General features: G+C 40.9%; 5 protein-coding genes across 6 annotated transcripts; 3 read left to right on the forward strand and 2 right to left on the reverse strand.

Annotated features, from left to right (window-relative positions):
• Positions 1 to 13,876: 13,876 nt before the first annotated feature.
• Positions 13,877 to 18,953, forward strand: LOC137298873 (innexin-11-like). The gene is made up of 2 exons (XM_067831215.1): positions 13,877 to 13,957; positions 16,103 to 18,953. The coding sequence occupies exon 2, from the start codon at positions 16,107 to 16,109 to the stop codon at positions 17,283 to 17,285; it is 1,179 nt and encodes a 392-aa protein (XP_067687316.1). The 5' UTR covers positions 13,877 to 13,957; positions 16,103 to 16,106; the 3' UTR covers positions 17,286 to 18,953.
• Positions 18,954 to 20,349: 1,396 nt separating this feature from the next.
• LOC137298203 (serine hydroxymethyltransferase, mitochondrial-like) lies at positions 20,350 to 85,426 on the reverse strand. The gene is made up of 12 exons (XM_067830370.1): positions 85,362 to 85,426; positions 40,510 to 40,644; positions 39,912 to 39,991; positions 39,192 to 39,392; positions 37,842 to 37,923; positions 36,018 to 36,140; positions 35,352 to 35,491; positions 34,127 to 34,292; positions 33,477 to 33,576; positions 32,890 to 33,045; positions 26,283 to 26,390; positions 20,350 to 25,573 (listed from the first exon to the last, which is right to left on the reverse strand). Exons 1-12 carry the CDS (start codon positions 85,398 to 85,400, stop codon positions 25,446 to 25,448), a joined length of 1,458 nt encoding a protein of 485 aa, XP_067686471.1. The 5' UTR covers positions 85,401 to 85,426; the 3' UTR covers positions 20,350 to 25,445.
• A 7,334-nt stretch (positions 85,427 to 92,760) lies between these two features.
• LOC137298942 (transient receptor potential cation channel subfamily M member-like 2) lies at positions 92,761 to 149,023 on the forward strand. The gene is made up of 37 exons (XM_067831328.1): positions 92,761 to 92,837; positions 94,522 to 94,683; positions 95,547 to 95,647; positions 97,988 to 98,026; positions 98,485 to 98,656; positions 99,401 to 99,581; positions 99,822 to 99,985; positions 100,180 to 100,363; positions 102,841 to 102,938; positions 106,488 to 106,585; positions 106,968 to 107,170; positions 107,479 to 107,576; positions 107,900 to 108,034; positions 109,162 to 109,221; positions 110,838 to 110,967; positions 111,158 to 111,288; positions 111,490 to 111,590; positions 112,153 to 112,378; positions 112,718 to 112,840; positions 113,039 to 113,112; positions 113,968 to 114,061; positions 122,964 to 123,092; positions 124,304 to 124,558; positions 124,743 to 124,917; positions 125,366 to 125,528; positions 132,340 to 132,530; positions 133,469 to 133,607; positions 134,040 to 134,211; positions 134,619 to 134,733; positions 135,760 to 135,923; positions 136,151 to 136,236; positions 137,439 to 137,633; positions 138,152 to 138,257; positions 139,042 to 139,185; positions 139,345 to 139,458; positions 141,579 to 141,593; positions 148,855 to 149,023. The coding sequence occupies exons 2-37, from the start codon at positions 94,558 to 94,560 to the stop codon at positions 148,969 to 148,971; spliced, it is 4,818 nt and encodes a 1,605-aa protein (XP_067687429.1). The 5' UTR covers positions 92,761 to 92,837; positions 94,522 to 94,557; the 3' UTR covers positions 148,972 to 149,023.
• A 4,804-nt stretch (positions 149,024 to 153,827) lies between these two features.
• On the reverse strand, positions 153,828 to 180,512 carry LOC137297590 (coatomer subunit alpha-like). Its single transcript, XM_067829439.1, has 31 exons — positions 180,297 to 180,512; positions 180,052 to 180,165; positions 179,465 to 179,538; positions 178,901 to 178,981; positions 178,666 to 178,742; positions 178,245 to 178,354; positions 177,771 to 177,986; positions 177,432 to 177,567; positions 176,985 to 177,067; positions 174,792 to 174,942; positions 174,319 to 174,385; positions 169,673 to 169,748; positions 169,304 to 169,386; positions 167,210 to 167,349; positions 166,640 to 166,725; positions 165,638 to 165,776; positions 165,309 to 165,471; positions 164,931 to 165,077; positions 164,370 to 164,559; positions 163,833 to 163,928; positions 159,058 to 159,267; positions 158,621 to 158,713; positions 158,174 to 158,286; positions 157,885 to 157,956; positions 157,103 to 157,171; positions 156,725 to 156,861; positions 156,306 to 156,492; positions 155,970 to 156,080; positions 155,475 to 155,636; positions 155,067 to 155,261; positions 153,828 to 154,818 (listed from the first exon to the last, which is right to left on the reverse strand). Exons 1-31 carry the CDS (start codon positions 180,334 to 180,336, stop codon positions 154,759 to 154,761), a joined length of 3,678 nt encoding a protein of 1,225 aa, XP_067685540.1. The 5' UTR covers positions 180,337 to 180,512; the 3' UTR covers positions 153,828 to 154,758.
• A 7,909-nt stretch (positions 180,513 to 188,421) lies between these two features.
• LOC137298034 (N-chimaerin-like) lies at positions 188,422 to 232,381 on the forward strand. 2 transcript variants are annotated; one of them, XM_067830072.1, is made up of 13 exons: positions 188,422 to 188,572; positions 196,302 to 196,343; positions 199,535 to 199,590; positions 208,651 to 208,682; positions 212,060 to 212,173; positions 212,641 to 212,935; positions 221,091 to 221,189; positions 221,580 to 221,664; positions 222,654 to 222,827; positions 223,855 to 223,932; positions 226,089 to 226,226; positions 226,585 to 226,696; positions 227,096 to 232,381. In XM_067830072.1, exons 1-13 carry the CDS (start codon positions 188,566 to 188,568, stop codon positions 227,271 to 227,273), a joined length of 1,410 nt encoding a protein of 469 aa, XP_067686173.1. In that variant the 5' UTR covers positions 188,422 to 188,565; the 3' UTR covers positions 227,274 to 232,381. The 2 variants fall into 2 exon arrangements, with proteins under 2 accessions (XP_067686173.1, XP_067686172.1); XM_067830071.1 differs by lacking the exon at positions 188,422 to 188,572 and having other exon boundaries at positions 195,656 to 196,343; positions 227,096 to 228,951.
• The last annotated feature ends 29,084 nt before the right edge of the window (positions 232,382 to 261,465 follow it).

Consider the following 261,465-nt stretch of genomic DNA (forward strand, 5'->3'; position numbering starts at 1 on the left):
GTATCCGATGACTTAAAACTTAAAATATATGAAGTCTATACCACTGGCAAACTACAACTACTGACCCTTGAGAATTTAATTTTTCGTTTCTTTGTTTTTCATTTAATGTTTGCTGAAAATATATTCATACAATGAGCGGGAATAACAGAAACTGGTTGGTATGAATAGTTACACTCTGGCCCCGTCTTCTTACGGGATGTCAGTATTAACTCACATCTCCTGATCTGTACCACGGTGATGTTAGTGAGTGATGAATACATTACGGTGAGCGACGTGCCTGTAACGTTGTCCGATGACGTTGTCACTTTGCTTGTCTTCAAAAGTGAAAAGGCATTTTGTCAAAAGTTCCTTAATAATGCAGTACTATCAATACAATGTACAACTTCTGTCTTAAAAAGATAACAAAATAAGCATTGTTCCGTGTCTGCAAGACGTCTACGACGTACACAAATGCTAGACATCAGGAGGTCATAACTGAGTATCGTGTGACGTCACGAGCCCGCACTTGAACATGGTGAGAATTGACAACCTTTGACACAATCGTCCGACGTCCAAACACGTGACTATGTATACATCTTTCACTCCTCTGTTCACTACACTGATATTCACAATACCTATATAAATCTGTGATGGTTTTGTAAAGATAATTGTCCAGATATATTTTACTTGTTACCGAGTACGTTTTCATTCTGTTAGTGTTCTTTTCCGGGCTATATTTGAAAGCGTCAAGTGACTATCAATTCATGTTCCTGCACTATTGCCCATGCAGTGTCATCTTTTACTCAGTTATTGCATCAACAAATAGACAGAAAATAGAAACGGATACTTTCTTTGACATTTAACCTTCAACTTCTATAAATTATTTATTGAAAAGAGTGAAAATGTGTTCATTAAATGTGTCATACGTTTTACAATGGTTATACGGCAGTATTATTAATGGTAAAACAATACTGTAATTGTACTGGATTGTTTCAAATGTAATTATAGTAAGACAATGATGTAATTGTTTTGTATTGTTACAAGTGTAATTATAGTAAAACAATGATGTAATTGTTTTGTATTGTTACAAGTGTAATTATAGTAAAACAATGATGTAATTGTTTCGTATCGTTGCAAATGTAATAGATGCTAAAACAATGTTGTTATTGTATTGCATTTTGTTCTCTTATGATTCAGTAGATGGTAGTGGTATTTCAGTGGCCGTAGCTAGTCTTTGAATCTGGTTATCTGGAACTATAAATTGCACTAGCATAGTAAATAATGTTTTATAGGGACCAGAGAACATGCTAAGATCAGAGGTCGTCATGTTTTACTGCCACTTTATTGTGGTCTGCCATTATTTTTATTTGATCATAGTAGTTTTATAAGTTTGTAAACCTAGTCACTTTAAAAATACAGTTGTAAATATGTAACATTGCTTTGTTGTGTGATGGGTGACACTGATATTTGTAGTGCGGATTTCCATGTAAACGTTTCTTTCAGCTAACAATTACACACGTAAAACTGGATTCGTGTATTTATTTATTCAAAAACAATTTTGCGAAACGGCCTCTCCCCTATGTAACCCTCCTCTCCTGATCAATTGCCCCCCACCCTCCCTAACATTAAGCGTCAGCTAGTTCCGTAATGCGTCTCAAACAGTGTAGGGCATTTCCGTCTAAAAACTGATCTAAAAAATCGAACATTCGCTAGCTACGACTGTTCTACCGAATGTTATGCATCCAAAACAGTAGGCGCTTGCTGAAAATCTTTTAAGCACCAAAACATGCTAATTGTGTTTTGATGTCTAAGATTCAAACCACCCATAGTGAATGCTAGAGTGGCTGTACGTAACGTCTCTCTGGTAAAAAACGGTGACATGTGATAATTACACTCCGTGTCTTCCATTCGTGTTCGCATAAAAGGTTTACTTTGTATAGTAGTGAATCATTTAGAAGTAAAACTGAAAACTGTCACCAAAGTACACGGACCATCAGAGATCCTTCCGTCGTTTCTGAATTAATACTAGTTGTTTGGAATGTGGTATGTGGAAATTACTGGTTTTGATGAAAGGCTTGTACGAAGACCGCACCATATTGCGGCAGATCTCTTTCAAGAACTAAAGGCGAGATGCATTGTGTATATGACATGGTGCCATTGTGTAAACTAAAACGAGAGTATTTATTCCTTAGTGCGTTGTGCATGGATTGGTTTAAACGCTGCACTCGGCATGTGATGAGATTAATATAATTTCTGGATCAATGTCAAACAGTGAAAACAACTAGATTTCCTTATTACAACATTTAATCACCATCCTGTAGAATACCCTAACACTAAATCAATGGGGTTTGTTCTCTGAAAATATTTTCATTTGCAGGGTTTCTGCGTTTGGGCTTATTAACCAGTGAAAGAATCTAGCGGTGTCACTGTGAGGGTTGTGTTGACAATTGAACTGAAACGCACTTCCTAACCACTATGGATCATGAAGCGCATAATCATCAACATATTTATTTTCATTAAACCACTAATCCCGTGACATACAATGAACCAGAAGGACCATGCATCGACAGTCACTAAATATCCAGAGGATAAAATGATTGTTCAAATTGCGTGTCACTTCCAAACACCACGAAAAGGTCAAAGAAAATTTATTTGGATAGGTTCTTTTTTTTTGTTTGCCTCGAGAGAGTTAATATGTTTTTTTCTGTCTTAAATGGTAACTCGTTAACAATATTTTCTCAAATTTTGAGGCACTTTTTATAGAGAAGTTACAGATTAATCACTCAAAAAAATCAAACATTATTAATTTTGAAAGATCACACGAACGCGACAAGAAAATGATTTTCATACATAACCTGCAACGGTTTTCTGTGATAAAACTACTGAGTTTTACTCCGTACTTTAAATGCCGACACAGCGTATTATCCCCGAGACTGGGGAATTCGCGGCACAGAAACACTGCTGGTGATTAAGGTATGCCGTTTCATCAACGTTAAACGCGAATGCTATTATATATTGTAGAAAACGCTTCATGGCGCGTGCAGCTGATCAACGTTAATCAAACAATAACGTAATGACAGAGCCCGTGAGGGTCATCAGATCTAACGGGACAGCGTCCTCTTCAGTGCGCGTTTTCTTCTAATTCTTCTAATCTCGAAGAGCTTACAGCTGAGATTCATAACGGAACCAATCTAATTTACCAGGGTTTATTCGAGCAACATATATGTAGGTTGGACTGAAACAGAGTTATATTAACCTATGTTGTACACAGCTTATCAAAAAACCCCGATTATGTATTTTAACAGAACACAGATTGAATTTATTAATTCCCTAATTTAATATGAATGACCGCTTGAATACTTTCACAATCATAATGTCATTTTAAAAACATTGGAAGCAGGCATTCAGAAGGACATGTGTTTGTACTAATTGTTACAATGTCCAACCAGAAAAAGGGCGTAGCCAGTTGTTAATTGTGTGTATCAGACACCAAGACACGCATGTACAAAATTGCCATACAATTTCGGAAATACCTTTCTTTGGATATCATTTGACATAATATTGAAGAGTTGGGCGTAAATAATGGAGACGATGAATATTAAACAATGACAAACATGTCTGTTAAATTAAATATCTTTAAAGGTAATTGAAACACTTTATTGATTTTAAATATACCTATAACATAAATGCCATGAAACCAAGTGTACTGGAAAAACAAAGCTAAGCAATATTTTTCTGTAATTGAACTTTAAAATACATGTAATAGGCGTTATCGACGGGCTAGTATTCCTATAGCCTGTCTAGAAAACTCATTTCGGAGATTCTGATTTAAGAGAGATGTATTTAGCGCTTATTCATCTGTGATTCCGTTTTAACAGTTATTTGCTTATGGGTATTAAAACACTTTTAACCGTTTTCCTATCCACCAAGCTTACAGACAGGTTTTACAGCGTCTTTCCTTAACTCCTCCCACAAAGTTTATAGTGGGCGTGGCTTGGCACATATAGCACTAGAGAGAATCGTTGCATGGTGTGCACAGAGGAAAAGCTGGCGTACAATACAAACTCTCAAATATGATGTTATCGTGTCCGTCTCGGGACCAGATTACCTGGATATTGTTAAGTGTTTTCCACCAAGTGTTGTAGAACTGCGTTCTTATCTGGAGAGGAATGTGCGTCGGCAAGATCAAACAGACAAGTCGACCCGAGGTTTCGCTAATTGTGTTGTGGACACGATATCGGTGCTGTCGAGAATCTGCGACTGAAGGGGGACAACTCCTGTTACTTTATCTCTTCAACGATTGGAGACCTGCCACAAGTTGAACCGAAGTCATTGAAAAAGAAGCTTCACCCTGTTCTCCCTACTTTATAAACGATAAAGCGAACCAGATTTTTTCAAATGAAATTTCTTATTAAATATCTTTTATCATTAAAGTTAATCATTCGATATTGTTTGAATTTTTACATTGAGTATATCCTGTGTGGTTACAATAAAAAAAATACAAACAAACAAAAAACAACGTAATTTATTGCAATAGTTTCATCTCGAAAAAACTGCTCGTGTTATTCAAAACTTTGCCTTGGATATTTTTTCCCCTTTTATAATTATATGTATCACGAAGTAGAGAACGTTTTTTCACTTCACCTGTCAGTTGAAATGCTCTGCCAGTCCGGGTGTTTTTACGTGTACTTGATAGAGATCTAGTGTTTGTCTCTGGAAACGATTAAAAGCGTCATGGCGGTGGCAATGAGGATATTTAACTATGGTTTGCTATTTTATTTTTGATAGTGAGTTAGTTGTCACATTGGAAATATGTGTAGTTGCCATGGGTAGTATCGAGCAGGCACAGTGTGGCAGTTTAAAGCATATTGTTCGTGACTTACATATGTCACATTTGAGATTACACTTTCGTTGCTATAGTTACGTACAAATTCCTGTACTTTCTTTTGAGTTGAGTCCAATCCCGGATTCGAAGCCACGACCTCAGAGCTCCGGATGGGACTAAACTAAAATAAAGTACTAGAATTTACTAAGAAAGAGTAATCCCAACTGTAACATATGTCACGTTTAACCACTTTCTGAATGGCCTTGTGTAGTCATGTTACTCATGTTAAAGAATTTATCAGTTTTAAACGTACTTGAAATGTGTGGATGAATACATTCATTTTTGTTTTAGAAAAATGATATCTGAAAAAAGGTTTTCGCTTCTCTGTATACTGATTGTGGGGGACGCTTGAGTAAACAGTGTCGGTGTGCTGTTTGGAGCAGAAAGAGTTACATTTTATAGATAAAAATTCACTCCTGACAGATAGTCAGTTCATTGCATTGAGAGAAGGACCATGTAATAACAACGATAAATAAAACAAACATCAATTATTCTCTACAAACAAACTCGCTCAACCCCAGTTCTACAAGCGATTTCTTCTTTACCCCCGGCTATTTCCACACGTCGCTCGCGAGTGCCCGTATTACGTCACGTGACATCATATTAGGTAGATTACGTCATATGATGCCACTTATGACATGTCTAAAGCAGGGGAGTTAATCAGACCTATTTCACGGACCTCATGGTGGCGTGTGGAGAGAGGTCCTTTATGTGAGCTTGTGTATTTTTAACCCCAGAAGTAATGTAATTGTAGGTTTGCCGTTTTAGGATGTTATTGTCATGAAAATCTCCTGTAATCTGGGAGGATCTTCCTTCGACTGCTATAGCGATGTACCTAGACTTGGCATCATTACAACGAACACAGATAACGTTACAGAGCCTAGTGTTGAGTGGGGGATGTTCTCTGAGAAGGATATTAAATAATTTCCTCTATTTGAACAATCATTTCAAGAAACTGCAAGACCAAAGTGAAAAGGTCAAAAGGACTTGATTTTGTGAACACTTGATCATTCTGAAAGATCACCAGATTAAGGTTAGATAGTGAAGGTTTGGAAGGTGCACACGGGGGGGGGGTGTCTTTGTTTTCGTGTTGTTATTTGTATGTTTGATTGTAATGTTCTTTGAGGTGGGGCGATGGTAAATTTATCACGCACACATGTTATGTGAGTAATAAGCCTTGTATTTTTCACAAAGGTTACAGATGGGAAATAAAGGGGTCATATAGACGTCATATTAATATTAAGACGTCATGGGGTGTCTACGTCTGTTGTTGATGTAATGCCTAAAGTAGAAGAATGATAGAAATTTTGAGTTGCATGTATATGTTAGTGTGTCATGTTATTAAATAGGGAGCTCGGAAGTTTACTGCAAGTGTGTCATTTTGTTGTGTCAGATATTTTATTGCTTCAGATAACTAGTGTGTATGTGTGTGCTTGTGTGCGTGTGTGCGCGCGTCCGGAAAGGGCAAATCTTGTTTCGGTGCAAGCCTTCGGGAACTGAGGGATTTTACTGAATTCGTCAGTGGTCTCCCTGAAATTCATTACAACCGTATTTTACGGGGTCTGTGAGGTTTGAAAGGAAATCAAATTAGGGCGTATGGACTGAAACCATTATCTCGATCATTATGTTTGAGAAGCATGCGCAAATACGTATACATGTAGGTTTAGGGTGGATGGGTGTTTATGTTTTCTTCAGTTTCCGTAGTTTTCACTTAACATTTTATTTTCATTTTTATTCTTTTATTTTTTTTATTTTAAGAATGATCGACGTTTATCGTTTAACAAATTCGTGGTGTTAAAACGTGCACGTGATTGTACTAGATGCAAGGCTGTGCCTGCGCAGAATTGATCTGCGTTCCCGCTCTGGTTCCAAACAGCATCTGGAGAACTGTGTACATCTCCAGGACCCCCACCCCATTACCCACAGACAATGCCACATCAAACACTTTACTACAAAAAATTAGCCGTGAAATGCCTGTGAGGCAGAACCATACCCCGGGTGGACAGACGCCATGGAGGCGGTATCGAGCTAATTAACGGGGTGGGCCGTATGTCTCTCATCACACTCCCTGACCCTGGGTCCACCATGGCGGTCCGTACACTGGTCACACTGGGCTGCGGACAATGACGGCGTGACCTCACCCCAGGTAGCTTCTTCCCCAGGGGCGGGGCGGCGCTACCACGACCTCAGCTTGCCGACTGACTGTCCCCCAAGGTGGGAGTACGTTGGCAACGGCGTCAGTTGTGTGATCTTCGAAAAGTACAGCTTACAGGTACATATTAGAGTGTGGGAATATTTGTGGAGCACGTGCTTTGAAATAGGATTCGACCAAGTGTGATGACGTCAGACTTTGACTGAGCATGAATAGATCCGAACAATTGGTCTGATTACAGTTCTACACAACGGAGTAGTGTCCCTTGCCTTTAGACGTCCTTCAGACGAAATACATATTCGGTCGTACTCTGTCTGGACACTAAGAGTAAACGGAAACAAGAAGGGAAACTTTCCTCTCAGACTTTTAAGCATAAACTGTTTGCACGGTTCATCATGTCACTGTACATTATCTATATATACCGAGGCCATGGGTAGCTAAAAAGGTTTAAGCAATCGCTCCTCCCTCCAAAAGTCCGTGGACCATTCCCCGCATGTGTACATGTATGCAGCCTGTGTCCGGTGTCGTGACATTGGTGAAATATTGATGAAGAGTTCGTAGAGCCATCCTCACTCACTCACTCACTCACTCACTCACTCAGGAGTATACAGTTATTTCGCTCAAGCTCAGTCTCATAAATAGCCGTTTGCAACCTACATTCAGTAACTCTATTAACTTGTTCTCGTCGTGGACGTAGTTATATGTACAAGTGATTCCGTTTGTGTCCACGCAGACTCGCACATACACGCAGAGATATTCACATCCCATTCGATTACTGCTTGGACACCTGTCAGCCGACTGGTCACTGACTCGAGAACACAAACAACACCCAGTCAGTAAATATTGCGGCTAAATACTGTCTTTGAAATACATATTCTGTAGTAAACCTAAAGCCAGGCTTTACTTCAAAATATTGCGACTATTACACCATTCCGAGATTATCATGGAATGTTAGCGAGCAGGCAAACACATACCTTTTTCAATGGTTTACTGAGATATTTCTGGAAATCCCACATACCCGAACTAAGCCCGCTTTTTATCGTGCCATCACATTACAGTACATATTTACCCACTATTCTTTCCGTGTATCTGACTTCAGCATACTTCAGCGTTCTCGAGGCACCGACCGATCTGAAGATGGACATGGTCAGCCGGCTACTGATTATGACGGTTCTATGTCTATTACCACCAGTGTAGTCAGATGTATTGGTATTGACGCCAAGACTATTAAGGTGCTTAACCACAGGCAGATGACTTGGTACTCGTGGAGATTTAAGGTGATATATGTCCCCCAACGACCCATGCTCGCCACACAGAACGACTGGATGGATGGTGTGGTCAGATTGGCGACTTCGTTACTCGTTACTCATGAGGAAGGCATGGTATCAATCACCGGATCGTCTGACACAGACCGCTGTCACCCGGAAAGTGACTTGCTTAAACAACAAACTATTATCAGATGTATCAGTATTGTTTACTTTTTCAACAACATTAACCGCTTACATAGCCATTAAAGCGCAACCATGACTTCAGTAACAGTTCCACCAAAGTCTTGCCGACGCGCACATCAATCCGTCTGCAATATGGCGCCTGGGATTGATGTCGGGGAGTCTAAGCCTGTGTGTACACCATGTACTGTAGTGGACGATCGGTGAGACACCCACCACAGTCTGCCCAATATTGCACACTGAAGTACTACCCACAAACACATGTAGCGGATCAGTAATAGCATTATAATATTCCAATGCTCCATTATCCTAAATCGTTTTATAACTGTTATTAGCTGACGTAACAATACCCTAGTTCAATACAGATCCGCGTAGTGCTGATACCGTTAATTTGTCTATTTACCCACCAAGTGACAAGCGTCATAGTCATACTGCCATCCAAGACGAGCAATTTACCTTGTATAGAAGTTGAGTGGGGAATTGCCAGGATTTAGCCGTGACGAGGATAATCACAGCCATGGCCTGTCACAACTGACGGTAATAATCCAAAATTATCACCAGCGTTAAAGAGATAACAAGCGCTTATAGCATAATTTCCTGCTCTTTAACAGCTTTAGGGAAAGCAAGGTAACGGGTTTCAACAACACTATTGCTTATAAGTCTACAAAGTGGCACTGTCAGAGTTTGACAAATATTTATCAAACTTTATTTTCCAAAACTTGGAAAAATATAGGCTGTGATTAGAGACCTCGGAAGCGGAGAATGGCTGCGAAATAACCGACCCGTCCCGACCCCCTGAATTGCACGTGAATATGAGGTAGAGGCGCCTTCAGCGATCCTGCGTCGCGTGTGTATGTAATCTATAATTTTGTGATTGCGCAAAGACTCAAAATGGCTGCCGTGGATGCAACATGGCGACTAAGAAACAAAGATGGCGGAAGGATTGGAGTTGATATCGCAGATGCGAGGCTTCACGTGGGCCAGCTGTGGCAACAAGACCGAGCTCCCTCCCCCGGGCTGTGCGAGACCCGGGGTATTCTTCCTAGTAACGTGATGCATGTTCCCCCGGCCCATGTCGTCCCCCGCCAGATGCTATGACGGACTCTTTTGTCTGGCGGCTGGGCGTCCGGCTTCGTGAGTGACGTCTACTCTCAGGTCGCCTTGCGCGCCGTTGTGCATCGGTTTTCCAAGCTTATAATTTGGTGATCGCTGAAAGCGGCTGTAATAGGTACCTGTCATCTCCGCGATGTTACGACACATCAACTATGATGAATTAACTGCCTCTATGTAGCTCGGTTAATAAGGGACTACGCTAGCCGACTTCGTCAAGGCGAAAGAACAAATACCTTTCAGTCGTTTTCAAACCGCGGTTTGAGTTTCGAGCTATTCAGGGTATATTGGTCGACGGTAGTGACGTGCTGCGACCGCAATCAGATGTCTACATCAATCCATCAGCGCATGCGTCACACGCGCGGACCGGCTACTGGAGGCCGGACCTAGCACGCCCTCTGTCAGCGTCTGCAGGTCACACAAGTGCTGACCTCTGCAGCATCGCCAAAGGTTAACAACTTTGCCCCAGGAGTGGTCTAAGGGACATTTTCATCCTGACGGTTACAACCAAAACTTAGAGTAGATGACCGCCGATAATGATATAAGTGCAAACGACCCACACCATCACCAACAAGGACGACCCACACCATCACCAACAAGGACGACCCACACCATCTCCAACAAGCTCGTCCCGCATCGGCAACGTAGACGACCCCTAGCATCAGCGACAAAGACGTCTACATCATCAGCGACATGGACGATCTGCAACTGCGAAACAGACGACATCAACGTGATCAACGAAGATGGCCCGCTACAACGTCGGCTGCCCAGAGACACATCTACATGGTCTACAGCGGCGATAAGGACGGCCTGCAGCAACATACACGACTGCCTATACGGTCTATAAGTACAATGCCATACACAGAAGCCGACTGTGACAGTTTTCAGTCTGCTGTTAAATTTCATCAGAAATGGATTAAGGTTTTCAAACCCTTCCTCATCCACCGGCAACCCACCCACACCACTCACTAACGCTCCCACTCACACAAGCGAGCCATAGTAACCATGGACCCTCTTGGAGTAATCCACCCGAAGATAAAAAGAAGAGTTGGAAGGATCCCAGAAAACAGACCTCCTGAAGCAACAGGGGTATCTGTTGGAGGCAGGTCCTGACTTCTGCAGACTTCTGGCAACATCAAGCAGCTGTAGCTGTAGCTGTAGCTGAAACAGCTGATGCTTATGTATCCTCGTATTGTCCAAATGTACTGTTGAAGTACCCGTCCTGATATTTATACCCTTTACCTCCATGCATCCAAGCCAATAGAGACATACCAATCGACTATAGTCCCTTCCAGACCGGTACCTGCAGCAGGGTCAGCGAAGCACCTCCACAATATGCCTGGTAACTAGATACACCGATATTCTCACTTAAATATCTCCCCTTGACAAACAAATTGCGGTGTACTAGCAGGATAATGATTATAGCATAGGATCTGATGTTCTACACAAATAATGTTTGTATGCAATCATCGCATTGAGCGAGGCTGCGGCCTCTGTGGTGGCTATTGTTGGCGTGTCACACATTGAATAGTACATAGGCCAAACCATACGGCCGTAGGAAAGTAAAATTACGGAGTCTAGTATTTTCAGCTGCAATATAAATATTGGGATTTTGGTAACCATTGATTACTGAGCTTGTTTATCGCCTGTACGTGGACGTTCTAGTCCTGTTATGGATTAGCGTGGTAAAGTTTAAGAGGTTTTGAATGAACTATTTCCCACAGACAGCTCGACATGACTTTATCTCTGATTGTACCTTATGGACTCCACGGTCCATCCTGTGGGACATCTCACATGTATTCAGTGGAGAACACTTTATAGCGTTAAATTACTAGTATCTTAAGGTCAACAGTGAGACATTATGTATAGAATACAGGTACCTCTAGATGTCAACAGTGAGACATGCCTCCACGCAAGGCAGGCACCACCACGGGTCATTCAACCAGCGGCAAGGCTCCAAGGACAAACAACAACATATACAGACTCGGAGTGGTCATTCATCCATCGGCATGGTTCCAAGAACAAACAGCACCATGAACAAGTGGCTATCCATATAAGTGAAACTATTTATGCTTTAGTTCTTCTGGAACTGTTCAACCTATTATCAAGCAACATCTTGCATATTTACTTTCAAAATCAGATTCTACTTATTGGTGCATTTCATTTTTTTAATTCGATATTTATTTCAAACTTAATATTTTTAGTAACTGACATTATTCTCATGACTGTCTTTCCATCAAAATAGAAATTTCAACTTTAAAAAATACCACTTCAATCAATATAGCACTCTCAGACTAAGATGCGCATGTATTAAGACAGTCACTAAGATCTCACTAACTGCCAACGTTCTGATGACAGTTATAATGCCACGATGGCACGATTTAGGATTGTATTTTCAAAATAGTATCTTCCTGACGGTTGTGTATTCTAATATCATTACTTACAGTACATTCATTCTATGTATGAAGCGTCTTTTGGTTTGGAAATATATCTAAATATAACTGACATATGTAGATTTACATATTCTGTCTACAGATGATGTAACCCCGCAAAATGCACCTTCAGCCCAGAGCCCCTGTCTCATTGACTGTATCAGACGTATTGACTTAAAGGGAATCGTGTTCGATTGGTGATGGAAAGTTTGTTGAAGTGCTTCAACATTTTGTATTAGAGGATCGCATTCTGCATAAGTGTGCCCAAATCCTGTGTGGCAGTCCAAGGTAGTTTTAATAACGCCTCTTGACATATGACATTTCAAACGGAACGTGCACGATATGGGTAGGCATTAATGTCAATGAAGATTGGTTTGTGTTTAGAAGGTGGTGTTCGAAATGTGGTGACACAACCCTGTGTAGCATATCGGTGATGCAAATGGCAATATCATTCCCTGGACTTCCAAATCAGAACCCGATCGAGCATCTATGGGACGAATTTAATCGACGCCTCCGTAAACACTTGCAGAATGTAATGTAGAGCAATATCCTACTATCTATTCCTTAAAAATTATGAGCCTCGGCCCTTCCGTGGCCTCGGCGCCATTACTTTTCAAGGCAATGTTTATCAAATTCAGTATGTAAGGGAGCTAATCGTGTACGTTGTAGTCAGAAACGTGAACCACGATATAAAACTGGAAATTTATTGAAAACAAGATGGCTATTCATATTCGTAAACATACCTATCTTGTTTAAAGATTTGGTGGAACAATTTTATCCAAAGTGTAAATGTAATCTGAAGAACAAGGAGTTTGCCGAGGGGCTAGATTGTCGCGTCGATTGTTTTCGTGTGGAGTATTCTGGCAAAGAGAACATTCGACACCCTCTACCCACTGATCCACCACACTGGAATGAGTGAGTGAGTTTTACGCCGCATTCAGCAATATTCAAACTAAGAGGGGCATCCTGTAAATAATCAGGTTTGGACCAGACAGGCCAGTGATCAACAGCATGAGCATCGATCTACGCAGCTGGTATATGATGACATGTGTCAATCAAATCATCGAAATGGAATGACAAACCTGATAGAATCGAAAGGAACAATTTGAAAAGAGTAAACAAAAATGATAGTTTAAGGATGGTTGACACTGTACATTTTGGTGAAGCTAGCTAACCTGAGATCATATTGTTTTGAAAACCGTTGGAAATCCTTGTTATATTTTTGTTTATGTCATTTTAAAATCTAGTGTAAATGTTGATCAAGTAACTGGCATCATACCAATTTTTAGAAGGATGTTTTGACAGTTTAGAGCCAATATTGTTAAAAAATGTCATGTGAATTCTAGTAATATTTTATGAAATCCGAGTCCAACCGCCATGATTGAACCATAATTACAAAAAGCCAAACATTGCAATAAAGACTGTGCAAGTAAAGGCATTCATACAATTACGGACCTAAGTAACAAAACTGGTTTCTTATCCTTTGACAAGTTGAAAGAAAGGCACAATCTTGATTATTTGCATGTGATTTCCTGGTTCTTGGAAATATACTAATGGACACTCTAGAAATATCCCATATTTGAATTTGTTATTATTCATGTCGATCTACAAAAACATGAAGATCCGAAGAGTCTGAATCAGACAGTCCAGTGATCAACAATACAAGCAACGAACATTTGGGATATGATGTTTTTGATAGAGATTGAGAAACAAGGTATTCGGACATGCAATGTGTAAAGGACATATTGCTGCCATGCAGGTTGCTTCGTTTGGGTAACACTTAAATTTGTTTACTGTGAATGGATATGGTGTGCGGTAGTGTATCTGCGCACAGAGCGGAAACTGGAGGAAATAGAACCGAGTGTAGTATAAGAACAGCAAGTCTGTAGTCGGTAAACATCGCCTCGCCTTTGTCTCATCACAACGTCGCACATCAGTGACCAAGAAACGCGTAAGTTATGATACATACATACATATAGATACTTCGACAACGAGACATTTTGGCGATTTGTCGCATTCTCGCGCTTTTAACGAGATGTTTTACCCCATAAATGCCAATGCTACTTTATTTTCAAGGTCAAAACATGTCGATTTTACCTCCGTCTAAAATGTGTCAAAAAGTGTTAAATGCGCGACACCACGACGTATTTTCGCCTGGTGTAACAGAAAACATCATTCAAAAGCGAAAGATTGCCCAGTGCTTTGCGTTGTCGCATCGTGACACCTTCTGCTGGTATAACGCGAAATTGTCCCTTCCAGGATTCCATAATATATCGCGATATTTATTTAACGCACCGTCATTGCCTGGCAGGATGTTTATCAAGTTTATGGCAATCCTCGGTATTTCGCCACCACTGTAGTTGGTGTCGACACATCCGGCCAACTGACTCGATTGCCACATACTGGTATGTGGACATTACCTACTGTATAACTGTAAACCTCCTCAAACTATATGCATGTAAAAGTTAATTACACCTCAAAACATTTACCTAGTTTGCTCTTCTGAATTAGAAGATAATATGCAACATTTTACATAACAGCTTTAAATATACCACAAACGAAAAGTATGGGAACACGCTAAACTTTGATACCTGTGTCTAAACGAAACTGTGGCGAGGTAATTTATATTCTACGGTAAATGCAACTTTGTGTGAGCTTAACGTTGGACGACAGGTTAGAACTTAGAGTGATGCAGCTGATTGAATATCCGATGAGTTTTAGTAAAATGAAGCATTGTCAAAAACAGCGAAAAACAAGGGTGCTGGAACACACCAGTACCATGTTTGATTCAAACTCCCAAACACAGCAGACTTCCCATGTAGCCTGTGGCAACATTTCCTGTAAAAGAGCACAGACAGCACTGAAGCCTCGCAACGTCTTCACCATACAACGCAGACCGTTAAGCGCCCACAGTAGAAGTAAAGCCGTTGTAAGGTTACAGGGTGGTGAATCCATAGGAAGTAGTGCTCGTTATCTTCAGGTGTCTCTAATTCACAGACCGAGAGATAGGTTCCAGACCACTGGTAGAGTACCTCGCGCTGGAACTCCCAGAAAAACGTCAAGGGCAGATGACTGATATGTTGTGTTCCAAACCTTTTGGAACCGGTTCACGACTGACAATTCAGTGTATATGTGGCTATCAAATTTTAGGGTGTTCCCATATCTTTTGTGGTGTCCACATCAACGCACAAAGAATAATTGATATTTGAATATTAAATATTGCAACGGAGATTAAGCTTAGATGCGAAATGTGGATATTTTTATAACTAAGAGTGTTTTCAACATTTTTCATGAAACACTGGGCAAAATGTCTTCTCCTTTCTGTTTCAGTTTAATCTTTCTTAAACCTGAGTGCCACATCGTGTTCTAAACCTTAACTTGCCCGCCTAAACTTTTGACGTAAACCTGCACGCTATGCCTGATTTTAAATTGCCCACCTTGAAGTGTACTCAACCCCGACTTCAAGCTTTACACCCTCCTGTTGATATCCACCTTATGGTGTACTCAGCCCCGACCGTAACCCCGACCTTATACACCGCAAACATCTGCTCTGCTTGTGGTGTATTCAACCATCTGCCCTGTGATTGGTGAACTCAACCATCTGCCCTGTATGTGATATACTCAGCCATCTGCCCAGTGTGTGGTGTACTCAACCATCAGCCTTGTGTGTGGTGTACTCAACCATTTGCCCTGTGTGTGATGTACTCAACCATAAGCCCTGTGTGTGGTGTACTCAACCATTTGGCCTGTGTGTGATGTACTCAACCATATGCCCTGTGTTGTGTAAGCTCGCCTTGTGGTATACTCATCCACGCTTTCTGCTGCTGCGCACCTTACGTCTTTCTCAACCTTGCCATGCACACATCGATACAGAGGAAAATATATTGCGTGTTTAAAAGGAATGGCAAAACCCAATCTTGTCTGGCAAGGAATGTCGAGAATGTTGTTTAAACAGTTAGAAAACAGTTTATGAATATAGTTTGGCTGTGTCTCGAATCACATCGATAAGTAGGGCAGCACACAGACATCCGGTCATGGGTGTATCGTAACTTGTGAGTAGTATGCCAGCGAACACACTCTAATGTCTCTCTTCCAGAAAGATGGCCAGATCATGGTTCAGCCGAAGTGTGGACCGCGACTGGGTGGATTCTGTCAATGACTTCTGGTCTGTTCTGTTGCTGGTCGGCTGCGCTCTCGGCGCATTCACCATCAGGCTCATCCAGCCCATCAACTGCATGGGTATACATCAAAGGGAATACAGCGAGGGCCTATGCTTCACCTCAGAGGACAACCTGTACATCGAAGGGATGAATCCTGAAAATCACAAGTTGGTGTCGTATCATCTCTGGGTACCCTTGATCCTGCTTATCCAGGCTCTTTGTTTCAAGATACCTGGGTCCTTATGGAACGCATCGAGAGGAGTGTTTTCGCTTAACATGGACGAGACGGTAGCCAGCCTGGAGAAGGTTCAACTAGCCCAGGAAGAGGTTCGCCGCTCGACACTGAGAGACACTGCAATGGTGTACAGCACCCTCCTTGGAAGTAACAAAATCATCTCCGGCGTGTTCTACATCGTTGTGAAAGGACTATCCCTAGCCAACCTTGTTGGACAGTTCCTATTTCTGACTGTATACTTTAGTCCCGTGTTAACGTTCAAACCGAGGCCTCCTGAACAATTTGATTCAGTAAATCCATTCCTAGCAAGAAGCGTTCGTTGTAGATACACGGTCAAGACACTGCAAAACACCCAGTCAATGGAAATTCAGTGCAGGCTGCAAATCAACGAAATCTATGAAAAGATGTTCGCGTTCTTGTGGTTCTGGGTCCTCCTCCTCGCTGTTCTCACGTTCATCAACCTCCTTGTGTGGCTCGCCTACCTCCTCCTGCCGTTCTTCAGAAACAACAGGATCTCTGTCTACGTCGCTGCCTTCACGGGATATCACCCAAAGGACCCCGCAGTTGCTCGCTTTATCAGCAGCTTCCTTGGACTTGACGGTGTTCTGATGTTAACCATGATCTACCGGAACTCCAACGAGGTGGTAGCGGCTGGACTTGCTCACAGTCTCTTCCAGCTGTTTCGGGAGCAGGATCAGGCGTCCTTTGTGCAGAGAGATCCGTATCGACAAGATCCAACACATCCAGCGGAGATGTCTATCCCAGCATCCTACGGGCAAACCAGTTCAGTCGTGACGTCTGAGGACATCCCCATGACTACACTGGGCTCTTACAACGTCACATGTCCAGAGAAGCCGCTTCTGCAACAAAATGGTGAAAACTGACAGTTAAAATCAAAACCATTACACAATCCAGTGGTCTTACATAGGCGCAAGTGTTCGTAAAGACATTAATTCTGATCTTTCATGCCATTTTGCACTTTCTCTATTGATCGATTTCCTTTCATGGTATCTCGGCACTTGGTTTCTTTTCAATTATTATGTATTAATGTTATTATGCCTGTGTTCTTTTTTCAGTTGTTGTTTTGTTTTGTTTTACTCGAGTCGGCACTAAGTGTCTAGTGCAACAGTGCAACAATATTGAATAGAGATAAATATGTTTTATTCAGCGCTTGTTGGCACTAGGTCTTTTGTGCAAACACATGCAAAGTTTTCATGCAAACAGCATCACATGCAACACAACTTGATAAAAGTTGCAATTGTAGTATGTTTTGCTCTGACAGCTGAGACATGACACGGGTAATATCTTGGTGTTGATAGTAGGCTTTCGTGATGATTCTGGTTTCTTAACATTTTGAAAGATGTGAAATAAAGCTTGCTTTTATGAATATTTGCCTAAGTGTCGTAAGCGGCACAAATGAAAAACATTTACATTGGCGTAAAATTGTCTTTTTGCGACCTAGAAACGTTTCAAAATACAATTTTGTTTCGACTAATACAACCAGGCACCATCAAATCCTAAGTTGCCTCGCCCAGATATAATCAAATCCTAAGTTGCCTCGCCCAGTTTACGAGACCTCGCCATTGCCAAAACGCAATATTTTTTTTCTTGGGTAAATGCGTACCCCGTGTGTTGGCTGAAAGTAAACCAAACTAATGAATGCCCCATGGAACTTCATACTGCTAACGTAGCTGGGTTGAGGATCGAACTTATGAAGTGTTTCCGCCGAGAAACAGTTTGATAATGATATTCGGCTCAAGTCGAGGTGTAAAAGTCCTTGAATGACATTTATATGTGGTACACGCAAGGAGGATATTTTTACGGATGTCAGTTTCTTTATTATGAGAAACACAACGTTTCAGTGTAAATCCTTCATCATCGTACCTAAACGTTGTCTGCCTCATACACTTCATTTTTTTTATTTACGACTAAAAATATTTAGAAGATTTATCGGAGTCAATCAATGTTAATATGATAATATTGAATGTTTTGAAAGTGCATCACCATTTGCACTTAATTACAACCATAACTATTTGGAATGTAGTCGCTTTTGAAAGATGATTGGTGTATGGCATTAATTTTCAAATGTACGATTTTCATTTTAAAACAAACGACTAGAAACAAACACAAATGTGTGATGCAATATGAGTGTCAAAATTCATATTCTAAGTGATTTCGTGACCTTCTTGAAAACCGTCAAAACCTTGAATGACACCCCATGCACGTGTACGAGGCAACTGCGTTGTACACGTGCAGATCATGTGTTGTGTTTTTGGGTGGTAATAGAGGGAAATGGTAGTGCGTTCATAAGATGTCTGTCCTTGAAACGTTTGTCAACGTTTACACTTCCTATCCAAAGTTCAGGTTCCCTTACCTTTTCGAAGAGTATATATTTACATCCATGAAACTATCTTACAAGTGTCCACTTTCTTTTCCGCCACAGGTGAGATGCAGTGGTTCTTCTCTTCTGCACTATATTGCTTTGTGTACTTCTACGTCCCTGTCCATTGATATCTTGTCTCGAAGTCATAATAAAACATGTCAGTGCCTTATTCTTTCTTGGTTGCTTCAATCAGTCGGTCGGAGGTATTAAGGTCAGGTTGCATACTATTCCCATGTTGTGTTCTTAAATATTCTGTTTTGAAACGTTACTAGAGTTTAGAACGAAAACATTCAATTTGATAAAGTCAACTTACTAACTTTATACTTATACCGATGCTGGTCCTGGTTTCAGATTTGCCAAGTTTGCCTCATTAAAAATACATTATCAATACTAATTGAACAAAAAAGCAGGAATTTCATTTAATCCCAGATCTATTTCTGAAAGTAGCACGTGTTACCGACGCTTCATACACTATCAGTAAGTCAAAGCTGCCTGGGCAGAAAATGCAATCTAAGGGAAGTAACTGCGATCATCAAACTTAAGATGATAAAAGGAACAGTTGTAATTCAACATCAAAGCAGTCTGTGTCTCTCTCCAACAGCAGTATATTATCTGTACAAACTACGTACAGACATGTATTAAACATGCCTGTATAGTTGAGCCCTGCGTGTGTGTGATGTTTCCTGGTGACTACGCGGCCTATTTCACAATTCGCCCACAGATGCCTAGTCTGTCTCACAGTCACTGAACCACAAATTTGTCCCAACAGCCTAGTCCATCCTGCAATGCTTAAGTCCTAAATGAAGCAAGTCTAGATTTACATTGGTCCGCAGGTCTCCCTGTGGCACTTTTCCTATTTGTTACAGTTAGAGTCAAAATTGTATATATTCAGTGACTAACTGTTAGGCTAACAGATGCATGACAATACCGGATTCTAAAATGGCCATTGGATAATAACGGTCTCGGGGTCGTGTTTGGTACGCTTGCTATTTAACGTCACACACAGTTTATATCATGGCGGACTGTAAATAAGTCAGTGTTGACCGATCAGTCAGGTTATTGACGCAATCAACATTGATCGGTACAAATGGCTCGAGGTTGGGTTTAACATAGGTAATAGGATTTCAGCATCTACAGTACTAACACATGTGATAGGATTTCAGCATGTACAATACTCACATAGGTGATAGGATTTCAGCATCAATTATACTAAAATAGCTGATACAGCTTTAGCATCTACAATACTGGCATTTGAATAGACCCAGCAAAGGAAAGGATACCGAAGGTGGTGGTGGTGGGTTTGATACTACTGCTTGTATAATCACAATGGCATGTTGGAGATGTCTAAGATTACTTGTCAGTGTTAACGTTTCATGACAAAAGCCTCACCAACCAATGTTTCGCTTCTTGTCCAGATTCACACAAACAGAAATACTACTAGTCTTAACCACAGCATATTGGATATTTCAGAGATTGGTCTTCATGCCAACTGTAAGTATCAAGGCTGGCAGGTTGGTGATTGTGTCAGGTTGATGTCCACATGCAAGAAAGTACAAAACCACAAGTCTGATATGAAATATATTTATTTGCACCAGCCATTATATCTCTGCTGCACTGTGACTCCAACATGCAACAGGAAGTTACACTCAAACATGGCTAAGCAAGCAGTCTGAAAACATCAAACCCCTTTCCCAACAACCCTTACTCCTCCTTCACCTGAAAACACAATGACGATTAACCAACCACAAAACCACTGACAAATATCAAAAGGCTGGTTCTTGAATGTGTTTTCAAAAAACGTCCCAGTATCTAGCAATGTTCAGGAACTAAATGGGCTTATATTTGACGTGGTATGAGGCTGGTTTTGAGTCTTTCTCGACACTGTATACAGTTCTGAAAACTGCCAAAAAAAGTCATTTGAAAAACTTTAATTACTTTTTGATCTGTCTGAAACAATATTAATCACTTTAAATGCAACATGTGAAGAAACCTGAACATTGTGTCATCAGACTCTCCAGCCATGACGTTCAAACATCACCAATGGCTGTACACAGCTAAAGCTCACAGTCATTCATAAGACTTAAGACGAGTGGGAGACTTGATATGGGGTCTCCTGCACCCTGGATACATCCCGATACCAGGCTATGATGGGTGATGAGAATCTTCCCATCGATTTGATGATACACAAGCATGCTCTTAGGAACGTCACATTCCAGCGAAGTGGAGGTGAGGACTAAAACATAAGGGACAAACCACTTTTTAGTCTGGGGACCTGGGATTATGTTTGGATACAAAATGTCTTTGCAAGAAATGTTGGGTGTCTAATGAACAATCTCTTGAACTCTCACATGAAGCTATTTCTGTATGTACTACCACAGGACAAATTATTAATGTTCACTATATTGGGATTTTTTTTTTTCTGAAAATATTCTAGGAGTCATTTGAATATTCCCACAGACTCCCTACTGGCTTGATGCTGGAGTGTGGGTTATACTCTGGGGTGTACACATTACAGCTTGCAGCCATGTGCAGAGATGACACAGTCAACAATAACGTTTATGTCATGCCTTTACCTGTGTGTGCATCTAGTGTTCCCTGAACTGATGAAAGAATTCCATTCTAGCTGAATGAATGAATGCTGCTTAAAAATAACAGTACATGTTCTCAAATAAGCATCTTAACCAAAATATATTCTGTTGAGACCATTTGTGGGTGAGAACAACATTGACTATAACATCAGATATGTTTAAACAAAACATATAAAGCTGGGTCAAGCTGGTAAAGCACAGGTACAAACAACAATGATTAACTAATAAACAAGAGCAGATTCTAAAACAACAACTAACGCACACACAAAAAAGCAGGTTTAAACATAACACATCAGTTAAACTAACACAGAACAGTAGGTTACACCAACAGCTGTTTTGACTGATGCACATAAAAGCAGGTTTCAACATAACACAGCAAAAACAGAACACTGCAACTTGTAAATAGTGAAACATAAACTCATTAAAGATAAGACAAGAAGAAAGTAATGCCACAACAGATTTTTCTTCTGAATTGACAAATGTGGGTTTGGAATGACAACATAAATATTTTCAAAAGCATGAAAATATATTTTCTTCTCAGTCATAACATCCAACGAACAGGACAGATCATGTGACAGTACACCATTCATAACTGCAAATATTCCAGATTTTAAGATCCAGGCTAGCTATTGTTGAGCATTCAGAGCTCAAGGAACTTCCTCCACCCATTTTTAACACATTGGCTATGATCAAAGTTGCAAATTTGTAGGGCTACGAATGTTTCAAGAATTAGAGCCCAAAATAAATATTCCATACAAAAGTTACACTCACAAAGAGGCTCTTGTCAGATGGTTATAGGTCAGAAACAACAACAGGGGTACATATCTAGGATATCTAAGCTTATCTCCTTGATCAGGTATGCTGGTTGGGTGTCTTGCACACTGCGATACTTTAACAATGGGAGTTACCTCCCTTTACCTTAACCATCAAGACCACTATGGGCATGGTGTGGTACTATAACAATGGGAGTTACCTCCTCCTACCTTAAACACCCAGACTGCTATGAGCAGTGCTGTCATCAATTCAATGGTCATGTAATTCTTATGCTGGGTTTAACTGTAAACAGATATGATATATTCCTGAACAAGACCATGTAGCATAAGTTTCTTACTACATATCAGAAAGAAGAATATTCTCAAAATCTTGATTACATATGAAACATACAATTGAGTTTTCACAATATAAACAATAACATTTATCACAAAAACACAATCAGATCCCTTCAGTGAGCATACAAGGCAAGCTAGAGCACTACTTACCCAGGTCAGGCCACATTGTGAGTGCAGAAAAACTATTTACTTATTTCTTAAGAATGTTGTCAAAAGCCCTTCTGAGCCTTATTTATCTCACACCGGGACAACAAGAATACAACAGGAGATGGTCAAGTCAAGCAGTGACCATTACTTTAGTGGTTAATCATCTCAGTTCAGAAACAACAAAATAAATTCCATGCCTCATTTTGATGAGAAGAAAGTAAAGAAACACCTCCACAGATTTCTTCCCCAGGGCATGTGGAGCGTATAAGACCAACAACACAACACTAGAAAACCATTACAAGATTTTCCCTGCTTATATTATAAAAATAAAATGTCTTGCAAATTCAACAGACAAACTCGTCACTGACGGGTCAATCTTTTAAATTTCAGCAAAATAATCTCGTTTTTATAGTAACAAGTCAAAGTAGCAATACAGTGGACAAGGACTGTTCAAAAGCTTCAAGGGTAGGATCAGGAGATGAAGAAGGTGACTCCTCAGAACTAAGAAAGTTTACTGTCACCGCAAATGCAAATGCCATGACTATATAGGAACTCTCCTACATCAACAATCTCTGAGACTACTACTGGGAGAGAAAACAGAAGCTCCGAGCACATAATGATACCAATAGCTTAATGAAACAACATAATACTCAGATCCAAATAAAGCTGTATAACTTTATGTGACATGCATCGCATAGACAGTGAGTAACCAGTCAAAGGCTAGACATTCCAGCAATGAAGAACAGGTAACAAAATGAACAAATTCTTTCCTCAAAGGTGAGGTCTGATAGAGAAGTCCTTCATTTAGTGCCCCATGAACCTGAGAGTAACTGAGCTGTTTGTTAGTCTGGCAGTGTTCACATATATGCTTCAGACAATAGCAATCATAATACAGCACATAACATTTGAGGAAAACTTCCACCACTGTCATTTTGACAAAAGGAAAATGCTTGTAAATTTCTGGTCCTTAGGAATCACACATATTTGAAGTGTTGATCAAGAAGATTATTGGTTGGTGGAGAAATACATAAATTATGTGGATGATGTTTAAGATTATGCACATCTTCATCTACTTTGTGAATTTTAGGTGAGTGGTAGACCACAAGACCCCATAAAGATCGAGATGTGGAACCTGTTTGTCCTGTGTTGAGTTGGGTGTCATAGGAACAGGGTTCGAGTTTATCACAGCGTGTCAGCTTAATTAGGAAGGACAGCCCACAGTGATGCAAGTCACTGACAGTATTCAAGTTAGTGTAACCCACAGCCATGATGCTGACAAACCTGGAAACATAATCAGAACAAACTGGGATTTGGAATCCACATTCACAGGTTCCTGGTGTGTCCAAGGGATTGAACTCTGTACAGCACTGTGGCAAAATGACATGGCCATAACTACCCATTTAACCAAGATATGATGAACAAGCGGAACAAAGACCATGAACAACACAATTTTAGGGTTGTTTGATATAGACATGTTTATCTTCATGCTTTACAAACACCTTCATGATTAAAGATTTACTAACAGTGGCAATGGCCTCAATCATCATTGAGAATGTCTCATGACAGAGATTCTGAAACTTATACATCTCTAAAAGGATTTAATCCTCCATGAAGAGTTAATGCCGGACATAAAAATTCCAGCTGACAGTATCTGTCAAAATCAGTCTTAAGTAAGAACCTGTGGGTTCTTAAAAATACATATGGACATGATAAAACTCAACAAACACTACCTCACTAAGTCACTCACGCCTGAAAGAATGAATCAAGTGTTTGACATGAACAAACTATGAGAAAACTAAAGCAAGATGTCTTATCACCTATACATGGTAAAGTATAATCTTGTGATGAGGTTCTAGAGGACCATATACATCCATACAGTGAGAAACACAGGACCCAACTAGGGGTGAAACAGTATACAGCAGCATTTTGCCTTCAGCTCTGTATGCAGGAAATGCAAAAAAAAAAACAATCATTATTTTCGTCATAATATTTGATATTTTAGTCATACTGTCACCCTATCAACCTTTATAAATCATTTCTAAAAGGTGTTGAAATTGAATCATCTTGTCAAAATCAATGCCTCTCTTTGTTGACGACTGCTACTTTACTGTCGGTTAAGTTGTCATATACCGAACCACAGACTGCACAGAAGGCCTTGCACCGCAATATGTACCATATGTGGTAAGACTGCCTTACGCTTCACCCCTAGACCCAACAGTGTCCTTATTCCTGCTATATTTCACAGTTCTTACATTAATCTACCTTCCTCTCATAACGTTTTTAACTTATCCTACGAATCTGCCGTCTGTGAGTACCAGCATCTTGTCTGTAAAGACACACATGAGTGAAGATGCCAGTGGTACGAAGAGTGGTTACAGCAGAGCAATGAGCCACAGTGCAAGAAGCAACAAGCTTTGGTCTGTTCCAGTTATAGTGCTCAGTCTTCACCAGGCATACACTCACAAGCTGGCAGGCACACACACAATACACTTTATCAAAGATATACTGAAATAAGAACATGTGGACTTTTTCAGATCTATCATTTATCATAATCTCATAATTTCTTGTGTGCTACGAGGATACAATGACCACTTAACAATTCATGGCTTTGATTGACATATAGCTTGTTATTCTCTGTTCTCCTGAAACCCAAACTACAACTACTGTAAAACATTCTAACCATCCACACCATTGTTACAGTACAAAAATAGAGATTTGCAGCAAGATAAGCATGCCCAGATCCTCAAAACTCAAGTTTTTTGTGATCATCAGATGTTGATGAATCTTCCAAGAAGTGTCACATCATCACCAGGAGAGTTATCGGTCATCAAACCCAGGCATGGGAAAGGTTTTGGCAAAGTCATTCACCTCTGACTTGAGGGTTTGCATTTTCTCTATTGTAGCAGAATCCTTTACCAAAAACTCCTTGAAGTCCTTCAACTTTTCTGAAGACATAAACAAATATGTTGTTTATTTACTTGCATAAAAATAAAAAAATTCAATCCAATATAATTGCAGGCTTTAAATAACTCAATCAAGACCAAACAAACAAGAGACTGGCATTTCCTATATACCTGAGTCAACTAATTATTTTGGAGTAGTGCTGAGCACATGCCTTTCTAATGCAAATCTGACATAGATATTATAATATATGGGTTTATTTCATAATGGCGCAGAGAATGAATCATTGGTAGTGCCACAACATCGTGATGGCCAGTCACTGGGTGTTTATATCCTTTGAATGCAATTATGAGACAGCTAATTTCATGATAACATTGAGTGAGTGAGTGAGTGAAACTTTAACGTCACATCGGCAATATTTCAGCCATATTGTGACGATCATGATAACACATGTTGTTAATATTTAACATTTGAACATGACAATCATCACAGTAAATGGAATGCTATCACTGTGTCCACAGAATGGACTTCCAAGACTGCAGAATCCAAGTTATTTAAAGGTCACATGCAATGTAAAACACAACTTTGCAGATTTGCAGATACTAAATGACTGAGGCCCATAACTAATTAAGCCTGGACTACACAATCTAGTGACTGACCATCACAGGCACCTGCATACCTAGTCTAGACCTGAATACCTCAATCTGTGGAGTGGCCCATCAGTGCCAAGCCTTTGTGTTCACTGTGACTTACTTGTCTGCTTCTGTGCCTCAAGTCCGATGTGAACGCCCCTGTCAAGGAAGTCAACGACAGTGCGGAAGTCGTCCTCCTTGAAACCTCGTGTTGTGAGGGCGGGAGCACCTAGAATATCAGGATGGAACAAGTGAGTGCGTTGTGTTCCTGCAGTATCATGATGAGCACAGACACTTCACAGAGTGTACCCAGTGTGTCAACCCTGGACCTTTGAAGGCAAACACATGAAGGACAAGGTGATCCCAGCAACATGGCACCGGGGAGGAGTCCCTATGTCTTTGTAACCTGGAATTCTTCGTAACATTAAAATCATGTCTCTCAAGACAAATTCAATCTGATGCTACAAACCAGTAACAGCAAATCTGCTGACAACTTAGCCCAATAGTTGAGAAAATAATGATGTTTCTATTTCATAACAGCCCAGTTAGTAGTGTGAACAGGGGTGAAGACAGCTGGTTAAGACCACTCTGTTCAAAGACAAATTGTATTTATCTCATGACTATGCATAGTGATACAAGCAAAGTACAGTGGAAGAAGTGCCAGGGATGGTCCATCTGTTACCAAGTGTGGGTTATTGTTATTGTGCTGATTAGTCTCTTGAAATAACATTATATCTAGTTTCAAGCTGACCTGAATCCCCCTAAGCCAACAGAGGCTCATCTAGACCCAGCTCCAACACCCCTTCCCTTACCTAGATGCAGTCCCCCAGGTGTCATGGCACCCTTGTCCCAACTACATGTGTTCTTGTTGTTGGTGACACATCTAAACACAGCCCCAATGCCCTGACCATTACCTAGATGCAGTCCCCCAGGTGTCATGGCACTCTTGTCCCAAGTACATGTGTTCTTGTTGGTGGTGACACATCTAAACACAGCCCCAATGCCCTGACCCTTACCTAGATGCAGTCCCCCAGGTGTCATGGCACTCTTGTCCCAAGTACATGTGTTCTTGTTGTTGGTGACACATCTAAACACAGCCCCAATGCCCTGACCATTACCTAGATGCAGTCCCCCAGGTGTCATGGCACTCTTGTCCCAAGTACATGTGTTCTTGTTGTTGGTGACACATCTAAACACAGCCCCAATGCCCTGACCCTTACCTAGATGCAGTCCCCCAGGTGTCATGGCACTCTTGTCCCAAGTACATGTGTTCTTGTTGTTGGTGACACATCTAAACACAGCCCCAATGCCCTGACCATTACCTAGATGCAGTCCCCCAGGTGTCATGGCACTCTTGTCCCAACTACATGTGTTCTTGTTGTTGGTGACACATCTAAACCCAGCCCCAATGCCCTGACCATTACCTAGATGCAGTCCCCCAGGTGTCATGGCACTCTTGTCCCAAGTACATGTGTTCTTCTTGTTGGTAACACATCAAAACCCAGCCCCAATGCCCTGACCATTACCTAGACGCAGTTCCCCAGGTGTCATGGCACTCTCGTCCCAAGTACATGTGTTTTTGTTGTTGGTGACACATCTAAACCCAGCCCCAATGCCTTGACCATTACCTAGATGCAGTCCCCCAGGTGTCATGGCACTCTTGTCCCAACTACATGTGTTCTTGTTGTTGGTGACACATCTAAACCCAGCCCCAATGCCCTGACCCTTACCTAGATGCAGTCCCCCAGGTGTCATGGCACTCTTGTCCCAACTACATGTGTTCTTCTTGTTGGTGACACATCTAAACCCAGCCCCAATGCCCTGACCATTACCTAGATGCAGTCCCCCAGGTGTCATGGCACTCTTGTCCCAAGTACATGTGTTCTTGTTGTTGGTGACACATCTAAACCCAGCCCCAATGCCCTGACCATTACCTAGACGCAGTCCCCCAGGTGTCATGGCACCCTTGTCCCAAGTACATGTGTTCTTGTTGGTGGTAATACGTCTAATTCCAGCCCCAATGCCCTGACCCTTACCTAGACGCAGTCCCCCAGGTGTCATGGCACTCTTGTCCCAAGTACATGTGTTCTTGTTGTTGGTGACACATCTAAACCCAGCCCCAATGCCTTGACCATTACCTAGATGCAGTCCCCCAGGTGTCATGGCACTCTTGTCCCAACTACATGTGTTCTTGTTGTTGGTGACACATCTAAACCCAGCCCCAACACCCCTTCCCTTACCTAGATGCAGTCCCCCAGGTGTCATGGCACCCTTGTCCCAAGTACATGTGTTCTTGTTGGTGGTGACACATCTAAACACAGCCCCAATGCCCTGACCATTACCTAGATGCAGTCCCCCAGGTGTCATGGCACTCTTGTCCCAAGTACATGTGTTCTTGTTGTTGGTGACACATCTAAACACAGCCCCAATGCCCTGACCCTTACCTAGATGCAGTCCCCCAGGTGTCATGGCACTCTTGTCCCAAGTACATGTGTTCTTGTTGTTGGTGACACATCTAAACACAGCCCCAATGCCCTGACCATTACCTAGATGCAGTCCCCCAGGTGTCATGGCACTCTTGTCCCAAGTACATGTGTTCTTGTTGTTGGTGACACATCTAAACACAGCCCCAATGCCCTGACCCTTACCTAGATGCAGTCCCCCAGGTGTCATGGCACTCTTGTCCCAAGTACATGTGTTCTTGTTGTTGGTGACACATCTAAACACAGCCCCAATGCCCTGACCCTTACCTAGATGCAGTCCCCCAGGTGTCATGGCACTCTTGTCCCAAGTACATGTGTTCTTGTTGTTGGTGACACATCTAAACACAGCCCCAATGCCTTGACCCTTACCTAGATGCAGTCCCCCAGGTGTCATGGCACTCTTGTCCCAAGTACATGTGTTCTTCTTGTTGGTAACACATCAAAACCCAGCCCCAATGCCCTGACCCTTACCTAGACGCAGTCCCCCAGGTGTCATGGCACTCTCGTCCCAAGTACATGTGTTCTTCTTGTTGGTGACACATCTAAACCCAGCCCCAATGCCTTGACCATTACCTAGATGCAGTCCCCCAGGTGTCATGGCACTCTTGTCCCAAGTACATGTGTTCTTGTTGTTGGTGACACATCTAAACCCAGCCCCAATGCCCTGACCATTACCTAGACGCAGTCCCCCAGGTGTCATGGCACCCTTGTCCCAAGTACATGTGTTCTTCTTGTTGGTAACACATCAAAACCCAGCCCCAATGCCCTGACCATTACCTAGACGCAGTCCCCCAGGTGTCATGGCACTCTCGTCCCAAGTACATGTGTTCTTCTTGTTGGTGACACATCTAAACCCAGCCCCAATGCCTTGACCATTACCTAGATGCAGTCCCCCAGGTGTCATGGCACTCTTGTCCCAAGTACATGTGTTCTTGTTGTTGGTGACACATCTAAACCCAGCCCCAATGCCCTGACCATTACCTAGACGCAGTCCCCCAGGTGTCATGGCACCCTTGTCCCAAGTACATGTGTTCTTGTTGGTGGTAATACGTCTAATTCCAGCCCCAATGCCCTGACCCTTACCTAGACGCAGTCCCCCAGGTGTCATGGCACTCTTGTCCCAAGTACATGTGTTCTTGTTGTTGGTGACACATCTAAACACAGCCCCAATGCCCTGACCATTACCTAGATGCAGTCCCCCAGGTGTCATGGCACTCTTGTCCCAAGTACATGTGTTCTTCTTGTTGGTGACACATCTAAACCCAGCCCCAATGCCCTGACCATTACCTAGATGCAGTCCCCCAGGTGTCATGGCACTCTTGTCCCAAGTACATGTGTTCTTATTGTTGGTGACACATCTAAACACAGCCCCAATGCCCTGACCATTACCTAGACGCAGTCCCCCAGGTGTCATGGCACTCTTGTCCCAAGTACATGTGTTCTTGTTGTTGGTGACACATCTAAACCCAGCCCCAATGCCCTGACCCTTACCTAGACGCAGTCCCCCAGGTGTCATGGCACTCTTGTCCCCAGCACATGTGTTTTTGTTGTTGGTGACACATCTAAACACAGCCCCAATGCCCTGACCATTACCTAGATGCAGTCCCCCAGGTGTCATGGCACTCTTGTCCCAAGTACATGTGTTTTTGTTGTTGGTGACACATCTAAACACAGCCCCAATGCCCTGACCATTACCTAGATGCAGTCCCCCAGGTGTCATGGCACTCTTGTCCCAAGTACATGTGTTCTTGTTGTTGGTGACACATCTAAACACAGCCCCAATGCCCTGACCCTTACCTAGATGCAGTCCCCCAGGTGTCATGGTACCCTTGTCCCAAGTACATGTGTTCTTCTTGTTGGTGACACATCTAAACACAGCCCCAATGCCCTGACCATTACCTAGATGCAGTCCCCCAGGTGTCATGGCACTCTTGTCCCAAGTACATGTGTTCTTATTGTTGGTGACACATCTAAACACAGCCCCAATGCCCTGACCATTACCTAGACGCAGTCCCCCAGGTGTCATGGCACTCTTGTCCCAAGTACATGTGTTCTTGTTGTTGGTGACACATCTAAACCCAGCCCCAATGCCCTGACCCTTACCTAGACGCAGTCCCCCAGGTGTCATGGCACTCTTGTCCCCAGCACATGTGTTTTTGTTGTTGGTGACACATCTAAACACAGCCCCAATGCCCTGACCATTACCTAGATGCAGTCCCCCAGGTGTCATGGCACTCTTGTCCCCAGCACATGTGTTTTTGTTGTTGGTGACACATCTAAACACAGCCCCAATGCCCTGACCATTACCTAGATGCAGTCCCCCAGGTGTCATGGCACTCTTGTCCCAAGTACATGTGTTCTTCTTGTTGGTGACACATCTAAACCCAGCCCCAATGCCCTGACCATTACCTAGATGCAGTCCCCCAGGTGTCATGGCACTCTTGTCCCAAGTACATGTGTTCTTATTGTTGGTGACACATCTAAACACAGCCCCAATGCCCTGACCATTACCTAGACGCAGTCCCCCAGGTGTCATGGCACTCTTGTCCCAAGTACATGTGTTCTTGTTGTTGGTGACACATCTAAACCCAGCCCCAATGCCCTGACCCTTACCTAGACGCAGTCCCCCAGGTGTCATGGCACTCTTGTCCCCAGCACATGTGTTTTTGTTGTTGGTGACACATCTAAACACAGCCCCAATGCCCTGACCATTACCTAGATGCAGTCCCCCAGGTGTCATGGCACTCTTGTCCCAAGTACATGTGTTTTTGTTGTTGGTGACACATCTAAACACAGCCCCAATGCCCTGACCATTACCTAGATGCAGTCCCCCAGGTGTCATGGCACTCTTGTCCCAAGTACATGTGTTCTTGTTGTTGGTGACACATCTAAACACAGCCCCAATGCCCTGACCCTTACCTAGATGCAGTCCCCCAGGTGTCATGGTACCCTTGTCCCAAGTACATGTGTTCTTCTTGTTGGTGACACATCTAAACACAGCCCCAATGCCCTGACCATTACCTAGATGCAGTCCCCCAGGTGTCATGGCACTCTTGTCCCAAGTACATGTGTTCTTATTGTTGGTGACACATCTAAACACAGCCCCAATGCCCTGACCATTACCTAGACGCAGTCCCCCAGGTGTCATGGCACTCTTGTCCCAAGTACATGTGTTCTTGTTGTTGGTGACACATCTAAACCCAGCCCCAATGCCCTGACCCTTACCTAGACGCAGTCCCCCAGGTGTCATGGCACTCTTGTCCCCAGCACATGTGTTTTTGTTGTTGGTGACACATCTAAACACAGCCCCAATGCCCTGACCATTACCTAGATGCAGTCCCCCAGGTGTCATGGCACTCTTGTCCCCAGCACATGTGTTTTTGTTGTTGGTGACACATCTAAACACAGCCCCAATGCCCTGACCATTACCTAGATGCAGTCCCCCAGGTGTCATGGCACTCTTGTCCCAAGTACATGTGTTCTTGTTGTTGGTGACACATCTAAACCCAGCCCCAATGCCCTGACCCTTACCTAGATGCAGTCCCCCAGGTGTCATGGTACCCTTGTCCCAAGTACATGTGTTCTTGTTGTTGGTGACACATCTAAACCCAGCCCCAATGCCCTGACCCTTACCTAGACGCAGTCCCCCAGGTGTCATGGCACTCTTGTCCCCAGCACATGTGTTTTTGTTGTTGGGGACACATCTAAACCCAGCCCCAATGCCTTGACCATTACCTAGATGCAGTCCCCCAGGTGTCATGGCACTCTTGTCCCCAGCACATGTGTTTTTGTTGTTGGTGACACATCTAAACACAGCCCCAATGCCCTGACCATTACCTAGACGCAGTCCCCCAGGTGTCATGGCACTCTTGTCCCAAGTACATGTGTTCTTCTTGTTGGTGACACATCTAAACACAGCCCCAATGCCCTGACCATTACCTAGATGCAGTCCCCCAGGTGTCATGGCACTCTTGTCCCAAGTACATGTGTTCTTGTTGTTGGTGACACATCTAAACACAGCCCCAATGCCCTGACCATTACCTAGACGCAGTCCCCCAGGTGTCATGGCACTCTTGTCCCCAGCACATGTGTTTTTGTTGTTGGTGACACATCTAAACCCAGCCCCAATGCCCTGACCCTTACCTAGATGCAGTCCCCCAGGTGTCATGGCACTCTTGTCCCAAGTACATGTGTTCTTCTTGTTGGTGACACATCTAAACCCAGCCCCAATGCCCTGACCCTTACCTAGACGCAGTCCCCCAGGTGTCATGGCACTCTTGTCCCCAGCACATGTGTTTTTGTTGACAGTGATGTAGCACATTTCCAGAACACGCTCTATGCGGGCACCGTCTGTGCCCTTGGGACGGAGGTCAACCAGCACCAAATGGTTGTCTGTGCCTCCTGGAACAGTTGACAAATTCCAGACCAACAATCATCATGAAACAACCATCCTGAACACACAATCTGACAATCACTGTGACACAACCATCCTGAATACTAATGAGAATTGATGAAACACACAATTAGATTACATTCAAACAAACAATGAGGCAATCATCTGTCCAAGTTGTAGCTTCAGAACAAGACATCCCACCCTGACGGGAAGGATTAATACTCCAATTCGGATGTCAGTGAACATTAGAGTTAGGATCCCAGTTACAGTCTACAGTGTTCTAGGCCAAACAAGTACATAAGTGAACACATATGGAACAAACCATACTGACAACATGACACCAGATGAGTCACAAAGGTGCCACCTCTTAGCATCAGACAAGTGATAGTCTCCCACAACGCACATCCCTACAAGGTACAACAAAGGGGAGACAACCCACCTGACACAACTTTATAGCCATGTTTCATCAGGGCATCACTCATGGCCTTGGCATTCTTCAACACCTGTGCTTGGTATTCCCGGAACTCCTGAGATGCTGCCTGGAGACAGAACATAGTTAGGTGAAAAGATTGCAGTCACATTGTATCCACATCTAGCACTCATGGCCAAACACATCACACATTTAGTAAAGACTGGATTGTTGAAATGTCACTACATGTGGAGATGTTCATCATCAAAAAGTCATGAATATATGTTAGTTGAGTGCTGTTCATCACACAAATACTCTTGCATGACAGTTGCCTAATATAGTAGTGTAGGGACATCAGTGTAGCCGAAACAGCTGTTTGATATTAGTATGTGTGAGAGAATATTGTCTGATGCCATAATCTGGCTGTGGTAGAGCAGCCCACTCAATATGGCTAGAGTGCAGGATTGCTGCAGTGGGAATTGAACACCAAACCAAAACAAGGCAAGGATCATCAGCGGGGTGATTCCATGATCTGCAACATATATACTTCAGATTCAACATGATTGTGATCAGACCCACATTAGACGCCAATGTAGCGAGAATGAAGTTCCAATTTCCTTACTGGGTATTCGAACCAGTAGTCAGACCATGTGACAGTCAACATGTATTGATATAGGTACCTCTTTCAGAGCAATGGCTACCCCAGCAATCTGATGTTCGTGTGGTCCCCCTTGAAGTGCTGGGAACACAGCCCCATTGATCCGCTTGTCCAGGTCCCACAGTATGTCCTTCCCTGTTTTCTTGTCCACCCCCTTCACCCCCTTCCGGTAGAAGATGATGCCAGACCTGCAACACAAGGTCCTAGTAATCCACCTGACTACACCCTTCCCACAAGACTGCAGCACAATATACAAGTGACTGAGTGAGTGAGTTTAATTTTGCACCACTTTCAGCAATATCACGGAAGGGGACACCAGAAATGGTCTTCACACATTGTACCCATCAAACCATGTCTTTGGTGTGACAAGCAAACCCTCTAATCCCATCATACAGGAAAAACTGACAGAAGAAAAGCTCCAATAGGTCTGTACATCTATACATCAAACATTGAGATTTAGATACCAGTAGATGTTTCCTCCCAATCCTGTGTTTATCAGCTAGCTCAAACTAATGGTGAAATATGTTTGAGTTACTCCTGTGCCAGGTATATAAGCATTCATTTGTACATCCCCTACAAATAGATTGACACTTTTATGCAACAACAGCCACTAAACTGATTCTAAAATAGAACTGAATTCAGAGTTGTTGCAGAGTGAACGCACAATATGTCATCCTATTGTCCCAGTGGAATATGATTTTAAGTAGTAGACGCCATTAATTCTCTTCATGCAAGGTATTGAGAAATCAGTTAAATATAATGCACCACTTATAGGCGATAGGGCTGTTTTCAGGCCCAAACATACTGAGTGAAACAAATAAGCCATTACATTAAAGCACAGCTTGGGAAGAAACATGAAAAAAAGATAAAAGGACACTTGTGATTTCATATTATCCCTTATTTGTTTCTCAGAAAATTTTATTTGGGTCAAAACAGCATCCTTATTAGAAGATAAATTACAATTGTGATGTCATTCCATTGTCTGTTCGCACCATTACATTTCAGGAATGGAGCGATGTGTACCTTTTCAATTATAAGACCTTGACAGTTTGTACTCGTTGCATCACATCTGGCTAACAAAATTACCAGCAGTTTGAATGTAATTTAGGTAGGGTAGGGTAACTCTCCATTCCTTAAAAATAATATGCCTCGGCTAAATCATTATTTTTCAGGAATGGAGAGTTACTCTGACATTGCCCTCTACGAAAATACTACTTGTGACTATACCTGTGTCTGCTTCTCCTTACCTGGGTCCTCTCAGTGTCTTGTGGGTTGTGGATGATATGACATCGGCATACTCAAAGGGGCTTGGAATGACGTCTGCTGCCACTAGTCCTGATATGTGGGACATGTCCGCCAACATGTAGGCATTGCACTGATCACAGATCTGCAACACACAGGAATACAGATCAGGTCTTGCACAGGTGAATGGAAGATCGCATACAACAAGGTATACAAGTGAAAGGATGTGTATTACATGGGTATACAAGTGCATACATACACATAATGAGTTATAACACAAGTATATATACAGATACCTAGGTGGGTATAGAGAAATGTCATACATGACCATTCATAATGTAAACAAGGTACATACAGGTGAAAGGCTGTGCATCAGACATGTACATATGTATATAGCTATGCTGTAATCAGCATGACATGTGGATTTGAGGGCTGCGTTGAGGGTAGACACTCAATAGAGTATTATGTCAATAATTTGTTCTAAGAGGATTCGAGGGGCCCCCTAGAATCATGGGGTACACTTTGTTGTCGAGAAGTATACCTGTGGGATCTGTTGTTTTTTATGCTATAAATGTATTTTATTTGAAAATGTAATGGATTGGACAAAATATGTTTAAAACTTCTCGACAGGTAACTGCAGCCCTCCACACAATTCAGTGTACAACGGTCACCTCTCTGAAAGTCTTGTAGTCAAGGAGACGGGAATACGCGGTGGTGCCAGCAATGATGAGTCGGGGACGGTACAGTCGGGAGGTGATGCTCAGTTGCTCATAGTCAATGTAGCCGGTCTCTGGCTGTAGGTGAAGACAGTTCACATCATCTCAAGGCACATTTGGTTCCGTGAATAGAAGCTAGATTTTCTGATATATAAACAACATGTGAATGAGTGAATGTTAAACATAGCATGAATGTCAAACATAGCTTGAATGTCAAACACAGCATGAATGTCAAACATACCCATGCAAGCCATCAGGGATACAAGTCACACAGTCAGCAAGCAGACCAACCATCCAGACCAGTTAGACTTTACATCAAACACATCCTTCTAAAGACCCTCTTAGCTCCCACATCAAACACATCCTTGTAAAGACCCTCTTAGCTCCCACATCAAACACATCCTTCTAAAGACCCTCTTAGCTCCCACATCAAACACATCCTTCAAAAGACCCTCTTTGCTCCCACATCAAAAGCATCCTTCTGAGGAGCCTGATAACGCTTACATTGAGAATATCATTGGAAAACTCTGTTAGTCTTTATATCAATCAAACACATCCTTTTAAAGACCCTCTTGGCCCTCAGATCAATCACATCATCCTAAAGACCCATTTAGTGCTAATATCAAGCACACCGTGTTTGTTCTTACATCACTCACATCCTTCTGCAGACCACATTTGCTCTTACATCACTCACATCCTTCTGCAGACCATGTTTGCTCTCACATCACTCACATCCTTCTAAAGACCATGTTTGCTCTTTCATCACTCACATCCTTCTGCAGACCACATTTGCTCTTACATCACTCACATCCTTCTGCAGACCATGTTTGCTCTTTCATCACTCACATCCTTCTAAAGACCATGTTTGCTCTCACATCACACATGTCCTTCTGCAGACCACGTTTGCTCTTACATCACTCACATCCTTCTAAAGACCATGTTTGCTCTTACATCACTCACATCCTTCTGAAGACCACGTTTGCTCTTACATCACTCACATCCTTCTAAAGACCATGTTTACTCTCACATCACACACATCCTTCTAAAGACCATGTTTGCTCTTACATCACTCACATCCTTCTAAAGATCATGTTTGCTCTTACATCACTCACATCCTTCTAAAGACCACGTTTGCTCTTACATCACTCACATCCTTCTGAAGACCACGTTTGCTCTTACATCACTCACATCCTTCTAAAGACCATGTTTACTCTCACATCACACACATCCTTCTAAAGACCATGTTTGCTCTTACATCACTCACATCCTTCTAAAGACCATGTTTGCTCTTACATCACTCACATCCTTCTAAAGATCATGTTTGCTCTTACATCACTCACATCCTTCTAAAGACCATGTTTGCTCTTACATCACACATATCCTTCTAAAGACCACGTTTGCTCTTACATCACACACATCCTTCTAAAGACTACGTTTGCTCTTACATCACTAACATCCTTCTGCTGACCATGTTTGCTGTTACATCATACATGTCCTTCCGCAGACCACGTTTGCTCTCACATCACACATGTCCTTCTGCAGACCATGTTTGCTCTTATATCACTCATATCCTTCTGCAGAACACGTTTGCTCCTCCATCTAGCATATCAGTGGGAAACCATGTCAGCCTTTACATCAAGTTTTCAAGACTTTGTTGATCCAAATATCAAGCACCATTTTCTTAACATCTTCTACTGACATGCAACTAGGACAATATCATCAGCATCATATCTACTGCACCATAGGGTCAGAGTAAACAAATATTATGTCAATACATACATTGATCTTGTAAGGCATGGACTCAAAGAAGATGGACGTTGCAGACACACGTTTCAGATCAGTCATGAAGCCATGTGTCAGACTGAAACATGAATACAGATGTACTGAAAGCATCTAGTTGATGCAGCAGAGAGCATTGTGTTGACATAAACAGAGTGAGTGAGTGATTTGAAGTCACATCACCAGTATTTCTGCCATACCATGACTAAATCAAGTTATATGTTTATGATAATTATAGGTAAATCATTAAAACGTGTCAGCAAAGGACAGTAAAACACCGAGTCTATCACAGATGTAAATTTGGAAACTAGTAATTACATTCAAAACATATTAACTATGGAAGACAATGCAATATGAACACAGACTGCAGACTGCGAACATCTGAGGGTAGATCACCTTAGAAGGGATCATGGGAACTTACAGTACCTTTGCTTCCTGCACAGACCCTTGTTGGATTTATACCATCCCTTTGGCTACTGGCAGTTTTAAACAAATCTAGCCATAAATTAAAATACCATATATACTCAGATTATATCTAGTAGTAGGTTCAAATTAAATTTCAATGTTTGGGGACTTACATACCATCCCAGTGACACAAACAGAGTCAACTAAGTTTGTATGTGACATAGAGATGCTAACACCCATGTCAGAATTCATGATTCTCCTTCTCTTAATCAAATGCAATATGGTACATATTTATAATGAAATACAAGCTACATGTTGAATAAATCAGAACAAACCAAGTAATGTCGAGTTGACTTCTCCTCTGCAGTACAAACTCCTACCATCATCGCTAGTGACAGATTCAAGCAATGTACAGATGGGCTGCTATATCTCCGGCCAGGCTTTCTGGTGTCTTGTGCAGAATTGAGGCCTTTTCATTAGGAAAGCATAACCAGATTGACATGACCACTGTGTGTATCTGGCAGCTGCCGCTCAAGCATCTGTTTATTATGTCTACTATTGTGCATGGGCTAAATGACCTCCAAAACAGAAATAAACTCTAAAGGATGATCAGCACCAGTTGCAGTTGTGGCAGTCTTAAAAGACTTCCTTAGTAGTAACCCAGACTGTCCAGGTACACCAATATTGTAAATGAGTGCTTCTAGTCCGACACCACACAATAATACTGCAGCTATATGTTAATAATTGAGTCTGGACCAGACAATCCAGTGATCAACAGCATGAGCATCAATGTGCGCAATGGGGAACCGATGACATGTGTCAACCAAGTCAGCAAGTTTGACTACCCGATCCTGTTGCTTGCCTCTTACAACAAGCATGGTTTACTGAAGGCCAATAATCTAACCTGGACCTTTACAGGTCAAAGCAATAAAGACAATGACTTACTGGCCACCATCTGGCAAGTCCAGGCCCATGATCCGGTCGTGTGGATTCAGTAGAGCAGTGAACACAGCAAAGTTGGCCGGGCTGCCAGAGTAGGGCTGGACGTTCACCCCCCACTTCTCAGGGTCAAGACGGAATGCTTCCAGCGCCCTCTTCTGACATAGAGTTTCAACCTCATCGATAAAAATGTTTCCTCCATAGTACCTTGTCAAAATAAATACTTCAAGATTTAGCATTGTTTATCACTGAGGTAACAATAGAAGATTAATAATAAAGGTCAACATTCCTTCACACAAAGAAACCATGCATGTATTCTTAACGAACACTCTGAGACTAAAATACAGGTATCTATTAATAACCAGCTGGCTAAGGAAACAGAAATGCCCTTACAAGGCAATTAGATACCACTCTACATGTGTGTTCTGTTGACTGTTGTTACTTTTCTGGTAAAGAATCAACAGTTTGAGGTTACCAGTGAAAATATCTGACCAGGTATCAAAACTCAAGATGTGAATAAAACCGTCACATCATTCATGGTATGGATTAACCATTTGAGTAGCAAATAAAACACATATGTTTATCTGTTTCCCTTAGTGTCAAATACAATATCACGATCATAATCAGCCAATACTGAAGCCATGCTTACACAAGAAATGTTCATGATGAACGTGTTCAGCAAAACTACCACATTCAGTCCATACAGGATGGACCACGTTTGCTCACCTGGCACCAGGGTAGCCTTCTGAATACTTGTTGTTGAGACATGATCCCAGGGCTTCCAGGACAGGTCGGCTGGCAAAGTTCTGGAATACAATACATACACCGTCTAGAGGTGGGTGGGTGGGTGTGTGTGTGTGTGTGTGTGTGTGTGTGTGTGTGTGTGTGTGTGTGTGTGTGTGTGTGTGTGTGTGTGTGAGTGAGTGAGTGAGTGAGTGAGTGAGTGAGTGAGTGAGTGAGTGAGTGAGTGAGTGAGTGAGTGAGTGAGTGAGTGAGTGAGTGAGTGAGTGAGTGAGTGAGTGAGTGAGTGACATTTTTTTTCTGGGGTTAGTTGGCAGATGAAAGCCCAAAGTGACAAAGTCTGATGGATTCATATCTCATCATGAGGACACTGACGTAAAACTGTCTGAAATATGTTTCCAAATTGTGTTAAGACACAGAAATATTGTTGAAAAAACACAAAATGTCCACAAATCATGTCTCAAAAAAAGTTACGTGATTAACAATGATTCATATGTCATGAGACTTGTAGTCAGACTTTCTAGCTTCACCATGCCAAAATGTCAAGAGTCTCTGTTGCCATGGTTACAAAGACAACACCTACCTCAGATGCTATGAGTTCCAGGCCATGTGTCTGACGATGCTTCTCTTTGTCCATGATAGCTTTCATCTCGGGGTCCTCGTCCTTGAGAGTACCCTGCCCTGTCCATACTGTCCGGCTCAACTCGGGTCGAATGACCTACAGATTAGAGCATGTATGACAACTTTGTGTGAACAAGTGCACTGATCTGACATTTCAACCTGCAGCATGGAGGTTTTCACTGCCACAAATCTTTGTATCCCGCACATCTACACCCATGGTGGAATGGACACCTGTAACTGACAGTGTGAATGCTGCAGGACCGTCAGTAATGCTGAAGGGGTCCTTGTCGGCACGGGTGCTACAGATATGTACCTCACTGGAATTCACATACTTATAATGTTAACTGACCACATCAGGTAATTGACAGTAGCCATTTAGGGACCACCTCAGGGACATGATTCATTATTTTATCACAGAAACCAACATCTCTCGTCAAGAAAACTGGAGAAACTTCTTCAAGTTGAACATCTGCATTTCCAGATTTTCAACATAATTATTATGTATTTGTATTTGTATGAATATCTAGTACAAAGTTTCACTCTGTGAAGTGGTGATCTCATGAGACATAGGGCCAATTATCTAACAAAAATATCCACAATAAGGGCACAGCATTGAGGTAGTCCATTTGGGATGAAATGCAGATTAATGCTAACAGTGCCACTTCATATCAGTGGCAGCATTCTGACCTCAGAGAAAGCAGGAAGTTACTCCAGGCAAGGGTGAGAGACTTTTCATTGTACATGCCAGGTCTCATCTAGGTTTCCTACCAGAATGTGAATGAGAGTTCAGATCCACATGAAATGATGATCGTGACTATCACACAGAGATGAACTCCACAGTGTCCACAGAATACATCACAGAGCAGCTACTTCCAGCTCTCCCTAACAAGTGTATGGTAGTGATGGACAATGCCCCGCCCTATACCACAGTGTTAGAGATCCCCTGGAGAAAACTCCTACCTCCGCTTCCAGAAATCATGAGATGACATCTTGGTTGTCCAGGCATGGTACTGACTTTCCAGCTAAAGCTACTAAAACCAGTCTGTATGATACTGTGGTAGTTTAGGATATTTAGGGTTGGATATTTCAATATGGGCTATTAGTGTGTTCCCGGCTATGCTGATATGCATAGCCACAACACACCCAGCAGGTTAGTGTGGTCTGCCTGGCATGTGCAGCCCATGCACTGCCTGTCTCTAGCCCTATTAAAGGAGCAGCTTCATAGCACTCCTTGTCTTTAATCCACTGGTCCGCCAGAGGTGAGGACATTTATTTTAAGTTGTTTGAGTCCTGGTAATCCAGACCAAGTAGATAAGTTTTTCATAGTTTACCACGGTAAATTAATCTATTTATTTGTTTTGCGCATACTGGTTTTGAAATCAGAGCCATGTCTTGGTAGGATATGGGGTCAGCTTAGGTTGTTAGATATAAGTTAGTTTAGGAGGTTAGGTAAGGTATAGATTAGGTTAGGTTGGTGGGCAAGAATAAGTTCAGGAATTTTGTTATGAATAAATTATTGAGTTTCCCTTGTCTATTTGTTATGTTTTACCAGCAATAAGGCCTGATTCATAGAGCCTACTTGAAGTTGGATAAGTTATCATCACCGCATAAAAAAAATACACAAAAACAGAGAAAAGCCAACTTCAGCTATCACTGGGCAGTAAAGCCTATTACACATTTGGTGCCGTGACCCGGATCAGGTTTCTCGTTGCTGGTAGGAATTCAATTGTTGTGTCTGATATGTTTTATATGGATGTTTTACATCAAGAAGAGTTACTGGCCTTGTTTGATAGTGGTATCAATGATGGGTTTGTTGAGTCCGGTGTTGGTTCAAGAGCTCAGTCCGTCTTCTTGACATCTACAGCTTTTGTTTCTTCGTCTAATAGGAATAGTAAATTTGGGTTAGGAGTAGAGATCTGCAGATGATTAGCGAACTGACCACTCAGTTCCATTTCACACCCTGTCTGCCCATAGAGTTGTACATAGGGTGTTGACAAACGGGGAAGTTGACGAGTTGAACTTGAATCATACAGGAACTGGAAACCCATCAGTTCGATTATTCAAGACATGTTAATGATGGTTTTAGTGTAGGGAACGGGTTTCTGTCAAGAACAGCTCATTTTTCTGAAGGCTTAACCTATGTTAGTGATCCTAGTGATACCATGCTCAAACACAGCTCATTTGCTAGGTCTCCTCGTTCAACTGTGCTTCGAGATTGTTTAAACGGACCTACATCCTGTGATGGGCAGGACTTCATAGTTCATTTTGAACAGGTCTATGCATGGACAAATGTGCAAATGTAGAGAAAGCTAACAATGTGTTTAAGGGGTACTGTTCAAACATTGTTAAGCAATCTTACAATTGGACAGTTGAATGATTACAATGCAGTCAAGAATGCTTTAGGTCAAAGGTTTAATCCTAGGAGTAGAAATTTAGCTTTCAGATCAGAATTTAGAAACAGGAAGCAAGGAAAGGACGAATTCATAACTGAATTTGGGTACAAGCTCCGACGTTTAGATTTGCTTGCTTGTCCTGAGGCTTCTTATACATCCTTAGACCCACATCTGATAGATCAGTTTTTGAATGGTTTGACCAGTTTCAATATGAGGAAACATGTGTCCTCACATTTTATCACACTTGATGACGCAATGTCATATGCTGTTGAATATGAAGCCATAGAAGATAGTCAGGCAAGAAAACCAGAGAATTATGACCGATTAGGGGTTGTACGTCACACATCTCAGGACAGAAACTCAGAGTAACATCAAGGAACCTTTAACCCTAGAAGCTATAGGAAAGTTGATAGACAAAAGTTTAAAAAATCTAAGAAAGAAAGTCAGAGAAAAGAATCCCATTGTTGTTATGTTTGTCATGACAAAGGTCATCTGAGAAATACTTGTCCATATCTTGAGATGTTAAGATTACCAACAAGTACTAATAAGTACCATTTGTACTAATTAATGTGTGCCTCATCATGCTCCAACGCACACAGTGACTTGGCTCGTCCCCAGCGCTACTTCAGCTGTGTTTAACAGTACTGCAGGCTGGTTATTGTATCAGTCGGAATTTTAAAATGAATGAATGAATTATAATAACAAGAATTATAAGTGAATGAATGAATGAAAGAAAGAAAGAAAAAAGTACATGTGTGAATGAAAGAAAGAATAAATGATACACCACAGCCATCCCTCCCGAAACATGTTTAAGCAGGCAAACGCATCGCTAGAACACATATGCTAACATCAGCTGTCCTTTCAAAACTATCAATCTTGTGTCATTTTTGTTTAATAAGATAGTTGAATTAATTATAAATGTACACGTGGGGATAGATGTTAACAAAATGTTAACTGACACTGTCACACACCCCTCAAAAACAGAAACTAAAATTACCACAAAGCGTTATGAACACTTTCCAGTTTTGTCAAATAATAAGATCAACAAGAAAGAAAGAAGTTACAGAACTATAACCCTCAAGCAACACCAGCATCAATGATGGATCAGATCAGATTGCACTTTTCACACATATTTTTCACACACATCACATAACAATTTTTCTCTAAAATCACAAAACTATCACTATTACTTGCAAATACCTTTCAATTAAAGGTATGTTTCCCATCTAAAAATTAAACGAAATTGAGACAGAAGATTTTATCAACCTAATTTAGTCTCTTACATACCGACTATAACATACCATAAATGTAACTACAAATCTACTGTCCCAATACCGACACTAACCACAATTATTTGACTTAAACTGAAGTGACAACATAGATAACTTATCTTCTACATATAAGTGTTCAGTTGTCCGGGCTCAATCTTGCATACTAAGCTGCAGCCAAATTGTCTACACTGGTCACGTGACGAGGCGAGACATACATTCAGAGGCTTTTCGAGGAGTTTCTTCTCCCTCTCCATATAGGCTCCCTGATTATATTAAGCTAGATTATACAAGTCTAGGAAATAACAACATATCTGTCTGTATTTTTTGTAATGGGATTTGCCTGTCAACGTGTCATTAGGACGATTATAGCTGGAAATTCTACAGTTTCAGAGAAGCTACACGCTGAGGATATCCTGCAGATAATGAAGCGGAGGATGAAGCAGATGGAGGACAGAATGTGGCAAGCAACAGGTGCCCTGAAACAAGATGTGGCAACAAGAGATCGACAGGTATGGTGCAGCATTAAATTATTGAGTTTTATGTAATTTGTTTTTCTTTTGAGGTTATATATACTTGTAACATTAGTCAGAGTACAGTTTACACATGAAAGACAACATGAAAGACAACAGGTGTATTCCAGAGTGGCCCCCTGTCTGTTACATAACAACCAAATTCAGGGGCCATTCTGGGACAACTCGTTAAGAAAATGTTAACATGGCACCCAGTGATTATAAGGTGACTGCAACAACGCACATCACGTTCAGTAATTTCATTTGCAGATTGCAGATATGCAGAAACAACTGGAAAGATTACAGAGAGAAAGGAAAAGTCAAGAGCCAAAGTGTGGAAAGAAACGGAAAGCAACAAACCATGCAAAGGTATTTCTGCCATTTCATAAATCAAATTTAACACAAATATATTTTAAAAACTAAATTGATTGTCTATATCCTTGTAAATGTTTGTAATGTTTTCAAACAAGGTATTCAAATACGTTGTTTTATTAGCAGTTGTAGTATTCTCATAATTCTGACAAATTAGTTGTATGCCTTATAGCATCTGAGGTCACTTGATGTAACTTGTGAACTTGCGTACTACGTCAGAATAATAAAGCGGGTGATTGGAACTACTTGAATGTCATGTGTGTCCCTGAGCAGACATGGATCCCAAGAAGATACTACTGTGGCCAGGTCATGTTTTTAATCGTTATTAGTTTCATAGTCTATACGTTTCAATATTAAGAACTTGTATATAGTTAATATATAGTGTATAGGTGTCAGCTTTTATGTGTACAAATAAAATATAACAAACCCTCTCAGTTAAATGTATCCCTGCACCCACAATCACTCCAATTAACAATAGTCTCTCTACTGGGTCAGGCCAGCTTCTGACCCATGCGCTTCCACTCTGCACATGCTTCTTTTGTCTTTCTGTCTCAGTTTCTCTGGTCAGCTTGCCACCTATTGTCTGCTAAGTTTTAAAGGTTTGTGTTACACACAGCTTAGTGGCAGTCAATAAAGATCATAAAAAGAGGAGGATCAGTTCAGTATATTGGATGTTTTATGGAGTTAATGAGGAGTTTATCAGGTCAGTACATATATTGTATGTGTATTTATGATATTGTATATAGTGTACCCCTTACGGAAGTGTTATATTAATGCTTCCGTGTATAAGTAAATGTATCTATTGTACAACTAAATGTATCTATTGTACAACTAAATGTATCTATTGTATAAGTAAATGTATCTATTGTACAACTAAATGTATCTATTGTATAACTAAATGTATCACCATGTTCCCAACTATCAGTACCGTCGGTTGGACGAGTATGTTAAGTGAAATTTATCTAAATTACGTCATCGAATATAAATTACATATTTACATTAAATATGGCATATACAGTTGGTCTCTACCAGGCTAAAACTAACTAGACAAAATTAACAGATGGTGTGAATGTATAATCGTGTGAATGTGATATGAAGTGGTGAGGGTAGATGTGAGATTTGTGGATTTTATCATAACGTATCTTATATACCATTATTAGTATTATCAAGGTGGTATTTTAATTTTTTAGAATGATCTTCGACAACTCGACTGCATGAGAGGTCGTAGTCACTCATTGCCACACAGTGGTAAGTGTACATTATAGGACCTTATAAGTATTAAACTAAATGCATTTTCCTCAGGTATATGTGCAACATACTTATTGAATATCCTAAATGATTTATGTATGTATGAATAGTTTTCATGTTGTTATTCATATTTTGCAATGTATTTGTGCTAGAGCAGTATCAGGGCTAGTTATATCCCGTTAATAAATGGAAAATGCAATACTTCCATATGAATGCCATGTTATGAATGCTACGCTCAAATATGTTGTTACGTGTATGTATGTTTTCAGGGTCCCCTCAACTATTCATTTTAATTGAAATAAACGGCTGTCAACTATAACCACAAGTAGCGTTGTGTTGCGTGCACCCCTCCACCAACATTACCCCTCTACCCGCTACTACATTTTGGAGCCCCCAGTGAGGAGTTGACAACCACAGGAGAGAGAGACGTTTATACTTGTGACAGACACCTAGAGAGACTCACCTATCAGACGCCAATACGTGAGAGTGAGATTCAGATAATTTCTTACAGGTGACTGTAATTTGGTGTTTGTGCTACATACACCCCATACACCAGCATAGCTATGCTTACGTCATTTAGTAACTTCAAGTTGTGACACCATCAAGGGAGACGATCATGCATCGGCTGGAGTGAATTTGTTTCAAAGACTTTATACTACAGACTTTGGTACTTGTTTATTCAATGTTATTTGGTTGTTCACACTGTGCAGTTAACTCATCATGTGATACTTCCTCATGATTATATCTTGGTCACATATATTTGATCAGCATTAATGTTCTGATGTTGTCATGTATACATATTGTCGCGATGGTACCACGAGCTGAAGTCGCGTTCACGTTGTGCTTATAATATTGTCGCGATCGTGTGTTGATACTGTCGCGAGTTTTTGGGACCTACCACACCTGATACTGTCACGGTACGCTATTACATAACCTCGAGTTAACTTTGAATCATCTTGCAGTTTTGATTTTGTTTTTCTCCGTTAGACTCTCACTGAATAATCGGGTGTGCTTGATTTTGCATGTGTGAATACTGTGCTTAAGTAATAAGCAATTTAATCGATAAACCCTATAGGCATTACTTAGAATTAAATACTCAACTGAATTCAATTGTAGTATCTTCATACTCTCAATAAAGTTTGCTAGTATTTAGTTCTTAGCACTTGGCATTCAGATTTAGAGTGTTGTCTGAAGGTGTTTTCCGTGGGTTGAAGCAGTCATCTTCCTGGTTAACTTGTTTACTTGTCTGTCTTTCGTGTGGCGTTCTCCAGTTTCAGTTTCAATCTCATGCGCTTGCGTTACACCTGCGTAAATTTGTCATGCAAATACCACTAACCTAAGCACATTTTGCCCACTTCCTTATATTGCCCGGTATTATATAGCTTATACCAGTACGTTATCCTTTGGGCCCAACCCTATGTAATTCACACTTACTACCTGAGTACACCTACGTGGTGTATAGGTTAGTTGTTTACTTACCTGTAGTATCCACCACTCAAACATAGGTAGTGTGGGTATCCCACTCACCTGTCGTATTGTTGTATACCAGTGGATATTATACCTGCCGTGTATACATTTCTTCATACCATTGTGGTCATCAGTTCAGTTACTATGGCGTCCGATGGTATGTCTAAAGAAGAAATAGACCAACTTGTGTCTACTCTCAATGCACTGAAGTTACGCCCAAAGTCTGACTCCCCAGAAGACTTTATGAATTGGATGCGTGAATGCTCTGGTATCCCCGTGGTAAAGACCGAATCGGAGGATCCAGAAGATGCCAAGATCAAGACCAATACCATAATCAAGGTGGCAGAGGTACCACGCCTTCCATTCTTTTCCGGAGAGGTAAATAAGGATACCACATATGATATTTGGCGCTATGAAGTACAGTGCGTCTTCCAGGACAAGATACACTCTGAGGACAACATCAAGCAAGCCATCAGGAGGTCACTCAAAGGGACTGCTGCTAGAGTTTTACTTAGGTTAGGCCCACATGTTGATGGAAGCACTATTCTAGCTAAAATGGACAGCGTCTTCGGAGAAGTAGATGCCACAGAGACACTTCTTGCCAAATTCTACTCAGCTAAACAGACAGAGACGGAGTCAGTTGCTACCTGGGCTGTACGTCTAGAGGACCTCTTGGGCCAGGCCATCGATGCAGGAGAAGTTGCCTCTCACAAACAGGACAGGATGCTTAAATCCATGCTATGGACGGGACTTCTGCCCAAGATGAAGGATGTTTCTGGACATAAATATGATCAGAGCCACACCTATAGTGATCTTCTCATCAGCCTTAGAAGAATAGAACAAGAACTCAAGATGCGTGAAGAGTCTCCCGCCCTACTTTCCCACTTGATGAATACAAAGAAGAAGTCTACTCTTGGTATGGCAGCTGTCTCTAAGGAGAATACGGAACTGGCAGAGATCAAGGGGATGATCAGGAAGCTTACTGGGGAAGTAGCTGATCTAAAAAAAAAGCGTGATACACCCTATCAAACCCAGGCACAACCACAAGTTGAGTATTCAAGCAACTGTTACACACCATTTCAGGGATTTCATACGATGCCACAACATACCCAGAGTCCTCCAGCTCAACATTCACTCCCTACTACGTTTCGGAACGCTCAGAACAGCAACGTCCAGGGACAGCAAGCCTTTAGACCCAGGACAGTCAGGCCAAGACAAGGATGGACAACTGATGCCTATGGACAACCTACTCCCATCTGCTACCGCTGTGGTCAACCCGGACACATCAGCTACAAGTGCACAGTTAGGATGGATCACAGTTGGGGTCCGTTAAACTGAGGAGGATCCATAGTGCGGGGCGAACTATGGATTTTAGTGTACAGAGCCCCAAAGATGATGACATAATCGGTCTCGTGGGCACTGCATCAGAAGTAGAAATTGCCGTTCATGGAGTGGATACTAAAGCCCTTCTGGATACTGGAGCAACTGTATCAACCATGAGTGAGTCTTTCCATCGTGATAATCTGTCTCATATCACTATACAGCCACTACAAGGTATCCTACATGTAGAGTGTGCGGATGGTAAGCCGCTACCATACCTCGGATATGTTGAAGCATCCATAAAAGTCACAGGTATGTTACCAGTTGACCAGCAAGGTCTATTCTTAGTTGTTCCCGACAGTGAATACAACGAGGCGGTACCTGTTCTTATTGGCACTAACATTTTGAATTCACTTATGGTCAAGTGTAAAGAACAACATGGAAACCGATTCTTACAGTCTGCTAATCTCTTCACCCCATGGTACCTGGCTTTTAGATGCCTTGTACTTCGAGAGAAGGAGTTAGCAAAGCGTCAGAACAAGTTAGCCATAGTGAAGAGCGCTGAGTGCAAGAGGATTATCATTCCACCTAACAGCGAAGTGAAGATTCATGGATATATGGATAAACGGCTTAATTATCACCCCACTTGTGCTGTACTACAAGCCACGAGAACTTCAGCAATACCAGATGACCTTGACATAGCTCCAAGCTTAGTCATTTACAATGACCAACAGAAGAAGGGGGTTGAAGTCTATGTTTGTAATATTACCGCTAGGACTGTTGCTGTACCACCTAATGCCATACTATGCGAATTACAACCAGTGACCGTTGAAGATGTTCCTCAGATAAATGACTCTGTTGATGAACCATTGATTGAGAAGATGGACTTTGAGGAAGCTGCCGTAACTCCTGATGAACTGGCCCGAGGCAAAGATGTTATCCGACAACATTTGGACATCTTTTCAAAAGGGGATATGGATGTTGGCTTTACTGACAAGGTAGTTCATAGGATCGAGCTGACGGATGAGTGTCCATTCAAGCAACGACATAGGCGGATTCCGCCTCCAATGTATCAAGAAGTAAGAGATCATCTCCAACAACTTCTCCTTGGTGGGGTCATTCGCAAGTCACATTCACCTTGGTCATCTAATGTTGTACTGGTACGAAAGAAAAATGGCAAACTTAGGCTATGTGTAGACTTCAGACAGCTCAATAATAGGACCATCAAGGACAGCTATTCTTTGCCGAGAGTGGAGGAGATGTTTGATGCCCTTGTTGGATCCAAATACTTCACAACGTTGGACATGAAGAGTGGGTATCATCAGGTTGAGTTGGCTGAAGAACACAAAGAAAGGACAGCTTTCACAGTCGGACCACTCGGATTTTATGAGTATGTCAGGATGCCCTTTGGTCTGTGCAACAGCCCCGCCACTTACCAGCGACTGATGAACGAGTGCTTTGACGGACTTCATCTCAAGATCTGCTTAATCTACATAGATGACATCATTGTGTTCTCGGACACTTATGAAGAACACTTGAATCGACTTGCCAGAGTCTTCCAGAGGATCAGAGAGTGTGGGCTGAAGTTGACACCCGACAAGTGCTCTTTCTTCAAGGAGAGGATAAAGTTCCTGGGACACGTGGTGTCATCGGAAGGAGTTGAAGCAGATCCACACAAAGTACAGCGTATCAAGGATTGGCCACGTCCTACAACGCCAGATCAAGTCCGTCAGTTCCTTGGTTTCGCTGGTTACTATCGTAAGTTTGTGAAGGATTTCGCAAGGATTGCTCACCCACTCTCAAGCCTGATGCCAGCTCCAAAGGAATCCAAGAGGACTAAGAAGAAGAACTATGCTTGTAAGCCTTGGTCTTGGGGTACAGAACAAGAGTCGGCTTTTCAGAAATTGAAGGAGGTCCTATCGTCACCACCTGTGTTGGGATACCCTGACTACACTAAAAGGTTTGAGCTACACACAGATGCCAGTACATGTGGGCTTGGTGCAGTTTTATACCAAGAGACAGAAGATGGGAGGAAACAAGTAATCTGCTACGGGAGTCGTGGATTAAGTAAATCAGAGAGGAATTATTCGGCACACCGTTTAGAGTTCTTGGCTCTCAAATGGGCAGTGACAGAGAAATTCAAGGATTACTTGTATGGAAACACTTTCACCGTATATACGGACAATAATCCACTGACTTATGTGCTCACCACTGCCAAATTGGATGCAACAGGTCATCGCTGGTTAGCAGCACTTTCAGCTTATAACTTTGACATTATCTATCGTCCAGGCCAGAGTAATGCTGATGCAGATGGATTATCCCGGCTACCAGGATTGACAAGGGAGGAAGAGGAGGAATCACAAATTCCTACAAAATCTGTCAAAGCTGTGTGCAACATTATTCATTCCCAACCGTTTGTGGAATCCCTATGCCTATCAGCTGAGGTCATCGACATGGATCTGGACCAAGGACAAGATATCCGCAACATGACCAAAAGAGACTGGAGGAAGATGCAATATCAAGATCCAATTCTCCGACCGTGGATTGCAAGTGTGAGATCTGGAGTTAAGCCAAGGAAACAAATGATTCCACCTACAACGTCTGATGCTTGCCTCTTCAGAGTTTTTGACAGTCTGATCTTGGAGATGGGGTTCTATATCGGCAGATAATCACAGGGGAAAAGAAGAGACTACAGCTGGTACTTCCGAGCTCTTGTGTAGATAGAGCGATGACAGGATGCCATGACGAAGTGGGGCACCCTGGACGGGACCGTACCCTTTCACTGATCCGGGACAGATTTTTTTGGCCAGGAATGGCAAAAGATACTGACGCCTGGGTACGTGCTTGTGAAAGATGTCTCCGAAGAAAGTCTCCCACCAATGCCAGAGCACCTTTAGTGAGTATCAGCACCAGCCAGCCGCTGGAGTTAGTATGTATGGACTTCCTTTCCCTGGAATCGTCACGAGGATACGAAAATGTTCTGGTAATTACAGACCATTTTACCCGGTATGCCATGGCTATTCCCACACGGAACCAGACAGCAAAGACGACTGCAGAGACCTTCTACACCAATTTTGTTCAACACTATGGAATGCCACAGCGTCTCCACACAGATCAAGGAGCCAACTTTGAGGGCAAACTCATTAAGGAATTGTGTGACATATTGAATATCAAAAAGTCAAGGACCACTCCATACCATCCCATGGGCAACGGCATGTGTGAGCGGTTTAACAGGACCCTCTGTGACATGCTGGGCACCCTATCACCTGATAAGAAACGGGATTGGAAGAATTATGTAGGACCTTTAGTTCACGCATACAATTGCATTCGCCATGAGACCACCGGCCAGACCCCATTCTTCCTCATGTTTGGACGTGAACCTAGATTACCCATCGATCTTGCTTTTGGCTTAGAACTCAATAGAGAGAGGAAGTCAGTGTATCAGTATACCAAGGCCCTCCGGGAAAGACTCAGGAGTGCTTATGAGCAGGCATCTAAGACTACCCGCAGTGCTCAAGACAGACAGAAGGTCGGATATGATCTGAAGGTAAGAGGAGGAACCATTGAAGTAGGAGACCGAGTGCTGGTAAAGGTTTTGGCGTTTGATGGACGACATAAACTGGCAGACCGATGGGAGGAGGATGTACACATAGTCCTGGAACAGCCTAACATGGACATTCCTGTATTTGTTGTCCGTAAGGAATCTGGAGAAGGACGTAAGAGGACTTTACATCGCAATCATCTACTACCTATCGGAGCTATATTACCAGCAGAGGATGCTAAGCCTAAAATGAGACCAACTCCCATTCCTAGACGAAGGACCTTGATTGTACCATCTCCCTTTCAAGAGACGACATCAGAGGTGATAAATGAGAAGGAGAGTGATACCATAGAACTTGGAACAATACAGTGCCTGTTCAGACGTTTCAAGAAGCAGCAGAAGTTCATGGCTCCCTTGCGATGAACACAGTGTCTGCTGAAGATGAGTTATCTACCCAAGAGAGGACCGGTGACGACCAGGAATTTCTTGAAGTAGAGGGATCTTCTTCTGGTGGCGACGGCCATATGTCAGTGTTGTTGGAGGAACAGCAGGACACAGAAGAAAATCAAGAAGTTGATGCAACTGCGAACAATGATGGGGACGTAACTGGACAGGAGATAGCTGGAGTCCAGATAGCTTCCGCCGCTGCATCTACACCGAGATCTCCACCTGAACCTGCTCCAAGGCGTTCAGGAAGACAAATTAAGAAGCCTCCTTGGATGACGTCTGGGGAGTATGTCATGAGTCACAGAGTGCCACCTTCAGATGCTAATATGGACAGGAGATCCAGAGCCATTCAAGAGCTTGCAGCTAGTGGCGTTCTAGAAAGACTGAGTGGCAGCCTTTCTCAAGCTTTTATTTCCATTCTGGATGGAACTTCCAAATGACGAGGACGTCATTTCATGGGGAAGGGAAGTATGTGGCCAGGTCATGTTTTTAATCGTTATTAGTTTCATAGTCTATACGTTTCAATATTAAGAACTTGTATATAGTTAATATATAGTGTATAGGTGTCAGCTTTTATGTGTACAAATAAAATATAACAAACCCTCTCAGTTAAATGTATCCCTGCACCCACAATCACTCCAATTAACAATAGTCTCTCTACTGGGTCAGGCCAGCTTCTGACCCATGCGCTTCCACTCTGCACATGCTTCTTTTGTCTTTCTGTCTCAGTTTCTCTGGTCAGCTTGCCACCTATTGTCTGCTAAGTTTTAAAGGTTTGTGTTACACACAGCTTAGTGGCAGTCAATAAAGATCATAAAAAGAGGAGGATCAGTTCAGTATATTGGATGTTTTATGGAGTTAATGAGGAGTTTATCAGGTCAGTACATATATTGTATGTGTATTTATGATATTGTATATAGTGTACCCCTTACGGAAGTGTTATATTAATGCTTCCGTGTATAAGTAAATGTATCTATTGTACAACTAAATGTATCTATTGTACAACTAAATGTATCTATTGTATAAGTAAATGTATCTATTGTACAACTAAATGTATCTATTGTATAACTAAATGTATCACCATGTTCCCAACTATCAGTACCGTCGGTTGGACGAGTATGTTAAGTGAAATTTATCTAAATTACGTCATCGAATATAAATTACATATTTACATTAAATATGGCATATACAGTTGGTCTCTACCAGGCTAAAACTAACTAGACAAAATTAACAGATGGTGTGAATGTATAATCGTGTGAATGTGATATGAAGTGGTGAGGGTAGATGTGAGATTTGTGGATTTTATCATAACGTATCTTATATACCATTATTAGTATTATCAAGGTGGTATTTTAATTTTTTAGAATGATCTTCGACAACTCGACTGCATGAGAGGTCGTAGTCACTCATTGCCACACAGTGGTAAGTGTACATTATAGGACCTTATAAGTATTAAACTAAATGCATTTTCCTCAGGTATATGTGCAACATACTTATTGAATATCCTAAATGATTTATGTATGTATGAATAGTTTTCATGTTGTTATTCATATTTTGCAATGTATTTGTGCTAGAGCAGTATCAGGGCTAGTTATATCCCGTTAATAAATGGAAAATGCAATACTTCCATATGAATGCCATGTTATGAATGCTACGCTCAAATATGTTGTTACGTGTATGTATGTTTTCAGGGTCCCCTCAACTATTCATTTTAATTGAAATAAACGGCTGTCAACTATAACCACAAGTAGCGTTGTGTTGCGTGCACCCCTCCACCAACATTACCCCTCTACCCGCTACTACACTACAGCAGTAGTTCCACTATATTTAAGTCTTTAGTTGTAATACCTGCTAGTCACTTTGCTAGGTTTTGTCAAAATGCTAATTGTATTTTTTCCATGAATCTATGTTCACAGGCAGCTGTGAGGCAGGCTCTATGGAATGCTGAGGCCGTAAGAAGAATGACCCTTCATCCTCAGCAGATGCAAGAATACGCTTAATATTATCTAAATACAGTAACTACACAAGTTTAAATGCATTAAACCATTCAACAAGTAAAACTCTTTCTACAAAATCCTCTACATGAATTTATCTTCTACGTGCTTACAATAAATTTAGAATTGTATTTTTTCAGGATGGAAATAGGATAGAATAATGACATCATGGATTATGATTGGGATTTTGCTAAGACAGCACTCCCTGCTATTCCGCATTCTGAGTCTCAAGGTATTGAAGTTCTGCTTAAAGGTCACATGCAACCAAAAAATCAATCATAATTAAAACACAATTATCACTTATTCCTGACATCTAATATACATTGTTGCTTGTTAAAAAACAAATAAATAAAATTATATGCGTACAATCGCGATTCAAAAGTGCAACATTTTGTCATATGAATAAGAATACTCGTTTCTTGAGCTCTAAACGTGAAAAGAGTATTAGTCAAATTATGCAACAAAACGTGATGTTCATGGGCGATTTTGTTTAGCCTTTTAACTTGGGTGCATGTGTTTGGTGACGAAAATCAACCAAAACAAACACATCATGAGAAAATATTCCGGAAAAAACTACAGTAAGTAAACATAAAAACCAACTTAACTAGCTTTCGGGAATCAAGAACTAGATTAAACTGCACTATGTAACTTGGCTTACCATCAATTAATTGATGAATCTTAACTGAGATGATATCAATTAACAAGAGATTAGGCTTTGTTAATTAATGAACCTTTACTGACATGACTTGCCTTTACCTTGACCATTCCAAACCCAGTAATGCAGAAGCCATGTCTCGCCAGCCGGTTAGAAAGCGTAAAAATGAGGAATGTCCTTATTGTAGTGTCAGTTCCTCGGCAGAAACAAGTCAAGTTCTGAGTATGCTTGTCCTATACAAGTGGATTCAGAAGACAAAAGAACAGCTGATCGGGATAGTTCCCCAGAGTCATTGGGGTCACATGTTTCAAACTGGTTAGCAGTTTGGACATGAGATGAACTACCTAAGGCACAGAACAAGGATGTAGGGATGCTCATCAATGAACAAGGGATTAGGCCTTGTTATGTGTTGAGGCTTTGTTCAAGGCCGAGAGATACAGCAATTATCACCCCTTAGTATTAATCCGTGTGATCTTTCAAAGGAGTAAACATGCTGTACCATACAACATCTGTGTTCTGATGCACTAAATACACAAGTATCAATAATACTCGCTTTAAGATTATGACAATAACCATTAATTCTATTTTCACATTGGTTTACCATTCCCTTAATGCAAGTATTATCATATTTTCTTCAGAAGAGTCGAAATCGAATCTAAGGGATATGACAGGCAGACCTCCCCAGCCATAAGAAAGCAAAGTATGAACAAGCATTAAAGAAGGCACAATTGATGTCATCAGAAGAAAGTGATGTTGATGAAGATGACGTCAAATATTTTATTGTAAAGCCGAAAATAGAATCCAGCTGATGACGGCAAAAAAATCTTGTAGATGCAACTTTCAGAAAACTGCAAGGTCAAGGAGTCATTCCAAAGGCCAGACGTGTCCATGGACCACCGTCCAAACCTGAATTTGCAACAATGAAGGATGATCTTTCATGGGTGAACACCAAATATGGAATGTAGAACGAATGAGAATAGTTTTATACCGCATTTTGCACTGCCACGAAACACGACACCAGAAAATGGCTTCATTCATTATGCCTATGTGGAGAATCGGACCGGATCTTCGACATGATGAGCGAAAGCTTTAACTACACTGCTACCCCATTGTTTTTGATTGTTTTGATGTATCTTTGATAATAATGTGTAACATATTTTCCGCAAGTTTGTAAATGGAATGTCTTTGTATGAATTGTAATCTGATAATTCCTTTCTGTAGGTAAATAAACATCCAGTGTAAGCATGACACTGTCCATTTGTTTTTGGGTTAATTTAATTCTCACGAAATACGGGAGTATTATGAAAGTGAAACAAATTCCACATTATAGAATACCATTTTCATCAACAGTGCAGTATTGACCATGGAGCACTATCAAGCGAGCATAAACTTTATTTCAATGTTATGATATGCTAAATTCCTTGTTCCCAAGTCATAAACCAAATTCAGCACATTACAGCTTTCACCACCTAAACACCCCACTCCTCAGAGCATTATCGTGATGATGGCACTGCAAGATGTCAAACCAGCCTATGACTCAGCAGAAACAATTTCAAAATGTTTTCGTACCCAATAAAGATGCAGCAGAATACTAATTATAGCAACGGAAAATGGAAGCACTGTGACTCGCCACATCTAAAATATGGTTCCTATGCTATGTCAATAAAATGGCAATGCAGAGAATTTCTGTATTTCCTGAAACTATAGTAGACCCAGTCTGGTATAACTGTTATGTCTAGTGTATTGGTACTAGTATGTTTAGTCTATTGGGCATGGACCTGTATCAATGGTTACTTCCAAGGGAGTAGACATTGGAGTGAGGTCGAACATAGGCCATTCTGTGTTTTAAGAGGCACAAGGTGGATAAAAGAACTTACTAGTATTTGGTGTTACCACTATTGATCATGAGATAAAAAAACCCATTATATGAAATACCAATATGCCAAATATTCCACCACTATTAGTACTAGAAACACATTCCATTATATCAGTTCTGACTGTTAAATAATTTCATTCTCAATATCACTACAGCGTCACAATTCGTAATTACATATATTACATTATTTTAAGAAAGTTTCGTTCCACGAGATACTCTGAGTAATACAACATATCAATAATGTCCTATGTTCCAGGATGGGCAGTTCTCTCTGGAGGTCTTGATATTTCTTTTTCATTAGTAGCAGTGTCTGGCCAGCAAGATATTGCACCATGTTCAGTTTATTAATTTGCGTCTTCAGTCCAAAATGAAATTTATCATCTCGAAAACGTTGGGGTGGGCCTATCCAACAAGTTACTTTAACCTCCCATGCCAACCCCCTGCCAACCTGTTATTTGTCCTGGGCACATTTCTGTCATGGGGCTCCATTCCTGAAGGTTATTGTTTAGTTATGTTAAATATAGCAGTATGTGTTAACTGCAACTAGCCCATGTGCAACAGGTGTAGTCCCACGAAGCCTAAAAATATTCAGTTAGGTAGGTACAGTACATTAGGCTGTATGGGGCTTCATGCCTCAATGATTTTATGGGATTATGGTGGATTGTTGCTGGACTGGCCCATTATTCACCACAGAAAGAGTGAATCAACAGACACAACAAAGATCAAATATGATTGTGAAATATACCAAAAGGTGATCTATCCTACCTGAATCACTGGTTTTGTTGGTTAAGGTTGGATCGACCACAGGACTCATAGCAACACATATTGTCATGTGTTATGTTATCACAACTCAATCTGTATTTTTTAGCATATTATCACAGATGACAAGGTGATATTGTTCATGGTTATTGTTATTCACTGTTCCCAAGTGAATAAGTATAAGTGGGAATGAGTCGGAATTCTTTTCTAAACAGCTTGCGCATAGTGAAAGAAACACCCATGCATCTTCACTTCACCGAACACAGAAGTAAGAGCATCAGCATCCAGTATCCTACCCCTAACAGAGTGATCCTGTCCACTGAACAGTGATCTGTCCCACTCTTGTTTCACGCCCCAATTACCTCGTTAATCATGTCATGTGGGCAAACCGTAATTAGCCTTTGGGATTTATTAGTTGTGAATTTGAGGCCTCATGAACCGTTTTACCATCACCCACCAGTTATCTCCCCTTGTGGATATTTACAAATTGTAAATGTCTTGTAAACATCATCTTTCCAAAATTGTAAATGTATTGTAAACATCATCTTTACAAAAGGTTTACAAGTTTGTAAATGTGAACTTTTTTTCCAGTGAACCTTTGACATTGCCCTAAGCAGTCTTAGGTCTGTGAAGTTGAAACCAAAGAAGTGTACCTTATTTCAAACAGAAACTTAGGCCATATAGTTTCTGCCAAGGCAATAAGATGTACACGAGACAAAGTATTACTGCTGTAGAATCATGGCCCCAGCCCAAAAGGAGGTCAGAGATTCAAAGCTTTTCAGGTCTTGTTGGCTATTATAGGCACTTCATTCCTAACTTCTCCGAAAAAGCTTTTCCTCTGGTTAGACTCACCAGAAAAGGTGTTCCATATAAGTGGTGTGAAAACTGTGAGTCAGCCTTCTCCATTTGAAGCAGTGTCTTACTCAAGTACCAATACTTTCATTTCCTGAGAATGATGGATTGTTCATTTTAGACACAGATGCCAGTGCGTTTGGTATGAGCGCAGTCTTATCACAAGTTCAACATGGGGAAGAACGTGTTTTGTCGTAGGCAAGTAAAACTCTTGATCCTGCCCAAAGAAACTATTGCACAACCAAGAGAGAACTCTTGGCTGTTGTGAATTTCTAAAGGCACTATAGGCACTACCTTTATGGCAATAACTTCCTGTTACACACTGATCATGCTCCCTTAGTTTGGCTAAAGAATTTCAAAGATCCAGAAGGCATTCTTGCTAGGTGGTTGAACATTTTTGAAACATATGAGTTTAAAATTCAGTACAGGTCAGGTTCCAAACCCAGTAATGCAGAAGCCATGTCTCGCCAGCCGGTTAGAAAGCGTAAAAATGAGGAATGTCCTTATTGTAGTGTCAGTTCCTCGGCAGAAACAAGTCAAGTTCTGAGTATGCTTGTCCTATACAAGTGGATTCAGAAGACAAAAGAACAGCTGATCGGGATAGTTCCCCAGAGTCATTGGGGTCACATGTTTCAAACTGGTTAGCAGTTTGGACATGAGATGAACTACCTAAGGCACAGAACAAGGATGTAGGGATAGGTCCGATATTTGAAGGGTCTTTCTGAAAGTAAAGATCAGCCATCTAGAGAGCACATCATCAATTTTAGCTCTGATGCTAGAACTTTACAGGGTCAATGGAATGTTTTACAGCTTGAGAATGGCCTACTTTACAGAAAGATAGAGTCTGATTTCTTGAGTCCACGCTTCCAGCTAGTAGCTCCACGCCTTGTAAGAGAGGATATATTTCAGTATTTGCACACAAGTCGTACTGGTGGTCATTTCCGTAGAGATAGAACTCTCAAGTCCATAAAAATGAGGTTTTACTGGCCCTGTATGTCTGGTGATGTCAAATGCTGGTGCAATAGTAGTGATTGGTGTGCTCATTGTAAACCTGGCCCTGGGCACAGTAAAGCATCATTGAAACAATTTGTTGTTTGTGCTCCAATGGAATGATAGCTATTGATATCATTGGCCCATTGCCAGTCAGTAGGAATGGGAATGAATACATCATGGTCGTATGTGATTATTACACCAAGTGGAAAGAGGCATTCGCTCTCAGTGATCATACTGCTCAGTAGCTGAAACGTTGGTGACAGAAGTTATTAGTCGTTTTGGATGTCCACAGCAAATCCATACCGATCAAGGAAGGGAGATTGAATCCAGTCTTTTTGTTAGTTTATGTGGCTTGCTTGGAATAGAGAAGACTAGAATGACTCCTGATGATGATGATACCACCCTAAATCAGATGGCCTTGTAGAGCAATTCAATAGAACTCTGAAGCAAATGTTGTCCATTTACTCGCATGAGCCACTAGATTGGGATCACCTTCCACACACTGTAATGGCCTATCGTGCTACAGAACATAAAAGCACAGGCTGCTCACCTAACCTTATGATGTTGGGTAGAGAAATTATGTTACCAATAGATGTTATGGTTGGTGATCCTCCTCGTACCAAACCGAATAGATGCCCAGTAGAATATGTGGAGTTGGTGAGAGAAACAATGCAGTATATTTTCCAGTTTGCAAATGAGCAACTAGGTAAAGCTGCAATTGCACAAAAGAAGAATTATGACAAGGGGTTGAAAACCAGGTCTTTTAACATAGGTACATTTGTCTGGAGGTGGTATCCACCAAAGGCACATAAAAAGTTAGCATTAGGTTGGGACGGTCCCTATTTAGTTGTTGATGAGCTGTCAGATTTCACTTTACGGGTACAGAAGTCTCAAGCCAGTCCTGTGGGCAGTGTTCACACTGATCACTTAAAAGCCTGTGAAGGAGTCTCAGCTCCCAGCTCCTCTTAGCTGGTTACAGGAAGTAGAAAACCCCTCACATCGTGAACGTGATATGCCACAAACCGATCCTGATTCAGACCAAGATACCTTTGTCGATACTTTAACTATGGATGCTGATATTCATAATGATCATATAAGCCAAAAACTAGCTCTTAGAACTCGTTTGGGGAGGCTTGTAAAACCCAGAATAAGGTATTCACCTTGTCCTTGTGTGATGTGTTCTTGGTTCAGATATAACATGTTATTCAGGGGGAAGAGGATCTTAGTAGTGTGATGTTCAACTTGCAGCACACTGACCCACCTGGTGTCCATGATGTCGCCGGATGTATTTACTAATACATTACGTATCGCCTACTTAATTCCTCTCTGCTCATTTACGAGCGCTTCTTCTCTCACTCTTACTCTGGTTGTATTACCAGCAGCATCTCGTGCTTTACCTGTCCCGTGTCCGCTCGTGCGTTACCTGTTCCGTGACGTAGGCATCTTCCTACTTGCCACTTCATGTCACGCCACGGCCGAGGTTAGTTCTAACACCCCTCGGTCATACATCATATTCCTCTGGTGTATATATTTACAGGTATGTACCTTTTATGTCAACTTTCTTTGCCATTATCATAAAAGTTCGCGATATCATACATAATGTCTAATATATATCTACTATAAGGAATCGCGTTGCACGGGACTACTAATAAAACACTAGCACCAGCACGCAAGTGTGAGTGATGTCTGGTTCTTTTCATTTGCTCATAATAGTCAACATGCAATATCAAAGACTGTAAAGACCATAATATCAATGGTAACATTCGTGCAATATTGCTATTGGCACTTCATGTGCAATATTATATGATATTGTAAAGATATTATCCATGGTAACCTTTGTGCAATATTACTTGGACTTCATGTCACGCCACGGCCGAGGTTAGTTCTAACACCCCTCGGTCATACATCATATTCCTCTGGTGTATATATTTACAGAATAAACGGCTTTAACACCACTTCGCCTCAGTCCACTCCTTAGCGGCCAGGACCCGCGACAAAATGGCGCCCGAACAGGGACTAAGGGTTGAGCCACACTGACAACATCCCTGACGTCACATCACCTTCTATCATCGATGTCTTCTACGCCATCGAGTTGATCGACGCTGGGTCAGCAGTTTCATCGTCGTCCATACATACGGTCACTGTCTCCGTCAACGTCACAGTCAGCTACCATCATCGCTACCGCTACAGTTCAGCGATAGGTATGCCAGCATCTGACACTGTATGATTTAAAGTCATATCCATTTTTCATGTCTTATGCACTAAAACTGTGCAGTGACTTTTATCAAGTGATTTCCCATGGACATGTGATATTTCTGCTGTGATCCCAATCCCAATCCCAATCCCACGTACCTGACATTTCGCCTATTCATGATTCGTCAATCATACCTGATAACCACGGACTGGAGACGCTCACGTGAGACTTCAGACATTTTGAGACTTGAAATTATATTTTCGTCAACCTTCCTTGACGGCTGATATTCGAGCTCTGTATGTGAACAATGTGTTGACATAATTATTTCATGTGATATTCATATTCCCAGGTGAAATACTTTGTTTAGTTTCAAGTGCACTTTACAACAATTTGATATATTCTTACACATCATCATAGTTGACATACAGAGTGTTTACTATGAGTTGGTAGGAATATAGCGTATCTCTGCAGACTTAGTTAGTATTAGTTGGTTACAGGCCTTTAGTTTCACACACACTTAGCTTAGTATATACAGAGACAATAAGATATTGTACAAGCTATGTCTTTTAGTTAATTGTCTCTTAGGGCTTTGTCAGTTACTTATTTTAGATTGTGTCTTAAACTTTTAAGTTAGTTTTATTCAACTTGGTTTTATCCATTCATATCATCGAGTGATTGAGAGTGTGCGTGAATACATCTCACTTGCACTTATACTAAAAACTTTATAGTACACCTTTCCGCGTATTTCATGTTGTTTACAATTTCACGTGTTTCGGATTGTGACCGTGCCTAACACTTGTAACCTATTTTCACGTGTTTTTATTTCAGACTTATACTTCCTCATGTAATTTGTAAACATCCGGCATGGTGTGATTTCCGGTTCACTTAGCTTCCGGTTATTCATCTTCAAGCTAGTTCAATAAACTAGATAGGTTCTTTGCTGTTTTGCTTTATTATTACTTTTGACATCTTCGTTGCCTTCGTCAACAGTAATAACTTCTCTTTACTATTCACTTTCACTGTTGGTATATGCTTTACACCTTTGTATTTTCAGTATACATCAGGTGACATCCGCTTCCTTTGTTTACATGTTGTGTTTGTTTACTTGGTAGCGGCTTTGCAAATTTCCTAGCGTAAATACGTTAGCGTTTGTACCATATTTTCTATGTGGCCAGTTACTTAGATACTCAGGTCATTGTGGATTCATTCTGGTTTGTATTTTGATCGTGTTTGTGGTCCAGTCTTAAGTCTTTGCTTGCCTCGTGTTTGGTTGAATTCCTACTTCATCTGGTTATTACCACATAGTTTGACGTGTTCTAGTTAGGGTGCGCTATAGTCTAGTGATAGTGAATCAACAGTTGGCACTTATTCGGTGATCATTATGGCTACTGGAGGTGAGGATTCATATGTGGACACTCAAGTCATATCAGAAGATGAAGAGAGGAAGATGATTAGTTATTTATCAACTACAGGACTACATCAGATTCAACCTATTCCTCCATGTCCTCCACAGGATCAGACGTTCGCTCCTAAGATAGAGGAGTTCACCCCAAGGCATCAAGGACTTAGCCCAGACACGCATAGGAGATTTCGGCAGACTCCACCAGAGTTACCTATGTATACTTATATCAAGGTTTTCAGAATCCACAGCTCCAACAGTTCCAGCTTCCAAGGATTTCACCCTTTTCTGGAGAGATTCCGGTTCCGAAGAATGAAGCCTCATTTGAATCATGGAAATGGGAATTGAACTGTCTTCTTCAGGACGCTGCCTATCCACCTGCATTGATAGCCCAGGCTGTGAGGAAATCTCTGAAAGGTGACGCTGCAAGTATCCTTTTATCGCTAGGACACACAGTGTCGGTGGAGGCCATCATTCGGAAACTTGAAAGACTCTATGGAACCTTGGACAACCCAGAGACATTGATGCAAGAGTTTTACACAGCTCGTCAACAGGACTGTGAATCTGTCGCGTCATGGGTGATACGGCTGGAAACCCTACTCCAGAAAGCAATGGACAGAGGAAGCCATATTGATGTCCACACCAGGGATAGTATCCTAAGGAACAGATTCTGGACTGGACTGGCGAGAGACCCTCTGAAGAATGCCACGAGACCTGCTTTTCATTCTGGACAAGGTTTTGAAGATCTTATACAGACTGTCAGGGAGATAGAGTATGAGCTACAGGGTAGTGCCCAGCATGGACACAAGTCAAAGGTCAAGGTTATTCATCAACCAAAGATGACAGACCCACCACAGACTTCCGACCCAAATTCTTCTAACAAGATAGCACAACAGTTGTCAGATGTTATCAAGAAATTGGACAAGTTGGAACTTAGGCGACAACAGCCACCAACACCTCCTGTTGAGAATGAAATCTTGAGACAGATCTTGGACCGACTCACAGCCCTGGAGGCACAGAGGGACACTTCCGCAGCTGACAGTTCTCATCCAGTTAGAGGTCGAGGTCGTGGTAAGAGAGGCAGAGGGAAACGAGGAGGTTCTTTAAACTTGTGAGGCCAGCTACTGCAGGGCAAGTAGAGGCCGAGAGAGAGCACAGCCCTGATGATGAAACTGATCTTGGAGACAGGATGATAGGTAATGCTAATGAAGCTATGGTTGCTATTGCTGGATTTGATTGTCTTGCTCTTCTGGATTCAGGTTCCATGATAACCTCTGTAAGTGAAGCATACTACCGGTCTACACTTGCTGATTTGGAACGTAAATCTTTAACAGAGTTTGAACTTGACATCATAGGTGCTGGAGACAACTTGATCCCATACACAGGTTATATTGAGGCTCCTATCTACCTTCCAATTTATGATGTTGAATATTTGATACCGATACTGATCACTAAGGACACAGAGTACAACAGAAGAGTTCCACTTTGCATTGGAGTGAATGTCCTCAAGCGACTGAAGACTGTTTTGCTAGGTACATCGAAGGACGTACCAAAGGAGTGGACAACAGCTCTGAATTCCATCTGTCATGAAGGAGTATTAGGTACAGTCAAGTCAACTAGGAACAAGCCTATAACTCTGCAACCTAATCAGATGATCACTATCACTGGTCTGGTATGCCACCTACCTGGAAGTTACACTGCTGTCACTGAACATCTGGAAGCTAATTTGGATTTACAGACTGGTCTTTCTATATGTCCACGAGTGGTAGAGGTTGGTAAACATGGTAACACATCTAGGATTCCAGTTAGATGTTGCAACTTATCCGCCCGAGTTATTACCATTCCCCCTAAAGCTAAACTCTGCCAGCTACAGCAGGTCCGTGTCGTTACCCAGGTACCCATTGATGCACCTTCAGACAACCTTACTCAGGCATCACAGGACATTCCTCCAGGTGGCAATTGTAAGTTCGATTTGTCAGAAAGTCCTCTTGATGATACCCAGAAGCAGCAGGTTTCCAAGGTGCTACAGCATTGGGACTCTATCATGTCTTCAAGTATCACCGACTTAGGATGTTGTACCACTGTGAAGCACTCTATCAAGCTGACTGATGACACCCCTTTCAAACAGCCACATCGTTGAATCCCTCCTGGGTTGTTTAAAGAAGTTCGGGAACATCTACATGAGATGCTTGCATGTGGAGCTATCAGGGAGTCACACAGCCCTTACTCTTCTAACGTGGTACTGGTGAGGAAACATGACAACTCATTACGCTTTTGCATTAACCTGAGAGCAATTAATGGACGGACAGTTCGAGATTCATATGCCATTCCTAGGATTGACGAGACGCTGGACTGTTTGTCTGGTGCTAGACTGTTCAGTAAGCTTGATCTTCGAGCCGGATACTGGAAAGTAGAGCTTGAAGAAGAGGACAAGGAGAAAACTGCATTCTCTGTAGGACCGTTAGGGTTTTATGAATGTAACAGAATGCCGTTTGGTCTCACAAACGCACCAGCAACATTTCAGAGATTGATGGAAAGGTGTATGGGAGATCTACATCTAAAAGAATGTCTGATATATCTGGATGACATAATCATATTCTCTGATACTTTTGAAGAGCACATAAAGAGGTTGGAAGCAGTGTTTCAACGACTGAAAGATCATGGACTCAAGCTGAAACCATCTAAATGTGAACTGTTCAGAGAAAGGATCAAGTATCTAGGACACATTGTATCGGTAAATGGCATAGAGACAGATCCAGAAAAGACAACTGCACTCAAGACCTGGCCTGTTCCAGAAAATACAGATGACGTAAGACGATTTCTTGGTTTTGCCGGGTACTATCGTCGATTTGTCAAGGACTTTTCCAAGATAGCTAAACCCCTGAATGATCTTCTCGTTGGACAGCCAAAGACGAGATGTAAACGGACTACATCTAGGAAAGAGTGGACATGGTTAGAGGAGCACCAACATGCCTTTGAAACTTTGATATCACACTTGACAGAACCACCGATTCTAGCCTACGCCGATTACACTCAACCATTTGAGGTTCATACGGATGCAAGTGCAGATGGTTTGGGGGCTGTGCTTTATCAGAAACAACAAGGGAAATGGAGAGTTATTGCTTATGCCAGTCGAGCTCTTAGGAAAGGTGAGAAGAATTACCCGACACATAAACTGGAGTTCCTAGCTCTCAAGTGGGCTGTCACTGACAAATTTCACGAATATCTCTACGGAAACAAATTTGATGTGAAAAGTAATGGAATGTGTGAGCGATTCAATCAGACACTTCTCAACATGCTTGGAACTCTTGAGGATGACAGGAAAGCTGATTGGAAGAATTATGTATCTCCGTTGGTGCATGCTTACAATGCCACAAAACATGACAGCGCAGGATTTTCACCTTTCTACCTAATGTTTGGTCGACATCCACGACTGCCAGTTGATGCATTCCTGGGAATAGACACCTCTCGGGGTGATCATATTACAACAGAGTATGGGTCTAATCTGAGGAAACGACTGAACTTTGCTTATAAAAGTGCCTCAAGGGAAGCCCAAAAGACAGCATGACGACATAAGCAGAGGTATGATACAAAGGTGCGAGACTGCAAAACTTGATGCTACTGGTCATCGGTGGCTGGCAGCTTTATCAGCGTATGACTTCAAGATTACTTATCATCAGGGAGCACGAAACCAAGATGCTGATGGTTTATCTCGACGATCTGACTATCAAGAAGAATGCAGGAACGTGGATATCCCTAGCATTAGAGCCATTTGTCATGTGCACACTACAACCTGCAACAAGGCAGAGAGTCTGTCTTTTGACAAGAATGCAGTTTTACCTGAGGAACCATCTATGCCTTTGTCCGCCAACATCGACAATTGGAAGAAAGAACAATCCAAAGACCAAACCATCTCTAGAGTTGTACAATTGTTCATGAAAGGCCACAAGCTTACTTCCAGGTTGAGGTCACTTGAGAATCCTTTAGATGCAAAGCTGCTTCTGGAATGGGACTATGAATGATGGAGTTCTCTATCGGCGCGTCAAGGTTAAGGAGGAACTTCTTAATCAGGTCATTCTTCCAAGACATAAAAGGGAAATAGTTCTCAAGGCAATTCATGACAACTTAGGACATCAAGGCAGAGATCGGACGCTTGACTTAATCCGCAATAGGTTTTACTGGCCTGGAATGAACGAGGATGTGGAGAGTTACGTCAGGAACTGTGGAAATTGTATTAGAAGGAATTTTCCAATTTCACAACGATCTGCTGAACTAGTCAACATTCAAACAACATGGCCGATGGATCTCGTTTGCATGGACTACTTGCAATTGGAGGAATCTAAAGGAGGTGTTGGAAACATTTTGGTTATCACTGATCATTTTACACGTTACGCCATTGCCATTCCCACTAGGAACCAATCTGCCAAGACAACAGCAAGAGTTCTTTTTGATAATTTCCTAGTACATTACGGATTCCTTGCCAAGCTACACAGCGATCAAGGTAGAAATTTCGTGGGCAACATCATAAAAGAGCTTTGTCATATCACCGGAATACAGAAAACTCAAACAACACCATATCATCCCCAAGGTAATGGAATGTGTGAGCGATTCAATCAGACACTTCTCAACATGCTTGGAACTCTTGAGGATGACAGGAAAGCTGATTGGAAGAATTATGTATCTCCGTTGGTGCATGCTTACAATGCCACAAAACATGACAGCGCAGGATTTTCACCTTTCTACCTAATGTTTGGTCGACATCCACGACTGCCAGTTGATGCATTCCTGGGAATAGACACCTCTCGGGGTGATCATATTACAACAGAGTATGGGTCTAATCTGAGGAAACGACTGAACTTTGCTTATAAAAGTGCCTCAAGGGAAGCCCAAAAGACAGCACGATGACATAAGCAGAGGTATGATACAAAGGTGCGAGCCTCAGCTCTTCAACGTGGTGACCGAGTTCTCATTCGGTCAGTTGGACTCACTGGAAAGCACAAGCTCGCAAACAAGTGGGGACGGGAAGTATTCACTGTAGTGAATCTTCACTGTGCAGCAGGAAGACGGCAAGGGTTCAAGAAAGACTTTGCATCGGAACATGCTCCTCCCTATTGTGTCAGTTCCAGTTAAACCATTAGCGCCACAGACAAACATAAGAACAGGAACGAAAAAGTCAATGTCCTTGCAAAACAAGGAATTCCAAGAACTGAACGATTCGGACGAAGAAAGTGTTGGTGAGATGATGGTGGTGCTACCAGGAGCTCCTATAACGGAGGCATCCATAGTACATGGTTCTGATGCATTTGGACCGCAAGATGGAACAGGAACTGGAGATTCTATGTTGGAAACAACTGAAACTGTATATGGATTACAAGATGCATCTCCAGCTGTCACAGAATCACCTGCAACATACTGCAGTGCAGCAATTCCATCTACCCCGGTTGAACAATCATCTGCTTCAGCTGAACAAGGGCTCAAAACTGATTCTGGTCCTGTAGTTGAAGACACACTGAATCCTGAGCCGTTGCCGAATTCTGAAATGGGGAGGCCTACCCGGACCAGAGTTCCACCAGCTTGGTTAAGGAGTGGCGATTGGGTCACTAATTTTGGTATTCACGCTTATCCGTCTTCTACAGGTCGTCTTGTTGTTTCGTCAGCTAAAGAGGATACATTGGTTGATAATTTTACAGCGTCTGCTGGTGCCTTGGATTTTGAAGTTTTTGTATGAGTTGTCGTTTTGTGCGCTCAAGGTGTAAGTAGTGGTATAAGTTTGTGTTTATTCAGTTTGAATGTGTTGTTGCATTTAAATATTGAGGACAACATTTCTCAGAGGAGGGGAGGATGTCGCCGGATGTATTTACTAATACATTACGTATCGCCTACTTAATTCCTCTCTGCTCATTTACGAGCGCTTCTTCTCTCACTCTTACTCTGGTTGTATTACCAGCAGCATCTCGTGCTTTACCTGTCCCGTGTCCGCTCGTGCGTTACCTGTTCCGTGACGTAGGCATCTTCCTACTTGCCACTTCATGTCACGCCACGGCCGAGGTTTGTTCTAACACCCCTCGGTCATACATCATATTCCTCTGGTGTATATATTTACAGAATAAACGGCTTTAACACCATTTCGCCTCAGTCCACTCCTTAGCGGCCAGGACCCGCGACAATATGTTTGTCTCAGCCGAAGGGAATCAATGGTTTGGGGCAGTAGTTGGGTGCTACCTGGTTTGATTACTTGGGTGCGAGGCAACAATGGGGTATACAGGGGCCTGTTGTTCATTTCATCTATTGAGGTTATCTTCTCATGAATAGGACTGGTTAATTCTTTACCTACAGACTTACTCTGAAACACTGCTTTACCAAATAAAAGAAAAGAAAAAAAACTTAAGTGTGTTATATTTTAAGATCTTCATTTTGCCTGTCAGTTTTGGAAGCTAATAAATTTTATATTCAGATGGAAATATAGGTAAAGGAGCAGGAAGTGTTAGAGTTGAACTGCCACTATGGCCAGATGAGGGGATGGCATGTCCTGGGAAAATCTCTTCAACCCTACACTTCTGTTCTTTTGGGAGATTGTTAGATCACTGGATTGACTGACATAAGTCCTAGCGAGTCCATGCCAGATGTCCATCATGTGGACATGTCTTCACAGACTGGAAGAGAGCAAAGAAGCATGCTTGAAGGTACAAACTGCCTGTTGTACTTGAGAAAGTTAAGGTAGAGACCTTCCATTACAGTGATCCTGGTGATGTCCTGCTTCCCCAATGGGTGCGGATGCTGGACCCTGGATGAGAGTCCCTAAAGAAAGAAGAGGCCGCCAGACGTCACAGCCTCCCTTTCAGAGAAATCCCCACAGAGGACCTTCAGATGGAAATAGATGCCATTATTGAGAACATTCCAGATCCTCCCAGCGACTGACCTCAAGTTCGCACAAATGATTTGCAATTGTTGCATTTTATGTATATGTGTTGAATGAAATAATTGTTGTGTTGGTATTGGTATTGGTATTTTGGTTTTTTGGAAGTAAAGTTTATTAGTTAATAATTTTGTTTAAGGAGGGAGGAATGTGGTAGTTCAGGATATTTAGGGTTGGATATTTCAATATGGGCTATTAGTGTGTTCCCGGCTATGCTGATATGCATAGCCACAACACACCCATCAGGGTAGTGTGGTCTGCCTGGCATGTGCAGCCCATGCACTGCCTGTCTCTAGCCCTATAAAAGGAGCAGCTTCATAGCACTCCTTGTCTTTTAGTCCACTGGTCCACCAGAGGTGAGGACATTCATTTTAAGTTGTTTGAGTCCTGGTAATCAAGATCAAGTTGACAAGTTTTTCTTAGTTTACCACAGGAAATTAATCTATTCATTTGTTTTGGGCATAGGCTTTGAAATCAGAGCCATGTCTTGGTAGGATTTGGGGTCAGCTTAGGTTGTTAGGTATAAGTTAGGTTAGGTGTTCAGGTAAGGTATAGATTAGGTTAGGTTGGTGGGTAAGGATAGGTTCAGAATTTTGTTATGAATACATTATTGAGTTTCCCTTGTCTATTTGTTATGTTTTACCAGCAATAAGGCCTGATTCATAGAGCCTACTTGAAGTTGGCTAAGTTATCATCACTGCATAAAAAAATACACAAAGCAAGGTCCAAAACCAGAGAATAGCCAACTTCAGCTGTCACTGTGCAGAATTGCCTATTACAATATTATACTAGCTCACAAGCCACAAGTTTACTTGATTGACACCATATTGTAAGAGCATGGCCCTGAAATTCTACCTTTGTTGCCCTATCGCTGTGACCTTCATCCAAATGAACTGATCTGAGGCAACTTAAAGGATGCAGTTGCGCAATAAAATGTTTCTTTCAAACTCAAAGACGTGAAACAAACTGTCAATGATGGTGATAAAGATGGAAGATAAATACAGAGTTAAAAATGGTCTATAAAGCAGTCTCAGTAAACTTAGTCTCAGTACTTTTCATTACGTTCCTTTACTGAGTCTAACAAAACCTAGCAGGAGGTCGTGTCAGGTAACCTTTCAGGCTGACCAGTTAGATCACAGCTTACCAAATTGCGACAGTGGACATTCGCACATACCTTTTGAACTTTTACCTTAAAAAAGTTTGTATCCGAACGATTTAGAATGCTATTTTCCATATGATCGCTACCAGGTATTGCACATGGATCATACTATAATACTGTCAACAGTGAGTAAACACTCATTGAAAATAGCATTTTTTTGTCAATAATCAAGGATGTCAGCTTGAAGAAATATTAGCCAATGGTGACCATATCATCAGAAAGCCCTAAGTATATATACTTCATGTCAAATACCTGTGTTTTATGCGGATTTTCGTTCATTGAGGGATCAGTGTCAGTGACGAGTGATTTTTCAAAGTCCATCCAACCCTTAAGAGTAGGCATTGCCTGACTGGTTAAATCCGTTTGACCTTCTCGTGTTTGATTGGGTGGTTAAAGGTCACTCAAAGGTTACCTGACATGACCTCCCACTAGGTATTGTTAGACTCAGTAGTGGGGTGCAACAAAAAGTACTGAGACTGGTTACAAAGGAAATGTGTCCAACCCATCTAGATCAGTCTAGACTCTGATGACGACGCTGATATTGGTAGCTCTGATTTTGAACATAAGTGTTAATATTCTTGAATGCTTTTGAGATGTTTCCCTGGAAACAGACATATGAACCTAAAGTCCACACTACTGTGGCCAGAGGTCATGCATGTGTTAAATTAAGTCAATGAAGCTACAGAATGCATAAAAAAAATACACTGACACATCTATCATGCTTTCCTCATATATCCAGTGTTGCATGCAACAAATAAAAAATAATGGTAGTGTCACACTGTTCTGTGCTACTGGTTGTGTCACACTGTACTGGATTACTGGTAGTGACATGCTGTTATGGGCCACCTGTAGTGTCACATAGCACTGGGCTACTGGTAGTTGTAGTGCATTGACACAGCAGTAGCAAATCAAGCACACTATCGCTGCAGAAGGAGTTGTCTTGTCATGGTGGGAGTTACCTCCCCTTGTGTACTCTTGCGTTTTTGGAGATTAAATACTCAGCCAAGCACATGGATAGCAGATGCCATTGTTTTGTCATGTTTCATGTTGTTCTGTTGAGAACATAACATAATTGGCGATGAGGATTTATCTGATCCACGTGCATTCAGGAACCAAACGATGGCTGCCATGGGAAACGTTGAGCCTTTTCACAAAGCAAACACTGTGTGGAATGTGTACTCTGAACGACTGACCGTGTATCTCGAAGCAAACTCAATTGCAGAGGATAAGCAAGTGAGTGCTTTCCCTGCGATTGTTGGAGAGAAAACTTATGGATTGCTTCGAAGTTTATTGTCTTCAGCAAGGCCTTCATCTAAGCAGAGACCATATAATCTAAGACATTACCGGAGTAAATCACTGTGATAATTTCTCACCCAAACCAGTCGTGATTTTACAGTGTCACAGATTTCGCAACAGAGTTCAAGGGCAAAACGGATCTATGAAAAGTGTGGAGTGTCACAAATGTGGGAAAGTAGGGGCCACACTCAGTTGTTTGTAAAAAAAACCCAGAAATCCCAGAAGGATGGTTACTACCATGGAAACACAAAGAAGGGTCAAGTTCATCACATGGAAGAAGTAAAGAGGCAAACAGATGAAACAGTGAGTGATGAAAGTGAGTTTCCTCTGTTCTTTATTAAAGATGAAATGGAAGTGATTGACAGTATATGGGTTTATCCTGTAGTGGAAGGGACTGAGTTAAAGATGGAACTTGCACAGGCTCAGGTTACTCCATAATTTCTTGTGAAGAAAAACAAGAAGAAGTTTGCCAGAATACCCATGGAACAGACAAATGTGATGTTAAAGTCATACACACAGGAACCTGTTTAGACCAAAAGGGACAATTAGTGTGAGTGTGCAGTGCAACGGAGTGCATCATGATCTCAGGTTATTCATTCTAGAAGGAGCAGGCCCAGCTCTGTTTGGACGGTCATGGTTACACAAAATACAGGTGGACTGGCCAGCTATATGCCAGATCGAAGCTGTTCCAAAGGAAGCTAAGGAGAAGTTACATGACATTTTGCATAGTCATGCATATGTGTTCAAGAAAGCACTAGGTACATTGAAAACTGTAAAAGCGAAGGTCGAACCTGAAGAAGAAGTGGAAGTCTGAAGTTTGTGAAAGCATGTCCAGTGCCAAATTCCTTACGCCAGTCGGTGGATGATGAAGTAGACCGACTGGTGAAAGGCAACTTCTCAGAACCAGTAGACTGTAGTGAGTGGGCAACACCGGTAGTACCGGTAGTTTGAGATTTTATGCTGGTGTTGACAACTTGCTGGATTGGGCAGATGCTGGTTTTCACACCTTCTACTGTAATTACTGATCAACAGCCATTGATGAAGATCTTGGGATCGAAGACAGCTATTCTTCCACTTGCAGCAGCTAGATTCCAACGATGGGCCATGATGTTGTCTGCATACAATTACAACAATGTATACAGAACATCCAAGAACAATGCAAATGCTAATGGACTTTCGTTTGCCAATACCATAGCAAGCAACAGAGAGTGTGATGGATGCAGCTGCAGCATTCAATACGTCACAGCTAGAGAGATTACCAGTTAAGTCATCACAGGTTGCAAAGGAAACAAAAAACGATAAAGATTTATCCTGAGCCATGGACAATACACTAACGGGATGGACAAAGCCTGATGACCCATCATTACAACCCTTCTACTTCAGGCGTAATGAACTGACAGTTCAGGGAGGACGTCTCATATGGGGTAAGAGTGTGATCATACCTACATGCCTATGTTCTGCGGTTCTCCATGAGCTACATATAGGGCACCAGGGCACTGTGAAAATGAAGGCGTTAACGCGCAGTTATGTGTGGTAGCCCAACCTGGATGAGCAGATCGAGCAAACAGTGGAGTCGTGTTTGAAGGAGTGTATGAAGTGTCAGAACCAGCCATCTTCCGCACCTCTACACCCTTGGCAGTATCCAGATGGACTATGGAGTAGAATCAAGACTTTGCATGACCATACATGGGGAAAATGTTCTTTGTTGTGATTGATGCATATAGTAAGTATGGCATGTTGTTCTGCCAACTTGAGAACATAACAGTAGTGTCTCACCGTATCAGGCTACTGGCAGTGTCACACTGTACTGAGCTACTGGTAGTGTCTCACTGTACTGGGCTACAGGTACTGCCACACTGTACTGGGCTACTGTTCCTGTCTCACTGAATTTGGCTACTGGTAGTGTCTCACTCACGGTATTGGGCTACTGGTAGTGTCACACTGTTATGGGCTACTGGTAGTATCACACTGAACTGGATTACTGGTCAAGTGTCACACTGCACTGAGCTACTGGTAGTGTCACAATACTGGGCTACTGGTAGTGTCACACTGCACTGGGCTACCGGTAGTGTAACACTGAAGTGGGTGACTGGTAGTGCCTAACTCCCCTGGGCTACTGTTAGTGTCTCACTGTATTGGGCTACTGGTAGTGTCACACAGCACTTGGCTAATGTTAGTGTCTCACTGTATTGGGCTACTGGTAGTATTCACAATGCACTGGGCTATTGGTAGTGTCACACTCTCCTGGGCTACTGGTAGTGTCTCAATGTAGTGGGCTACTGGTAGTGCCACACTGTAACACTTGGCTGTTTTCCCTGTATATTCAGCTGGTGTGAGTATTAAAATTTCATGTTTTGTTTTTGTTGGAATATGTCAGTGAATTGTTTGTATATGTATTGATGTTTAATATTCACATTAAAATATGGAACCATAACAGAGGGGAAATATATGTAATATCATCGTTGAGGTTAGTAATATGATGGAATTGTGATTTATATGAAAGCATTTGAGAATGTCCCTATACTACTATACTATCATACTGATAATAGTTAGTCAGCATTCAGATGTAATGAATAGTGGCTGTGTTGTGTATTAAGTGACTGTAAAACTGCCATGCAAACACATCCTGTGTGTATGAAATATATATCTTGTTTATATGTAAAGTCACCAAGTACATGGTATGGTTTTGTATCTAGTGTCTGGGGTTTTACACCCTGTAAGGCTGTCCCACCAATCGTGAGGGATCGATCCTGACATGCTGCCTGTGATGTGAACTGACAACTGTGTCTGGGGAGAGTGACGTGCCCGTCAGTAAGGTTGTTCCGACTGATCAGCAGAAATCATAGTGACATGCCGCCGAAGTGTATAAAGATTTACATGGAGGGGAAGGACCGCTAAACTATCACGAACATAAGGGGCTGCCTGAAATCCCACATGTGGTGATAGCAACGCAAATGGGGGTTGGGCAGCATAGGGAATATGACCTGTCTTCTTATATGCGAGCGAAGCAAGCAAAGGTTGGCAACGCACTTCCCTCACTTCAAATCGAAAAATATTTTTCATGTCAAAATACAATATGGCTACCATCAAAGGTACACTCACATTTCCTCACTGAGTTGTGATCTCAGATTTCCTACCCTATGTTTAATAATTACTCATGTGATATATGTTTTATTCAACATTTTAACTAACACTCGTGGTATACAGATCGTTCTTCGCCTCCATTACCCATCAGCTTCCAGTTGAAAGGAGTGACGGAGCAAGAATAAGCAGAAATTAAAAGGAAATACCACATTGCCTAAATTTATTATGAAACTGTTTGAGTTTATTGTCTGATCTGTCGTAGCTATTGTTAGAACTTTCGTAACATTTATTCTACACAAAAACACTTCTGGTGTGATGGGCGAATGAAGCAGGGGAGGCAACTGTAAGTATTCCATATGGAATAATACCTTACTGTTCCTTCACTCCATTGAACCTGAAGCTGGAAGGGGGAATGGAGGCGAAGAACGGTCTGATATACCACGAGTTGCGCTTCAAATGTTGAATAAATTATATTTCACATGAGTAATTGTTCAACATGGGGTTGGAAATGTGAGAGTACAACCAAGTGAAGAAATGGGTATATAACTTTGATGGTGGCGATATTTTATTTTGACATGAAAAATATTTTTCGAACCGAAGCGAGGAAAGTATGTTGCCAACCTTTGCTCGCTTCGCTTGCATGTAGGAAGACTGGTCCTTTTCTCCATGCGCTACAGTTTGCCTGTGGTATATGTGAATGGTGAAGTATGATATGCATGTTTGGGCGTATAGGATAAACAGTGTGATGTGAGAATGAAATTGTGAATGCAAGCCTATATGAGCTATTGTAAATAAGATAGATTAAGTTAATAAATTATATCAACTTTCAAATTTGGGCTTTGTGGGTAGTGGGCTAGTGTTAGTGTCTCACTGTATTGGGCACTGGCAGTCTCTCAATTTACAGGGCTACTGGTAGTGTCTCAATGTACTGGGCTACTGACAGTGTCTCAATGTATAGGGCTACTGGCAGTGTCTCACTGTACTGGGCTATTGGTAGTGTCACACTGTACTTGGCTACTGGTAGTGTCTCAATGTACTGGGTGACTGGTAGTGTCTCAATATACTGGGCTACTGGTAGTGTCTCAGTGGACTGCGCTACTGGTAATGTCTCACTGTACTGGGCTACTGGTAGTGTCACACTGTACTGGGCTACTGGTAGAGTCTCAATGTACTGGGTTACCAGTAGTGTCACACTGTACTGGGCTACTGGTAATGTCTCAATGTACTGGGTTCGTATTAGTGTCTCAATGTACTGGGTTACTGGTAGTGTCTCCCTGTACTGGGCTACTGGTAATGTCTCACTGTACTGGGCTACTGGTAGTGTCTTAATGTACTGGGCTACTGGTAGTGTCTCACTTTATTGGCTACTGGTAGTGTCTCACTTTATTGGCTACTGGTAGTGTCTCACTGTACTGGGCTACTGGTAATGTCTCACTGTACTGGGCTACTGGTATTGTCTCACTGTACTGGGCTACTGATAGTGTCTCACTGTCCCTGGTTGATGGACCCTCGATGTTTGTTTATGTTCCAAAGGGCAAGGGGATCATCAACCCATGCACCCTCGTGTCTAGTGAACAAATGTATTATACTATATGCTATGACTGTAAAAATTCTGTGATAATGTTACAATCACCTCAGCACTACAACACTACAATCACCTTATAAAATGGCATCCTGTATGAATACAATTAATAACCGTCCATAGTAATCTGTATTAGATGAATAACAGAACACCTGGCGGATTTGAAAACACAGAACAACTAACTACTGACATGCTCATGTTCAGCTATTGGTGACAACTAACACATGGCTTTACATGGCTCGATTTTGTGTCTTGCACTAGTGCAACCCAACATTAAAAAACACGACACATTTTTCAGTCTAACTTGCACTTTTTGAAAGGGTAAACTTTTGAATATAACATCTAAATAATTTACAAGCATAATTCTTTCATTAAACACTGCAATAAAAGGAGTGCATGTGGAATTTTTCTGGTGCAACTTGGTTTTCATATTAGGTTTCACCTTGTGCAAGTAGGTGAACATCTCTTGAAGCGAGCCCAGGTCTACAATGCAGCCTTTCTGTTACATATATGGACCGTAAACTGGGAAACAATACACAGTTGCCTGATAAGCCTTAAAGCTCGAGCTCGAGTAAGTATTCAAATAGACAATCTGTCATAAAATGCATGACATCATTTTCATAAATCAGATAAGTCCATTTGGCGATATGACAGGACAACTCAAACGTGTTCCAGCCACCATTTGATAATAGATAGCTTATCTACAAGGCTCCAGCTGGTATACATTTAATTACATATTAAGCTGAGTCTTATTAATTTGTTTTTCCAAACTATTTCTAAGTGTTTGCTGTCTCAGATACCTTGAACTGCATTGTATTTGCTCCAGTCAAGCCCTTTCTGCACCTATGCTAAAGCTCCTTTTCAGCTCAAAAGGAACTGTTTGTTTCCATTAAAATTATACAAATTCAGAGTCCAAGGGTTAGTCAAAGTTTGTGCCAGTAACTTAAAGCCTAAAACCTGTAAAAGTCAGTGTCCTGGTATTTAACAAATCAAGCAGCACTAGAAGCATGTGTCAACCAGGGAGTTCTTGATGAGCATCAACCTGGGAGGATCGTTTTACATTCCTGTACACTACATACAGTCACTCCTGACACACATTGTCAGGCAACTGTTTACAATCGTGACAAGATAAGTTCTTAATTACATCAATACAGTTCTAAAAGATTTTACTAATGATTTGAAATATTTTCATAATTCCAGTATGGAATAAAGGAGTGAGTTTAACTTAACATAGAATAAATGTTAACAGAATTTAGTGTCTGCTCATGATCCATTTAAGAAAGACCGCAGACGGTGTTGTACGTTTACTTTTCTCAGGCTAAACCCACATGCATTTCAAGAGCAGGCTGTTAACCTACAAACAATTTGAGTCATTGAGATTCTAACCTAGGATAAAAGGTTACAGGCATGTGTAAATCTGCACAGACAACTGTGGTGACTTAGACACTTGAGTGCTGCTTTTCAGTCGAACATAGTAAATGAGTAAGTTTAATCTTACACTGCTTTTAAACAATATTCCAGCAATATGACAGCGACACAAGAAAGGCCCTTCATGCATTGTACCCATGTCAGGATCTGGGTCTTTGTACTGGGCTTATACTCTGACCACTAGGCTTCCCAGACGCCCGGAACCCAGGAGAAGGTGAAAGGTGATGGTCTGGAGACAAAACACAACAACACTGCTTCTGCTGTCACAAAAATAGCATTCCACCAAAAACATACCAGCTTAGTTTCCCTATGTATCAGTTTAAAACAACTTCTCACAAATATTCAAGCACCTGGCTTTTTTTGGAAGGCCAATATCCCTTCAGACGCAATGCTTAATAAAAATTTCCTACACTCATTTAACCAAATGGTTAAATTCTACTTGCACTGCTAAATGGCAATATCCTGACATTGGTCTGCTGTAAAATCTAACTAGAGTCATGACGATTAATCGATACGCAAGTTATCACGATTCAAGAGCTCCACGATACGATATATCGATACGATTGTCTTGTATCGATTCAACATGATACTTACATACTTAGCAGTCTACAAAAACAATGTCTCCCCTTCTATTTAGATTTTTGTGGAAAATATTGCCATCGACATGCTCCAACTGAGATAATTTTCACAAATTTATTTTGTTATCTGTGCAAAAAAGCCAGTTGTGCCAATGTTGATCCCTGCTGTTCCATTTTTTGGGAAAACACTACTTTACTGACACATGCCAAACATTTTTAATGAAATGTCTTTCATGATGACGTGTTTTATTTTTCTTGGGAGAAGAATATCTTCCCTGAAATGATAACATAACAGCACATTATTTCCAGAACTTATATTTTTCTGTATCCAAGGACAAAATATCATGATACCTATCGTATCGTATGTATCGGACTACCCGTATCATGATACATATCGTATCGTGGCATGGACGTATCGTCACAACTCTAATTCTAACCTTACATACGGACATTGGTCTACTGAACAATCTAATCCTATATAGAGACATTGGTCTACTGTACAATCTAATCCTATATACAGACATTGGTCTACTGTACAATCTAATCCTATATAGAGACATTGGTCTACTGTACAATCTAATCCTATATAGAGACATTGGTCTACTGAACAATCTAATCCTCTATGGAAACATTGGTCTACTGAACAATCTAATCCTCTATGGAGACATTGGTCTACTGAACAATCTAAGCCTATACAGAAGGATTGGTCTATTGTACTATGTAATCCTATATCGAGACATTGGTCTACTGTACAATCTAATCCTATATACAGACAATGGTCTACTGTACAATCTAATCCTATATACAGACAATGGTCTACTGTACAATCTAATCCTATATACAGACATTGCTTCACTGTACAATCTAATCCTATATAAAGACAATGGTCTACTGTACAATCTAATCCTATATACAGACATTGGTTTACTGTACAATCTAATCCTATATAGAGACATTGTTTTACTTTACAATTTAATCCTATATAGAGACATTGATCTCCAGCAACAACTAATCCTACATAGAGACATTCACCAGGTCTACTGAACAATCTAAGCCTATACAGAAGCATTGGTCTACTGAACAATCTAAGCCTATACAGAAGGATTGGTCTATTGTACTATGTAATCCTATATCGAGACATTGGTCTCCAGCAACAACTAATCCTACATAGAGACATTCACCAGGTCTACTGAACAATCTAATCCTATACAGAAGCATTGGTCTACTGAACAATCTAATCCTATACAGAAGCATTGGTCTACTGAACAATCTAATCCTATACAGAAGCATTGGTCTACTGAACAATCTAATCCTAAATACAGAAGCATTGGTCTACTGAACAATCTAATCCTATACAGAAGCATTGGTCTACTGTACAATCTAATCCTACATAGAGACATTGGTCTACTGTACAATCTAATCCTAAATACAGAAGCATTGGTCTACTGTACTATCTAATCCTATATACAGACAATGGTCTACTGTACTATCTAATCCTGAGTACAGAGAGACATTGGTCTACTGTACTATCTAATCCTACATAGAGACATTGGTCTACTGTACAATCTAATCCTAAATACAGAAGCATTGGTCTACTGAACAATCTAATCCTATACAGAGGCATTGGTCTACTGCAACATCTAATCCTACATAGAGACATTGGTCTACTGTACAATCTAATCCTAAATACAGAAGCATTGGTCTACTGAACAATCTAAGCCTATACAGAGACATTGGCCTACTGTACAATCTAATCCTAAATACAGAAGCATTGGTCTACTGAACAATCTAATCCTATACAGAGACATTGGTCTACTGCAACATCTAATCCTACATAGAGACATTGGTCTACTGTACAATCTAATCCTAAATACAGAAGCATTGGTCTACTGAACAATCTAATCCTATACAGAGACATTGGTCTACTGCAACATCTAATCCTACATAGAGACATTGGTCTACTGTACTATCTAATCCTACATAGAGACATTGGTCTACTGCAACATCTAATCCTACATAGAGACATTGGTCCACTGAGCAATCTAATCCTACATACATAGAGACACTGGTCTACTGTACAATCTAATCCCATTAAGAGATATTGGTCTACTGAACAATCAAATGCTATTTTAGTGGTATCTGTTCACTGTACAATTATGGTCTGATAAAAAAACGTTCATCACATTAGGATATGTACATTCAGTCTAGTGAATTATATTGTGGGCTAATAACTCTCAGGCATAGCTAGTCTGGCTGGCAAGCTAACTTTGGAAACTATTTCGCATACTGAACCTTTCCAGTGTCAAACTAGCTGACTACTGGAAAGTTACATGTCCTAATTGCAAACAATGTCTTCACTAGAAACATGATTTCCCTGAAGTACGGTGTGTTTTGTAAATCATTATATCCAGAAACCCTTCTCATGCATTTTGTCAACAAAAACCTTCAGATCATGAAGATTACTAGCATAGACGCTGGATTGCAGCAAACGGTATCTAAAAATATCAGTTGTACAACATTTTTCTTTTCTATGTTCAATCAAATTTAGTTAAATTGCAGGTAAAGATGACTTGTACAGGACTACAGCTACTTCTACCAAATCCACTTTGTACATCAAGTCTTAGACTTGAGAAATTAAATATTTCAATAAATACTGTATAACTAAAACAATGAGCTAAAATGAGCAGCTGGGATTAATCTACATCTGTGGCAGGAACCATCTGCATATTCGTCCACTTGCCTGAATCACAACATTATTCAGGTTGACTAGTCAAGGGAAAGTTGTTCTATTGTATTCATGGCCTACATATACAGTCATCCCTCACTATAACACCCTCTGTTATACCTTTATTTTCCTTAAACCACTGATTAAACAGTGCCTGCCAAATATTTTATTTTTTCCTGAAACACACAGAAGTGAGTGAGTGAGTGAGTGAGTGAGTGAGTGAGTGAGTGAGTGAGTGAGTGAGTGAGTGAGTGAGTGAGTGAGTGAGTGAGTGAGTGAGTGAGTGAGTGAGTGAGTGAGTGAGTGAGTGAGTGTTTTACAACCATTTCAGCAACATTCAAGAAATATCATGGCAGGGACCCCCGAAATAACCTAAACCAACACAATATCAGAATATATTTTCACTGTGAAAAATAGTTTCAGGTACATTTTCCCCAATTATTACACTTATTATTAGGAGTGACATAAACTTGTAACAGTGTAAACAATCGCCACTGAGTCTCAGCAGACATTTCTCTCAGGACTGATAATGATCTCCTTGATCCAGTCAACAATTAGCCGTCACATGAATCTTGTGCAATGGCCTTTGCTTGGCAGCTTCCAGACAGGAAGTTGCATAGAAATAGGGTGACAAGCCCATGCTCATAACAAGATCAGATAGATAAATGTCTTGTACAAACAAAGGAGGAAAGTGACACAAAGCAAACAGTACACAAGGTCGAATCTCACTGTGCATCGCAGGATTTGGCAAAGGACAGTCTCTCTTGGCAACATGACAAGTGCCATGGAAACAATATCCGTTGCACTGACAGCAGTTCTTTGTTTGGAATAAGGGAAACAACTACAGTCGTTCCAAAAGCCAATTTCTGTTATGGTTTCAGATTAGAATACTTTCCATGACATCTTTAGAAAAATCAGTGAAAAGACTTTGCATCAGGTTTAAATCTCAGATTCAAAACCAAGTGTACTTGTCAGATATTTTTGACAATAATAGCAACATTTGCATTTACAATATGTGATTATTTAATTTGCTGTAATCCTGTGACTAAATATACACCTATGAACAGGTCTAGATAAATCCATGCATGTCTGTGTTATCATGTGAAACTATGCTAAGTGACCTGTAAATCTGCCACTGAAGTCTGCAAAATTTACGGTGTACTTCAGACATCAGCTAATAATCATACTACAGTTGCTCATTTAATGTTCTATCTATGAGCATCATAACCACATTCCTCCAAAGGTATTTCATTTCATCAAACTTCAATGAAAGATTCAATATGATCAACATTGATGAAAACAAATGACAGCAGTTTCAGAAGATTGAGTGAGAGTGGGAGTTTGATTTTACATCACTTTTAGCAATATTCTAGCACAATCATGGTGGGGGACACAAGAAATGGGCTTATCATGTTATACCCATAAAGGGAATCAAACCCGGGTCTTCAGCACAATGAGAGAACAGTTGGGGTGGGGTGGATGTGGAGGAGGATGATTTTCATGGAGAAACACGTGCAATAAGTGAATGCACCCACAACATGTATGTACAAAGTAAGTGAAGATTCCCCCTCACCCCCTCCCCATCTTGCACGTTATGAAATATCAATGAAATCCCCACCCCTATCCCCTTAGCCCTATACTAGAAACGGTCTCTTATCTATTTCCATCATCCATATTTCCGTGTTTGATGAGTCTGTCAAATGCAAGTCAGGATTGGGTACTTAACATCATGAGACCTAAGGGATCCATGAGGAGGTCTACAGAAAACATACACCCAGCAATGTAGAGGATTTATCATGACACGTTAACCATTAATGAAATAACACAGGAAAAAAGGATGAAAGAATCTGGTGAGCTGTGCATAATATGCAAACAATGCTGTCAAGCTGATGAAACTGAAATACCATATGTTTTCCATATGGATTTTATCAACATTCTCACAGCTCAACAATAAGCCTGCATATTATCTTGCCTTAAATACGCCTTTTTTTAAAAAAAAAAACAACATAAGTACTAACTGAAGAATATTTTGTTCTTGGGTGATGTCATCAGCAATCGTATAAGTAAATAGAGTACTTGTGGCAAAACATTCAAAAATTTCTGGAAACGTATTATGCATACGTGGTTGGACTGTCACATACATTTTATGTCACGGTTGCTAAACAGCCTATTTCATCACTCTGTTTTGTAAGCGCAACCTGAATACGCTGAGGTCTATATCAAACATTGTCTTCAACAAGGCGGCATTAAAGGCAGAGGAGCACAAACTCAGTACTCTAGGATATACTTTAAGCATCTCATCTTAAATTCTGCTAAAATTCGCACAGAAAAACAATGCAATATCGAAAATAAAAAGTAGATGTCATTACAAGGGAGGTAATTGGTGTAGGTAAGAGTCAAAAACTATTGCCATGTGTCTCCTAAACAGGGCGAGCAGTCGCCTATCCGTATGCCAGCTGCAGTCTCAACTGCTCTCCGAGACTAGCCAGTTCACTAATATTCCACTGTCATCGTGCATCATACTCTACTCGTTACCCCCTGACACTGTCCCCATGCACAGACGCTGAAATTATTCGCAACCGTAACTGAGTGTATTTTGTGTTCATTAGGTACCGTTACTTAACACTTGAAGCACTAACAAGCCTAACAAGCATATTTCCTGAAAGGTCATAACTGGCATTAAAATGCACATGGAAAATTGACGTTACGTGAAATATAATTTTCCTTAAATCTTGTAATGGAATATTTAATCTTACCCGCGAGCCGACACACAAACTTCGCCACACAGCCAACATTGCGGGAAATGACCTCTCAGTATTTACATGATAAGGACAAGGCCACGCCATAAGACCAATGTGAAGGTCGCCATCGACAGCCTATTATTCCACATCACGGGTTATTGGAAAATTCCCATCTGGAATAAATCGTCAGTTTCATGGTGAGATCTTCTTTAGAGAGGGTACAGATAAGCCTTTGTCGTGCTCAAAATCACTGATATGACACGTACAATACTACATGTATGCTGACGAACAGAGGTACTTAATAATTCGCCAAATGATCATTGCATGAGTACTTTAAAAAAGTTCTCAGATGTACAATTTGGATGAGACGTTAGTATTGAAAAAGAGTGGGTTGGGTTGCTTGTGAACCTGTACTATCATTTAAATGGTGAACGCGATTGCGTTTGTTTCAACAGGCGGTAGACGAGTTGGGGTCTGTCTACGAGAATGGATTTTCTTTCAAATTTAGCTGACTGGCTGTGAGACAACTGAAATATTAAATGAGGATTTAAACCCAGCTCCCTCCCAGTAAATACTCTTACCGGGGCGCTTGAGACCAATATGTGCAGGATAATGATGTTGTCTCTATATGTCATAAATTAATAAAATACTTTAAGTAATATATAGTCCATCGCTACGGATCGGGAATAACAAACTTTTTCACACTCAAATAATCTTTATATAATTCCTTGTAACACTCAGCTTATTATCTAAATATGCTTTGCGAAAAATGGATGTCCATTAGCCTTGACTCATGTTAACGGTAGTGGGGTCCTGGTGATTTCAGCCAGGCCATGCATGCAATACTTTATGCGTCCTAACCATGACTATAGGATCTAGATCGATCTGAAGCAATCAAAGATAACCCTGATTAAATATTTATTGCAATATCTTATTTTCAGACAAGATGGGTTGGTGTGGATAGACTCATCCAGGCACTCACGTTGGCTTTCTGACGTGGCAGTTTGACGCATGATGCAGCTCTTGTCACATTTGCGTTTTGTAAAGCGTTTGGAGATATGTCATATTTAAAGGGCCAGTTTGTTTTTACGTTTGGAGAATACCGACAAATGGTTGGTACATAACTGACAGAAAGAAGTGTTGCCAGAATGACTGCATGGTGTTCGTGTGCGGGTGCCAGGGCTCCATATTATACTGAACAAACAGTGCGTGGCGTAAACATCACTGATTTCGTATTACTTGCTCGCATGAATGTCAGCTCTATCCCTCGGTGTGAGAAATATATACAGCGTTCATCTGTCGCGTATGTATCTGTCGTGTGCATGACCGTGGCGTATATTCACACTGGCATTATATAAGGATGTTGTTTGGTTTTTTTATGTCGTACATGAGCCAGTATTGTTCGCTTAGCTAAAGGAAAATACTTATATCCCGTCCTGTATGCAAGGGCATACTATCTCCACCGAAACGTCGCCTTTTCCGCATAAAAAAGAACGGAATTATCATAATAATACATAAATTGTTGTCTACTCTGCGTATATGGCTTTTTCATTTTTCAGGGCTGTAGCTTTTTTGGTTTTTGAGCATGTGATCGCCAGGAAGTACGTCTACGGTAGAGTTTTGACTGAAGCTATCCTTCTGTCCTGCATGGACCCGTGAAAGTCCCGGGGTAGAATAGGCTTTCAGCAACCCATGCTTGTCATAAAAGGCGACTTGTCGTAAAAGGCGACTAATCGGGGATCGGGTGGTCAGGCTCGCCGACTTGGTTGACACTTGTCATCGGTTCCCAATTGCGAAGATCGATGCTCATGTTGTTGGTCACTGGATTGTCTGGTCCAGACTCGATTATTTACAGACCGCCGCCATATAGCTGGAATATTGCATGTATCGGGTGTACTTAAAGGGACCATGATATAATTCATGTATGCTATATCTAGAATATAACATAGTTCTGATACCGAATGTTTAAGTTTTGGATTGCCGCCTGTACATACAGATGCAAGTGAAATACAGCTTCTGTCGTCACCATGCCAATCAGATAAAACAGGACACTGTTTCCAAGATGTTACGTGAACTGTACGAGTGATGCCATATTTTGGTTGTTGTTTCTACTGTATACCCCAGTATGCTTCAAGGACCTATCACTTTCGAACTAGTTGATCTATTTGAGTAAAATCATTTGAAATGCTGAAGAACACTGTTCAACAACATTCCTATGGTTAGTTGGTGTCACCAGTCTAGAAGTTATTTAGGCTTAGAACTTTATGACCAACCTCGTAGTAGTTATGGCAGCATTTTGTGTAAAATATTGGGTTTCTGTGGAGACAATCTAGTGGTTGATGTTATGAGCTTCGATTCACCAGTCTTGCCGTCAGAAAGTCCTTGCTTATTCATAACGGATTCCCTTGGCACAAGGCAATATGGCTGAGGAATACGTTGCATTGGTGTTTGTCAGCCATATAACTGGGAACTAGTTGAATGTGTTGAACACATAGGCATGTTATCAATACAACAAATTACCGTACCATATATTTCAGCAGAGCAATAATATTCACGACAACTCAAACCCAAGACACCAGCCACCAGTGTCTAAGAGGTCAGCACCTCAGCCTTCATCAGACACCTCGGTACTCTGTGTTGACAACACCACTCAAAGCTTGATTAATAAGAAACGTCACTTATTGTTGGTTAAAGCATACATCAACACTCATATATAACAATACATAACGTTACACTGTAGAACATGTAGCTCTTTATAACTACCACCACAATGTCTTATGAAATCTACAAGGCAACTGGGGTAACGAAGTTGCGAAGACTTTGTATAAAGTAACGTAAAGTAAAATAGAGCATAGTGTAGCAGCAAAGTTAATTATCTCCCTTAGGCAAGCCATACGATAATTGTTGATTTCCCATCCCAGAATTGTTATTTCTGCAACATATTGTTTGCCTGAAACTTACACACAACTGATTCTGCGTGTGTGGGTGTGTTATAATTAACAAATAAACGTCGGCATGACATATGCAAATATGACAAACAGAAGCACGTGTCCTGCTGATATGGACATTGGAGCAATGGACATACATCTCAAGCACCTCCACGTATGACATTAATAATTGATGTCTCTGTGCTACACAAGACTGTTTCAGATTTGTTGACAAATTATTTGTCAAGCGTATTTTAGACAGGAATACCATTATTTCTTGTAAACCCTGTCACAACTTGAGTAGCATATGATCTGCAATGAAGAACCAACATTGAATGACTGTACAGGATTATGTACACAGTATGTCCCCTCGTTTCGACCCATTCAGTTCCATGCATATCGAGAATATGGTTGACAACAATAAAAGAAATATCACTACCGGCATTGTACTCGCGCACACTTTCCCTGCCTGCATGCGTGACCTCTGACCTGTTAGGAGAGGGAAATGTAAATGCACACACTCATTTGGAAGTTGTAAACTACTTTTCACCTGCATTTGCAACATTTTCCTCATATAATATCATTTCCTTAATCGGAACTTATTCACATACGCAGTTGGTTGACACGTCTTCCAAAGGTAGGTGGTCGCCTTCAACAGTACAGGGATTTATTGTTGTTATAACATTATAAAACATCATAAATGATTACCATCGGATTTACACTATGGTGTTTTTATAGAATAAGCGGGGAGTATGTATACAGATGAACAACGGCTCACGCTAATGCTAATTACTGTACTGAGTAGTAACTTCGTCTCTTCTCATTGTTTTTACTATCAAATATAGAAACAGGTTTGTCGCTCAGATGTTTGATTGTATTTGATTGAAACATATTTTATTCATTCGAGAAAAGGGTTGGGCACAAGTTTTCCAACTTGCAAAAGCCCTCTCCCATTCCAGGACGTAATGAAAAACATTCTCACATCCATATAGCCACATTGACATGATGCGGCATTTTTCATATTTATTCAAAATAAATCACAATTAAGTGTACTCTTCATACATCTTAATTTTGAATGGGAAGCATTTTAATTTCCTTATTCCATATGAAAATAATATTTAGGTTCACTATTTTCTTCCACGTAGATGCATGTATATGATACAAGTAATGCAACAGAGCACTTTCTAACAACTAAGGGAATATTATTCCACACTTTAACTGCTGCTGGAATAAATGATGATGATGGGTCTTGTACGTGGTTGGTTAAAATTATTGGAGTTTCTATAAACCCATAGCTTGTCCGGTTGCCTACTACAGGTGGGAGTAAACCCTGAAAAGAAACTGGTGTTGTTTGTTCTGTGCTCCAATCGGTTGAGATGTATTTTTGGCGAGAGGGTTACACCCATTTGTTCATGAAAATCAACTACTAGTATTTTATGTAGCAGCAGTCGAAATTAAAATTAATGTCTTTTTGGCCATCTTTCAAAGTAAATAATATGGCTTCAGTTTTTTCTTGTATTATTATTTGGACTATTCTATTACAATATGGAGGTAACAGGTAGTAGCTTATCTGTTCACTGAAGCGTAAATGTTGTTATGCTTAGGTTTCTGAGAAGTGCCAGTCTGCGTGATGGGAGCTAGAATACGTTGAATATACGTTATAACATCATTTGATAGATGTATCTGCAACGCAGAATATATACATGCTTATAAATGTGAAAATACGAAGAAGCTGGAATTATCAATTAGTGGGTGGTTCATAATGTTGAAGCGTGTATGTGAGGAGATTTGTGTTAGTCATTATGTTGTGGTTTTAATGTACTACTATTCACCGCAGAACTTAAATTATCTAATAACTGATAATGTGAACTTCGTCATATTATCATATTATCGTTGTGATAACAGTTTTTTTTTATTCTATTTTGTTTTATTTATTGTTATTTTTTTGTCAACAGTAATCCAATACTCCTCGCTAGACACATTCTGTTATTCGTTGGTTTCGCATTAATTTCAGACTCGCTGTGCGCATGCGCAGAGCGTGTAAAAGTTTCTACTGGCTAAGTTCCGCTTTGGTCGTACGTTTAGCGATAGTGATAGTATAAATACACTCAAAACAAAATGATTAAATAATAATTATTCAAGAGTGACAGCTGTTCATAGCTGACTAAATATAACGATTTGCATATGTTTTTCAGTTTTTGATGTCCTATTTTGGTTGCAGCTGCATCAGAAATGTGTGATTTGATAGTTGTGAGATGGGGATGTGCGGGAAGAACGCCTCTGACCGGTGGTGGTGAGATGTGTTTGTACAAGAACTTGACATAAATTAAGCTATTTATTTCACTACTCCTGGTCTTTGGTGCATACAAGTATAAATATAAGCTGTAATAGACATAAAATTTACTATGTATTTGATTGGAATTTTCGTTTTCTTTAGAGTGAGTTAACACTATCGGTAAACGATAACAATAACAATAGAACAATAGTTTCCATGAACTTATATGATTTGACATACTTATCTGACATTTTTGATGTATGTTTCCGGAAATCTCGAAATCTTATTATTTTCGCTTTGTTATTGTCTTTCGAAACTATTTTGCAGATGTAACATTACGTAAATATAGTCCCCAATTGAACAGCACCAAGCTAAGCTTGTCGGTTCAGATACGCGGAAATGTTGTTTTTTTTCTTCTCAGTTTCTGGGTACAGAGACCTAGTGGAAACCTACATTACCCAGTATCCACTAGGTTTCCGCAACAGCGTTGTGATAACAGTATTTTTGTTTTTGTTTTTTTGAGCGGGAGGGGGTGGGGGTGGGGGTGGGGGTGGGGGGGTGGGGGGGGGGGGGTGTTGGGGGGTGGGTGGGTGTTGGGGGTGTGTGTCAACAATATTCCAATATTCCTCGCTAGACACATTCTACAACCATATCTAAATTGCACATAAATGACAGGATACGCGATGTGGTAAACGTGTGCGCACATGTGGGCATGCGTGTGTGTTTGTGTTTTATAAGACGCCAAATGCTCTTTAAATAAATAGGGGATGTTCATTTTTATAAATTACGATTAAAATATTTAGGAGATTTATCTGAGTCAATCAGTGTTGATATGATATTATTAAATGTTTTGAGAGTGCATCACCATTTGCACTTCCTTACAACCATACAACCATAGTTATTTGGAATGTAGTCGCTTTTGAAAGATGATTGGTGTGTGGCATGTAATTTGCATGTATACGATTTTCATTTTAGAAACAAACGCTAACAAATGTGTAGCGCTAGATGAGTGTCAAAATTAATGTTCTAAGTGATTTCTCGACCTTCTTGAAAAAATCCCGTCAAAATCAAGAATGGGACGACATGCACATGTATGGGGCTACTGCGTTGTGCACGTGCATATCATGCGTTTTGTTTAGGGGTGGTTACAGAGGGAAATGATGGTGCTTTCATAAGATGTCTGCCATTGAAACGTTTTTTAACGTTTACAGTTCCTATCCAAATTGAAAGTTCATTATCCCCTACTTTTTTAAGAGTATATATAGAGTCGATAGCAGGACGGACATGACAAACCGTACAGTCACTCCTTCTCCAAAGCCAGACAGAGTATATTTCATTGTGGAAAATGAAACTTTATGTCTTCATGGAGTAAGCTTCCAAATTATGCTATTCCAAATAAAAAGCAAACCCGTCGTTACAATTTCACGATAACATGCCATTTTCTAAGTGCGTATATGCCAGGAAGCTGTACATGCAACGGCGACATGATGGAGCACAAAACCTATTTCTAAAAACATTAACAGTTCGAAACAATAAACGTTTAAGCTGAGCAATTGTTCAATTTCAATATTGGTTGAAAAATACACATGCTCCTTTTTCCAGTTATACATACCGCATTTCTGTAAGCATTAAAATGGAAATTTTTCTACACAGTGATCTATGAATTACTCATCTTGTGGTAAGATAGCTAACAACAGCATCAACAAATAAATAATTAACACTACAGTAGGTAACTAGCTAATGTAAGATGGTGACTACTTGTCTGTAACAATAATATAATCTCTGCATGACCTACACAAGAACACTTCATGACACATTTTCGTGATAAAAAATTGCTGTTTTTCATATTAAACGTAGATTTGACAGCATATCAGATTCCCAAGTGTATGTATTACATGTTCCACCTACAATACACATCAACCGCATCTCTCGCCAATGCAGTCGTTCAGAACGTGATAAACCAACTGAGGGTACTTGATCCTAGCAGCTGTCGTCATGACGACACAACAACAACTACCTCGCTGAGGTCAAAGTTCGTCACCAGCTTTCTTTGTTTTGTGAGATTTCTAGACTGGTATCGAATTGATCCAGGTAGTATTTGAGTATATTGGATAATATTGATTCATTGAAAGTATCTGGTGGTTATTTTTCCATTTGTTAGCAATTTTTATTCGCGTACGAAACTCCCCCCACAGAACCCAGCTTTGTCCGCCATGGCGTTTTCATCCCGAGAGACAAGTACTGGACGCACCAGATGTGAAATGGCAGTCACAGATCTTGACGACAGGGGTATTTTTATGAACTTATGTGCCATAGAATCAACTATTGTCATATTTTTCAAAACATTACAGAGAATACGCAATGTTTATAGAAGTTAACGACATAAATCAAAGTAAACCCAAGCGTGTAAGACGCCTAATAGTATCGGGTATATACATAATATCCCTATCCCTAGTGAACGATCGAAAAAAAGCACGCACCACAGTTGTAAACTTGTACTTTATTTCTGTTTTTTGTCGATGTTCAAAACATATTTTGACCATGTTACAGAGAGCATGATAGTGTTTCTATATATTTCGTTGACTGACTAGTGAGTACATGTACAGTTACCATGGGCAAAGTGTGCGATAAGGGTTATCAGTTTTGTGGTTGTAAATCTGAATCATGAATTTATTATAGATCTAAACAGTTAACCATTGTGGATCTGCGTAATATATCTCTGATTATTCAATGAGGTTATGTGTGACCAAAGAAGCTGTTCGTGTCATATCACCAGGTGTCCTTACTCAGTGAAATACTTTGTTCATGCACTAATTAAAAAAATATCAAATGTTCTTGATTGTTTAAAATCTCGAAACCAAAGCACTTTTTCTTAGTTTTGTACCTCACCAATTAGTGATAAACGTCTTGAAAGGCCATTTAGAATCTGAACGAACATGAATACATGACACGTTTTGTGGATGACAACTTCTTTTTATTCTTTACTTTACATTTCAGAGCTAAATCTTGTTTCTTCATCAGGTGAATGCTTAATAGTCAGTTCTAGGGCTGCAATGAATACAATGTGTAGCGAATATGATATGTATCACGAATATTGGGTAATGAATATAAATAAGTATTCACGAATATAATATTGTAGTTAAGTGATTGATGCACTATATGGTACCCTCATGTTGACTGTTAATTTGTCGTACTAATAACTAGTGATCTGACATGACACTCAAATTTGGTATGTAACGCACTAAGAGTTATAGTCCACAGTACCATGTGCAGCCATTGCAAACTAACATGGCCTGCACTGCTGCAATGTACCTATTCCATTTTTGCATATTTCACTTTAATAAGGGCTCAAGTAAACATGCTCAGACACATAATTGTAAATATTCATTCATATCGATGGTTCTCATGGGTGACTGAATATGTGAGTATGTCGTAATAACCCTAATCTGTACAAAGAGTGTGTGCGTGTGTGCGCATGTGTGTGGAGGCATGGATGAAGGGATGGATGGATCAACAGATAGCCAGACAGATAGAACATGTTTACACAACATGTGCGAGAATGTACAAAGAAAATAATATAGACAATAAAGATAGCAATAGGTACAAAGCCAGTGAGATTGGATTAACACACAAAGATAACAATGTATTGTAATGACAATGACTGGGGGTGGTGTGCATTGATGGACTATTAGATAAGAACAGAATTGGAAGTCAGTTAGATAGGATAAATGTTGAAATTTAAGATTGATTCTCTTCAGGACAAAAATTAAATGAAATTTGAAAAAGAGGGCCTGCTTCACAATGATAAACAATTACCATGTGCCGACAGCATCACTGGCTCAGATGAGAATGAACAGGGAAGTGTTGTAGGATTCAGACTGTGACATAACTCAGAATAAATGAAATAGGAATACCAGTGGCTTATCATTTCCATGTATTGTAAAAATCAGAAAATTGTGCTCTTTGGTCTTAGCTTTGTGGTGATGGGCTTGTGCAAGTGAGATCAACCATGGCCACAGCACGAGTGGCTCCACATGAGTCCATAGTGATGCAGCCCACAGGGAGCCTCCAGAGTCTCAAGTTCAATGAGCAGGCCAGAAATGCCAATGAAGTGGGTGCAGGGAACAGATTGCAGGTAAGGCAATAGTGGTGCACAACCTATGTCTGTTTGTACAACATGCACATATACCCTATATCCTCTATCAGACATCAGAGTCATCATCTGCATCAACCTGAGATTGATGTGGTGTCATCCTGTCTGTCCAGAAGGTTGTATCTGGCCCTGTAATACTGTGATGTGTTGGTGATATTAATAACTGCAAATGTACCCCCATCCTCAATGCCTAAAGGGTATACATTCCATTAAGTCTTCATTATATCCTGGATGCATCCATGGGTCTGAGAGTTTCATTACCTCCCTTGGGTGGCTTTTTAACCAATCAGGTGTCTGTGCTGAAAAGTTGAGCATCACAACACACTTTCAGTTCTTAAATAATAAATAATAAGCATTTAAAATTGGCAACATAAATCATTCTCCGAAAAAGGTAGAATTAGTTTTTTTTAAATTTTGGACCTGTCAGTTAGTATGATTTCCCCTAAATATGAGTCGCACTGCAAGCAAATCTTTGCAGCTGTAACCATTACCTGTTGACACTGGCAAGCTCAACAAGCCGTAACAACTGCTTAGCTGATTGGCTACTGCGAGAATGTGGAGCCAGCATTGGGCGGTAATAAAATTATCTGCAGATGCAAAGTGGAGACTTACTGGAACGTATACCCTGAAGATATCAAGCATGGTGTACCAATTGTCTGATGGTAGAGATTATATATAAAGATGTGAGTTGCCACTGTGCTAGCTCTAGCAAGGTTTCTTGTAGATGTTTCTTACTGTGATGCTCTGACTGTGTGGAGAGTGTTAAGATTACTGTAATAGTCTTAGTGTTTAGCCAGCATATTGAAAGTCTATAGTGATTGTCCTGATTGTTTGATTTGATCTAGGATAATGTAGATCCTAATATTCGCTGGATCTTGAAGAACATCAAACGACGAGAATGCAAAAGATATGTTGAGAAGCCTGTGAAGAAGGATTCACACAAAGGGTAAGTAGCAACATTGTACTGGATCTTGTCAGAGATCCCAAACAGGACATGTCTTGCTGTCAATAATCTTCAATTATCATATTACATTTTATACATATTGATGCATCATCTTCATCATCCATCAGCTCCACACAGAATCATGGTCACCATACTCAATTACAAAATTATTTAATCAGGTATCACACTGAATCATGCATGCCTGCGTCCCATACAATCCAAATCTGAGCTATCTATGCATGCATCCCAAGTGATCCAAATGTGAACTATCTATGCATGCATCCCATACAGTTCAAATCTGAACTATTTATGCATACATCCCATATAATCCAAATCTGAACTATCTATGGATGCATCCCATGTAATCCAAATCTGAACTATCTATGTATCCCATTACAATCCAAATCTGAACTATGTATCCCATACAATCCAAATCTGAACTATCTATGTATCCCATACAATCCAAATCTGAACTGTTTATCAATGCATCCCATGTAATCTAAATATGAACTATCCATGCATGCATTCCACATGATTGAAACACTGAATTATCCATGCATGTATCCAATATAATTTAAATCGGAACTATCCATGCATGCATTCCACATGATCCAAACAATCATTCATGCATCTTCCATTTTCCTCATGACCACGAATATCAGCTCTGGTCTGTTGGGATCTGTTGACAATGATCTTTGTTGTTAAAATGTTAAACCAGTGCCACCATCCCACCCATCAAAGAGCTCTTTAGTGAGATTTCCTACCACTTCCAGGTATGACATGAAACTATTCGAAGCAGAGTTGTACCCAATTTGCTCACTCTCTCACTTAATCATTCTCTCACCCACACACTCACGTATGCACTTACGTCTTGTTGACACAACTATAAACAGTAGAAGATATTGTGTTCATGTTTCTTCAGTTTTGATTTATAACTGTTTTTATGAATATATGTTGAATGATATTTTCTTTTAAGGGACCAATCAGAAATGAGGTAATATTCATGCAGTACAGGTTCCCTTTAATATCAATGGCTCCCAGCCTGACAGAGTAGAGTATGTCCTACTAATCCATGCATGTCATTCAGGCTGTGTTGGATCATGATGTGCCCGACTGTCACAGTGTGTGGCCTGTCTGTCAGTGTGAACCACATGATTGTGTACTGGCTTACTCTACCCAAGCCATTGGTCCTTGTCATGCATGTAAAGATGGAAATATAGCTGTAGCTTTGCTAACCAGTGTTGTAGTCTAGTCCAAACAGCTGTTGCCTGAAGCTGTCATCGTCTACCTTATCAGTGCTATGTTCAACTTAGAATAACATCTCAGATCAAGAAAACTCAGTAGCACATGATCTTCCAGCACACTAATGATCACATTTTTTGTAAAGTCTCTAAGTACGTAATGAATTTCCCTGTTCTTGTTTATTTTCATGTCTTGGCACTCAAGCTTCTAGAGCTCTTATTGCTGTTAGCTTCATTTACATTATAACAGTCAGTGTAATTGGTTGATGTGTGTTAAACACTGTCTCACCTGAGGATGCGATTGCTCTAGCATAGATATGAGAATGATACTTTATAAGGTGAACCAACAATGTCTCCTCCTCCTGTTATGTCCAATGACTGACTGATATTCCTCGTTTTTACTTCACCTTGAGTGCCATTCTTGTTCTAACAACAGCTGTTCTGGGGTTTCACCCAAAGTAATAAATCAATACAAGACAAGTTGGTTTGGACTTTCCATTCATGGGTACTGGTAAATTGTTTTGAGATTTGAGATTATTGAATTGAGAATAAGAACCCTCCCCAAATTCCAATCACATATTTGGATGACCCTCCCTGTGTTCTTGTTCATGTTGTTCCTGTTCCTACTCAGGTACATGTTGTTTTGTGTGCTATTTCTCCTGACGCTGATATAATGACATTACCATGATATACACACTTGTGACATTTCACTTTGCTGATCCTTGTAAGAATTCCGACAATATTGTTCCCAGGTGATAATCACGTTATAGCTGAAGAGACAAGTTTGTCTTGAGAGAAAGATGCTGTGTGAGATCAGTCAATAACTTTCTGAAAGGTGCTAGAGGTGCAATAAGATATGTTACTTGTCAAATCCTGCCATTTTGTCCAGCAGATAACAGTTACAGTCAATATGAAATCAGAGCTTTAGAATGTTCAAAAGATCTTCATTGTTCTTTAACAGTCGGTATGTAATCACTGTGAGAATGTCCAAAACATTTTCATTGTTCTTTAACAAACACCATGAAACTGGAGCATAAAATCAACCTAACCAATGATTGACTCTGCCAAACACTTCCTAATCCTAACTGACATTATTTTCTAGTTTGCCACCTGTGCACACACCTTCCAAGTCTGCACATAGGTAAGACACCTGCTGTCTGTAAGTAGTAGGAACAAACGTAATCAGTGTTTGCCGAATGATGTTAATAATTCACTGCTTGTATGTTGTCCCATTCTGCAAATGTTCATTATGAGCTGACAGTTGCAAATGTTTTGAAATTATATGATATTATGCATTGTTCTTTCTTTTACTTTCACTATATTGAGTGTGCATTGTAAATTTAGCTTAAGAAATTGTCTGTCCTTTAAGCAGCTGACTATGTGCCACTTTTCAAGACCAAACAGGAATATGCTTCGGATATTAGATAGCATATGATGTGAAGCTTTGAGCACCAGCATCTTATGTATAATCATTTAAGCCGTTATTTGGCAATTTCACAGCACCACTAAGACTTAACCACTGACAATATTTTATCAAAATGAGCTGTAAAAAGTGTTGTTCTCAACATAATTGTTAGGAATCTTTTCTGTAAATTGTAGAGAGGTCAGTGACCCATTTTGCCTGTGTGGATATGTCAAGTCATGGCATTCTCAGGAATCACTCCTGCGCAAGGGAGGCGATAAATGGGACCCCAGGAACGACACAAATGCTTATCCAACAAATGCTTTCGGCGAGATGGAATTTCCAGGATACGGTGACCATGTTAGCAAGGTAGGACTGTTTCACTCTCAACTGAACAAAAGGTTTCTTTTCATTCCTAACAGCTGGCCACTTTTGGCAATATGTGTACGATATCAGTGATAACTGCATAAATCTGTCTGTTGAGAATGTTTGACATTATTGATATATGTGTGGCCAGTGTTTCAGTATGACCACTTGTGTGCATGCTGATCAGTATCGTATATGGTGGTAGATGAGCTCATTCAAAGTTGACCCTTTAATCGACATGAAAATGTTATCCTGTGTATTATGTCCCCCAGTTCCATTTCTAGGTCAATGACACATTTCAAGACTGGATGATAACAAGATTTCTGTACTGGATTGATGACATTTCAGTACTTGATTAATGACAACATTTCAGTTACTGGACTGATGTCAACATTTCAGTTACTGGACTGATGTCAAGATTTCAGTACTGGATTGATGTGAACATTTCAGTACTGCATTGACGTCAACATTTCGGTACTGGATTGATGACAGCATTTTCAGTTCAAGATTGGTGACAACATTTCTATACTAGATTGATGTCAACATGTCAAAACTGGATTGATTTCAATGTTTAGTTCTGGGTGATTAGAGTGTTTCAGTACTGGAATGATGACAACATTTCAGTACTGGGTTGATGTCAACAATTCAGGACTGGATTGATGACAATGCCACAGTACTGGATTGATGACCAATATGTGGCCAGTGTTTCAATATGAGCATGCTCACCTATGTGTGGAAATCTTCCAGTATGTACGTGCTGACCATCAAACCAGTATGACAACCATGCTGAAACTGATGACTGACCGATGGGGGCTGGAGATGCCCAATCTTCTCATCTCGGTAACTGGGGGTGCCAAGAACTTCCACATGAAGACTCGGCTGAAGGAAGTGTTCAGGAGGGGCCTGATGAAAGCTGCCCTCAGTACAGGTGACTGTATATTACCTACATACGTCTTGCTTCGAGAAAGGTCTCGTTAGCTGAATGTGTTGTCATGGTGACTTGTTTCAGAAATGGTTCAGATGGGCAAGATGATCAGTCTGAAGGAGCGAGGGAGGAATTCAGTCCATATAATTTATTGAAGATATCTTGTTTGATCTATTTTGTAGGAATGATTCATAAAAGGTTCAAAACTGATATGATATCTGACAAAAAGATATTGTTTTGTAGATGCCTGGATTGTGACGGGGGGAACAAATGCCGGTGTGATGAAGCATGTCGGGGAAGCAGTGCGAGACTTTGGGCTTACCACAGAGGCTCACAAGAAGGTTATCTGCATTGGGGTAGCTCCCTGGGGCTGTGTACAGGACAAGGAAGGCCTCATTGATGATATGGTATGACCACAGTATTATTAGAGTATTGTAAAGCAATTAGATTAATTTCTTTGGTGTTGAAAACTTTATAATTACGTTTTTCATGACAACAGAACAAGAATCTGTAATGAAACGTTACATATTTGTTTGTCTTGACAACATTATGTATACATTACATTATCTTATTGCTTAGCTTGTGTGTGTTCTACCTACAGGGCAAGTGGCCTGCACTGCATCGGATTACAAATGATCCAAAACCGAAGCAGTCATTTCTTGACCCCAACCACACACACTTCATACTGGTTGACAATGGTACACAGCAGCAGTTTGCTGTAGAGATTCCCTTCCGTGGGAAACTTGAGAATGAGATTGCCAAACAGAAGACAGCAACTGGCTCCGGTAAGGCAATAGTGGCTTCTGATTTGTTGGAGTAGTCATATTGCCCACGATGAGGGGTGATGTAGTTGTAATGGCCAAGGTGTAGATGGTGTAGTTGTACTGACCAAGGTGGAAATGGTGTAGTTGTACTGACCAAGGTGGAAATGGTGTAGTTGTACTGGCCCAGGTGGAGATGGTGTAGTTGTACTGACCCAGGTGGAAATGGTGTAGTTGTGCTGATGAAAGTGGATATGGCATAATTGTACTGACCCAGGTGGAGATGGTGTAGTTGTACTGACCCAGGTGGAGATGGTGTAGTTGTACTGACCAAGGTGGAAATGGTGTAGTTGTACTGGCCATGGTGGAGATGGTGTAGTTGTACTGACCAAGATGGAGATGGTGTAGTTGTACTGACCCAGGTGGAGATGGTGTAGTTGTACTGGCCATGGTGGAGATGGTGTAGTTGTACTGACCCAGGTGGAGATGGTGTAGTTGTACTGACCAAGGTGGAAATGGTGTAGTTGTACTGGCCATGGTGGAGATGGTGTAGTTGTACTGACCAAGATGGAGATGGTGTAGTTGTACTGACCCAGGTGGAGATGGTGTAGTTGTACTGGCCATGGTGGAGATGGTGTAGTTGTACTGACCCAGGTGGAGATGGTGTAGTTGTACTGACCAAGGTGGAAATGGTGTAGTTGTACTGGCCCAGGTGGAGATGGTGTAGTTGTACTGACAAAGATGGAGATGGTGTAGTTGTACTGACCCAGGTGGAGATGGTGTAGTTGTACTGACCAAGGTGGAGATGGTGTAGTTGTACTGATGAAAGTGGATATGGCATAATTGTACTGACCAAGGTGGAAATGGTGTAGTTGTACTGACCCAGGTGGAGATGGTGTAGTTGTACTGGCCATGGTGGAGATGGTGTAGTTGTACTGACCAAGGTGGAAATGGTGTAGTTGTACTGACCCAGGTGGAAATGGTATAGTTGTACTGATGAAAGTGGATATGGCATAATTGTACTGACCAAGGTGGAAATGGTGTAGTTGTACTGGCCATGGTGGAGATGGTGTAGTTGTACTGACCCAGGTGGAGATGGTGTAGTTGTACTGACCAAGGTGAAGATGGTGTAGTTGTACTGACCCAGGTGGAAATGGTGTAGTTGTACTGGCCCAGGTGGAGATGGTGTAGTTGTACTGGCCATGGTGGAGATGGTGTAGTTGTACTGGCCATGGTGAAGATGGTGTAGTTGTACTGGCCATGGTGGAGATGGTGTAGTTGTACTGACCCAGGTGGAGATGGTGTAGTTGTACTGGCCATGGTGAAGATGGTGTAGTTGTACTGGCCAAGATGGAGATGGTGTAGTTTATACTTACCCAGGTGGAGATGGTGTAGTTGTACTGGCCCAGGTGGAGATGGTGTAGTTTATACTTACCCAGGTGGAGATGGTGTAGTTGTACTGACCCAGGTGGAGATGGTGTAGTTGTACTGGCCAAGATGGAGATGGTGTAGTTGTACTGACCAAGATGGAGATGGTGTAGTTGTACTGGCCAAGGTGGAGATGGTGTAGTTGTACTGACCAAGATGGAAATGGTGTAGTTGTACTGGCCCAGGTGGAGATGGTGTAGTTGTACTGGCCAAGATGGAGATGGTGTCATTGTACTGACCCAGGTGGAGATGATGTAGTTGTACTGACAAAGGTGGAAACGGCATGCTCTATATGTCCTAAAGTGTCATGGACTGTTTAGGTTTTTCAGATATTCATGGGTCGTATTTCGTTTTAGTGTTCAATTTCCGTTTCTTTTGTCCATTCTGAGTGCTACTTTTGTTTGTTGTGATCCGGCCATTTTTGAAGCATGTGCTCTGACCCTCCATGAACCGATCCTTTTTGTGTGTATTGTGCATGTGCATCAGTTCAGAGGAATAAAGCAACTGTTTAAACGAATCACTTTCAAATAGTGCCTTCTATTCAAGATACTGTATTAACTACAAAGTAGCAAAACCTGTAACCAGCAATGAAATCATGTGAATTTTCCTGATCAGCTACCCATGTGACATATCCCCGGATATCTAACCAGTGAAATCAGTTCACTTGTTTTTTCATCTGTTGGTAGGGCATGTATCAAAGACTGTGGAATAACATGCTCAAACCTAAGCCCAGTAAATTGTAACTTCAGTGTCAGTGCTTAAAATTAAGCGATTTTCTTACTATCAACAATTTGGTATTGTACCATGTCATTACACAAAATAGTACAATTGTGTCATGTACTTGACACAACCAATCATCATACAGAAAAGCAAGGTGAGACACACATATCTATATTTGCAGATATTTATAGGAGTTTTGTATGTGTTATGTGGTTTATTAAGGGTTGCTTTACACATGGGTATATACACCAGCATTGATTTTGAAGGTTATAATTGGGGTCAGTTTATACAAGTCAGGATGCAGTATCACTGCCAACAGTGTTGTTTGACTAAGCCTGTCTGTGGTGATTCAGGTGTTCCAGTAGTCCTTCTGGTTCTGGAGGGAGGGCCAGGCACTCTGGAGACTTGTAAGAGTGCCATTCAGAATAACACTCCTGCTGTCATCATCAAGGTACAGTAATATGTTTTCATTGTGTATTACATTGCTTCCTCACTGAAGTTCATTTGCCTGAAAAAATCTAACATGAATATTCGTCATTTGTCATAAATGCTAATATGGATACAAAAACTTGATGTGGCAAATCCAGTCCTTTAGATTGCAACATATGCTGCCAATTTTGGGTAAAGAATGTTGTTCCTAATTCTGTAAAGAATTTTCTGTTGTTCAGCCAAGTTTTGATTTTTCTGGAATAATTCATTAGATAAGCCTCTTCTCAAGCTTAACCCATATATGCGTAGGGTCTTAAATTTTCATCAGATTTTATGAGCTGGTTTCTTTTGGCATGCAGAGAAAGAAATGAGGTGTCATTTTACCACTGCAAAAGCATGTCCCAAAAATGGGACAATATGCAGAAGAGTTAACTTAAATGAGGGATTATTTTTCAAAAGAGATCTTCCTTTGGGTACTTATAAGCATTAAAATATCCATTTTAAAATCCTATGACAGTTGTAACTATATTTTACAATAAAATAATTACAAAAGAAAAAACTTGTTTTTGTCTTGTGAGACCACCCCTACAGGCCCCCACGGGGACCCCCAGCCAAGAGCATATAACTCTAAGCGTGAACCTTGTACCTCTCTTTTCATGCTGTTGCAAACGAGTTTAAACTTTTGCATGGTTCTTCTCAGAATTTCCAACCGACTTTATGATGAGTGTTAAGGAAGCAAATACTGAATGTATGGTACTTTTTCCTTTAACGCACGGTTGATACGTAAATTGTGCACTGCTTCTTTCATTCATAATATTGTTTTAGCTCCCTGCGTCCTGCTTCTCTTCTCTTCTAACCCTGTGACTTGCAAGATGGCAGTTCTTCACGGACTCACATTTATTTTTCAACACAATTTGGTAGCTATCTATTAAGGCAGCTTGCTTTCCTTTAATGGTTTACTAGGTGGTACTTGCATCTGTTTGTTTTCATGCCTCATGTTTTTTCAGTTACATTGGTGAGTCATGCATTACATATAGCTCAGTTGTTCAATGTCTCCATTTGTATCGTGTAAATGGGAAGTCTAGTGTTATATTCGTTATTCACTAATCTTTCATATAAATACTTTATATTGCCCGTGCTTGTGTATTATAGATGATATTTGTGCTTTATGTGCAGTACAGGTTTATACAGCCTGCTCCTGTTTGTTGCAGTTTAAGAGCTGCATCACCTGTAACACGGTTTTACCACAGCAGTACCCACACTTGGTGTGTTTAAGATGCCTCGTAGAGGAGGCACATGTTGATCAGGGGCGTCCGCTTTGCCAGGCGTTCTTGGATAAGACACGCAAAAGTTGTCATGCCAATATGCTTTTCTACACAAATCTGCTTCAGGCAGGGGTGATATTTTGGGGGCACAGCCCCCATAAAAAGCCTAAGGAAGCTTCCAAGGGCAAGAAATCTATAGATTTGTGTGCTGCTCCCTCAACTTTGGCTGCATCTGAAGCTGGTGTCAAGCAGGCAAGGCATACTGATTCAGCTGCCACTCCATCTCCATTCCAATGTTACTGTTTCTACACCGTCACCTTTGTCATAAACTGATGTCTCAACTTTGTCGCAGCAGCAACAACAGATGTCATTTGTAAAACCTCTTATATCTAATGTGTCAGGGCCCTATCATGGTTATTCCAAGGCGATATCAGCCTTCCACATTCCCGTAGATAGTGTGGTCTTAGGACAACACCCTCTGTTACAACAGGTTTTTTTAATATGTTATCGGCCATTCAGGCCAGTAAGCTTGGCAGTTACTCCCACAACCTAACCATGCCCCTGCCTGGCAGACAGTGGTGTTCAGGTGACAGGGTAAGTGTGTTTTTTCGCTATCTCAGTCAATTGGGATATTCCGCTTTGAGGCAGGTTTGTTTTGTCAGACAGAATACCGCTACCAACTATATGTTTCATGCTTATGAGTACCCCAAGGAGGATCTCTTTTGAAAAGCAATCGAATAAACCTGCAGAGGTTTCTGATTCTTTGAAAAGAGTCCTCCTTGGGGTAGGACCGACCGCCTCCCCACATTCTGTCTGTGTTGATTCAGGGGAAAAGTGATCGAGTTACGTGGTTCACACTCAGAGTTATCTGCTCTTGGGCCTGGGGGCTTGGGGTTTTGTGAAATTTATTGATAACTTGAAAAATCAGTATGGTCACGTCCTGGTTAAGGAATTGGAACAATTATAGCATCATGCCATGAAGAAGGAAGTTTCACTGACGTCCAAATACTATCAAAAATATATAAGAGTGTTTCTAAACACAGTTTTGTAAGTTTTTCATGAGTTGATACTACGTGCTCTCAGTTCCTGCAGCAGTATAATCTTGAGCATATTTAAGAGTTTTATGAAGCTCATGAGAAGAAAACATTTCATTATGATCTTCCCCAGCAAAGGACTTCAGGATATATTCAGCAACTATTATGTTTGTTCATCAGAAAACATTTCATGGGATGAAGAATGCACATGAAATGTTCAGGTTTTAGTTTGTTAAAAACATAGTTGCATATAAAAGCCAGTTTGGTTGTATACCATGAAACGTTTTAGATTAAAAGAGTCAATTTTAAGAGTTAAGAGGTTGATCTCCCACCACCTACACCTAATATATAGTGGTAACCTGATAAGTAAACTTTCAAGGGACTCGTCAAAATTGTTTACTTATCAGGTTTTTTACTTATCCAAACTGTCTGCAAATGACAGAGTAACAGACAAGATTTGTAAGTAATATACCATGTTTTATTGCACCGGTCTACTCACTGATACTCACAAGCTACATATAACAATGAACAACTCATCAGGGCTCGTAAACTGCTTACGCCAGAGCAAGGCATAAGTGGGATGTTTATTGACCTGGTGACTGACACATGTCCCTCATGTCGGATTATGTGATGATCGCTAATTTAGTTATCAGGTCTTGTTTGGTCAGTAATTTACTTCTAGGGACCATGTAAAAACGTTTACTTTAGCGGCGTTATTTACTTATCCAATTTTAGTTAACAAGACTCAAATAGTAATGATTAATGAAGAAGTTTGTCGGGACCAAAAAATAGTGTTTATTTATCCGATATGTTTACTTAAGTGGTTTTTACTTAGGTGGTTTCCACTGTATTACCTAATTTATGTTAACTCTTCTGCATATTGTCCTATTTTGGGGATGGTACTGTAATGGGAAGAATGCAAACCATTTTTGTTTTATTGCTTTTTGAACGAAAGTTTCGAAAACATTCTTATGCACTTGCATAGGTGAAATAGGGACCAATAAAAAAAACATTGCATGTCACACTTCGCCGAATTGTCAACGGACATGCCTTGCCACTGGAGGTGGCCATGATTAAAGAACTTCAACTCTGCAAGTAATATGAATGATTCTACCACTAAAACAATTTACTCAGATTCATTCAAATACATACTGCAAGTTTCTGTCTTCAGCAATTGGAGAAAAATGCTTTCCTGAAGCACCCGTTACCCCAAAATGACGATATGCATAAATGGGTTAAAGGTTCATTGATCAATTTGCAATGTCTTCACAGGGTTCGGGTCGAGCAGCAGACATCTTGGCGTTCGCCTACCAGCATGCAACAGAGAAGGAAGTGGAAGTGAAAGATAATCACGGCAAGAAAAAAATAATGTATGTTGATTGTCATCAAGGAATGAACGTGTTTAGAACGTGTTCATACTGTATTGTAATTACACTGACCATAACTGTACTATCATTATTTGTAAGGTGTATATAGGTAAAGTTTTTTCATGCACTTGTGTAGAAAAATTTGATATAATTATGATCAATATCTGGTGAAATATTTGAGTTGATCAAGCAATGTCATCGTGAAACTGAAACTGCATCTGTGTGATTGCACAGCCATACAAATAGTGAAGATGAAGTTGTTACTACAACTAGTACATTGCCAGTGAGAGCTGTTGTCACCCTTTTCATGCAAGTCTGCTTAGTACTGGATAATACCACTCTCACTTGATGAAGGTTACAGTAGATATTTCCATTAACACTACAGAATGCAGCCGGAGTTGACATATGATGTGGAAGCAGATATCACTGAGATGATCAAAAAAGATTTTGGGGAGAAGGAGCTAGCCACCAGGGTGGGCTGGGTTCGAACTTGTCTCAAGAAGAAAGACCTGATCACGATTTATGAGCTGGACTCTCGCATGTCCACCAAGGATGTAGACATGGCCATATTGAAGGCACTCCTGAAAGGTAGGTGGATGAACTGCTGTCTGTGTTCTTCTGTCCTTTTGGATTAACACGATGTGATAATCACTCTTCATCCATTTTCTATGGCCAAACAGACACCCTGTATCTTTGCTCGATGAAATGTTTGTCTATGTTATACTGCTGCTTGTACTATCACATCACTGGCCTGAAATCTAACAGGTCAGTGTGAACTGCTGATAATGGAAGCTGTGTCCAGGATGAGCAATAGGTGATTTCAGTGAATGTGAATGCCAAGTGTTACATCCCCACATTGATGTGTGTGAGACAACCTGTTGATTGTCTGTCCACAGCTAACAGACATGAGGTGATGGATCAGTTGAGGCTAGCACTGTCATGGAACAGGATAGATGTTGCCAAGAGTGAAATCTTCACAGACAGTGAATGGGAGGTGAGAAACTGTCTATACCATTGACAACAGAACTGAATTTCAGATATGACCCAGCATGAAAATCTGATGAGTTCTATTACGTTTGAGGCAATTCTCAGCTGTATGAGAGTTGGGTCTTTTCTTGTCATTAGGTGAAAGTTGTTTTTTGTTTCTTTTGGTAGTTATTTTTGTGAGACGTACTATTAGACTTTAACATTAACATCATGTTACACCAAAGCTTTGAGCTTTCATTTAGATTTGATCAAGGCAGGAAATTGGAAGAGTGAAGATGTGAACAAAATTAGTGGAAATACTACGTGATTACCACTATTGTCTACTTTCAGATGGGCCAACTTGATCAAGTTATGTTCACGGCCATTGAGCTGAACCGTGTGAACTTTGTCGACTTGTTCTTGGACCACGGTGTCAGTCTGATGGATTTTCTCACCCCTGCAAGACTTCTGAGGCTCTACAATCAGGTAATATTATACAATGATAGACTTTAACATGTTTCACGCAGTCTTTTTTATATACAACAAGTGGCAACTGACCTAATATATACTGGACAAGAAAAGATAGGGATATATGTAGATTTTGGAGTCTTTGAATGGCATTTAGAAGTGATACACATAAAGACATGAGTTTTTATGGTTGACAACTTCTTTATTGTGAGGAGTCAAGACGTTTCAAAGTATATTCTTACTTCTTCATCAGGTGAATGAAACAATGGAGTACAGCGAGCTATTTATGTACATGTAGGAACAACAACAGTATGACAAAGGAAGGCAGTAGTTAATTGGTGGATGGACAGGAGTGGAATCAAGGGGGTTGTTAGCCTAGACAAACAATAGGAAGCCAGATGGGGTGGGGTATAATGGACAAGGGAAGCCAGGGAGTGTTAATCTAGGCATGGGTGATATGGTAACAGTGGCGGCATGTAACAAGTTGGTAAGAGACAAGTGGGAGTGGGCCTTGTTGGCAGTAGGTACAAGGATGAAGTGGGCAGCAATGATAATGAATTATTCCAATATTAATAAGTCCCAAGTGCTAGGGAGATGTGTTTCCTTTGTCATACTGTTGTTGTTCCTACATGTACATAAATAGCTGGCTGTACTCCATTGTTTCATTCACCTGATGAAGAAGTAAGAATATTCTATGAAACGTCTTGACTCCTCACAATAAAGAAGTGATCATCCATACAAAATTCTTGTCTTTATATGTAAATTTTGAAATTATGAATAGGGCTCTATTTATTCATTGACACACTGATGAAATATCAATAATGAAAATACCAATATCCCTAACTTATTTTGTTCAGTATAATTGTTTGTGATGAAGAGATTTCAATAAATCAATCAATGTGATCAGAGACATCTGATTGGCCAGGGCTTAGGAATTCCATTTCCAGCTAATTATTGGTCTACTTTATATAAGTGGAAATAACTAACCAGGCCATCTGTTCTTTTTGTCAGCTGATTGACATAAAGAACAGTGTATGGAGGGAACACATGTATTGATGTTATTCAACAGCAGGTACTTGTTGGCACCTGGGGAAACTTGGGGGCATCTGATGTCTGATTATGAGATGCTGATTTCGTGGTTTCAGATTCCCAGGAACTGCCTGCTGTACACACTCCTCTCCAAGGTGCATGGAGCATCAGCAGAGGTGAGTGCTCCACAGACAGGTGTTGCTCTAATGACACATGTATGACTGTGAGGCTATAATGACACATGTATGACTGTTAGGCTATAATGACACATGTATGACTGTGAGGCTATAATGATGCATGTATGACTGTTAGGCTATAATGATGCATGTATGACTGTGAGGCTATAATGATGCATGTATGACTGTTAGGCTATAATGACACATGTATGACTGTGAGGCTATAATGATGTTAGGCTACGTATGACTGAGTGACTGTAATGACACTTGATGTGTGATGTGTACTGTTGTCATACAGCATCAAAGGTATATGTATATGTCTGTGTGCTGTATTCGCACACATGTATGTCTGTGTTACTGTACTGGTACACATGTATGTTTGTGTTGCTGTACCGGTACACATGTATGTCTGTGTTGCTGTACTGGTACACATGTATATCTGTGTTGGTGTAGTGGTACACATATATATCTGTATTGCTGTAGTGGTACACATGTATATCTGTGTTGCTGTACTGGTACACATGTATGTCTGTGTTGGTGTAGTGGTACACATGTATATCTGTGTTGGTGTAGTGGTATACATGTATGTCTGTGTTGGTGTAGTGGTACACATGTATGTCTGTGTGCTGCAGTGGTACACATGTATATCTGTGTTGGTGTAGTGGTACACATGTATATCTGTGTTGGTGTAGTGGTACACATGTATATCTGTGTTGGTGTAGTGGTACACATGTATATCTGTGTTGATGTAGTGGTACACATGTATGTCTGTGTTGGTGTAGTGGCACACATGTATATCTGTGTTGATGTAGCGGTACACATGTATGTCTGTGTTGGTGTAGTGGTACACATGTATGTCTGTGTTGCTGTAGTGGTACACATGTATGTCTGTGTTGCTGTAGCAGTACACATGTATGTCTGTGTGCTGTAGTGGCACACATGTATATATGTGTTGCTGTAGTGGTACACATGTACATCTGTGTTGGTGTAGTGGTACACATGTATGTCTGTGTTGGTGTAGTGGTACACATGTATATCTGTGTTGGTGTAGTGGTACACATGTATGTCTTTGTTGCTGTAGTGGTACACATGTATGTCTGTGTTGGTGTAGTGGTACACATGTATATCTGTGTTGCTGTAGTGGTACACATGTATGTCTGTTGGTGTAGAGGTACATAAGTATATCTGTGTTGATGTAGTGGAACACATGTATGTCTGTGTTGATGTAGTGGTACACATGTATATCTGTGTTGATGTAGCGGTACACATGTATGTCTGTGTTGATGTAGTGGTACATAAGTATATCTGTGTTAATGTAGTGGAACACATGTATGTCTGTGTTGCTGTAGTGGTACACATGTATGTCTGTGTTGCTGTAGTGGTACACATGTATGTCTGTTGGTGTAGAGGTACATAAGTATATCTGTGTTGATGTAGTGGAACACATGTATGTCTGTGTTGATGTAGTGGTACACATGTATGTCTGTGTTGGTGTAGTGGTACACATGTATGTCTGTGTTGCTGTAGTGGTACACATGTATGTCTGTGTTGCTGTAGCGGTACACATGTATGTCTGTGTGCTGTTGTGGTACACATGTATATCTGTGTTTCTGTAGGTACACAAGTTCAGCCTGGTAGATGTTGGACATCTGCTGCAGGATCTGATTGGGGACTACTACCAACCGTACTACCTGACAGACAAGCGCTACAAAGAACTCAACACAGAACAGCTGCTTAGTGCACCAGGTATCATGCTTGGCATCCATTACACTAATGTGATAAACGGCTCAGGGTTTTGAATTGTGACTAAATTGTGACTAAAGACATAAAGGCATATGCAGTATGCTTTGCAGACATAAATGTATTGATCTCAACATTTCTTTGTGTTTGAGAACCAAATAAAGATTCATTACATCTGCTTTGTTTGATGTTACAGAGCCAGAGGCTGGGTCTGTGCCACAGGACTGTGGTTATGTGGTGTTACATCGTCCTATCCAGGAGCTGTTCATCTGGTCTGTCCTCATGAACAGGCAGGAGATGGCAATACTGTTTTGGAAGGAAGGCAATGTAAGTCTGACTTGTCACATGTAAGATGGGTTACATAAGTTTTACACAGTTTGGGGAATGTTAAGTCTTATGCTTGCTGGAGATTGCAAATCATATACAGTCTGGGGAACGGAAGTTGTACACAGACTGGAGAACATAATATATTGCCCTCTTTTGTTGAGAGTGTACGTCTCCAAGCATTGATTGAGACAATTGTTTCAGGAGCAAACTGCTGCAGCTCTGGTTGCTAACAGCATTCTGAAGGCTCTGCGCAAGCGTACAGATGATGCAGAGCTGATGAAGACACTGGAATCAAATGCGAAGTGAGTCAGTCCAGGTTCCGATAGACCCCTTAAGTTGATCTCTGACATGCTTTTATGTCAATGTGAAATGTCAGAAAAGCTTGCAGTTAGAAATCTTTAATCTGCCCTTTATCCCCAGTAATGGCGGCGGGTTAGCTTTGTGGTTGAAATGTCTCTCATCACGCTGAATATTCAGGTTCAGTTCCCCACAATGGTAGAATGTAAAGCACATTTCTGGTATTCCCCACCATGATATAACTGGAATATTGCTAAAAGCAATATAAAACCGCTCGCTTGCTCATGTGTTATCCCTCCTGCACTTGTGTCCATTGTCCACAGGGACTTTCAAGACCTCTTGATTTCTACCCTGTATCTCCAATGAGCTTTAGAATATCTTCACACCTTTTCTTGTTTGGTGTGAATTTGAAGGTGTCTCCCCTCTCTACCCTGTTTCCTCTTTTTTTTAAACCTGCCTTTGTCCTCAGTAAGTTCAGGGACCTCTCTCCTGTCCTGTGTCCCCAGTGAGTTCGAGGACCTAGCAGTTTGTGTTCTCTAATCAATGCCACCTGATCTGTATTTTCAGTGAGTTTGAAGACCTGGCCGTGGGAGTCCTCAACAGTTGCTACAACTCTGATGAGCAGAAGGCTCAGGACCTGCTGATAAGAGAGCTGGAGAACTGGGGCAGGGCCACCACTGTCCTCATTGCAGTGGAAGCAGACAACAAGAAGTTTGTGTCTCAGACTGCATGTCAATCCCTTCTCAACAGTATCTGGATGGGCAAAATGTCTTTGGACACAGGGAAGATATTGGTATGTGGGCATGAGATAGCTGACAAAAGTACAAGCACCTGGTACAAAACAAAACATTCATGATCTTTTTGTCTCCCTAACTGAACATATAATTTCTGTTCAGCTGGCAGTGCTTGTCATAACAGTTGACTAACAGAATTTGATAGTGAGGATCTCTGAGCTGGTTAAAATCTGTCATGATTTCCCCATTACATAGATTGATGCTGATATCATTCTCTTTATTGTCTGGTCCAGATTTGATTATTTACACAGCCACAACATGTAGCTTGGATATTTGCCATATTCAGCTTTCTTTGGTTCTTCATCTTCAAGAATGGCCAGTATTTTTTTGTTTTGTAGCTTGTGTCCAGCTTGTTCTTCTTCCCTCTCATCTGGCTCCTCATCCGCTTCCGGGAAGAGGAGAAGGCCAAATTTGAGGCTCTTATTTCATCCCAGTCAGATGGAAAGAAGCCAGGTGTAACGGTATGTCTCATAAGGGAGCTAGCATGATCAGTAACAAAATGAGGGTAGCACATTTTTTAGGGTCACAGTGGCAAGATGACCAGAAATCAGTGTACGCTTGTTAGTATTGGTCAGATGACATCCTGGAAACATAGTGTTCATCTCACAGCTAATGACTGTTCTGATGCCTGTATATCAGCTATAACTTGTCTGCTACAGGAACCGCCACCACTGAGCAGGGAGAACACAATGTTGCTGCGAACTCCAACACGGTTGGACATGAAGGAGCATCAGTGAGTAGCCAGTTGTGATAGCCAGCAATGAGTAGCCAGTAGTGATAGCCAACAATGAGTAGCCAGTAATGATAACCAGCAATGAGTAGCAAGTAGTGGCTGCCTGCAGTGTATAGCCAGTAGTGGTATCTAGCAGTGAAAAGCCAGTAGTGGTATCCAGCAGTGAATGGCCAGTTGTGGTATCCAGCAGTTAATAGTCAAAAGTGGTAGCCATCAGTGAGTAGTCAGTAGTAGTAGCCAGCCAGTAGTAGCCAGTAGTGGATACCAGTTGTGAGTAGCCAGTTGTGGTAGCCGCAGTGAGTGGCTGATAGTGGTAGTGAGCAGTGAATGGTGAGTAGTGGTAGTCAGCAGGATGTAACCAGTTGTTGTAGCCAGTTTATGCTACACTAACAAAGTGTTGAAGCCTATATTGCTGTCTGTCTATATAACAACTTGTTGTAGTCTAGTGTATGCCAAGATATAGCTTTGTCTGTTAAGTGCATGATGTCTTGCAGCCATATTTATGCTTAGGTATGGCTCTGTCTGTTGAGTCCTAGCTCCATCTCTGAACAGTGTGGACCCGTGAAGGTCCCGGGGTAGAATAGGCCTTCAGCAACCCATGCTTGCCATAAAAGGCGACTCAGCTTGTCGTAAGAGGCGACTAACGGGATCGGGTGGTCAGGCTCGCTGACTTGGTTGACGCGTGTCATCGGTTCCCAATTGCGCAGATCGATGCTCATGTTGTTGATATCTGGATTGTCTGGTCCAGACTCGATTATTTACAGACCGCTGCCATATAGCTGTAATATTGCTGAGTGCGGCGTAAAACTAAACTCACTCACTCACACTCACTGAACAGTGTGTTACTTGTTTCAGTGAAGAACCCAAACACCGGGAAAGAAGGATCAATCCTTTCAAGAAGCTGTTTCTGTTCTATACAGCACCTGTCATCATCTTCAGCCTCAATGTGGTAAGTTGACAAGAAGGGATTTGTTTACTGAGCCATCACAGATTATTGATCAGGTTGTACAATATACACCTTCATGTGTTGAGATGCCAGGATTGATTTGTTAAGCAAGGTTTGCTGATTTGAAAAGGAGTCAACTGAAGAACGACTAAACTCAATATTTTGGTACTCTTTTTACCACTGCATATGAAAGACTTCTGGTTAGTCATAAACGGAACACATTTTTTTTTATGGTAAAGTTATCTTCTTCTCTCTTCCCCGCAAACGAAACTACAGACAGGTTACGTGACTCTGTCACCAGAGCCCTGCAGTGACGTCATAGAAGGAACGATTTTCAGTCAGTTGTATAGAAAATGTGTAGGAAGCTCGTCATTTTGCTGATTTCTCGACGTCATCAAAGACATGCCGAATTGTTGTGTTGCCGTCAATTGCTCCTGGGGGTTGGGTGATGGTGTCACTATGCACAGATTTTCACCGGACCACATAGTTTGTGCTTAAATTGATTGTTTGTGTGTGCGAAGCGAGCATTGTGGTAGCCTGTGGTATACTAAATTGGATGGTTCCCCTCCTACCACACATCCAGGATAGAAAATGGAGTTCAAGTTTCATCGAATTTTATAAAATCAAGACTCCTTACTACACATTGCTGACCAAAAGTATTTTGCATGAATATAACGCTTTCTTCCTCAGAAGCGAGGTTGTGGTCGAAGTGACAATATTATCGTAAGTAATGTTATATTGACCCCCGCCTCACTTCTGAGTGTGAAATTGTTATGTTATAAGCAATATCATGTAAAATCTCAATGTCCATCAATAAAATACATATTTTACTACCAGTGAGAAGTAACTTTAAAGTAAGTCGGTGAAAACAAACTTAAATAACATTTATCCTCAGACAGGGCACCACCATTTTTGAAAATCGTGAAGTCACGGGCTAAAGTCCGTTAGTTAGAAAATCAAGATAGGTTCAATGGCAGGTAGTCAAACAGTTTTATCTCATGATTATAAGCTAGATTGGCATAAGGAGAATTTTGATGTATTGGGAATCAAATTAAATGCTCATTTAGAAAACCTATGGGTAATCAATACAAAGAAGAGACTTGAAAATATAAAAAGAATTTTATGAGAAGACGTAATTTAACGTTGATTGGAAAAATAACCGTTGTAAAAACTGGTCAAAATGTTCTGGGCTGAATTTTAACAATTTCATAAGCCAGTTTCTTGGCAAAATGTACGAAACGCCTAACCAAGATATTCTATTTTGTTGCAGTGGAAACCATTTACTCAACCACATGATTCTATTACCAAAGCGCCACATTTTTGGTATGAATATAAGAGGACACAAACGCAGCTTCACAATCTACAGAGCATTATTAAAGGACTTTTCTGAGACAGAGAAATTTATCGATAAGAAAAACATCAACATGAAACACTTTTATAGAAAATGGAATGTCATTGCTGCAATCATGTAACTAGAAACGAGTCCTCTTCTATTGACCTCCACTTCCCTTCCAAGAGTGAAATTGTTTTGGTATAAGCAATGTCATGCAAAAATGTCCATCAATAAAATACATATTTTACTACCAGTAGAAAGTAATTTTGCTTTTGTAAGTAGGTGAAAACAAACTTGAATAGCATTCATCCTCAGACAGGGCGCCACCATTTTTGAAAATTGTCTCAAACTAAAGTCCATTTGAATTAATGAGATTATGGTTTGTTTTCATCAAGTTAGAAAATCAAAACTACTTTCTACTAGTAGTTAAAGATGTATTTGAATCATAAAGAAAAGGAGTTTGAATTACACAACCTGTAACAGAACATAAGTCAGGTCGGGGTCGAAGTGAAAATACTGCATGATAAATTTCTTTACTTGTGAAGTTTACTTGGTTTGTAAAGGTTCACTCACCAGTATGTTGACACTTTTCAATATACGTCTTTATATTTGGTCTCATAATCCTAATTACTTTATAATCATACTTGTACGCATTTTGAAACTTTGTGAAAAGAAGCAATCTACAATAACAGGAATGTAATATCTAGATACACACGCACTAGTTTATGTCATCTGCATCATTACACTTCACGACGAAACCAATGATACTGTTGAAAGCTACGACAACTTAATAAAAAGAAAATGAAAATGTTAAAATTAAAACAAATTGAAAGTTATGGGAGCAATGTCAGGCTATTACCTTGTTCAGGGAATGCATCCATCAATATTCACAAAAGTGAGTGATATATAATTCATCTGCAGATTTCCCAAATGATGTGTCTTTTAACAGTCTAATATACGAAAACGTGATGAAGCATTTCAGGTTTTTCACATTGCTGTATAGTCTCATTGGTCACCCAAGATAGCACACCTGCCAACTAATTGCATAATGTGTGTCATTCTTATAAAAAAGTAATTCAGTTAGCCAATAATGAGCAATCAATCAATGTATTGGCAGTTGATCCTTTGAAAGAAGGGTGTTGCTTTACATAGACACAGACACAACAGAGTGTACTCAGTATAAATTAGTAAATGTACATACATAAACACTACCTTTTGACAAATCCCCCATTTAAATCCGCTTAAAAGTAATTAACCAATCAGCGTTTTATCCTTTGATCGATCCAGACAAAAGAAATGCCAAATGGAGACCTTTGTCGGGTAATCTAAGTGGCGTTACCACTAATTATACCTGTTATAAATTCATTAACTGAGCATCAAGTGAATGATGACAAATAACGTGTAGGTTTATACCACCTAACGTGAATTAAAACCAGCGACACCAAGTGATTTTGACAGAATCGTCTATGAAAACAAGGGTTGTAACTTGGAAACTAGGCAAAGCAGGAGACAAAACTGAATGATAGTAGCTTGTGAGAAAATATAGCTTTCATTTTTCATAACAGCTGTCACGATTTCAGGATTGTACAAACCTGTGAATGAAATAGTTTACCCCCTGAAATGTAGATGAATTCAGCATAGACCCTCATATCTGTACCTACTATTACGTCACGGAGACGTGCCGCTCTGAGTGGTTGAAATTTCGTTTGCGGTTGAGAATTGTGCACTGTTGTCACAATTTGAGGTCGATTTGAGGTAATTAAAGATTGAAATGAGCAGTTTTAATGATGGGGTTTCATTTATAATGATGCCAGTGAGTGATTTATGCATTTGCACCCCCTAGAGTATATGTGATCTTTAACAAGACTGATGATGTAAGATGGGTGAAGCAGAGGTACACTTTTGATGGGAATACCGATGGAATATCCTCAAATCAGACCAATAACTTTGTTAAGGTTCTATTAAATACATCTTGTTCTTGACCTACACAATGTTGTTCAAGTTTTATCTGTTGTTCCTGACCTACACAGTGTTGTTCCAGTCCTCTCTGTTATGCCTGATCTATGCAATGTTCTTCAAGTCCTATCTGTTCTTCCTTACCTATACAATGTTGTTCCTGACCCTGCACAATGTTGTTTCAGTCCAATATGTTGTTCCTGACCTATCTGTTGTTCCTGACCCTACACAGTGTTATTTCAGTCCTGTCTGTTGTTTCTGACCTACACATGCTTTTTCATAGAGATCCTCCTTGGGGTTCTTATATGCATTTAAATGTTCTTTAAATTCTTGCGACAGTTGTAACCATATGTAACCGGGTGGTGTCTTGCAGACATGGTAGTTCGGTTGGGGGAGGCCGCGGCCCAGGCTTCGGCCAGGGGAAGGCTCCTCCCTCAGGGCAAACGTGAAGTGGGTCGACCATGCTGTCAGATATGCCCGGGGCAGTCGGCCCCAGCTTGACCCAAGGGGCAAGTGGGGCACAGACACCCGGTGCCGGCGGCTCAGGTCTCTCCTTGAGCACGCCTAGTGCCCCAGTGAACAGGCAGCTTAGAACTGCCCAGCCGCTGGACGCCTCGGACCTCCGTCCTTTCCTTGGACTTTTGGGAAATTGGGCTCCAGCAGGGGTGAGCCAAGTTTCTCGGCTCTTCTTAGTCCCTCGCCTCCTTCATGTTCGGCCTCGATTGCGCCCTCAACAGGATCAGTTTATGGTGATGGTTCCCTGTCCGAGGAGCACGATGAGGTAGATATGGAAGAGGAAGGGGGCGGGGAGAAGATTGCCGAGGTCCTGCCTCAGGTGGCTATCCCCGTTGCCGAGCCTGACCCCTTGGAGTTTCAGCTCCCTGGGGAGGCATTTGCGTCTGCCAAGGTTGCTGAGGCCTGTCTGTGCATTCTTCCGTCGCTGGTTGGGGAGACTGTGAATCCTCTCCTGTCTGGAACCCGCACGCTCTTCGATCTCCCCGAGATTGGCCATCAGTACCAGCTTGATGAGGATACACTATTCAAACCACTGGTGGTAGATGAGTGTGTGTACGCCTCGGTCACCCTGGGGGTCCTCCTCCTCTTCCTTGGCTTCGGCCAGGCAGGGCCGGTGGGTACCACCCTTCTCCGCATCCGCTCCAGCTCTGAGGTCCGCCTATCGTTCCTTCTAGGAAACTTATAGGTGTGCGGCCCAGCAGCTGAGATTTGGGGTCCATTCGGCGTACCTGTCAGCCTTGCAGGGTCAGTTGATGACCAAGGGAGCGCTGTTGACGACTCTCACTGACATTCACTCTCATCTGGCTCGGGACAGCATTAGGTGTTGTGCCAGTCAGAAGATGGGTGCCCTCATGGGTTTGTGAGTGCTATGGCTTACGGTAGTCAGGCACTCTCCCGCTACACTGCAGGCACTCCTCGCATTGCCCTACATGTGGGGTCCTCCCTCGTCCCTGGGACTTTGCAGGTTGTGCGGGAGGCCGCGGAGGCTGTTAGCACTTTCAAGGACTCAAAGCCCTTGTTAGAGCAACCCTCCTCGTCTCGCCAACAGCCTCCCACTCTTGCTTCGGCTTACCGTTTGGCGCTGGCGAAGGATGGTGCAAAATGGGCTCCCCCATTGCAGCACAAAAGAAGCAAGAGGGCAAAAGGTTAGGGAAAAGGTCTTGCGTTCAGCATCAGCAACAGCAGCATTTTGGGGGCAAAGGGAAGCCCGCCCCGGCTTCCCGTTAAACGTTTCCTCAGAGCCCTCGGTGTCCCTCGCACAAGCAGGCGGAGACCTGCTGACTGTGGGGGTATACTGACTTCTGCCAAATGTCCCTGTAGGCGGCGGGCTGTCACTATTCCTTTCGGAATGGCATGCAGCCACTTCAAATCTCTGGGTCCTGTCCACAAGCAGGGATGGCCACATGTCACAGTGGAAGCGAGACCCTCCGAGCTTCTCAGGGATTCGGCACATGCTTGTGCCGTTCAACGAGAAGATGGGTTTTATTCCATGTACTTCCTTGTGACCAAGGACAGAAGGTTCAGGCCCATTCTGAATCTCAGAGGTCTAAACAAGCTCATAGAGGTTCCGTCCTTCATGGATGGAGACACTGCGTTCAGTGATCTCTTCTGTAGAGACGGGATTGGCTCACGTCAATGGATCTCAAGGACGCTTACCTCCATGTCCCGATACACTCCGAGTTCAAGAAATACTTTCGGTTTTTGTTCGATGGGAAGTGTTATCAGTTTGGGGTTCTGCCTTTCAGCATCCCCACTGTGCCGAGGGTGTTCACCAAACTTATGTTGATCCCAGCTCAGCTAGCCAGGTCACAGGGCAGATGTTGTCAGTCGTACCTGGACGATTGGCTCTTGAGGGCTCTAGGGCACCTATTATCAATTTATCACACGATGCCACACATCAGGTGATGGATATCCTATTGAAGCTCGGCTGGATCATCAATCTCAAGAAATCAGACCTGACCCCTACTCAGGATCTGGTATTCTTGGGAGCATGGTTCAATACAGCGCAGGGGATTGTTTCCCTAGCCCCAGACCACATTGTCAAAGTCCAGACAACTGTGTCTCAGTTCCTCGAGTCCCCCAGGGCCACAGTGAGAACTTGGCTTCATCTGTTGGGCAATATGGCGGCTACAGTGGACGTGGTCTGGCATGCGAGGTTGAGGATGTGACCCATTCAACAGGCACTAGCCCAGTTGTGGTCCCACTTGGAGAGCTACAAGAAAGTTCTCCTGATTGGTTGATTCCTCTGCGGTGGTGGACGGAAGTCGGGAATTTGTCCAGGGAGATCTCCTTAGAGACCCTGACGCCTTCCCTCTCGATTCAGACGGACGCTTCCCTCACAGGCAGGGGGAGCGTCCTGGACGAACTATCAGTCTCGGGCTGTTGGTCCGAGCAGGAAGTCACCCTTAGTAACACATCAATCTGTTGGAAATGACAGCAGTCCGCCGGGTGTTCAAGAGCTTCGTGGAGTCAATACAGGGTCAAGTGGTTCGTCTGGAGATGGACAACCAGACCGCAATGACATATATCCTGAAGCAAGGCGGAACAGTGTCTCCATCTCTCCTTGAGGAAGCTTGACAGTTTCTGCTGTGGTGCGACCAGTTCAACATTCGGGTGTTACCCATCTATCTCCCGGGCATAGACAACGTTCGTGCAGACGTGCTCTCACGTTGTATACTAGCCCCACACGAGTGGATGTTACATTGGAGGATATTTGGGATTATTTCCAGGTTGTTCGGGTCGTTCCAGGTAGATCTGTTTGCCTCTGGAGCAATGAATCAGATTCCTGTGTTTTGCTCCCGGATACCGTATCAGAGGGCAATAGGCAATGACGCCTTTGTGCTCGATTGGACAGAGAGAGTTCTGTGGGCAATCCTGCCAGTTCCTCTGGTCTCACGAGTCCTTTCCCAGCTGGCCGTACAACCAGCTCGACCACTTGTGCTCCTGGCACCCCTTTGGTCGGCCCAAAGATGATTTCTGGTTATCATCAGGTTTCTGGCTCAGCCTCCTGTACTGTTACCCTTTCAACCGGACCTTCTATCCCAGACACAATTCTGGCTTCGCGAAGGGATTCGACAAGCGTTCAATATGAGGATAGATAGGCCTGTTATGCGCGCTGGTGTGTCGACAGGGGGATTCTCGATCCCTTTTCTGCAGACCTAGTATCTGTTTCGGTCTAAGCTGGAAGCCGGCCTAGTTAGAGGATAATTCACGGCAATTTTTGTCTCCCATATTCCTGTTGACGGTGCATTGTTGGGGCAGCACCGTCTAGTTCAGCGCTTTCTAGCAGATGTGGACAGAATCCGTTGACTATCCGATGGATTAGTCCCCTGTGGGACTTTCCGTCCTCTGTTTCATAACCTGTCGGCTCTTTCCCTCCACCTGTTGACATGGAAGACTGCTTTTCTTGTGGCGGTAACTTCTGGCAGACGGGTAGGCGACATACATGCTATGTCCGCTAACCCTGAATTGACTGTTTTCCGCAAAGATAGAGTGAGCATCAGATTGCCAGAAACTTACCATCCTAAGACAGGTAGCACCTTTCACGTACCGGCGCCTATTGAGCTCACTGCTTTCATGTAGCCTTCGCCGCCTGGTACCACTCTTCAACGTGCTCATGTCTTAGATGTCTGCAAGACCCTTAAGGCTTATATCAAACAAACGAAGGACATTCGTAAGAATGATCAGTTGTTTTACTGTTATGGTGGTGGCAAGGCTGGCCTTCCGGCGAACAAGCAAACCATCTCTAGGTGGCTTGTCTCTGCCATTTGTATGGGGTACACCTCGAAATGTCATACACCTCCTGAAGGTTTGAAGGCTCATTCAGTTAGGGCAGTGGTGATGTCTGGGGCATATGCGTCAGCCCTGCCCATTGAGGAGATCTGTTCCGTGGCTATATGGAGCCGGCCGAGCACATTCATCCGTCATTACCAGTTAGATGGACTGTCCAGCGAGAGTGCTCGGTTGGGTCAGTCAGTTCTCGCCAGTGGGCAGGGTTCGAACTGCCTAGCCGATTGAGCTAACCTCGCAATTGACAGGAAGATGGTGGTGGTGTTTTAATATATACTTTCCATCTTTTATCCCAGTGGTGGGCTCTAATATGGTGGTGGTATTCTCTGGTCTAGACTGTGTTGAGACTTTCATAGCTCCTTGGCCGGTGCCAGAGAGACAGTATTCTGAATTTATCAGTCGCCTGTCCTGGCTCCCATTTTCAGCAAGAACAGGGGAGGGGGGCCAATTTTGGCAACCTATGTAAATATCCTTGGATATAGTAGGTTTACTAGACCATCTGTTGTCCTGGCCCTGGTCCGCACCCCGCCGCAAGGCAGACAAGGTCACGTGACCAGGTAAGTGTGATTCCTTGTTACTTACTAAGATCAGTCTTTGGGAGTCTGTCTTATGCTTATAAGTACCCCAAGGAGGATCTCTATGAAAAAGAATCGAACAAACCTGTACAGGTTGCAGATTCTTTGAATAGAGTCCTCCTTGGGGTACGGCCACCCACCTCCCCACATTCTGCCTGTACTTGTTACAGAACAGAAGCGTTTGGCTTGAGGCTATAGCCTTAGGGTTACCTGCTCTTGGCTGTCACGGATCCAGGGGGCCTAGAAGGGGTGTTCTCACGAGACAAAAACGTTTTTTGTTTTGTATATATTTTTATTCAAAATTTTGTTACAACTGTCGCAAGAATTTAAAGAACATTTAGATGCTTATAAGTACCCCAAGGAGGATCTCTATTCAAAGAATCTGCAACCTCTACAGGTTTGTTCGAATATTGTTCCAGTTCTCTCTGTTGTTCCTGACCTTCACAATGTTGTTCAAGTCCTATTTGTTGTTATTGACCTACAAGATATTGTTACTGTCCTATCTGTCATTCCTAACCAACACAATGTTGTTCCAGTCCTAGATCTTGTTTTCAGTTTTTGCTTTTGTTTCTGACCTACAGAATCTTGTTCCAGTCCTTTCAGTTATTTCTGACCTGCTCAATGTTGTTGCAGTCCTATCTGTTGTTCTAACGTTTTTCCATTATTATCCGTTGTTCTTTACCTATACAGTGTTGTTCCAGTCCAGTTGTTTCTGACGGTGAACAATGTTTTCTAGGTTTCCTATCTGGTGTTCCTGGCAATCTACAGCTACATCCTACTCATCAACTTTAATAAAGACTTCACGGTGTTGGAAGGAATTCTCATATTCTGGGTATTCACCATCATGGTGGAAGAGTGCCGGCAGGTAAGTGAAGTAACTTTAGGGGTTAGGATTGGGGTAGGAAGATGTTCTTGAGTTTGCCTCACAAGATGGACATTCATAGGCAGAGTGAGTTTAATATTACTGTCAGCATTATTCCTGAAATCTCATGACAGCTAACACACCTGCCAACTGTCACGCATTTGGCATACAAATCAAGCTTTTTCTAACAAAATGATGCTTTTACAACCACGCAGTGAAATCTCGTGCATTTAAAAAAGTTATCATTATCGCCATTTGCCAGTCTCCAAAGTGTTGACTTGGGGGCTGCACCCACCTAGGCTGCTTGTGGGGACTCTGTCCTAAACCTGACCAATACACCAGCTTTTGGTAAAATCTTACTCGCTGGAAATATTGTAGGTTGGCATTCCTAAATCATGTATGTTAGTGAAATTTTGTCCAGACAGCTTTTGCCTGGGAGAAGATGCAATAAACCACACCTTCAGGGTAAAGGTCATGTAGGTCGGCAATATACACATCCTAACCATACGGTTGACAACCAAGGAAAAGAAGAAGTTATGTATTCACTATGGAAGAACCAATGATATCCTTCATCCTGTAGTTATGAATGATGTTTAACTAATCAAGGAATATACAGATACAATGCCTGAATTGCATGTATATATGTGTGCATCTGAGTTCTTGATGCTTGCCACGAAAGGCGACTATTCTTGTCATAAGAGGCGACTAACGGGATCCGGTGGTCAGACTCACTGACTTGGTTGACACATGTCATCGGTTCCCAATTGCGAAGATCGATGCTCATGTTGTTGATCACTGGATTGTCGCCATATAGCTGTAATATTGCTGAGTGCGGCGTAAAACTAAACTCACTCACTCACTGAGTTCTTGACAGAAATAAGTAGGATTTGTTTGTTTGTTTGTTTGTTGTTGAATGCCATTTTCAACAGTATTCCAGCTATATGATGGTGGTTTGCAAATAAGTGAGTCTGAACCAGACAATCCACTGATCAACAGCATGAGCATCAATCTATGCAGTTGGTATATGACTTTGGTCAACCAAGTCAGCGACACTGACTACCTGATCCAGTTAGTTACCTTCAGCATTGCTGAAGACCAACTCTTACTGAGATGATGTAGATGATGAGATGATGTAGACTTTTGTCCAGCATTGCTTTGACTGAAAAGAAACTGTCTTCAGTAATTGTAATGTGATGAGACTGCTTGTGCTGCAGATTGTTGCCAACAATGCAACGTCCATCAAATCCAAGCTGTATAGCTACTTCACTGACTCCTGGAACATCCTTGACATCATCACCATCGTCCTCTTTACCACTGGCATGATCCTCCGCTTCATCCCCAATGATGAGTGCTTTAATGCAGCTCGGGTTGTCCTCAGCATCAACCTCATCTCCTTCTTCTTCCGCATCCTGCACATATTCTCTGTGAACAAACAACTGGGGCCTAAACTGGTCATGATCAGAAGAATGGTAGGTACAAGTGAGAGATTCACTTAAGGACTTGCTGCTTGTGAGGTACTGAGTCAGTCTGCAGCAAAATCTTGTCATTAACAGTGGCATTGAGCCTTTCCTTTTGATCAATCAAAGATGACAGTATATGTCAAGAAACTGTTTTCATCTACATCTTGCCAATATCGATTGTTGTCCATTCCAGATTGATGACCTTATGTCATTTGTTGTGATCTTGATGGTGTTTATTGTGGCGTATGCCATAGCATCTGAGGCCATCTTGTACCCTAACCAAGAGTTGACATGGGAACTTATGTACCGTCTGCCCCGGAAAGCATACTGGACTATCTATGGAGAGCTATTCCTGGAGGAAATTGAAGGTATTTGTCAGTATAGTGGAAAAGAAATGGTGGCTAGCATTTATTATCTGCACTGCCATGATGCAAACTTCTATTTGTGGATATCCATTTTAATCGCCTGCTTTATCTGTTGTGAAACCTGGTCTACAAGCCATTGGTCATATTCTCCAACTCCTTGGGTCCCCAAACTTCATGATGTTAGAAGTCAGTTAGTTGGTAGGGTGGCCAGACTCTGTGACATAACATCCTTATCATGATGTTTTCAGTCAGTGGTGTTCAATCAGTCTGTGCTTGTCTGCCATCTTGACAAATCCTTCAGATCTTTAAGGGGCTGACTGTGGGGCAAGCAGACAAGGGGTTGACAGTGGGGCAAGCAGCCAGGCAAGGTGGGGTTAACAGTGGTGTAAGCAGACAGGCAAGGTGGGGTTGACAGTGTTGACAATATATAAAACATATTTATGTATCACAGGGACAGCGGAGCCAGCTTGTAGTGATGACCCAGCCCTTTACTTGACTGATCAGGCTGACCGATGTCCAACCAACCAGGGCAAGTACCTGGTACCAATTCTGATGGGTATCTACATCCTCCTGACCAACGTCCTCCTCCTTAACCTCCTCATCGCCATGTTCAGGTAGAAAGACATCTTACACAATTGGTACCCAATTTGTAATACTCCTCTGAAGCGATTTACTCCCTGATTATTGATATGTAAATACATATAATTTTTAAAGATCTATAGTATGCATACATGATTTATTCAAGATAAATTGTGATTGTTTCTGTTTCAGATGTTCTGTAGCAATGCAAATGGTTCAGGCTTAATATTGAGACTTTTTAACAGTTGTGTTTTGGGAAAGAGTCGTTATTGATCTGCAGTTGTGCTGCTGGCTGGTTATTCAATGTGAAATGATGTATGAAGTGTTGGGCTTAAAGGTTCTGGTATTTTGGGTGATTTATTAATTTATTAGTAGTTTTTGACTTGCACTACTGAAGCTGCTGGAGGTACATTAGGGATCAGGTGATTCAGGTGGTGCTATGTTTCAGTGGTAATTCATCATTTGAGCTTGCACTGCTACGTTTTATACAGTTCATCATTTAAACTGGTGGTGCTCTGTTTCAGCAATACTTCATCAATCGACTTTGGCGCTGTTGTTTTTCAGCTATGTGTTTGAGATGATGCAGCAGAATACTGATAGCATCTGGAAGTTCAGTCGGCTGCAGGTTGTCATGGAGTACTGTCTGCGACCCAACCTTCCACCACCATTTATCATTATCAGTCACCTCATTCTACTCTGTCGCTGGTTCAAGCACTGCAGCTGTTCCAAACTTGGCACAGAAAGTTCAGGGTTTTGTAAGTTGCATGTTGTGCATGTGCATGTGCATGTGCATGTGCATGTGCATGTGCATGTGCATGTATTCTCTTCCTCCACCTCTATGGGCTTGAGTGTTATTCTCCCTCCTGCTGCTACTGCTGTATCTCCTGCTTGTCATTTATTGCTAGCATTCAAACTCGTAGCACTAAGACAAGAGTATCGCTTCTACTCTTACTTAGACTTTAAGCGTTTGAGGTGCTGAGATTGCTTGGGGCAAACTGGTCAGTGTAGCTGAGTGGCTACTGCATTCGTTCGTCATGCCGAAGAACTGGGTTGGATTCCCCACCTGGGCACAATGTGTGAAGGCCATTTGTGGTACCCCCCACTGTGTTATTGCTGGAATATTGCTAAAAGTGGCATAAAATGTTACTCACTCACTTTGTACATATAGTTTTTAACTTGCTTAAATTAATTCTGCTTCTGCTGTGGAACTTGAGGTAATGTTAGCATGACATCTGTGTATGGTTTCAAGTCAGGGCGTCAGTTTGTTTTGCCTGTTGTGAAATAAATATGTGCAGATGCCTGTTATGTTCACTTACCTGTACCTGTATCCTTCGTTTCACGTACCTGGCTTCTGTGACCTATTTCTTACTACTTAGGGTGCTTTACAACATCCCTGTGTATTACCCACTAGAAATAATGTTGTCAGGCCTGTGTATCCATGTGAATAACCCTCTACAGTCACAGTCTAACTTGGATATCCCTGTGTATAATCAGCCTTATCTTACCTCACACAAAAATGTTTTCTGATTGGCTGCGTACTCTTCTGTTGCTTTTAGTGTACCTCACTTAAAAGTGAGCAACATTTTCTTTGTATCTGGCCGGGAATGCCGAGCTCATTTGGTACTTTGTGGTGGTAATTCTTTGTCTTGAATAACATTGAATCATGTATGATGTATGAAAATTACTGATGGTTTGTGAATGCAAATTGATGGAAGTGAATGCAAATTGACAAAAAGATTTGTACCCATGTTTCAAACAATTCAAAATTAACATTGAGGTGTTTGGTAAGATAAATTTGTTGTACACTGGTCGCTCGGGTCCCATGGGTTGATGTACTTTCGATGTTCAGGCTCAAGGAACATAAACAATCATTAGTGGTACATCATCCCATGTCCTCCTCGTGACCAGTGAACAACTTATAATATATAGCTTGTCTTGCTTAGGTATCTCTGTGTGTAATCCACTAAATGTACCTAGTGTGGCTTGTCTAACCTTCTGAATAACCCTCTACAATCACCTTGTTTGGTTGGAATATAACTCTCTATAGTCAACAAGACTGCGTGGAATATGCCTGTATCTAACCACCTATAATCCGCTAGACTATCTTGCATATGCCTGTATCTAACCACCTATAATCCGCTAGACTAACTTGCATATGCCTGTATCTAACCACCTATAATCCGCTAGACTAACTTGCATATGCCTGTGTCTAACCACCTGTATTCAGCTAGACTAACTTGCATATGCCTGTGTCTAACCACCTATAATCTGCTAGACTAACTTGCATATGCCTGTGTCTAGCTGCCTATGTTCCAGAGCTATGAGCATGATCTAGTGTATGGATATGTGCGCTGTATAAATGTCCAATAATATACTCAGTTTCACTGCCTTGGATATGCCTGTGTCTAGCCACCTATATTCAGCTAGACTAACTTGGATATGCCAGTTGATTATCCACGAAGGCAACTACATTGCCTTGGATATTACTTACTATGATTTGCCTAGACTGCCTTGAATATGCCTATATCTAGCCATCTGTATTTAGCTGATCTTGGATGTGACTTACTCAGGCCCCCAAAGTAACTGAAGGAATTACAGCAACTTATAGGAAAAGGTCGACCTGCCCCTGTAGGTTGTTTGCATCTGAACATCGGAAGCCTCCAGGGGCATGGTTTACGACGCTCTTCTGCAGTGACAATCTTTTCCTAAAAAAATAGTCTGCAGCCCCAACAACACCTCATACTTAAATGCATTCAACACAGGTGGTCAAAGCTGGATAATTATACAAATGAAATAGTAGAAACTGAAAACTAAACTCACCAAGACGGGTGCACCTTCCAGTGACACCATGTTTTGATGTGTGGGTTTACAGACGCGACTGACAAATCATGGAACGAAGTGGAGAAATCTCTGAAGATGGCTGAGCATGTTTCAAGTATTACAGACATTACTGCCGATAGGGGCATTGTGTTTATGTTATTACAGCTAAACTACCAATATCGCTGCAATTTTTCCGCGAGTGGGCTGCGTTTCTTTACATTTGAGATGCGAGTCCTTCAAATTTGCAGTAATTCCTTCAGTTACTTATATCTGCCTGTTACTAAGATTTACCTAGACTGCTTTACATATGCCACATATATGGTCTCTGATATATGGTCTGTATATTCAGCTAGTCTTCCTTCAATATATAGGTGCCTGGCCAATTGTATTAGCTAGACTGCCTTGGATATGCCAGTGTAATACCCACTATATTTACCTAGACTGCCTTGAATATCCCTCCATCTAGTCCCCTATATCTACATACCTGTATACAATATCCCTGTGTCAAGCCCTCTATATCTACATACCTGTCTACAATATCCGTGTGTCAAGCCCTCTATATCTACATACCTGTCTACAATATCCCTGTGTCAAGCCCTCTATATCTACATACCTGTCTACAGTATCCCTGTGTCAAGCCCTCTATATCTACATACCTGTCTACAGTATCCCTGTGTCAAACCCTCTATATCTACATACCTGTCTACAGTATCCCTGTGTCAAGCCCTCTATATCTACATACCTGTCTACAATATCCGTGTGTCAAGCCCTCTATATCTACATACCTGTCTACAGTATCCCTGTGTCAAACCCTCTATATCTACATACCTGTCTACAGTATCCTTGTGTCAAGCCTCCTATATCTACATACCTGTCTACAGTATCCCTGTGTCAAACCCTCTATATCTACATACCTGTCTACAGTATCCCTGTGTCAAGCCTCCTATATCTACATACCTGTCTACAGTATCCCTGTGTCAAGCCCTCTATATCTACATACCTGTCTACAATATCCGTGTGTCAAGCCCTCTATATCTACATACCTGTCTACAGTATCCCTGTGTCAAGCCCTCTATATCTACATACCTGTCTACAGTATCCCTGTGTCAAGCCCTCTATATCTACATACCTGTCTACAGTATCCCTGTGTCAAACCCTCTATATCTACATACCTGTCTACAGTATCCCTGTGTCAAGCCCTCTATATCTACATACCTGTGTACAGTATCCCTGTGTCAAGCCTCCTATATCTACATACCTGTCTACAGTATCCCTGTGTCAAGCCTCCTATATCTACATACCTGTCTACAGTATCCCTGTGTCAAGCCCTCTATATCTACATACCTGTCTACAGTATTCCTGTGTCAAGCCCTCTATATCTACATACCTGTCTACAGTATTCCTGTGTCAAGCCCTCTATATCTACATACCTGTCTACAATATCCGTGTGTCAAGCCCTCTATATCTACATACCTGTCTACAGTATCCCTGTGTCAAGCCCTCAATATCTACATACCTGTCTACAATATCCCTGTGTCAAACAGTCTATATCTACATACCTGTCTACAATATCCCTGTGTATTATAAATCTCCAACAATGACATTATTTGGCTTGAATATCCCTGTCTAGCTCCCTAAATTTACATATCTGTCTGCAATATCCCTGTGTATTATAAACCTACAACAACGACATTGTTTGGCTTAAATATCCCAGTGTCAAGCCCCTATATTTACATATCTTTCTGCAATATCCCTGTGTATTATAAACCTCCAACAATGACATCATTTGGCTTGAATATGCCTGTGTCTAGTTCACTATATTTACATAACTGTCTGTAATATCCCTGTGTATAGCCTCCAACTACAACATCGTTTGGCTTGAATATCCCAGTGTCTAGCTCCCTATATTTACATATCTGTCTGCAATATATCCCTGTGTATGACCTCCAACTACGACATCATTTGACTTGAATATCTCTGTGAATTATCCAATACATGAACATGATATAACTGAGAGTGTGTTATCCACTTTCATTCTTTATCAACCTTCCATAACCCATGACAATTTTATTGTCAGCCTTGCATAGCTCATTGTGGTTTCTCTGTCTGCCTTGAATAACCGAGACCCAGTCTCTTATGTCTAGCATAGTGCATGATGTGCCTGACTTAACAAAGTTTGGTTCCAACTCACACATTGTAACTCTTCATAGACGTTCAGACTGGACACATTAATCCTGAAGTTGATGACATGTTCAATCAGCAGCAGTGCACACCACACCCACTGTCAGATCACTTCTTACCTTGTTTGCAAGGCCACATACACCCTGTCTTCTAGTCCCTCCCACTCAATCTTCTAGTCCATACACACACACACACACACACACACACACACACACACACACACACACACACACACACACACACACACACACACACACACACACACACACACACACAGACACAGACAGACAGACACAGACACACAGACAGAGTCTTCTAGTCATCACCTTCACTGTCATCATTCAAGTACCCCCACCTACCCCCATCACCCGCCTGCTAGTCATTCCCCTCTTTGTCTTCATGCACACACTCTGTCCTCTAGCAGGGTTGGAGTCGCATACAGCAGTGGTTCACAGAACCATGGTTATTCTTCTAATTGTGGAAGATGTGAAGTTCCATTCATTTTCTTTCTGTGCCTTACTGTCTGATGTCCAGAGACATGGCCTGTGCATGTGAAGTGTGGATATTGAAGGAGTGTCTTCCTCATTTGTCTAAAGAAGCTGGTGGACTTACGTGTCACCTCATTAGCTTCTTGGGCCTCAAGCTGTATATACTTAGGAGTAGTTGTACTGCCAACTGTAAGCACCCAGCAGTAGTTGTACTGACAACAGTATGCACCCAGCAGTAGTTGTACTGCCAACTGTATGCACCCAGCAGTAGTTGTACTGCCGACTATATGCACCCAGCAGTAGTTTTACTGCCAGCTGTATGCACCCATCAGTAATTGTACTGCCGACTGTATGCACCTAGCAGTAGTTGTACTGCCAACTGTACATGTATATAGCCAGCAGTAGTGGTACTGCTGACTGTATGTACCTAGCAGTAGTTGTACTGCTGACTGTATGTACCTAGCAGTAGTGGTACTGCCAACTATGTACCCAGCAGTGGATGTTGTGTAACTGCTATGCATGCAGCCATTGTTGTCCTCCAAAAGATGGCCACTCTAATTCATGCCTGTCTCTCCTGTTGTGTTTGTTCTTTGTGGTTCTGTAGTGATGATCTCCACTGTCCAGGAGGTTGTTTATGATCCAAGTGATGTTTATTCCCTACTGTCTAAGAGCTTGTTAGTGATCCAAGTGGTGTTTATTCCCTACTGTCCAGGAGCTTGTTTGTGATCCAAGTAGTGTTTATTCCCTACTGTCCAGGAATTTGTTAATTATCCAAGTGGTGTATACTTCTGCACTGTTCAGATGATTGCTTATTACCGTTTGGTGTAGATATGCTTTGTTTAGCAAGATTGTTTGTTGTGGAAGTTATTTGTTCTGTGCATTTTGTCCATGTTCTTCCTCTGTCATGTCTTGATGTTCTCAGGGATGGTTTGCAGTTACTTTTAGGAATGTTCAGTTGGAATGTTTCTGTTTTTAGCTCTGGTTTACAAAGTCTCCAAAATTGTATTAAATTGATGAAATGCCTGTTTCTCACTGACCATGTTTCAACCTTCAGTGAAAGTTGGTTCTAGAGTATTGGATAAACAAACTAGTCCAGTATTGGGTAAACAAACTGGTTTTTCTTCTGGCAGTCCATCTGTCAAACAGGCTTAAAGTGGGTTCAGATTGATATGTAGCTAAAGAATTCTGGTTTCTAAACTTGTTTCCAGATGGAAGACACATTGTGCATGGCCTTTACACTAAGTTGAAGGCAAGAATGCATGATGATAGTTTGTCACTGGAATGTTCATGGTCATGAGAAACAGGAGAATGTTTTCTGTATAAATCTTGACAATGACATGGTTGGTGTGGTTTTCAGCTACACCTTCCAGCAAATCCAGGACAACACTGAGCTATACTGGTACTTCCAGCGCTTCCAGCTGATCATCGAGTACCACTCCCGCCCTACCCTCCCTCCCCCATTCATAGTCTTCAGTCATTTCATTTACTTGTGCAAATGTTGCTTCCATCGGTGTTGTGGAAAGACAGGGGATAATCCTGGTGGTCTGCGTAAGTAGAAGCTACACATGGTTACAACCAAAACTATCATCTTACTGAGGTCACAATAACACGTCATGTGGAGATCCACATGCTTCAGATTCATACAAAATATTCTGATCCTGTCAAAATGAACACAGTGACTGATAATTTTGCATAAATATTTAGAGGTATTTTGTGATAAGTACTCAGTAGGAGATATGTTGTTTGTGACCAGAGTGAACAGTTTCCCAGCTCTGCTGTAACATATTATTCTCTCTATCTCTCTGTTTCTCTTTCTGTGTTTCCCAGTTACTAGTTTCTGGCACTGTCTTCTTTTCAACTGACTTGATTTCAGTTTTAAAGGTGAAGCATTATTATTCGTGTGTTTTATTTTTCTTTTTTATTGTGTCAACATGTCTGAACAAAATTTTTCTGATATGCCAGCAAAGTATCTGGTATATTTAAATAATACTTATGTACGTATTAGTGTCGAATGTTTGTTGTAAGTGTTACTTACATTGATGCCAGCTCAGTACAAGAAGTGTCAAAGTAATGTTTGTGATGAGAACATTACAAGTGTTGCTACATGATGGCGAATAACTGGCCGTGTTTTGTCAGAAGAGATGCATTGCCTTTGACATTACAAAATGATATACTTTGGTTGTTGTTTTTTATTCCTGGTTTACCTTGATTATAAGTCCAGTTTGCCAGCACCATTGCCATGCTTGTAGGTATCACCTAAGTAGAAAGCGTCTGAGCACTTTTGTTCCACATTTAGCTGACCTGCTCTGGTATTACTGAGTACTGTTCAGAGTAATGTTCAATTAGAGTATAGCATCAAAGTGTGTGTGTTATAACAACAGTATTATGTGTGTCTGTTGTGCATGATTCATGTAAGCAATACTTGTGTAGCATCTGTGTCTGTTTTATCCATATGAAGTCACAGCTTATATGTGATCTGTCTTCAGGGAAGGTGTATAAGGATAAGAAAATGGAAGAGAAACAACTGGTTCAGTGGGAGAATGTCATCGCTGATGCCTTCCTCTTGAAGACTGACGAACAGGAGAAGGAGTCTGTTGGGAACCAAGTTCAAGCAACCCTTGCCAGGTGATCCACAAACAGAACAATCCTGAGAATGTAGATAATGGGAAAAGCTGGGATGTTTTTATCTGTGATCCACAAACAGAACATTCCTGAGAATGTAGATAATGGGAAAAGCTGGGATGTGTTTATCTGTGATCCACAAACAGAACATTCCTGAGAATGTAGATAGCTGGGATGTATTTATCTCTGATCCACAAACAGATCAGTCTGGAGAATGTACTAGATGAGTTAAGCTGGGTTGTGTTAGGAGTATCTGAGAACCTCAAACAGATCAGTCCTGAGAATGTAGCTGAAGTAATTGCCTAGACTGGTATAAACATAGACCCTATATGTCGCCAGACAAAAATCCACATACAAAATCGAGATGAGCAGGTGAAAATCTGTAAACCTTTCCTGTCATCAAGGCAACCATGTTCATGTGATATTCTCTGTCAGATTGGACCTGCTTGCAACAAAAGTTGATGACCTCCAGGACATGCAGACAGTAGGGGGCACTGTTCTGGCAGCTGGGGCTGTGGTGAGACAGGATGCTGCTGACAATGAACCCAGTGCAGTGCAGTATATGCCACCCGAGCTGGATGAGAGACTCAAACTCATTGAGGGCCAGGTAATGGGCATTGTTTGTGTGCTAAGATTGGTGTGCAGTTCATCACTGCATTTGTTTTGAATTTGTAGCTGATTATATGTAGTGTGTGTTACCGTCTTTAGTTTCTGCACCTGGCAGAAACTACCCTGATGCAACATACAGGGTGTATGTTATTATGACATTCACATAAGGGTTTTTCTGATATAAATGCTTCAAGTCTTCCTTGAATATGGCTTAAGTATGGCACTAATGTAATATATACTCTGAATGTGTCTTAATTGTGCTTTGAAAATGAAGTTTTTCAAATTACAGTTAAGTACTTTGACTCCTAATATCTGTCTAAATGTATTTTCTGAAATCATTAGCATGTTGACTCATCTGACCTTTTAATCTTGCCAGTTATATTGGAGTGGGTGCCTTGTTTTCAGATGGTGCACACATTTAAGGCTCTGGACTGGATCATGAAGTCTCTGGCCCAGAACAACATGGCAAGCAGGGAGCCACGCCCTGTACTGCCTGACCCAGAGCTTGCAATTAAAGAACGTAGGTCCTTATTGTGCTGAGGAATCATGTATTCTTACACATCCATGGGGGAGAGACCCATGTTAAAAAAACTGTATCAGACATATGTGGGAGATTCTCATATACATGATTGGCTACTCCAGGAGATGAGCTGAAGTCAGATTATGATGGATTTCTTACTTGAAATTCATATTTCTCCTGCTTCAATTGAGTGCAGACTGGTTGCTCAGGCCAAACACCTTTATACTTTCCTGTTGTATCTTAAATGGGTGTTAATAAAACAAATTTAGAACAGATAACAACACGAATATATCTCAAGAGGTTACAATGTCTTCAAACCCTCCATTTGTTCATGTCTGCAAAACCGAAAATCATCTGCATCTAAGTTGCAACTCTTTAGAGTGTTTCAATAATTTCCTTTGATCTGGACTTATCTAAACGTTTTGTATTATAAGCACTAATGCTATGAACAATTATGAAATTAGAATCTATTCAACCCTGAAGCTGTGCAATTTTATGGTTTGTAGAAACTGATTATTGTGCACACATTTGCTATAGGTCCACATCCACTTTTGTGTGCAACTGCTGTAGGTCCACATCTACTTGTATGTGTGCATCTGTTGTAGGTCCACATCTACCTGTGTGTATGCATGCAACTGTTGTAGGTCCACATCTACCTGTGTGTTTACATCTGCTGTAGGTCCACATCCACCTTTATGTGTGTATCTGCCATAGGTCCACATCTGCCTCTGTGTGTGTGTGTGTGTGTTTGTGTACCCTTGGCCTACATCCACGTCTGTGTGTGCGCATGCATGTGTGCATGCATCTGCTTTAAGTCCACCTCTACCTGTTTGTGTGTGGGCATCTCCTGTAGGTCCACATCCACCTGTCTCTGTGCACACATACTTTGCAGGTCCACATCTACATGTGTGTGTACATCTGCTGTAGGCCCACCCACCTGTGTGTATAAGCATCTGCCTTATGTCCCCATCTACCTGTATGTGCATTTGCTTTTGGTCCACATCTTCCTATGTGGGTTTCTTGCAGGTCAGCAGCGGAAGGACGAGGAGGACAAACAAGACCGCAACCTTGTGCGGTCTCTCCGCATACAGCGCTACCAATACCACTTTGAGTCTCGTAACTCCCCCTACCCAGGCTCCCATCCCCCGGTTCATCGTTTCACAGTGCCTGATGAGAAAGTGCTGTGGAGTGTAAGTGTTTTCATTATGTGCCAGTCATGTGGATTTGTATACATGAGTGTCGTTATCCTCTGCATTTCTGTTAATAGATTTTGTTTCTGAAGCAGATCTTGGAAACTGTAGACAATGCAAATATGCTGTCTGTTCCTATCTCATCATTACATGTAATAACAACAAGTGTTTAACATTGTTAGGCATATTGACAACTTCAGAGTAATGTATGCTTCTGTGTATTGCAGGAACCCTTCCCTGAATATATGCCAGTTCTACACAGCCAGGACTCCATAAAGAACCAGTCCTGGGCTGACCCAGATCTTATGACACTGTAAGTAAATGCCACATTCATGGCTACAGCGACTTTATGACCACTGACTGTATGCCCATTGATAAAATGTGCAGTGACTGTATGCCCATTGATAAGATGTGCAGTGACTGTATGCCCATTGATAAAATGTTCAGTGACTGTATGCCCATTGATACAATGTGCAGTGACTGTATTCCCATTGATACAATGTTCACTGACTGTATGCCCATTGATAAAATGTGCAGTGACTGTATGCCCATTGATACAATGTTCAGTGACTGTATTCCCATTGATAAAATGTTCAGTGACTGTATGCCCATTGATACAATGTGCAGTGACTGTATTCCCATTGATACAATGTGCAGTGACTGTATGCCCATTGATACGATGTTCAGTGACTGTATTCCCATTAATACTATGTGCAGTGACTGTATTCCCATTGACAGTATGTGCAGTGACTGTATGCCCCTTGACAGTATGTCCATAAAATTGATTGTATATCTGTTGACAGTATGCCATAGGCTGTATGCTCGTTGACTGTATGCCCATTTGACTGTACTTTCCTTGCCTTTTGGCCTGTTGACTGTATGTCCATTGACTCTTTACTTGTTGTCAGTTTGCCTGTTGACTTTGTGCCTGTTTGCCTGTTGACTGTATGCCCATTGATTATGCCTGTTGACTATGTCTGTTAACTGTATGCCATTAACTATATGCCCAACGACTATATGCCTCTTTACTGTATGCTTGCTTACCACATAACCGTTGACCTTTTACCTGTATTTCTATTTACTGTATGCCCACTGACAATGTGCCTTTTGACAGTATGCTCATTGACTATATGCCTGTTGACTATATCTGTTAACTGTATGCCATTGACTATATGCCCAACAACTGTATGCCTCTTTACTGTATGCTTGCTTACCACATGACCATTGACCTTTTTACCTGTGTTTCCATTTACTGTATGCTCATTGACTATATGCCATTTGACAGTAAGCCCATTGACTTGCTGTAAATCTGGTTGTCTTTTAGTTTGCAAGCACTGTATTTTTTACGTCTTTATTAGTATAGACTTAATGAAAAGATCATTGTTTTTTGCATCTTTCCTCATTTTCTATGTGCATTGTGATTTTGCTGTTGATCCCATGCATATTGTTGATATGTAATACATAATAAAGTGAGATTTGAAACATGATATGTTCCATCATTTCCAATGTTTACAGACCTGTTGCACAGCGGAACATCTTAACATTCAATGGTTTTGACAAAAAAAATAACGTGGATAGATCAAGTCATTTGGGCAAATATGACATTGTTGATGGTCTTCCTATCAATCCTCGGGGTCGAACTGGAATAACAGGAAGAGGCAGTCTGGGCCGATGGGGCCCCAACCATGCTGGAGATCCAGTTGTGACCAGGTGGGTAAGGTTGTGGAATCAGTCTGGTTACAGGTGTGAGGTTTGGTGAGAAAGATGTCAAGGGTGTACCTGGTAGCGTAGACTGGACTCAAGGTGTGAGGGGTGGTCAGGATAACTGAGCTCAAGGTGTGAGGGGTGGTGTAGAATGGACTCAAGGTGTGATCGTGGGTTCATGAGTTAGTCTGGACTCGAGGTGTGAGGGATGGTGAGGTAGACTTAATTCAAGGTGAGATGGGTGGTGAGGTAAGCCTGATTCAGGGTGTGAGGGGTGATGAGGTAGACTTGATTCAAGGTGTGACGGGTGATGAGATAGACTTGATTCAAGGTGTGAGAAGTGGTGAGGTAGACTTGACTCAAGATGTGAGAAGTGGTGAGGTAGACTGGGTGGTGTGAGGGGTGGTGGGTAACCTGGACCCAAGGCATATGGGCCAGTGCAGGAGCTGTGTCTCACTGTACAAGGGAACCAAGCCCCAGAGAACACAGACAACAGATGTCATGACCTGTCACTACTGTTTCAGATGGAAGCTGGATGAGTTTGGCAACAAGTCGCTGGTTGATGGCAAACCCCAGCTGGAGTTTGTGGTGGTGCAGAGGTCAGACAACAAACAGTGGGCTCTCCCTGGGGTATGTCTACCAATCTAGCACTTTACCAACCAGCAACTCTATCAAGAAAAATTGTCATTTTGTCTCATCTTCCATAGTAACCATATCAAACTCAAGAAATTCATTTATAGTGGTCAGTGATTGATGTCAAATATAGCTCCTTGCATTGACTTTTATGCTGACATTATTACACACCTCTTCAGATGATACACCACTCACACAAGAGGCATTATTCTAACTACTGCTAGAGGCCAGCACACCAGAAACATATGAGTGGTTCGAATTTGTTTCCCTTGGATTTTGTTTTTGCTTTATGGAGTATTTGATGGAGTAGGGGTGTTGTATGGTTAAATGAAAGGGAGGATCCCTTTAATCATGCTCTCTAAATACCCACACATGAGGCCCAGTTGTCTTGGACATCACATGTTATGTCCCAAGCACTAGAAAACATATGATTGTTGCTTTGAATCAGTGTTCTCCCAAGGTACATTTCTTGGTATCTCAGCACCGTACCAGTATGTGTGGGTGCCACCATAACATTACGTGTCCCAGGCTTGCTTCAGGCTTTCTGCTTATGTTAAGCCGACTGGGCATGATGTAACTAGAATACTGTTTAAGACAGCAACAGTTCCATCAGACTTACTATACTTACTGACTATGTGCCTATTGACAGTATGCCCATTGACTTGCTCTATTCAGTGGAATTAGTGGAATGTCTGGTTGCCCACAGTTCCTGTTTAACCATAGTACCCATGATGACTCTGTTTCAATAAGATACCTTTAAGAAACATTGTACTTTGGGCAGGCAATCTGTGAGCCTCAGCAGAAGGTATGGGACATCCTGAAGTCTGAATTCACAGCTGAAGCACTAGATTGCTTGGTGGGTGAGCCGGAGGAGAGAGAGAAGATCCTAAATAAGCTGAAGGAGCTGTCCTTACATGGGGAAGAAGTGAGTGTCAGACCCTTTCTTGTCAGGAAGAATGGATGGTAAAACAGTGACTTCATGGTCAGGCTTATGTTCATTTAGATGGTTTGTGAACTTGAACAAATAAATGTTTGAGTATCTAGTATCATTATGCCTCAAACTTTCTTTTCTATTTGGGTGCAGGTGTATCGAGACTACGCTGACGACTCTCGCAACACCGACAATGCTTGGCTGGAGACGCGTGTGGTCAACTACCATGATGAGGACGGCACCATACTGAAGCACTTTGTTCTGAGGGTAAGGTCCAGCAGCAACCATCTTTTTATCACATAACTGTTATTAATCGTCATCATCATGAAACTATAAAGTTGAGGAAATGAGGATGTTAAATACTTAGATTACAAATGTGGTTAGGGAGTTAGGTCAAAACTGTTTTTTTTTTATTTTTGTGAATGATCAAAATCGTTCCTCTGTTCCTTTATGATACAATGTCCCATTTGTTACTGTGTTTCTAGATGCACATTAAACTCTGGCTCCATTGTTTTTTCTGTGATGAGATGTAGTGAATGCTTTCCTATGTGCCACGAGAAACTGTATGAAGTGTTTGTATCGCACAGTACTTGACAATGTGACAGGGATTAAGAGAGGCATTATATTAAATGACATTTGATAGTGTGTGCTAACTGCTGCCTTAATGAGGGTAAAGATTTTGCCAGTGTTTTTAAACAATTATTCTAACAACCTGACCATAATGTTATCAAAATCTATCTTGTTATTTTGTGCAGCAGCAGTCATTTTTGAAGGAACATTACTCCCATTTCTTTGTTTCTTGGATCCATATTTGTAATGATGAATAACATAGAGTGACTGGAAATAGTTCTCTCCTTTGACACTTGTAATAGAACACTGAATTGAGTTCCTAACGTCAGATGGGAAGTGAAATAAAGTCTTTGTTTTGTGGCAGCATGAAGAGAAGCAGGAGATCCCCGTCCTGGGCGGGTAGAGGTCACTGCCTTGTCATCAGAATGTGAAACATCCATTAGCACAGCCATAGATGTTTTCCTTTAGAGTAACACAAACCCATTACAGTTGGTTATCTCCAACAAGGTGTATGTAGTTGGTTCCCTGAGAGTGTTTACCAAGTTCTAGATTTACCTTTGCTCTTAAATTATGGCAAACATTTAACCCCAGTAGAATTCTTTGTTCCCCCACTGTATAGAACCTTGTTCCATATGTGTTGTCATGTCCCATTTAGACACTGGTAGAGGGACACTACTTGTGACAACGCTCTTTTTACATCATTTTTTTATTATGTGTTCCATGTAGCCACCAAATTCTGATCATGGGTCAGTCAGTCAAGGGAAAAGAAAATACAAAGAAAAATTCATAAAGACAAAATAATTCGAGTAATGTCCTTGATTCTCATTTATTGTAATTTGTGTCGCAATTTCTCAAATTTTTAGGACTTGCTGCAACAACTGACCAAAGCATTTTAGATAAACAAACATTTTATATGATGAGGTGATGAGGTGATACATTCTAGGTTTGAGTTTCCAGTGTTGGAATGAAAAAAAAACATTTGGGGAGGGTGTGGGGGGTGTCGGCAACAAAATTAGAAGGGTCAGACAGGCGATGAGAAACACAAAAAATAGAAATGCTACCCTTATAGTGTTCAGTTGCTTGTTTGTGAAAGGTCATGCATGTGCCACGATATATCTGTTTGTAAGCAAAATGAATTCATGATTAGAAAGGGAACATGATATTTTTAGTTCCTTAAAACCTCTGTAGATGTGTAATGCAGGTCCAAATATGAAGTGCTATTGGTTTTTGATTTCCAGATCAGAATGTTTGACAATGATGTTATCGCTTGATAGCTTCGGCTTACAAGCTAAGGGAAAGGTTGAGACCTGTACATAGCCTTCTCCTAAAGTGGGATACATGTGTCAATTTTGTAAGAAAGATTACAGTAAGGTCAATTAACAAATGATAATGAATATTAGTGATTACTGTAAATATCTCTAAGTTATTCTAACTTACTGTCCTCTCTGCCTCCAACCACATGTCTTTGTATTTAGGACTTTGTATAGCCTGCATAGAAGGAATGGTATTTCTGAATAGATCTGCTAAGTGGACAAACAGGAACTTCCCTGATACTGTGTTTTGATTTGACAGGTGTGATGTGTTATTCTGTACTGTCGTCGTATTGTTCTGCGGTATAAACCATGTCAAGTTGAATTCAAGTTACATTTTATAGTTTTGTTTTATGCTTCCTAAGACTATTACAATTTTTTGCAAAGTTATGATGTTCTTATCAGCTAACGTCTCTCATTTGATCAAAAAACAACAAGCATGAAAGATTATGTATCTAAGATTCAGGTTCATGTCTACTCTCACGTCCCTGATTCTTTTCTTCACAGCCTAATAAATCCCAGGTGAGCTAGTCTCGTCCTGTTGTTCCCTGCCTGGAACCCACACATGTCTCTAACTGTGGCCCTGTCTCAAACAATCTCCTTCATCAGCATTTGCCAGTTTGCATGTTACCCCTCTTTGTCACACTGCATGGTGTTACTATAGTGAATATTAGCTTTTTGTCAGGCTGAATGTTGCTACATAGTGACTGTCATCCCTCTCTCTTAGAATGCATGGTGTTACTATAGTAATTGTTACCCCTCTATGTTAGGCTGCATTTTACTACAATAGTGACTCTTAACCTTCTTTCTTAGGCTGCATGGTGTTACTATAGGGATTGTGACCCCTCTTTGTTGGGCTGCATGGTGTTACTATAGGGATTGTGACCCCTCTTTGTCAGGCTGCATAATGTTACTATAGTGATTGTTGCCTATCATTGTTAGGCTGCATGGTGTTACTATAGTAATTGTGACCCCTCTTTGTCAGGCTGCATAATGTTACTATAGTGATTGTTGCCTATCTTTGTTAGGCTGCATGGTGTTACTATGGTAATTGTGATCCCTCTTTGTCAGGCTGCATAACGTTACTATAGGGATTGTTGCCTATCTTTGTTAGGCTGCATGGTGTTACTATAGTAATTGTTACCCCTCTTTGTTAGACTGCATGGTGTTACTATAGTTATTGTTACTCCTCTATGTTAGGCTGCATTTTACTACAATAGTGACTCTTAACCTTCTTTCTTAGGCTGCATAATGTTACTATAGTGATGTGATTGTTACCCATCTTTGTTAGGCTGCATGGTGTTACTATAGTGATTGTGACCCCTCTTTCTTAGGCTGCCTGATGTTACTATAGTGATTGTTACCCATCTTTGTTAGGCTGCATGGTGTTGCTATAGTAACTGTGACCCCTCTTTGTCATGCTGCATGATGTTACTATAGGGATTGTTACCCATCTTTGTTAGGCTGCATGGTGCTACTCTAGCGAGTCTTCCCAATGGCAGGCTTTATGGTGTCAGTATTATAAGGGAGTGTCACCCCAAGTTACTGTCACTCTGGTCACTCATGTTTTCCATGTGGTAATTGTTTGTTGTGTTCTGCTATTCTGTTTCAGTTCAGATATTGGAAGTCCATGGTTGGATATGAGCCTGTTAGTGTAAATTCTACACCTCTGTTTTTCAACTCTTTTGTTCTTCTTCCAAGTTTTTTATTGTGACCATACATCATTGTTCAATCTGAGCTATTTGATCCATTGTTGTGAAATCATGTTTTCTATTTTCAATGGTAGAGCTGCATTTATGACGTTTTATGTTGAACACTGCACATAGTGTATTTTGTAGCCTTGATGTAGTTACCCACTGTCTTATACAACAGTCTTATGCATCACATACGCCTGTCATGTAACCTGTATTATAAGTGCCCTTATCCTGGAAGGGTCGTAGGGTTCATCTCTTCTGTCATGTCATCACAGTAGCAAACACAATGGATCAAAAGAGGTTCAAAACATACACAAACCTATAGAATTTCCTCAACTTCATCCCCAAACCTGAAGACGTTATGAATTCTTTGAAAAAAGTCCTCCTTAGGGTACATATAAGCCTTTTTATGTCCATTAAAAATCCACAGCAGTCAGGAAAAGAGACAGTTGTAGCTATATTTTGCAATGAAATATTTACAAAGCAAAAACTTTATTTTGTCTTGTGAGACCACCCATACAGGGCCCTGCTAGGGCCCACTACAGCCAAGCATAGGTAACTCTAGTCATCAACCTCGTACCTCCCTTTTCATGCTGAATAAACCAGACCAAATGAGGGAAGGTGGGCAGCTGTACCCCAAGGAGGACTTCCTTCAAAGAATTCATAACCTGTACAGGTTTGTATAATCTTGTCCTGAAAAGTCCTCCTTGTGGTACATACAAGCATTAGACTCCCAAAGTCTCAAAAGAGTGGTATTATGTCTGACATAGGGTACATTTGAAGTGTCAGTCTACAACCTTATGGAGATAGAAAATGATGCTTACCAATGTCATTCAAGGCGGGGATTGTGACTAAGGTGAAGATCCATACTGTCAAGCCTATATTGTGATTGGCTGATCATTAACAAACCCAGCTATAAGTCCCACGCGTCGACCCAATTGTTTGGCAAGAGTGTAATCAGAAGGAAAAAGGAAAGTTAAGGCCAGGCACCGATCATCAGACTAAAGCTACCTCCAGATACCGCCACTGATAAAAGGGGGAAAGATAGAGCCAACACCAAGTGCAAAACAGAGTTAGTCATCCATAAAGCTCAAATGGCCAATGCGGAGAACCTACTGGTCAAACTGAGCACGCTCACACAAGTGTTTGTCCCACTGATAATGATGGATGAACGTGCTCAGCAGACTCCAAATAGCTGCAGAGCAGATCTCCTCAGTGGGCAGGGCAGCAGCATATGCTTTCGACATGGCTACTACTCAAACTGAGTGAGCTTTTAATCCATCTAGGGGAGCTAAGCCCTTGTGAATATAGGCCATAGAAATCACTGACACTGCCCATCGTGAGATGGTTTGTGTATTGGCCGGATGAACAGTCTTACTGCCATAACAGCAAAAAAGCTGATTATCTTCATGAATATTCACAGTCCTCTTGATATGCTTGAAGGGTTTTATGCATGTCCAACACATGCACTACAGCATGTGTTACTGGATGCAGGAACCATGAAGGCAGGAGATCAAAAGGCGCAGTCACACGAAAGAGTAGCCATGGATAGTAGACACAGCTAAGTTGGCTTCTAACTGAGACTGTAAAAACTCTTAATACCTCAACTACAGTCAAAGAAAAGGGATTGAGAATCCTTCTATTTCCACACCAGTGTGCATAACAGGCCCAATTTTATCCTCATACAGTGCAATAGTCGAATCCTGCTGTGAAGCCAGAATTGTGTTTGCAACTGATGCAGGAATTCCATTCGCTTGGAGGCAATTCCAGACAGTCACCAAGCCACCCACCGAATCCTGGGATTCGGGTGTGGCTGACCATTTTCGAATAGCAGTCGCCGAGATAATGGTACAGTACGAGCAGCCCGAGTATTACCGGAAAGCAGCGCTGCAATGACCAGTGTTGTGGCGCTAGCAGCACAAGTAGCCACACTGGCAAGCTGCGAAGGGACACTGGAGATCCATAGGTATCGGTGGGAACGCTCAGAGAACCCTGTCCACCCAGTCAAGTTGGAAGGCATTGGAGGTGATCATTCTTGGATCCAGGATCCGTGAACAAAACACTGGAATCTGATTTGTCACCTCAGAGGCAAACAGATCCACCTGGAATAACCTGAACAACTGGGAGATAACCCTGAATATCTCCCGGTCAAGTAACCACTCGTGGGGTGCAAGCATACAACAACAGAAGGCATCTGCATGAACGTTGTCTGCCCCTGGGATCGCACCACAGTAGAAACTGCCACGCCTCCTGAAGGAGTGCCAGATGCACCGTGCCGCCCTGCTTCAGGATGTTGGTTGTTATGTTTAATAATTTGCCATGCCAAAGGCATAAGAAATCCCCTCAGAACCAGCAAAATATAACACTGACAAGTCTAAAATATACAATGATATGTGTTGAGCAGACAAAGAGCAAGATACAATGATTCACAACAGAGGTTTCTAGTACAATGCAACTGAGTCAGATCTAAAGTAATGGGTCACAAATATAATATCAACTCACCAGTCTTGGTTTTCAGTGAGAAACAGTTATCCTAAATGTTACACAGCGAGCGGTCAGGCACAGACATGTCACTCTTGAATGTAGGTCAATATTGTTGACAAAAAGTCGATGGCGGTAGGCAGAATGATGTTGAGAATTTCAGTTGTTCCAAGTGTAAGTCCATGTGTGTGTGTGTCCCATCAACACAACAACCAGTCTTCAGTCACAGATTCTTGAACGTTCAAGCACTGTGCCTCCACATTCACACCATTAACTTAGAACTTTCTCATCTGGCCATGTGTTTACCAACAGTCAAAACACATACTCATATACCAGGGATGAGAAATTTCCGCGGATCCGCGGAAATCCGCGTTTTTTTACATCCCCAGGGTCATTTTTCTGAAACGTCTAAATATATATACAGTGTTAATATTGATTTTAGAAGCCATATTTAGTGTGTAAAATGCCAAAATCCCAGGAGCTTACGGGGGGCTTCGCCCCCCTGGGCCCCCGACCAGGCTCCGCCCTGGACCTGGCTGGGGGCCGGTTGCCCCCAAACCTCCGACTAGTTTTCAGCTGTAAATGAAAATTTCCATTCTCATCCCTGATATACTCATATATGGAAGAGTGTCTAACGAGAGGCAGTTCTTAAGCACTACCTTAAAAGGTGTGCTGCTAAAGTACTATAGCCAGATGACCTCCCTAGGGCAATCAAGGTGTAAACACCCTCATCAACCACTGGGGAGTCAAACAACGCAACCTCTTCCATCGAGTAGCCATGAGGTCAAACTGAGACCTGCTACCGGTTATGAGAGGACGATCATCGTGGTGTATCTCCACCAAACAGCACAGGCACTCACTGTGAGAGTTCTGAGGCAGCAGGTTAGCCCCACAGCCAATACAAGGATGAAACTGTAACAAACAGGACCATGAAAATGGTACTGTCATACTGCCACAATATGCATGCATAAACATTCACTTATAGCAAAGAGAAAACATGTGGGCGAAAACTAATTGCCGAAAAAAGCTAAGCAAACTACACCCTCTTACGTCAAAACAAGTGGAGCAAAAAGCCAGCTGGCACTGTTACATAATGCATATATAGCAGATACAAAGTAAATGACAATAAACCGAACTTACCAACTTTCACTGAAAGCAGAAAAGGACAAGGCAAGCCTAGCTTAAAATATGCAAAGAAACACATCCATACTCGCTGTGAAAGCCCTGAGATGCAACACAGCAAGAGACAAATGCAAGCCTTGTGGGATGCCATCTGCCTGACACATGGCAGAAGGAGACTGTATGGCCAAGTACAACAATTCATGAATGATATTAGCAACCTATAAATTCCAACTTGCAGTCGAAAAGAAACCATACATACAGATTGGGACTGTTTCTCACTCATCTTCAAGGGAAGGGTCAAAGCAACTTCAAAATGGACCATGCTTGTTAGTTACTTGGAACGATAGCATGAAAAGTGAGGTAAGAGATTGACAGCTAGAGTTATCTGCTCTTGGGTGTAGGGCTCGAAGGGGGGCCTGTAAGGGTGGTCTCACAAGAAAAAAACAAAACTTTTATTTTGTAAATATTTTATTGCAGAATGTAGTTAAAACTGTCTGTTCCCCTGACCCAACGCCATGTTACATTACATTCATCTGCATGGTCTTGTGGTTTACACTGACAGTGGGTCGGGGTGAGATGCATCATCCCAACAGAAAACATATCTTTTCATGTATTTTCTAATAAGTTGCATGCTTGGAAGAGTACACTATGTGTTATAGGGTAATTTAGTAAGCGTTTCTTGTGTCTGCATGTGTTGAAGTGTTTTTGCCATGTATTTTTGTCAAACTGAAAGGTAAATGATACTATCCATGAACTTCATCCAAAAATATTGTTAATTGGCTGACCTGATTGTCAGTTTCATCCATAATTCACTGCTGCCTTATGTATCACATGATCAAGCTCTGTAGAACTAAGGGAGAATACCAGCAATGTGTGATCCCCCATGTGATGATGTGATATCAGAGGGAGATGTCATGTCATACTGAGATGTGATGTTATGCTGAGATGGGATAGCATACAGATTTGTCATAGTGAGATGTGATATCATACAGATACTGTAAATCATTAAATTTTTGCGGAAATTGCGAATGACTTCAGCTCGCTAAAATATCATGATGCAATTTGCTGGTAGAATGCAATGAATAATCAGCAAACAACCTGTCCTATCTTCACTTCATTATTCACCACTTCATATAAATTAACAATAGATCTAGACAATACATATATTAAGCAATGACAACAACGCGGAGAATGACTGATTACTGGCATTACTCGTACTCACGTGTCACATGTCAAACAATGGATACCTGAACAAAAGTCAGTCATTCAGTACGTCCGATACTCCAGACAGACGCCAACCACGCAACACACATTTCTTGAAGACTGTTTGAAAGGCTGAGACCATCCAGATGGCGTGGATAGCTTTCACGGCACTTATCTGGAGATCAACAGCTTCGCCGACACTGACTAAACTGGTCCTTAATCAGTGCCAATTTATTAGAGTCAGTCCATTTAATTTAATACCTGTGAACTGTTTTAGGCTTATATGGCCTATTGTAGCAAGTGTTGTTTTTAGGAAAACATCACTGATTGCATACATGCGGAAGTACTCCACTAAATGCTGTTCAAGATTAGCAGCAAACTTTAATATGTGATTGGATTTACTTCAGATAAAACTTTCAGATGCAAGTAAGCTTTGAAGCTGTCAAACTAAACTATGTTTTGAGAATTAGACAAGTCGCAAAAATGTCGTGGCGCAAAAACGTCTGTTGGTCGCCACTCTCAAAAATATCATGACGCAAAACTTTCGTGATTTACAGTATATGATATATAGAGATGTGATATCATAGAGATGTCATGTCATACAAAGATGTCATGTCATAATAAGATGTCATGTCACAATGAGATGTCATGTAGTGAGATGTGATCTACAGAGATGTGATATCATAAAGAGGTGTCATGTCATACTGAGATGTGGTCTACAGAGATGACATGTCATACAGAGATGTGATGTACTGAAATGTGATATAGAGAGATGTCGTGTCGTACTGAGATGTGATGTTATGCTGAGATGGGATATCATACAGATACGTCATAGTGAGATGTCATGAAGTAAGACGTGATATTATACAGAGTGGTATATCATACAGAAATATGATATACAGAGATGTGATGTCATACAGAGATGTGATATCATAAAGATATGTCATACAGAAATGTCATGTCATGCAGAGATGTGATGTGATATTATACTGTTATGTGATTGCATGCTGAGATGTGATTTGTGAGTGAGTAAATTAGTAAAGTTTAATGTCGCATTTAGAAATATTTCAGCTATACCACAATGGAAATTTGCTTCACACATTCTCCATGTGGGCCTTCGGCATGACAAGTGAATTTTTTATTAACTGGCATGCTACTCCACCACCCCTGAGAACCGTGATATGATGCCATACTAACATGTGATGATATGATGTCATACTGATATCTGATGATGTGATGTTGTGACATTCACTGTGATGATGTTAATACTTATGTGATTCCAGGCTGGTGACACAGTGGATGCAGCAATATGGCAGACGATGACATCATCATTGACACTACATGGGAGCCACTCCTATTTCTGTCAACTTGTAGCTGAGAAGCTTGGCGCTTACTTCTGATCAGTGCTGCATCCAGAGTTTGTGTGATGTGTGGATGTCAAGAGACTTCTGCCCAGGTCAGGTGAAAGAACTTGGGCTATAAGCTATTTGTGTGAAACAACTGTCTGTGGACAGGGTTCAAGTTGAGAGTCTCCAACATAACTTCTCTGTGCCTTGCATACCATATCATGTCACAGACTGCTTCATGAGATACATTCTTATATCATAACACTAATTTCATGACGAACAAAGTGTTAAGGATATCCCGCAATGCCCCTCGTCATGTATGATGTCATGGCAACCCCAAGCTCATGTGATGTCATTGTAACCCCATTTCTATTTCTATATGTGATGCCATCTCCATGCCTCATGTAATGACATGACAACCCCTAGCCTATGAAATGGTATGGCAACCACAGCCTCATGTGATGTCATGGCAACCCCAAGCCTCATTTAATGTCATGTGGACCTCAAGACTACATAATGTCATGGTTACCCCAAGCTCCATGTTACGTCATGTCAACCCCAAGCCTTTATGATGTCATGGCAACCCCAAACCAATGTAATATCAAGACAACACAATGCTTCATGTAATGTCATGGCAACCCCAAACCTATGTATTGTCATGGCAACTGCATGCCTCATGTAATGTCATGGCATCCCCGAGCCTATTCAATGTCATGTCAACCCCAAACCTCATGTAATGTCATGTCAGTGTCATGTAATGTAATTGTAACAGGCATTTATATGAAGAGCCAGTTGTATGTCTCCTCTGTCAACTCCAAACTATTGCCAACCCCAGAACTGTCACTGTAGGCCTCACTAAACTAGCCGACTATCGCTTCAGACATGAAATACCTGGTCAGTAAATTGCATTTGAGAAGTTGACCTCTGTCACATGTGTGGACATGTGTCTTGACTCCAGGACAGAATCTCAATGTTTGTACGGGTCAATGTGGCTGTGATTTGAAGTGACTTATCTGTGCCAGTAGAGTATTGTACTTGCTTAAGTAGAAACCATGGTTTGTTGTATTGTGGAGTAGCTGCTCGTAGACATAAGCAGATAGTTTCTAAGAGTTCCACAGGAATCATTGAATCTAATGAATTGTACTTATGAACATGACAAATACTACTACTTACCGGTCAGATTCATTTGTTAGTATCACTCAACATTGGCTTATTGTGATTGCTAGTGAAGACATTGCACTGTGCTGTTCCTTTTGTCCACAGTCTGTCTACCATATCCAGACCGTCTCTGTATCTTCAGTGTACCGTTATCTGTACTATCATCTCTTAGCTATCTCTGTATGGTCAGAATCACACAAAATCTATCTCCGTACATCTCTGTACCACCTCTGTCTCATCTCTGTAACTTCCATCTTTTGTTATTGTAATTAATACCGATGATTCACTGTACATAGCCACATCAGAGACAATATTTCTTCATACTGGAGATATTGTGCAATCAAAATATTCTGTTTTCATGTATTTTATGATCATTTACTTTAAAGCTGTCTGTGATATATGTGTGTGTCAGTGCCAGCACTGACGATCTTGAAGTGCCATTACCTCTCACGCTGTCTACCTGCTATGTACAACTTTCTGTGCCACATCAAAACTGAAGCATCTACAAGTCATTGGTTGGTTTTCGTTTGGCAAAATGTGAGATTTTTTTCAATGGGAGTCTGCACTGGGGTAAACAATACATATGCAGTATCAATGTATTTGATGTGTGTACCATGAAATGAGGGGAAGCTACAGCAGACAGTCACACTCGTCATAACTGCTGATTCCACATATGTGATGGAGAAACTGTATGTACAAACTTTGTACTTATGGTGTCATCAAATGTGTATCAGTTATTGACTTATGTTCTCTTGTGTGCTCAAAGGACTAAATGTATTGATTTATCTCCCCCTTTTCTCCAAAAGGCACTTAAAAATGTCTGTTCCGTTCTGTTATGTATTTTTTAGGGCTCAAAGTATATATGCAGCTAACTCATGTATGAATCTAGTTGCACCCCAAGTGAAACAGCAGAGAACATCAAAATAGATTGAATCAGATGTAACTGTCACAAACTCCTTGGTCATTGATAAGTCTTTTTACTCTTTCATATACAATAGTGTCTTAATAAATGAAATGTAAAGAAAGAAGAAAGTTAATACCAAGTCTTTTGCCTTCTAGTGAATTTGTGCTTGTCCTCAACCTACAACTTTCATCACAGCCAATAACGCAGTGAAAAAAATATATATAATTGTATTTTCGGATTGGCTTCCATACTAAAGTCTGAGAATTAAAAATATCAGATGAAAGAACAGATGCCTCTCCAAGTGGTGTGGGTTAATCTCAGTATCTCTTACTTTCCCTGACAATAGTAATAGTGTTCAAGTCTGAACCACAACTGAAATAACAGTTAAGCGTCGCCGATTACTGATAACATATATACTTGAAAAACATGCGCCAGATTTTTCACAATATTAAATTGACATCACACTTGTATCAAAGTATACACTGTTTTGATATAATTTATTTTATATGTAGAGTTTTATGATTTATTTGTTGATATATGTGTATGCATTGTTATATGAATATGTATGTATTGTTACATGAATATGTAATTATTGTTATGTATATATATGAAAGCATTGTAATATGTATATATGTATGCATTGTTTTATGTATGTATTCTTAACTGCTGATAACTGATGATGTTGCGAGACATTATTTTTGTATTTGCTCCAAGAGCATAGCATGACTTGTGATAAACATTGAATGGAGACATGTTCCCATCACTGTATTGGGTGATTTACTTACCAGAATATGTTTTTTCTACAAGTCTTTACATGCCAGACATATTTTATGAATGTTTATTTAATATTTTAACCAACATCAAGAATATTACTTGAAACTGAGTTATCATTCAAGACATGAAAATGTGTCTACATTTTCTATAAAAAGTATGTTCAGTAATGGGTTCATCCATCAATAATAATATGAAAGACTAATACAGCTATTTTCAGTGTTATACAAAGTAGTTTCTATTATAGTCTTAGTTTCATCAGAGAATACATGTATATGATCTCATTGATATGGATACACTGATAACTGGGAGACAATAGACATTCCATTCTTTCCCCCCCCCCCCCCCCCTACAGTTAACATACGCATACATATATAACTGGTATTGGTACCTAAAGAGCATTTTAGATAACCACTGCCTGTGTTCTCCCTTCCAGACTTGTCTTGCTTACACCTAATACCTGAATCTTGTGTAGATGCTTATTTTGTATATTTTAGACCTGGCTTTCAAATATTTGAGATCCATCTTGGGCATGTTTTTGCCCATTTAATACCATAATGTAGCAGTTTGCCTGTTTGAGACCAGTTTCTTGTCAATGAGCATATGATTTACTGACTAGCTAACTATGAACTACCCCCAATGTGTAAATCATATGATTTACTGACTAGCTAACTATGAACTACCCCCAATGTGTAAATCATATGATTTTGATTGAGCATATTCTAAAGCTGACAATCAGTACTGGCGTAGATTCACGACGTGACCTCTAGTGGTTGATCTGCTTAGACGCCAGTACCTACATGTTGTAACTGAAGGTATGTGCAAGTTAAGTTGGTAGCAATTTGTATGTAGTGTGATGTATTGAGCAGAAATTTGGATGTTTAATTTTAAAGCCCAGTTGAGCATTTTCCTGCCATCCTCAACCTCCTATGTTATAGCAGACTATGAAAAAATTAAAATGTAAAAGAACATATCGTTACTATCTATCGTTACGAGTCAAACTTTGATTATCTTGCCTGGGTAGGTGTTTTTGGTCAATTTGTTTGTAATGAAGTCCATTTCTTTGAAATACAGTGCTTGAAATGGCCACCCTAAAAATTTCATATTTCATGAAGTCAGTCCTGCATGGTAGACAGTATTTGGCCTGACTTCATTCGTCTCTGTTCCGTGTACATGTATCTGTACAATGCTAAACTTGGCTGCTCAGTATGAGACAATCATGTTTAAGTGGAAGTTACTGCTCAAAGTTGATGTTCAATCATCAGTGTATAATCAATCATATATGCAATAACAGTACCTGTAGATGTTGTTCAAGATCTGTCGTGTTGCTTCTAGCTGTACACACAGTACCTTCTTTGTTTTGTATCTGGAAATTCATAAAAGAAAAATAAATCTAATTTTGTCGTTTCTTGAAGAAACAGGAAATGTGTGTTGGTCTGAGCATTGAATGATACCAGATATGTGGACATGTTTTGAAACCAGCTTTCTTACAGAACTGTACAGAGCTGGCTGTACAAGTGTACTATCAGGATCTTCCACAAATGTAAGAGTTTTAAGTGAAACAAGCTTACTATTTTCAGGGATATTACTAAACAGGACAAAAATAGTTAGGGAATATGCAAATCATGAAATTCTGAATAATGATCTATTTGTTCATTGACACACTACTAAAATATTAAGATTAAGAAGACCAATATCCCTAACTTATTTTGTCCAGTACCCTGCTCTCTATAGATTATCAGAAAGTCTTGGTCAGTATGTACACTTTGTGGTATTGACTTTGTTTATGACATGAATCATGCCAATAAGAATATGAGTGATCTATTGTGGGTTGTGTTTTTTTCATGAATATGTGATGATGCAGTGTCATGAATGTAACAACATCGGGAATCTGGCAATGGTTACCAGCTGTGCCAGCCTGGTCATTCCACTGCTGTGGTAATATACACCAGTAATACTGGAACCACAACACCTGATATTTTTACAAGCAAGTAGAAACTTCACTTCCTCATCAAATCAAGTCACAAGAAGTCGCATTCTGCCTAAATGTCTGAACACAACACAGGAAAAGTCGATCTTTAAGTATGGCATTTATTCCCACATAACAGAGATGGCAACATTCAAGATGAAATATACATAGATAGTAGTTTGTCATACATGTGAAATGATTATACTGTTTGCTGTGATGACAGGTCACCAACACTGTCTTCTACAATTTGTGCAGGGACTGTTGATCCAGCAAGCTAGCTTCCATCATTGACAGGTTTATCACAAGGGATGAATGCTCAATGTTATATGTACAATTATCCTTGCCAACTTTTATAAAGTACCTCCTTAACTATGTCGACTGATGGTCCCCCATTAATTTAGACCTCCATCTAAAGAACTTCTGAAGGAATCAAAACTTCAAAGCCAAACACATGCAATTTGTAACAGCATATTAAAAGCCTGATTATTCCACGTGTGACATTGTCACTTGTTAAACCAAATAAGCCCAATGGAATCCTGAACCACTGGCCTTTGTATCAGACAGATGCAGCATATCAAGAGACACTACATGTGAAAAAGCCAAAGACACCAAATTTGTCAGTCAGTAGGAGAGGGCTGGCTGTCCCTAAGCCTTTTTTCATGATACTTGTGGTCCACCTGTTAGCAGTTGATCTTCCTTTGATTGTTTTCCTGTGGTAATGTTAGTATTTTTACTATGCATGTAATATGCATTTACAATATCGAATCTGCTGCACGACCACCACATTCTATAGAGCATACACGGTAGGTAAAGAAGAACTCATGGAAGCTAAATGATAAGAGTTGAAATTCTTTCAATATTCAGAATACAAATCATCCTTGTGTTGGAATGTCCATTTACACACAATCACATTACTGTCTGGATGCATCTGTTGCATGCTGCTGACAGCAAACACTGGAGCTATCAGTAACAACATCATCTTCAACACATAATGTCTCTACCACTTTCAGTAGGCAATGTTCAATGCTCAGTAGGCAGCCTAGCGGAACTGGTTTGGGCTGATTCTTAGTCCTATACAGTCTTTACCGATCTCCGTCACCTTCAAAACAAAAATTCAACTATCAGCCATGCACATACTGTGAAAGGCATTCTATCCTTAACTTTTGACATATGATTAATGTCTCTAATACACAATTCACATAAAACATTCAGACTTCATACTGAATTCAGTTATGGAAGAAGTAAGTTAAAGGCATTAAGACACAATTAGTCATGCTTATGAGAAAGAAAAAATCTGATCTGTCCATGTCACTGGCCACTATACATCTACAGTCATCAAATACAGACCTGTGTGACCCTACAGACTTGACCCTTGAACTCTGGCAGGTAGCAGGCTCCACTGAGAGGACACTTTACAACAGGCTTGCCTCGGTAGATGGGGACGAAGGTGGCCGCGCAGATGTCGAAGGGGTTGTGCTGGTCATACTTCAGTTCGTGCTCATCTACCGGGTTCTTCTCACATGCAGCCAGGATCTTCCGTGTCTGCAGCAAGACAATAGCATGACATCTGCTCCTCTTAACAAACATGATTTCAACAAGATCTACTTCTTTCCCCATGCCATTTATTACACCCCGCATGGTACCTGCACAGTTATAGTGTATACTGTCCACCTAGCAGCTAAGTTACAAGTGTCCATGTCACAAGTGGGAAGCCTATCGTGTTAGGAACAAAATGGAGACCTGTCTAAAACTTACTTGTGTAGCAACATCAGGTTTGGGTCCCAGTTCCAGGAGGCGCCGCGCAAATGATGCAGCTGTTTTGTAGTTTTTCAGCTTGAAGAAGAGATTGAGCGCCGTCCTGAGTGTGAGGATGAGATGGACAGGCTGGAGGCTACAGTGGGTGAAGTAGGCTGCCATCTGTACAACACCAAATATGTTACATTTTCTAGTGGTCTGCATAACACTACTTGATTACCTCTGTTTGCAAGCTGATGGTCTTTGAGATGTTGTGTAATATACGCTGACATAACAAAATATTCATCAATATTTCATCAAAGTGAGTGTGTAATAGATTGTGTAAGAAAAACAAACCAAATAATTGGGATCAGAAATCATGAAGACATCTGCATTTAATCACGCAGTCACAATGACAATCTGATCCATATTTCTGCCCACTATCATACGAAGAAGAGTAAACCTACTCTGCCCTGACTGATTACTGATGGGTCACCATGTGCACTGACTCCTCACCTCACAGACTCGCTTCTGCTCCTCAAGGTTGCTCTTGGGCATCTCTTTCCTCTTTGCTTCCAGCGACAGACCTACAATGTACTCACGACAGATCTCAATCAGCTGCTGGGCCTGAAAATATCCATATAACATTCAATCAACAAAACACAAACCAAATCAAACAGATAAAACAAAACGTCTCTTAATTCATATTACTCAAAAATCTGTCCATATTCTATTCATTTCAGTAACACATCCCCTGTAACCTACATCATCTCCTGTATCCCTCCAGCCTTACCCCAATTCCTCCCCCCCTACATGTGTCATACACAACTGCATATGCCTGCAGTCACCTACCTCAGCTATCTCCTGTTTGTTGTCCACAACCAGTAGGGGCACACTAAGGAGAATAGAGCGGAATTTCTCACATGCATCAGCAAACTTGCCGGTGGTGGTGAGTTGGTATGCGGTTTGGAGCTGCTGCACCAACATGTTCAGCTTCAACCCCACGGCAGGGACACCATTCCGAGCCCCAGCCTCTTTCCTGAACAGAGGAAACAGTCTGAATTGCTAAACACAGGCAGAAATGCAAACCTCCTCCAAGGCTGAGTAAATCTTAGCAGTTCTTTGAAAAAATACCATGGCTTTGATAGCATATATCCATACAAAAGAAATGCTGTACTCAATTCTGACATACCCACAAAGTGTATAGGTGATGACTGCCTCTGCCATGATCTTATACTGAATGCAATTAAATGAAGATGTTCAGCACATACCAGTTTCGGTGTGGGTAGCTGAAGAGAGGTGGAATAGATGGCAGCCCAAGGTACGCTGTTCGTGAGCGCGCATATGTCTGCAGGAACAGTTGCTTGTAACGCTCGAAGTTGACCACACCCACCTGGTCATGGAGCAGCTGCAGAGAGACGAAGCATACAACAGTCAGGGAGGCAGAGATGGATTTATTTCACTTATTTCACAGTTTACAAATTTAATCTATGCTGTTGACAAAACAAACGAAACTATAACAATTGTGCTAAGATACTTCCTAAAGCAATGTCTACTAAAAAGACATTAATATTAATATCTAAAACAAATCCAATTAGCTTGCAGACATTTCATAAGATTCTACATAATTTTAATTGTGAATGGCTTACCCTCATGGCTGTCTCAAAGGACCCAGCCAGCAGATGGTCCACAGGCAGCTGAGAATTGTTGCACCACACCTGAGGAGGGAGGGAGGCAAAGCACACATTGAAACAAAGGTGGGTGTTGGCTTATTGGGTAATTTGTTAGCTCGGCACACCAAAGGATTAAATTTCTCACTTGGGTACGATGAATGATTCCCATTTTTGGTGTACCCCTTCACGATTGCTAAAAGTGGCATAAAACTATACCCAACTCACTTCTTCTGATACTTCTCCAGTGAGTATGTGAAGGGGTATGGTGTTATGGCACTTTTGGCAACAATCAGTATAATAAAGGCAGAATAGGCCTCACACACAGTATCAAAGTGGGGAATCATTATAAATCATCTCTTTTAACAACTATGGCACTCAACTGATGTAATATTGTACCAGTTTACAGGACATCGTCATGTTATACATATTATAGAGAGGGAGTTACATTAACAGTACATTTAAGTGATGAAACACTAAGACATAAAGATTGTATCAAAGTTGAGAACTAACATCACACAGTGGCCTTGTGTCTCAGATAACAGTTGTAAATTTGTTACAGTCTACAGACTATGAATGTGCTTTACAGCACTAACAGTCAAAATCTGTTTATAATTTCACTAGTCAAGTTCTCGAAGTCTTCAGCAACTTCGAATGATTTAAGTCAAGAGTCTTGACAGAACAGGCGCAAAACAAAACATTTCATATCAGTCAATACAGGTTATTTGTCCGTTGTGGACAGTCAGTGATGGCCTCTTTACCTGTGTCTGACTAGTGCCCTTGGTAGGAGGAACAAAGTAGCCTTCATCTCCAGTTGGTGTGGGACCAACATCCTGAAACACACAGCTCACATGAAACAAGCATAATGGTGCCAAGATTTTAGTCAGCTGGGTCTACATGACCCTTTGACTAATAATCCATTCATAAAAATAGCCTCACTATTTACAAATCAGATGACAGTTGGATCAAAAAGACAACCCATTGAGCTTGACTGGTAAAGGAGGCAATTCTTGTAGTATCTACTGAGCGGCTGTACAGCCAGGAACTCACGAGATCAGGTGGTAGTTCAAGGTCGTCGTCACCAACATCCCAGCCACCGCCTTCGCCTTCACCTCCAACAAGATCCTCGTCATCAAACCCTCCACCAGCACCAAATCCTCCTTCTGAAAACATGTCACATCAACTGTTACCTTGCTGTTTGTTTGTGCTGAGGCTAACTGGAAATACATGTATGATGACAAATAGAATCACAAACACCTGCAAACCCTCGTGAAACCTTGTTGGCTTGCTGAAGACATTATAACTTTATGGTCTCAACAGAATTCCCCTAAATTTGCCCGAGCTGATCAAGTTGATGTATCCATCATCAGAAAACTTAGTTTACTAGTGAAGAATATTTTCATGCATGTCAGCAAATGGGTGACTGCCACACAACTTTCCTACTTGTCTCCGTATTTACTGAAAGGTGTTTCCCCTTTGAGTTTCATGGTGACATACCTTCATCCAGCACCAGCTCAGCATCTTCTCCCCATCCTTCCCCGGCACCATCCTCAATGTCAGCCGCTGCAGCAGCCAGACCAGACGGCTTGCCTGGATCACACACAACAGCCAGTTATTCAGGCAGGTTTTACCAATACTTTCTGTCTGTTATTGCATTAATGTCAGGAACTGAACCAATGACTTGAACAAACATCATAATTACAAACTCCCCAGCCATCCCTACAGACTTATTGCATGTACAACAATTTAACATGGAAGACAATAACAAAAACACATTGTATTCGGTGGGGTGTTATCTCAACTATCCATTTTACTAAATAAACTGTAAGAATTACTGTGATGGATGTTCTGTTACAGTCCCTGTAACCATGCATCACCTCAACACAGATCTAATGCAGCTTCAGATTAGATGGTGAAGGATGTTCGAGTAATACCTCTGGCAGCCATTGCTCCCTCAAAGAATCCTTTGGACACTGTCAGTAGAGGCCAGTTGCTCTCCTGCTGCATGATGGGAGGTGGCGGCTGGAGAAGGCGGGCGTTGGGGTACAGGTCAGGGACACGGTCATTCTCACCAAAACTCTCCTTGATGAGTTCCGCCTCCTCAGACAAACCGTGAGTCTCAGCAGTAAGGTACGCCAGCGATTCTGTAACACAAGACTTGAACTTGAAGACAGACAGTAACCATACCAATCAATTTAAGACACAATGCACAGATTTGGTCAACTGCATATTGATGGGGTATGCCCAGTAGTGAACAAATTCCGGCAAATTATATGTGGTTCCTACATCACTCACATGGATTACTGCAAGGTTTAGACCTGACACAGAAAAATGTAATTTTCTGAACAAAATTGCTACTTTCTACTTATCCTGACTCATGCTTATCTCCTCCCTCTATGTGAAGAAGTTCCCTCCGCTGTCTGTGTCAATAGTTCGAAGGATGTCCAATCTAGAGGCTCATAAGTACAACATTCAAGTCACAACATGGTCCAGCTTGAAAGAGCATAGAAAGGTGAGTAAAACCGGCACCGTCAGCTTGACTCCAGATCTCCTGGTGATGACAGGGCTGAGTGCCGCTCAACAGGTCGATAGTGTGGAACCTGTAAGTTCTGTAGTATGCCGTAGTTGACATAAGTAGTCTGCTACTTGAGGATGCGTGGCTTTCGTTGCAGTGAAGTCATTCCGCTTGGTGTATGTCTAAAATCGCATCCATTTATCTTTGTATAAGGAGTGAGTAGATCTATGTAGAACTTGGGTGACTGCCTCCGCCGCTCTAGTGGAATATCCTCAGTGTTACAAGCAGGTTTTGATACGATCCACACATGTAGCTGGAACAATGTCTGAGCACTTGTTCGGTGTGAAGATGGATGAGTAGGTTCTTCCATCCTGGGACTCTTCAAGATGGTTGTCCTAGTTCCTCATGAGTCTAGGAAATCATTCTCTCACTGACAAATGTCAGTTGCAGCATCATTGTCTATTTTATCTTATCGATGACCTTCGGTAGTGTGACTGGTGGCAGGAACACGTAAGCATTCATTTCTTCCCATGAGATGCTGAGAGTCACTGTTGCCCGTACAAACAGATCTGGTACAGGATATACAAATGTTGGCATCTCTGTTGAACCTGGAGGCAAATAGGTCTATTAGTGGTGATCCGAATGTCTGACTGATGAGTTGAAACACCTCCTGATGTATCCACTCTCTTGGATATAGTGTCTGCCATGATGTTGCATACACCAGGGATGTGGCATGCCTTTATGTAGAGATTCAAATCACTGACACAGTCTAGGAATTGAATAATTCGAACAAACCTGTAGAGGTTGCAGATTCTTTGAATAGAGTCCTCCTTGGGGTACTTATAAGCATTAAAATGTTCTTTTAATTCTTGCGAAAGTTGTAACCATATTTTGAATAAAAACTATATACCAAACAAAAAACGTTTTTGTCTTGTGAGACCACCCCTACCGGGCCCCCTGAACCAGCTTCCAAGAGCAGGTAACTCTAAAGCTATAACCTCAAGCCAAACACTTTCGTTCTGTAACAAGTACAGACAGAATGTGGGGAGGCGGGTGGCCGTACCCCAAGGAGGACTCTATTCAAAGAATCTGCAACCTCTACAGGTTTGTTCTATTCTTTTTCATAGGGATCCTCCTTGGGGTACTTAAAAGCATAAGACAGACTCCCAAATACTGATCTTAGTAAGTAACAAGGAATCACACTTACCTGGTCACGTGACTATATTCGCCTCATCATGGGGTGCGGACCAGGGCCAGGACATAAGATGGTCTAAATAACCTGATAATATCTCAAGATACAAGATATTGACATGGGGTGCCAGGTAAGGCTCAGTTGGCTCAGTTGGCTAGGGAGTGAGAAATGACTGTCCAAAGCGAGCAAGCTTGCTGGATAGTCTGTCCAACTGATAATGACGGATGAACGTGCTTGGCTGGATCCATATAGCCGCGGAGCAGATCTCCTCAATGGGCAGGGCTGCTGCCTATGCCTTAGAGGTCGCCACTGCCCTAACCGAATGAGCCTTCAAACCTTCAGGGGGTGTACGACCTTTCGAGGTGTATCCCATACAAATGACTGAGACAATCCACCTAGAGATGGTCTGCTTGTTCGCCGGAAGGCCAGCCTTACCACCACCATAGCAGCAGAACAACTGATCATTCTTCAAAATGTCCTTTGTTCGTTTGATGTAAGCCTTAAGGGTCTTACAGACATCTAAGACATGAGCATGTCAAAGAGAGGTACGTGAAAGCAGGGAGATCAATAGGCGCGATTACATGAAAGGTGCTATCTCTCTTAGGACGGTAAGTATCTGGCAATCTGATGCTCACTCTATCTTTGCGGAACAGTCAACCCCGGGTTAGTGGACATAGCATGTATGTCGCCTACCTGTCTGCCAGAAGTTACAGTCACAAGAAAAGCAGTCTTCCATGTCAACAGCTGGAGGGACAGAGCCGAAAGATTGAGAAATAGAGGACGGGACAACCAATCAAGAATGATTGGCAAGTCCCACTGGGAACTAATCCGTCAGATAGCTGGATGGATCCTGTCCACGCCTGCTAGAAAGCGCTGAACTAGAGGGTGCTGTCCCAACTATGCACCGTCAACAGGAATATGGAAGGCAGAAATTGCCATGGAGTATCCTCTAATTGTGGAAGCGGCCAGACTGGCATAAGAGGCCGATCTATCCTCATACTGAACGTTTGTCAAATCCCTCTGCGAAGCCAAAATTGTGTCTGCAACTAGTGCAGGAATTCCCCTTGCTTGGTGCTCCATTCTTGGATAGAAGGTCCGGTTGAAAGGGTAACAGTACAGGAGGCTGATCCAGAAACCTGATCATTACCGGAAACCAGCTTTGGGTCGACCAAAGGGGTGCCAGGAGCAGAAGTAGTCAAGCTGGTTGTGCGGCCAGCTGCAAGAGGAATCGAGGGATCAGAGGAACTGGTGGGAACGTTCACAGAAGGTGTCGTTGGCTATCGCCCTCGGATCCGGTATCCAGGAATCTGGTTCGTCACGCCAGAGGCAAACAGATCTACCTGGAAGGACCCGAAACAACTGAGAGATAACCCTGAACATCGCCTGATGTAACATCCACTCGTGTGGGGCTAGTATACGTCGCGAGAGTGTATCTGCGTGAACGTTGTCTATGCCCGGGAGCTGAGACGGGTAACACCCGAATGTCAAACTGGTCGCACCACAGCAGAAACTGTAAAGCCTCCTGAAGGAGTGGCGGCGACACTGTGCCGCCTTGCTTCAGGATATACGTCATGGCGGTCTGGTTGTCCATCTCCAGGCGGACCACCTGACAAGTGAGCATGTGTATGCATGACTGAGTAGAAGCATGTGAAACCTTCTGCCGCTTAACACCGACACAGGTAGACTGTTCTACTATTCATTGTGTCTGTGTTCTTCAACTGAAGATTATACCGTTGTCATGTTATACAGATGTTGCGATGCAATTCTAATGCTTCCACATGTTGGTACATGTTGACTGTAGTAACTGGGTTCCATGATGTTGAATTCCTTGCTGCTGGTTGCACAGCAACCCTATGTTAGTGCCAGATTTAGGGTAGATGTCTCGCTTCTCCAGAGTGACAACATCATCACTGAAGGACTCTGCAGAAAAGCTGGTCCATTATTACAGAGATGATATAGTAGTATCTAGTCTAGTAGTTGAAGGCTAGTCTTAGCAGATGTCAATGACTTCAACTTCTTTGGTTGAGATGAGATCGATTGTGACAACGATCTCTTCTGGGACTAGGACCTAATCTCCATATTATCCCGACGACACCCCCAGGTACGTCTGGCAATTCACTATAAACATGAATTTCATCAGTAGAGAGCACATGGCTACCAGACTCAATCTTATTCAAATTACTACATACGACTTTAGAGAGCCTTCGTAAAATGTTTAGCATGTATTTGAATAGTAAACAAATACAAAACAAAATTCTCACCTAGTTCACAGTGAACACTGGAAGAACAATACACATGCAAGTAGGACGTAATAATATGGAACACCCGCAGACAGCCATAAACTACATCTGGAGCAGGATTTCATCAGTGAAAAAGTAAATCACATGATGAAATACATGTTCAACAACAACAAAAATATGTAAATTCATCCACAATTTCATATCATAATGATAATCAATACATATCAAAGACATATATTTCTGAATTTTGAGTAAACGATTGAAAAATAAAAGGATATTAAATGCCATAAAGGGACTCAAGTTGATTCTAACCATCTCCTTTGGTGATGGAGGAGAGAGTGACAAACAGGGATGGTCATGTGACCGATATGGCTGGGAAGGAGGGGAGTCTTCCTGTGGCTGATTGTGATTGTACGTCTGCTTCAAAAGAAGCGAACTTCAAAGCATTGCAAGTGTTCACTATTTTCACATAGAGGGAGGAGATAAGCAAATAAGAATGAAAAATTTGAATATGAAGGAAGAATAATTATATTCACATCACTAAACACTACACAATTTCACTACTTCACAGGACAATCAAATTTCCCATTAGGACTCTTGAAATTAGTAAATGGGAACTGTCTGGATCTCTCGTTTCCTAGGTCAATTTAAAACCCTGCTTGAAGTATTGTGTAGTTGATATGCAGGTGTAATGATCACTGTGCATCACATGAAGAAAGTCTAATTTCTCCACTGTGGTCAACAGAGATCTCAAACACTCACTCTGTCCAACACCCTTAAGGATCCGGACTCTCTCGTTCACATCTCCAAGTAGCAGGGCGGTCTGGAAGTGTCCGCTTGTGTCCTTGCGAATCTCAGCTGAAAGAGCAAGACAGATGATTACACATTGACAGCAATCCTTGCATACATAATACAGAGAATCTTATGGAAACCATATTCTTAATCCTTGTCCTACAAGTCTGTCAACAAAATCTGATGTAAAATTGTATATTGGGTCATTTTTCTGACTCTGAGGTTCATCCCTCAGCCACATGGTTCAAGGAAAAATCGGTTGTCAACCATCCATACTTGTCTCAAGAGGAGACTGAATGGACCAGGTGGTCAGACTTGCTGACACAGTTGTTGCATGTGCTCATTTCAAGCACATACATTGATGTTTGTAACGTCAATCACTGTTCAACACTCTATATTAACAGTCTCCCATCATACAGCTGCAATACTGCTCAGTGAGGCTTTGGACAAAACAATTATATCCAACAGATAACTGATAACATATTTCCTTATTTGTCCTCTGCTTACCAATCTTCATCATCTTGCGCAGCTTGTCAAGGTTGCCAGTGATGAGGTACAGGAAGGAGAGCTTGTCAAAGTTCTTGGTTCTCTGATATGCCATCTCCACCACCTGGTGGTTCCCCTGCAACAGTGCTGCCTCGCCCAGCTTCTCCCAGCAGCTAGGGTCATCAAGTGCACGTGCTGCCTCCAGGGCAATCTGCCAACAGTCAGTGAGGTAAGGTGAGGTGTAATGGTGTGTTATGTGATTATTTCACTTATACAATAAAATACATTCACTGTATGTGTGACTACTTGAATTAGTCCACACTATGCGAGTCTTGTCGTGATGTCTCTGGAAAAATATGCTGTTGCCTAGGCTAGATACCCCGGTCATACACAGAGCACTGACTCAAAACAGGTAACTCATGCTATAGTAATTAGTAGATCTTGGGGTGATCAGTAACCTGCAGGATCTCAGACCTTGACGTAACATACTCCCATCACAAACTGCACTGAGATGCAGATGGGAAGATAAAATTTCTCATATAATGTTACCAACCATTCATGTGAAGACCTGGTCACACTCACTTCAATGTTGCCACACTCAAGGGCCAGACCAAAACGAGTCTTCTCATCCTTGACAAAGTGGAGAGCAACCTCGGGGTAGCCCTTCTTCTGTAGGTAGGAGATGATAGACTGACCCACCAGCTTGGCATTGCGGACCATGTGTAGCACCTGACAGAACATAAACACAATAAATACCTGATGCTTACAATTGAACTATAGAGAGGGAAATACATAAAGGGACACCACCTCATCAACAAGCTCATTCTTCTTTAAACAATACCAAAACATAAAGTGACAACAACCTTATTATCGAACTACTAACGTAACTCTCCATTAACCATGAAAATGCATGAGATAATGTCATATTTAAAGGTAAAATAACAAATTCATAATACTAACCTCTTCATATTTTCTGTTGACAAGAGCCAGTTTGAACTTGAACTCTGTGGGGTCAATTTGCAGCACACGTGGTCGACATTCTCTGTCGAGACAGTAGACATTGTTGCCCTTGATGCGGGTGATGTATATTGGCAGGTCCAGGGTACGGATGATTCCATGGTCCCTGTAGTGAGAGGAGGCAGGTCATTGCAGGGTGGTCTAAACAAAGCCTTTAACAAATACTGTCCCCTATATGAGACTACAAATATGTAAATGTCAACATGTTCTCTTTGAATACACGCTTGTGAAGCAGATAACATCTTTCAACTTCAACATGATAGTGGACCTACCCATTTGTGAGTGCATATTTGATATGGTTGCTGGTGGTGTAGACAAAGACCCCACTTTCATCCCAAGCTCCACTCTTGACACGGATGTTCTCATGTATTGTACACAGGTTTTCCAGTTTCCGGTTGCAGATGGAGATCACTGTAATGGACACAACAACATTCACTATGTTGTATCTACAATTCATACAGATGAGTCTATACTATACTGTATTGCTCAAGTTCACTTGGAGCCATGTATTTCAGGCGAATCAGCTTCACTTATACAGAGAGGTACTGAAACACAGGACGTGAGATGCCTAGTGTCTTCCATAGACACATACATGGGAGCACCAAGAAACAGTGCTGTCATGAAGTATGTGCTCCAAAGATAACATAGTGACTCTTAACATGGACTCTCAACACCAATGAAGGACCAGACAGTTCAGTAATTAAGAGCCTGAGCATTGATCTGCACAATTGGCTACTGATGACATGTGTCAACCAAGTCGGTGTGCCTTACAACCAGATGCCATTAGTAGCCTCCTACGACAAGCATGGTCGCCTTCTAAGGAAAATATGGGTTGCTGAAGACCTACTCTACTCGGATCTTCACTGCTTGATGAATATTTTAGTTACAAGTCCATGAACTGTCAATAATAGGCCATAACCAGATTACAATGAAGTGTGGCTCTGGTACAAGTGTGATGTACAGGGTACAATGCCTTAGAACAAATCACTCACCAGGGTTGACCACCTGACAAGGGATGTACTCACTCCAACCAGTTCTTTGATTGATTCGGAAGTTGGAAGAAATTGAAGACAAGCATGAAACATTTATGAATAGCACGAACATTGATTGTAAGGTCTGAGGATCACCTCTATCCCTTTTGTCATGTGACTGAGGCAGCATCGAAACAATACAATCATTACAAATGTTGCCATCCATAAACATGCCATGTCATGAATCTTGCAACTGCCTGTGTGTGCTAACACTGGAACTACTACGTAGGGGCCACAACCTACCATGCTTGCTGAAAAGAGCCACCGAGGACATGTCGTTAGCCCACACGACGTACTTCACCTTGGAGATCTTCTGGGTGGCCAGAGTTCTGCCAACACAGCACACATGAACTCAGTCATCATCACAACCAAGTCAATCTTTTACTCGTCTTTACATTTACTAGCTAACAAAGTCACAGACTGCATCAGAACAGATATTTTATGGCAGCTTCGACGGTTACTGAGCCAGACAGTGTGAGCAAAGTTAAATGCTCCTCTTAACACAAGACAATCATATAACTTACACTACTTTTCTGTAGTGATGGTTATCACACTAAATTTTCATGTTGGCAAGTCAAGCTCTGAAATCACTGACTGATTATAAGAGTGAGGAAGTGAATATGGTTTTAAGCCAATATTAGCAATATTCCAACAATCATGGCAGGGGACACCAGAAATCTGATTACTAGAAGATTTTACTACATGATGTTACGGGACTTGATGCAAGGTTGCTGGGGCATTTCTGAAGTTTCAAAAGTAAAGTTGAATAGATTCTTCAATCTGTTGGTTCACCACTATTAGCATTCAACCCACCTCTTCTGCTGCACGTCAAAGAGGGTGACGGAGTCGTTATCCTTGAGCAGCAGACAGCCAGTGCCAGCATAGAAGATGTCCTCACAGTTGGGGGCCTGAACCTTCTTGGTGATCTCGTTCTTCAGGTTCTTGATGATGATCTGCAACAACAACATACTAACATTAACTACCTACATTTTAGTGTTGGAAGATCACCTTCATACTCCTAGGCCGAATGTAGAGATAGCATCAAAATCTGGCAATATGATACACCCAGCCTTATCATGCTGAACACCATGTTGAACACTAGTGCTTGTCACCATCCATTAGACAATGTGATCAATTCTCAAGCAGTTTGTCTATGAATGTGGACACTGTTTCAACAGTGGACTGAGCCCAGTTAGTTTTTAGTAACCTGATACCTACTGTAGCTAGTTCCACATCAACAAGAATTCAACAGAATTACTGAATACCACGTTTACTGCTGCTGAGAGATCCTAAAAGACAGGGACTTTTCTAGCATTTGGCCTAGGACTATTCAATACATTCCAGCAGATTTGTGACAAACCATACTTGTGAGTGCCCCTGTTATATACAGTGATGTGCCATACTTATGTCAGAATATGGCTGCTAGGCAGAGAGGTGAATTAACTTAAAATGCTTGGTGTCCTCTATCTACATAATGATGGGGGATACAATTTCACAGGGAACATTCTCATGGGTCACAGGAAATGTTGAGGGAGTAACTCTCATCGCCTGCTTCACATTCAAGGTCAACTTATCAAAATGGGGACAAGGAGGAAAGCCTTGTCAAAGGAGGTCATGAAAATCATTCTTGAGAAGAATTTTGTGGGATCTCGACAGGCAGACATTGCAGATGCCATCCACAGTGATCATTTCAATTTTTTAAGAGAGTTCATGTGGAGAATAATGAAAAAAATATGTCCAGATGTGGTAGGCCACCAGTTTTGACAGAGGAGACAAGGCACTTTTGAGAACTGTCAAAAGCAGAAGAAGGAGATTACTTGGCAACATTACAAGTATTGTAAATGAGGTATTACCAACTACAGTAAGCAAGAGGACTGTTCAAAGACATCTCCACAAGTTGAATTACAGTAAACGATTAGTGAGGAAGAAATTGACAGTGAGTGCTGTGAACAGATTAAAAAGAATGTCATGGCATAGTACATACTTTCATTGGAAGACTCTAACTAATTGATGCAAAGTGATATTCAGTGATAAAAATCAAGTTGTTCTTGGGAAAAATTTCTGTTTGGAGAACACCTGGTGAGGACAACAGACCGTACTGTGTTTGCTGCAGGTGCTCTGATTTTCATCTGTGATGATCTGGGGGTGCATTTCCTACCACTGGACTGGTACACTGGCTCAAGTTGATGGAAATACCATAAGTGAGAAATATGTATCTAGTCTGGATGAAAATCTATTTCCTGCCATTGCCAAGCACTTCACAAATGGTGATTCTCTTTTCCTAGATGACAAGGCCCCATGTCATCAGTCACATTTTAGAAAAGACTGGAAATCAACTAATGAAATCAACTGTTTATCACGGCCATCACAATCACCAGACTTGAACATCTTAGAAAATCTTTGGATGCTGGTCAAAATCAGGCTACAGATAGTTTCTCACACCATCAAATCAAAGGAAGAACTGTTTCAGCAGATTGTTGTGATTTGGCAGTCAATACCACAGTCGTGTTCATGCACTATACTGATCAATTCCAAGAAGAATAAGAGCTATGAGGATAAACAAAGGTCACATCACAAAGTATTAGGCATCCAAAAGTTTATTTTAGGGGTAAGTAAATGTCAATTATTAATTTTTTGTGACCCTCTATAAATTTTGCCCCTAAGCATGGCAGCCATTTTATGACATAATTATGGCACATCATAGTATGATGTGAATCAGTTCTTGTAAAAACAGGCAGAAACACAGGACTGTTGGTGCTTTCTTCAGACATGTATCAGAAGAAGATTAGTATTTACAAATGTTTCCAAGGTTCACGCTACCTCAAACCATAAGAATGCTGCTTACTTATACACGGTCAACCTGAACATTATGGGGTTACTACAGTCCAACACAGAGCAAGGTCTCACCGAATGTGTTCTGTCTAGGACTGCAAATCTATTCCTGGCCACCCACACTGCCGTCAGGCCAGAGGATCGCTTCCCTTCTGGGGCTGAAAAGAGGAGAAACAGGTGAAACTTTGATTTAATTGTATACATATATGTGTATGCATTCTATTGGCAAATATTATATTTTGCAGAAGTCATCTTCTATACAAAGCATAAGACAAATACACAATAAGTGTCCTCCTCCATACACAAGTGTATACCTACTACACAAAAGCAGTTATAGTGAAACTGACAAAGCACTATCCCACAGCAACAAGATCTACAGTTGAAAAGAAGTTTCTTTGAAAGAAATCTTGCCATTATCACTGATGTCCTTTCTTTACTACTTACAGTCTGGATTCTGGGAGTCAGAGTCCTTGGGTATAGCGTACAAGTCGTAGGTAGAGTTCTCCACATTACTTGTTCTCTGAAAGTCAAAGTTGATCATTAGGAATAAAACAGCATCTCTCATCACAAAAACATCATTGTGACCAGTTATTTCAAAGCATGTCCGCCTGACGTGTGAAGAATGGTTAAGGTGATGTACATGTTAAACATTAACCTCAATGGCAAAGCCGCCATGCACAGGAATGATTGACAGCAACCTACAGACATAATCTTGGCATACATTGACTGAAACTCTAATCACAGACTTCGGAGTCGTAAGATGCACAGAATATATCCAAGTCTGAGCTACCCTTGTATTGATTACGTGATACATGTAATTCCCTGAATAAAATTTATATTTTATACTTATCCTAACTCATGCTTGTTGCTTATCTCCTCTTTCCTGGCGAAGGTAGTGGAACACCTGAAGTTCCCTTCTAAAAGAAGCGGACGTAAAATCACCCTCACTCAAGTATTACCGCCCTTTTCCTGTGCATATGGTCAGCTGACCACCATGCTGCTTCACTCTCTCCTGTAATTGCCCGACACGAGAATGTGAGAATTCAGAGTGTCTGTGAGGGATGGCTGGGAGGGCTTTCATCATGATTCAGGATACTTATAATAATATAATATCAATTTTCTTCAGAAAATTACATATTTTTCCCTATCCTGACTCATGCTTAATTGCTCACAGAATCCGAAGGAAACGGCGGTGGGTCAGGCCACGCTGGATTCTGCTGTCAGTTGAATTACGTCCAATAATTCCTCCAACAGCCCCCCTCCCGAAGCAACAAAATATCACGATATAACAATCGAAACTAGTTGCGACCTTTTTTCATGTATAACTATCTTCATAATGAATGCAAGGTCATAATCACTTACGCTAGTCTGTTTAAGACACGCGCATAGACTTTCCACCAAAATACACCGCAGAGCGCCTGGCTTCCATAAGTCATGTGATAAATCGGGTCAGCGTCGTCGCGAACTGTTAGTTGCTGAGCAACGACAAGTGGTCCAAACTGATGAATGCCAGTGATGTCCCCCTTGGCTATGTCTCGCAAATAATTGTTGGCGAATACAGTATTTGAGGTCCAAAAACAGCCTTCCATAATAGTAGATTGCGGGCAATTACCATGTAGCACTAGTGTAGAGGCTAGAGCTCTGACTTCATGTCAGTTAGAGGCTCGTGGAGACTTTAATCCTGCTGCTTTATATGCTCTAAGTGTAACAGGTCTGATCCAGACTGAGATAGTGTTGTGGGATACTTCCGTGGGTGTCTAAGTAGATATAGGGATAAATAGGCACTTGAAACGTTGTCTTCTTGACTTGGTATGTGCAATGTATATTTTCAATGCTCTCACAGGACATAATAATAAATCTTGTGTATCATGCAGTCCTAAGATTGAAGACAAAGCCGGTATACCTGATTCTTTGTTATGGAGTCCCATCTTAGACCTAAATGAGCTGTTTCCTGGTGATGTGTGTCGAAGCTCGTTCGATTAAAGTCTAGAGCATTAATTTCTGATATTCTTGCCGCTGTAGCCAAGTAGCCAAGGCAAGTAAAAATAGCGTCTTTGAGTCAACATTTCAATTGAAGTTCGATCAAGTGGTTCATATACATCACTTGTGAGATGTTGGCGTACAATATTTAGATCCTACGCTCGAGCTCTAAATCTGTGTTGTTGATCTTCCAACTTGAACGAACGTAATAAAGCAATGAGCTCTGGTACTTTAGTCAGTTTGGTCCCTGTTCCCATGGTGATGACCGAGCTGAAAGCAGCTAAATATATGATAGAGATAATGTAGAACCCTTCAGACCTTTAGATTGACGTAAATAGCATAAAAAATCTGCTATTTGAGGATGAGTTGCCCGGTTCGCTGAAAATCTCTTTTTCTGGCGTATGTCTCAAACCGTTTCCACTTGTCGTCATAAAGTGTGCAAGTGGATTTCCATAAAGCTAAGGTTACTGCTTTTGCCGCGCTCGCTGAATATCCTCTGCATTTCAAACAAGTTTTAAACAAGTTCTTCATACCTGAAGACAGAATACTGATGGCTGGCCGTGTATTTGTTTTGTGTGAGGATGAATGAGAAGATTCTTCCATTCTGGTAACTGTAGTGTTGGTTGTCCTAGCTCTTCTATAAGTTATGGAAACCATGCTCGCATTGGCCAGTAAGGTGTGACCAAAATCAGTTGTAACCTGTTTGCTTGTCTGATTTTCCCAATGACTGTTGGTAACAGTACTGGAGGGGGAAACGCGTAAGCGTTTAGTCCTTCCCATAGTATGCTGAGAGTGTCTGTTGCCCAGGCTAGGGGATCTGGTACTGGCGCCACAAAAGTTATTGTCTCTTTGTTGAATCTTGTTGCAAATAGATCTATTTGCGGAGATCTGAAAGTTTGACTGATTAGTTAAAACCTGTTTGCTTGGATGCAGCATCCATTCTGTTAGAGATGGACGCAGCGGATGAGATAAGGCGTCTGCCATGACATTGCAGGCTCCTGGTATATGACATGCTTTTACTTGAAGATTCAGACTGTCGACTAGGTTGAACAGTTGAAATGTTAGGCGTAGCAGAGGTAGCGATCTTGTTGATCCTTGTTTGTTTATGTAAAACGCTACTGTTAAGTTGTCCGTGTGGATCATTCATAACTTGTTTCTCAATGCCGTTGACCAGTGGAGGATGGCATGAATGACTGCTTTCATTTATAACTGGCTGCTACCTTGTTTCCCATATGAACTCTCCATTGATGCGCTTGTATCCCGTCATCCAGATAATGTAAAATCTATTACGAGCTGGGTTGATGACTTTATAGCCTTCGTCGATCTCTGGCGCTCTGATGAATGGCTCCATATTATGAAGAGGGAAATGACATGCGTTAAAAGACGGCACATGTTGCTGTTGAAACTTGGTTGTTGTCTTGAACGCTGTAGACAAAGTCTCAGGTATCGTAGATACAGGAAGTATCGGCGGAAATGTTAACGTATCAGTGTCGTGATTCTTCATCATGAATGTGTTGAACTCGTTGGCATCCTTAGATGGAGAAGCCAGGTATAAACCATCTGTGATCCATGATGTAATTTGCGAGTCTGAAAATAAAACTTCCTCCTGTGACAATTCACGCTCAACTTCATTCTTCCGAATGAACGAATTTATGGATCGCTGAAGACCCCAAATGTGTGAGTCTAAGTCCGCAGGGGAGGATGACTGCAATGTCTTCTATGACGCGTCCATCCACGAGTGCACTCATGCGAGTGTGTGACGTCACTCACCCGAGTATAGATACTCGTCTGAGTGCACTCACTTGCCGTGGGTATATCCTACTCTGTGCTGCGATCTGATGATCTGGACCTGGATCTTCTGCAGTGCGTGCATGTATGCACCTCCTCTTCATCCTCAGACGTGAGTGCCGGTCTAGATGAATGCTCTTGTTGATTCACAGTCAACTTAGTTCACGAGTGCAGTTGTCTTTCCTCCGTTCCATGAAGTTCATCATCTGTATTGTGAATTGTTACATGAAGACGCCTGCATCGAATGCATTTGGTGCATGCACTGACAACTGTGTTGAAGAGCTGTCTATGATGCCCATGAGTGCATTCAACATCTGCGATGTGTGTTGAAGATGAGATGTGTTCTGGGGTGTTGAAGATGCCGTCGGTGTGGATCTAGTTGCCAAAGTCTGAAGCATGGTGTCTTCACCCTGTATCATTAATGGAGACTCGTCAAAATACTGACGTTCTTCTAAGGGGTCCTTCTCCTCCCCAAATGACTTCATTAACTGCGAGGGATGATTCTGTGATGATCCAACAGATAATGACTTTGACTTCTTCATTTTCTTGATCTGTAACGGTCCTGTCTCAATAGATGATCTCTTCTAAGTCTTGCGAGGGGACTTGCCCGACCCTGGACATGACCTTGGGAGATACGGCTGACTTCTCACTGGAACGAATCTCAGCATCAACAATTAACCAGTTACCCGACCTTATCTCACTAGACTTAGACATGGATAATGTAAGCGGACGTTGCTTATCTCTAGCACGTCTATGAACAGAGAGTAAATATAATAAAAATTCTGCTTCAGACAATTTAATGCAAAATACACGACGAATGGGAGCAGAACATAAAGGTTTACACGCCGGGCAAAGTATGTGTGGGTCAACCGCCGACAGCCGTAATCTGCACTGAAAACATGATTTCGTAAACTGAGACGTTTAGAAAATGACACAATAATTACAAAATTGTATCATAATAACAAATATAACCAATATATTCAAGCGAAAAACCGTATACAGCACAAATTTAGTTAGAAAAACGAAAAGAATGAAAAACTTAACGCTGTATACGGGACCCCAGGTGCCTCCAGCCGCCCTCATCGGGCGATAGGGAGAGAGTGAAGCAGCATGGCGGTCAGCTGACCATGTGTGCGGAAAAGGGAGGTAATACTTGGGTGAGTGTGATTTTCATGTCCACTTCTTTTAGAAGGGAATTTCAAGGGATTTCAGTTGTTCCACTACCTTCGCCAGGAAGAGGAGAGTAAGCAATTAAGCATGAGTCAGGATAAGGAAAAATATATGGAACAGGGAAACATGAAACAACAACACAGCAAACTTACTGTGCAGAGCAGCACGCCGTTTTCTGCAGGGTTGTATGACATGCTGTACACAGGTGTTCGGGAACCACTGCAACAAACATCAACAATCAGATATCCAGCTGAGCAATATATATCAACCAGAAGCTCACAAGACATCCTGAGACAGCCACAACAACGCTCTATTGTATGTTGCAATGCTTCTGGGCTATTCCTTGCCACTTCGTCAGGTGAACTGAATTGAGAAGGCAAGGAATAGACAAAAAACACTGCGACACACAATAAGGAAGAAGTTGTCATCTATTATATTGACTTGAACACCAACTAATAAATGCCTCTCAAGAACCTCATGAGTCCATAAACAAATCACTTAAGCAGACATGTTTCTGAGACTGTTATAAGTCACTTAAGATAAAATGCATCCCCCAGGACATTTCATCAATAAAAACCAACGTTTGGTAAGTCACTCCATCACTTATGTTACTGCGCATCCGTACCCTCTCAGCTGCATGACAGGGACATCCTTGGATGTGGTGAAGTCCAATTTGCGGAGGTATCGCTCCTTTACATAGAACAGGATGTTTTGATGAACTGCATAGGCTGGTCGTTCTCTCTCTAGCTTGTAGATGATCATCCCACTGTCATGTCCTGCATCACAGTCAAGTTATACACATAGCAGCGAGAGAATGAGTTATGGATAACACAGAAGTATGTCAATGTGTCATGGTGTGTCAGTTAAGAGGCTGGGATGGGGATAACACTGAAGTATGTCAGAGTATAACTGTGTGTCAGTGGCAGGGTGAGATGGAGGATAACACAGACGTACATCATTTTGTCAAGGCCTGTCAGACGAGATAGGCTTAACACTGAAGTATGTGAGAGCATACATGTGTGTCAGTTAGAGGGTGAGATGGGGGATAACACTGATGTATGTCACTGTGTCAGGGTGTCAGAGGGTGAGATGTGGGATAACACTGATGTATGTCAGTATGTCATGGTGTGTCAGAGGGTAAGATGGGGGATAACACACATGTATGTCAGTGTGTCACGGAGTCAGAGGGTGAGATGGGGGATAACACTTACGTATGTCAATGTGTCTTACACTGTGTCAGAGGGTGAGATGGGGGATAACACTGATGTATGTCATTGTGTCTTACAGCGTGTCAGAGGATGAGATGTGGGATAACACTGATGTATGTCAGTGTCTCACAGAGTGTAAGGGTAAGATGGGGGATAACAATGATGTATGTCATCGTGTCAGGGTGTGTCAGAGGGTGAGATAGGGGATAACACTGATGTATATCAGTGTGTCACAGTGTGTCAGAGGGTGATGTGAGGGATAACACTTATGTATGTCAGTGTGTCACAGTGAGTCAGAGGGTGAGATGTGGGATAACACTGACCTATGTCATTGTGTCACAGTGTGTCAGCGGGCGAGATGGGGGATAACACTGATGTATGTCAGTGTGTCGCAGTGTGTCAGAAGGTGATGTGAGGGATAACACTTATGTATGTCAGTGTGTCACAGTGAGTCAGAGGGTGAGATGGGGGATAACACTTATGTACCTCAGCGTGTCACGGTGTGTCAGCGGGTGGGAAGGGGATACCACTGATGTATGTCAGCGTGTCACAGTGTGTCAGAGGGTGAGATGGGGGAACTCATATGATGGATAGCATCATTCCTGACCAATAGTAGACAGTATGTGAAAGTCAACAACACTGAGATGACTGTCACCAATACAGGCACCTCCAGGGCTGTGTATCAGAATACTGATGCTATCTACAAGAAATGCCAGTCCCATGTACACTGCTTGCGAAAACTTTGTTCATTCCAAATTGACTCTGCCATTATGAAACTGTTCTACAAATCATGTATTCAATCTATTTTAACTTTTTCATACAGTGTGGGTATGGACACGTATTGCTCAAAAAGAAGGACAAGCTGAACAGAGTTGAGGGTTGGAGGGAAAATAGCTTCCTGTGATTTTGGAATTTTAGAATCTCTATACATTTCAACTGTTTCTAATCTTACCTCAAGAATTTCAAACGACCCATCTCATGTTTTAAACTCTTGTTATGAGCTTTTACCCTATGGTTGCAGATATCATTTCCCCAATGTTAAATCCAAGAGAGCAAAACAATCATTTCTTCCTTTCATAATATCTCTTTTAAACCATCTTCCTTTTAGTATATCTCTTCTAAACCATCTTCCTTTTATAATATCTCTTTTAAACCATCTTCCTTTTAGTATATCTCTTTGAAACCAATCTCAAATATTATGTTACCTATTGTGCCGATCTCGTACTTATTGTAATAGCGTAATAGTAACTGACAATGGCCAAAGGTCCCTGAGAAGTGCTAAAAGTGGCTGGTAATACTTAAATATCATTCTGAATGAAGGACTTGGTGCACTACATAGTGAGTGAGTGAGTTTAGTTTTACGCCACACACAGCAATATTCTAGCTACATGGCGACGATCTGTACATAATTGAGTCTGGACCAGACAATCCAGTGATCAACAATATGAGCATCGATCTGTGCAATTGGGAACCGATGAAGTGTCAACCAAGTCAGGGAGCCTGACCACCCGATCCCGCTACATAGTAAGTACCTAAATAGTTGAAGGTATGTGGGATTATGAAATCCAGCCACAATATATACCATGATAAACATACAAAACACAACTGACCTGCAGCAAACAGGTTGAGAGAAGGATGTGCAGACATGACCCAGAATCTGTCATGTTCACGCCGGAAAGTCTGGACACCAGTTCTGGCAACAGAAACACATTTACCCAGTAGCCACAGGAAGGACATATACCACAACAGACAATACAGACTGCACATGCAAAGAAAGATGTTGGAAGACATACAATACATACCTCTTTTCACTGAATGTAAGAAGACTCTAAATATGGTGTTCATAAGAGTGAGTGAGAGAGTTTTATGCAGCTTTTAGCAATATTCTAGCAATATCACGGCTGGGCACACCAGAATTGGCTTCACACATAATTTCCATATGGGAATCGGAACCTGGGTCTTTGACGTGACAAGTGAACGCCTGAACCACAGGACTAGCCCACACTAAGAAAACCCTTTGGTGTTCAAAAGAACACAGTTCAGTTTTGGTTACCTACCTCTTGCTCATGTCCCACACACGAATACTCTTGTCCTCTGAGTTGCTGAGAATCAGCTCTTGTCTGGGATGGAACAACACACAGGACACATTGTTGTAGTGACCACGGCAAGTGTCCACTTCCCACGCCTTAGAATCTGGACAGACAGCATATCCATTATGGTAACTATTGAAGCAATGATCAGTGAAAAGACAGCTTGTGAAAGCGTGTACTTCATCATTCAGATGTAAATTTACCAATGAAACATTTTATTAATCTATGTAATGCGAAGACTGAACATAATCCTGAAAGTTAGAGGGTACCATGAGTACAGCCTCCACACTTCGTACTAGACCTTACCATTCATTCTCCAGAGCTTGATCTGCCTATCGTCAGCCCCAGACACAATCAGGGGCAGGGTTGGATGGAAGGCTGCCCAGTTGACCCCTCGGTCATGGCCTTCCAGCACATGCTTCACGATGGCATCAGACGTTCCAAACAGGTCAGTCTGACCTGGATTGCGAATCCGCTCTTCTATTCCCCCTGGTCCAGGTGATACATTTTTCTTACGAAGCCCTATGAAGGACACATTAATCTATAAACTACATGAACTGCTGTTCAGGTAACAAATGAAAGTTAGGTTCAAGTTATAGCCGAAAATATGACTTACAAAAACGGAAAAAAGCCAAAAATTCTTCTGAACAGAAAACCAGATGGCAATTTTCATAAAAACTTGCCAACACAATACATGTAAACACTTGTACTTCCAATACAATTTCTGTAATGGCTGACTCAGCCTTTATTTACAAGGGGAGATTCTCCATCAATGCCTACCTGAGATGTCCCAGACCCGCACTGTCTGGTCTAGGGATGCGGACACTACCATATCCTCTGAACAATGGAACTGTGCGCACATCACATAGTGACTATGACCAGTCAGTACTCTGTAACACAGCAACACAGAATCACAACCTTACTGTCATAACACAAAGTGGGGGAAACATGGGGGCTTTGTATATGAAGCCACTAACAACCAAATATCGAAGACCAACATATAAGTCGGTGGCTTTATGTCAGTTTGGACTGGACAACAGCGTTATTGGCAAAATGAGCATCACATTACACAATGGGAATACAAGGACATTCACTACAAAATCAACTAGCCTGACCACCTGATGTCATCAATCTGACAACCAGTCAATGTTACTGAAGGCAAATAAATTTGAAATGTGACTGCTATCAATAAGAAACTTACGAAACACAATTCCTGGACTGCCAGTTCCATATACGGATAGTCTGATCATCTGATGAACTCAGGATCCATGGGTACTCCTGAAATTCACACACAAACATTAAGCATTTCTTGTTATTAATAAAATAATATAAATGTAACAGCTGAGGTTCAGATTGCAACAGATTTATCAAATCACAATATATATATGCATTATTTTTGCTTTCAGACATACAACTATGATTTATTGTCTGCTTACATGATGAAACACTGTTGTTCGAATATAGTCCAGATGTCCCAAAAGGGTGAACAAACATCTCCTTTGCTTGTAGTTCCAAACCTGGAAGATGAACAAGATATTACAATGCTGACTGTTATTAACAAACAGTAGCTGCTGCAAAATAACTCATTCATATTGATCTTATATTGAAGATCACTTACACAGATTACACGTCACTGCTACAATGCACCTCAGTTGAACTCATTAACTGCAGACAGCTAGCGCTAACTGAATTACATCCACACTGATAAACTAGGTGAATTCATTTGGCCTATTCAAATTAGGAACTAATGTCAGACACCTATGAATATGATGAGACTAACCATGATATTACATGACTTTTATGTTTATGCCAATGCCATTTGTCACTTTCGTCCACTTTTGAATCATCGCTTAGCAAATGTGACAGGTACAAGCAGCAGGGCTGGGAGTTCCATGGCCATTTCAGACTCCAGCAAATATGGTTAATACAAAATAACTTAATCCCATTCTTTTGACATTTCAGTGTTAAACTTATTATCACAAACCATATTCCAGTCCTACCTTGATCTTATAGTCATCACCTCCAGACACAAACAGTGGCTGCTGGTTGTGGAAACAGATGCCTCGGACTGGACCTGTATATTAGTGATCAAACAATTGGCATAATCAAACAATTGTCATCTATGTTGTAAAAGATACACTTGAACATGATGAGAACAAACATGATAAATGCTACAACAACAAATTATGGTACAATGGTTCACATTTGGTTAAGGGTAGGTTTGAGTTAAGGTTTAGGGTTAGGGTTAACTGCCTAAGACAGGGACTTGTAAAGTGCAGGCGTCCACACAAAATGCATGGTAAATAGAATTGGCGTGAGTTTGGGTAAGAGTTCCACCCGTTATCCCTGCTTGAAATGTATCCCATTTAATATTTTTTTTATTAGGATCTTTTCGAGGTTCTGGGTTCCTAGGGTTAGGATAATAATGTGGTTTAGGATTAGGGTAATGGTTAGTGATAAGGTTTTTTGTTAAAGGTAAAATTTTTCTTTACTACAGAATGATAAAACGTGGGGTACGGGTGGAAATCTTACCAATTATGTACTGATTGAATTTCCATATCCGACAACTCTTAGGATGATTACGTACCATCGTGTTCATCAAACTTGTCAATCAAGGTACACATTCGGTAATCCCACAGCTGGATGACACCGTTGTGTAAACTTGCCAAAATCCATGGCCGCTTCGGGTGAAAAGACAGACCTAGGAAAATACATTGACATGAAGATAGCAATGAAGACTATGTTTCAGACTAGCAATCCAGAATGTACACAATTTTGATGTTGAAAAATCTGAATTGTTAAGACACCGGATGACAGGTTATAAGAACTTACCCTTGACTCTTGCTGATTTAGTTTCAAATTTTGTCAACATATTGCCTCATTCATAGGACGGATTCTTGGTTTTAACGAGATGCCTTTGCTCGACAGGTCGATTACACGCAGATATGTATTTCTCTGCGATAAACAGAGCCAGCGTGGAAGAAAGATGTCTTCCGGACACGTAGCCGACAGATTGCCAGTGTAACGGGTTCGTTGATTGGCTGAAATGACAATTTAGGGAGAATTTATTAACACATTTTGTTCTAAACTGCTTAAAGTCAAACCATATTTTATTTGTCCATATATCGTCAAAACGCCATGCATGTAAATTAATATATATATTAAAATAAATGACTATACCTACAGTTGCAACATTTACTTAGCTAAAGATCCCCAAATTGCTTGGAGTCATTTCTTCCTACATTATATTCTCCCTCACAGTCTTCAAATATGAGGTTCTGTTTAGGTGTTCAGCTGCTGATAGTAAAACTGATTCGGTCCTAATACAATAAATTATTGTTTTCCTATCCCTATCCTACACATCATAAACAATGGAAGTTACGATGTATTTAATTATAATCATGGATTCACGGATGTCAGCCTGATGGCAGTAATGCCTTCTCTTTTTCATTAACATCCCTATCGGAACCCCTATTAAATTAATCCAAATATGTAGGCGCGTTTCTTGTCCATTGATATTTATATTTATTACAAAACTGCATATTTGTTTCTAATAGTAGTTAATAATTTATCAAGTGAGTACATTTATACAAAGAACACCACAAACACATGATTAAAAAGTGCGATTATGTCCTTTGTGTAGTTCTGGAATTGAAGATGAATTCCATTTTATATTTTTGTGCCAAACTTTTAAGTTCTACGAATAAAATATCTTGGCGAACATTACTGTGCAAACCATGTCAGTTATACCCCTTTCTCTTGCCTACAAAAATGAAGCAGTTTTGTCTGATCTGGCAATGTATGTACATCACGCACTGAAACTAATAAATTCTAATGTATGATTTTTCTACCGCCTTATTGCATGTTAATGTCCATGTTTTAAATAATTGAATGAGTGAGTAGAGCAGAATGAATATTTGTACATATTGTATCTATGATTTGCATCTAGGTCAGTGGCCTTTCATGCAAGAAAAGCTTTGACTTGACGTGTTAATTGATGTTTATATTTATTTTAATCCCACATATTTGTTTGAAATAGTAATTGTTAATTTATGGAGTGAATATGTTTATACATAAAAATGGCACAAAGTCATCTCATGCTGGTCAAATTGACCAGGTCTGACGGATTTAGCTGTATTTAGAATAGTGGATATCGGAATCAAACTCCGCATTTTACATTGACTAAGCAGTTCTTGTGCGTGGATCATTGGATATCGTCTCACCAGGCGGAATCGGCCATCATGATGGCCAGAATTCTCGAAACGTTCGTAGCCCAACAAACTTCTTAAGCCAGTTATTAACACATTGGCTACGATCAAAGTTAAGAATTCTCAGGGCTACGAACGTTTCGAGAATAAGGGCCAAGATCCTCAGTTTTCAAGTTCGACGATCATTTACTTCTAGAGCGACCATGGACTTCCTCAAGTATCCGCATGATTAATGTTCCAGTACCACCAGTGTTCGGACAGGACGACTCTAGACTACGTCAATAAGTTACATGTCAATAAGTTTCTGAGAGTCAATTTAATCAGTTCGGAAAACGACAGTACACATACTACAATCATGAAATTTATATCCCTTGATATAACACGCAGCATGAGAACATGCGACCCATGCATGGCTTCTGATATACTGTGTGAAGCACCTGCTCTACCATTCCGGTATGCTAACATTTAACATATAATCTGTTTTGACCATGGATAATAGATCATGTATAAATAATAAAGAATTTATCATCCATAAAATATCTTACCTTTAGAAATAGCAATAACATGTAAGTAAATATCCGTTTCTCACTTACCTCTATGCATAACTTCGCACAAAAATTCGCCTCAAGCTCTGAATGTCCCTCGCTGAAGAAAGTGTTTTGATTGGATTACTTTATTTGGTGCCGTATTGAAGGAACAACACATGTTGTGGCTGCTGTTGTCTTGCTAGGGTGTTGAGCTAGATGAGATAGTAGGGGCATTTTCATCCTGACATTGACATATACCGTCCGTAGGATTTACTCTCTAGTGTGGTCTCGATGGGAAGGTATTGTAGGGCTTTTTTTGGAAAAGCCAGGAATTGAAACGCTATTGTCAACCAGTTACTAATTTTCACTCCTCAAAATAAGAAACAGTTTTCTTAGGAATGTAACATGTACATTTTGTGTTGTAGGCCAAGATTGATTAAATGTATTAAATAATTTGAATGTACACAACTCATAAGTCGATTAAACCTGAACGCAGATGAAGGAAATTCGACACTCGGTGGAACATATGAATTCTTGTCATAGTCAGTATTAATTCTGCTCACTGACTGCATATGTGTGGACACTAAGGGGCGTTCAGATCAGTACCTGGTGGCACCACCCTTTGTAGTTGTCACCACACGACACCGCCTTGGAGGGGATTGTACAAATCGTAGGATTTTGCTTGGGGAATTATTCGCCATTCCACACATGTCCGATCATTGACGGGAAGGACATTGGCGGTTGCATTTGCGAGCCAGTTCCTGTTACACGACCTGTGTTGGGTCGAGTGGTGTGGGAGGAGATGAGATCGCATGATTTGGTCGAAGTAGCGATTTGCTGTAAGATTGCCTTGGATCAACACTAGCTCTGATCTACCCCTGTAGGATATGGCTCCCCACACCATAACGCAGTCAACACCAAATCTGCCCTCCTGGTGATGTTGAGTTAACGTCGACAGACACGTTGTCACCCCCTGGAACCACTGTCCTGCACAATGCAGTGATAGGGTGACTGTCCGCCTGCATTTGCAGTGATGGCGTGCTTGTTTTGGTGGCGAATGTATGATCGGTGTTAAAAATCTAGTCACCATTTGTGAAACACGAACAGTATGGTTGAAATATTAGCATTTCACGAATGCACGGGATGTGGTGGTTATAAATCGAAAGTTTCAAGCTGGTAGGTTAAACATGAAAGAAGCAATCGTCGATAATCGACAGAACATATCTTTTCACGTAGACAAATACTATGTTTTTTTCTTAATGGTTTTATTTTAGAGCATTTCAATGGATCGATATTGTTAATGATACACTTTTCCACATATATGTGACGTCTTTGCCCTATTGAATGCATGATATTCATTTTATCTATCTAAATGTAATCGTGAAGTGATCGGGGTCCAATGACTGTACACCCACTGCGCATGCTTGCACTGATCGTATTTTTTCTTGCAGTGATCGGTATCGTACAGTCTTTTCAAACATGCGCATGGACCATGTAGAAGTGAAGATGACTGAAACATATTGTTTGGACCTAAGCTTTATTGGCCAAGAATCAGAAATTAAAGCCCCAGCTATTGTGGGAGAAAGTACTGAGACGGGACAGCACACGTTAATGAAAAATATGGGCACAGCACAAGTTAATGAAAAAATTACTTTCACGGCACGTGGCTGTCCCTTTCTCTGCACTCCTCCCTCGTAACAAACATTAAACTGTGTGAATATTTTAATATGATAGATTGTTAAACAACTCATATTTTTAGGACTAAAATCCTCACAGAGTTGGTATGATGGCTTGATTATGATCAGCGTTTCACTGAGTATGCTATGTTAAGTTCCGAGTTAGAATGCAATTCATCGTCCTCTTTTGAGCCAAACGGACTATAGTCGTGAAGTTAATAAAGAGTCAAACGATGTATAGCCTAATACAATAGAAACGTTTCTTAGAAATGATAGAACTAAGAGTGTCATCATAATATTTATTATCACACTTCATGCCTAGATGTCGCTTTGCGATTGGCTGAGCGCTTTTCTGTTATTTTCAATGCACTCTGCTTACACGTGCGTAACATTTTCTATGTACCCCGCCGCTGGGAATGCCGAACTCATTTGGTACTTCGTTGTAGTAATTCTTTATTTCGAGTCACAATAAATCACGCACGATATACGGAAATTACCAATATCCTCGATATCCTTACATTGGTAACATTTGAGTGTTCTGTTGGAAGATCTGCTGCGTTAAGGAATCGGTGTCATAACGCTGCCTTAATCATGTGCCTATCATCTAAGACTGCTGACTAGTTTGAATTCTTGAAATCTCTGTCACAGTCTACCAACAGCACCCTGACTCACATAAAGCGGATAGCAACCTCCTGCTGAATTTGACCGGGCCTATGGTCTGACACTCTCACAGTCCCTGGACCACATTTTTATTTTCCCCACATCCTAGCCTCCCTACAATGCTAAAGTCCTAAATGAAGTAAGTCTAGATTTCCCCAGGCTCAGAATCCCTGGTCTCCCTGGGGCTCCTTTTCAATTTATGAAGGTTTGTTGGTTGCCATCAAAATTTATGATTATCTATTCAGAGACTAAGCATTAGTCTAGGTCTGACACCTTTCAACAAGCGTCAACAAATGGATGTCCATGTCGACATTTGGAATAAAATCTGTGCCATTTGAAACAGAATGTGTCCGACATAGAAGAAATAAATGTGTTTTTCCATACTGTTAAAAAGGTTTGTCAAAACCCAGTTGTGTTAGAAACAAAAAAGAAGATTTTATAACTTTAAAGAATTGTTTTCACTAATAGCTTGGCCCTTCATTAATGACGCTAGCAGACTTAAGGGTGAATTTAGCCCTCCTTCAACACCATTACTGTGGTGGTTGGGTATCTTAGAAGTTAAAGCGTTCGTTCTTCACGACGATCACCCGGGTTTGATTTCCCATACGGGTACAAGGTGTAAAGCCCATTTCTGGTGTCACCCTACGGAAAATTGCTGGGATATCGCTAAGGGCGGCGTAAAACTAAATTCACAACATCGGTATTGATGATACTAATGACTTGTAATTATATTAATATATTTGGAACTACAAATATCCCTGAATACGGCTTATGAAACGTATTCAGAGAATATTTAAACAGTACAAAAAGTACGAATTGTTTGTGGAAACCTTCCCCGTCTACGTGAATTTGCCTGTGTGGTGACCACTGATCAGTTGGTCAACAACAAATCTCTGTGAGTAGTTGTGAGTATGTTAATGGAAAGTCAGAGTATGGCTCATATTTCTGCCAAATGACATCACTGATCAATTTACATCGATGTGTCTCTGGTTCACGGTTTGCATAGGGGACTAGCTGTGACTTAAGGTACTATCGGTAGAGATTTTGTGTTTTTGCAGATGTGTAATGTCTTTTTAGTACCCTCAAGTTGGCTTGATATACATTGCCATACCTGTACGCTTGGTAAATATGGATTATTGTCTGATTTTATTAAGTGTTGTGGTCATTGTCTCTATTTTCAAATCTCCGTGTTTCTGCACATAGTGATTGACAACTGCAGAAAAGTCATCCATAGGTGGGCAATATCCACACCTAACCCACTCATTCATGTTGCTAAGTCTGAAACTGACTGAAAATATACTTTGCTACATCGAAAACCCTACATATTTCACATTTTCGATAAATTTTAAGAAAAAGTGTACAGAAATTTCCGATCACTGCATATTCCAAATTTCCTATCACTGAATTATGTGTTCACTGTACTCCCGCGATCACTTCACTGAATATCAGGTTTACATTTTGTAAAATAACTTCTTCAGTTTTGATCTGAATGACTTCCCCTTTTCACAGAGGGTACTGCTTGTGATACCTATTAACTCTGTTTGTCATTCATAGGAAATATGGAAATATATTTGAAATAAGATCAGTATTTGTCTACGTCAAAAGATATGTTTTGCCGATAATCGACGATTGCTTTTTTCATATTTAATCTAGCAGCTTGAAACTTTCTATGTATGACCATCAGAAACTGTGCATTCGTGAAATGTTAATATTTAAACGATATTTTTCGTGTTTGGCAAATGACATCTAGATTTTTAACACCGATCTTACATTCGCCACCAAAGCAAGCACGCAATCACTGCAAATGCAGGTGGACAGTCACCCCATCAGTGTACTCTGAAGGACAGTGGTTCTAGGGGGTGGTTGTCTCCCATCCTGTCCTTACAGGAGGAAACAATCTATGTATTCCCCTCGTCCCATTCATGTAGCCTGCACCACTGGTCACGTTGTTGCCAGCATAGTCGTGTAAGGAAAGGTCCAACTTTAGGTCGATATGCTCGAAATCCCACTTGTCGCAGACGATTTATGATGGTTTGGTCCGCAATTCTCCGAAGATCAAACACCTATCCTGCCTTGTTTGCAGAGTTAAATGAAATATACGTCTGTAAATTCCGGGGAACGAATCCTGCCTCCAGTCAACAACACAATTGCTTACAGTATATCCATTCATTAAATGAGAGGCGTCTCTTCCTGGTTTGAGTCTTTGATGCACCAGCTCCTGCTTTTAATTTACAATTATAAATTCAAACTTCCTGATCAAGTCTTCTTGTTTAGAAAGACGACGTAGGCTGTGTTCCTTGCAAAGCCTGGGCATATTGTCGTCCGATATCCTTGGTCAACTTTCACAACAACAGCTATCTTCCCTACTACCAAAAACATCTGGAGTGTCCAAGGGACGTAACTCTGAGCGAGCGAGCGAGCGAGCGAGTGAATGAGTGAGTGAGTGAGTTTTATGGTGTGGAATTGAACTCGGGTCTGCTTTATCAAGCAAGCCGTACTCATTTAGCCCTTGTGTATATTGGAGGTAGTTTTTGGGGTCAAACGTTCGCTCGTCAAGCCGAAAACCTTCGATTTCGATTCTTCAAATGATACAATGTGTGAAGCGTATCTCTGGTGTCCTCATCGTGTTACTGCTGAATATTGCCAAGCACAGCGTAAACCCAGCTCACTCTGAGCTAAGACCCCGGCAGTGAGGCAGTGAGTTAAAATTTACCGTCACATCTGCAATATCTCAGCAATATCGTGACGAAAACGATTTACAGAATAAAAAATGAAAACATTTTGAAGAATAAAACCTGTCAACGATCGAAAGACCCCGGCAGTGGCGGTATCCCTTGATGCTGGATTCAACGCTACAAGTCCACGTTGTCTTGTCCAATCAATTCCCACATTACAGATTTCCTCGCACTCCCGATATATCACGAATTATCCGTTGTAATTCCATCACACTACGCCTAACTGTATTACAATTACGGCCCCCAGCCCATTGATACAGTAAGACAAATGCATAACGACACAGAAAAACGCAGCAATGACAGGGAAACGTTGTTAAAACCTATGTCAACGAAGAAAACGTTGTATATAATATTTGTAATCTGATCACTACTCACGGATAATATTTTTTTCTGTCATACGGCGCCACTATTGCAAGAATTCCAATCTCAAGGTTTTAAACACCTCACTGATCGGTTTAATAATAAATAAACTTTATTCAGCCTCACAGTGATGTGTTTTTTTAAAAAGAAATCTTTCTGTCCCAACCAGACACCGTTGCTAGTCTTGATCTGTAGCAGTGAAACAATAAAACAATAGAACAGTTTATTGGTGGCGAGTTACCTGCTGTAAAATATTTACAATCAAAACCGGAGAAGCGAGTTGTCGAGATTCCATCAGAAACAGCTTGGCATTTATATAAGCTATGGCCGGTCGTAAGTTTGAAGAATAGATCAACTATGCTGTAAATTAAGTAAAGTAATAACTTGAAAGACTGTTTAACGTTATCAAATGGAATTCCTTTACATATATGTACCTGATTTTATATAAAAAAATTCACTGAAATGAAGGCATTAGTCGGGGGTGGTATCTCGAGTATTCTTGTATGGTCTATATTTTCAACAAACTTCCACATGAACGTGGGTGATGAAGAAAACATATCATGTGTTCAGTTTATTTTGGAATATATTCTGACCATGCAATACTGTGCATGGAAATAAACAATCTTTTTAAAAGTAAAAACCTATTTCATAGAACTGTTGTTTTCAACAACAACACCGTAGGCATAAAAAACCGTTCAGATGACTTTGATGCTTTCTCCACATGACGATTTTCACGGCGGGTTCTCTCAGAAAGTGTTTACTTTGTTACCCACCCTTGACTTGAAACCACCGCTAGACGGCGCACGGGCACCTGCTTACCACTTGCAGTATTATGATGGAGAGACGGTGTCAGTGTTATCAATATTCTTTGTTAAACCTGGATAATCTCCTGTGAGTTTCTCAATATCTCTGGGCTGACTCATTTTGAGTCAAAGATGCATGGTGAGTGTTTATTCACATAAACATCATATGCATGGAAAACAAACGTAATCGCTGTGAATCTTGTTAAGACGGGCTGTCAGCGACTCACGAAGTTAGGAGCACATAAGTGCAGTGATCGCCCGATTGCTTCTTGTGCATTGTCTTTTCAGACTTGATAAATCTCGTCAAGAAAAAAACCGGCACTTTCCAGAATATCATTTCAACCCAGAATTACATCAGCATCGTTCATCAATTATAACAGAAATATTTCTGTGCAATATCTAGTGGATGACATAATTATTGATTTGCATGGAGCAGCGATGCTGCAGTGACTTGTGTTGGGATCATGTCGTAAAGCATGTCAGAGCAGTTGATGAGATTCAGATAAGCTCCTGTCAGAAAATACGTGTGTTTTGGTGTCAGTAAATATTTAACCATGTGTGTGACTCAGAATCACGGCAATTTGTTTTTAGTGTATCTTTCTGATAATTCCCTCATTATGCTCATATGAATAGTTTTTGTTAATTAATTACATATGTGCCATTTGGATATGTAGTATGATGTCAATGGTGCTACATATATATTTGATCATATTACTGCCAAAATTAACAAGGGAATGGCACAGTTTGAAAGTGCATTCTGAATATTCTGAATGCAGCAATGTCTAAACATAAATGAATGTACAACACTAACAAACAAACAGAAATAAAACTGCCAGCAACACTTATCATGTAATGGCTAAATATATCCTGCAAACCCATGAAGTGCCTTCAGCTTTGTCATATAATTGGTCCTCAAAGTGAAATTGCCCATTCAAGTGAAGAATGTTAACAAGTTTAAGATTTGTCACCAGAAAACATTCCCAGGAAATCCCCCATAATTTGTCTGAAAATATTATGATGGCTGTTGAAACTATTGACATCTGGATAATAGTTGAAAAGACTGTCATGCATTTCTTATCAGCACATATTCATGAAGCAGTCCAGGATGTCATGGTGGTATGACATTGTGTGTGTTATTTTGAATCCTTTTCCATGACTTCCCAGATATACATCCTGTGTTGCATGGTGTCCATTGAAAGTTGAAGTTAGAATCACTCCTCACCAAGATATAATTACACATGCTTGTCATGAAGCAAGTTATTGAGGGTCAGCTTTCCCAGATGACATGGATGTTTGCTCATATCATCAACAACATATGTTGGGTTTAGTTTCATTTGTTAACAATTTCATCATATGGTATTGCTTGAGCACAGTGGAGACAAATGACACTGACAGATAAATTATCATTGTTAGAGTCAATATATTCCTCTTACGACTGACAGGCACAAAAGAAAAAAAAAATGGAAAAAACAAAACATTTTTACATTTTCACCTGTGGTGATGCTACTACTGAGGAAGTTAGTTATCTAAATACTAAACACAATTAAAGGCAGTATAATATTTTGTAAATGACTGATTTCATCTGGCTATGCTGTTGTTGAAATTTGAAAGATATTACAACAACTGTTTGATGACATTCAAGATACTCATGAAAGAACTTCCTGCTTGCAACAAATGTCGTGTGTAATAGTGTAGTCATGTATTAATGTGTTTGTGATGTTGGCTAACTAGGTCAGTCCAAAGTTTCAGTTTGTATTGTTGTCTTAGGTTTGCAAAATGAAAACAAATGTAAATATTTACAGGGGTCACATACTTTGTGATAGGCCTACATGTTACTTGTTTATGGTGCTTATCACTGGCATAAAAGTTTGAGAGTTGACATTTAACATATTTTTGACCATGTACACTACACTTTTGAAACACAAACGTGTGGACTGTGTGTGTGATATACACACAACAAAAAAGCATACAACTTTTTGTTTATTACATTGAGCGACACTAGCGCTTAAGGTAATAAGCAAGAAGTTGTAATCCATAAAGCTGTATGTTTCAGTTTTGACTCACCAACTTCTAGAATCCCCATTAAACAAAGTGATATGAATACCTTTTACTTATCTTAGACAATGCTGATATTTCTATTATTTACAATGGCAGAAAAACTTTGTCTAAAAAGTGATTATATTATGGGTCTTAAAAGTAAAATTCCACTAGTAAATGTCATTCATTTGACACTGACTAACCATGTTTACTATTAGGTTGTGTGAGATCTGACATTATCTTGACATTGTATAAACATATCAATTCTTGGGAATGTGTTTCTTAAATTGAAGCATGTACGAAATTTGAGTTTGAAGAATATTGAAATTACCTTATCTGCCTAACAGGATTTGAAGACAAAATGTAGGAACTTGTCTGATATTCAGTTTCACTGTATTTAAATAACATTTGGACTTGGGGATCCCTACCTATTCTTATTCTCCGTGGAGTCAATGACGACTACATTTGTATTCTATGCAGGAGTATCAGGCAGAACAACTACAGTTGTACTACACTACACAACTACACACTGTTATTGGTATTACGAGCAATTATTTTCCAGCATTATTTAACACCCTATGGAACTTGGAAGGCAAAGTGGGAAAAGAGGTTTTATTCCAGGAGGTTTTAAATTGGCTCCAGAGAACCTTTAGTAATAATTTCATTCTTTCTAAATTTAAGGGCATTGGAAGTAATGACATAACTTAGTACACTGTACTTGAAAGTGTAATAATCATGTCACTAGCATGAAGTTCAAATTTCATTGTAAGAATTTGACACTTGGTGTAATTAGTATGAATCACATGGTATGCCAAACATATTTTTCTGAACCCATTCTGATAGTCTGTGTGAATGGAATGCACATATATGCATCATCTAAAACCCAGATTCCAAATACGATTTAATTAGAGTAAATACTTTTCTTTGTATGATCAATCTTTCACATTGAATTCAGTGCATTGTTCATTGAAAACATGTTATCAGCATGTATAAAAAATGTCATATCATCAGATATAGCTGTATTAAAATAAACTGGACTTTTTAAGAAGTCTAATTTGAGAATTTGGTTGGATACTGTGAGTCACAACAGCATGATACACATGAAATATATTCATTGTGCCTTTGGCATATGTGTTTCGCTCTTTGGTGACTTTGCTTGAGAAATACAAGTCCTGGGGCAAATACACAATTCATATCGGACCAACTTAAGCATGTTTATTAGTCACATAAATATGCTTTCATAATGTAGGTGAAAGTATTGTTAGTAATTAGTGTGACATATTGTAGTAAAGCCATGGAGAGCTGATATGGTTTTAGTTATTTTTTCACTTGAAGAGTTGTCTCCCTTGTAGTCACCTGTAGTTGCAAACCTCTTAACATGCTAAAGACATGCTGAAACAGGTTCAGCTCTGTGACATTGTAAACCAAAAGTCACTGTGTTCTGTAATCTGATTGGTTGAAAAACACGGTCAGATGGTATTAGATTCCCGCAGTCTAAGTAAACTTATCCTCAGTCCTTTTCGTTACATTCCACTACTGAGTCTAACAAAACCTTATGGGAGGTCGCGTCAGGTAACCTTTGAGATTGACCAGTCAGAACACAGCTTACCAAATCGCAAAAGTGGACATTCGCACATACCTTTTGAAATTTTTATCTCGAAAAGGTTCATACCTGAACGATTCTGAATGCTATTTAGCGTTCGCTCGCTTCCGGGTGATGCACACGGCGTACGTACAACCATGACCACAGTGGTTTTGGCAATATTCAAGGATGTCAGCTTGCAGGAACATTAGCTAATGGTAACCATGTCAACAGAAACCCCAAACCTTATATACTACTGGTCAAATAATTGTGTTGTATGTGGAGTTTTGTTTGTGGAGAGATCAGTGTCAGTGACCTGAATATTTTAAAAGTCCCTCTGATCCCTAAATAGTAGCCATTGTCTGATTGGTTAAATCTATTTAACCGTCTCGCGTTTGATTTGACGGTCATTGGTCGCTCAAAGGTTACCTGACGCGACCTTCTAAGAGATTTTGTCAGACTCGGTGGTGGAGTGTAATGAAATACACTGAGACTAAGTTTACTTAGACTGTAGATTCCTGGAAACTGCAAGACTATTCACTGCATGTTGACTTCGCAAACAATTGTTTTGTTGAGTCATCAACAGTGGTGACATCATTCAAATCATATTGTGACGTAAAGTCAGAATGACGTCACAAATGAGCAACTCCAGATGCTACCATGGGAACCAGCTGAAACGGCCTGCTGATGACACTTCACTGCTGTACCCGTACTCGATCTAAACGAGTGCAGACAGTAAAACCCTTTGCTTTACTTTTGTGTTTACAATGTTGATAAACATCATGTGTTGGCCAATTTCCGGGTGTTATTGAGTATTTGAAGCACGGGAATGTTTCATTTGAAACCTCCGGCTGACACCGTCAGTTCCAAATGCTCACAGAGCTGGCATAGATACTAGCCTACAGAACATGTACAGGAAGAGAGTTGTCATAGTTGCTAACCTACAAAACATGTACAGAGAGAGAGCTGGCACAGTTAGTAGCCTGCATGTACAGGGAAAGAGCTGGCATAGTCACTAGCCTGCATGTACAGGGAGAGAGCTGGCATAGTTACTAGCCTGCATGTACATGGAGAGAGCTGGCATAGTTACTAGCCTACAGGACATGTACAGGGAGAAAGCAGGCATAGTTACTAGCCCTCAGAACATGTACAGGGAGAGAGCTGGCATAGTTACTAGCCCACACAACGTGTACAGGAAGAGAGGTGGCATAGTTACTAGCCTACAGGACATGTGCAGGGAGAAAGCTGGCATAGTTACAAGGCTGCAGAACATGTACAGGAAGAGAGCAGGCATAGTTACTAGCCTACAGAACATACAGGGAGAGGGCTGGCATAGTTACTAGCCTACAGAACGTGTACAGGGAGAAAGTTGCCATAGTTACTAACCTACATGTACATGGAGAGAGATGGCATAGATACTAGCCTACAGAACATGTACAGGAAGAGAGTTGTCATAGTTGCTAGCCTACAGAACATGTGCAGGGAGAGAGCTGGCATAGTTACTAGCCCACAGGACATGTACAGGAAGAAAGCTGGCATAGTTACTAGCCTACAGAACATGTACAGGGAGAGTGTTGGCATAGTTAGTAGCCTACAGGACATGTGCAGGAAGAAAGCTGGCATAGTTACTAGCCTACAGAACATGTACAGGGAGAGAGTTGGCATAGTTAGTAGCCTACAGGACATGTGCAGGAAGAGAGCTGGCATAGTTACTTGCCTACATGTACAGGGAGAGAGCTGGCATAGATACTAGCCTACAGAACATGTACAGGAAGAAAGCTGGCATAGTTACTAGCCTTCAGAGCATATACAGGTAGAGAGCTGGCATAGTTGCTAGCCTACAGAACATGTACAGGAAGAAAGCTGGCATAGTTACTAGCCTACAGAACATGTAAAGAGTGAGAGTTGTCATAGTTACTAACCTACAGAACATGTACAGGGAAAGAGCTGGCATAGTTACTAGCCTTCAGAGCATGTACAGGTAGAGAGCTGGCATAGTTGCTAGCCTACAGAACATGTACAGGGAGAGGGCTGGCATAGTTTCTAGGCAGCAGAACGTAACAGGAAGAGAGCTGGCATAGATACTAGCCTACAGAACATGTACAGGAAGAGAGCTGGCATCGTTGCTAGCCTACAGAGCATGTACAGGGAGAGAGCTGGCATAGATACTAGCCTGAGATGATGGCAGCATTGTATTGGAGGGATGGGGTGTAAAATGGATTTCACGTTGACTGAAACTATTTTCAAGGGACCTTGCATGTGAAATTGTTTTGACTGTAGTGGAAACACAGACTGCATAGTTTGAGTTTTTCAATGTTGTGTCTAAATGATCTGCTTCCCCCACAGAAGTGGACCATTTGTATGAGCTGGGAACTGGGTGAACAGTATCAAGTTTTTTTTTCCTTGAAGTTCTGGCACCAATGATAAGATCAGACCTTAATCTTATTTCATTGGTTGATGAAACAAGCCATCTTCTGAAATAACCTAAAATGGCTAAAATTTAGAAAAAATATAAAATGCCTTTTGACAAAGTTGTTTGGGACTACCCTGTTTTATGATTTACTGTATTATCATTTGGAGTTTCAACAGGTTAAGATTTGCATTTCATCAATTGCAGTACTAACTTAGAAATGTAAGTGTGTATTTTCTTATATGTATTCACATTGAATTTTGGACCACATCTTTCACTAACCAAGTGATAAATAAGTAAGATGATTAACAGATGAGTGTTTAGGATGTTTCTGGAAGGATGGTAAAATACAAAAACTGTATGTAAAAACAAACCTGGAAAAGGCATGAAAACTTTAAGCCCAAAAACGAAAATGACATTTATGGTGTGAACACGGTTTAAATGAATTGATTTTGAGAACCACTGATAGAGTGTCAATGAAATGTGACTATTGAGAACAGTACTAACAATGCCAGTGGATGCAGTTGATTGAATGCTGGTATCATGCTTCCTTGCCATGTCCCCTGTGCCCAACTTACATAAGTGGGTTAGGGGTGTTCAGCTAATGTCTCACACTGACCCACACATTGCAGATCCTTTGTGCAGGTGCAAGAAGAGAGGCATGAATACAGGAAGCCTTCATTATGGAAAAATAGTTCTGTGGTGGTTAAGGTCCACGTTACAATATACGAAAACCTTTTGTTGCTTATTCAGTGAACCATGACAGTAAATGACTGTTTATACCTGTGGACAGACTGGCTTGGTTGTTGTTGTTGCTGCTGTTGTTGTAGACAACATCGGTGTAGTTATTGCTGCAGGGGTGCCTCAGAGGAGGGCCACCACAGGGAGGAAGTCTGGCTGGTGATGGCCAGCTGGGTAATCCCTGATGCATGGCAGTGCACTCTGGGAAGGCAGGAAGCTGAGCTTTCTTCACCACTTCAACACTAACTACACTACAATCAGTCACATAAATATCACAACGTCTCCAGTGTGTTTTGTGATTGAAATCTTTATGTTATAAGTTGCAGTATCACAATAATTGTTTTGTTGGAAAGGATGTTCTCAATGGTTTTGTGTTTTTGGGTTTTCACAAGTTGTGTGTGTAATGTTGATAGGGTATATTTAATTCTAGGTTGGATATAAATGGTTAAAATATCTAACTTTTATCAGGAAGTGGATTGGGACCATACATTTTGCTATCTTGATGCCCAGCAGCTTTGTACACTTGACCTGATTCAGAAACTCCATAAGCAGTGCACAGTTCAGTTAGTGAGACACGACTGACTGACCAATCTTTAATGGTGTAGAGAGTATGTAGCTTGGCATGCAGGAAGTAAATCTCGCCATTGTGATCCTGCTCTGTTTACTAGGTTATAGGCCGGAACATGAGATGCTGTGCATGACTGAGAGTATCAATTGTGATTAGTGTGTACCCACAACCAGGAAACTCCGCCATTCTTACAGCGTTCCTTCCTCACTTTACACCTGTACTTCATATACACAGTAGGAGGAATACTGGGCTTAAGACATTCTGATTTACAGAGTGTGTGGGTTGTGAGAAGTTGTGTTTTAGACAGTGTATAGACTGTTGACTGCTGAACTGTGTTGGAACTTACCAAGACCTGACATAAGGGACTAACTGTGCTTGTAGCAACACTTATTTGTATTGGACAGTATAGCTATGTGAAGGTATCGCTGTCAACAAATAAGCTATGGATTTGGAATCTGTGTGTCGCCGGAAGAGCTCTAACCGTAACCGTCGGCGTCCACGTAATTATGATTATGTTACTATTCTTGCAGATGGAGAGGAGAGTCAGCCACTGCCAACTTGGAAGACCTACTGTAAGTACTGCTACAACCCTCCTTCTTCTGTCATTGTACCCTGTGTTACAGAGGGAAACCTTAGTGGTGATTGGTCCCCAGTAATCTATGTCTGTTGAGTGGGTGGTCATTTGATGACCTGGTAAATTGTAGATTGTACTTTGCTCCAATTGTATTTCTAGGTTTGTGTGGATCGTGCTGCTGCTCACAGTTTGCACACTTCTTGCTCATAGCACTCTTACACTTCACCCATTGCACTACACTTGATCGCAGACAACCTGGGACCCTTTCACTCACAATGGCAAGCAGCAGTGGCACTCATACATGCTAATATGGGCCCACTGGCAGATTGGTGCTCAACTTATCCTTGTTTGCCAGTAGGCAACTTATACACTTATCAGTGTCATGGTTCAGGATAATTTAAACAGTAAATGAGTTACAGAATGTTGAGTTGTGAGTGAGTGAGTGAGTTTGGTTTTACACAACTTTTTGCTGTATTCCCACAATATCATGATGGGGATTCCAGAAGTGGCTTCAGACATTCTACACATGTGGGATTTGAAACTGGGTCTGTGGTATGCTGAACAAACACTTTAATGACAAGGCTACCCCACAGCCCTTAGTTCAGTTGTGTTTGACAGGGCTAACCAGGAAGTGTTGTCATGACACCACTGAAGGAGCTCACCTGAGTAAAGTTTCACAATATGTTTGGTATAGCTCCTTGTTATGTTGTGGCCAGTCACAAAGCAACTATAGGCTGTGTTGTCAGGATAGACTGAATTCAAATCCTTTCATGAAGACAAAAAGTTGGAATTCTTTAGCTGATCCTGCCTTCATTCAACAGGTTTACATTAAGTTTTAAGCTTGTCTTGATCAGGAAGGAGAAGCAAGCTTTCCTGGTCGACTACCAGTTTCAAAAGTAACTAAGTGCTTTTTCTTGTAACAATCAATGATTCTTAAAATGTATCATTCAGAAATGAACTTGAAAATGACAATGTTTCTTACTGCTAATGGTTATGAAATGTGGTAGTGAGATAGAGGTGTGATATTTATAAACATTCAAACCAGGTCATGAGTATTAATTGTCACCTATTCATTATGGAACAAATTAAGATATACTCAAAAGTCCATGGGGTGCATTTTACTTTTTATATCTGACCAACTTTTCCATATCCGAAGAAGTTCTATTTCAAAATCCATTATTGAAAAAACGGAAGAAATCTTTGGTCTTGAAGGCACAGTGTCACACCACACTTCCATAAAAGTATGATGATTCATTTCTCTCAATAATGCTATCAGCCATCACTTTTCAAGCTACCACATAAATTATTATTATTTTTTTATGTATTAAGAAAGCAAAATTGCATGAATTGGTTTAAATGAACTAATGCAACATTGCACTAACGCGCCCTCTACTGGCCTAACATTATCAACAGAATCGTGTCCCTTTGAGCGCTCTTTATGTATTTGACGTGTGAAGGTCGCGGGGTAGAATAGGCCTTCAGCAACCCATGCTTACCATGAAAGGCGACTCCGTACTATCAACCAGAGTACTTTTTTTCTTATTATATCATGTTAGAGGAGAAGCATGTACAATAGTTTTAGTTGTTTCTGGAAACTCAGATAAAGGCATCAGAACACTCTTTGTAATGTTTTTCTCACTTTAAGGCTACTTGATGAGTGGACTCTTCTGCACTAGTGTGGCTATCATGAATTTGTCGTGAACAAGTGTTGCAAGATGTTGCTATGAATTGGTTTGCATCTTTCTAGTGATGAAGACAGCAATGCACTTAACATAGAATCAGGTCTTCTACTTGGCTAATTGTTGTCACTAGTAATCACAAGGACTTTGTTACATGCATTCAGTCAGTGAACAAATCATCAAAATTGAACTCACATACACCAAAATCAGAACAAAATCATCTTGCTTATTGCCAAAATCGACTTTTCCATGTAGGTTTTTACATTATTATCAAGCTAATGCTAAAGCTTTCAAAATTCATTGACAAGGTCAGCAGACAGACAAGCGTACATTTATAAATTTAAAGCAGTCCACGAAAGTAGTGTGTTAGTCCCCCATACATCTCAGAAACCATTGCTTATGTATTTGTCATTCATTTTTGGAGAAATCCAGGAAAAATGACAACAAAAGACAAAGATCGAATTGCTTGATCCAAACAGAAACAGCCTAAACAAACTTATATCAACTGAACACTGAGCGGACCTTTTCAGCCCAGTTTCTCAACAAGTGAAATTACATAGCCTGTGCAAGACACAAATTCAAATCACACCTGACCTTTAAACCCATGTGACCCATAATGTGTCTAACAAACACTCACACACAAACACATGCACGCATACACAAACACTAACACTCACACACAAACACATGCACGCATACACAAACACTAACACTCACACACAAACACATGCATGCATACACAAACACTAACACTCACACACAAACACATGCATGCATACACAAACACTAGCACTCACACACAAACACATGCATGCATACACAAACACTAACACTCACACACAAACACATGCACGCATACACAAACACTAACACTCACACACAAACACATGCATGCATACACAAACACTAACACACACAAACACATGCACGCATACACAAACACTAACACTCACACACAAACACATGCACAATTCACACAAACACTAACACTTACACACATGCACTCACAAAGGCACACACACACAAACACATGAGCACACCCGCAGGCGCATGAACACATGCATGAACACTTAAACACATGCACAAATACACACACAAACAGATGCAAACACGCACACGCACACGCACACGCACACACACTCACAAACACATGAACACATGCACAAGTGCACCGACAAACACATGAATGCACACATGAACACACACACACCCATGAGCATTTGCAGACCAAATTGTACCTACAGTTTGTGGTGAGATACTGTTGTGAAGTCCATTTGAACAAATCCATTCTCATTACTGTTAAACTGTAAATGGCTTATTGGGAAACAAGGCAAAAAAACCACAACTCCATTCCTTCACTTGAATGATCTAGTGTTACATTACTTGTTCAGGGAAGAGATCCATTGTTACAAAAGACACGGAATATATGTTCCTTGAAATGAATGTATCTCTGAATGTTAGCGTTATCATAGCCAAGAATGAAACATTTGATCTGACCTTGCTCTTTCAGTATATACCCTTCAGCAAGAAGCCCCTAAACCTCGTCGGATAATCTGCCAGAGAGAGGTGAGACACAATCATGTGTATGAATGCAGTCTTTTGCATGTCCGCCATGGGTTGTTACCTGATTTTGTTTCAACCTTCACTGATACCACAGTGTTGGGCATATACATGCATTTTATGTAACGAATCAAACCAGGCATGAGGTTTTGATCCATCTTATGAAATGACTGAAGATATACTTAGATATCTTTTTCATGTTTGTTCTTTAGGCCACCTTGTTTTAGTACCTTGGATTACAGATTTTTTCAACTGAAATGCAGAGTTGGAGGAGGGGAAAAAATGAATTTTTTTTGTGGGAGTGCGTCAACTTGACATTATTGAAAATATATGGTAGGCGAGAAAAATAGAAACACTAATAAGCAAAAGGCGTCTGACATGTCAGGCCTCAAAATTGTGAGTATGGATTCATTTATTAAATATGTCACTTTTCACAATTACATGAAAACACATTACATTTCAAAGGACCATAAATTATGGACAGAATTAGAATTAGAAAGTATTGTTTTTTCAAAGAAATACTAAAACAAATTGATTACGCCAGTGAATAAAATCAACTGTACTGATATAAGTTGTCAAAATGTAAATTATAGATTACTATTTGCATGATTTTATGCAATAATGTAATGTAAGTCAAGTGACATCTCGGCTTTTGGTGCATCAGACTTCACTCTTAATATCTGCATGAAGCATTATTGTCACAGGTCATAACCTAGCATGATTCATACTCTTAGTTCCATAATTTACATATATGTGGTTTTTTACTTTAACACATTCAAAATAACATGATTTTACCCAAAACTGTCATCTAAATCTTCAGTTTTCATTTACAACTGCGGTACACATTCCTGTTATATGACTGGCTGCGTTAGGTCATGTGCATGGTTTGGAACATTCAGGATCCTCACAGCAGAGCGTACTGAAAAAGAGTAGTTGGAAAAAACAAATCGCATCTTACAACATCTTATTTCACAACTACTGTTTTATGCTTAGGGCATTGTAGTCAGGGGTGTATATCACATCTACAAGAATGATCGCAAATGCCAAATATTTCAGTGAATATTTCCTAAACGGGGTAAAAATTTGCAAAGAAATATGCTGTTCTTTATTCTATATTTTTCCTTATTCTGACTCATGCTTATCGCTTATCTCCTCTTCCTTGGCGAAGGTAGTGGAACACCTGAAGTTCCCTTCTAAAAGAAGCGGACGTAAAATACAGTCACCCACGTGTAGCCTCCCCTTTTTTCTGCGCAAGCGGTCATGTGACCTGCCATTCTCTTCAGTCTCTCCTTATTGCCCGATGTTGGTGGCTGGACGTACCTGAGAGTCCCGATACGGCGATAAGTTCTTTCTTTTTTTTGGTCTTTAAACTAAATTCTGCTTGTAAACAGTATTTGGATTTGTATATGCATTATATTGTGATTATTGTGTCTTCATTAAAGGTCACATGCAACGTAAAACACAACTTTGCAGATTCTGATACCTTTCGGTATGCACTTACCGAAACAAATCATAAAAAATGCCAATTCAACCTATAAAGTTAAAAAAAAACGCGATGAAAAAAAGCCCGCAAAATTGGAGTTCAAACTTTTCACTAAATTCCCCCCAGCGCTGGGGGGAAAACTGGTTTCAACAGCTGTGCTGCGCTGCGTCCATAACGCATGCGCAGTGAATAGGTTCGCGGTGCTTGAAACAGTATGCATGCCCAGCGTCTGAGGTCGTGAGCAGTAGTCTAATCTTGGTTGTGTACACAAACAAGTAAATAATCTACTCGTTACGTAAAAAAACTTGTTGATTGTGGTTATGCAGTCTCTGTCACAGAGAAAGCTCTGTGTCTGGTTTATTCCCACCTATATGTCTGTCTGCCTGTCTGCTAAAGACAACATGCAATACACAGCTTCAATCATTGACCACGTGCAATTTGAACTTAACACCTATCAGACAATACGACATAAAGAAAATAAGTTGATTTATGACTCGTGCACCCGAGTCCCGTCTCTGCCACATTATGTAATTAGGCACATGTGATACACATGACGTTTTTGTGTCTGTGGGTTGCAAACAAACTACATTCATTTTTTTCAGATGACTGACGGAAACTGGTGCAAACTCTTGTCAGTTTCTAGTCCTGCTTTGTATTTGGACGAATGACAGATTCCAGCCACGCAGTAGTTTACCATCTTTACTGAGATGATTTTTGATTGGATCGAGCGCAAATTCAGAGAACATGTATTTTCCAAACCCAACATCTCTATATAATTTTTTCATGGATAACGACTTCTTTTAGTGTATATGATTCTGTTTGACAACAGTATATGAATCCATACTGAAACGACGCATCAAGTACACAAGAAGAAGTTGTTATCCATAAAGAATCTTACTTTCTTGTGACTGGCTATACTTCTAAAATTCCCATCAAACAGATCATCTGTCTGTACACACAATGAGCCCTCAGCAAATCAGCAAATGAAACAGCCAATCGGAAGCCATCGTTACACTTGAGTGCATATCCACCCGCTATGACTGGGTTCGGTCTCCCGAGGGCTTCGTTTCGGGGGAAGTAAGCCCAAGTACAAAATATTGCACTTTTGAATCGCGATTGTACGCTTATAATTTTGTTTATTTGTTTTTTTAAAAGCAGCAATGTATATTATATGTCATGAATAAGTGATAAATGTGTTTTAATTATGTTTGATTTTTTGGTTGCATGTGACCTTTAAGCACATATTTCTTGTATCTTTCTTTCAATGTTATTTCTTATATCGTTGTAAATTTTGCATAGATTTGAAATCGTGTCTACTGTGTAGATTGCGGCTGTCGGCGGTTGATCCTCACTTAATTTGTCCAACGTGCAAACCCACATGTTCTTCTAATAATCGTAAATTTTGCATAGATTTGTCTGATTCAGAATTTACTTTCTATGCACGGCCTGTTTACAGACATCCTAGAGGCAAGCAATGTCGGCTTGCATTAGTCATACCTAAAACAAGTGATTTAAATACGGGTAATTGTTTAACTACGTCTGCTGAGATTCATTCCAGTGAAATGTCTGGCATTTCTCCGGGGCTATGTGTGGGGTCCAGTGTGTAGTCCCCTATACCTCAGAAGAGATCTTCCTCAGAAGCAGGGCCCTCACAATCGAAGAAGTCTAAATCATTGAAGAAATCTTTTGGAGAAGAAATCGTCCCTCTACATAAACGACTTATCTTGGATGAGCCACCGTTGATCCTAGGCAGTGAGGTAGATATTAGTCATCAGGCGGCATCATCTAGATCAACCTGGACGGCATCTTCAACGCCTCTCAACCCTGATTGACAGACAACGCAGACTACGTCAACAACGCCAGTCACAGCAGACAACTTTACACTTCAACCGTCGCTCCAGGCAACACAGCAGTTCAACGCAGGCACCTTCATGCAAAAGTTTACAATGCAGCTGATGCATTTGATGGGGCAGTGTTTTGAAGAAGAGAAAAGACTGCACTCGTCATCATCGTTAACTGCAGCTCGGCATGAGCACTCACCTAGATCTGCACTCATGCCGGAGGATGAAGAGGACGTGTATGAAGTCAACGCAGAAGTTCTTCTTCAGTCTCCCCAGCTCATCGAAGGCACTGTCAACAGTCATCACCCCGCTTAGCCGTGGACTTTTATAGGAGGGATCGTCAACACAGAATAAATGTTTCACACTCATGGAGGGATGAAGATAGACATTATCGAGCGTCGTCATCGGAGGAAGCCCTATTTTCGGACTCTGAAGTCACATTGTGGATCACGAATGGACTTGACTTAGCCCATCCAACGACTCCAATGAAGCTAGTGCTTACACGGTGAAGGATGACAACTTTGATACACTTACGTTCTCGCCGATTCCTGAGATGTTATCTACGTCGTTTAAGTCAGCAACCAAGTTTCAACTACATCATATGGAGCCATTCGTCTGATCACCGGAGATGGATGAAGCTTATAATATTATCAGTCCAGCCCGCAATAAATCTTACAAGGTAGATGACAAGAGACTTGCACAGCTCGACACCACTATGAGGCGTACTTTCTTTGGTTGGCTCGTTCGAAAGCCATCAAAGAGACTCTCGTTGTTCAGCAATCCGGATATTGAGGAGGAAAGAATGATCCTGTCAGCGCTGGTAACTCAGAAGAAGGATCAGCAATTTATGGCCGATCACTTAGCTTCTACTACTGTGGGACTGAATCTACTTTGGTGACATGGTCTCCTATCTACAGTGTCACGGAGTGAGAAATTTACCAAGCCTCTATATCCATTTCTATGGTCAGCGCCTACTCTCTTTAATGGGAAGATTGAAGAAGTGGCTAGGACGGTTGCTCAAGACTCCAAAGAAGTCATGATGATCAAGTCTATCAACACTCTGACATCAGTACTTAAGCAGACAAATCAACGTTACACCCACAAGTCCAAGTTCTCTGGGGTACAAAGAAGAAGAGATAAAATGTTCAACACTTGTGAAGAGAGGTCATCCTCTTTTCATTGCACCTGTGGAGGAAACAAGCGCCCCTAGACATCCAGCAGTGCGTCTATGGGTGGAAGAAGAGGTCATTATTGAAGATCAGGTTCGGAACAACTGGAGTCTTCCACCCCCAGCCGTTCCTGAACAACCATCTGAAGTGGGTGGACGTCTTCAACTTTACTGACAAGTTGACCGACACCATAGCACCGTTGTTGAAGAAAGGAGCAGTAGAAGTTATACAGCCACATAGTCTGACGCCCGGTTTCTATTCCCCAATCTTCCTGGTACCCAAGAAGAATTCCAGAGAGACATTTTGACTTATATACAACATGAAGGAATTCAACAAGAACTTCCTTCAGAAACCAGAGTGTTTCAAGATGGTACGTCTTCCTCAACTAAGACTCCAGCATCGACTTGCAAGATGCATACCTGTACATCCCGAGAGTCCAGGAAATATCTGCGCTTCCATTTCAATGGTCAACACTACCAATGGAGAGTCCTACCGTTTGAAATATCTTCGGCCCCGTGGCTCACTGAGTGTTTACTCGAGTAACCAAGCCCATAGTCAACTATCTACACCTGAGGGGGTTACGCAGTGTCTTTTATTTGGACGATGGCATACAAGCGCATCAAGAGAAAAGTCAACTCAAACTACAGTTAAACTTCACCATCAAGTTACTAACACAACTGGGGTGGTTAGTAAAGCACATGAAGTCGGAATTGCAACCTCAACGAGATCGTAAGTTTCTTGGGATTCGTTTCATCACAGCATTGAATCAGATTGTCGTCCCAGAGGGCCGGTTGGTCAAGATTCCAGACATGATAAAGCAAGCTCTACTCTCTCCGCTGACACTTCGACAATGGCAGTGTCTACTGGGTCTCCTCACGTCAGCACAAGATATGACCAGAAGAGGAAGACTACAGCTGCGTTCGTTACAATGGTTCTTGAATCTTCATCTCAACAACAGAGGTCAGATTCCGCTCCCAGACAGTCTGAAGCCTTTTCACTTTGGTGGACTCACTGAGCGAACGTTTGCGCAGTGAGCCTTAGCCTCTAAACTAGCTATCACGTGACTTGTGAAAGCCAGACGCTCTGTGGAGTTTAATGGTGGAAAGACCATGTGCACATCTTAAACAGACTAGCATGAGTGATTATGAGCCTGTACTCGTAATGAAAATACTTGTACATGAAGAAGGGTCGCAACTAGTCTTGATTGCAATATCTTGACATTTAGTTGCATCAGAAACTAGCAGAATGCTAGTTTCTTCCAATATCACACATTCCAGTCAACGAAGCCCACTACTGAAGACAAACTCGACTGGTTGTTATCCCCCCAGAATTTACAATGGATAATAGGAGAGCAGGATCGTATTATTGCCATTACAAGTTCCCGTTGGGGGAGGTGGGGCAATTATTGGACGTAATTTTGACAGCCAGCAGAATCCAGCGTGGCCTGACCCACCACAATTTCCGTCAGATTCTGTAAGCAATGAGCATGAGTCAAGATAAGGAAAAATGTGTAATTTTCTGAATAAAATTGATAATTTATACTTATCCTGACTCATGGCAAAAGCCCTCCCAGCCGCCCTGCACACGCACGCTGAATTACTGTAATTCTCATGCCGGGCGATGTACAAGGAGAGAGTAAAGAGCATCGCAGATCACATGACTGTTTGCGCAGGAAAAAGGGGAGGCTACACATGGGTGAGTGTATTTTACGTCCGCTTCTTTTAGAAGGGAACATCAGGCAAGAGGAGATAAGCAATAATCATGAGTTAGGATAAGTATAAAATATCAATTTTATTCATACCTTGCCTTCCATTCACAATGCACATGCCCTCCATGTCCTGTGTGTGGGCTACATGCACTACCAGTCTTGCGAGGAGCACATGGTTCATACTGGCAAACAATCACATCTTTCTCAGCAATCCTTCGAAGCCCAGTGGATAAGCCTGTCATGCTATTAAGGGAAGAATTCCAGGTTCATAACCAGGCAATGGTGCTATGTTTTGAATATTTTCAGTAATGTGGTATGTCAGGATGGTATTCAGTAGTATCAAGACAAAGTTGTACCATTCTTTAAAACTTGTACAAGTAAAGACTAGGGCAATTCCTCAGAAAATCCGTTAGACACGGGCAATTCTGTAAAAAATTGTGGAATCCAGGCATTTCTGTAGAAATCCCTTTGATTTCCTTGATAATGCCCATGAAGCTGCCTGTAGAGGTTTACTCGGTAAAAGGATACTGTGTTCAGCAGCGTCTGTACATCCGTCCATCTCATCTGCATATGTACACACATGTATATGCATGTTTCGTTTCTTGTTAACGTGATATCACATGAACTGTTGTACCCAATCTATTTGGGTGGCCTTGATCTTATTTTCAATATGACCATGACACTTTGTTCACTTTTCGAAACTATGTTAGCGTGATATCCCATGAAACATTGCAACCAATGTCCTCAGTTTTGTCAACAGCCTACACTGGGTGATTTTCCAGACACCAGTCATCTTGCATTTTGTGTGCGAACAAAAAGTGAAAAGTAGAGAATATTATAACTTAAGGGTAACGCTTTTTCTTCAGGGCATTATCATTTGCAGAAGCCCGAGGTCTTTCATTATCTGTCTGACGAAGGAGGGCAGTTGAAAAGACCTGAGGGTCTTGCACAGGCAAGAAAGTGCACAATGGCACTTTGTACATGAGATGAATGTGAGACAGATATATTATCAATAATGAACCCAAGTTCACACGAGCTGAAGGTGATTGAACTTCAACAGCTGAGCTTCTTATGATGTCACCTAACAACAAGCTTGATAATGACCCGTCAAGCATTTTGAGATCATTATCAAGTTACAGTGGTTTGCTCATATCTGATAATGTGCAGGCATTTTAATAATAAGTCTGTCCTTTTTTTTTCGCTATAAGTTATACGTATTTCATTCTTCTGTAGTGGCGTGGGACATTTTCATGGTAGTGACAAACACTTGTCAGTACTTTGTACCATGTTTACATCATGCCTTGTTAGGTGTATATACATGTCATGACGTGGCCTTGTCAGGTGTATATACATGTCATGATGTGGCCTTGTCAGGTGTATATACATGTCATGATGTTCCTTGTCAGGTGTATGTATATACATGTCATGACGTGGCCTTGTCAGGTGTATATATATGTCATGACGTGGCCTTGTCAGGTGTATATACATTTCATGACGTGGCCTTGTCAAGTGTATGTATATACATTTCATGAAGTGGTCTTGTCAGGTGTCTATAAATGTCCTGACATTCACCTTGTCAAGCGTGACTGTACAGTTACAAGTTATAGATACGTAAATGTTATTTCACATGTACCATGGGTAACATGCATGTTATTGCATGCACATCATGGAAACATGTATGTTATTACACATGTACCATGGGCGAGATGCATGTTATTGCATGCATATCATGGAAACATGTATGTTATTACACATGTACCATGGGCGAGATGCATGTTATTGCATGCATATCATGGAAACATGTATGTTATTACACATGTACCATGGGCGAGATGCATGTTATTAAATGTGTATTAATGGATACATGCTTGTTATATTTGTATGATGTGTCATTGTGATAGTAATGTAGCAGTGTTTCACAGATATCAGCATCCTCGATATCTCAAGGGCATACGATCCGATAAATCTCCACTATACTCTGGATGCATCTAAGACTCAGTCCAATGAATTTATTACCTCCCTTCGATGGCTTTTTAGCCAATCAGGTGTCTACGCTGGGAAGATGAGTGGAGCAATCACAACTCACTTTTTCTTTTTAAATTATCTAGCCGAGTACACTTGGCAACACAAGCCATGCAGATGTTCTCAGAAAGAGGTAGAAAGGGTTCTTGCATACATGTTTTTAATGTTTCGGACCTGTCAACTTGTCTGTATGATTTCACCCAAATGTGAGTCACAATGCGAACAAACTTTCACAGCTGCGACCACTATCTTTGTTGACACTGGCAAGCTTGGTTGTAACAGTGGCTTAGCTGTCTGACTACTGTGAGAATGAAGACCTGTAGATGCATCCAGGGTATAGTGAAGACATATGGGAACGTATACCCTGGAGATACTGAGGATGAGATATCACTGTTTAGCACGTGTACACGAGATGAAACAATAACTCGTCTACAGAACAACAGATAATTGTAGTAGGGTATTGTAACTGTGACCAATATGTGTTCTGGAACCCTTCACTCACTCACTCACTCATGATCTAGGACTATGCCACCATTTAGACATGGTTTTATTCTTTTTGTCAAAACTGATTGCTGAAAGTGTCCGTAAACCCTCATCATGTCATGTGTGAAAGATATGGAGTAAATCTTTTTATAACTGCTGTGGGCGGTTTGTTGTGTTCACGCTTTGAAGGTTCACAGTGATAGTCCTCCGCAGTATAAACACAAACCATTAAAATGAATGTTTTATGATAATACAAAGCACATATTGTGAGTTTTTGTTGTGCTGTGTCATTAGCAAACATTTGCCCACAAGATATGCCTAGACTTCTAAGTAGTTAATGTATAACATGTTTGTTTGCAGGTACCCAACAGACCAAACTTCTATGGGAAAGAGTGAGTATATTATACCTGCTGTACTGAGTTACTTAGCATGCCCAAACCAATATCCTAGTTGACATAGAGTATGTATTGCTTTTTTTGTTTACATAACCATATGGAAATGCTGCACTTCCCTTTGGTGTTTAAGTATATTTGTTGTTGATAAATTTCATGTTTTGGGGAAGTATAGGCTGCAGTTGTTTTGTGTGGCTGGGTCGTTGTGTGTTAGTTGACTTGGTCAGTACAAGATTAGATTGGGTCTTATTGTGTATGTGCTTAGCTGGACCTAGAATAATGTGTAGTCCCTGAATATGTATAATTTTGTTAGTAACACATAAACCTATTTAAACTGACAAGAAGTCCCAGAACCTAGGGAAATCTAAACTTGCTTCATTTAGGGCTTTGTTACTTGAACCCCAGTTTTGTTAGACATCTCTCCTGCATGGGTTGACTTTTCCCTGGACCAAAGGTATGTTTGACCCCATTCTTGAACCTGGGTCAGTTAGACCTCACTCCTGCATGAGTTGACCTCGCTCTTGATCCTGGGTCAGTTAGACCTCACTCCTGCATGAGTTGACCTCACTCTTGATCCTGAGTCAGTTAGACCTCACTCCTGCATGGGTTGACCTCACTCTTGAACCAGGATTAGCTAGATCTCACTCCTGCATGGGTTGACCTCACTCTTGAACTAGGATTAGCTAGATCTGATTTCTGCATGGGTTGAACCTACTCTATGCCCAAGGTTAATAAGATGCCACTACTGTGTGGTTTGAATTCACTTTGGACCCGAAGCAGGTTAGACTATGATGAAAATATGGTCAAATTTGAAGATCTGTCACACAAAGTCAGTGCTCAAATTGACTTGACTGAGGTTGGTGTCCAGATTGCATGACCGTTGTTATGATTGTCTGAACACTATAGTTTTGCTACTTATGATGCTTGTGTCATGGCTGGCCAGGCTGTGGGTCAAGGTCTAAGTGATCAGCAGCAGAAGGTATCTTGGGAGAGGAAGTCAAATAGGAAAACGTTAGTCATTTGTATAGCAGAGATAGAGGGCTGTATACATGGACACAATATCCTATGGTCATTTTAGAACAATGAGATCATATTTTTGTGTGTTATTGTATTAGTTCGCCAATATGCATGTTTATTTCCCCCTAGTTATGATAACATTGATACATATCATATTTGCCTCACTTACCCCAAGTGTTTTGTGTTTCATTTCTGTATGTGACCAACTCAAAACTGAGTTGGCAGTGTATTTGTATCTGTAATGCAACAGGATTGAAAAATCTCATTTCCCAACTCCTGAGACAAGTCAGTTTTCTTTTCAGGCATTCAAATAATGGTACCTAACTTGTCTGTTAGCTACTAAAAGATTTGCACTGATCAAAGTGGAAATGAACTTAATTTGATTTCATTTCTGCTCAAAATGTAGCTATTAAATTTTGAAACGATAATAAAGTAGAGTTTATTTTGTCTCTTTTTTTATAAATAGTCCTTCAAACATTAACATCAAATACCATGTTCATTTATTCTTTCATATTTACATCATCACAATTATGTTATACAATCCGGGCAAGTAGAAAATAAGTAACTCTGTTAAAGTCATTTACTCAAGTGGCTTTCAAAAAAACTTGTTTCTCATGTATCATATCACTGAAGGTATTTTACAGTGTCTCCTAACCCCAACTTCAAGTGCTGCTGTATGGCAGTGCTGCTAACCATAAGTAACAGCTATCAGCGTTGCAACATTGTAAGGCATTCGTAATCATAAATACTGGCATTTGTTTTCTGAACATGTGATCATAATGTTCTGCTGTTGATCTTTTCCCAGCTGTGTATTGATTGATGTATGTGCTGCTAAATTTTGCTGGTGGAGTTACCTCCCCTCGCTTCTCCATGTGAGTCACACCACACAAACTCGACATGGTGCCGGCCCACTGCAGACTGATTGCTGGAATTGCTTCTCTGACATTCCTGCTGCCTCAGTAGAATTAACTGATGGAAGAATTATTCAATTACAGATTCACTTCAGTTGCTCGCGTGAACTTTTGGGGAGTTGTTTCACTGCCTCATAATGGTGGCAACCACAGAATGGGAGATAGACGATGCCCTTTTCTGTGCACGTGTGAGATCATCTCTTTGTTGCACAAGTCTGCTACTTACACATATATACATGTATACAGAGACTGAAAGACAGACAGACACATTACACCTGATTCTTGAATATCACCATAAGTAGTTTGCAAAAGATTCAGCTTCTTTCTGTTAATTTGCAGACACTCTTCTGTATGAGGGACCATTTATAAATTATGGCTAGAAGGGTGGGGTGTTTTTTGTTCTGGAGGGGATTTTATTGATTTTGTACATGATGGGGGTCACAATAAATGTGTATGGGAGTCATTCATATTGTACATGCAACACTTAACATCATCATCAACCCCCCTTAGCCATGAATGTGTTCATTAAAAATATGTCTGAATGTAACAGTATTATGGATCTTTGTTCGTGGCAGTTGAGGAATGAGGGAGGATGCATTATCAATAGACGTAGTTTTCTATGAATATACACAAGCATACAGCAAGAGGTCAAATCTACCATTTGTTGTATTTGAGATTGCACATTCTCAGTGATTCTAGTACTTTTTATTATCGCCTGGCATGTAATGCAAGGGGATGTAGTCGATGCCTTGTCTGTTAGTCCGTCTGTCTGTCCGTCCGTCCGTCCGTCCGTCCATCCGTCCGTAATCACTTCGTTTCCCGAGCATAACTCAGAAACCGTTCAATATCTTTAGACCAAAGTTGATATGTATAATAATCTTAAGCTATGGTTGTGCCTTTTGCTATTTACAGATTTTTGGCATTTTTTTTTGTTTTTTGTTTTTCCATGGAACATTTTGGTGTTAGTGTAATGGTGGGGTGGGCTTCGTTTCCGGAGCAGAGCTCAAAAACCATTCAATATTTTTCTGCAACACTTGGTAGATATATCAAACAGAACCTAAAGTGATATCAGTTAGACCTCACTCCTGATATAGGCAAACCACAGTTAAGCTACAGTCCAGAAGAAATACAACCTTAAAGAAACTGTTAGTTTTCAATGATTGTCTGATATTAATCTGAATTCTTGAACACTGTCATGTCCCAGACCTGTCCTGCTCCTTCAGCTGACCACACTGATTGTGTTGATGCAGCATGATAAACACACTGTGTGGGCCCTAGTTCCAAACTCTCTTAGTGCTGACATAGTCATATGTTATTGTTAATGTATTGCTCTTATGGTTGTCCTAGGGCTGAAAAATGTAGGCCCTTAAACTTATGTTTAACATATATAACATACTGTGTAAATGTTTTTACCTCAGTTTACGTGAATTTTTGCTTTTAAATGCTTAGATTCCATGGCAACGTGAACCGCGATGAGGCAGACCGGTTATTGAGTGATGGAGATGGCTGTTACCTGGTCCGCAAGAGTGAGCGTGCTCCTGACGCCTTCACCCTAGCAATCCGGTGGGTACATCAGCAGTAATTCACTTACTGCAGTGCTCCATAATGTGTGTGCTCATGAGATGTGCCTGTTGATTAGATGTGTCTGTTAATGAGATGTGAGAGTTGATGAAATGTGTCTCACAGTTGGCGAGATGTGTGTTTTTCTAACTTGTGTGTCGAGGAGATGTGAATGGCGATAAGACTTGATGATATGTGTGCTGTTCAGACTATTATGCGTGTGCTGATGATGATCCTCAGATCTTCACAATGTTGATAGTTGATGGTTTATATCCATTAATTGGAGGCATGAGATCACTTGTGAGTTGAAATAAATAGGGCTGATGTTGTGTCATATGTCCCTCTAACCTGCATTGTTTTAGAACCTACCCCTGAGTGTCTCACCTACATCAGTTTTATTGCTGCTGATATGTTGCTGCAGTGGCATACACTGACGTTAATCAACACTTAACCATTTCATCCATTGTCAGGTTTAATGGTGAAACAAAGAACTTCAAACTGTATTACGATGGCAAGCATTTTGTGGGTGAGAAGCGGTTTGACACCGTGCACTCACTGGTGGAGGACGGATTGATCCACTTCTACATTGAGCTGCGTGCGGCTGACTACATATCAGCGCTCTCTAATGAGTCAAACTACGAGGAGTCACCCTACCTCGCCTATAGCTACAAGAAGAAGCGGCTAAAGACACGCTCCCGACCAGCATCGTCAAGGCGGCTAGACTACACGGATGATGAGGTCACTTCGTCCGATGTCGATGTACCAGTAGGTATATTATAAGATGACTTTTTGTGAAATGTGTAGGACTTGGGCAGCATTTGTGGAAAGCATAATTGTACTGGTATTTATGTTACATTGTGTTTGGTAACAGTTCCAGAACAGTTCTAAATATAGACCAATGTGTTGTACAATGTGATGTTAGTGCTAAAGTGACTGTAGTTCCCATACCTTAACATAGACTTCATGTAGTCTGTGTGTAGTTCCCATATCTTAACATAGACTTCATGTAGTCTCAGCACTATGGTGACAGTAGTTCCCATACCTTAACATAGACTTCATGTAGTCTGAGCACTAAGGTGACTGTAGTTCCCATACCTTAACATAGACTTCATGTAGTCTCAGCACTAAGGTGACAGTAGTTCCCATACCTTAACATAGACTTCATGTAGTCTGAGCACTAAGGTGACTGTAGTTCCCATACCTTAACATAGACTTCATGTAGTCTGAGCACTAAGGTGACTGTAGTTCCCATACCTTAACATAGACTTCATGTAGTCTGAGCACTAGGGTGACAGTAGTTCCCATACCTTAACATAGACTTCATGTAGTCTCAGCACTAAGGTGACAGTAGTTCCCATATCTTAACATAGACTTCATGTAGTCTGAGCACTAAGGTGACTGTAGTTCCCATACCTTAACATAGACTTCATGTAGTCTCAGCACTAGGGTAACTGTAGTTCCCATACCTTAACATAGACTTCATGTAGTCTGAGCACTAAGGTGACTGTAGTTCCCATACCTTAACATAGACTTCATGTAGTCTGAGCACTAAGGTGACTGTAGTTCCCATACCTTAACATAGACTTCATGTAGTCTGAGCACTAAGGTGACTGTAGTTCCCATACCTTAACATAGACTTCATGTAGTCTGAGCACTAAGGTGACAGTAGTTCCCATATCTTAACATAGACTTCATGTAGTCTGGGCACTAAGGTGACTGTAGTTCCCATACCTTAACATAGACTTCATGTAGTCTGAGCACTAAGGTGACTGTAGTTCCCATACCTTAACATAGACTTCATGTAGTCTGAGCACTAAGGTGACTGTAGTTCCCATACCTTAACATAGACTTCATGTAGTCTGAGCACTAAGGTGACTGTAGTTCCCATACCTTAACATAGACTTCATGTAGTCTGAGCACTAAGGTGACTGTAGTTCCCATACCTTAACATAGACTTCATGTAGTCTGAGCACTAGGGTAACTGTAGTTCCCATACCTTAACATAGACTTCATGTAGTCTGAGCACTAGGGTGACAGTAGTTCCCATACCTTAACATAGACTTCATGTAGTCTGAGCACTAAGGTGACTGTAGTTCCCATACCTTAACATAGACTTCATGTAGTCTGAGCACTAAGGTGACAGTAGTTCCCATACCTTAACATAGACTTCATGTAGTCTCAGCACTAGAGTAACTGTTGTTCCCATACCTTAACATAGACTTCATGTAGTCTGAGCACTAAGGTGACTGTAGTTCCCATACCTTAACATAGACTTCATGTAGTCTGAGCACTAAGGTGACTGTAGTTCCCATACCTTAACATAGACTTCATGTAGTCTGAGCACTAGGGTGACTGTAGTTCCCATACCTTAACATAGACTTCATGTAGTCTGAGCACTAAGGTGACAGTAGTTCCCAGATCTTAACATAGACTTCATGTAGTCTGAGCACTAAGGTGACTGTAGTTCCCATACCTTAACATAGACTTCATGTAGTCTGAGCACTAAGGTGACTGTAGTTCCCATACCTTAACATAGACTTCATGTAGTCTCAGCACTAGGGTGACTGTAGTTCTCATACCTTAACATAGACTTCATGTAGTCTCAGCACTAGGGTGACAGTAGTTCCCATACCTTAACATAAACTTCATGTAGTCTGAGCACTAAGGTGACTGTAGTTCCCATACCTTAACATAGACTTCATGTAGTCTGAGCACTAAGGTGACAGTAGTTCCCATACCTTAACATAGACTTCATGTAGTCTCAGCACTAGGGTGACAGTAGTTCCCATACCTTAACATAGACTTCATGTAGTCTGAGCACTAAGGTGACTGTAGTTCCCATACCTTAACATAGACTTCATGTAGTCTCAGCACTAAGGTGACAGTAGTTCCCATACCTTAACATAGACTTCATGTAGTCTGAGCACTAAGGTGACAGTAGTTCCCATACCTTAACATAGACTTCATGCAGTCTCAGCACTAAGGTGACAGTAGTTCCCATACCTTAACATAGACTTCATGTAGTCTGAGCACTAAGGTGACTGTAGTTCCCATACCTTAACATAGACTTCATGTAGTCTGAGCACTAAGGTGACAGTAGTTCCCATATCTTAACATAGACTTCATGTAGTCTGAGCACTAAGGTGACTGTAGTTCCCACACCTTAACATAGACTTCATGTAGTCTGAGCACTAAGGTGACTGTAGTTCCCATACCTTAACATAGACTTCATGTAGTCTCAGCACTAGGGTGACTGTAGTTCCCATACCTTAACATAGACTTCATGTAGTCTGAGCACTAAGGTGACTGTAGTTCCCATACCTTAACATAGACTTCATGTAGTCTGAGCACTAAGGTGACTGTAGTTCCCATACCTTAACATAGACTTCATGTAGTCTGAGCACTAGGGTAACTGTAGTTCCCATACCTTAACATAGACTTCATGTAGTCTGAGCACTAGGGTGACAGTAGTTCCCATACCTTAACATAGACTTCATGTAGTCTGAGCACTAAGGTGACTGTAGTTCCCATACCTTAACATAGACTTCATGTAGTCTGAGCACTAAGGTGACAGTAGTTCCCATACCTTAACATAGACTTCATGTAGTCTCAGCACTAGGGTAACTGTTGTTCCCATACCTTAACATAAGACTTCATGTAGTCTGAGCACTAAGGTGACTGTAGTTCCCATACCTTAACATAGACTTCATGTAGTCTGAGCACTAAGGTGACTGTAGTTCCCATACCTTAACATAGACTTCATGTAGTCTGAGCACTAGGGTGACTGTAGTTCCCATACCTTAACATAGACTTCATGTAGTCTGTGTGTAGTTCCCATATCTTAACATAGACTTCATGTAGTCTCAGCACTATGGTGACTGTAGTTCCCATACCTTAACATAGACTTCATGTAGTCTGAGCACTAAGGTGACTGTAGTTCCCATACCTTAACATAGACTTCATGTAGTCTCAGCACTAAGGTGACAGTAGTTCCCATACCTTAACATAGACTTCATGTAGTCTGAGCACTAAGGTGACTGTAGTTCCCATACCTTAACATAGACTTCATGTAGTCTGAGCACTAAGGTGACTGTAGTTCCCATACCTTAACATAGACTTCATGTAGTCTGAGCACTAGGGTGACAGTAGTTCCCATACCTTAACATAGACTTCATGTAGTCTGAGCACTAAGGTGACAGTAGTTCCCATATCTTAACATAGACTTCATGTAGTCTCAGCACTAAGGTGACTGTAGTTCCCATACCTTAACATAGACTTCATGTAGTCTCAGCACTAGGGTAACTGTAGTTCCCATACCTTAACATAGACTTCATGTAGTCTGAGCACTAAGGTGACTGTAGTTCCCATACCTTAACATAGACTTCATGTAGTCTGAGCACTAAGATGACTGTAGTTCCCATACCTTAACATAGACTTCATGTAGTCTGAGCACTAAGGTGACTGTAGTTCCCATACCTTAACATAGACTTCATGTAGTCTGAGCACTAAGGTGACAGTAGTTCCCATATCTTAACATAGACTTCATGTAGTCTGAGCACTAAGGTGACTGTAGTTCCCACACCTTAACATAGACTTCATGTAGTCTGAGCACTAAGGTGACTGTAGTTCCCATACCTTAACATAGACTTCATGTAGTCTGAGCACTAAGGTGACTGTAGTTCCCATACCTTAACATAGACTTCATGTAGTCTGAGCACTAAGGTGACTGTAGTTCCCATACCTTAACATAGACTTCATGTAGTCTCAGCACTAAGGTGACTGTAGTTCCCATACCTTAACATAGACTTCATGTAGTCTGAGCACTAGGGTAACTGTAGTTCCCATACCTTAACATAGACTTCATGTAGTCTGAGCACTAGGGTGACAGTAGTTCCCATACCTTAACATAGACTTCATGTAGTCTGAGCACTAAGGTGACTGTAGTTCCCATACCTTAACATAGACTTCATGTAGTCTGAGCACTAAGGTGACTGTAGTTCCCATACCTTAACATAGACTTCATGTAGTCTCAGCACTAGGGTAACTGTAGTTCCCATACCTTAACATAGACTTCATGTAGTCTGAGCACTAGGGTGACAGTAGTTCCCATACCTTAACATAGACTTCATGTAGTCTGAGCACTAAGGTGACTGTAGTTCCCATACCTTAACATAGACTTCATGTAGTCTGAGCACTAGGGTGACAGTAGTTCCCATACCTTAACATAGACTTCATGTAGTCTGAGCACTAAGGTGACAGTAGTTCCCATATCTTAACATAGACTTCATGTAGTCTCAGCACTAAGGTGACTGTAGTTCCCATACCTTAACATAGACTTCATGTAGTCTCAGCACTAGGGTAACTGTAGTTCCCATACCTTAACATAGACTTCATGTAGTCTGAGCACTAAGGTGACTGTAGTTCCCATACTTTAACATAGACTTCATGTAGTCTGAGCACTAAGATGACTGTAGTTCCCATACCTTAACATAGACTTCATGTAGTCTGAGCACTAAGGTGACTGTAGTTCCCATACCTTAACATAGACTTCATGTAGTCTGAGCACTAAGGTGACAGTAGTTCCCATATCTTAACATAGACTTCATGTAGTCTGAGCACTAAGGTGACTGTAGTTCCCACACCTTAACATAGACTTCATGTAGTCTGAGCACTAAGGTGACTGTAGTTCCCATACCTTAACATAGACTTCATGTAGTCTGAGCACTAAGGTGACTGTAGTTCCCATACCTTAACATAGACTTCATGTAGTCTGAGCACTAAGGTGACTGTAGTTCCCATACCTTAACATAGACTTCATGTAGTCTGAGCACTAAGGTGACTGTAGTTCCCATACCTTAACATAGACTTCATGTAGTCTGAGCACTAGGGTAACTGTAGTTCCCATACCTTAACATAGACTTCATGTAGTCTGAGCACTAGGGTGACAGTAGTTCCCATACCTTAACATAGACTTCATGTAGTCTGAGCACTAAGGTGACTGTAGTTCCCATACCTTAACATAGACTTCATGTAGTCTGAGCACTAAGGTGACTGTAGTTCCCATACCTTAACATAGACTTCATGTAGTCTCAGCACTAGGGTAACTGTTGTTCCCATACCTTAACATAGACTTCATGTAGTCTGAGCACTAAGGTGACTGTAGTTCCCATACCTTAACATAGACTTCATGTAGTCTGAGCACTAAGGTGACTGTAGTTCCCATACCTTAACATAGACTTCATGTAGTCTGAGCACTAGGGTGACTGTAGTTCCCATACCTTAACATAGACTTCATGTAGTCTGAGCACTAAGGTGACAGTAGTTCCCATATCTTAACATAGACTTCATGTAGTCTGAGCACTAAGGTGACTGTAGTTCCCATACCTTAACATAGACTTCATGTAGTCTCAGCACTAAGGTGACTGTAGTTCCCATACCTTAACATAGACTTCATGTAGTCTCAGCACTAGGGTGACTGTAGTTCTCATACCTTAACATAGACTTCATGTAGTCTCAGCACTAGGGTGACAGTAGTTCCCATACCTTAACATAGACTTCATGTAGTCTGAGCACTAAGGTGACTGTAGTTCCCATACCTTAACATAGACTTCATGTAGTCTGAGCACTAAGGTGACAGTAGTTCCCATACCTTAACATAGACTTCATGTAGTCTCAGCACTAGGGTGACAGTAGTTCCCATACCTTAACATAGACTTCATGTAGTCTGAGCACTAAGGTGACTGTAGTTCCCATACCTTAACATAGACTTCATGTAGTCTGAGCACTAAGGTGACAGTAGTTCCCATACCTTAACATAGACTTCATGTAGTCTGAGCACTAAGGTGACAGTAGTTCCCATACCTTAACATAGACTTCATGCAGTCTCAGCACTAAGGTGACAGTAGTTCCCATACCTTAACATAGACTTCATGTAGTCTGAGCACTAAGGTGACTGTAGTTCCCATACCTTAACATAGACTTCATGTAGTCTCAGCACTAAGGTGACAGTAGTTCCCATATCTTAACATAGACTTCATGTAGTCTGAGCACTAAGGTGACTGTAGTTCCCACACCTTAACATAGACTTCATGTAGTCTGAGCACTAAGGTGACTGTAGTTCCCATACCTTAACATAGACTTCATGTAGTCTCAGCACTAGGGTAACTGTAGTTCCCATACCTTAACATAGACTTCATGTAGTCTGAGCACTAGGGTGACAGTAGTTCCCATACCTTAACATAGACTTCATGTAGTCTGAGCACTAAGGTGACTGTAGTTCCCATACCTTAACATAGACTTCATGTAGTCTGAGCACTAAGGTGACTGTAGTTCCCATACCTTAACATAGACTTCATGTAGTCTCAGCACTAGGGTAACTGTAGTTCCCATACCTTAACATAGACTTCATGTAGTCTGAGCACTAGGGTGACAGTAGTTCCCATACCTTAACATAGACTTCATGTAGTCTGAGCACTAAGGTGACTGTAGTTCCCATACCTTAACATAGACTTCATGTAGTCTGAGCACTAAGGTGACTGTAGTTCCCATACCTTAACATAGACTTCATGTAGTCTCAGCACTAGGGTAACTGTTGTTCCCATACCTTAACATAAGACTTCATGTAGTCTGAGCACTAAGGTGACTGTAGTTCCCATACCTTAACATAGACTTCATGTAGTCTGAGCACTAAGGTGACTGTAGTTCCCATACCTTAACATAGACTTCATGTAGTCTGAGCACTAGGGTGACTGTAGTTCCCATACCTTAACATAGACTTCATGTAGTCTCAGCACTAAGGTGACAGTAGTTCCCATATCTTAACATAGACTTCATGTAGTCTGAGCACTAAGGTGACTGTAGTTCCCATACCTTAACATAGACTTCATGTAGTCTGAGCACTAAGGTGACTGTAGTTCCCATACCTTAACATAGACTTCATGTAGTCTCAGCACTAGGGTGACTGTAGTTCTCATACCTTAACATAGACTTCATGTAGTCTGAGCACTAAGGTGACTGTAGTTCCCATACCTTAACATAGACTTCATGTAGTCTCAGCACTAAGGTGACAGTAGTTCCCATACCTTAACATAGACTTCATGTAGTCTGAGCACTAAGGTGACAGTAGTTCCCATACCTTAACATAGACTTCATGCAGTCTCAGCACTAAGGTGACAGTAGTTCCCATACCTTAACATAGACTTCATGTAGTCTGAGCACTAAGGTGACTGTAGTTCCCATACCTTAACATAGACTTCATGTAGTCTGAGCACTAGGGTTGTATTGTACAACGACACCCAGCTTGTATGATGTTGGTACCTTCTTACTCTCCTAATGGGCTTGTACATGTCTCTGCTACAGTTTCTTCATTACATGAGTAGATTGGGTTGGTGTATTTTCCAGCAGTGCCCAATAGAGGGGTGATGTGTGTAACAGTTCATGCCAACAAAACAGCACGGTGTGGGATGTGAAATTGTTTATTGTTGAGCAGAAAAAAATACCGTCTCTAAGGCAAAGTCACTCTGTTATCTCCCTGCCCCGACTGTAATGTGATGAATAGCGTTTGACAACTCTGTCTTGGCGTTATATGTTTGGCACTTTGGCACTTTGGCACTCAAAATGCAATGACATCCACTAGACACCACAAGGTATCATCTTGTTGAAACGAATGATCCAGTTAGCCAAAATCCTCAGTTTCATCACAAAGATTTCCACAATTATGAAATGCATTTGATAAGAATATTAGTCAGCCTGGCCTAACCAGATAATAGAATACCATCAAAACTATTACCCACCAAACTGTACAACCCACAAAAAGGAAATGTGTTTCTATGACTTTTTATTGACTTTTAAATAGAACAAACTACGATGTATAAAACATGTGAAAACATCACTGCTACACATGTGCACTTGTTTTTTGCAGGACACTGTTGTGGAAGAGGAAGACGGGGATGAGGTGGATGAGGATGACGATGATCTCCCCCCAGACTGGAAGCATTATGAGAAGCAGCATTGCTTTAAGGTGAGATCACCATGGATATACAGAAGGATGCATTCTATAGTATAGACTAAGGTAGGGTATCATGAAATACAAACATTAATATCAAGTATTGAAGCAACGATAGGTGTTCAGGACACACATCTTGTGTATGTTTGAACTGATGACACATGGTATAGCCAGCACATGTTAGTGTGAAATGGGGACACAGTCAGATCTACCAAGACATCATCCCACCCCTCCTCATCATACCTTGTACAGACTTGAAATTGGGTAGAATTAACTCTGCAGAGCTGCATCCCTTAGCGTGCCATCATCTTCTGGGTGGGTAGTTGATTCTCTGACTCTTGTCCCAATGCCCATCCAAGTTTCTCTGTTTATAACAGGTTTATCATGATTGACCTATTGTTTCAGCTTCAAAACTTCATGGGCCTTCACTGGTGTGACTTCTGTGCCAACTTCATGTGGGGACTCATCGCCCAGGGGGTCAAATGTCAAGGTGAAAATCTCCATATCAAACATCCCTCTTGGAAGTCTTATTCACTTGAATCAATTTACTGCATTTCATTTGAAATGTCATATGGATTTTTGTTAATATATTTAAAGTATGAATTATGACTTTTTCTACAGTCCGTGTTATGTCCTAGGGAGTTATTTCCCTTGACTGCTCTAAAACATTTTGTTTTGTCATTATAGCTTATGGGCTTAAAGACCAATCAGTTGATATGCTAAGGGATGGAGTGGGATTTAGGATAGGCTTGTGATGGGGGTGTTCCAAGCTGGGATGTTTTTGGTAAAATATGTCTGTTCACAAAATGATGTATGACAGTTGTATCCAGGCTTTGCAATATCAGGCCCCCTCTAAGTAATTGAAGGAATTACAGCAAATTTGAAGGAACTGCATCTCAAATGTAAACAAACGCAGCCCACTCGCGAAACATTTGCAGCGATATCGGTAGTTTAGCGGTAATAACAGAAACACATACCTAAACCTAAACGCATTCAACACGGGTGGCCAAAGATGGATAAGTATTAAAATGTAATAGTAGGAAATAAAAACAAAACTCACCGAGACGGGTGCTTCTTCCAACGACGCCATGTTTTGCTGCGTGAGTTTCCGCTCACGACCGAAAAATCTCCGAAGATGGACGAGTGTGTTTCCAGTATTACGGACATTGCTTCCGATAGGGGCGATGTGTTTCTGTTATTACTGCTAAACTACCGATATCACAACGCGAGTGGGCTGCGTTTGTTTACATTTGAGATGCAGTTCCTTCAAATGTGTAATTCCCTCAATTACTTAGGGGGGCCTGAAAAATATATAATTCATTAATAATAATTTGTTATGGTCGGGAAAATATTTCTACTGTCCCAAATTCCAGGACACCTTTAATGGTAGCCATGGTCCCTAAGTAGTTATTGCCCATGTTGTTTGTTGCCATTGTACCTTGTGTGATGTTAGCATGACAGTGCTGTTTCTGTGCCCAGACTGTGGGTTTGAAGCTCACAAGAAGTGCTCTGAGAAGGTGCCTAATGACTGCATGCCGGACATGAAGTATGTTAAGCGGATCTACGGTGCCGACCTGACAACCGTGGTGTTGGCTCAGAAGACAGGCATCCCACATGTGGTGGAGAAGTGTGTGAAGGAAATCGAGACCAGAGGTCAGACGCCACACTGTCATATACATTAGAAGTTGGCTTTGTGTTGAAGTTCAGACTCAGTAATATTCCATCAGTCTGTAAATAATTGCGGGACCAGACCGGTGACTGACATCATGAGCAAGTGACATATGTCAAACAAGGCAGCATGTCTCATCATCCATGTAGTCACAAGGGAGACGAAAAGTTTCTCCAGAGGAAGATAAGCACAGGTTGCTGTGAGCCTTTGTCCCTACTTGAAATACTTCCTGTTCTGTATGTCTGTCTTTTGTTGTCTGTATATTAAGTTAATCTTACTGATGTCACATAAGGGCACCCATGAAGGTCCCGGGGTAGAATATGCCTTTAGCAACCCATGCTTGCCGTAAAAGGCGATTCTGCTTGTCGTAAGAGGCGACTAACGGGATCGGGTGGTCAGACTCGCTGACTTGGTTGACACATGTCATCAGTTCCCAATTGCGCAGATGGAAGCTCATGTTGTTGGTCACTGGATTGTCTGGTCCAGACATGATTATTTACAAACTGCCGTCATATGGCTGGAATGTTGCTGAGTGCGGCGTAAAACTAGACTCGCTCACTCACTCACTGATGTCACATAAGGGACTTCACAGATCTGGAAGACCTTGAAATCAGTGTATCCGAATGGATGAACCCAACAATTCAAATTCATTGTTGAACAATATCTTCTTAAAATGGCCACCACAGTGTAGCTGGACTTGATGTATGAGACGATCTGCAGTAAAATTCTGTATATAAATCTATCCCCATCAATCTATGCTGGGTATATAATGTGACCAGTTAGTGATCAGACTTGATGACCTTGTCATTGCAGCCTGTCAGGAAGGATCACTACATCAAACACTGAATTTTCACTTACAGACTTTATTATTTACAGGCTGCCACTCGCATATGACAATTTTCCGCAAATCTGCAAATTTAAATGCAAATCAGTCAGTCTTGGAGACAGATATGCTGCAGTCTCACTCTTTCCCACCCTGCCTCATGTCTATGTCCAATGTTTCATTTGTAGGTTTGGAGTCAGAAGGGTTGTACCGAATAGCTGGTTTCCATGACGATGTTGAGGCCATCAGGATGTCATTTGATAAAGGTTGGATATCTACTTTTAGTGTCACTGTTGGAGCTGGGAAGTACAATGTAGGCGAACTTCATGATGAACTTCTTTTGATTCTTTTGATTTGACATTTTGATTCATATTCTTATGCCGTTGTCAGGCTGACACTACTGCTTGACAACCAATTAAGGACCCATACAACAAACAATGCTTGCCATAAAAGGCGATTATGCTTTTCACAACAGGAGTCTAGTGTGATCGCGTGGTCATCCTTGCTGACTTGGTTGAGACATGTCATTGCTTCCCAACTGTGCAAGGTGATGCTCATGCTGTTGATCACTTGATTATTTTCAGACCGCTGCGATATATCTTGAAATTTGCAGAGTGCAGCGTAAAACTAAACATTTTTAAACATATCCTATCTCACGTTATGCATCTCTCTTCCTCACTTTGACCATGTGGTGAAACGTGCTGTCAGCTAAGTTGAATCAAATCTTCCTGGCCTCTGACCACCTGACCTCTGCCCCCGCCATAGACACCTGTCAATGATACTGCTTGTACAGCCGTCTCATCTGATCATGTGATGACTTGTACTTGTCATTCTCTTTCTTCATCTCTTTCACAGTGTGGACGCGTGGTGTCTCTGTGAAGATATAATTTGAATAAACGTGGGTGGATCTAAAGAGAAGGTATCTAAGAGGCGTAATCGTTGCGGTCAATGTAATAGAAACTTCTCAGCGGCAGACCCTTCCAACTTGTGTGTGGATTGCACAGGCATTTGTGATAGGTCCAACAGATGTTTTTCTCAGTTTTCTCTGTATCGGCAGGTAGCTAGTCGACGGTCGTCTGATAGAGATCGTCGGCAAGCAGAAGATGGACAATCTGCTCCTAAAATGTCAAGAACGACACAAATTAGTTGCTTGATGGTCATCTTCGAAATCAGCAGATGAAGCTTTTTGTTTTTGCATACCTGAGTGAGAATTTGAGACAATTGTTTTTGTCCTAGTAATTCGGAGGCCTCGCAGGTTGCAGAATGTGGGCGCTTCCACTACAACAGGGCAGTCTGGGTTCAGTGCTCTCTCAACCATATCGCTCCAGAGCTGCACTGTATTCTGAAGCGCCGCTCTCTCGACCACAATATGGGTTTGAAGCGGCGCTTATTCAGGGTGACTTCGGTTCGGTGTTTGATCACAGAGTGGTTATTTCCCATGTTGGTTCGAGTGCAGCGCTTAGTGCACAGAGAGTCGGCAGTGGGGTGGTTAGGCGTGTACCTCTTGTCGATGGCTACTCCACATGTATTGACTGCAGCTGTCAGGGCACCGTTAGTAACTTGCTCTACCGGTTACTCAGGCATGACTGGTTTGTTACATAGCGCTCCACAGTTTACATCGACGGTAACACGGTCACAACCTATGGATTTTGATGCGTTTGTGGTGCGTGTAGCTGCGGCGATATGGCAGGAAGCACCTGACGCTTCTGTTACATTATCCTCTTCTTTACCAATTCACAACTCGGTAGGTGTTCGTCGGTCTGTCAGCCCGTCTTCCTCATCTGACTGCTTGGTGAGTTCAAATGTCAGCATCGATGCAGTAGACACACCATCTTTACTGGTGTGGATTGCTGACAATTTGCAACTGCAGCGAAGTGTTTTGTTGGCAGACATGTTATTAACGTTTTCTATGAAGACGGGGAATTTTGGTTCTATAACTTTTCCCCCCAAGAATGACTTGTGACAAACTTTAAACAAATGTTAAATTTCACATACCAGAGTAGCTTCCATTTGATGAAAGACTGTTACACTCGTGACAAACTTTAAACAAATGCTAAGTTTCTCAAACAAGGGTAGCTCCTGCATAAGGAAATCACCGACATTTTCTGCAGACACTGGCAAATTGTAGATGCACTGTTGTCTGACAGACAAGATTAAGCTGTCTGTGTCCAGCAGACTAGATTTATGTACTCTTTTGATTAAAACCAGCAATATTTGTTTGGTGATATGATGTTTTTTGAATGTACAAATCAGTATTAAAGGCTGATATTTTCACTGTTTTTCGTATCTATACATGTAAATAATACTGTCACATGTGTGGCACGACCAAGTTTCCAGAATGTGACAGGTAAACAGTTTCAGTGACAGATGACCACAGTGGACAGTTCTGTCGTAACCATGATGTCTTTTAATCATCTTGCAGATGGTGAGCATGCAGATATCAGTGTTTCTCGCTACGACGACATCAATACGGTAACGAGTGCCCTCAAGCTTTTCTTCCGACTCCTCCCTATACCTCTCATCACATTTGATGTCTACAAAACGGTCATAGAAGCAGCCAGTAAGTGCCACACGCTGTCTCTGCTTTCTTAACGTCATCCCTGATAGGTTATGTGGTGCCTGTTATATAAAGTTAGTGGTATTATGTGAAGTAGGTTATGTTAAATGTGTGATGTTTATATGACTGGAATACAGTTATGCTACCTCCAAGTGATGTTCGTTGGTGATTTTCAGGTAATTCTTAGGGTGTGGTGTTATGGTGTATGGGAATGTGTATGTGATGTAATGAATTATTTAAGTCTGTGATGTTTATTAGGTGATGTGAGGTGATGGAAGTGTGTAATGTGAAGATCGATTATGTGTGCTCAGTAAAGTTAGGTGATTGTTTTGGTGTTGATTGTTTGGTGTTGATTTTTCAGAGAAGGAGGAGAGTGATGTTAACGAGCAGGTGAAAATGCTGAAGGAAGCCATGGCCAGCCTCCCTGCCGCCCATTTCCAGACACTGAAGTACCTCATCATGCACCTGGTCAGGTGAGGTGCCAATTCATTTCATAAAATGTGGAGCTGAAATAATGAATTTATTTTAGCTAGGCATTTTGATTCGCTTGGAACAGCTGTCTGTAAATTTGTGTCAACGTAATATTTACCAACTTTGATTGTTCCCAGTATTCACTGTCATCAGTCTGTTTGCAAACATGGCACTCAGTAAACAATCCTGCAGGCAAAGTCAACATCACCTTCAGCTGAGGGGAGATAACTCCATATTCTACTCTGAATATGTGGCGAAAAAAGAGCCTTGTGTTACATTTTGACTGTATTCTTCTTTAATCAGTTTTATTATTCCTTAGTTTTAGTACACATGCATATGACATTGATATAAAACAAGCTGCCAATACATGTGACAATGTTTTTACCCGTGCTGTGCTCCAGAGTGACGGATCACAAGAGCAAGAACATGATGGGTGCCGAGAATTTGTCGATCGTGTTTGCCCCCACACTGATGCGCCCCCTGGAAACAGACCCCATGGTCAGCCTAATGGCCGCAAAGTTTGAGCAGAAGGTCATCGAATTGATCATAGTTCACCACAAGGAAGTGTTTGGAAGGTGATCTGTCGGATGCTACATGGGGCTTTCAGATGCTTCACAGAGCTGAGAGATGCTTCACCAGATTTGTTGGTGCTTGGAGTCAAACTCTGAAAAACAGATATCATGTATCAATATTTAAATCAAATTGCTGATTAATGCTTGTCAGGTTTGGAAAATCAGGAAGTCTTGCAAAAGTAACTGACTGTTCTATGCCCAGACTATGTAGGACGCCTGCCCACTACAGGTAGGAATTCTTCCTCATCTCTCTCCTAACACTACAGGGTACGAGTCTGAGATGAATTGTCTGGAGCTGGGGCCATGACTGGGTCAGTGGGTTCTTAACAGTTAACAATAGGAATACCTTCCTCTCGACACATTGTACTTCAAGCTTGATCGTAATTGAACTAGGTGTGGATCATATTGGTGGTCACAGTTCAGCTTGTATCTTGACAGAAGTCTTACCTTGACTCTGAAAACAGAGTGAGTATCATGCATTGTGATTTTTAAGCTGTAGACGACAATGTTGCAAATGAAGGTGGAGATAGCAGCAAACATGCAGTAGGTTTGCCTTACAGATCACATTGCCAGGCAGTTGGTGCTAGCTTCCTATACACACTGTTTGACTTAACAACTTGACTGTACAGTAGTAACTTTGTCTCAAGCTGTTTCTTGAATACTCAAGCATGTTATAAGGCTTCACACATGCATTATGGCCTTCCATCGAGTTCGTACATAGGGGATATGTAATCCAAATGGTTTTTGATCTCAACATAAATTACAACTTTTAATCAAACAAGCTATTTTCATAGAATCCTTTATCATTTGAAAAACCACAATATTTCATTTTGTCATAGTCTCCACAAGATCAGTATAATTGTAACAATTATCACTGCTTTGTTGTTAGCATCTGTCAGCTGGTATGTGATGCTGGATTGATGAAAGACGTTCGTAACCATTCGCCTCTTTCCCAGACCTATTAGAAGACTTAGATCTGTATAGTAAGTCATTATTGTCAAGAATTGTGGCACACCAATCAAATCATGCATAGTAAATTTGAAATGAGGTCATATGGTTTCTCTGTGATTATCCTTTTTTCATTACTATTTCTGTAATTTAAAATTATTTTGTCACAATTATTTGTTAATGGCATAAGAAAACTAGCTAATGTGACTTTCGTATTCTATTAATTGATTAGCAATTAATTAATTAGCATTTTCTAGGAGTAGCCAGGTTTGGAAGTTCAGAGTTATCTGTTCTTGGAAGGTCCTAGACCATTTTCAGGTCTGTGCCCAGTTGTGCTTCGACAAGGCTCAGTCATGAACATGGGCATGAAAGGGGTACGAGTCGAAATCCTGCTTGCTGGAATGACATGAGTTGTTACGAATGTGTTGGAAGGATGAAGTGACTGAGCTTTATTGGCTGTTTTTATAACTACCCACAAGTATTGTCCCTCTCCAGCATTGTGATTATTCTTTGAACTTCTAGTGCATTTTACATGTTTTAAGAATTATTTTCATTTGTTCTTTTTTGTTACTACTTTATGGTAGTACATTTAATGTAACAATTAATCCTGATTTCTTTCATCATGTATCCTTAATTATTTTTCTTATTAAATGTTTCACAATACATGACTTCTTGGGGCCAATGTACCACTGGCTTAATCGATCATGTTTATGAAATTAAAGTCCAAAGTTTTTGTTGCTGAGATGTTTTCCTTCACGTGAAGCTAGGGTTTGTAGAGTGAGGAACTGAGATAAGACTTTCTGTGTGGATTTTGTGATCAGCTGCACTTGAAAGACTACACATTCATGCTTTTAATGGGTGTTTACTATTTATTGACAAGGTCATGAATATACTAATATATAAAAGATTATTTATGCTGTGCATCACTTTGGTGATGTGTTTAAAGATGACATTTACAGACCTCCGCCATATAGCTGGAATATTGCCAAGTCAGTCAATCTAAAAATAAGGTTATAAACATGTTATTGTTCCCTCCTTCATATGACGTACAGAATGTCAAATTTCCGCTCTTAATTACTGGGTCGGCCTAATAGAATTGAAAGTGTAGGTACTATGTATTTTCAAATCTGATTCAATACTGTCTTATTATTGTTCATGAGCCAGTCTCTGACTTTCTCTCCAGGAAAGGTCAAGCAAACAGTTTGTCTCGACAGAGGTAGGGCCAATCTTTGAGCTACTCTCTGTGACAAGCCACCAGTTTGTTTCTACAACGATAGGGCCAATCCTTGAGCTGCTCTCTGAGACAAGCCACCAGCTGTAATAATAAGAATTTCTAGGTTCTTGGATTGTCAGTAGACTGCAAGCGAGAAGTGCAAGTGCGATTACATGTTCTACCAAGGCTGCTGATGACACATCAGACAACATGATAAATCAAACTGTAGATAATGATTGCTCATTCTGGAGACAGACAACTTTCCATAGTCAGTGAACACTAGGGGATCTTAATGCCTCGTATTTTGCCAAATTGTTGTGGTCACAATATATCATTTACGTATTTGGATGTGAAGTCACTGCTCAACTTGTGTTGTAAAACTGTTGTTAACATATATTTGCTGACTTTAAGATTTCCGCTGACATTGATTTTATTTTCCATTCCTTTTTTTTAAACTAATGCATAATATTAGGTATGTTAGGCAGGTGATGCAGAAGGTATGTCATAGGGTTTTGGTTTATTAGGAGAAATGATGCAGGAAAATCTAACTTTGAGAGAGAGAAATTCAATGAATGAAAAAGTACACAAACACAGATATATTTGCTCGAAGATAGGCAAAGTGTCTGTTACAGTTACTGCTTTGTTTCCTGCAGGATTTGAAAATAAGTTAAATTCACTGATGAAGTATGAAGGTAGGTCCCCATAAGGGAGAATGAATGAATGAGTGAGTGAGTGAGTGAGTGAGTGAGTTTTTACATCACAGAAATATTTCAACCAAACTGAGATGGGAACAGGTATTATAAAGTGTCTTTACCTTGGGTAATAAACAACAAACCAATGAGATATTGCAGAGACCTGTCCCTATAGATAATTGTACGCTTCTGGAATGTTCCCCAGATTTACTTTTGCCATACAAGGGGAAGGGATGGAAGAACGTTTTCAAAAATTAATTGACATATATTTGCAAAAATAAAACTTGACATGTTTACATCAGTGAAGCAAGTGTCCGTTGTTTGCCCCATATTCTACTAAATTAAGTTATTATTTTTTTTCCAATATGGGTAAATAAGTACCGTTAAGATCAGGGCAGCGGTATATCCGGGACAGCATTAAGTGGGCAATGGTGGGCCTCCAGTTTGGTTTCACGGCTTGTCTCTCACGCCATAGTTATTTTCACATTATCAGCATTGATCTCCATGTGTTAATCTCAGCGTTTATGTTTTGATTACTACTACTAGTCTGGCAAATCACGATCAACCTTCTCCACGCAAGCAAAAGTCATATTTGTATAAATGACAGTCCAACACTTATGCTCTCTCTGCCAATGAAGGACATATTTTGCAGTTATCTCCCCTACAAACAAGGGAGATAATGTAGTTGGAGCTACATTTCCTCCGTCCATCTTGATTTATACTGGGCTCATTCAGTAAGAATGAAAAGATGCATGCTATCTTTATTAGCTAATTCATTATTTTTCGATTAACTTTTGAAATGTCATTGATCATGACAGCCATACCTAGATCTGTTTGAGATGTTTGTATATTTATTCAGACATACATTTTATGAATTTGTGCTTGTGAAAATATTTCAAAAGAATTTAAATAAGTTGCTGAGAGATGATAAAATAAATTTGTGCTATCTACTGGAGCAAAGCTTGCTCTACAAAAGCGTATGCACCATTGTTGCATCCTACTTCCCACTTGAAGCACCAGGGTATCGGAAACAGAATCTGTTTGGCAGACTATTATTCATAGAGGGAGAGAAAGACGTGTGTCTATGACAAAAGCAACACTGAGATCAGGAACCAGTGCGCTGTTGAAAACCAGTGACCACATTCTGTGCATATCTTTTTTATATACTTCTATATGAACGTCTTTGTGTGTCTTGTCAGGAGTATAAGTACAGCCTTTTAACTTCTCGGCCATGTGGACAGGTGTGAATTGCCTCATAGGTCCGGGTTTGTCCTTGACTCTCCGCAGTCAATATGCTCTGACGTTGGATACGTCATAGTGCTGATTGGCAGAAGTTGCATAAAGAATGTGTCCCTTTTTGGGCGATCATTTCTTCTGTGTTCATCATTGATTATATTCTCAGCTGTTACACTCTGATCACATAAATCATCCGGATGTAACAGTTTGTTTTCTTCCAGTAGTCAGAACATACCATTTTCTTCAGTGCCATTTGATAACATCAACTATCTTTACTGTACTAACGAAACTGGAAGGTAGGACAGAGTGCAATCTGTAGTTCAAGGAACAATTTTCCTTTTTTCACGAATGATCTGCACGACCCTAGCTTCCCTCTAGGCCATGAAAGCATTGTCATTACGTAAGACATGTATAGCTTTATGTTAAATGAGGAATATGGAGTCATTTTATTTACACATGGAGTTTTTATTCCTTATCGTTACGTAGGGACACTAAAGGTCATATCCTTACATATGGACATACTGGGCCATATCCTTAGAATAAGGGCATGTAAGACATTATCTATATTTGCACATAACTCAGTTACTTACTGTTGTGTTCAAGCTGACCGGAATATCAAGTGAGCTCGGCATAGGCAACATCATAGCTCACCGCATCGTAATAATATGTTTGTACTCTGATCTGGCAACGAAGTCTCTGATGTTTAGAACAGGAGAGGCCATGCCTTCATTGCTTAAACAATAAGGTATCCAGGTAAGCTTCAATTATCGTCAAGGGCAAGGTGGTTTGTTTTGTAAGAAGAAACACGTGGTTGATAGCTTTCTTCACGGATACTTGAACTGTATATTTGCATGATGCATACCCAGAAGGGGGCGTGTGTTTTATATCATTGCCAAACTAGGCGGCTCTGACACGCCCTAACCAAAGGACTAGGCAACTGAAATAAGAGGCTTCTTAAGTACTTGTTTGTGTTGTCAATGTCTTGTTCCGTACTGATTTTATTGTGATATAAACATATTCCATGTCGATATGTGTTTAGTGGTGTTTGCAGCAGGGTGACGATCATATGTCAGCAAACCATACATTCTCATTAACTTCAACATTTACCCGTATACTACCATACTTGCCGATACAGCCAACTGAATCGTCAAACCTAACACAGGGTATACATCGGGTATACAATGACACTGATGAATGAGGGAGTTTAGTTTTACTCTGCACTCAGCAATAATCCATCTATATGCAAACCACTGTTATGCCCCTTAATCAGACACCTACACAGGATGCAAACCAACGCACCGAGTTAATGCTTCTCATGGTACAAAACTCCCCAGACTCTATCAACGTGTTGCCCGTGAGGATCCTCGTTAGAACTGATCTTCAGTTAGCCATGATACTTGCAAGAGGCGACTAACGGGATCTAGTGGTCTGGCTTCGGCCTAATTGCGTAAGTCGTTACTCATGCTATCACTGGATTGTCCAATCCAGATTCAGTTATTAACAGATCGACGCCAATATAGCTACATTTTTGCTGATTACGGCGTAAAACTAACCTCGCTCGTAATATGCATATATCAGCAGCTTCCAATAATATTCTTGTGACTGTATATGCTAGGTAAAAGATCAGCAGCTTATCAACAATTGCTTAAAGGTCACATGCAACGTAAAACACAACTTTGCAGATTCTGGTACCTATTGGTATGCACTTACGAAACAAATCATAAAAAATGCCAATTCAACCTATAAAGTTGAAAAAAACGCGATGAAAAAAAAGCCCGCGAAATCGGAGTTCAAACGTTTCACTGAATTCCCCCCAGCGCTGGGGGAAAAACTGGTTTCAACAGCTGTGCTGCGCTGCGTCCATAACGCATGCGCAGTGAATAGGTTCACGGAGGCTGAAACAGTATGCATGCCCAGCGTTTGAGGTCGTTAGCGGTAGTCAAATCTTGGTTGTGCACACAAACAAGTAAATAATCTGCTCGTTACGTAAAACAACTTGTTGATTGTGGTAAGCAGTCTCTGTCACAGAGAAAGCTCAGTGTCTGGTTTATTCCCACCTATATGTCTGTCTGCCTGTCTGCTAAAGACAACATGCAATACACAGCTTCAATCATTGACCACGTGCAAATTGAACTTAACACCTATCAGACTATACGACATAAAGAAAATAAGTTGATTTATGACTCGTGCACCCGAGTCCCGTGTCTGCCACATTATGTAATTAGGCACGTGTGATACACATGACATGTTTTTAAGTCTGTGGGTTGCAAACAAACTACATTCATTTTTTTCGGATGACTGGATCTGACGGAAACTGGTGCAAACTCTTGTCAGTTTCAAGTCCTGCTTTGTACTTGGACGAATGACAGATTCCAGCCACGCAGTAGTTTCCCATCTCTACTGACATGATTTTTTATTGGATCGAGCGCAAATTCAGAGAACATGTGTTTTCAGAACCCAACATCTCTATATACATTCTTCATGGATAACGACTTCTTTAAGTGTATATGACTTTGTTTGACAACAGTATATGGATTCATACTGAAACGACGCATCAAGGACACAAAAAGTTGTTATCCATGAAGAATCTTACTTTCTTGTGACTGGCTATACTTCTAAATTGCCCATCAAACAGATCATCTTTCTGTACACACAATGAACCCTCAGCATATCAGCAAATGAAACAGCCAATCGGAAGCCGTCGTTACACTTGAGTGCATATCCACCCGCTATGACTGGGTTCGGTCTCCCGAGGGCTTCGTTTCGGGGGAAGTAAGCCCAAGTACAAAATATTGCACTTTTGAATCGCGATTGTACGTTTATAATTTTGTTTATTTGTTTTTTTAAAAGAAGCAATGTATATTATATGTCATGAATAAGTGATAAATGTGTTTTAATTATGTTTGATTTTTTTGGTTGCATGTGACCTTTAACGCTGCACCCAGACATGTTCCATCTGTATGGCGGCGATCTGTAAATATTCGAGTCAGGACCAGATAAATCAAGTCATCAACAAAATGCCCAACAGTATCAGCATCAATCTACGAAACTGGGATACGATGATTCGCGTCAACCAAGTCAGCAATCCTTATCTTCCGATCCCGTTCGTCGCCTCTTGCAATTAGGGCTTACTGAAGACCCCGATAAATTATTGTAACCCGAATTTCATCAAACAGGAAAATTCACTACAACCAGTTGCTGGATCCATACAATATCCGGAAGCGTCCCTCACAATTACCCCAGACAATGTAGCATTCACTTAGAAGCAGCCGTACCTCGAGTGCTTCCGGTTGGTAGGGAAGTTCTCCCAGCAGGCACACAAAATGTCCACCCGATAAACGTCACGTTATTGCTGAACTTAATTGCCAATGTTCACGAATAGTGTCTGACCCTCTGACAAATCCTGCAGGTTTGCCATGGATCAGACAGAAGTCAGCAACCTGCTTGCCCCAGTGTCTGGCTGAATATATCACAATAACTTTGTCTGAAGTTGTTATTTGTGGCACGTGACACTTCTTCACTGTTTATAAATTTATGTTTCCAACGTTTGCCATTATATAATGTTAATAATTTCAATGCCAATTATGAGAAATGTTAAATCTGAAATGTGTGTTTAATTTTAATCTTTGGGTCCTGCCATTTTTCAGTGGGTCAGACAGACATCTGAAACTTACAGTACCCTATGTCCTGTTACTTTGAAACACCATTCGTGAACACTGTATTGCAATTCCGCACTTGTTGCCCGTGATCTGTACACATCCTGAACATCTACTTTGGAAGCAACAGTGAAAAGAGACCGTCACGTAGAACATTGTCGACGTTCATGATGGAATGAGATTAACTTGTCCAACATCCCGAAACTATATTCTAAGATGCTTCGGTGAAAGATCAAGGGCGCTGACAATACTTTATCAGACGATAATGTGCACTTTTTGCATTACGTCACAATGTGCTGACGTCGCTGCGCCATTCCAGTCTGCCCCCTCGTAATCGATTTTTTTTGCATTACGTCACAATGTAACCGACGTCACGATGGATGTCAGTTGCCGTCGTCTCGTACAGCCTTCCACAGTAAACTGCTTCGTCGAATCCCGTTTCTTGGTTTGCAGTTGCATCACACAGCTAACATCACCGATGGAAACATTATGTTTATGTTTTCCGAAGGATAAAATGTCTCATAGTTCGACTCAAAACTTTACAGAGACACGGTTATGTTTGCAATGTTTACATTCCCACAATGCAATCGTGGAATGTCGCATGACGAGCCAGCTTCAGCTGAATGTACTGATCTATACTTTCGTTGGTAGTAGAAATGAGACGGTCATTTTGCCTTGTATGTTTTAACCCCCTGGATGCCACAGGGACATATATGTCCTTCCTCTACATACCTCACTTGGAAGTCCAATAAAATTCTAAATATACCACGCATATATAAATACTACACAGTTTTGAATTCTGCGGAAAATTCCCAGTTTATTGATACCATCCACTATCATCTAAGACCAAGCTAAAGTGCTGAAAATCGCCTTTCAAAATAGGCTTCATCGTAAATGTCGCCATTTTTCAAACTGTACAAAATCGAGATTAACAGCGTTATTTGCAGTATGTTTTGAAATGTGAAAATCGGATAATTACTGGGAGTAATGAATTTCAAAAATAACATATTAATGATCACTGATATCAAGTTTTCATGTAACCAGGAATGATAATTCTGAAACGTCACCGATGTACCCAGAATCGGTTGGGATGTTTTCGAAAATACACTTACACGAACGCCGAAGTGCGCTTTCCGCCATATAGAATAGTGTTTACAAAATCACGTTTCGAGAAGGCCGGTATTGAGAAGCCCATTACATCATGTATACTTCATAGTTAGCTGCGACAAATGCATCATTGAATTCCCCATATATCTTAGAATCAAATTACAAATGGTCTTTGTCACCAATACCAACTGTCTAGACAAAACGAAACGAAATATATTTAGTATGAAAACGAACGCTGTGCTCGAAAGACAGCGCTTGACTGAAATGTAAACAAAGAAAAATTCCAATTTTACACTGCGTAGCATTTTCGAAAATTTCCCAACATCCAGCCCTCTAATCATTGCTTACAATGGCTCAATACGCTTAGTATATTCAGGGGAAGAGTATCGTGGCAAAAAATAGCAAATTGAAAATAGATACAATGAAATAATTTGGTAATTCATAAGAAACTGTCAAACTTTCAGTGCAGCGTGACGCCATGACTGACGCAAAATCACGCAGAACGACAACGGTACTTATCGGCATTTCTGGCTTGTTCCGTCATTTACAATGTAAACGATAAGAACATATCACAATACACAAATAGTCAGAATAATTCTGATTACTTACATCTCACATTTATATACAAAAGATCCCTGAATCAAGCAAAAAGTCGTCGCAAAATCCCGTGTACCCTTCTCAGCGAAGCCGCCATTTTGAAAGAAATCGGTCATTGGTAGTGATGTCATACGTCAACATTGTTGCACATATTAGGCAATTTCTTTGAGGTGAAGGTCGGTTGAACAAGAGTAAACACAATGCCCATACCATTCCGATTGCACTTATAGTATTGTGATGTATATTTTGCGCATCGTTCAGATATTTTTTCATGAAACTGATTTCAGTATCTACATATATCCATGTTCAACACCATATCATGTGTGGATATAAGGTATCCGTTTTTATTCTTTGAAAGCTTTTGATTGTTTGAATAATATCTACATGGGAAATTGACTCAGTAAGTGTATTATACCACATTTTAAGCCTCTACACAAGTGTTGGAAGATCACACGTAGCCATTACTGCAACATGTGCTTTAGTTCACGTGATGTGCAATATTCAATACGTTGGGACAAATATTGCAGTTACATATGAACAGGTTAATAAACAGCGATTAAATTCCAACTTAGAAGTAAAACGGATAATATTAATGAAAATTATTTGTACATTTTATCAAATGTAGGGGCACACATACTACTGTTTAAAGGAATTGTCTTGTTCATTGTATTGGTTTGTGTCGTTTTTATAGACAAAACTATTATGAATATTAATTGACCAGGTGCGACTTTGTCAAAACGTTTCATGAATCATTATCATTGTTTTTCGATAATAAAGTCAATTCAAATGCGATTAAAATATATCTGATGGCAGAATGTCTAACTCAAACAATATTTATACGGAAATTGTTAAAAATATATACATCAGGTCAAGTCTTAATTTCGACAAGCATTACGTCCATTTTCTAATACTTCTTTACTGAAAAAGCGATCTCTTTGTACCTTTCATTGCATACTTATGAAGGGAATTGATTTCATAATCATGAGAAGAAAAGTCTTTTTCCTAAATGAATACTCAATGAATATTCAGGTGTTGTGAAATTTTCATTTAAGCTAAATTGATGCTAGGCAGGTGCGCGTGTTGCTCACAATAAGATATGTAGTAAAACCGTGTAATTGTTGATATATTCAGGACACTGTTTCAGTGATAAAACCATTCATTTTATATTTTGGCTAAAAAGTGTTGAATTCTGACACAGAAGCCGATATCTTTTACACATTGAATGGAAATTAGGTTAGATATATACTAATCAGCAACCAGAGTAGTCTTTTTCCGACGTCACAAAATGCACAAAACATGCTGTGACGTCAACTATAATGTCGCATTATTTTCAGTTATTTCATTACGTTTGAAAATGTGGCTGTTACTCCGTTAATAATGATGGAAAATTAATAAAAATACATATACACAAACAGGAGAATATGGGAATCTAAGAACTAAAATATGTATCGGATAGGGACATCCAAATCGCTATTGCCTTATTTTTGATGTAGTACACTTGCATCTTTTCTTACAAATTGTGAAACTACCAAAAGGTATCCTCTCACATTGGGGAAATTTGTATTGGAATAGTTTGGTTCACTGTGAACAAAACATCACGAAAATATACTGTCCATATCCACAGCAAATTCTCTCCATGTGATCGGAGTTACATTGACCTAATGTAAACCATAGCTGAGTTATGCCCCCTTATCTTTATACGTGCATGACCTCTCTGTCGACGTTTGAAAAAAAAACTCGGCATCCAGGGGGTTAATCCTCTCAATGCTACCGTCGAACCCATTCGACAGGAGTGCAGGATAATGACATCTCCAAATAAAACTTGCAATAATTATTCAACGAGTCGGATTTACGTGTCATATGAATTATGTATGGAATGTGCTAATTCTCACCTTTTTAAATATGTAATGTTCAATACGTTTATATACCTTAAAACGAAACGCCCGCGAATTAAAAATGAGATCGCCGAATTTCTCGGCACGCAGTCGAAAATAACGGCCATTGTTGACTTCCAGCGCACCACGCCGTGTGGTACCCAGTCTAATATTTTCTTTATAATGAAATATTTTTTGATAGTTTAGTCGATATTTTTTGTTCCTTGACGAAGAGAAAGCTCATAAGTTTCCCATTTTCTAAAAATTAGTAACTTTCGGCTCAAATAAATATAAACAAAACCAATCTCAATGTTATATCATCGATTGGACGAATAGAAGCGATCATGGCAACGGCGGTAAAAAAACAACTCCACATGTATCGTGATGCCGAAGAAAATGTGCCATCCTTTTGACATATACAATTATTTTATCTGGAATTAATTACACGGTGTGAATAGGTAAATGTTATTGCCTCTGCACAGAAATTACCAGATTTAGCGATTTTATTTTGATTTGGTTTGATAAACCTTCCAACATTCACAAAGTTGACAGCCGTTGGTGACCCGAAAGGGCGTGGCCAAACTCGCGGTCTTTCTAAGTGACAAGATACGAAGGATGTTTGAAAATGTGCGTTCATAAGCAGAATCTGAACACTTATACATTGAAAGAAAACGACTCAATACCTATATAATGCAGATCATGAAACAGTATCACAATATTTGTAATTGTACCCACCCTTGATGAAACCGGAAGCACGTACACGGCATGGCACTCGTGGAAGTAAAATGTGAACGAATTGGAAAACGACCATTGATACATTTTCTAAACTGATTCAAATTCCCGTAAGATCCATACTATACACCAGAATTACCTTTCAGTCATCCTCAGTCATTTACTGTTAGTTGTGTTCAATAGCAGTTGTCATTTGTTGCTTGTGTTGTAGTATTTCTCCTGAAGTTAGCCGTCGATGTGTTGATCTTTAGTTTAGCAAATCCGAAGTCTATGATTTTCGCGGTCTGTTTTTTTCAAAGAATGTTCTGACACGGGGAGACATATAAATTGTCAGTGTGTCGTAACAATAACAGAATATTCTTCTGTGTATATCGTTACAAGAAGTACAATTTTGATGATTGAAGATGTCATGAAAAAAAATCATTTTTCCTTTTGCAGAAACGAACGAAACCAGAGCTAGTGTGAGAATGTAACGTACAGTAAATGTATTTCATAAAAATTAATTACTGCTTAGAAAACAACTGTCATCGTCTTTGTGAATCAGTATTTATTTTAGACATTAAAACAGCTAAACATCACATCTTTTGTTCACGAATTTGGAGCCAAATTGAAATTTCGGAGTTAATTCTGCCTAGTATAATGCAGGTAATGTTTCCGATCACATTGTTTGACGTGTGTGCATATTTGTATAAAAGAATCATGTCATGTGGCTCAGTCCGTGGTTCCATACAGCTTTTAGATATTGCACTAGTGCAATCTGAACTGCAAAATGTACCTCATGTTTATGGCCATACTTTTTACCTACTTGCACACTGTCTATGTTCATATTTTACTGTTAAAACAGACTTCATCTGGGAAACAGACTGATGATCCAAACTCTTGGAGCAGTGATTACACTGACAGTGATCGAAAGACAGACTCATTTTTTTCTTGTGATGAAATTTCATGAAGTAATATGAAATTATCATACCAGATCTAGAATAATTTTGTTGTAGTGATGTTTTGAATATGGAATATCAAAACTACAAGTAACAGATAATTAAGTGTTGAGTAGGGGGTGCAACCTATGTTAGTCTTTGGCATCAAGGTAATCATGTGGTGGCAAGTAAATTTCTTTTTTCCTAATACTGAGCTCTGCAGTGAGTGGTTTTTATTGTCCAGTTTGGAGCTATTCTTTAAGATTTCAATTTGGATTTTTTTCATTGCCATGTGTATGTGGCAAAGACATATATATCAAATGCTTCCAGATCTTGGCATTTTGTTATTCAAGGAAGACTGTTCTTCATGTTTCTTGTTTCATGATGGTTTAGGCTATTGAACACTAAATAATTGGAGTATATCACCATCAGACACTTCAGCAAACAGAAACAATCCTTGAAAGTTCATTAGACCCATTTCATATTGTGACATTGTTCCTAAACCAAGGAAAAGACAATAAGGTAGAATAATATATATTTACAGAATATGAAGCCTGTTTAATTTCACCAGAGACAATATAACTTCTTATATGTATATGGTGTCTTTTTTATCAAATGATAACATTTTCTGATAAATTTACATGTACTGTTACTTCAACAACATAATTGACATTATTTGTCACATGCGATTCAAAATAATTCAGCAAACAAAGTGGTACTGTTGAAAACAAAAATAACTCATCACTCATTTGTATTTGATGTACATTTTGGCACGATATTATGAAGAAATAAAATACACAAAATAATTTGTAACATCTATCCATATATTTTGTGGCATACATGTAGTTGTAATAAAAAATTGTGCAAAACTGTCAGCTTTCCACATTACTGAAAGACATTAATTAAAATTTAGTTATTTACACGTTGCTAATGCATTGACAGATTTTAAGTGTCTTTGCCCTTGTCTATTTGAGAGAGAAAAATAATTGTCATATTATTAATATCATTTAACATATTAAAGTATATGAAAAGATTTAAAGTTGTAACCAGTTATGAAACATAAAGCATTGACAAATCTATCGTAATTATTCATCAAGAACGTTAATTCATTGCATAAAATTATGAATGTAATTCAACTTGTTCTAAAGTGAGACATATAATTTTCCCAATCATGTAATATGAACGCAATTTTTATCAAATCATCTCCGATTTCATGTGAAACTATAACTGAAAATATATTTTTGTTTATGAAACATGTATACTGCAGTTCTTACTACACTACATCGTCATAAAAAGAAAAGCATGAATGTTATTTTGAAACACAAATGCCACGCCCATATCCGCGCATCTGTTGTTGAGAATGATGTTTGTACACGTTTCTGTGTTGGACCATGTGAAAAATAGAATAAGCTGGGATCAACATGCATCACAATTATATCTTTGCTATCTTTATATTCAGTGGACAATAAAGTAATGTGCCTAATATGAACAAAAATTCAAATAAAAGATACTGAAAAACTTGCATCTGCAGTGTTGATCGACTACTGTTTCCGGGTCACGGGAGCATACAAGGTCAAACTGGTTCGGCTATGCGCGAATTATATAGTCAAAAATACACCAAGAAAATTCTATGAGCTCTGATTAATCACTTTAAACAGTTATTTGTGCTAAATTCAGACGAAATATCTCCAACTTTTCTGTTCATATTCAATAGCGAATGAATTTCATCAGGCAATCCCCGTCTGTGACATCACATCCGGTGACCTTTGCACTTACTAGAAAACAAGTTAGATTTCACGATCTTAATTTTCGTCCGTCTTTCGTCATACTAAACGGAAAACGATACATGGAACACTTGTAGAATGAGAAATTCTCCCTCTTTCACCCGGTCTTACACAGTAGAGTTCTGTAATCTTTCTTCTGACCAAAAAAGCTATGTTTTATGTAGGAGTTCGACGAAGCTCGCCATGTTTGTTTTTTAGTATGCGTAACACGATTTAACACCGTCTTTTTGTGGGTTTGTGCAAAAATTAATGAACCATAAAACTTGATATTTGCACTCATGAATGTTTATGAATCATGTATTTTATTCTGCTATTTTCATTACATGACACGTTTAAATAAACGTAATAATGCCATTTCAGTAAGACCTGTCATGACATCGAAAATGTTATTTGTTTACGACGAACGTTTTCGATTATTTTTTTTTCAGAATTATTTTTTAATTTGTCGTCGCGCGGACATTTGCCGATACAAATATACGAAATTAAAGTCAGATACTTATGAAGTATCAGTAGTAAGAATATTGAAATCGGTTTGCGATAATTGGACAATTTATACGGTTCCTAGTATAAAACGCATCCGGCTACCAATCGAGTAATTCAGGTAAATTCAGGAAAATTTACTATATTTATGTTTGTCTTGTAATTAATATCTGTACGTCTGAAATTATCTGGATATTTTTTTATAATAATGTTTATTTTTGTATGTAGTATTAATGAGCTGAATATTTTTTTCAGTTGTCCCTTATTTAGTGACGCACTGAGTGTTTGAAATCACCCACCCTCTTATTAACGCCTTATGCTGAAATTAATTCAGCAGGCTAAAGGTTAAGAGAATCACAGATGTAATTAAAATGATCTAGAGAAGATATTTAACCCAAACATAAACCTTCACCAAACTGTTCATCATTTGTTTTTCTAGTAACGTTCGTCTTAACGTAGGGGGCTGACACGTCAAAAGAACAGCGCGTCAGTTAGCCCTGTGCGAGGATTCTTAATTTAGGTTACAGGCACCATCGTTTGTTTTCTGCCATAGATTAATCGAAATTAGGCTTAGAAATTATTAAATACGGCATCTTAGAAAAGAAATACAGTTCGCTCTAGTGCTTTATTACACTATACATGGTGGTAGAGCGAACTGTATTTCTTAATCATTTACAGACCGCCGCCATATAGCTGGAATACTGCTCTTTCGTTTCTATCAGTTTATATTTTTAGAAACTAAGCGTTAGTCTGGATTAGTTTTATGTGTAATTTACTTAAACATATAGTACAGAGTGTTTTGCCTATTATATCTTATGTTCCAGACAATGAGAGGTATCGCTGATTTGCAAGAAATGACTCGATCGAGGCCAAACAGCCTGAACACAAGACATTTGGCACAGCGAGCCACTCCTCGACTCATAGAAGGACTATAAATCTTCGAGTCATTACTTTCTGTCAGTCGTATTGATTTTGATTGGCATACAGTTTGATTTACCTGATTTCGTTCAGCGTTTGTGTATCAACTAGTTGTGTCTACTGCGCGTGGATCATATTCAGGGCATTGGCATTCTGGAGACTGAGAGAAGTCAGCCTGCAGCGTTTAATGGTGCACAGAGTGTTATTAGCAGACTATTATGCAGAGACAAACAAACACTGAATGGTGACTATTGACCTCGTTGAGGGTGTCTCTGATCAACCACGACACTACAGAATTAACTGATCTGGAGCCATTCCTGATAGAATGATAGAGTACCTGCGTCAATTTCTGATTTTGAACAGGGGGACGTTTGGTCTCGAACCTGGCGTAAAAGATGGTCGTTTTCTTTTTAATTCGTACCTGGGCTTCTCGGTGGCCCTGATAATGTTTTGATGACTTTGATCTGCAAACGGGCTATGACGGCTGAATGACGAGGTATAGGTAGTGTGAGTATTGTTATCCATGAATATCAAACTATGTTATGATCATGTAGAACGACTGTTGTTTCCAGTACATTCTGTTGAGCACATTTTGTAATGAGCTAACAAGCACTTATACGAAAGGCAACCCCATAACATCAATGAGCAACCACCCATCAGTTCAGTTGCATGGCTCATCGTCTGTGAATATGCTTAGTTATCACATTGCCGGAAACTCGTAGGAGTTTGCTACTTCCATCAGACTGAATGTCTTCAAGTACGGACCTGTCTGTGAAGAAGGGACATTTGATCGGACGACGTGCTCTCATGCCAGCCTGCTGCTGAAGATGCTGGCGGACTCCCATATGCCAGTGGATTACACTTTGCCAGACGAATTATGGTCCTTCTTGTAGGTCATGGGCGGTCACATATTTCAGCGGTGGCCTCGTGGGTCCCTATACATGCCGGCTAACAGGATGCGTCCGGAACACAGATAATTTGCCATGTTGTGTTCCTGACACTGTACGTATCCATGTCCAGGAACGGTAGATCAGTTCTGACACCTGAAGCACACACACGTGATTGTGAAATTTATACTCCAATGTGCTTGACGCCTTCGCGACACGTGATTATTTTTTGAGACTGTGTGACGCATGTGCTTTTAACGTGCAATCAAGCGTGCAAGGGTATGATCGACTGGTTAAAGATAAATGCCTTCGGATTCAGGTGGTGCCTAATTAATGATTACATGATGTCATTTAGAAAGTGGTCAAATGCAACGCGTCATATTTGGGATTTCACTTTCTTAGTAAAGTACAAATTCTAGTAGTTTTTTGGTTGAGTCCCATCCGGGATTCGAACCCGCACCCTCAGAGTCAGGCACCTAATCGCCAGCACAGAAAGTCAGCCGCCTAGCCCGCTCAGCCACCGCGACTTCCACAAAATGAAAGTCGGACAACTGGTAGTCTAGACTGCGTATTTTGTGTCCCCCTCTGATAAGTGTAAATTGGGACGACTCCCATGTCCGAAAGCTATGATTACACGATGCCATTTAGGAAGTAGTCAAATGCAACATATGTCATATTCGAGATTTCACATTCTTAGTAAAGTACAAATTCTAATAGTTTTTTTGTTTGAGTCCCATCCGGGATTCGAACCCGCACCCTCAGAGTCAGACACCTAATTAATGTTCATGTGTATTGCACTGGTTCATGTCTGTGGGCAATTAATTCATCAATTAATTTTGAGGAAAAAGCACAAACTATTTGTAACTTTCCAGATTAAAGCAGTAATATTAAAGGATTATTATGTCTGTGAGTCAAGAACCGGTGCCCTACGCACTCGTGGCGGTTTCAAAGCGTTCAGGTGGTCGTAGTGTAAATATACCTACTGTGTTTTGAAAACGGAGAGAGGCTTATCTAAATCAGATATTCTGATGTCAGCTGTTAAACAGACAGTGGCGTTAATCCAGAAGAACATACCACTCCAGGTTTAACAAAAACAACTATTTGTTAACAGGTAAGTTTTCCACAGCATTTTTTCCGCTACTGGACTGACTCTGAACTTACTTCGTTGACCAACAGGCGTTATAGAAACCGAACAAAACGCTGGAGACGTGATAGTGGCCGTGAGTGCTGTATATTGGTTGAGGTCGCGAGTAAAATATGTTGTTGGTGAAGAGGTTGTGAGTGAATGGTGTTTTTGGTGTAGAGGTCGTGAATATATGATGTTGGTGGTGTAGAGAAAGATGGTAGTGTAGAGGTGGCGACTAAAAAATTCTGGTGGCGTGATGGTGGTTGTAGAGAGCTCGAGTACCAATGCCGGTGGTGTAGATATCGTGAGTAGAAGATGCTGGTGGTGCAAATATCGTGAGTAAAAGCTGTAGGTGGTGCAAATGTCGCGAAGAAGAGATAAGGGTGGTGTAGAGATCACCAGTACATGGAGTGGGCAGTGTCGTCAAGGGTTGTCCGCCCTTGTCCAGTGATGCAGGTTCAAGATGTCGATGAGCATTGATACTTTAATCGACGCACGTGCAGATCAATACCCATTCTCCAGCAATAACTCGGAGCTGTTGTTCAAGCCAGTTGTGTGGAAATGCAATCAACAGTAAATATACTCAGAGATCAATATCCAGTGCATGCCTACTTAGATACAACAAAAAATATTATTTGCAATAATTGCGTGCATGTGTTTGGGAATCAATCACACCGAGTACGTAAAGCGTCATGTAGTTGGTGATGAATACCTCTTTCAGTAAAGGTACATTCGCAATATGTGCACTCGAATGCTGAAAAGTTAGATTTAGATTTCTTTAATAATATTACAAAGATTTCAATTCTCTTTAGGTGGTATTTGATGATTGGTCAGTTTGAAGCGAAAGTCGGTTCAGCGAGTATTCCAGACCAAATAATGAAAAAATTGATAAACGCAGGTGATCGTTTCGTTACTTCACGTCAGCAACGCAGTCTATTCATGCTGTTAAATATTTATCTATTTTACATATGTTCGATGTCCTTTGAGTGCTCTTCGTTAGAAAGTTAAATACAGAGTGGTCACAATGGAGCTTATGAACTTAATTTTGCATACGCCGTATGCGCTTGCAGACAGCAAAACCAGGAAGTCTTGCATTTCTAATTGTAAAAGTTCTAGTTCTGTTTGTACTGACGCCTGGATGTTGCATGGCTTGCTGTGTAAGCTCGACAATGACGTCACTTGACCGCGGGTTGTTTTCGAAAAACGCGAATCTCGGGCAACCAAAGTTCATGTAAACTGTCACATGACGTTCTTGGCCTGCTAACACCGCCATGATACACATACACTTGAAACAGACGTCCGTCAAACTAGGCTGCCGCCGGCCCGAGACGTGAGAGACTGTTTACTCCTCATGTGTACGTCGAACACTTATATCGATTATGTGAGCGATTGAATAACCTTACAGTGACTAAACTGGCCATGGACATAGAAAGTCGCTTGGGGTGTTGGTAGAGGGGCATGAGGATGTTTGATTTGCCCTCGTGCGGTACCAAGTCACCCAGGAATATTCTGTAAATAGAACCCCGAGAAATAATATTTACGTTGTGGATTGCTGGAAGATGTTGAGAGGAAACGATCCTTATGGGTTTTTTATCCCCTATTAGGCGAAGTTGTAAAGCATGAAAGGTTATCTCGATAAGGTTCACCATACGTTATCTTCTGAGCAGGCTCTTGACTACACGGACAGACGGCTGGTGTTCGCTTGTCACACTCCAGACAGGGTTCGATTCCACCCATGGGTACACAATATGTGTGTGAAGCCGATTTCTAGTATTTCCCGATGCAATATTGCTAGATTATTGTTTCAAATCCAAAACTGTTGGAGCCAAGTGCAATACTTAGCTGGTGCAAGTAATTAAACTCATTCTAACGTGTTTGTGGCCTTGGTGATTTTCCTTGGGGTTGCGTACTGGGAAGAGGTATTCTACTACTGTACGAGCGTACAGCATATCACTCTGTAGTCTCCCAGGGCACGCATTAGGTAATTAGTGGCACAAATCCACTACTGAGTCCCCGGACATCAGCAGGTGGAAGTGTATACAGCGATTAGTAGCTTGACAAGAATAGATTACAATCTGTTTGAGCAAGATCGAGTGCATGAATCTTAATACGTCGAGAACTGAAACCCGTGTGCATGATGGAAGTAACTAATTAGCTTGACGAGATGTCGGCTCCTCAATCACTGTATGTCCGAAATGATCACCCGCCGCAGGAAAGAGCTACTGCAACATATTCCCACATCCAGGCAACTTGCCATGGATGGTCGTACTAGGTGATAGGTGTGTTAGATGTTCAAGAATGTCGACAGGCGTCTCCCAGTAGCCCTCGTCAACATTGATCCAACATACCGACATTGGTATACTATGTTTTAAGTGTTGTGTCTGATACCTTGCTGTTGTGTCAGTTAAACAATTAGGGGTTGAAATTTATCACACTGAATATATTCCCAGACAGGTATTGTTAGCGTATGCTGTCTGTAATGCCAGGCGAAACCTGACGTTAACGTGTGCATGTCTCAGATGTTCAGCTTCCCGCTTTACCCGGCGTCACACATATCGACTGAAGGGGCGGGTGTACACTCCTTCAATCTCCCACTTCTAGCCTGATCAGTTGAATGTTGACCTCCAATGGCGCCCTAATACACTACAATCTGTTAGAGACGCACAACACATATTATTTGCGCGGCAGTCAGCAATAACTGTATGACAGCAGTTAATATTATACGCAACGGCACAAAATGTCTTTGACAAATGGACTTACCATCTCGTATGTCCCGGATATGACACAACCCAGAAAGGTACTAGAATCTGTTCTTTACTTAAAAAGTGTAATGACACACATAACGCATGTTAATTTCACAACTGGCACTGTGTATTCAGAGTCAGTATTGTTGCCATGGAAGGTCACGGTTACTGCTGTCAAGGTCACGGTCATCCCCTGTTAATGTCACGGTCATCTCCCATTAAGATCACGGTCATCGCCTGTTAAGGTCACGGATGTTCCCTCTCTAACTCACGGCTGTTTTTGTATGCAGTGACATTGTTATTGTCTTCACAGGGAAACATCTGTTTTGGTTTGTAGAGTGGTTGTAGAAGTTTCAGACAGTTTTATAGGAAGAGAAACTCAAACCGGAACTAGGTTGGAAGGAAACAGAAGTTTGTCATAAGCAACTGACAGAAACACTAGACAAGACTATAATTAAGTTTGATATATCTGGTTTAAACAAGCAAAAATAACAACCACCTGTCGTACAGTATTCCGAGCTGTATGCGCTGATCATGATACGTGTCATAGCCATAGCTATATAGGTCTTGATGCTATGTGGTGTATATCAACCATGGTGTACAAATTTCAGCGTTCCTACAGTTTTGAAAAATAACCGTTTCCACAGAAACAGCAGAACATTTAGCTCAATGTATAAACAACAGAGATACAAAACGCAAAAGAGGAAGTCAGCAGAACGTACACAAAATATGAAACAGCAGAACACCCAGATCAGAACAAACAACAGAACACAAGATAACAGAGCGCTTATGAAAACAAAACACAGAAAACACCAGTTTCGGTACAATGCAAGTTGGAGACAAGCGAACGCGGACAGAGTAACTGACAACAGAACTTAGCATAACACGACAGAACACCGTCCAACGGTCGGTCCGCGGGTCTAGCACCTGTGTTCGTTGTCACACCACGGGATTTCACAGTAACAATATTCAAAGAAACACGCAGGCAGAATCTCTCACACACACAACTCTCTCTCTCTCTCTCTCTCTCTCTCTGCCTGTCTGTCTCTGGTCTGTATGTCACTGTCACACAACTCTCACACTCACACAACTCTCTCTCTCTCTCTCTCTGGTCTGTATGTCTCTGTCACACACAACTCTCACACTCACACAACTCTCTCTCTCAGACACACACACACACACACATGCTCAAACTCAAACACAAAACCCCACATAAACTGCATACTGTTGTACTATTTACGGAAGGGCGGTTGTGCAACCTGCACGGGACTTTATAGATCTGCCCTTGTAATGCAAATATTGAAATAATCTTAAGGGGTTTGTATTTGGGTATGACGGTAGATGTGTAGCCGTGGCCTACATGACGGTACTCTCAGCACGCCTCCCGACAGGGTTGCCCCTCTTGATTGATTACCTGCCGAAGTCGAATCACCTGTCGATATTTGTAATCACTCGCGGCGTTCCGCAGATCACCTTCCTTGCTCACTGGCCACCGACTTCCCTGCTCAGCATCCTCGTACTGAACCTTACAGGTAAATTTCTTATTTCCGTCATTTGCTGAATCACATTGATTTGTCACAATACTTCCCTGGAGGAAACATTACAGGTACATTTCATATTTCCATGTATTTAACCAAATGTATTGATATGTAACAGTAGGTTCCTTGTAAGATTCATTATGTGTACGTTTTACATTCCTGTTCTATTTAACCAATTACAAATGTAGTGCCAGGCAACGGTATGTTCCTGGTACAATCGTGTATTACACAGGTCTATGTTAAGATCTGTCAGTCTTAAATTCAGTTTAATCAGAAGTAAACTGGTTGAAGTTGTTAGCATTGTTCCTATCTCGTGTATGTCAGGCTGATCAAGTAATTGGCAACGTGTGTCATTACCACAATTGTAATACCCACGTAGGGAGAATGTTTCAGGTTCGTATAGCTAGTAATGTGATTCCAACACCGACATAAACACGTTCCATTGTGTTCTCTACGTACGTAAATGTCTTTCTTGCTACATCAAAGTAGACATTTTCCTATAGACTAACTTTATGTTTGCAAAAATCATAAACGGAATAAAAGATACTCCACTTACTTACTTTGAATTTTAGTGTACATACAGAGATGTGTCGTAAATCTGGTGCATGGCTGTTGTCACCACCACCACCCATGTTACCAGCCCCATTAGTATAAGGGGAGGGGTGTTGTCTGGCTCCGGCTCCCTCGGAGGGGTGGCTGGCTGACAACCATACTATGTCCTGCACTCAAGTCTCCCACAGGTCCAAAGTTCAGTCAGGGCTATCGCTTTTTTTTCTTTGTTAAATGCTGTGATATGTATGAGGGTTGTGTAAACTTCTAAATGGACGCTTGTCAGAACTGATGTCAAATATTAAAGAAGTAAATATGGCGTCACTGATTTAATGGTCAGTTACACACTTTAAGGGGACGGGGATAAGGGTATAAATAGAAGTGAAATTGTGTTCTACGGCGTTGCTTGGCAAGTCGTACTTGTACACTTAAACATGAGGTCATGACGAGAAGCACTTATTGACAGAAATCACTAGAATTAATATGAATGTTTTAATAAATGTATTGAGAAATGAGCTGTTATTATTTCTGTTTACAAATCAAAGGTAAAGTCTAGTTATGAAAATCAGTTCATGTCTTAATTTATTTACCTCTTTCTTAAATTGTAGCGACAGGAACCTTATTGGTTAAATTACATCCGGATTTGATCCAAAGTCCGGCATCTAACTTGACAAGTCGTCGGTGATGTCTTCTGTCTAAAGCAGTTGGTCATGGCGAACTGCTCACACTTACTTTCAATAAACGGCAGTCTACTTCTCGTCCATTATGCAGGCTGCTTTAGAAGCCAAATACTCAACAGTGCTTACATTTACTATAGCGGGTGTGAAGAATCGGGTGTGGCCGATACCTCCCCATTTTTAACCTTACTGCCCCACCCACTTTCCAACAGGAATGACTTATACTGTGTAGTATGTGCATATGAAATATGATTCGGCATAACCTATTTTCGTATATTCACAGGTAGAGGCAAAGTTGTTGGACAGCATGACGGGGTGTACTTGATATCATATTACAGACCCTGACAATCACCTTCCCCCAAATACTGATAAGAACACTGACGCAGTTTTAACGTGCGATTGCACAAGTATGCAAAGATATATTTAAGTATGTTTTTGTCGGTTGTATCATCGCATAAATGGTCAAAGGCAATAATGATTGGCCACTGTTGGGATTATGTGTTGCAAATTGGTATGTTATTCAGTAACGACTGGTTAGTGTCAGGGACAGTTTGTCCAAAAATGAAATGAAATCTTACTTTCTACTTTTCAGGGAAATACCTACATGTTGCGCCTTTCAAACTGGGGGCAGTACATTCAGGCAACAAGTAGACACCCTAATCAGCTTCTTTTTTGTCTGTTTCTTTGTGAATATAGATCATAATTTATCGTCCGATTGGACATTCAAAACAAAGAAATTTGACCAAGGAGCTTTACTAAAGAATCAGATGCATCAACGATCAGTTATATTTGTTCAGGTGCACGTTTGCCTGGTATGACGTGGGTGGTATCATACTATCTCAGTGATACAATACACATGTGGAAGTGATACTTTCGGTGTCATAAAAAAAGAGAGTTCGTATATTTATGGATAACAGTTTTGTATTTGTATATAACATGATTAACTTGCAAAATATGCCGTTAAAGGGGAGTATGATTGTAACGATCATATCAACATAGTATACTTTTAAAGACAATTGTGACTGTGACGAACGCATGTAATGCGTTGGTGTTTGTTGTCTAAAGACAATTGTGACTATGACGAACGCATGTAATGCGTTGGTGTTTGTTGTCTAAAGACAATTGTGACTATGACGAACGCATGTAATGTGTTTGTGTTTGTTGTTTAAAGCCGCACTCAGAAATGTCCCAGCTATGTGACGGCTTTCTATAACCGGGTCGTGATCATGAGCATTGATCTACGCGTTTGGGACTCAGTTTATGTAATGGCCATGTCCACTTGTAATATACTGGTAACTTTTACTTTAATTACAATGCCCATGCACATATGTAATATACTGTTATCTGGGACTGTAATTAACACATGCAATATCTCTGTTCACATGTAATATACTGTTATCTGGGACTGTAATTAACACATGCAATATCTCAGTTCACATGTAATATACTGTTATCTGGGACTGTAATTAACACATGCAATATCTCTGTTCACATGTAATATACTGTTATCTGGGACTGTAATTAACACATGCAATATCTCTGTTCACATGTAATATACTGTTATCTGGGACTGTAATTAACACATGCAATATCTCTGTTCACATGTAATATACTGTTATCTGGGACTGTAATTAACACATGCAATATCTCAGTTCACATGTAATATACTGTTATCCGGGACTGTAATTAACACATGCAATATCTCAGTTCACATGTAATATACTGTTATCTGGGACTGTAATTAACACATGCAATATCTCAGTTCACATGTAATATACTGTTATCTGGGACTGTAATTAACACATGCAATATCTCTGTTCACATGTAATATACTGTTATCTGGGACAGTAATTAACACATGCAATATCTCAGTTCACATGTAATATACTGTTATCTGGGACTGTAATTAACACATGCAATATCTCTGTTCACATGTAATATACTGTTATCTGGGACTGTAATTAACACATGCAATATCTCTGTTCACATGTAACATACTGTTATCTGGGACTGTAATTAACACATGCAATATCTCTGTTCACATGTAATATACTGTTATCTGGGACTGTAATTAACACATGCAATATCTCTGTTCACATGCAATATACTGTTAACTTGGAGTTTAATTACAATGGACATGTTCACATGTAATGTACTGTTATCTGGGACTGTAATTAACACATGCAATATCTCTGTTCACATGTAATATACTGTTATCTGGGACAGTAATTAACACATGCAATATCTCAGTTCACATGTAATATACTGTTATCTGGGACTGTAATTAACACATGCAATATCTTTGTTCACATGTAATATACTGTTATCTGGGACTGTAATTAACACATGCAATATCTCTGTTCACATGTAATATACTGTTATCTGGGACTGTAATTAACACATGCAATATCTCTGTTCACATGTAATATACTGTTATCTGGGACTGTAATTAACACATGCAATATCTCTGTTCACATGTAATATACTGTTATCTGGGACTGTAATTAACACATGCAATATCTCAGTTCACATGTAATATACTGTTATCTGGGACTGTAATTAACACATGCAATATCTCTGTTCACATGTAATATACTGTTATCTGGGACTGTAATTAACACATGCAATATCTCTGTTCACATGTAATATACTGTTATCTGGGACTGTAATTAACACATGCAATATCTCTGTTCACATGTAATATACTGTTAACTTGGAGTTTAATTACAATGGACATGTTCACATGTAATGTACTGTTACATGGGTCTTTGATTACAATGGACATGTTCACGTCTTAAATGACGTTAAAAGCATGTAATGCAATGTTGAAGAGTGATGCTAATGACCATGTTTGCATGTGATAAGGTGTTGAACTGGACTGTGTTTAAATGACAAAGCTGACATGAAACATAAAGTTAACAGGGACATTAATTACAATGACTATGTTGACTTAAGTGGAATTCAACAACTGAAGCCATGTCAGGTATCGAATCATGTCATCCATATGACGAGCGAATACTCCGTTACGCACCCCCACCCCCACCCCCACCCCCACCCCCACCCCTCAACAGTGTCTAACAGCCGGTACTTTATATTGAAATGAAATCGTGCAATATGTATATGATAAAGTGTGCTCTCTACCCGAGACCTGTTTGGTCTTTGTTTATTTTTCAAAACCAGTTGTTTACATTAAAAATGACCTTTATGTGGAGAGTGATGTAAGTGATACGGAATAATAAAGCGTGGTGCGGTGGCTTGAAGGGGGTAGTTGGCAATATATCAGGGTGTAGTTGAGGCGAGGAGGAGTCGGCTGCTTTGCTGTCTCAGTCGAGTTGATAAACACTGGGAAAGATAACATTGTCTCATATCATGACCTGCAGTCATTTATCAGAATCTGGAGACATGTACTGTGCACGACTCATCTTGTATCCGTACACTTATCACAAATCATCTGCACATTTAAAAACATAAAACGTTTCAGGCAGTTTCAGTGTAGCATGTTACATGATTGTGTTTCTGCTACAAATAATTATGTACATACATGTAGATAGATTCGATATGATTCATCAGTTTTATTTCTTCATGTCATCGTACATTTTGATGACCCATGTTTTTTACTAGATGGTGATCTTGACACAGGGCTTCATAAAAGTTTTAACTGGCTTTTCTGAGAAAACACGCTGCTCGAAGCTTGGCCATTCAACGCCCTGTATTTTATAGTCTCCTTACTTGTATACAGACGGATCTCGGGCTGGCGAGCACACATTGAGTATATGTTGTGTTTGTAAACACCTGTTTAAGAAAAACTTGGTCTTTATCTGGCAGCTTACTGAATGTGTTCGGAACAAACCCGTGAATACAAATGAGGCGAATACTGGCGATCTACCAGTTGTACGTCTCTCCAGTTACCTGGATCACGTGAAGTCGTTGCGTACACGCCCTTGTGGTAACCTGTTCCCCGTCATACATCACTCGAAATGTTACATTGTGTCAGTATGGGGCAGAATATTCTGCTGTAAAGTCCTGCTATTTATGGACTTTTATGGTAGCAGGAATATATTAGAATAATATTGAATCTTAACACCAAAAGGTTCATAGTATGTGAAAAATACGTGTTGTATCGATTGATTTTGAGGTGACGTTTATAGAGACCAAAGCATATTGTTGGGATGAATGAAGGTTTCTTGGTGAACAAACGACTGAATCAGGGAAGTGAACTGAATGATGATGATCATCATCATCACCACCATCATCATTATTATCATCATCATCATCATCATCATCACCACCACCACCACCACCACCACCATCATCATCATCATCATCATCATCATCATCATCATCATCACCACCATCATCATTATTATCATCATCATCATCATCATCATCATCACCACCACCACCACCATCATCATCATCATCATCATCATCATCATCATCATCATCACAAGACCCGTGAAGATCACGGGGTAGAATAGGCATTCAGCAACCCATGCTTGCCATAAAAGGCGACTATGCATGTCGTAAAAGGCGACAAACGGGATCGGGTGGTCAGGTTCTCTGACTTGGATGACACATATCGTCGGTCCCCAATTGGGTAGATCGATGCTCGTGATGTTGATCACTTGATTGCCTGATCCAGACTCGATTATTTACAGACCGCTGCCATATAGCTGGTATATTGCTGAGTGCGGCTTAAAACTAAACTCACTCACTCATCATCACAACCATTAATCATCATCATCATCATCAACAACAGCAGCAGCAGCAGCATCTATGTAGTACCATACTTGTCGTTACTTATAAGACCGTCAAACGTCACAAGTTAGAATGCACCTAGCTCGGCAAGTACAGCCTTATTTCATCTAGTATATTCCATTACACTTTTCTTTGTATAATTCCTTTGTCCACATGCAGCATGTTCTGTGCCAAGCGTAAATCTCAGACCCTTGCATCCTTACCCCGACAACACGCAAACACATCCACGCCCCACGATTACTCTCAACTACATCCACGCCCGACGTCCGCTGCTCACAGCTGAAACTGCACCACCAAGCGTCATGTAGGTATTTTTTTTGTTTGCAGGTGCTGTTTTCTGTTATAATATGAATTGAGTGCTCTGTTACGTCATTTGACTGTTAAACAATGGCACGTCTTACAAGCGTTGTTTGGTATATGTTTGTTTACCTCTATCTTGAGCTTAAGCAGCAAGTTCGGCTACAGTTCGTGCACAATATCTTCGTCGCTTCAACTCATGTCAGATACGACGTGAATATTAAGGGTGGCACATGATATCATCATGATTTATGTATCACCCGCTGAGTACTCTTTTCAGATGTTGAGTTCACATATGTCGTGTTTCTCACATCACGTCCCATTGCCTCTCCATACACTAATCAGTGTGTATGGTGTTGCATTTTTAATTTCTTCATAAGCAAAGTACATACAGTCTGTAGACACTGTACATAATGAAGGGATGTTTTACTTCGTACTCGCTATATGTTCGGATATGAAAAATGGATCATTAGGCAATATCGTGATCACGTGTTCAATTCTATTACATGAAAGAGCTATTTTATGGTGTAATACCTGATGTTCAAGTATCAGTTGTTGATGTGTCAAAGATGTGTCAGCTGGAAGGGCATGTCGCACGCACACACATATATACGCAACTCTAGCCCTTTGTCTGGGTTTTAAACATGAGACATAAACACGAGCACTTGCTTATATGAGATTTCATTTAATTGAAAATTGTTTTTGTTTTGCTGTTCACACACACAGACACGCACGCACGGACTCGCACACACACACACACACACACACACACACACACACACACACACACACACACACACACACACACACACACTAACCACACACACACTAACCACACACACTAACCACACACACACTAACCACACACAGAGGCGCGGTCCCTTATGGTCATGTTACGCGATTTCATTTAATTATTGTCTACATTTACTTTCGTCAGTGAAAATCCTGTGACTCCAATAAACCTTGTAGTATACGACATACGTTCAGATTCAACAACAGAAGGTCCTGTTGTTGACGGACTGGATTACCACCAGGAGTCATGTGACTAAGTTTGTTTACAGATCGTTGCGCGACTTTCACACTAAGACCCGATGTACTAATTCAATATTTAAACCTCCAGGTCATATACCTTTGCTTGCAAGTCGCTCATGTGCCCTGTATCAGTCGTTTCTAGTAAGATGCACGGTTTAGTAGAGATGTGTTATATTGGCACACACGTGTTTGGAACCGCTTGTATTTACTGGTAAAGATCCGCGTTAGATTAAGCAGATAAACACCCTGAGGCATATAATGAAAATTGATTATAATAAACGCATTCGGTTTTAAATCAAATTTAGAGGTGCTATAATTTTGTTTCATACCTCTGATTTTCTAACACAGTACGTTTATCTCCCTTCTACCATAAGCGCGTTATTGAGATTTTAAAAAGATCAGATACTGTGTTCGAAAATCACAGACGAATCACGAGAATATATACCTCCGAATGACTTTGATTAACCTATCACAATCCAGTATTTATAGAAGTCATCGTAGAATTGATCTTCAGCAATCCATAGTTGTCGTTGGGGACGAGTACCGGGATCGGGTGGTCAAGCTCAATGACTTGGTTGCTACATGTCATCATATCCCAGTTGTGTAGATCAATGCTCATGATGTTGATCACTGGATTGTCTGGTCTAGATTCAGTTATTTACAGAATGCCGCCACATTGCTAGAGTACCTGGAATGCTGTTATACGCGTGTTTGTTAGGAACGTATTCTCATGACAATCACGTGCTTTGTCCTGACATCTTGTGCTGTTATACATGCGCTCTGTAGCTGTTTGCAATACCCTCGTTGAGAACACACACGCTTCACTGCTCTACACGTTAAACGTGTCACCCATAGCAGGGGTGGATGCAGAGAGACGTGGGGCGTTGGGGTGCGCACTATTGAGAAATGGGTGGTGGAGGTGAAGTGGGAGGGTGGGGTGGGGTGGGGTGGGGTGGGGTGGTGGGGGTGGTGGTCACACTTCATTTACACCCCGGTTTCAATGGTCATTTAATAAAATTTCAGCACAGAAATTGCAACCCCAATGGATCTGGATCCGCCTATGTATGGTGGCAAAGCTTCCACCTACTCCCAAGCATAAGTATGAGAGAACATTCATCGTCATTATTACAGGCAGTCTGTGAGTCACCAGTGAAAACCTGAACGTCTTTAGACATATCTCTCTGTCTGTCGTGGCATAAACTGATAATGTGATAATACCTCACACCCATACTAGTACTGCCCTGTTCTGCAGCTCACCCGGCCCAGGTTATTTCCTAATGGGGGTGCGTGTAGACCACATACCGGTACGGTATGATGACACATACTAACTTTGTTACAGACGCACAGGTAATTTATTTCAGCCTCACGTTAACATCATGCATATGTACATAGAAAGGAATAATAAAACGTTGAGCTTATCGTTACAGACTTATGAAAGGCTATATAACACATAAAATGCAAAACTAAAAAATATAGGATATATAATACACATTCACATAACTAAGTTAAGAGCATAAAATGGCCAGTCATCGCAGAAAGATAAGAAAGCTGGTATTGGTTGTATTAAAAGACACTTGTGGACTGGACAGTAAAAATCCGATCTTGTCAAAGTCACTAAAAGACACTAACAGTAACCTGCTCACGTGAACTAAAAAGGACATCCCTTTGAAAAGAATACAGCGGCCAGTGCAGTAAAACATGACACTCATCTTCAGTTAAATCTTTACAGTAAAGACATGTTCTTTCTATTAGAGGAGAACAATTTTAACGTTCAGTGTCATCTCTTCTGGGTGCATCTAAATGGTGCTAAACCACGAAAGTACGTACGAGGTATGCGACTGAATACATCCAACCAACCCAGCCTATGTTGGTCACCAATCTATTGCCTCCAATTTCGTATCAACACATGCAAATAAACCATTACTTCTTCAAACTGACGGGCGTCTAAAACGATCAACTTGAGGTTTAACCTTATCCACAATCATCGTAATGGATATACACCAATTATGCAAACGGTCCAACAAAACTTGTGAATCATTCTCATTCCCAGCAATTAAAACAGTATTATCTGTTTAGGCTAAAACGCCAATGATGGTACCATCAACTTCTAAGACCATTTTCCTCATCATGTGTAGGCTGGTTTTCCTCAGCATATTCACTGTACATGTACAGCCACCTGAACTTGGTGGAGGTATTGGCAACAGATCTGCCTTCTCCATTACAATCATAAGATTTGATTAGAGATATGGTTGGGTTTTTTTAAAGGACAGGGATTATTCACGTTAGCTTTCAGATCTATAACAATGAGGAGGACATTGTAGAAGTTGGGATGATTTAGAATGATGATAATGTTTGTAGCCAATCTAATGTACTAAAACTCATGTATACATACAAATTTCCTCTCATGCATCTCCTGCTTGACAACGACATTAGAATATGTATGGAAACGTCGCCTTTCACATTAAAGTAGTTGCATATCCATAACGATAGTCATCATTCTTAACTGTGGAGGTGTGATAACTTCTGGTAAGGATGTTGGCGGTTGACACTTGTGTTGCACACGGCAAGGAAGGGTTCCATAGGAAACAAAATTGTATTTAAGTTTAAACGTGTGACAGATTATTGAATATTAATCCATACATGCAAATGTAAAATCAATGTCAGCTCGTCTAGGGACTACATAGAGGTCAGCGACCATGTGCAGGTGGCAGATTGAACCCGGACTTCACGATACGTGGGCCACATCCAGTGCGGTGAACTACACCCAGTCCTCCTGCACTTACACCCACGCCATGTCTTGAGGCCACACTGTTTGTGAACATCCGGGTCAGAATCCGGGTCTTCAGCAACCTCTGCTTGTTGGGGACGGCTAAACAGATCGGATGCTATCGAGTATAACGATGTACAAGATGTCAGTAACTGGATTGTCTGGTCCACGGTGCCGATCCCCAAAGCGTTCGTAACGTTACGACCTGTCGTAACTCAGTAGTTTACCATAGGCTTACGAATGTCGTAGCGCTCCGGACGTTTCGTGGATCGTGACACTGGATACTAAATTCCTGCTGAGATGTTGCTGAGACTGCATTAAACAAATAACAACAAGCGAAAAGAAACAATGAAAGCATGCTCATTATGAATGACAGCTGCCCTGTCTGTACCCCGAGGGTGTACCTACATGTAAGAAAGCAGTATCGTGTAATTCATTCTCTACCCACAGAGGTTACTCCTGTCATATCTTCCTACGTAACCTCTGTTCTAATACGACCCTTTCATGGTGCGAGTGTTCAAGACCCGCGGTTGGTGGCATTCAGATTTAGTTGTGCAATCAGAGACGTTGTTTCGAGAGTGATCATTCGCAAGATCTCGGTAATTTCCGAATGCATCGGGAAAAGTTGCCACTACCAGTTTTTGTTTCTACAAACACATACCGGCAATTGATCCCTACACACTCCATTGCCAGTTTCCGATTTACAGTTAAACATGAAATACCGAATCTTTCCTTCGCACGTTGATGAATCAACTCCATGGGTGCCACCATATTGGAGCTAAGTCTATTTAACGCGTGTTCTGATTGGATTGTGACAAGGGAGATAATTTCTGTTGCGATTTTTTGCCGCAAGGGGATTTCTTGATGACCGGGAAATATAACCGTATTAAAACAGAGGTTACGTAGGAAGATATGACAGGAGTAACCTCTGTGGGAAGAGAATGCGTGTAATTTGGTTTCTTTTCTGAAATAAGCCGGTAAACTTAATTACTTTTTGTAATGTAGGTGAGAGATACATTAGTTATTCGCGGAGATGTTGTTGAAGACCAGCTCCTCCTTGTCTCATCTACATAGTCGGTTCAAGTCCAAGGAAACTGTGTGATATATGGTTATGTAAGTAAGAAACAGTACATGTGCAGTAACACATTAGCGGGACAATGCCTCTCCATTGGAAACTGCAGGCGATTGTAGGGGAATAAAGGGCTTTTAACACATCGACAACATTACTAATGTGATCAATATTTGCCGCGTCGACGTAGAATAAGTTTTAGTGATACTTACCTATCTGGGTCGTCTTGACCTATTGACTTTTTCGACGTACGTGATGTTGGGACCTGTTCGTATGGCGGACGTGGCAGCTCGCTACCGTGATTGTTCCCTCGGCGTGGAGACCGGAGGATGAGGGTGGGGAATGTGCGAGAATGTAGGAGAATCTTTATGTGGGTGGAGTGGGGTAGGAGGTTAGGGAGCCAGTTTACAATATGTCTAGGTAGCGTGGGCAATACCATGTGTAAGTGTGTGTGCGAATGTCTGTGCGTGTGTATATGCATCAGTGTGTATGATGCGCGTGTGTGTGGTGGTTGAGGGTTGGGAGGGGCGATGGGGATACGAATACTGGAGAACACTGTGTATGCGTGCGTATGTGCGTATATGCGTTAGGGCAGAATGTA

The sequence above is a fragment of the Haliotis asinina genome, chromosome 10 (assembly GCF_037392515.1).
Source record: "Haliotis asinina isolate JCU_RB_2024 chromosome 10, JCU_Hal_asi_v2, whole genome shotgun sequence".
Classification (NCBI taxonomy): Eukaryota; Metazoa; Mollusca; class Gastropoda; order Lepetellida; family Haliotidae; genus Haliotis; species Haliotis asinina.

Excerpts from the sequence above, each read along its gene's own strand:
- LOC137298873 (XM_067831215.1), top strand. The coding sequence starts at position 16,107 with ATGGCCAGATCATGGTTCAGCCGAAGTGTGGACCGCGACTGGGTGGAT.
- LOC137298203 (XM_067830370.1), bottom strand. The coding sequence starts at position 85,400 with ATGTTGGCTGTGTGGCGAAGTTTGTGTGTCGGCTCGCGG. Across the intron at positions 37,924-39,191 it reads GACTTGCCAGATGGTGGCCA|TCTGACACATGGCTTCATGA; the intron begins GTAAGTCATTGT and ends TTCATGTTTCAG. Across the intron at positions 33,577-34,126 it reads TAGCCATTGCTCTGAAAGAG|GCAGCATCTCAGGAGTTCCG; the intron begins GTACCTATATCA and ends TTCTGTCTCCAG.
- LOC137298942 (XM_067831328.1), top strand. The coding sequence starts at position 94,558 with ATGGCCACAGCACGAGTGGCTCCACATGAGTCCATAGTGATGCAGCCC. Across the intron at positions 111,591-112,152 it reads ACACTGGAATCAAATGCGAA|TGAGTTTGAAGACCTGGCCG; the intron begins GTGAGTCAGTCC and ends CTGTATTTTCAG. Across the intron at positions 132,531-133,468 it reads GGATAATCCTGGTGGTCTGC|GGAAGGTGTATAAGGATAAG; the intron begins GTAAGTAGAAGC and ends ATCTGTCTTCAG.
- LOC137297590 (XM_067829439.1), bottom strand. The coding sequence starts at position 180,336 with ATGTTGACAAAATTTGAAACTAAATCAGCAAGAGTCAAGG. Across the intron at positions 174,943-176,984 it reads TCTCAACCTGTTTGCTGCAG|GACATGACAGTGGGATGATC; the intron begins GTCAGTTGTGTT and ends ACTGTGATGCAG. Across the intron at positions 155,637-155,969 it reads AGCAGAAGCGAGTCTGTGAG|ATGGCAGCCTACTTCACCCA; the intron begins GTGAGGAGTCAG and ends GGTGTTGTACAG.
- LOC137298034 (XM_067830071.1), top strand. The coding sequence starts at position 196,214 with ATGGATTTGGAATCTGTGTGTCGCCGGAAGAGCTCTAACCGTAACCGT. Across the intron at positions 196,344-199,534 it reads GCCAACTTGGAAGACCTACT|TATATACCCTTCAGCAAGAA; the intron begins GTAAGTACTGCT and ends TTGCTCTTTCAG. Across the intron at positions 212,174-212,640 it reads GCCTTCACCCTAGCAATCCG|GTTTAATGGTGAAACAAAGA; the intron begins GTGGGTACATCA and ends ATCCATTGTCAG.